This window comes from Lontra canadensis, unplaced genomic scaffold, assembly GCF_010015895.1.
Source record: "Lontra canadensis isolate GAN:19392208 unplaced genomic scaffold, GSC_riverotter_1.0 scaffold30, whole genome shotgun sequence".
Lineage (NCBI taxonomy): Eukaryota > Metazoa > Chordata > Mammalia > Carnivora > Mustelidae > Lontra > Lontra canadensis.
This window is the reverse complement of record NW_022631024.1, coordinates 10,624,068-10,906,481: the sequence shown is the minus strand read 5'-3', so window position 1 is coordinate 10,906,481 and position 282,414 is coordinate 10,624,068. Positions and strand designations below refer to the sequence as shown.

General features: G+C 52.4%; 4 protein-coding genes across 7 annotated transcripts; 2 read left to right on the top strand and 2 right to left on the bottom strand.

Moving 5' to 3' along the window:
* Positions 1-4,851: 4,851 nt before the first annotated feature.
* Positions 4,852-28,697, top strand: NR5A1 (nuclear receptor subfamily 5 group A member 1). 2 transcript variants are annotated; one of them, XM_032866373.1, is made up of 7 exons: positions 4,852-5,029; positions 8,770-8,886; positions 9,013-9,154; positions 11,204-11,829; positions 18,270-18,389; positions 20,126-20,273; positions 27,982-28,697. In XM_032866373.1, exons 2-7 carry the CDS (start codon positions 8,785-8,787, stop codon positions 28,227-28,229), a joined length of 1,386 nt encoding a protein of 461 aa, XP_032722264.1. In that variant the 5' UTR covers positions 4,852-5,029; positions 8,770-8,784; the 3' UTR covers positions 28,230-28,697. The 2 variants fall into 2 exon arrangements, with proteins under 2 accessions (XP_032722264.1, XP_032722265.1); XM_032866374.1 differs by lacking the exon at positions 4,852-5,029 and adding an exon at positions 7,213-7,245.
* Positions 28,698-33,144: 4,447 nt separating this feature from the next.
* On the bottom strand, positions 33,145-52,542 carry ADGRD2 (adhesion G protein-coupled receptor D2). The gene is made up of 24 exons (XM_032866377.1): positions 52,530-52,542; positions 52,085-52,147; positions 51,539-51,751; positions 50,570-51,211; positions 50,057-50,155; positions 49,602-49,687; positions 49,046-49,327; positions 47,809-47,920; positions 46,443-46,566; positions 45,922-46,027; positions 45,226-45,231; positions 42,474-42,626; positions 41,137-41,240; positions 40,840-40,942; positions 40,418-40,571; positions 39,982-40,115; positions 39,776-39,891; positions 38,825-38,945; positions 34,847-34,888; positions 34,677-34,730; positions 34,489-34,603; positions 33,854-33,909; positions 33,546-33,576; positions 33,145-33,219 (listed from the first exon to the last, which is right to left on the bottom strand). Exons 1-24 carry the CDS (start codon positions 52,540-52,542, stop codon positions 33,191-33,193), a joined length of 2,958 nt encoding a protein of 985 aa, XP_032722268.1. The 3' UTR covers positions 33,145-33,190.
* Positions 52,543-80,287: 27,745 nt separating this feature from the next.
* On the top strand, positions 80,288-141,882 carry PSMB7 (proteasome 20S subunit beta 7). Its single transcript, XM_032865828.1, has 8 exons — positions 80,288-80,418; positions 80,854-80,947; positions 81,749-81,846; positions 83,439-83,579; positions 91,181-91,296; positions 112,566-112,624; positions 138,564-138,715; positions 141,601-141,882. Exons 1-8 carry the CDS (start codon positions 80,357-80,359, stop codon positions 141,710-141,712), a joined length of 834 nt encoding a protein of 277 aa, XP_032721719.1. The 5' UTR covers positions 80,288-80,356; the 3' UTR covers positions 141,713-141,882.
* A 1,022-nt stretch (positions 141,883-142,904) lies between these two features.
* NEK6 (NIMA related kinase 6) lies at positions 142,905-223,928 on the bottom strand. 3 transcript variants are annotated; one of them, XM_032865827.1, is made up of 10 exons: positions 223,913-223,928; positions 185,957-186,074; positions 176,209-176,349; positions 175,364-175,426; positions 170,323-170,433; positions 165,761-165,869; positions 165,322-165,429; positions 155,160-155,254; positions 147,682-147,795; positions 144,415-144,525 (listed from the first exon to the last, which is right to left on the bottom strand). In XM_032865827.1, exons 2-10 carry the CDS (start codon positions 186,044-186,046, stop codon positions 144,415-144,417), a joined length of 942 nt encoding a protein of 313 aa, XP_032721718.1. In that variant the 5' UTR covers positions 186,047-186,074; positions 223,913-223,928. The 3 variants fall into 3 exon arrangements, with proteins under 3 accessions (XP_032721715.1, XP_032721718.1, XP_032721716.1); XM_032865825.1 differs by lacking the exon at positions 223,913-223,928 and adding an exon at positions 194,851-194,965 and having other exon boundaries at positions 185,957-186,075; XM_032865824.1 differs by lacking the exon at positions 223,913-223,928 and having other exon boundaries at positions 142,905-144,525; positions 185,957-186,075.
* Between the last annotated feature and the right edge of the window lie 58,486 nt (positions 223,929-282,414).

Below are 282,414 nucleotides of genomic sequence, written 5' to 3'. Positions count from 1 at the left end.
AGTGGCCTCCGGAGGCACCTGGTGTCTCCCACCCCCCACCAGGTGGCCCAGTCCAGAGAACCAGGAGGCACAGGGAGAAGAGCAGGTCTATTGCCGTCCCCCAGCTCCCCTCCCCACACTGCAGCTGAGGCTCCCGCTGGCCACGGCCTTGACCTGGCACTATGGACTTCTCTGACATTGGCATCGGATCTGAACATCTGGCAGCAAGCTGATAAGGGGTGCAGCGGAAACAGCGTCTGCGGCTGCCAGGAGCCCCGCCCCCTCCACTGCCCTGCGAGGGGTCTCCACGTCCACATCCTCTCTGCCTCCAGCTCCGGGCCCTGCCCATCTCTCTTTTCTCATTCTCTGCCTCAGTCTCCCTCTCCCCCATTTCTACTTTCCCTCTTTCTAAATTGCTCTCGTTCTTTCCGCCTCTCCCTCTCTCTCCTTCCTCTGTCCTGCTCTCTCTTTCTCTCCCTCCCCCTCACCTCTCTCCCTTCCTCCCTCTTTCCCTCTCTCTCTTTCTCTGACCATTTCTGGGTCTGTTATGCTGTCGGTGGGTCTCTCTTCTCTCATTTTCTGCCTCATTTCTCTGTGGGTTCTTTTTTTGTCTTTCCACACTGTGCTCCAACCCCAGCCTGATTCTCTTTCTCCTCTCCATTTCAGTTTCTAGGTCTCTAGTTTGTTTGTTCCTTGTTCCACCTCCAGGAAATAGGCCTGGCACTTTGGGAAAGTCCCCACTTAGAAGAGAGACCCTGTGCTTTGTTTACTTGGGGAGGGTGGGAGGGGGGAGCCTGGGTCACCCCCTTCTCCTTCCCCTCTGGGTGGGTCTCATGGCCTGGGACCACCTGGGCTGGAGCTTGAAGGAAAAGACAAATGGGCCACCCAGGGGCTTTGGCAGAGGAGGGAGGACACGGACTCTCCAAGCCCACTGCCTGGATTCAAATCCTAGTTCCATCACACCCTTGCTCTGTGACTTTGGGAAGACTTGGGTTCTCCCTGACCCTGAGTTTGTTCATCTCTCCAATGCTGCTCATGGAAGGTGAGGGGAAAATACTACCTACCTTCCAGGGTGGTGGAGGCGGACCACAGGGGTGGAATGGTAGGGGACGCGGTGCTTGGGGACCTCTGTATTATTATGTCCCCAATTCATTCCCTGCCTGCCTCACCCAGCAAGGGTGAGGGCCGAGGAGGGGCAGCGCAGAGGAAGAGGATGCCCATAGAGGTGTCGAGGGCGATCAGAGGTGAGCAGTGCCCAGCCTGGGCAGTGGAAAGTGTCCACTGACCACCTACAGAGAAGGCAACAGGACAGGAAGGACAGGAGGGACAGGCGGCAGAACTCGACCCCTGCAGGCAGCATGTGGGGCCTTTGGTGCAGAGACAAGTAGGCATTGAACAAATGCGCATTGACGCTGGCTCTGCTGGCCGCTGTGGACCCAGAGATAAATCAGCCCTGAGCCTTTCCTTGAGGGTTCCCCAGGCTGGGGTGAGTCACGTTCCCCCAGAAGGGCAAACAGAGCTCAGGATGATGGTGCAATCCAGACTCACACCAAAAGGGCCCCTGAGGCCAGACATGCCGGTCCTGGGGCTTGTTGTTTGTTTGTGTTTTGCAAAACATTCATTGAGCATGCGGGACAAATACCAGGCAGGCACTGAGCGTGGTGTGGGCATTGTCTCATCTTGTCCCCATTTTTTGGAGAGGATGGGAGGTCCAGAGAGAGATGTGACTGGTCCCAGGTCACATAGCTAGGAAACGGCAGAACTGGGATTTAAACCCGGGTCTCCACCACTAAGCCCTCACGTTTCTCCGTAGGGCTCAGAGCCTCAGCAGGAGACTGACAAGACCAATCTAGTTCTTCCCACGGCACCACCATGTTGAAAGGCCCTGTTTGCCTTGTTCACGAAGGCAGTTAAAGTGAACCCCATTTCACGGTCTCCCAGCAAAGGAAGCACAAAAGACCGGCATTGTTCGTTGTTGTTACGTGGATGTGACATGTCAGTGATGTCAAGGTGCTTGCTGGGATGTTTCTTAAGTCCAGACAATGAATGGTATTAATCCAGAAACAAAATCATTATATTAAAATGGGAAGATGAGTTAGGGTCAGTCATAGGCAAGAGAAATATACCTCGTAAGAACTTCAATGGGTGAAAAAGACATAATTATGAGGTCATGCATGTTGGGAAATAAGTTATATGTGATGTCATAGGTAAAAATTAGAATTAGAATATGTAGTCCCTCTTACTGGCAGAGGATGCATTCCAAGACCCCCACCGGATGCCGAAAACCATGGATAGTACTGAACCGGATATACACGCTGGTTTTCCCATACCTACATCCCTATGATAAATTTTAATTTCTAAATTAGGCACAGTAACAATAACTAATAATAAAGCGGAACAATTATACAATATACTGGCAATAAAAGGCATGTGCCTGTGGTTTCTCTCAAAATACCCTGAACTATGCTCTCCCTTCTTCTTGTGAGATGATGCGAGGCCTCCATGAGAGAGGTGAGCCAAACAGTGGGGGCACCGTGACGTGGTGAGAGGCTACTATGGGCTGACCTTCCACCAACACGTCACGAAGAGGGTCATCGACTTCTTTTTTTTTTTTTTAAAGGAAATTTTTTTTCTTTTTTCTTTTTCTTTTTTTAGATTTTTTTGTTTATTTATTTGACAGACAGAGATCACAAATAGGCAGAGAGGCAGGCAGAGAGAGAGGAAGGGAAGCAGGCTCCCCGCTGAGCAGAGAGCCCGATGCAGGGCTCGATCCCAGGACCATGGGATCATGACCTGAGCAGAAGGCAGAGGCTTTAACCCAGTGAGCCACCCAGGCACCCCGGGTCATCGACTTCTTGACCCCGGTTGACCCCAGGTAACTGAAAGAGTGGAAAACAGGGACTCAGTGGGTTAAAGCCTCTGCCTTCTGCTCAGGTCATGATCCCAGGGTCCTGGGATCGAGCCCCGCATCAGGCTCTCTGCTCAGCGGGGAGCCTGCTTCCCTTCCTCTCTCTCTGCCTGCCTCTCTGCCTACTTGTGATCTCTGTCTGTCAAATAAATAAATAAATAAAATCTTTAAAAGAAACAGTGGAAAACAAAACCACAGATAAGGGGGGACTACTGTGCATTTACTCTGTAGAATTGGTTACTTATGACTGTCAACAAAATTTTTGTCTTGCAGGTATTTTCACGATAAAAAAAAGTGTTGGGGGCACCTGGGTGGCTCAGTCACTTGAGTGACCAACTCTTGGTTTCAGCTCAGGCCGTGATCTCAGGGTCGTGAGATGGAGCCTGGCAAGGGGCTCCATGCTCAACAGAGAGTCTGCTTTTCTTTCTCTCCCTCTGCCCCTCCCCCAGCACTCACTCACTCTCTCTCTCTCTGTCTCTCTCTCTCTCTCTCTCTCTTTCTCACTAAACTCTCTCTAAAATAAAGAAATCTTTTTTTTTTTAAATGCTTTAAGTGGGGCATCTGGGTAGATCAGTGGGTTGGGCCTCTGCCTTTGGCTCGGGTCGTGGTCTCAGGGTCTTGGGATCGAACCCCACATCGGGCTCCCTGCTCGGCGGGGAGCCTACTTCTCCCTCTCTTTCTGCCTGCCTTTCTGCCTACTTGTGATCTCTCTCTCTCTCTGTGTGTCAGATAAATGAATGAAATCTAAAAAAGAGAGGGAAAAAAATGCATTAAGTGACTTCAGTTGACTTCAATTATCCAGAAAATCCCTCTCCTCCCAAGCCAGATAAGTGAGATGTTGTGTGATGGGCCCGTTTCCTTAAATGAAAGGGTGTGGTGGTGGTTCTCAACAGTGATTGCCCCATGGCCTCTCTGTGTCCTTCCCCAACCCCCAGGACCTATGTCTAGGAGGTAAATGGTCCAGGGACAGAAACTTCTTCCTTTTTCTTCCCTTTTCCCCAGTATCTGGACCCATGCCTGGCATCTAGGATACACTCAGGAAATGTGAGACGAATGCAGGAATGCACAAAAGACGGTATCACGCAGCAGAGGGGTGCAAAACAGAGAAGTTGGGGCCCCGATGGAACCAGGACAGTTCAGGACCCATTTGGGCGTGGAGGTGGGACGGGGACGTCCCTGGCTGCGTGCGAAGGCCCAGCCTTCTAGACAAAACCCCATGCCCTCTACCCTGCCCTATCCTGGCCTAGCTACCCACTTGGCCCAACCTGTGACCACGATAGGCAACCACCTGGCCTTGGGGCAGTCTCAGCCCAGCCTCAACTTCCCCAGCTGTCCACTGGGAGTATCAGCAGCCCCCAGCAGATGGTGACATTCAGAGCAGCCACCACGGAATGCGCATGGGCGGTGTGCAGCTGGCTCACCTGTTTGCCCTCCTTTCCCTTCTTCCTTTCTTCACCTTCTTCAAGAGTGAAAAGATCAAGCCAAAGCAGGAGAGCCACCTGGTCAAGTCATCCATGCCCCTGCCTCCACTCCAGCCCGACCTGACTCCACTCCCTTGTCTGGACCAGGCCGGACCCCGGCGGGCCAGGCCCCAGGGAGGTAGCCATCCAAGGGGAGAGAGGCCAGGCTGCAGGCCTGGTGGGGGAGCCGCCCATAAATCAGGCCCCACTCCCACCCAGTCACTAACAAGCGGGGCTGCCTAACCGCCTACATGGGGTCCCTGCCTCTGGGCTCCCACAGCGGCCTGGAACAGCCAGCTGGCCAAGGCCTCCAGAGTGCCTTGGCCTCCACCCCCATCGCGGCCCCCAGATAGATAGGGGTATTTTTTTTTTTTTCTTTTAGGAGAAGAAAAAAAAATCGACCTAAATGAAGAGAAACACCAACAAAGAAGGAGAGAGGCCTGCAGAGTCACGTGGGGGCAGAGACCAATTGGGCCTCCGGTGCCCCCCCCCCGCCAGGGCGGGGAGGAGGAGGACGGACGGACAGGGCCAGCCTACTGTCCGCCTGCCGCCCGCCGTGGCGTGAAGGAGTTCCCGTGTGCCCACGGTCACCACTGCCCCACCTGGGCTGCCGGAGCCTTCCCTCGGACCCCTGGTGCCCACTGTCCACCCTCATCCGGCGTGAGAGCTGTCCTTCCGCTCCGTAAGTGAGGGCCTGGGCCCAGGCCTCTAATGGCCAGCCTCCCTCCTCAGTGCCTCCCTGCGGCCTGGGCCAGCCACTGCCTGCTCGGCTGGGTGACTGGTGCCCGCGGCTCTGGGCAGGGAAGGGGCCAGAGATTACTCCCAACCTGCCCTCCCATCATGCTTCCCCCTCTTCTTCCCTGGGCAGCTGATGGGAGGAACTAGGCCTATGGGGACAGGCCCCATGGGGGTCTGTGGTGTCCCGCGGTCTACTAGCGGCCGAGTGTCCATAGGGCTGTGCTGGCAGCCTAGCAGTCCGGGAATGTGCCCGTGGTCTCTGGGCCTGTCTTTGGGTCTCTGGGTCTCCCTGCCTGTGTATCTGTGTTGTCTCTGTGGATTTGTATGGATTTGTGTGTCTGTCTCCAATGTCCTTCTGTCAGTCCTTGCTCTGTGGCTGGTGCAGATCAAGGTTTCCTTCCCTGGGTAGGTGGACGAGGGTGCAGTGGAGCCCGGGTCAAGCCCAAGGCTCCCAACCTAGGAGAGTGTAGCCTCTGGAGAGAAACAGGGTAGAGAGAGGTGGAGGGAGAGGGGCCCAGCTCCATAGACCGCCTGGGTCCCCAGCCCAGACTTGTGCTTACATTGCCCGAGTTCTTCAGCAATGTCCAGTAGACCCCAGCCCTCACCCTCAATCCCCATCAATCCCCTACAGAGGTGGTGCCCCTCCTGATTTCCCTCTTCTGAGGCCCCTCCCGGAAGGAGAGGTGTTCAGAGGCACTAGTTCCCCACCTCCAGCTCCTGCAGATGCCCATGTTTCTGGGGGGGTTCCATAGGGGGCGTCTGCAGCTAAACTCAGGCTCAGCTCTCTTTCTGTTCTCACCAAGTTTCATCTATGGCATCTCACAGAGACTGCAGGACCCCTTCCGTAGGGCTGGACTTTTCCATTTTACATGCCAAGAAACTGAGGCTCAGAGAAGCAAAGTGACCTGGCAGAGCTTGCACAGCAAGTCGGCTGCCTACTCCGTCCTTTCTTCCCCGCGGGTGAAAGATAGGAGGAATGGTCTGCCCCGGTTCTCCAGCCATGGCGGGCAGGACCAAGGTGCCAGCTCCAGCCCTAGCCGGGTGGCGGGGGAGGCTCCTGGGGCGGGGGAGGCTCCGGTCGGGGGCCCAGGCGAAGTTGGCCAGGGCCAAGGGCCAGAGCCTTCAGATCCGCGCGTCGCTGCGGGTGCCTAACTGTGGTCACCCCCACCCCCCTCCGTCCGCTTGAAGATCGTGGCTTTTTGGCCTTGCTGATCTCAATACACTTCTCCGCGGAGCGGGCGGGGGCAGGCCCCTTTCTCTGGTCTCAAATTTTTTCATCTGAAAAAGGAGAGTGATCAGGTAGCATTTTCGTACCCAGAACAATTGCTCAGTGTAGCCCAGCCGGCGGGCGGGGGGGGACCCCTTTGGGATGCCGGACGCTCCCTTCCCCCTCCCTCAGCCTGGAGAAGGCCTCAGAACGGAAAGGGGGCAGAGGTCCCTCTGTTCTCCTAGCTCCCGCGCCCTTGGTGGCTTCGGGTCCTCGCCAGTCCTCGGAGGATTCCCATTTCCGGCCCAGCAAACTGAGGTCTCCGTTGGAGAAACGGTTTGCCCCAGGTCTCCCAGCTGGGTACTACTGACGGCTTCACAGTGTTAAGGCGCGGGTTTTGTCAACACTTTTTCGGTTCATCCGCACGCCCACTCTTAAGGAAATCCAGTCATCATTACCACTTCGCAGATAAACAAACTGAGGGTGTGTGTGTGTGTGTGTGTGTGTGTGTGTGTGTGTGTGTGTAAATTTGCTTGTCTCCAGTGAGGGAATACGGCAGGGCCAGGGCTCGAACCCGGTTTCTAGCCTTGAACCCGTGCCTTGGCCATGTACCCCCACGTTCGCCCTTACCCACTTCCACGCTGCAAAACGACCAGCGCCCCCAGCGTGGCCCTTGCCACGACTAAGCTGGATTAGCAAACAGGGGCTCGCCTCCTGGGAGGCTGGAGGCTTCCAGGCGCCCAGCACCTGCCGGGATTCCGAGGCTCCCGGCCTGGGGATGGGGGACGGAGAGGGTAGGGTAAAGGCGCTAGCCAGGCTAGGTGGCGGGGGAGGGCGCGGGCCGGGCCTCCGCCCCCGGATACCGCACGCGCTGATATAGAGGGGCCGGCCCCTGGCCGGGGCGAGGCGGGTTCGCGCAGCGCGCATTGGAGGCGGAGGGGCCCGGGTCCCAGGTGCGCCTTGGTGCGGCCCTGGAGGCGGCGGGGGGTGGAGAGGCTGGGGGGTGGGGGGACTCCGAGGCCCCGCGCCCCCGCCTCTCCGCCCCCGGCCCGATCGGCCGTCATCGCGGGCAGGCGGCGCTGCGCCCGGGTGCGGCTCATCGCCGGCGGCGGCGCGGCCAGGAGGTGCGGGGCTCCGCGCGGGCGGGACGCGGGGCGCTGCTGCTCGCAGGAGCCGCCAGGTGGGCGCCGGGCGGGCCGCGGCCGCCGTCGCGCCCCTTCTCTCTTCCTGGGCCCCGGCTCTGCGCGCTTCCCTCCTTGGGACTTCGGCTCTTCGCCCGAGGTCGCTCCCCCGCCTCGGGCTCGGCTCCCCGGGGCCCGCGGGGGTCTCCGCCCGAGGTTTCCGCGCCTCGCGCCCGGCCTGCGGCTCCACAGCCGGCGTCTCGGCTGCGCCCGCCCTCCGCCCGACGTCTCGGTCTCGGTGGCACAGGCTGCGCCTCCCGTTGCCGTCGCTACCGCGGGCTTTGTCTCCCACAGCCCGGGGGCCCCGGCGGCTCGGCGCTTTCGGGCTCCCGGTCCCGGGCGCCGTCGTTCTCCGCCTCCCTCGGCGCGAGTCCCCGGCGGGGTCCGGCCCTGCGGGGCCGCGCCTCGGAGCTCGGGCGCACGGGTCCGGCCGCTTCCCGCGCGTCTCCCCGGCCCCGGCCCCCTTGCTGGGCGCCTCCGTCTCTCCAGGTTTTCCCCCAGTGTCTCTGTCCCCCTCTCTGCCTTACTCCCTCCCGGCTTTCTCTCGCCTCTCCGTGTCTCGGGCTGTCTCTCGTCTACCGCTGTGTCTCTGGCTCCGCGTCTCCTTCTCAGGTTTTCTCCTGGGCCTCTGCCTCTCGGCGTCTCTGATCTCTCTCTCTCTCTCGTTCTCCACCTCCTTGTCTCTCTGTCTCGTCTCCCCCCGGGTTTTCTCTGCCCGGCATCCGTGTGTCTCTGTCAGCCTCCGATTTTCGTTGTCTCTGTCGCCCCAGGGCGCTCGCTCCGTTAGGCGGCGTCGGTCGGTGTCTCTCGCTCTCGCTCCGGCCATCTCTCTCTGTCTCACCCGAACTCTGTCTCTGTCTCCTTCGTCCCTGTCCGATCCGCAGAACACTCGAGGCCCCACTCCGGCCGGGCTCGCCGGTGTCTCCCCCGCGGCCGAGCCCATCTCGTTTTCTCAGAATCGGGGTTTTGTTCTCAGACGAACGAATCCAGACCCGAGCGCACCGAACCGAGGGTCCCGGAACGGGCGCGCCGCAAACCACGCCGGGGGAGCCCGCGGGCGGGGGCGGGGGGCGCGCGGAGCGGGAGCAGGAGCAGGAGCAGGAGCAGGGGACAGGGCCGGTGAGGGCCGAGGCGCGGGCCGCAGCGGCCGCATCCCAGGACGGGCTGCTCGGGGCGCTCGAATGGGCGGCCTCGCTCGGGGCGCGGTGACGGGGGGCAGCGGCGTGGGGGCACCGACCCCGCCGGCCCCGGGTCTGCCGCGCCACCACTCGCGGTGACCCTCTCCTCCCTCCGCAGGCGGACGCCGCGGGCATGGACTATTCGTACGATGAGGACCTGGATGAGCTGTGCCCCGTGTGTGGGGACAAGGTGTCCGGCTACCACTACGGGCTGCTCACATGCGAGAGCTGCAAGGTGAGGGGGCGGCGGGCGGCGGGCTGGACGCTCGGGGGCAGCGCGGGCGGCCGGGACGCGGGGACGGGCCCGGGGAGGGGGACTCCGGGCCTGCTGGCCTCCCGCGCGGACTCCGCTCTCCCCTAGGGCTTCTTCAAGCGCACGGTGCAGAACAACAAGCACTACACGTGCACCGAGAGCCAGAGCTGCAAGATCGACAAGACGCAGCGCAAGCGCTGTCCCTTCTGCCGCTTCCAGAAGTGCCTGACGGTGGGGATGCGCCTGGAAGGTGGGCGCGCGGCGCGGCGGCTGGGACCGCTGACCTCTGACAGCCCGGCTGGGGGGGGGGTTGCGGGTGGTGGAAGGGGTGCGAGGAGGGCACCCGTGGCCTTCTTAAAGTTTCTGGGGCCACCCGTGGGCCCCGCACGTGGGGTGAGGCCAGCTCTCCGCGCGGAGGGGTAAGGAATGGCTCTGTCTGGCGAGGGGATGCGTGCAGGCTCCGCGGGCTTGGGTCCAGAGGCATCCGCAAGGGAACCCCAGGGAGAGGACCGTCTCTCCAGCCTCTGAGAAGGTGTGCAGCTCCGGGCAGAGCCCGGCTGACCTCCTCCCTCTGCAAGGAGACCTAGGACATCCCCACTGACACCCAACAGCCACGGGAGCCAGGGTGTTTAATACCTTAACCAGACAGAGTTCAAGTCCCAGGGCCACCACGCACAGGATGATTGATCCTGGGCAACTTCCTTAACCTCTCTGAGCTGCAGATTCCCCATCTGAAAAGTGGACCTAACAGTAGTTAGGTCCTTCTTGAGTCAGTGTGAGGGAATTGTATGAAAGGCTAGTATAGAGCAACTGCTATTATTATTATTATTATCATTATTTATATTATTATCTGTCCATCATCACAGCCTTCATTCATCCAGCCCACCCAAATGTTTGTCTGTCCAAAAGTTCGCTCAGGTCGATCACTTAGTGGGTGAAAGTCCTTCCACCATGTTCTCGGGAGGACCCTGAGAAGATGAGGGAAGGGGAACAACGGGTCCCAGAGGACCCAGGCCCATCCCTCCCACCCCCTCCATCCGCAGGGGAGGGAAAACGTTTCAGCAGGAAAACCTCAAACTTTCTGAGGGTGGACAGTCCCAGGAGTCCGCCCTGCTGGCCTCGCCGGGCTGTGCGCTGAGCAGGCCGCTATTGGCTCAAGTTTTCAAACAATGTAGAAGGTCCCTAGTGGCTCTGGGAGCCGCTGACCACAAGTTCTGCCACCTAGAGGAAGGACTCGCAGATGAGAGGGGAATGTCCCAATATCCCCAGCTCTGGGTCCTCCCAGGCCAGGGGAGCTAGCTGTGTGCAAGGAGCAGCTACACTCCGGAGGCAGCCGAGGGAGCAGAGCCGGGGCTCTTCACCTCTGCGGCAGGAAGATGGGCTGAATGGACCTCGGAGACACTTCCCTCCTGGGCACCACCCTCTCCCTCCTGCTCTGTCCCTTTTCCTAGAACTCAGGCTGGGGTCCTGTCTGAGCAGGGCCTGGGGCCACACTCCAGCTGCAGAGATGCACCTGTTGGGTCCGGCTGGGGACACATTCTTGGCCAGGCGGTGGGACATCTGGTGAGCCAGGGAGGTCCCTTCTTCCAGCTGGGAACCCTGGCCAGCCCTAAACTCAGCGTCATATCTGAAGGCACTGGGGGACGCCCGAGTCATTTTGCAGTAGGGGCTTGACAGAGTCGGGCAGTCGGTCAAGAAGCAAGCAGCTGGACCCTGGGCACTGGAGGGAGGCTGTGAGGAAGGCTGACCGGGGCCTGTTGCCTGCCGCCATCTCCCTGCTTGGCCTTGTACTAGGCACCTGAACCCATTGCTGAGTCCCCAGAAACTCTCAGCCTGGGTCACATGGCATGATACCACTCAACAGGATGACAGTGGACAAGAGGCAGGACATCTGGGGCAAGGACAGTGGAGTGTGCCTAGATGAATCCAGGAACACTTCTGGAGGTGGTGACCCTAGGGCTGGATGTTTGGCAGGCATGAGAGAAGGAAAGGGTTTGAGGCAGAAAGAATATGACGGCGGGGGGGGGGGGGTGGGTGGAGGAAGAAGGACGCATGCAAGCCAGAGGAGCGGAGAGATAACTCGGTGGGGAAAGAACACGGGGTCTTGGAAAGGGTGATCCGGGAGGGCCAACAGGGTCTCAAATGCCAGGCTACGGAGATGGACATCCTCTGTGGGCAGTGGGAGCCACGGGAAGGTACTGAGCGGGGGAAGTGACGCAATTTGGGAAAGATCTGTGAGTGTGGCCTTATGGTAGGTGGCTTGGAGGGGCTGAGACCAACGCTCTCCTTCCGCCCGCAGCTGTGCGTGCTGACCGAATGCGGGGTGGCCGGAACAAGTTTGGGCCCATGTACAAACGAGACCGTGCCCTGAAGCAGCAGAAGAAGGCACAGATTCGAGCCAATGGCTTCAAGCTGGAGACAGGACCCCCGATGGGGGTGCCTCCCCCGCCCCCTCCGCCGCCGGACTACATGCTGCCCCCTGGCCTGCACGCGCCTGAGCCCAAGGGCCTGGCCTCTGGTCCACCTGCTGGGCCACTGGGCGACTTTGGGGCTCCAGCACTGCCCATGGCCATGCCCGGTGCCCACGGGCCACTGGCCGGCTACCTCTATCCCACCTTCCCTGGCCGTGCCATCAAGTCTGAGTACCCAGAGCCCTATGCCAGTCCCCCGCAACCTGGGCCACCCTATGGCTACCCAGAGCCCTTCTCCGGAGGGCCTGGTGTGCCAGAGCTCATCCTACAGCTGCTGCAGCTAGAGCCAGAAGAGGACCAGGTGCGGGCTCGAATTGTGGGCTGCCTGCAGGAACCGGCCAAAGGCCGCCCTGACCAGCCTGCGCCCTTCAGCCTTCTGTGCAGGATGGCTGACCAGACCTTCATCTCCATCGTGGACTGGGCACGCAGGTGCATGGTCTTCAAGGAGCTGGAGGTGAGTCCCTCCTCCCGCCTGGCTGGCCGCTGGGTCTGGGGTGTCCTCCTGGCACCCGAGCCTCCGTCCCAATTAACCTCTGGATGGAGCTGTCCTGCCCACTGGCTTCAGGCAGCATCTGGGCACAGGGAGGTTTCTTGGGGACACTGAGGAGTGTTTCTGGCCCATCACAGCCTTCCCTGCTCTTCCCCCCCCTCTCCCTCACCCCTCCTGCTCTCTTTCTTTCTCTGTATCTTGAGTCTCTATTTGTCACAGACTCTGCTGCTTTGTCTCTGCCTCTATCTCTTTCTGTTATCCTTCTCTCCCTGATGTGCTGTCTCTCTGCATCTCTGTTTCTCTGGGCCTCTAGGTCTCTGTTCCATTCTCTTCTGGTCAGGATCTCTGTAGGCATTTATCTCTCTTCCTCTGAAACCCTGAGCTCCCCCAAAGGACTAGCTGAGTCCTTTGGAAGCTGTCTCTGGCTCCAGCCCAGTGTCGAGAAGAGGACACAAGTGATCCTGTCCTCCCGTTTGGAGAGGCCGCCAATCCCTGCCAGCCTCAAATATCATAGGTGGGGGTCTTCGTATCTCAGAGTTTGGAATGCTTGTGGACGTTCTCCTTCCCAGCTAAGGTGAAAGTTCCTGCTGTCCCTGCGTCTCTTGTTCATGATGGCTGGTCTCGAGGATCTGTGTGTGCAGTGGGGGCTAGGTCGGGCTTGTGAGTCCTGTCACCGATCTTGCCAAAGGAGCCCGGTCTTCCCTTCCCCTGGGTTGAAGTACCTACGGCGAAAGTAAGCAAGAAAGCAGCGGGAAGAACTGAGGCCAGATAGGGAAGAGGTTCCCAGCCCTTCTGCCTGGCAGTTTAAAGGGCCCAAGGCCTGGGAGCTGCCCCTCTGGGGCCCTGGCTCCCTGTGAACAGGGTGCTCTGCCAACCTCTGAGGCCGCTCAAGCCCAGGCAAGGCCCTTCTCGCTGGCCGGGGACAGACCATCTTTAGTCCGGGATGATTGGTGTGTGGTTTTCCCGGGCCGGCCTCCCTGGCTGTTCCCGGGCTGGGTGTAAACAGCAAGGCCCACTGCCCTCCCTGCTGGGGCCACTGCAGCCTTGAGCAGCATTGTCAATGCTGACGCCTGGGCTTCCTCCAGGGGCATGTGGCCGGATGGGCCGGGGGCACTGCCTGCCTGGGCTGGCCACAGGCGGGATAAAATAGGAGGTTGGGCCTGTAAGCCCTTGAGGCATCATGGGGTTGGGGGCCTGGAATTGGTGGTGATGATTCCTGCTTCCACAGTGGAGGAGCTGGGGATGTGCCCTCCCTCTGCCGCAGGGTGGGACTTCTCACCCTTGTCCCCACTCTAGGCCAACCTCATGGATGGGACAAGAGGCGGGACCTTGAGCAATCCCATCTGCCTTTCACTCCTGGCTGGAGGCCCTGGTTGGGGATGAGGATCCCAGGACCCTTGCGTTGGTTGCCTGCTTCCTCTCCAGACTTCCCATGAGCCCCCTGTGCAGAGGGGAGGAGGAGGAGAGCATTCCTGGCTTTCCAGAACCCTGGATCCAGGGGCAGGGCACTTCCTCTGGCCGCCTTCCTAGTCTCTTGGGGTTTTTCACGCAGGATGGGAAGGGCTTTTGTCCCAGCTTTGCTGAGTGTTTTTTCCTGCTTCTGGCTTCTCTGTGGTCCAAACCTTCCTGCTTCCCCTTCCCAGAATCTCTGAATCGAGCCCAGGAATATGAACCATGGTCACCATCTTCTGTAAAGGAACCTTGCAGATAAGTACCAGCCCAGCCCATAGTGGGCCTCTTCGTTAGCCACGTGGAACTTCTTTCCTACTGGTCCAGCGAGCCTGGCTGGTGTCTGTTTGCAAAGCCAGAGGTGGGGAAGCAGAAAAGTGGGAGTGGGGCTGAATGACCCTGTTCTCCCTCTTGGGTGGCCATTCACCCCCCTACTACCTCCCGCAGAACACATCTTAGGAGACAGAGTGGGGAGCTCTCTAGCTCTGAGAGTGGGGCACGTGGGCTGGGCAGTGGGCACCTTGAAATGAATTGGACCCACGAGGCAGCCAGGCTTTTGCAGGAGACAGACGGGCATGAAGATGGTTCCGACACAGGCCATCCAGGGCTCTGGGAGCGATGGAAGGGGGGTAGTGGGGCCCAGCAGCAGGGCAAAAGGCTCTATCTAAGGAAATCAGGGTGTTCTTTGATCTCTGCCTTTCCAGAAAGCAGTCTGAGAAGGTTAAGGACATCCCAGGAAGGGGGAACAGCATAGGGAAAGACCTAGAAATGTGAAAAGGTGTCATGTGTCAGGGAGTTTCAGGTGGTCCTCTGTGTCCAGAGAGGTTGGCAGGGTCAGAAGCAGAGCTTGGACCAGGAGCCAGGGCTGGCACAGGCCCCACATCCTGGGACAGGGACGGGTCCTACCATGGAGACTGAGCTCTCCCCAGAGGCCACCCAGCCCCCTGTGATGCTGATGACATCTCTCTGCCTGGGGAGGGCCTGGGGTCCTTGCTGAGCTGCCAGGGATGCCGGGAGCCTGGATGCCCTCTTGGGGTTCTCTTCCTCCATCCCCTCTCCCAGCTTAGATGTCCCTCTGCCTGTTTTTCATCTCACGCAATCGAGGTGTGTTGGCGCTGACCACGGCAGAGAAGTTCATAACAAAGACCAGGATCAGAGCAGCCTGTGTTCAAGTCCCAGCTCCATCGGCTCTGCTGCCTAACCCCGGGCGTGACCGTGGGCGAGGCACTACTCCTCGGCCCACGGTTTCCTTAGCTATACGATAAGGGAAGTTGAAAGAACTTCTACTTTGTAGGGCTATTGCAAGGATTTAGTGAGCCAGGATGGGTCAGCGGTCCCGCACAGGGCCCAGCGCACAGGAGAGTTTGGTAGGTTGCAGTGGTGGATCCCGTCCTTCCTGTCCCCTCTGCTGCTGCCCCTGTAACCTGCACTTGCAGGAGATGCTCAGGCGTGGCCGGGAGGAGTGCGAAAGCATAGGCTTTACCCACGCTCCCCTGGGCACTATGTCCCGGGAGCAGACGCGGGCCAGGCCACCTTGCCCTGGGCTTAGAAAGCCACTGTGTGGCAGCAAGGTGGCAGAAACACCTGTCCCTGCTGCTCTGCTCGGTGGAGGGCCATGTGTCCGCCTAAGCCGTCAGCCTCTCGGGACGGTTCCCAGGAAGGGCAGGCAGGCAGGATGGCCCATAGGAGTCAGGGAGGGGGAGGTGAGCCCCGAGAGTGCCTAATGACCCATTTTGACATCACTTCACCCTCAACATCCAACTGGGAGGCCCCCGATCGGCAAGAGAACGGCTCAGATTGATGGTTTCATTTAAACAGCAGTAACTCTGTCACTCCCGGCCTGACAAACGACGGCCGGTCGACCGCTCCGCCGGGACCGCGCCCTGGCCGGCCCGCGGCATGTCAGTCACCGGAGAGTTACAGAGCCCGCTGGCCTTCGGCTGCCAGACAGATCAGACCCCGGGGGGCTCCAGGGGGGACCCTGCTGGGAGGGAGGTCAGCTCGGCACCCATAAATACCCCTTCTCCAGGGCAGGCTGCGAAGCGTCAAGGCTCCGGGAGGATTTATGGCAGACTGGCGGGAGGGGTGGGCGGCTGGGAGGCTGAGCAGACAGACCAGGCCGGCGAGGGACCCCAGGGCCAGGCCGCTGGCAAACGTCCTTGTTCCCCGGGTGCCAGGGAGGTCCGAGGGCAGAGGAGGAACCTTTGCTTAGGGAGAAAGCGAAGCAAGGTGAAAACCAGCCTCTTTGGTTAAGTGAGGCTCTTAGCCACCTGCTTTCCTATGGAGAGGGGCCTGCAGCGAGGGCCTTCTGGTTTTCTTTGAAATAAAAAGAGGTGTGTGTGTGTGTGTGTGTGTGTACGCGCGTGCATGCTCATCTGTGTGTGGGCAGTGTGTGGGCAGTGTTTGAGAATTTGGTATGTGTCCATCTGTCCATCTAGAGGAGGAGCAAGTGACAAGTCCGTTTGGCCAGGGGTAGATGGCCATGTCAGCGGGGGCAGGATCTGCAGGAGAGCCTGCCACGGGGCCACAGAGCCCTTCACAACAGAGGCCCCTGGGCTCACACGTCTTCTCTAACCAAAAGAGGGAGCATTTGTTTTTCTAGTTCCTCAGAACAGAAAATCAGGGCAGAGGAGGATATGTGGCTGAGTGGGGGCTCGAACAGAGGGACAGGGCGCTGTGGCTCGGCCAATATGGCATCTGGCCGCCCTGTCGCCCCTATCAGCCCCGTGGGCAGGGCTGCCCCCACTCCTGGGGTCTGAGGTCTGGGTACAGAGTCTGTTCCCAGGGCTTGGCCAGCCGGGTCACTGTGACCCCTCTTGCTTTCTGCCCGAAGCTCAGCCTGCTTATCTCCTAATTCTCCCCTTTATCTCTCTCTTCCACCTCCCCACCCCCCTATTCCTTTAAGCCAGGCCCAAGGGCCCCAGTGAGGGGTGAGCAGAGCCCAGCCCCCCACTCTCTGCCTCTATCTGGGTTGCCCAGGGTAGGCCACTGACTCCTAGCAGGAGCCTTCCATGCGGGCCTCAGGACTTCCTGGGCCGTTTCCTCATCTGTAACATGACAGGAGGGGTGAGGAAGCCAGGGCAGGCATGCTGAGAGTGGGCCCGGTCACAGGCACTCCCCGAGCCTTGCCTTCCTCATTGGAAACTGGTGGGGAGGCCTCCTGCCTGTGGTTCTCTGGGATTGGCCACTTCCTGAGGAGAGATAGGAGAGATGTCTCTGTGATTCACCCTTGCCCAGGTCTTCCTCTCTCCTGGCCCCTTCAATCCAGGACTCCTTGCGGCTGAGCCTAGGGCCCCAGCCGGGCTTCTTGCTCTGACCATAGCTGGGCTCTAGGAAGCACTTTCTGCTAGGAGGGGAGGGGAGAGGTGTACAGGTTCTTGACACAGAGACGAGGTGAGCAAGGGAAGATGGGGGGCTGGTGACTCAGAGCAGGACAGAGACAGGCCCTCCCTCTTGTTCTCAGCCACGGTGGGCCCGTGGGAAGGCGGGCAGGCGAGGCCCGAAGGAAGCCTGACCAGCTGCTCACTCGTTCTCTGTGCACTTGTTCTCTGCCTCCATCCGCCTGAGGATGGGCCCCAGGCTGCCCCCAGGGGAGAGGGGAACCGAGGGGAGGAGGGGGCTTCAGTCCCCAAGAAGAGAGAGCTGGTCACTGGGCGTTGCTAGTTCCCCTCAGGCCAGAGGCTGCCTGGATCCCTCTGGCCCCCCAGGGTTGGGGGCAGCCCCTCTCTGCTCCCTGTGCCTATCTTGGGAGCACATACGCGTTCATCAGTTGCTCACTGACTCCTCCTCCGGGAGCCCAGCGACGAGCTGGACACCAGCCCTGCCTTCCCAGACCTTCCCAGACCCCACAGGTGTTAGGGGAGGCAGAGGCGTGAACTGGAGTCATCAGATGTGGCAGGTGCCACAGCCAAAGGATGGTGAGGGCACCGTGGGAGGAGAAGGGATTGAGGGGAGCTTCGTGGGGGACGGAACGAGTGAGCCGTGAACTCCTGGGTGGCCGGGCTGGGTCCTCTTCCATCCCAGGCAGTTCAGAGCGCGGATCTGGAACCAGACGGGGCAGTGTGACCTCGGGCAAGTTACTTGACTCCTTGGGGTGTCTTCTCTCCTTAGACTGGGGTTAGGGACTGTCCCAGCCTCCTAGGGGCATGGATCTGTAGCACGGAGACTAGTAGCTGTCAGAGTTGGCTCTCATGACGGGGCAGGGCCCAGGAAGGTGCCCAGAAAGTACCAGCTGGGCAGATGGTGGCCGGCGAATGAGCCGCGTGGGCTGGGAGGGGCTGGCATCTGTAGCGTGTTTCCCCAGGGTGACCTGTGGGCCCCTGTGCCCCGGGCACTTCGCAGCACCCAGGAGAGCGCGGTATCTGTCACTGTAGAGGGTTGTGGACTGAGAAGGCCAGCCGTGGCTCTGGCCTTGGTTTACCTCTTTGTGATCCCAGGATAGTCCCTTGCCTTCTCTGGGCAGCAGATTGTCATCTAAACAATAGAAGTTTTGGCCAGAGGATGCCTGAGGGCCCTTCTGGCTCTGGCATCCCACGGTCCCGAGTCCCGCTCACCATGGTCACGAGTGTCCACTCTTGTGGTGCTAGAATGTCTTAACCCTCTGGGGCGGAAGGACACCCCGCACCGGGTGCCATACTTTGCCCACTTCACAGGTGAGAGACTCGAGGCTCAGAAGGCTATAGAACTTGCTTAAGGTCATACTCCTTGTAGGAGCAGAGCTGGGGCCCCATCGGAGTTCTGAGCACCGCCAGTGGCTTTTTTTTTTTGCTTGATCCCTGCTACCCTTTGATGAAGCAGGCAGATAAGCAAAAAGGGCACAGAGAGGGGAAGCAGCTTGCCTAGGTCACATGTCCAGGTGAGCCTCTGCATCGTGGGCTGGGAGAGGCAGGGATGGGAGGAAGGTCCCCGGCCGAACCTGGCTGGACCGCAGCCCCACACGTGCCTCTTCCCTGCAGGTAGCCGACCAGATGACGCTGCTGCAGAACTGCTGGAGCGAGCTGCTGGTATTCGACCACATCTACCGCCAGATCCAACACGGCAAGGAGGGCAGCATCCTGCTGGTGACCGGGCAGGAGGTGACCAGACCCTACTATGTCCTGTGCCATGCTCTGAAGGATGCTTCCAGAATTCTGAGCCCAGAAGAGGTCCTAGGCCTCTCCAGGGCTGGCCCTGGGCACCCCCAATGTCAGCCCTTTCCCCAAGTTCATGCCCCACCTCCCTCTGACCAGCCCTGGCCCTGACCTCGACAGGTTCCAGCCCTGAGGAAGCAGCTCAGGGATGTGGGGAGGGTCAGGGAGGCTCTTGGAGGAGGTGAAGGTGGCCCTGGGTCTTGAAAGAACACGTAGGGGTTGGTCAGGTTGTAAAGGGTGGTGGGGGCCAGTCCCACCCCCGTCACAGCAGAGGGGACAGCATGGACAAAGGCACACAGGGGGATGTTTAGAACCTCTGAGTTACCAGACGCTGCCTATATGTGGGTGCTAGTAGGTGGGTTTAGAGGACCAGGAGCCCTGTGAGGCAAGCGGTAAGGCTGGGGGCAGGCCCTAAATCCTGGGTGGATGAAGGAATGGGTGAAGGAGTTAGGGCTCCCCACCCCGCCCTGAGCAGGGAAATACGGGCCCTAGCATAGGAGCTGGGACCTCCTGAGATCAAGCAGGGAGCAACAGGAGAGTTTTAAGTGAGGAAGGGCTCATCCAGGTTGTATTTGAGGGGGAGAGATGGGGAGTAAGGAAGTTGAGGTCTTTGAGTAATGCTGGGGACCCGGGAGGGGGCAGTTCAAGGAGGAAGACCCCTCCTGGGCAGGAGGAAGTATAGGAGAGATGGAGGGAAGGAGGGAGAGAAAGAAGAGAGGCTGATGCCAAGGTCTAGGCTGGTGGGGGTAGCATCACTCCCAAGGGGGAGACCTGAAGAAGAGCGGTTGACAGGCACTCCGGGGTGGGGTTTGGAGGTGGAGGCCCTGCTCCCCATCCCGTATCTCCAACCCAGGCCGCCGGTCCTCATGCTCTGCTCTCACTGGGGGTGTCTCAGGGCCTCCAGGGCCAGGGAATGCTGGTCCCGAGGCTATGGCTTGGAGGCCCCCCGGGAGTGCAGACAGGAGAGTCTGAGGTGTGAGCATGTTTGTTGGCCGACGTCAACATGCAGGCCAGGTCTCTGAGGCCATATCTCCATACACGTAAGCCCGTGGTCGTTGAGATCTGCCTGTCACCACATGTGGAAACTCATACACGGGTGCGTGTCTGTCCCCTTACCTTGTGAGGTGACCATACAACCGCCTGTGTGTATGTGTGTGCGTTCACTTCCTGAAATGGCTGGACCGCCCTGCAAGTGTGCCCAGGAGTGTGTGTGAACGTGAGCTGAGGTGTGACCACGTCCCCAGTCTGAGCGGCCGCGAGTGGGCGTGGGGGCCCGGGCAGTCCGTGGCGGTAGCCGAGGCTGTGGCCGGGCAAACGGGGATCCGGGAGGACCAGCTCCCACCCTGTCCCCGCACCCAGGGCGAGCGGTGTCTGCCGCAGACACCACAGGAAACACAAAAGCCACGGGGGTCGGCGGCAGCTCTCCGAGCGTGAGGGACCCCGGGGATGGCTCTGGGCCGTGGGGCCCTCAGCTCGCCCGGCAGTGAGGAGCCCTGGGGAGGCGGGGCCACGTGGTGGGGCTGGAGGGTCTCTGGGGCGCGGGGAGCGGCCCCCACCCCCTCAGCTCCAGGGACGGGGCCACCCTCCCCAGCCTCCTTCCGGGCCTCCCCTCCCCTGCCAGCCGCGCCCCCTGCCCGCCGCCCTGTGTCCCCCGACCCTGACCCTGCCCTCCGCCCGCGCAGGTGGAGCTGAGCACGGTGGCCGCCCAGGCGGGGTCCCTGCTGCACAGCCTGGTCCTGCGGGCGCAGGAGCTGGTCCTGCAGCTGCACTCGCTGCAGCTCGACCGCCAGGAGTTCGTCTGCCTCAAATTCCTCATCCTCTTCAGCCTCGGTGAGTGCGCCTGCCCGCCTGCGGCGGCGGGAGGGCGACCTGAGGTGGGGAGGGGGCGAGGTTGGAGGCCCCGCCCCCCCGCCCAGCTCCGTGAGGCTCCGCCCCCGAGGGGGCTTCCGCGGCGCGCCGGGTCCCCTCCGGTGGTGAGTCAGGGCCTGAAGGGACCTGGCCCGGGGCCCGGCTATTAGAATGGAGGTTGATTCCTCCCTGGGCCTCAGTTTCTCTGTTTGGAAGTAGGGCCGACCAAGACCCGGTCTAAGATTGGCCCTCTGTGGGGAAGGACTCCGGAGAATTCGGTAAATTCCTGGCTGGAAGCACCAGAGAAGTGCCCAGGTCGCCTCCAGTAAAAGGCCTGTGTGCGTTGGGGAGGCTCTGTTCCCTGGCTCCCATCCTGGGGTCCCTGTTCTCCAGGTTCCCTGCTCTAGGGCGGGGGGGGGGGGGCCAGATTCCGGCTCTGGGCTCCTCACTCATTCATTCGCTCATACATTCGTTCTATAAACGTGCTGAGCATGGATGGGCACTCTGCAAGGCACCGGGGACACAGGGTGTCTCCCTGTTCCTATTGTCGCTGAGCCAGCCCTATCCGGGGAGAGACGATAAGCATAATCCAGTTAGTAAGCTACAGACAGCAGTGAAATGGTCAGTGAAATGTACAGCCGGGAAGACCGTGATAGGGCTGAGGAGGAACGTAAAGCAGGGAAGTGGCAGAGGGTGAGCCCAGCCCAGCAGCCCCGAGCCCTGAGTCAGGCGGGGGTCTCCGTCTCATCACCTCCTGACCTGCCCAGCCAGTGCCGCTCCAGCCTCCACCCTGCTCGGGGCTCTCTTCAGGCTGGCCTCCTGTCCTCCCTCCCCTAGCAAGCCATCCGGGCCTTCCCCGGCTTCAGCAGGGCTGTGAACGCGGACGTGTCCTTGCTCTCAGGTGGCTCCCAGTCCAGTAGAGGCCTCCGGCTCGTGCTGCCCGGGCAGGGACAGAGATGGGGAACTCGGAGTGGGGAACAAGGGCTCTGCCTAGAAGGCTTCCTGGAAGAGGGACATCTGAGCAGGGCCTTAGGAGATGAGTAGGAGTTTGCCAGAGGGATCAGGCTTTCAGCAGAGGTGTAGACTGGATGGAAGGTCAGAATGGAGGGCCATGACTGCCGTGTCACTTGGGCAAGCGGCAGAATCCAGATGTCATCTTTGTGGTAATTGACATCCTAGCCCGGGTCAGGCCAGGGAGCGCCTGCCTAAGACTGGGGTGAGCTGGGTGGGCTGAGCGGGTATTAAGGGAGTGTTGATTATGGTTCCTGGGCCGGTCTCCTCTCCCCACTACTGCGATAGTTGGAGGGTTTCCGTGCAAGGCTACAGGGCTTGTTAGGGGACAACCATGGTGCTGGCTGGGGACAGAATCTTGGGCAGCCAATTAGGAGCTGTGGCCTGGAGCCCGTGGAGGGGCCTCTGGGGCCCGGGCCAGGCTGTCTTCAGCTGGGGGAGGCCCTCTCTTCCCTCCAGCGAGACCCGCCTCCGAGCCGTGTCTCTGTGAGCTGCCAAGCATGTTGGCGTGTGGTTGGGGGTGTGGAGACTCCAGGAGGCATGTGCGTGTTTGTGCCTTTGCGGTTGTATCACTGTTTTCACACATGAGCAAACTATGAACTTTCATGGGATGGTGGCTTTTTCCGTGTCCCGTCGTAGAAAGAATCTGTATGTAATTGGGGAGTGACGGGAGATTTGGAGACAGGAAGGATGTGGAGTGCACATAGAATTGAAGTGTGGGATCTGTGGCGGTCGGGCTGCTTTCTTGACCTGACACTAATCAGGAGGCCTCCAGGGAGGTCCAGAGGTGGGGTGGGTGGAAGGTGGGCTGCCAGCCACTAGCCTTCTTGGCCAGGCCTCCCTGTGAGCTGCTGCCCTGCTTTGGCTTTCTAGACCCCCAGAGCCCAAGGCACACCCCTGTAGCCCCTGCCCCTCTTCCAATAAAGCCTCGGGGGCTGGGACTACCAGGCCCAGTGCAGCTCTGGCCTCAGCCAGGTGATAAATCCAGGACTTCTCCTTTTATGGGAGGTGGGGGGTGGATAAGGCTAGCAGAGCCCAGCCCAGCCCTCTTCCCAGGGTCCAGGTGAGTGGCCAAACTCCGAAGCCAGAGTGCTGGCCCCTCCTTCTTGCTAGTCTTCCTCTTGCTTGCCAGAGTGGGGCCTAAGAGACAGGGACACTCTCCAAGGCTTGCCTGGCATAGGCTGGAGGGGCTGGATACAGGAGCGAGAGTGTGTGTGTGTGTGTGTGTGTGTGTGTGTTCACACATGTGAGGCACAGTGGAACAGTGCTTAAGAATGGGAACCAGGGACGGACCACCTGGATTCTAAATCTGAACTCTCTCTCTGGCTGTGTGCCCTTGAGCAAGTCACTCTCTTCTCTGAGCCTCTATTTTCCCATCTGTAAGATGACCATCCTGATAATCCTTAATTTGCTATGAGGATTTCATGAGGGAATTCCCCCAAAGTGCTCAGTGCATCGCTTGGGCGCTTGGAATGTGCACTGGTGCTGTTTTCCTCCTCACCATCATTACCAGCAGTGAGCAAAGGAAGAAACGAATGAATGAAGTGAATGACTGATCAAATCAGTCTCCATCTTCATTGCGTGCTGTCTGGCACAGTGCCCCATCACAGGGATGCAGGTCTGGCTGAGGTGGGTGGGGGAACGCCCAGCCCAGCAGGTCAGAAACTATAATGAGGCTGAATCTGGGGGCGGGGGGAGGAGGAGGAGGCCCGGGTACCTGCACCTGCCTGAGCTCCTGGGAGAACAGTAAGAGAGGAGGCCAGCTGAGCTGCGGGGCTATCGGCTGATAAGTTCCAGGTTCCAGGAGGATCCTGAGCAGGCCAGTGTGATCAGGGTTGGGCCAAAAAGAAGAAACCACCCCACACTTAAGATATCAAGGAAGACTTCTTGGAGGAGGGACCTCTGAGCTGGGCCTTGCAGTATGAGTAGGAGTGTTCTAGGTGAAACAAAGCAAGCGGCCACAAAAGCGTGCGCAAAGAGATGGGGAATCCGGGAGGTCTGCTGTGGTGTGGGGCAGGGAAGGGGTGGAGCGGGGGCTGGGGAGGCGGGCAGGGACTTGAGCTGTGCAAGGCTTTGAATGTCAGGCCAAGGACCTTGACCCTTCCCTTGGGAAGGCTTTTCAGCTGGAGTAACATGATCGCATTTGCATTTTAGCAAGGTCCTTCCAGCTGCTGCAGGGAAGAAGGTTGGCAGTTGGCAGCCCAGAGCCCTGCAAGAGGCTAGACCTGGGGCTGGAGTGAAGTGGACAAGTTTGGGGAAGATGAGAGGGAAGATCTGCCCAGAGTTTGGAAGGTGGAGTGGGGGTGGCTCTCCCATGGTCCCAGGCCCCAGGCGTAAGTCCCTAAGGGACCTGGAGCCCAGAGAGGGATGGCCACTTGCTCTTAGACTGCCACCTGGCATGCTGGACATCACCCTTGGGGCAGTGCCTCCCTGGGCTGGGCAGCCCTGTCCCTTGTGACGACTGTCCCCCCACCTCCCCTCCCCATCGCCTGCAGCCCCCTCAGTGCCTCCTTCCTGCCTGCCTCCGCAGAAGGGTGCCATTTGGCGTCTAAATAGCCTTCTCCCTGCAGGCGTGGAGGCAGGTAAGGAGGTTTAATTAAAATTAGTGCCTCTCTCCTGGCAATCGCGGTGTTTATGAAGATGGGCCCGGCTGGCATTGTTCCGCAGAGGACTTAATCGAAGCTTAATGGATTGACCTAACATTCGATTTCCTGACTCCCATTGAGGCGGCCGCCGCAGCATTCCCTTAAGCGTTTGCAATTTACCCACTGCTCCGCGCCAACAAAAGGCGGCCTGAATAGCAGCCCCACTCGAGGGGCCATTGTGCGCGGGGGCGCCTGCCTGAGTCACCGCTATTGGGACAACATTCTTTATGCCTCGCTGGAATGAAAGGATTATTCAAATATTCAATTAAACCGTGAAAAGGGGGCTTTTCTGAGAACCTGGGGGCCCCCAGCTCCACAGCGCTAGCAGGCTGCTCTCCGAGGTGGGGGTGCTATCTCCCAGCCCCCTCCCGCCTCCCACCTCCAGGACTGCTGGGGCTAAGCAGGCTTGGGGTAGGGGGGAACACAGCAGGTTTTTCTCCCCTGGGCCCATCTCCAACCTGCGGTGTCCCGGGGCCCAGAGCTGGGCACACAGATCAGGCCCTGTTCCCATTTTGCAGGTGACAAACAGCTCAAGGGAAGGGCCTTGCCCAAGGTCACCCAGTTGGTGATAGAGCTGGGATTTGAACCCCTGACATACTAAGGGGGCACCTCCAGGTCTGTGCGACTCCTGCTCCCCCCTATCTAGTGGAAGAAGGGCGTGGCGTTCAGTGGGATGTTGGCTGTCACACCCATTATTCCACAGAATCTTCACGACTGTCCCTTAGAGGGGGGTGTGGGGAGGTGGGAGAGGGGGCATGACTTGACAGTGGTCTCCTCTAGGGTGAGGAGGAAGGGGAGTCTGGAGTCCACAGTAGCCTGGGAAACCTAGGATCCTGGGGGTGGAGGCCCTTGGACAGGACTCCTGGATTGGACGAAACGTAAAGTTTTCATGTCCCATCTCTCGGGAACTGATGTCCAAGCCTGACGCTGCCTGCACTTACCCACCAGGCTTTGGAGCCAGGAGACCTGGCTTTGTGTCCAGACTCTGGCATTTCCTTGGTGTCCCAGGCATACCCCACGGTCCCTGCGCCTGGGGGAAGCCCTTTTCTGCCTGCCTGGGGAAAGCCCTTTTCTGCCTGCCTGGGTGTCTTTGGGGATTAACTGAGCTAGAGCACGATGCCCTGCGGGTGCCCGGGAACCTGGGTGCACCTACACTGCAGGGTGGTTACTGGGGCTTAACTGGTGATGGCTTCCTTTCCCCAGCCCAGTAGCCCACCGCATGGGTGCGGTGGGGGTCTCGAGGCTGCAGAGAGCTGAGAGGTCCAGAGAACAGTTAAGAGTGAGGGCTGTCCCTGAGCGCTGTCCTTGTCTGCACCACCCCCTGCGTTCCACCCCATTGTCCCTGTGGGGAACAGTAAATCCTGGTAAAGCCGAGGCTCTGGTCCTCCCAGCCTCCTCCCACTCCTGCCTCTACTGCAACATCCCAGCCCATCCTCCTAACCCCCCCCCCGCTGTTTCCTCTGGGCCCCCTTACTGCTGTGTGGCCTTGAGCTGGTCCCTACCCTTCTCTGGACCCTCAGCCTCCTATTGCATATGGTCAGAAGGCGGTATCAGGAGAATTGGCCAGCCTGGGCTAGGGGTGGGGGGTGGGGGGTGAAGGAGCAGTGAGGTGAGGTGACGGTGGGAGGTGAAGGTAGACAGGACTCTATGGGATGAAAACAGGTTGGGACAGGGATGGGCCAGTAGCCACCTCTTGTGCTTAGGAGGCCGGCTTCATAGAGGGTGGGGGCTTCCCATGACCTTTGAGTGTGTCTGGAGTAGTTCAGGCTAAGGAGCAGGGCTGCAATGCACAGTTGAACATGTTGTTCACTGCACAAGGGCCCCTAGGCAGGGGATGAATAGGGGCTGATATCCTGCTTGTGAGTCCCTTGCCATACTGTCTCTGTGGACAAGGGGAAACTTCTTTCTAATTGGCACCAATTAGAAAGGACCTTGGGCAAGGCCCTTCCCTTGAGCTGTTTGTCACCTGCAAAATGGGAACCGGGCCTGATCTGTGTGCCCAGCTCTGGGCCCCGGGACACCGCAGGTTGGAGATGGGCCCAGGGGAGAAAGTGACCCTGGCTCACTGCAGGGAGGTGAGGCAGCCAGGGGTGGGGGTGGAGGACGGGGGCCAGATCCTGCCATACGCCTTGGGCCCAGCTCAGGTTTCCCTAAATCCAACTTTGGACAACACAACCCTCAGCAGGCGTACCGGGGGCGGCTGGGGATCAGGGTTGCCAGGAGCATCGAGCCCTCCTGGCGCAGTGGGTGTTAAGCGGGATTAGAAGGGCCAAGGGCTGCACATGCTGGGCTCCAGACTCCCCCACAGCCATGGAGCTGATGGGGATGGGGCAGAAGGGAAGTGGACGGATGACACTGCCTGAAACACTGGAGGCCGACTCACAGGCCAGGCCGGACCGGATTTGGGGCTGGGGGACAGGTCCCGTAGATTCCTGCTAAACCTCAGTTGCCAGGCGAGGCACCAGCTGGGGGTGCGGCCCAGGAGCTGAGAGACACCCACCAAGCCATGATGAGGACTTGAGTGACAAACTGACCCTCTCTGGGTGCCCGGGGGCCTAGGCACCTGCGCAAGGTGGGTGTGCCCCGTTCACAGAGGAAGGAGGCCTTGCGGGCCAGGAGGGGACAGGGCACAATGCCACGGCTCCTAACTGGTGGGACTGGGTCTTGAGCCCCAATCGCCTCTCTCCAAATACATTTATTTTTCGTGTCTTCACTGCACCTCTCCTGGATGTGCAGGAGGCACTGGTCACACTCCTCTGTCCCTGGCACAAGCAATCACCAGTCCATGGAGAGCGGACAGCTCTTGCCTCTCCCACAGGCAGCCACGCCTTCATGTTTAATTTGGATTCCTTGTCTGTCCCTGTTCTTACATAATGTGCAGGCTTCTGTGCAAGCATTTTTAATTTATGTAGACGGCTTTGCCTTGTAGATTGAACTCTGGTCCTTCCTTTTCTGTTTTTTTCCACGTAGCTTTATGCTTTTAAAGATCTGCCCGTTTGCTCTGTGTTAGGTCTGCTCCGTTGCTCGTGTCTCCCATGCGGTACTCCCCTGGGTGCCCCCCCCATAAATGCAGTTGCCGTGAGCATCCACATCCCCCCACGGCCCCATGAGAGAATCTCCTTATGGTCCTGGAGGCTCTTGATCGGTAGACAAGAGGAGTGCCTGTCGCTGTCTAGAATTGGGCCTGTCCACTGACGGTGATGGGGGGATGATGCAACAGGATGGTTTTTTGTTTTGTTTGTTTAAAGTAGTTTCCATACCTGGCATGGAGCCTCACGTGGGGCTTGAACTCATGACACTGAGATCAAGACCTGAGCCGAGATCAAGAGTCAGACGCTTAACCAACTGCCCCATCCAGGCGCCCCACGATGGTTCTGACCGTCAGGCTGGGGTTGGTGTTGATCATGGTGGGGTGAGAGTAGGGGTTACAGTGGTGACAATACTTGTGTTCAAGTATGTCACCACATACGTGTTCTTACGTGCCCGACACTGTTCTCCAAGCACTTCCCACCGAGCATGTCCCTGAATTCTCCCGACAGTTCTGTGAAGTAGGTACTGTTGTCACCTGTCACACGCGCAGGGAGACAGCTGGTGAGGTGGGGATGGTTTTGGAGACAATGGAGGTGTTCATCCTGACCAGTGGGAGGGTGACGGTGACAGTCATGATGGTGGCAGGTGATCGTGGTTGGGGGAGTGATGGTGGCAGTGGCCATGTTTGGGATAACTGCAGAGAGGGCAGTGTTGGTGACAGCTGCTGACGGTGGTGACAGGAACGGCTGTGGTGGTTGGGGGGATGGCGGCCGTGGCCACATTTGGGAGGGACGCGGGGCTGTCGATACCGGCGATGGATGCTGGGGGCTGTGCTCCTCCACCGCTGAGGTGGCGCTGTGGTGGCGACGGGAGGCCTGGTCGCGTCTCTGACGGTAGTGGCGCCCGTGTCTTTGGTGCTTCTAGGGGGTGTTGGCGTTGGCGTTGCCAGTGACGGCGGCTGATGCGGTGGGCTGCTGATGGTGACGGAGCCCCTCCCTTTGCAGATGTGAAATTCCTGAATAACCACAGCCTGGTGAAGGACGCTCAGGAGAAGGCCAACGCCGCCTTGCTCGATTACACCCTGTGCCACTACCCGCACTGCGGGGACAAGTTCCAGCAGCTGCTGCTGTGCCTGGTGGAGGTGCGGGCGCTGAGCATGCAGGCCAAGGAGTACCTGTACCACAAGCACCTGGGCAACGAGATGCCGCGTAACAACCTGCTCATCGAGATGCTGCAGGCCAAGCAGACCTGAGCCTGGGCTGGGCGGGGCCGGGGCGGGGCCGGGCAGGTGGGCGGGGCCGCAGCCGCAGCCGCCCCCCCCAGGCCCTCCAGGGGACTGAGTTTATTCTGCCGGCCCAAGAGCCCCACCCTGCACGCCCCTGCCCCTGCGCTCTCGGCAGCCCCGTGTTTTGGAAGGTGGGTGAGGGGGGACGGGGTCTGGTGGAGGTAGGGTGGCCCCCGCTCGGAGGGCCCCCGAGAAGGCGGCTGCTAACCACCCTCTCACCCTCCCCTTGCTCCCCTGTCTGTCCTGGAGTCTGGACGCACAGATCTGGGGAGGAGACTCGGGATTCCCTGGTGGGCGTCCATGTCCCTTGGGTCCCAAGTTGTCCCTTTCCCCTCTCCGGGAAACAGAAGCAGAGGGACGTTGAGGGGGCACCAAGTGGAGGAGAAGAGAGGGTCTCCAGAACTCCCTCCCAGAGACCAGGAGGGCAGCCCTCTGTTCTGTCAACGAGGAGTCACTGAGTTGGCGAAGTTGGTCAGGCACTATGGGGCCTAGAGGACACTCGGGGGCGGGTTAGGACCAAGCCTCCCCAGCCCTTCCACCCCGTCTGACTCGTGCAGGGGAGAACTGTGACATGCTATCTGAAAAGAATTTCTCCGCAATCAGCTCTCTCCATCCCTCTCCCACTGAAGGAGAAGTTTCTATCCCTCTCTCGCCAGGGAGCTAGAACATTCTAGCCCCACCCATAGTTGGCCAGCCCAGGCTAGTATGTGTCTGCAAAGGCTGTAGTCAAGAGGTTTGTGGGTTTGGGGGTTTTGTTTTTTAATCTAGTAATCTAGATACTCTTGGAAAGGTGGTTATGTAGTGGGGGGTGGGGCAGGGAACGGATTTGAGGACTGAGGCGGGGACTTGAGGATTAGCCCCAAGTACAGCCTGTGGTTCCTCTCCAAACACCGCGTGCCAAGGACCCCGTGGGTAGTGCTGGATGTTTCGGTCGGGAGAGGAGCTGTTGCTTGCCCCTCCTTTGATGAACAGCAGGATGGCCTGTCGGGGCTCGGAGTCTGTGTGTGTGTGGGAATACGGGTGAACTTGAGGAGGGTGTATGGGTCTCCAGATGGGGGACACTGTTGATAAGCCCCTTCTGCATTGGCCCCGTCCCATTGGATCCCTTGCTGCAAACCTTTGAAGCTGGGTCTCCGCTCCCTAGCCTCCTCCTGCCCTGTGTCCTGAAGGACACTCTCCAGGGCCAGGCGCTAGGGGAGGCCTTGGCTCTCCTTGGTCCCCGGGCTGGGTGTCCGCCGTCTTTCCTGCTTCCACGTTGCCACTGCAGCTTGTGTTGAGCCTGCCCAGCTGGAGGTGACTGGGCATCCATGCCCCCCTTGCCTCTCACCACCCTGTCTCTGTCCCCGCCCCTGCCCACTGAAACATGTACCCCTGCCAAGGCCAGAGACCCACAGCCCCAAAATGAGAAGTGCCCTTAAGAATCTCCCCAGCCCTTGCTGCCCTGGAATAAATTTTGCAATTAATTTCCAGCTCCCTTTGCCTGTTTACATTCTGGGGCCAAAGCAGAGCCTCCAAGGTGGGTTTTGGTGGTCTGGGGCAGGGCAGTGCTCTGACCGGGATGGGCACGACGGTCAGATAAGCTTTGGTTCAAAACACCAGGCACCGTTGGGGAGCCTCTGGGCCCCATGTCATCCCTGGGATCTTGCCATACCCAGGAGGCCTGGGAGAGGCTTGGGTCTTCCTGGGCCTCGGCCAGAGTTCTAGCCCGGCCGTGCATCTCAACCGCCATCTTGGGAAGAAGGGAGCGGTCATTTCATGAGCACCTACTGTGTGCCATCCCCTCATCTCTCTGTCCCTGCAGTAGCCCAGTCAGGCAGGGGCTATGAATTAGGAGAGGGACTAGGCAGGTGCCCCTCAGTCAGGAATCTGCAGGGACAGATGCAAACCTGGGTCCTTCTGACTTCAGAGGACCGGACCTTTCCTCTCAGCCCCTCTGGCGGCCCTGGGCCTGGGACTTCTTCCTGGTTCTCTTGCCTCGCCCACCACTAGGAGGCAGCAGTGAGCATGGCTGATTTCTGAGGCGAGCTGCCTCTTCTGAGATGGCCTTCAGGACTTCACCGGCTTTGTCTCATTTTGTTGTCCCATCTGCTCTTCAAAGCCACTTCGGTAGGTGGCAGCTCCGGATTACAGATGAGGAAACCGAGGTCCGGGGGGGTGGGGGGTGAAGTGGCCTGTCCAAGATCACACACCAAGAAGGGGCAGAGCCATCACGGCCACCTTCATCATCCCGACCTGACAAGTTCACGCCGGGGCCACTCACGGTCTACTTCAGGCCTCTGCCGATTAGAAAAAAGACGCCCCCTCTAGGGAGAAGTATCCCTAGGCACACAGCTTGGCAGTGGCTTTCATGCAAAGAAAGTGTGTCCCTTTCCCACCTGGCACCTTCAGAAGGGAAGTAGATGCTCTGGTTCCTGCCTCTGGGGAGCATCCAGTCCCATGCGAGGCTGTTTTCTGTCATTTTGTGATCCTGTGTGACCCACCACTAAGAGCCAGCAAAGGTGAGGAAGGAATTGATTCTTCCCCTGGGGCGACAGGAAGTCTTCTCGGGGGAGGTGTCATCCAAACTGGGTTTTGAGGGATGTTGAGGGGTTCGCCAGCTAAGATAAGAGTTGGGGGCAGCATGGGCAGGTGTCTGGGGACCTAAGCTAAGCTTCAGAAGTTACGACAGCCTCCATCCCCGGAATGAAATACCCAGACCCCTGTCTCTGCATTATGGGCACCCCCCCGCCCACCAGGGTAGATTTTGTCCCAGACAGCCCAGGTGGTGCCCAGAGTAGAAACGACACAAGGCTGTGGGGAGCGACTTGGGCCTGGCTGGGTCCCAGGGCTTCTCGTGCAGCCCTGCTCCACCTCCACGCATGTGCACCTCCATCAGGGAGGCTGCTCTGATGCTCCCCGGCTGTGCCACATCCTCTGGCAGCATCTGGGCCAGCCTGAGGTCAGCAGGACAGTGTACGCAGTCCCTGGGCCCCTCCTTCGCCTGGCTTCCACCTCAGGGACCACCCGGTGCCAGGCCCTAAGGCTGCTCACCTTGGCCCGGAAACCAGCTCTACCGAAGAAGTGACCCGGACTCACAGAAGAATCAGAATTTTGCCCCTGGCCACGGAATCAGTGGTGGCAGGACCTGCACCTGTAGCCAGAGTGTGAGCTGGGGTCTCCCCGCAGCATGGCCCGTCACACCTGGAGCCTTCCCCCCTACCCCGGTGCCTTCTCTGAGCAATCTTGCCTGGGGGACTCCCCCTCACGGTGACTGCCACCCCTGGCCCCCATACTACCGCCTGGGGAGATCTTCTCTGAGCCTCCGTTTCTTCCTCTGTACACCAAGGGGTGACGGTGGTCACGGGGCTGAGGGAGGACCCACAGCTCTAAGGCAGGTGGGGGCTCAGTACCAGCCGGGCACACAGTAGGTGCTGGTAAGTGTAAGTGTTGGCGGCACCTACCCTGTTGATGAAACTGGGGCTGTCTTGAGTCCCGAAGACAAAGCGGCCCCTTCCCTTGTCCCACCCTCCCGTCAGCATCCTGTCCCCCTCTCCAGGCCAGGGTGACCCCCAGGGAGGAACGGGTCACTGGAGTACCGTTTATTATGACACCTTCCACGGGGCTGTCAGAACTTCAAGGCAGGTGGGAAGGATGTGCCGGGGACGATCTTGGTCAAAGCTGGGGGGGCCTGAGCTGTGGGGTGCAGCTGTGTTGGCACCGCACGCGGGCAGGGGTCCTACTGGTAGCAGGGGGAGACTGAGGCCGCTGTCTGTCCCGCAGGGGTCCCCGATGGGACCTTTCAGAGCCTGGGGTAAGGTCTGCACACACACACTCTCTAGAAACCTGGGAGGAAGGGGGGGCTGAGCTGGCAGAGGATCATGGTGGGGGTCCCTGGAGGGGTCTGGAAACTGAGGCTGGGGGGAAGCCCTTGGGGGGGATTCTGGCCCCGGGGGACCCTGGGCAATGTCCCCCATTCCCTCTCTCGGACCCTCAGATTCTCTCGAAGAACACCTGATGCCCAGAGGCTTTCAGGAAGGGCGGTGGCTGCCTTGTGAGGGACCGGGGCTGGCAGCCTTCGCTCCCCCGCACCTCGTCTCGGGCCACCTGAGAAGGTCGCGGGGTGCGGAGGGGGAGGGGGCTACGGCGTCCGGAGGGAGGGCGACGCAGGTTGGGGGTCCGGAGGGTGGGGCCGTCGCGGGCCGAGGTGGAAGCGGCTCGTTGCTACGAGCGGCCTTAGCAACGCACCCATTCAGCAGAGACAAAGGCGCTGTCACTTGAGCGCAGAGGCGCCGCTACCGCTCTTGTTCCCACCGGCGCCTCGCCTGCGGGGGTGGGGGGAGGGGCGGGGGCGCGGGGGCTCGCGGGAGCCGGGGCGCTGTCGGCCCCGCGGAAGGCCCACCGCGCGCCGGCCTGCAGGGGGCGCCTCCTGCCCACGTTGCGGAAGGGGGAGCCGAGGCTCCAGGGGACCGGGGACACCAGGCAGGGGAGGAAGCCCGCGGGAGCCTGGGGTCCCACTGACTAGGGTTTCGAATGTGCCTCTGCTTACACCGGTGTGACTGCCCCGGTGCCTCACTTTCCCCATCTGCACAATGGGAGGATAGTTTCCCCGGGTCCCCAGGTTAAAGGAGTCAGCCAACGCGGGGCTTTAGCCCTGAGCCCAGCCCCAGTTAGAGCCAGACAAACAGGCCTCTTGCCCAGGTTGGGAAGGACCCCTTGGCCTGAGGCGGGGTGGTGCCTGGCAGGTCCTCCTACAGCCAGCTGTGCTCTAAGATTGGGGGACTCAGGCTGAGAGAGGCTGACAGTGGCCAGAGGGCCCTGGGTTCCCCTCGGGGCCCCAGCCTCACTCCACTGCCTGCAGGCCCCCATCAGCCCTGTGGTTGGGGAACGGAGCCTGAGAGGGAAGTGCTCGCTTCTCACCAGGTTTGGAAGTCCTTTCCGCCCAGGAGTCATCAGGGTAGGGGCTCTGAGAGCGCTGGGCCTGCCGGGGGCCAGACAGAGCAGGTGCACAGAGGAAGGCAGGCTCCTGGCTCACTGCCCCTCCTGCAGCACCGGCTCTGGGAAGGGGTCCCAAACCTATCCCGAGTGCGCCTCTCCCAAAGAGCACTGCCCTTTCCTGACAGGCCTCCAGTGTGCTAATGGGTGACTTTGGGCACCAGCAAGGAGCAGAGCAAAAGGAAGGGCCCCCGCAAGCTGTGGGAGACCAGGTGCTCTCGCATCTCCAATCGCTTCCACCCTGGTGCAGTGGGGCTGCAGGGGAGGGGGCGTCCTGGGGAAAAGGGGAGCCTCTTGGGGGGGTAGTTGTACCTGACACCTTGAATGCTGTCAGCTCCACAGCCTGAGGACAGATGAGATCGTCAGGGGAGGGGGCCCCCGCTCCTGCTCCCCCTTGCCCTTGGGGCCCTGGGAAACCTTGGTAATGACTCCCCCAACCCCAGTGGCCTTGGCATTCAGGTTCTGCCCGGCGACTCCCAGGGCCCTACCACCTGGTAACTGAGGAATGGGGCTCCTCTGATCTCCAGAGGAAGCCCCCCACCCCTCCCCTAGTCCCTGTGGTTTCCCCTACCCTGTGGGACATACTTGCTAGCACCCTGCCACCCTTGTCCCAGCCTCACCGGCCTCTCAGGTTCTGCAATGGAGAAGGTTGTGGGGATTCTGGGGCTGTGGGTCCCTACAGGAGAAAAACCCTTTTCAGAGACTGAGACAGGAAGCTCACTCTTTGCTCTCCTGCCCTGGACAGGACCTCATTATCAAAGACCCTAAGGATCCACTCAAAGGTTTACTCCACAGATTAATGAAGAAACTAAGGCCCGGAGAGGGAAGGTAACATACCCAAGGGCACACAGCAGGTAAACTAGGAGATGGGACTGAAACTCCCGGCCTAGCCTTGAAGTCATTCAGCCCATGCTCTATCTCAGGGTCCCAAACCTCATCTACCCTCCTGGCTTTGGAACCCCCAAACACCCTTTGGACAGAGACCCAAGGAATGTGACCCTGGTCAAGCCCTGCCTCTGGGCAGGGCAGCTGGGGCCCCTGTTCCCTGGTGGTGGTGGAAAAAAAATAAGCCACTTCTAAGCCATCCCCCAGGCCCCATGCTTGAATTCCCTGGGCCTCAGTCTCTTTGCCTTTTAGATGGGCTAATAGGATCGCTATCGCCTTCCCAGCTTTACCTGTGCACCAGGGAAACCTGGGTAGTACAGGTTTGGGTACAAACCTGGGTAGTACAGACTGGGGGCTGGTGTGGCCTTACCTCTAAGAGCCAAGTGTCTTCGGGCTGGAGCCAAGGCTGCAGGGCTGTCCTGAGCTACCTCCCAGGGACCCAGGGACCTCGGGTGGGATGCTGGGCCCATGGGGCTGGAGCAGGCCTGAAAGGAAGGGGTGTGGCACTGACAGGGAGTGGGACCTCCCGCCCCAGGATCCCCACCTGCCAGCACCCACCGTGAATGCCTCTGTTGTCTTTTTCTCCATCATCCTCTGCAGGGCGCTCCGGACCTGGGGGTTGGGCATCAGGGTCAGGCCTAGGCCCCTCGCCCTGACCCCCAGGCACAGGTGCCCTGCAAGTTAGCCCTGCCCATCCCACCCCCCAGCCACCCATATCCCCAACTCACCTCCCCGTTGTAGGCAGCATAGACCAGGAAGATGTACGGCCCCTGGGGACAGACACAACATGTGGATGGGTGTCACTGCTTGGGATCCAGCCCCCTCCACCGCTTGGCCCTGGGGCCACAACAGAGACACACTGAGAGATACCCAGAGACACTGAGAGACACAGGCCGATGAACACAAATCCTACTCTGTCCCCCTCCTGCACTTGGGAGGGGACATCTGTGACACTCTATGGTAGACAGAACCAGAAGGGACCCTCTCCTACCTGACCCCATACCTTCAGCCTCTGGCCACAGGTAGCCTCTCTGCCCTCTTGTCCCTCTTTGTCCCCCCACTCCCACCTGCCCCTTCCTCACAGCCTCATCATGGCTGCAGGAGTTCCTGAAATCAAGGCTAACTCCAATCCTGGGACAGCAGATGTGTGAATGCTTGCTGATTCATGCCTCTAGCTGCATGTCTCTCTGTCTCTTCTTCTGGAAAGCAGAAGCCAGGACTCAGCTCCTGCTGTGTGTGAAGGACTCAGCACAGTGTCTGGGCTGTAGCTGGCTCTTCCTGCTCACACACATGAGGCCCAAGAGGGCCTGGCCCCTCACGAAGTACCATCACACATAGAGTGATGACCCTCATAGCAGCTCCATGCTGAGAGGGTGGGGGTGGCTTAATCCTTCCTGTTTGATGGAGCAGGACCCTAGGGCCTGGGGCAGGGGACAGAACAATGAGTCCTAGGCCAAAGTGTGACCCAGCAGGTGGAATTCGGAGCCTAGGCCTTCTTCAGATTCTACCTGGACAGGCCACAGCCCCTGTCCTGAGGCTCAGACTGGAGGACACAGGTTGGGGTCCAAGAGCCCTCCTTGAGGCTTCTAGCTTCAGCCTCAGAGCCTGGCTGCTCCCCCTGGTTCTTAGTCCCTAACTGGGTTCGTACCACCCTCCACCCTAAGACAGACCCTGGTGCTCCCCAGATTCCCGCCCCTCCCCACCCCCAGCTAGCCTGTCTTCCCTCTGCAGCCTTTCAAACAAAGGCAGCTTTCCAAACTCCACCCAACCCCACCAGCACCTCCCTGCTTAGCATTCTCCGAGGCTCCCTGGCACCCCTGGGATGACATCCGAGCTCCTTACAATAGCTCTGGGGACCCTGCACGGTCTGGCCCACATGTGTCCTCCTGTCCCATTTCTCACCAGCTCACGTGTCCCCCACTTCATGTCTCTGCTGGCTGCCCCCAAATTTCCCTGACCTAAAACATTCTTCTGTCTCACTGAGTCTCAGTCAAGAATCACTCCCTCCAGGAAGCACCCTTTCTGTGTCCCCACGAGTGGCTCCTCTGTCCCCAGCCTGCCCCCATGTCCCCTCAGCCTCTCAGCCTCCGCCATGCCCTGCCGTGGGCGTGTGGCCTGGTGCTCGGATCCTGGGCACTAGCAAGCTCTCTCCAGCACAGAGCCCACAAAGGTTCTCCTGCCCATGGTGCTCCTGGAGGGTGCCACGTGTGGCGCTCTGCCCTTTGCAGACATCACCTCCGTTGAACCCCACCAGGATCCCATGAGGTGGAGACTAGGATCCCCTGTAGAGAAATGTGGAAGCTGAGGCTTGTCTCAACTTGTCTGGGCCCCCCAGCAGGACGCCGCACCGGGAACCGGAGCTGGTCAGAAGCGCAGCGAGGCTCTCCTGCCCGGAAACCTGGCCCGGGAGCCACAAGAAGACACATCAGCCCTACAGAGGGAATGAGGCCCCACTGAGCTCAGTCCCTCTGCCCTGGGCCTGCTGTAGGGAAGGAGGGCAGTCCTGAGGGCAGGTCCTGCCTAGCTGATGGCCCGGCCACAGTGTGAGAGGGACACCCGGAGGTGGATGGGGTGAGGAAGACAGGGAGGGATGGCAGGAGGAGAGGAAAGGCCAGGCGTGGGGAGGGACCCAGAGGACTCAGCCTGACTGGGGAACCTTCCTGGGGACGGTGTCGGGAACGGCAGGGTGGGCCCAGGTCACGCATCAGCTGACCCTGTAAGGCAGCCTTTTCCCTCTTTCAGCAGGAGACCTTGGCAAGGAAGGTCTGTGGCTGACTGGGAGGAGGAGGGGGGGTCACGCTTAAGGACAAAAGCTGGGGGCATCAAGGGTCAACGGAAAGGGACACATAGAGGGAGGACCATGCCAGAGGAGAAAGGGATGGAGAAGGAACCTCAGAGAAAATTCAGAGACAGAGACGAAGCAGTGAGACAAGGGGAGAGGAAAGGAGGGAGGGGGACAGAGGGAGGGAGGCGGGGAGGTGGCCACTGCGGTGGTGGCCTTGGCAATGGGCTGCTGCCACCTGGCCACCCCTGGAGGGGGGTGGGGGCACCCCAGGCAGGGTCGCAGGCTAACCCAGCAGGGCCCACGTTTGAACCCAGGATGCTCTGGAGGCGTGGGGCTTGAGGAAGGGCTTGTCTGTGTCCAGGAAGGGGTGTAGCGCTGCCCTCTGTCCCCCACTGCTCAGGCCCACACAGGTGTCTGGGAGCTGTGTTTCTTTGGGAATATCTGGAAGCCCCGTTTTTCTTCATTTTCTGGGCCCATCTCTGGGCATGGCGCCTCCATGCTCCCCCAGCAGCGGCCCCTTCTTTCCTCTCTCCACTCCCACGCCTGGCCGAGAGTCCCCACAGCCCAGGCCGAGAAGGCGACATGGACCAGGACCTGGTAGTCACTACCCACGGCACCCTTCCTCGCTCCCTGCCCCCACCCAAGACTTCACATCTGGCCTTGGCCGTGGCCGGCTCTGCAAGAACACGGCATTTTGTAGCCTCCGTTCCTGCTCTGTCCCTACTGCCTGGAACAGTGCCTGGAGCCGGCACCTCCTAGGCGTTGGACAGGTATCAGGAGGATGGATGAACGACTGGATCAGGCCCTTCCTGATGCCGGCTCCGCCCCCCTCCACTTCCCACCCCACAATCTCTGCAGCTCTTCCAGGAATCAGCCAGGCCACATTCGGCTGGCTGCCCCCCACCCCGCCCCCACCCTGCTGCTCCTTCCTCCCTCGAGGCCCTGGACCATGACTTCATGGGGTCTGTCTCCTCATGTGTAAGGCCTGTTCGCAGACACAAATACAGGACAGAGGCTCTGGCCCGGGCCTCAGAGCACCTGGGCATCGAAGTGGCTGTTAATATCCTCGGGCCCTTCATCCCAGGAGGGGTGGAAAGGCCCCCAGGAGGACCTCTGGGACACATGGGCTCTGGACGGAATTTGTACCTTATTTCCTGAGCTTTCTTTGTCCATCCCCGAGCCACTCCTTTTCTCAGCCCTGACAGGAGCTGGGCAGCATAAGGGCGGACAGCAGGAAGAGGGGCCGGGGGTGCAAGGGAGGCTGAGGGGAAGGGCAGGGGTGGAGAGGCCCTGCCTGGACCCACCTCCCTCCCAGCTCTCAGGCCCCTGGGGTGTGCCTATCTTTGTCTATGTCTAGGTCCCCCCACAGGACCGCCACCCCCTGAGGACAAGGACCAAGTCTGACTCCTCTCAGAGACTCCTGGACACAGGCCCATGGGAGGCCTCCTGTGGCGCCCCTGTGACGGCCTCTTTCACGTGGGCTGAGTGTTGTCCTCCTGACCACAGCCTCTCCTCACTGCCGTCCTCACCAGGGCCCCACAGCGGCCCCCCTCCGAGCCTGAGGGCAGAGGTCCCAGGGGTCCTGCACCCCATCCTTGGCTTCCTGCTGAGACCTGAAGTGGCTCTTGTGCCAGCCCAGGGCCTGGAACCGCTGCCACTCCCCTGAGGGTCTGAACCTCAGCTCCCTCAACTGTAAAATGGGCACAAAATCCTCCCTGACGTGCTGCCTCTTTGATTCAAGGGTTGGTTCCCACTCTCGCCCTCAACTTCCTGTCTCTTGACAATGTCCCCTAGTCGCTGTTGGTGCCTCCCACGGCCTACAGGACACTCCTTTACCCATCTGCCGACAACCCAGTCCCTCCCTCTGAGCTCCACTATGCGTCAGAGCCCTGGTCCCAGGTGGTCCAGGGCCTAGAAGTACCTGGAAGGAATTGAGGCCCACGGCGGCGTAGGCCCAAGCCGGGCTGAGGTGCACCAGCATGCCGACCAGCCAGGTCAGTCCCAGGACGGGCAGCAGGACCAGCACCGGCTTCACCATGGCCCTGCGGGAGAGCAGGCCGGGCTGAGGGAAGCCAGGCCGGCCTGGGAACCCCTGCAGGCCGCTGGGGGGGGGCACGTGGGAGGTGCCTGGAGAGGGGGTTGGACGCGCAGACCGTGGACCGCTTTTCAGGACTTAGGTGAAGCTGGGATCTTCAGCGGGACTTGGCTGTCCCTTCTCAGACCCAGAAGTGGTTGGCACTGGGGAGATGGGGTCCCAGTCCCAAACCTGGCTCAGAGGAAGGGTGCGGCAGCTGCCCAGAGGGAGGGCTAAGGACTGGGGGGGATCCAGGTGGCATGGAGTCCAAAATCTTCCCTTCCCAGGGACCCCTAGGGCTCTCTGGCTTTTCAGTTCCCCCATTGGCTTGGGCTGCCCTGCCCTTGGCAGAGGATGGGGGCGGGGAGAGGAAGGCCAGGGGCATCCTCCTTTCAGCAGGACATGGCCCTGGAGAGTGAGGAGAGTTCTTGCAAGGGTAGGGACCTAAATCCTCACTCTGAACCTAAACTTCTGGGGACCGCCTGATCGAGGGGTCTCCCCTACCTTGTCCCTACCAGGCCATCTGTGCTATCAGTAGACAGTGAGCCCCCAGGACAGCGGCTTGTGTCTACAAACACCTCCCACCCCTCAGCACTTAGGACTGATTACTGCCCCCCCAGGTGACTTGCGAGGTCACATGCTCACCCTCGTCCACACACATGAGCATGCGACACCTGCTCAGGTCCTGCCTTGGCCCCGCGAGCACACATAGCCTTAGGACCACACCCTGCCACCACAGACTTGCACAGGCCCCCATCCAGTGAGCCTCCCGCGTGCTCCCCCACTTCTGGGCCTCACCATGTCTGGATCCTGACCTGCTCCTGCAGGCAGGGCCGTGGGCTCAGCATGCGGGCACGGCGGCGGGCGCTGGCCACAGTGACCATCACTACGCAGATCAGGATGCACGTGTTGGCCTGGAGACCGGGCATCAGCGGGTGAGAGGGGCTCCCCTTTCCCCAGCGTGACCTGCCCACCCCTCTAGGCCCCCAGGTCACCCGGCTCACAGTCAGCACGAAGAGCACAGGCCCCACAAAGGCCCAGATGATGTCTGTGTGCACGTTGAGCCAGCAGTGCCCGGCCGCCACATAGTCATGGGGAGACAGGGCCAGGGTGATGGCCACAATGGCCGCAGGCACACCTAGGAGAAGAACGAGTGTCCCCCGGACCATGCCTCGCAGCCTGTACTCTCCCAGACCCGGCCCCGCCCCCAGGACCTGACCCGGCCCCCAGGATCTGGCCCCGCCCCCAGGACCTCTTCCCTGCCCCGCCCAGAGCAGCCACCCAGGGCTGTCCGTGGCAGCAGGTGCACTGTGGGCACGGGGAGCTCTGGTTGGGGCTCTGGATCCCAGGTGGAGACGGTGACCGGAGGGTGTTGGACAGCAAGAGGCCACATGAAGCAGACTTGAGAACAGAGCAGGAGCGGGGAGCAGGGGGCCTCACCCCAGCCTGTGGTGTAGTAGAGCGCCATCCGGGGGCCCGGGCGCATTCTCACGACCACCACCTTGCTCCAGAGCAGGAGGCCCTCCACCAGCATCCAGGAGAATGCCACCAAAAAGAGGAGGTGCATTATGGCTGTGACAGCCACACAGGCCACCTGTGGGTGGGAGGGTGGCAGAGACCCACCAAGGCCAGCTGTGGGCACAGCCCAGCTCTGGGTCCCCCGCCCGTGTCTGGCACCACCAACACAAGGATGTATCCGTGGGGAAGGTCTCTGGAAGCGCCCCCCGCCCACCTCCAGCATTCGGGGTTTTGTTCATCTCTGGGCCATGCTCCCCCCAGGAGATGGAGCCTAGTGAAGTGGGGGACAACCCAGAAACGGCTGGTCCCCCCTGAGCTCACAAGCACACCTGCTGGGTGCCCACCTTATTGGCCTTTGCCCACTCGCTGGCCATGAGGAAGCCCTCGGCCGAGGCCAGGGAGAAGGTAAGGTTCTTGTGGACCGTGGCTCGCTCTGACTCGGGAACCCTGGACAGGCAGGGGTCCGTCAACAAGGTCACCACTAGCAGCCCCCACCCACTATCCGCCCCCGCCTGCTTGGGTCCCTGTGGGTGAGCTAATGGAGACAGAGATGGTGGCTTCGTGGGGGCCCACAGCCCTAAGGGAGACCCCAGACCAAGGGCTTCTTGGACAAGGATGCACACAACAGGAGCTCGTCTCACCCGGCTGCCAGGAAGAGCAAGAACGTGGCGGCCAGGGCACAGAAGGACACGCCGCAGCCCACAAACGAGAGTGTCCTCAGCAGTGACTCCTCCTCGGCACTCCTCTGTGGGCCGGGCGCGGAGGACAGTAACCCCATCACGGCCCTGACCTGAGCACACCGGGTCTCGCCCTGTCCCAGCCCAGCAAGGCTCCCCAGACCTCCTTGTCTGCGGTGACCCAGGGATGGCAACGGCAGCAGCCGGCAAGGCCAGGCTTACATACATGCAAGCACTTAATACAAGAGCATTCGCCTGTCCTCTCCCGCTGGCTCTCCCTAACCTGGCCCTGACTGGTCCCGCTTTCGCTGATGTCAAAGCTCCTGAGAGCCCTGACTGGGAGGTGACTGAGGCAGCCACAGGGAGAGGATGGCATGTCACAACCCCCCCACGCTGGGGGGAGGGGGCATGGAGCTCACACGCAAACATGGCCTCTCTCTGCTTTTACAGGACAAATGTGTCTGTAGCATGTTTCTCTAGTGTGCTCCCCAACATGCCGAGGAACCCTGGCGTTCCTGAGCCTCTGGCGCTGTGTCACTCAGTCTCTTAGCAAGTGACCCCTCCGAGTCCCTTGTCAGCTCTAGTGAGCACACCGGTCCGGCTCTGCTCTTGGGATTGGGTGTAAATGCTGGGTCTTTCCAGGGGCCTCCCTTGCTTTGGTCTCAGTTACTTCTGACCTCATCTCAGCTACGGCTTCACCTGCGGGCCCTTGGTCTCCAGCTGAGACCTCTCCCACCCCGAAACCCTCAGCCCCGTGGCCTGCCCCACCCCCCTCTGAGATGACTCCCCCCCCCCCCCCCCCCCGCTGCTGCCCAGGCCTTTGTCCCAGACCCCCTCCTCCTCCTTCAGTCCCGTGTCCTCCATTGGCCCGCTGTCCCCCCATGCAGGGCCTGCCCCCTGCCCACAGACCCCCTTGAGGCTCTCTGCCCCTCCAGCTCACTCCTGGCACCAGAGGGCGCCCTTGGGGCAAAGCCAACACCTGCTGAACACATTCGCGACGGTCCCCTGCAGATAGGACCCATAGGATCGCCATCGGAGCGCCTGAGCATCCTGGGCTCTGACCTCTGCCACTCGTCCCTCCACCTTCTTCCACTCCTGGGCCCGGCACAGGCAGCTCCAGAGACGTCGAAGTTCTCAAATGTGTCGGAGTCGGCCTGCCATTTCTAGTCTCCTTGCCTTTGCTCAGACTGGCCCTCTGCTGGGGATGCCTTTCTGTTCAGTTCTTGGTCACCCTTTAAGACTTGGTTCCGACATCTCCTTCCCCCATGGCCCTGTCCCAACCCTACCTCCCTGGGACTCACCTGAACGTCATACACCTGCAGCAGGACCGCAAAGTTGGTGCTGTGGTTGCAGAAGCAGGCGGTGGAGGCCTCGTACAGGGCGGCCACAGAGCAGCCAGCGGTGGCCCATGAGCCCCCTGTGTCTGGGCTGGGGGAGGGCAGGGAACAGAAGGGCTCTTGAAATGGGAAGGACGTGGGGGTGGAGGTAGGTGGTAAGCAGGGGACAGCCTCTCTCCAAAGCTTGGGGCCCATCGCCACTCTGCCTCTAACCAGCTTTGCGACTTTGGGCAAGCGCCTGCCCTTCCTGGGGCCTCAGTTTCCCATCTGTAAAATGGACTTAACACTCTTAGGGATGATAGGGGGCCATGGGGCCAAGACCAGTGATTACAACTGATTAATGGCATTTATTACTAAGTGACAGTGATCGACGTTCAGCCAAGGATCCAGGGCTGGGAGCTGGGGCTCATCTCTGTACCGTTTTCCGCTCCTTCAAACATCGAAGCGCCCTGGCCTGGGACATATCATCAAGTCTAACACCTATTTGACAGATTGGTCTCTCCCTAGGCACCCCACAGAGTGAGCTCGTGTATCTCCCATGATGGGGAGCTCACTATCTCCTGGGTCACAGCTTCTCTTGCTCCAGCTTGTCCTGGAGTTGGGGAGGGGCCCGAGGCAAGACAGGTGGTGACTCTGGTGACCCAAAACACACCTCATCCTCAAGCAGAATGGATGGCTACACCAAACTGCCTTAATTAAAGAACTGGGAAGTGGAAACTCACCTGATACTGAAGTTCCAGAAAGCACAGACAGGCTGCGCCAGTCTCAGCGGGAAGGCCTGAGGGCAGGAAACAGGGCCAGAGCAGGCGTGTGAGTGTATATGGAGGGCCTGGGGCAAGGGTGTGGATGCGTACGGAGAGGGGAGACCAGAAGGGTGCAGTGGGATGGTGAGGTCTCTGAGTTGGAGGGACCGGGGGTTGCCCAGTGTGGGTCACAGCTGAAGAGGTGGGGAAAAAGGCCAGTGGGGAGGCAGAGGGAAGGGAAGGGCAGGAGGCTGGTGTGCCAACATCATGTATGATATTGAAATACTGGGAACAAGTTAAATGCCCATCCTCTGGGGAGCGGTTAAACCACTGTGACTCGTCCCTCTTGGGGACCAGCTCTGCACCTGGTAAGATGAACAGACCGGTCTCTATCGGCAGGGAAAGAGCTCCGTTATACTTTGCTGAATAAAGAAAAAAGCTGCGTGTCATCACGCATAGTATGAACTCACTTATGTAAAAAAAAAATACATACATACGGTCTATGTGATTGTGAACACATACACACAAGAAGTCTGGGGTTAAATGCACAGCTAATTCAGTCACGGCTAGGTCTCAGTTTGAATGTGTCATAATGAACGTATTAATTCTTTGGTAATTAAACAATGACAACTACATGGATTTTATAAGACGTCATTAAGCAACCTGTGGTACCAGCCCCAGTGCAGGCAGGGAAAGCAGCCTGAGTTCAGGACTTGGGCTACAGGTCCCCACGGACAAGGGTAACAGCAGTGTGACCTCACTAGAACAGGAGACTCTGTGTCATGTTCTTCATGTCCTTTATCGTGGCTGATCTTCATAACAACCTTGGAGACAGGCATAAATTCATGCAATTTCAGATGAGGAAATTGAGCTTCAGAGAGGGATGTTAGTCTGCCCAAGATCACACAGCACAGAGCTGAGGGTGGGCCCTGACTTGGTTATGCTGTTTCAGCCACTCTGTGATTCTCTAGAGACTGTGGCATTTCTTGGGCTGACTGAATTATCACCCCCATGTATTCATTCACTCGTAATATTTTTTTCTAAGTATCTGAATCTATGTTGGGTGCTGGGAACATAAAGAAAACCTGTTGATTGCTTTTAAAATGGATGATTTTGGGGGCATCTGGGTGGCTCAGTTGGTTAAGCATCTGACTTTAGCTCAGGACATTATCTCAGGGTCCTGGGATGGAGCCCTGTGTTGGGCTCCTTGCTCAGCGGGGAGTCCGCTTGTCCCTCTCCCTCTGTGATCTCTCTTGCTTTCTGACAGTGTCAGGCAGGGTCATTGTAATCGAAAAAACCCTGCAGAACCCAAGTTCATTTTGGACCCTTGCTGGGGAAGGGGTGGCTCTGGAATTGACCTTGGTCAAAGCCTATACATGCTAGGATTCAGCAGCCATGACAAAAGACAGGGTGGCAAAGAGACATCTGTGACTGCGACAATGCAGAAAACACTTTCAGGGAGAGCAAGAAACACAAATGTTCACGTGACTCAGCTGAAGGAGCCAGGACTTGGATTTTGCAAAAGGCAAAACAAAAACCCAAAATTATGGCTTTAGGAAAAATTTAAGAAAAAACTATAGAAATCAGGACAAACTAATCATAGTATGTCCATATAGTGGAATCTTACTCAGCAGTAAAGAGAAGCAAATTACTGAAATGGGAAACAATATGGACGATTCTCCCAAAACCCCCAGTGACACAGCATACACTATGGTTCCATTTATGGGAAACGCTGGAAAAGACAGAATCTACAGTCACAAGAAGCAGATCAGTGATTTCCTGGGGTGAAAGGGAGGGAAACCTGCCTGGCGGGGGGACACAAAGAAGCCCATCGGGAAGGTGGAAATGGTCTTTACCTTGCTTGGGGTAGTGGTCCCTGAGTGTATATGCGGGTCAAAACCCACCATGTTGTATAGTTAAATTGGACACTGCAGTGTATGGAGATTGATTTTTACAGTCTTGGAATGACATACTGGAGACTGATAAACTGTGGGGGGTGTGTATGTGTTTGTTCGTGTCTAGGATTAGCGGTCGTGGGTAAAAGCCAACTTTAGATTTCTCTGAAACTAACGTTGCAAAAGCAGGAAGGAATGTGTGTATTTCACGTGATGAAATGAAGCAAGGTTTCTGGCGATCTTTCCAGATCAGTTTATAGAAAAAGACCTGTTCCTTGCATAACCCTAGGGGATGGACGATTCCAGGGCGTAGCTGCATATGGCTTTTTGCCCAGTCCCCCTTGGTGGAGGCTTGGGCTCTTCCAGCTCTCAGGAGCATGTGGCCGTGCAGGTTTCTGCACATGTCCCGGGATGTTCCAACGGGAACCACCAATGTTTTGAGTCATGCACACCGATAATGAAATCCCAGCTCTGCCACTTACAGGCTGGGGCCCATCACAGCCGCTCCGCCAAGCTCACTCTTTGCTGTGTAGAATGGGCAGTTGGAGAATTACATGGACGTTGCTTATTTAAGTTCCCCAGCACAGAGTGAGTGTGTAATAAACCAATTCCCTTTCAGGTCCTGGAAGACAATGGGGTACCTTGGGAATGAGTATTTCTCTTGTACATTTTTAGACCTTGGTTCAGTTGAATGCATATTCGGGAAGGGGGACAGCAAACCAGGATAAGTGCAGTGGGGTGGCAGTTCCCAGAAGTACCCCCCATGCCCAGTACCTGGGCCTGGTGCTTCAGGTGAAACGTCACGGATGTGCTGACCTCCCCGGTCTCATCCCATACCTCAGAGGAGATGATGGCCGAGCCCAGCCGGGTGCTTAGAAACCTGTGGGGAGAAAGGGAGCTTTTAAGGGCACCAGCTGGCTGTGCAGGAGAGGTTGTGGATGGCCTGGATATGCAGAGATGACACCCTCTGTGTCCAAAGAAACATCAGGAAATGTCCTGTGCTTGGAATTAGGGCATACGAGTTCCAGTTTTGCCTTGGGGACTTGCTAGGAAATTCAGTAAGTCTTGTCTTCTCCCTGAGTCTTGACACTGAAGCCTGGACCCCAGACAGTGGTCGAGCCAGGTTCCAGGGGCACGCCCAGCGTTGTGTGTGTTGGGGATGGGGAGGGTTTGGTTCTGGGTGCTAAAGGCAGATTTGACTCTCAGAATGAGGGCTCTGGCATGGGATGGAGGCCTGGCCCTCCCTGGGGAGGGGATCCAGACCCTCAGCAGCCTACTGGCTGGGCCCCACTCACCTCTGCACCTTGCTCGCCTCTTCTGAGCTGTCAGGGGCCTGGGGCTCTAGGCCGGGCTCCCCTAGGGTGTGCTGGAAGATACTGGAGCTGAACCAGCTGTGGATCACGGTGACTCTGGAGAGGCCTGGCTGAGTGGGAGGGGGCCCAAGACCCCACCCTGTGTCTGAGCAAGTGCCACGGGTTGGCCCCGAGGGAGATGCTCTGCTCACCCTACAGATAGGGAAACTGAGGCTCATAGAGATTAATTGCTTTCCCAAAGATCACACAGCTAATAAGTAGTGGAACCAGAATTCCAACCAGCCATGGCTCATGCACTTAACCCGGCAGCTCTAAGGCCCTTTGCTGCATGTCCTGATCCTCCTGCCCCGGGCGGCAGCAAGCTGAGGGCCTCCTCCACTACCCGCTTCCAAGAGGCAACGTGTGGTTCAGTGGAGGAGACTCAGCGAACATCTATGATGTGACAAGTGCTTCTAACCTCATAATCACCCGCAAGGCAAGTACAAAGAGGACAGTCTTCCAGGCAAGGAAACAGGCTCTGAATGGTGAGGTGACTTATTCAAAGTAGCAGAGTTAGCAACACGAGCTGACCCAGACCCCAAGAGGAACCCACTCCCCACACCACTCTCCGTACCCACCTTTCCTGAGGAGCTGCTCCACTTCTCCAGCGGGGATACGGATGTGGCCGGGCCCCTCTGGATGTCCACGGGGCACTGTGAACACACAGCCTCTGCTGGCTTCCCCCAGGTGTAGGCTCCGCACCTCCAGACCTGGGATCAAACGGGGCTGGGTGGCTGGACCTCCAGAGGGAGGTCTTTCTGCTGAACCAGCCCCCGCGGCAGGGTTGGCTTCCCCTCTCCTTCAAGTCCAGAAGAGGGGAATCACTGAGAGGCGTTCCTGGGGGCCAGGATCCGAATACCAATGCACCCCAGAAACCAATGGGTTCCCAAAGGACACAGGTTTTTGCCAAAGTTCCAACCATCAATCCACAAACACTGAGTGTGTACTGGGGTCTGGCCCGAGAGGCAGAAATGGCTCAGAGACGGTCCTGCTACTCAGGGGGCCTCAGGAGGAAGGAGGTCATCACCACAAATGCAAAAAGATGTGTTTGCGTATGGGGTGTCGGCAGGAGGAGGAAATGACTGTCAGGAGAGCTAAAACCACACGAGGCTTCCCGGAGGAGCTGATGCTCCAGCCAGGTTCTGAAGGATAGATAGGAGTCTGCTAGGAGGTCAAGGGAGAGAGGGCATCTGGAGGGAGGGCACGGCGCGGGCAAAGGCAGGAGACTGACTGGAAGTGATGGAGGCTGAGAAGAGACGTCTGAGCTCCGAGGGCCCAGCTGGGTGGGACGGGTGGCTCACAGGCTCACCGGCTCCATGGCGCTGGATACGCAGTCCCGGCCGCTCGGAGGTCAGCACGGTGCTCAGCACGGGTGCCAGGCGCTGGACACTTGCCACCAAGGCCATGGGGCCGCCGACCACCTGGAAGGAGCCGCACCTCAGCTCCCTCCCGCTCTGCATCCTGCTGCCACCCGCCCTGACCGGTCGTGAACGTGTTCCCAGGGATCTGTGAAGTGGCGGGCCTGCTCCAGACTCTTGGTGGCTGCTCAAGCCTCCAGGATCGAGTCCTGGGTCCTCAGGCTGGGGTCTGAGGCCCGGACCCATGGGCCTCCTCTGTCCTCTCCGAGCTTCTCCTGAGCCATCATCGGTGCTAGCCCAGGCAAAGGCCTCCCAGCCTTTGCTCATTTGCCATCTGGGCACCCTCCGAAGCTCACTTCCCCAGGGGAGGCATTCCGGGGAACCAGGGCCGCCTGTTGTGTCATCTCCAGCCCGTCCCCAAGCCTCGGGCCCTGTTCCGTCCTCTCAGGCCAAGAGGCACCGCCTCTGTTCCTCCTGCCCCAGAAACTTTCAGGTGATGTCTATGACCCCTCATCTCTCCCTTCTCTAGGCCGACTGCTCCCAAGCCTACAGCCACTTCTGCCCGAGGATGTTTCCAACGCCCTTGCCATCTGGATAGCAGCTGTCCTGTTCTCCTGAGCGTCTGGGCTGCTTTGGAAGACAAGATGGCTGAACACTCAGCAGAGATGTCCTCCCTCTCAGACTCTTGGATACGGGGGAGGTCCTTGTGGGTTAGTGGCTCTTATTTTCGACTGTAGAAACTATTCTTCAAGTGTGGTTGTGTGTGGGAGTCCAACTTTCATAACAGATAAAAGAGGAACTTCTGGGGTGCCTGGGTGGCTCAGTGGGTTAAGCGTCTGCCTTCAGCTCAGGTCACAATTCCAGGGTCCTGGGATCGAGCCCCACATCAGGATCTCTGCTCAGCGGGGAGCCTGCTTCTCCCTCTCCCTCTGCTGCTCCCCCTGCTTTTGCTTTCTCTCTCTCCAGCTCTCTCTCTCTCTCTCAAAAAAACAAAAACAAAAACAAAAACAAAAACAAAACTCTCTCTCTCTCTCTTTTTTTAAAGAGGAGCTTCTTCTGATAGACGGAGAGATAAAGCTCCGCAACGGGTGCTGACTGGCCCATGGCTACACAAGAAGCTGGAGGCAAGGACGGAATGGGAGCCCAGGCCTCCCCCAGCGCCCCCACCCCCAGCCCTGCCCGCCTCACCTCGCTGACTGAGAGCCACGTGCCGGCCAGCTGCTCCTCCAGGACCAAGCTGGCCACGGACACGATGCCCTGGCCTAGCTGCTCCCAGGGCCCTGTCAAGGGGTCTGGCTCCCCAGCCCCGAGGGCTGTCACCCTCTTCAGGAAGTGGATGACGGCCAGCAGTGCCGCGGGCCCCAGGGGAGCCGCCTCCTTTGCCAGGACTCTCTCCAGGACACCCAGGAAGCTGCAGGCCTCAGCTGGCGACAGGTGTCCATGGGCTTCAGAGAGAGGGTCCGGGAGGAGCTGTGGGCAGAGGAGCTCTTTACGGCAGGTCTGGCTGTTCAGAGGGATCTCCCAGCGCAAGCCACACTTGTGCCCCACTAGGGTCTTCTTGGTGGCCCATGTCAAACATATCACAAGCCCCCAGCTCTCAAGGGCTCCAAAATAGGGAATATGACCAATCTTGATTGCTGGAGACATGATAGGTGGGTGTCCCCTTTGTAGGTGAGGAAGCTGAGATGCAGGAAGGTGACCCAGAGTGTCCCCAATTCTTCAGCTCCCTGGATGGGGGGCTCACCACAGTGGTGTTGGCCAAGGCATTGACTCGGCTGATAACATCCTGGCCAGGCCATGACGGGGCATCCTGCAGCCGCTGGTAAGTCTCTGCAAAGGAGGGGAGGCCAGGCTGGGTCCCGAGGGACACAGCCCAGAGGTGCCCCACCCACCATTTGCTGCTCTAGGAGGAAGAACATGTTCACTGCTACGTGTCTGGAGCCTTACAGTGTTCTAGATGGGGAAACTGAGTCATACAATAGCAAAATCACTTGCCCAGGGACACACAGCTGGGATTCACCTCCAGGTCTTTCTGGCTCTACCCCCACCCCGTCCTGTAGTTTGGACTCCAAGGAGGCCCTGAAACTTCGAGAAGATTCTGAATTCCCAGTTTGTGCCAACTGCTTACTCCCCCTCGGCCTACACTTGTCCATACCCAGCCTCCCCTTCAGCAGAGCCCTGGGCACTGCCAGGAATCACCTGTCCGGTAGCAGCAGAGGAAGGGCCGTGGTTGAAGGCAGAGCGAAGAGCCCTCAGTATGGGATCCTGGGTTCCACGTAGGGCACTCCTCTGAAGGCACTGGCAGGGATGGGACAGGGGTCAGGACCGTATCGTGGCTCCCCAGGAGCCCCTGTGACCCACCGGCCTGTTCGGGCTTTAAAGGCACTTGTACACCTTTGGGGGCTAAAACGCAGTCCCCGACTTAGGGGGCAATGTGGGAACCTGGGTGAAGGGTGCTGTAGCCAGCACAAGGTGGGGCAAGGAAGCTAAGGGGTGAGCCTCGTATTTGCCAGACCGGCTTGGGGAGGGCGTGACCAGAGCTGGGCGTGGCCAGGTTCGAGAGACGTGGGTTGGGTCGCGAGCTCAGAAGGGAGCCTGCGGGAGCCAGGGGGCGGAAACCCAGCAACCAGGGGGCGGAACCCAGCAACCAGGGGGCGGGGCCCAGCAACTGGAGGGCGGGGCCTAGCAGCCCAAAGGCGGGGCGGGCGGTACCTGGACAGAGAAGGCGCACCCGCAGGGGCGGCAGCAGCGAGGGCGTGACGTCCAGGGCGCCCAAGTCCCAGCGGAAGAGCAGGCCGACGGCTGGCGGCGCGCAGGCTCGCGCCCGCCGCAGGTCCGCGGGACTCAGCGCCCGAGCCCACAGGTGGAAGTCGGTGAGGTTGCCGCTGAAGGCATCGCGCGCTGAGAAGCCGCCGCCCAGGGAGTCCTGATCCTGGCCCAGCACGAGGATGCCGCCCGCTGGCACCGGGTGGCCTGCGCCCAGTCCCCGCGCCCCGGCGCGCCGCCGCCCGTCGGCGAACAGCGCCCAGCGCCCGCCGCGCTGCTCCCACGTGGCGCACACGTGGTGCCAGCGGCCGTCGGCGCGGAAGGCGGCGAGGAAGGGTGCGTGGTGGCCGCGCACCACCAGCGCCGCGTGCACCAAGCCGCGGGGCTCGGCGAAGGCTCGCAGCTGCAGCGCGTTAGGCAGCGCGGGCGCGGCGAGGGAGAAGAGCGCCGCGGGGTCGGGCGTGGCGGCGTCCCCCTGCACGTGCGCGCACGCAGTCAGCGCCCCCAGCGCGGGCAGGGGCCGCCGCAGCCGTGCAGCCCTGTCCGCGGTCCGCTCCCCGAACACCAGCGCGGCCGACGTGAGCGCGCCTGCGGGGACACGCGGGCCGGCCCCTCAGTGTTCCCAGCGGCGCACAGCCTCTGGCTACCCACTGGCCTAGCTGTAGGGCCCCTTGTGGGCTTTGGGGTATCTCCCTCTCTCGGGAAGGAAGAAATGGGGGCTCCTGTGCTCATACCCATGCGGTCAACCCTCTATTTTAGTCCAGGACAAGGGAACTGGAGATGCAACGGGGACTTCTGAACTCAACCCAAGAGGACAATCACTGTCGGCTCCATCTCTGGAGGTTGCCAAAGCCTCTGCACCCCCGTACCCCCGCACCCCCGCCTCCTCCTCCCAAGTCCTGGGCCCACACTCACCCCTTTTCGGGGCTCTCCGAAGAGAGCCCTCTTTTTGGCCCACCCAGATGGGGTTGGGCAGCCGTAGAGCCAGGGCCCCAGCAGGGGGCGCGAGTGCCAGGTGGCCAAACCTCTGCTCACAAGCCTCTTGAGCCTGCCACCAGGTCAGGTGCTGCCCTGGAAACTTGCACACCCCATCCGCAGTCTCCACCACCTCCCCGGGACCCACTGGAGCTGCAGGGTCAGAGGAGAGAAGGTGGGAGAGCAGGGTGTGGGCCATGTGACCCTTCCGGTGGGGCCGGCCATGCGCACTGAGCTAGGAGTCATTCGCAGCTCAATGATCTGTGACCTGTCAGGTCTAGTCCCTTTGCCGAGCCTTTTTTGTCATCTCTTTAGAGCCAAGAATAAGATGGACACGGTTGAAACTTTCATTCCAGGGTCCGGGGATGATGGGGGCTGAACTAAACGGCATCTCCTCCCTTCCTTTGCCTTAGACGCCAATGCACCAGGTGGACCACAGGCTGGCTGAGCTGGAGGTCGGAGGAACCCCTCTGGGACCCTCAATACCAACCTGTGACCCAGGAGCCCCTTGATTCAGCTGGTGAGTTGGAGAGGGTCCCAGAGAGACTCCTTATCTGAGAAAGAAGCAGACAGTTTGGGGCTGGGTCAGCCAGTTACTGATTATCTACTGTGTGCTCCTGCAGGATGTGTTGGAAGCTCCAAGCTCTGGAGTCAGACCTGAGTTCCAGTCCCACCGAGAGGGATTCTTGGGCAGGGTGTTTCACTGCCTTGAGCTTGTCCTCCAGCCCCGCTCCACTCCCTTCTCCATCCCCCCCCACCCCCTGTGAGGAATTAACAAGCTGTTGAATGAATGTAAAAGGATGCAGTGTAAAAGCAGTGGATGCTTTTACTCTATTATTATTGCCAAAGGCTTATCTCGTGTGACCTTCACAGTGACCTCAGAGGTGCCCACTTGGAAGCCAGCAGCTTTGAGTCCCCTTGGCCACCCCACCCCCATCCTCCATGTTCAGGTACCAGCAGGTAGACGAGGCAGTAGCACCAGGAGGCCATTCGGAATCCAGCAGGGACAGGGGAGGGACAGCAAGGGTCACAGATGTGGCCACTGTGGACTGAAGAAGGAAAAAAGCAAATGAACATTCAGCGTCCTGACTTGCTACCCGCTCTGTCTCCTGCAGGGTCATCTTCCCCCAGGTTTGGCTCCCAGAATTTACTGGGCCGAGAGCCCAGGATGGGCTGGGCACATCTACTTGACATTTGCTTGCACAAAAGGATGGTCTCCAGGAGCCCTTTCTAGGACCACAGATGGGAACACTGTAGCCCTGGTGAGCTGGGAACGGCTGGGTGTGGGGAGGGAAGGCAGCAGCAGCCGGCTGGCCAGAGAGAGGTGGAAACTGAGCACAGGATCCCTGTTAGACTTCCTTGTGTTCTTTTGGGCTCACAGCTTGGCATTCAAGGCCCTGCTTCATGAGGCCTCTGCTGAGCTCGCTGGCCTCACCAGTCTCCCTATCCACCTGCCTCCTAGCTCCCCTGCAGTCACCTTTCCCCTGTCCCCCAAGCTGCCCCTATTTCTCCAGGCAGCGTCTCTTCTCCAGATTTTGGGGTGCTCAGTCCCTCTTGCCTGGACTGGCCTTCCACTCCCTCAGGGGCACCTTCTACAGATCAGTCTGCCGTCACGGCCTCCACCTGCATTGATGGCCACATGCTGCTGTGAGCTGAGGATACCCTAATTGTGGGTGGCTTGTGGGTCTGGGGGGCTTTAGGCCTCCTGGGTCTCTACTCCAGCAGTTGCCGAGCACCATTGGGTTCCAAAAAATACTGGAGAACAAAGAATGGTCCACTGTGTCCCACCAGTCGGCCTCATGCCAGCTGGAAGTCCTGAGCCATCCCCAGTGACAATTCATACCCTTTCCCCCTTTCCAGATAAAGTGCTAAGTGTGGAAATCAGACCCATTCCTGCACAGGAATACACGGGGGTTCACGCCTGGATTCCGAAAAGCACCAATTTATTGTCACTTTCCCCCTTTTAAAAAATTAATTAATTAATTAAAATTAAGTGGGCTCCACACCCAAGATGGAGCTTAAGCCCACCACCCCGAGATCAAGAGTTGCATGCTGTACCAAAGGAGCCAACCAGAAGCCCCACTTTTCCCCTTTTTAAACAGCACCTGTGCCCACCCTCCACCCCCGCCTTCAGTGGGTGGGCAATGGTAGGAGTCCAAGACTGAGGCTTGGTCCCTAGCATGTGCTGGGCACATAGTATGGGCTCAATAAATGGGGACCGCCTCATTCCCTTGTTCGAGTTTGCCTGTATTTGTGCCCCCGACCCCAAACTCCTTGCCCCACCCTCCTCGCTCACCGTACACTCTTTGGCACCCAAGAGGGAGATGCGAAGTCCGGTGGGCACTGCGACACTGCATGTCCTTCCGTCCTCCGTGAGAGCCCCAGTGGGGAATGCCTCCTAGGCTGATGAGCCAGGACAAGGGCTCCCCCTCCTTCACCCGCGTTGACCCCTCCCCTATTCAGAGCCGAGCTCCTCACCTGCTCGGTCTGGCCAGGCGCCTACGACCGGCTCAGCTGCTGCGAAGTGTTTCGGGGACAGACGAGGTCCGGTGGCTGCACCTCTGTGCTAGCTCTCCACCGGACAGGGGAGCCCGCGGGCGCGGGGCGGGGCGGGGGGCGGTACTAGGAGACCCCGCCCCTCGGCGCCGGCCCCTTGGAGTCAGGGACTCCCCGCCCTCCTATGCGCGCGGGCTGTCCAGTCTTCCCGCTGGCCCGAGAGCCCGGGTGGGGAGAAGGGGTGTGTCCCGGAGTTCCTCGGTTCCTGAACGGGATCTGCGGTGCTTCTCCCCACAACACGCAGGAAAAGGCACTCGGTTAGAAGGGGTCGCTCTGTGAGGCTTGGATCCCAAATAAACTTGTGGAAGTGGAAGGATCCTTGGACTTTCCCAACCGCATCTCCGGCTGGACGGTGGGAAAGGAAGGAAACGTTCAGGGCCCTGAGCTGGCCCCCTACAGACCTCCTTTTTTTTTTTTTTTTTTTTTACTTTAACCCCACTTTGAGGAGGGACTGTCATACCCATTTTCCAGATAAGGACTGAGGGCTCTCTCCAAGTTAGACAGCTGGTGGGTGGCAGAGCCCGGCCTTGAACCTGGCTCTTTGGGTCTTCATCCAGACCATTCAAAAGGTGAGGGCGAGGTGGGCGGTAGAGAATCCATGTGTGTGAGGTGGGGGGAATTAAAATGAAAGGGTTTTGGCCTCTGAGGGCAGAGCCTGGGCTAGGTGGGTGGTGGGGGAAGGAGCCCAGGTAGGTTAAGGGGAGGGAGGAGGGACGCAGAGGTGGTGCTCTGAGTGGCCCCCAGCTGGGACCAGAGGTACCCCCTGGCCTCAGTAGGGAGACTTCCGGCTTGGGAGGGAGGTCAGACCGATCCAAGTTCATCTTGACTGACTCAGGCACGTTGCCCAATTTCTCTGAGCCTTGGTTTCCCCATCTGTGACATGTGGATAATAGTACACACGTCAAGGGGCTGCTGTGTGATTTAAGTGACCTTGACAAAGCCTGTGGCTCGTACCAGGCATTTAGTATGTTTATTGTTCTTGTCAAAACTTTGCTTACAGTTATAATAGTCTGCTGGCCAAACAGTGCTTTATGGGTTTTTCTCCCACAACTTCTTCTATTGTAGTAAAATATGTAGAACAGAATTTACCATCTTATGACAGTTTTTATTTAGTTTTTTAAAGATTTATTTGAGAGAAAGAGCATGAGAGAGCAAGGGCAGGTGGGGGCAGAGGCAGAGGGAGAAGGAGGCTCCCTGCTGAACTTGATCCCGGGACTCTGGGATCTCGACCTGAGCTGAAAGCAGGCAGACACTGAACCAACTTAGCCACCCAGGGGCCCCATATGATGGTTTATTTTTGAAAGAAAAGGGCAGGGAATCAAACTGGATGATATATTGGTGTGCAGTGGGCTCTTCTAGCTTTATCCGGGTTTGAGAATTTGCAAAATAAAATCGGGAGATAGGAGGTCCCCATTGGGGCAGAGTCCTGAGCATTTCCCTGGTTCCTGGCCCTACAGAATGTCTGCAGGACTTGGCTGTCCCTTGTCTTTGTGGCCCACCAGCATCCCACCCAGAATGGAGCCCTTGCTGCCTGATCTGGTTGGGCCCTCCCGCATTTACACTGTCATTCAAGACAGGGCTTGGTGGGGGGGCATTTTTACATACGTGCTAACTGAGCCCAGAGAGAACACAGGGCTCCGGGCAGCAAGGAAAAGACGAAGCCCAGGTCTGCCACTTTCTCTCTGTGGGTGGGGTGGGCTTGGTATTTACCCTAATTCTCCCAACTTCCTTTGTACACCTTCTAACTCTCCCGGCCTTCCCCATTCCCAGCCCCAATCTCTCTGCCCTGTCGCCTGAGTTACGACATTCCCAGCCTCAGTAATGTCCCTGCCTGGGGGCTCTGGGCCAACCCTCTTCCTTCAGTGGGGTCACATTTCCTGGGAGTCACTCCTGGAGATGGCTAAGTACCAGGGGGCAGGAGGTGGGGGTGGGGGCCTCCATGGACCCACACTGTTTGGGCGCTGTTCTAGCCTAATCTCTCCACCCCAGAGCCTGGGTATTGTCCGACCAGCAGCCCAGGGCCATTCATCGTGCCTGTGGCGGTGGTTCTGACAGGTCTCTTGTCTCCTTACATAGGGCCTGGAGGCTGTGAGTGAGTGATAGCCACTGCGGTCCCTGGGCTCATTGTCTTTGTCGATGGGGGGGGTCATGGGAACAGCCAGCGGTGTGCTCATCCTGGGGCATGGCCTTGCCCTGTCTCCTCAGCTAAGTTGTCCACAGTCCGAGTGTAGGAATTTGGAAAGAGGAGCTGGCAGCTGGGACACTTTCACCTTGGGGTTGCCACAAGCCCAACAGAATTGGAACTTGGCCATCAGCCAACTTTTTTGTGACCTGGGCCAGTCTCTGTGCCCTGTGTCTTCTCACAGAGAATGTAGAGAATCACACCCTGTTCTCAGGGACATAAAGGGTGGCTATGAGGCGAGACGTGTGAGTGTCAGGGTTGGGGGAGCCCCACAACCTGACCCAGTTGTCATTTTTCTCTGGTGGCACTGGCCTCCTGCCCTGTAGGTAAAAGAAGAGCCCCTTCCGCTCCCCTGAGCCCTGCACACCTTGGTTCCTGAGAAACCGATGTGCCCAGAACCAGCCTGCCTCCCTTCTTGCCCACTCCAGCCCCTCCTCCACTCAGCGGGCAGAGTGAACTCTGTAAAATTTCCATCTGCTCCTGTCCCTCCCCCGCTCAAAACCTCTTTTTGGCTCCCTGGTGCTCCAGGAGGAAATCCAAGGTCTGCATGTGGCTAACATGATCTGTCTCTGTGCCTCTTCCCCCATCACACTCCATAGCCCAGCCTGTAGCCAGAGGGAACCTCTGTCTGTTCACACCCCAGGGCCTTTACACGGGCTGTTCCTTTGTCCAGGCATAGGCAGGAGTCCTCCTCCAAGTCTTTTGTGGCTCATTTCTACCTATCTTTCAGGTCTCAGCTTAGACCTTCTAGGATACCTTCCCTGCCCCCAATATTAAACTGTTTCAGGAACCCCAGATCCCTGTAAATGCTGGGAAATTGTCTGCCTCACTCTACTGCCCCCACCCGAGCCACCGCCCCCCCCAGCGCCAGGGACAGGGCCTGACAGAGTGAGTACTTGTGTTTATTGAAGGACTGAAGGAATGATCTAACAGATCTAGGCATACGCAGACAGATACCTTGTGACTCTAAGATTGGGGTGCGTGTGCCTGGGGAGTTGGTATGGGGGGTGATGGGAAGAGGATTCTGCTTAGTGGACCCTCACACCTGCCACCCACAGGCCATAATCACCAACACTGATTATGGCCCCAGGATACTGAAGCAACTACTTCTTGCCAAGCTGTTTCCAGCCATTCTCATCTCTTCCTAGTCCTGTCCCCACCTGTCCCCACACATCCCCACATGTCCTTACCTGTCACTAGGGCAGCTCCAGAAGCCAGAGGCAGCTGATGCAGAGGCCTTGAGCTGGGAGTCAAGGCCAGCCCCATGCTCCATTCTGGGCCCCTTTCTGTGACCAACAAGCATAGGGACCCAAATGACCACATCTCCACTCTTGGTCTTGGGTTCCTCTCCTCGGGGCTTCTTACCCCAGTTTAGAGAGAATGGTAGTGCATATCTGTGACATGCCTGGCGTGGAACCTGGCACACAGCAAGTGCTCAATAAATGTCTATTTGTATTAGGGGAAACCAAGAACCAGAGAGGGAAAGTGACCTGTGGTCACATAGCAAATCCATGGCACAGCCTAAGCCTTCACTTTCCTCAGGCAGCCTCCCCCAATCACTTCTCTCTAAGCTTAAAATAACTTTTACCTCGATCTGACATGACAGTGAATGCTAGCAGGTTCAGAGTTTCTTTTGGGGTGGGCAATGAAGTGTTCTAAAATTGATTGTGGTCATGGTTGCCCCATTGTGTGAATGTCCTAAAAACCATTAAGTTGTATACTCTTTTTTAAACTTTTTTTTTTTTTTTTAAGATTTTACTTATTTATTTGACAGAGATCACAAGTAGGCGGGGCGGGGGGGGCGGGAAGCAGGCTCCCTGCTGAGCAGAGAACCCGATACAGGGCTTGATCCCAGGACCCCGGGATCATGACCTGAGCTGAAGGCAGAGGCTAACACACTGAGCCACCCAGGTGCCCAAGTTGTATACTTTAAATGAGTGAGTTGCATGGAATGTGAATTACATCCCAGTAAACTTTTATTTTAAAAAATAACTATAGTGTGCAAGAAAAAGTTCCGGACAGAAGATGTGTAGCTGCACGGGCTTCTTGAGCCCAGGTCTCCTGCTCTGTGACTTGGATCGTATTCCCCACTTATAGGAATTTGTAAGATCAAATGAAGAAGTTGAGTTGTAATATTCCCAGAGTTGATACCAGTATCAATAATATTGATACTGGCCATTTCTATAAAAATTATTCTCTCACTCTCAAAGATTACTGGATAAAGAAATGAACAAATGCTTTACCAAAGAAGAAAAACAAATATAAAAATACCTGGGGAAAAAAGTACTCCTCCTCAATTTTAATCAAAGGAGTGAAAACAAAAAAAGCAACTTTAAGGTATCATTTTAAAATGGAAAAACTCTGTGCTGACACAGTTGCAGTGAAATCGATATATCCAAGTACTGTTACACCAGGCAGAATGGCACAATCCTTTTGGAAACCAACAGAGTACTATATTAAGAGCATCAAAGGGGTGCCTCGTGGCACAGTTTGTTAAGTGTTTATCTCTTGGTTTCAGCTCAGGTTGTGATCTCAGGGTCTTGGGATCAAGCCCGATGTCAGACTCTGTGCTCATTGGAGAGTCCGCTTAAGATTTTCTCTCTAGAGTGCTTGGGTGGCTGAGTTGGTTAAGCATCTGCCTTCAGCTCAGGTCATGATCTCAGGGTTCTGGGATCAAGACCCACATCGGGCTCTCTGCTCAGCAGGGAGTCTGCTTCTTCCTCTCCCTCTGCCTGCCACTACCCCTGCTAGTGCTCCTTCTCCCTATCATTAAATTAAAAAAAAAAAATCTGAAAAATAAATACATCAATAAATAAGTAAGTAGGTCATGGGGATGTAAAGTACAGCATGGAGGCTCTGATAATATTGAGCGTGTATTTGAAAGTTGCTGAGAGAATAGATCTGAAAAGTTCTCAGTATAAGAAAAGAAATTCTTGGGGCGCCTGGGTGGCTCGGTGGGTTGAGCCTTTGCCTTCGGCTTGGGTCATGATCTCAGGGTCCTGTGATCGAGCCCCGAATTGGGCTCTCTGCTCAGCAGGGAGCCTGCTTCCCCATCCCCTCTCTCTCTGCCTGTCTCTCTGCCTACTTGTGATCTCTGTCAAACAAATGAATAAAATCTTAAAAAAAAAGATTAAAAATAAAAAGAAATTCTTGTATGTATGGTGTGATGAATGTTAACTAGACTTATGGTGGCGATCATTTTGCAATCTAGACAAATATTTAATCACTATCTGTACACCTGAAACTAGTATGTTATATCTTAATTATACCTCGATTTTAAGAAAGAAAAAAGCAGGAAGTAAGAAAAGTAGGAAACAAACAAAAAAAGCAATCATATAATTACAACTAAGTACAACTCCATGTAGACGGGTAGATATTGTTGGTGACTGACATAGCATTTGCATCCTTCTCCTCTGTTTTCAAAATGCTCTTTCTCAGCCTCCCTTGCAGCTGTGGGTTGTCATGTTACCACTAAGATGTAAACCAAAGTCTTCTGGCAGAACTCAGAGAAATATTTTGCTTTTCTGATAACAGGGATTGTTAACTGTTTTCACCATCCTCTCCTCCTAATCTCTTCTTTAAAAAAAAAAATCTCTTTTGTCTTGCGGTGCCTGGGTGGCTCAGTGGGTTAAAGCCTCTGCCTTTGGCTCAGGTCATGATCTCAGGGTCCTGGGATCAAGCCCCACGCTCAGTGGGGAGCCTGCTTCCCTTCCTCTCTCTTTCCTCCTGCTTCTCTGCCTACTTGTGATCCCTGTCTGTCAAATAAATAAATAAAATCTTAAAAAAAAAATCTCTTCTGTCTTGAACGCAAGTGAGGTGCCTGGAGCTGTGGCAGCTATGTTATGACCATGAGGCTACAACATGTTATGTCAAAAGGCAATCTATTAAGAATGATAGGAACAGCAAGACTTACATACCATGGGTCCATAACATCATTGTGCAGCCTTCCAACTTTGAGACCACCTACTGCCAGTCTTTTGTTATATAAGGAAAGTAACCCCATTCATTTAAAGCACTGTTGTTAGTTGCAGCTGGGACCATTCTCGACTGGTACATGGATAAAGACATGAAAATACACTGGATGGCGTACGGGATTTGAAGGTAGACAAACAGGGATTCGAATCCCATTTCTCCCACTCTTGTTTGTGTATCTGTGATTTCAGGTCAAGTCTCTTGACCTCTGAGCCTCCATTTCCTCAGCAATAAAATGGAGCTAATGACACCCACCTGTTGGGCTTTTCAAGGTTAGAATGACACGGCAGATTTGGAAGCACTTAGTGAACAGCAAAGTGATATTTGGGTTTAGTCTTATCAAACTAAAAGTCTGAACTAATGCAAAAACAATGAAGGAGCTATTGTGTTAGGAAGGAGAATTGGTCATGAATATTTTTCTTTTTCATTCATTAATTAAATAATTAATTTATGTTCCAGATATTCTTCAAGACTGCTCTGGCTCTCTCTCCTCCGGGCAGGGACCCCCACCTTGGAGTGGACGGGTCTGGACTTGAGACCGAGGGCTGTCTTCTGGTCCTGTCTGAAGGTGGCGGTAGGTGGAGCTCGAGGCTCATGGCAGAGCTGGGCCAGGGCGCTGGGCTCTTCACCTGGTCCTGGCAGGCAGGCGGGCGGGCACTGGGGAGGCTCAGCGTCAGCGGCTGTGACTCGAGGTAAAAATAATCAGGGAAGGACAGCTGCTTCCTTGTCAGCAACCAAGAGGGAAATAAAGCTCATGTCCCCTCCAGCGAAAACCTGCTCTCCAGGTCCCCAGGCTCCTGCCACCAACTGCTCGACGTCTGTGTGCCAATCCAATTTGAACGCCTGTGATTCCCCCCAGAGAGGGCTTATTTTAACTTCATCAAGCACCGAGAAAAACATCCAGACTAGAGTAAGTGGGAGGAAGGAGCAGCTGCTTCGGGGCTCAGGCCAGGAAAGGGGTCCATGGCTTCTGTCCCGCCTGTGGTTGGACTTGGGGTCCCCTCCTCCTAATCTGGTTCAAAAATTGCCCATGTGGTTAATTCAGCCAAAGCTCGGTGAGCATCTAGTAGGTGTTCCCTGAAATCAAGTGGGGGAGATAACAACGCGGTTCTGCTCAGAAGTTCCTCTCTGATGTCCTCGCCTCCTCTCCTGTTCCCTCTCTCTTCTCCAGCCCCTGCTCTGGGGCTGTGCCAGGCTTTTCACGAAGGCCCGGACTTGTGTTCTCTCCCACCTTCATGCCTTTGCACACCACGCCTTCCATCTGAACTGCCTTTCCTATTTCTTTGCTTGGTAGATGTCCACAAGTTCTAGAGAGTTCCTAGGTATTCCTCAAGACTCAGCTCAGTATCATTGGCTGCTTCCCCACACCCCCAGGCAGACTTGACTTGTTCTTTGTGGGTCCCCACAGGATTTTTTTGTTCGTCCTCCTGTTTTAACAAGGAACTGGGGGTATCTCCCCGCCTGCCTTCCTTCCTCTTCTATCCCACTCTTCTTCCCTTGTTTCCAACAATCACACTGAGCGTCTCCTCTCCACCAGGCCCTGTGCCGGCTGCTTGGGGCAGATGCAAATCCCTGCCCTCAAGTGGTGTCTGTGTGGACGGTTGTCAGCGTGATGAGAGGTGGCTCGTGGGCTGTGGGGACAGGCCAGCAACACAGCCACCCAGAAACAGCTGCTTCCTGATGACATAGAGAAGAATCGCGTTTTTGTCTCTTTTTATCCTCCTTTTTTTTTTTTTTTTTTTTTTTTAGTCAAGGGATGAGCACAAGAGGCATCGCTGACTTCCACTACAATTAGTGGAGACTCACATTTTTAGTGTATTCATGTCTCTAAATTTTATTTTATTTTATTTTATTTTATTTTATTTTATTTATTTAACAGAGAGAGAGAGAGAGAGAGAGATCACAAGAAGGCAGAGAGGCAGGCAGAAAGAGAGGAGGAGAAAGCAGGCTCCCTGCTGAGCAGAGAGCCTGATGCGGGGCTCGATCCCAGGACCCTGAGATCATGACCTGAGCCGAAGGCAGAGGCTTAACCCACTGAGCCACCCAGGCGCCCCATGTCTCTAAATTTTAAATGGTAATGCATATCAGATAAACAGTAAATTAACTAAAAAAATTAAAATGAAGCTAATAACAGAAGTAATTTTAAAATTAAGGTTTACTTTTTCCTGGCTCGGTCTCTAAGTCCTGCCTCCCCAGGAGGACATTTTTGTTTAGCCTGTGTGGTTAGGTTAGGAGCAGAGGGTCCCTGGGTTCCACCAGGATGAGGAGCCTTTGTCCTGCTGCCTCCCTGCTCTGGGGTAGGATCCCAGGGGCTGTTGATCTGTGGCCCCCATGGCCATGACTGGAGGGAGTCACTTGTGCAGGGACGGGGCTCTGGGTGGGATAGAGGTTGTCTGTTTTTGCATGTTTGGTAATTTGGAATATTTGAAAATGTTCATTGTTTCTTAGGCCTCATTGGAATGTGCTAGCATCCAGGAGAGTATGTCAGCTCAGTCTTGGCTGGGGGCTCGGTGGGTGGGTGGGGTATGTGCAGATAATGGGGTGGGGAGTGTGGGTACTGCTGAGGTAGGCCTTTTGGAGGGTGGGTAGATGGGGTGAGAGGCAGAAGATGGGATCCTAGGTGTGTGTGGGGTTGGCAGGGAGGGAGTGACAATAAGCCTCCAGGTAGATCTGAGGGAACTGATATGGTGGTTCAGAGAGGTAAAGCAACTCACCCAAGGCCACACAGTTGGAGGGAGCTTTGACCTCAGCTCTGTCTGACTCCAGCATTCACATTCACCTTCCATGAGTAACTGGCAGGGCTAGCTTGAGACATGATCCCTGGGGTTGACCTTGGAGTTCTCTACACCTTTGTCCTCCTGACCCCACTCACAGTGGACTCCAGATGGACCACACTGCAAGAGGTCCACTCACTCCGGTGGGTTCCTTCATGATCTCCACCCATGGGGAAGCTGTCTTAATGACTGAACTACTACAGAGTAGGGTGGAGAGTGCCTAGCCCGGGGTCATGTAAACTGGGATTCCCTGCATGCTTAGCTGTAGTGGGCGCCCATCACTTCCCACGACTTTGGGGGAATCCCCCTCCCTCACCATTCATGTGATCCCACTCTGGCTGCCTCTCCTCAGAAGCAAGCAACAAACCACACAAAACACACCGACAGCGGGTTTGGGCCATGGCTTGGCCATTTCTCTGGTCATGTGTGTATGTGACACCAGCTGTGCCTTTCAGAGCTCTGCCCTAGATGTCCTGTGGAGTGAAGAGAGCAAGGGTCCTGACGCTGGGGTTTCTGAGTAGGAACAGTGTGAAATCAGAACTTGCTTGTGGCCAGGTATCATGGAGTTAAGTTTAGCTGCATCTAACAAAATTTCTAAATAAAAGCAGCTTAAACCCGCAAGGGTTTGCTTATCACAGGAAAGAAGTCTGGTGGTGGTCAGTCCAGAGCTCATATTGCTGGCATGGACGTCCAGCCTCACGTCATGGCCCAAAACGGTTACCAGAGCTCCAGCCATTACACCCATGTTTTAGGCAATAAGGAGAGGAAAGTGGGGAAGGGCAAGAGAGGTGCTCCTTCCAGCTGAGTCAGTTTGCCTTCCCTTAGGCAACCTTCCCCAAAGGACCATAGAATACTTCTATTTACATGTCACTGGTCACAAGGGAGAAATGGTTTTTATCACCTGAGCATTTTACCCTCCAAATAAAACCAGGCTTTCATCTCTGCCACAGGCTACATTTCCTGTCCTATCTGTCTGCAGTGGGAGGAAATAAAACCAAGCCAAGAGGAGGGCACTCAGGAGATGGAAAGGAACAAGCACATAGAGCAGAAGGGTGGATGGAAGGGAGAGAAAGATAGTGAGAGGCAGAGAGGCAGAGGGGGATGAGGACCTCACTGAGCCCCGGCGGCCAGCCCCACCCTCAGCCTTCCCAGCTGCCTGCGTCAGCACCTGCTCTCCTTTTTTTCTCAAATCGGGCTGAACCGAGGAGTTTCTGTGTCTTGTAACCGGAAGAGTGTGCTCACCTTGGGGAAGGATTTACCTTTCTGGAGCCTTGAATTTTTTCTTCTGAGAAATGGGGATCCTATTGCCCACCAGGTGGCGCTGTGACAAAGACGAATGGTGACACTCTGCCAGGCGCCCAGGGACCTGCTGTTCCTCCTGGGACTTGCTCCTGTCCCCCTCCAGCGATTCCCCGCCACCCCACCCCCCATCACTGAGGGTTTACTGGGAACCGCCTCCTCTCTGACGCAGGGAGCCGGCCAGGCTCGGGTGAGTTTTCTGGACACCTGAGTAGTGGGGGGAACATCGAAGAAGTTGGAAACTGGAGAGAAGGGTGGGGCAGAGCTGGAGAAGTGCCAGGAGCAGACATGGCCCCTGCCACCAGGCTGTCTGAGTGTGGGTCAGACCCTGACGCCTGCAGTTCCAGGGGGCCAGCCCGCGGTGAATGTTTTTTCAGGTTCAGCACTGTGGTTGACCTGGTCCAGGCCCCTTTCCCACTCCTTCTGGGAACAGCACCTGATTTGGGGGAGCCCCCTTCCATGGTTAGCCCCCGTGGTGTTGGGAAGGGCTGACCTGCTCCATTCTCCCTGTGCGGTATTTGTTTTCTATTGCTGCCAAGCGAATTACACCAACATGACCGCTTACAGCATGGATCCATGATCTCACAGTTCTGGGGGTCAGAGGTCAAGGTTGGCTCAAAGGGCTCCTCTGCTCTGGATCTCCCAAGGCCAAAATCAAGGTGTTGGCTAGGCTGCATGTTTTTCTGGAGGTTCTGTGGGTCAATCACTTGCAAGCCCATTCAGGGTGTTGGCCAAATTTTGGTCTTTTGGTTGTGGGACTGAGGTCCCCATTTCCTTGGTGGCTGTCGACAGCAGCTGGGCTTTGTCCTAGTGGCTGGCCACAGTCCTTATGCTTCTCATGTGGCCCCTCCGGCAAAGCAGGGCTTTGCTTCATGTCTTGCCAATTTCCCTTTCTTTGTCCTCTTCTTGCACCTTCCTCTTTGGTCCCATTTCCTTTCTGCTATTTCTGCTTTCCCCTTCTGCCTTTCAGGGCTCCTGTGGTTACACTGGGCCATCTGGATAATCCAGTGTGACCTTATTTTAAGGTCAGCTGATTAATGACCTTAATTATATCTGCAGAGTTTACATATCAGGGTAACAGAACCAACTAGAGTTATGTATATGTATAATATGGAGGGAAAGATAGAAACAAAAGGACTTTTTTTTTTTTTTTTTTTTTAAAGAATTGGCTTGTAGAGGATTTTAGAGGCTTGGTAAGTCCCAAGATCTGCAGAGCAGGCTGGCAGGCTGGAGACCCAGGAATGTCTTAATTCAAGTCCAAAGGAAGTCTGCAGGCAGAATTCCTTCTTGCATTGAGGAGGTCAGTCTTGTGTTCCATTAAGCCCTTCACCTGATTTGATGAGGCCCACCCACATTACAGAGGGAAATCTGCTTTATTCAAAGTCCACTGCTTTATTTATTTTTTAAAGATTTATTTATTTATTTATTTATTTTTTGACAGAGAGTCATGGAGAGAGAGAACACAAGCAGAGGGAGAGGGAGATGCATGCAGGCTCTCTGCTGTGCAGGGAGCCCCATGCAGGGCTTGATCCCAGGACCCTGGGATTATGACCTGAACTGAAGGCAGATGCTTAATGACTGAGCCCCCAAGGTCCACTGATTTAGATGTGATTCTCATCCCACAACAACTTTATAAAAAACTCCAAATAATGTTTTACCCAACATCTGGGAGAAAGTTGACACATAAAATTACTATCATGTAGCAAGTAGTACCTAGACTAGTGCTTAGTTGAATAACTAACAGTGGAAATCAGGTGGGAGGGGATCTTTAGAATTCTGCCTCCTGTAGGGGGACAAATAACAGGGGTCCATCTAGTCAGGGCATTATTGCATATCCCTGGCCAAGGAGATGCACTGTAGAATGGACACGTGACCCAGGTGGGACCCCCCAAGTCGTCTATGAAGTCATGCTCTTCCAAGTGGGGCAGCCAGCCTGGGAGAACCGTGCTTCATCTCTATTCCACACTTTAGGGAAAAGTCAAGTGAAAGCAAAGCGAAGCAAGAAGAGAGCAAAACCAAGAGCAGGAAAGAGTTTTTGTTTTTTTTTTTTAAGATTTTATTTATTTATTTGACAAAGAGAGACACAGCGAGAGAGAGAACACAAGCCGGAGAGCAGGAGAGGGCAGAAGCAGGCCTCCAGAACGCCTGAGTGGGCTCAGTTGTTAAGTGTCTGCCTTCAGCTCAGGTGGTGATCCCAGGATCGAACCCCGCATCTGGCTCCCTGTTGGCGGGAAGCCTGCTTCTCCCTCTCCCGCTCCCCCTACTTGTGCTCCCTCTCTCGCTGTCTCTCTCTCTCTTTGTCAAATAAATAAATAAAATCTTAAAAAAAAAGAGAGAGAAGCAGACCTCCAGCTGAGCAGGGAGCCTGATGCAGGCCGATCTCAGCACCCTGGGATCATGACCTAAGCCGAAGGCAGACCTAACGACTGAGCCACTCATGTGCCCAGGAAAGAGCTCTTGAGGCCGTCTTTGTCTGCTGAATCCAGTTGTCTCTGAAGTCCACATTGATCATTTTTGCTAAAACCCAATTCTCCAAATCCAGGTTCCCACAAACCAATTAACAAATGATTCCATCACTAAAGAAATGGGCAGTTTGCCGAATGAATCAAATGTATCTGTTAAGCAAAATTTACTTCTTTTGGGATGCCTGAGTGGCTCATCTGGTTAAGTGTCTGCCTTCAGTTCAGATATGATCCCGGGGTCCTAGGTCTGGGTCCCGAGTTGGGCTCCCTGCTCAGTGGAAGGCCTCCTTCTCCCTCTCCCTCTACCCCGCCCCCCCCAACTCGTGTGCATGTGCTCTCTCACTTGGGTAAATGAAAAACAATCTTAAAAAAAAAATTATTTATTTTAACTAGGGCTTACAAGCAAGTCCACGACCTCTGTAGCAGAGAATTTGTTCCTGTGACCTGCTGGACCCAAGTAGAGCCCGAGCACCTGACCGTGGGACATCCAGTAACTATGGGATTGAGCTACGCATCATGAGCTGGTATTTGCGGTCCCCCAAGTCACAAGGGCAGGTGGGTGCAGCAACACCTCAACACATATGAAGATAGTACACTGGTGTTTGCCCAGCCAGGTCTAGAGGACCGAGTTCTAGGACCCTGAGGCTGAGGTCTGGATGGCACCAGGTCTACTGTAAATACCTCTCCCTTTCCTCCCCCGTTAGGCCTCAACTCCCAGTCTCCTGCCTCCCTCTTAGAAAGGCTCGGTGATTACACTGGACCCACCTGGATAATCCAGGATAATCCTCTCGTTTCAAGATCCTTAACTTTATCACATCAGCAAAGTTCCTTGTACCATGTAAAGTGACCCCTTCACAGGTGGCAACTTTGGGCGCTGTTGCTAAGCCTACCACATTCCTTCGTCAGTTTCACCCATCCACCCAGGGGCTCAGTACCCAGCCAGAGCCGCGCTGGAGAGGGTAAGAGCTCCTCCCCAGGGAAAATCAGAGGCTGCTGGGCCCTGTCCCAACCCCAGGCCCTCCAGCAGCAGCTCTACTCCCCTCGATCTCGAGGCTTGGCCACTGTCCTCCTCGGGACGTGAGCGTACACATGCGGGTCACTGTGCTCGTGCCTCTCTCAGCTGGAGACTGCAATGAACATAGTCTGCTTCTGATCCAGCAGCTCTCACAGAGCATCTGTTATGCACTTGGCAGTCACTCGCTTTTGCCGATCTGCGGGCTGGGCTTCTTACGTCCTTTGTGGGCGTGGGAGACCCAGAGAAGCCAAGTGGCTGGTCCAAGTTCACACAGTGGAAGTAGCAGATTGGAAATGAGGTCTGAGGGACTCAGAAGCTTCCTCCTCCGTCTTCAGGAAGCCATAGATGGGTCTCCAGGATGCTAGCCGCTCATCGTCCCTGACTCATTTTCCCTGGGCCCCCAGATGTAGAGTTCTAGCTCAGTTAGTTCAGTAAGAGTTGGCTGGTGGCCCTTAGGAACAGAAGACGTTAGGTTTCTGGAGCTGGGGGGCCCCCCTGCCACCTGGCCCCCAAACTGCTGTCACCTTTTAATAGATTTCTCAGGGAATGAGTAATTTATGGCTGGTGCCGGCTTGGCATTCAGCAGGAAGTCCCTGCAGGCCTGGAAGGTCAGCATGGAGCCCCTCAAAGGCGACTGCTGGAGGAGGATAGTGGGTCAGGGCTGGCCGCTCAGCACAGCCGCACCGCCAATTACTGCCCGGCCTGCTTCCTGCCGCAGACGTGCCCAGGGCCAGCGCTTTGAACCCTTGCAGGGAGGCCGGCTTCCAGTAAACAACCCAGGGCAGCGGGCAGATTGACAGGAGAGATGCCGGAAGCCAGCCGGCCACTGGTGCCGATCACTGCTCCTACTGGTAGATGGACAGGACCGCAGTCCCCCGGGGCATCTCCCCCAGTCAGGGGCTTGGGGGGCCATCCGAGTGTCCAAGCCTCAAGGCTGGGAAGATGGGTTTTCAAGGCCATTTTTTCTGGGCCACCGAAGATGTCTTTTTCTGGGTGGTGAAATGAGCCTGGCCTGGGACCCCTTCCCTAGCCACCAGCCTGGGAGAGGGGATTTGGAGAAATCAGGGTCCTGCTTCTTTCTGTCTCCCCAGGAAAGCCTCAGAAATATTTGGGGGTGCAAAGGTGGGACTGCCAGGCTTTCTACCACCATTTTATTTGGCATGTGAAAGAAAGGAGTTACACTCACTGCGCGATCCCGTTTATGGAAGTTCTAGAATGTTCGGGTTTCAGAAAGTGGTGGCCTCTCTAAGGGACTGACTGGAAGTGGCACGAGGGAGCTTTCTGGGGGTGGTGGAAATGTTCATAGCCTGGTTGGGGTGCTGGTACCCACATTTATCAAAACCCACCCAGCTATATCCTTGAAAGCTGTTTCTTTTACTGGATGCACACTGCACCTCAACATGAGAAAAAGTAAGATAAAGAAGAGGGGGATGCAGAGGGCTGGGGAGAACCTGAGGATGTGTGCACACAGGAGCGTGCATGCGCACACGTGGACGCCCACACGCACCTCCTGCAGGCACACGTATGTTTGTCCTCCCTAAAATCAGAGCAATCTTCCCGCCTTTTCCTCTGTGAGGCTGCGCAAGAACACGGGTGTTCCTTCATCTTTGTATTCTAATGGACGTCCTTCCTTCCATGTGCCAGCAGTAAATAGACGGGACGTGAAATGAGGTGCCCAAGCAGGCTGGCACCCTGTTCCTAAGCAGCCAGCTCAAGGCAACTGGCCCTGTCCCCCTGGGGTAGGACCATTAATAAAGCACCGGCTCGTGGTCCTTCTGGGGAGGGAACCATTAACCTCAGGACAAGACTGTATCTCTGGGGCCCTGAGAAAGGATACATTGCTTATGAGGAACTCTTGCCGGAAAAGCTTCCAGAAGCATCAGACAAGTCTACCCTGAAGAGTATCCTTCAGAATGACTGCCCCAGCCTCTTCATGAGAGACTGTTCCAGACTAAAAGAGGCTAAAGAGTCATAAGGACCAATCCAATGGGGATCAGATCCAAGTCACAAAAACCGTAAAGGTGATATTGGGGAAATTCGAGTGTGTGGACTAAATATTAGAAAATTGTAGCGCAACCTTATTAAATCATCTGAATGTGACAGCGATATTATGGTTTTGTTTTTTCTTCCTCCCCAACCTTATTGGGGAATAATTGACAAGTATAACTGGATCCATCTACAGCATTCAGTTTCATGATATGCACGACAAAATGATTACGTACATCAAGAAAATTAACAGACCCGTCATCTCTCATCATTAACATGTGCCCGTGGTCAGAATGATTCTCACACTCTCTGCAACTTTCAAGTATACCAATAATGTCTGCATATGTACATTTCCCCAGAGAATAACTAGAATGCTTCGCTTTCAACTCATCAACTATTTACTACCCCTGGACAGGGTGCCTAGTGCTGTTCTGGGTGCTGAAATAGAAGGAAAAGAGCACCTGCTCTCAGTCCCAGGGGAGCCCTGACCTCGTAGCGAGATCACAGCTAGATTTGCAGGCTCTCAGCCGATCCCCAGTCCCCAATGAGACTGGCGTCCCCAGCTCTCCAAAGCCATCTGCTCTGTTGTGGGGTTGAGACTAATCCACTGGTCTCCAAACTTCTTAATTTCTTGCTCCTTTATCTATAACATGACTTCCACTTGGGGAGGAATTGCATAAAATAAAAAACCAACTTGAGCGTATAACGATACATCTAATATTCTCAAGGATGTGTTTTTTTCCTTCCAGTTTTATCGAGATATAATCGACATATAACATTGTTCAAGTTTAAGGTATACAACATAATGCTTTGATATATGCATATATTGAGAAATGATTATTAACAGTTCATTAACGTCCATCTCCTTAGGTAGTTACAACTCTGTTTTATCTTGTGATGAGACTTTTTTTTAAAGATTTACTCTCTAAGCAGCTTTCAAATATAGAACACAATACTGCTAACTGTAATCACTTTGGTGTATATTACATCCTCGAACTCATTTATCTTTTTTTTGTGGTTGGCATACAATGTCCTTAGTTTCAGATATTAGTTTCAGGTGTATACCTATTGACTCTACAATTCTATACATTACTCAGTGCCTACCAAGGTGACTGTAGCACCGTCTGTCACTATATGATATCATTACAATACTATTGACGCTGTTCTCTATGCTGGACTTTTCATCGTTGTGACTTACTTATTTTATTTCTGTAAGTTTGTATTTATTAATCCCCATCACCTATGTGACCTATCGCCCCACGCCCCTCCCCTCTGGCAACCACCATTTTGTTCTCTGTATTTAAGAGTGTTTTTGGTCTGTGTTTATTTTGTTTTTTAGATTTCACATATAAGTGAAATCGTATGCTATTTGTCTTTCTTGTCTGACTTATTTCACTTAGCACAATGCCCTTTAGGTCCATCCATGTTGTCATAAATGGCAAGAATTCATTCTTTTTTATTTATGAGTAATATGCCATTGGAGACAAATAAATAAATAAATAAATACACACACACACACACACACACACACACACACACACACAATATTATATCTTCTTTATCCATTCATCTATTCTTGGACACTTGGGCTGCTTCCATATCTTGGCTACTATAAATAATGCTGCAGTAAATGTAGAGATGCATGTATCTTTTTGAATTAGTGTTTTCATTTTCTTTAGGCAAACACCCAGTAGTGGAATTACTGGATCATATGGTGTTTCTAGGTATTGTGGCTTTGTCGGAGAACGCCCTTGTTTTTAGGAGAATCCCGCTGAAATATTTGAGGGACAACTGAATTCAGTGTGTGATAAATTCACTGGCTCCTGGATCACAAAAATCATAATGGTTGGGTTTCTTTTTTTTTTTTTAAGTTTTTAAAAAAGATTTTATTTATTTATTTGACAGACAGAGATCACAAGTGGTTTCTTCTTAATTAAAAAAAAATTTTTAAGGAATCTCTATGCCGAGCGTGGGGCTCAAACTCATAACCCCAAGATCAACAGTCCCACGCTCTAAAGTGCCCTCAGAATGATTTCCCCCATAATGGGGACATTTGAAAAGTGGACTAAATATTTGATAGCAATACTAAATCCTTATAATGGTGGTGTGAAATGCAGGAGAATGTCCTCGTTTTGAGTAGACCTGTGCTCTAGTATTTAGGGATGAAACCTTGTGTAAAGTCGTGTAACTTTCAGTTGATTGAATGGAGAGAGACAGAGACAGCAAGACAGAGAGAGGGAGTGAGGATAGGAGAATGGTTCATTGTATTACTCTTGCAACTTTCTGAAGCTTTGAAAAACTTTGAAATAAAAAGTTAGGAAAAATAATGTCTGTGTAGAGAATTTGAAAAATACTGTAGGAGGCACCAAGAGGAAAATGAGAATGATCTGATATTCTAGGGAGGAACGATCATTATTGGTAATATGATTCTTTAAAAATATATAATATATACATATATGTTACATACATATATATCCTATACATATGTAATATGCGTATATATTATAAAGTTGGAACCACATAGATTCTGCTCGCTTCTCTTTCTTCTGTCATTAAACATGCATTGAAAAGCACACTCTTAATGCCTCTTACATTCTGTCCTAAAATATTCAGCCACTCTCCTGTTGACATTAAAGCAGTTTCCAGATTCTCATTATCATATTGCTAGAGATTATAATATGCAGAATCCATTATAATATCATCTAATCTGTGTAATCCAATATCCAATATATATCCGACACGTAATACATTATAAAATTCAGTATAATCAAATATGCCACAGCAGACATCTTTACACACCAATCTTTGTTTGAGGATACGAGTCTGAGGAGGGAAACTTGGGGGTTAAATGTTCTCAACATTTTCAAGGATCTTGAACTTAAAAAAAAAAAAAAACAGCTTTACTGAGATAGGATTGATACACCAGAAAAAGATTGTGTAGGTTTAATATACATTGTTGCAGAAGTTTGGACATAAGGATGCCTACACCAAGATGCTATCACCATGATCAAGGTAATGAACGTATTCATCACCTCCACAGCTTCCTTGTGTGCCTTTTTTTCTTATTGGGGTGTGTGTGTGTACCAGGAACACATGAGAGTTACCCTCTTAACAAATTTGGAAGTGCACAGTACTGTGTTGTGAACTCTAGGCACTAAGTTGTCCAGGATTCTGAACCATTTTGGCAAGTGGCTTTTCAGAAAGCTTGTACCACTCTATACACTTGCTGGCAAACTACGAAGGTGCTCATGTCAGCACATCATTACTAACAGTGTGTATTCTTTTTTTTTTTTTAAGATTTTATTTATTTATTTGACAGACAGAGATCACAAGTAGGCAGAGAGGCAGGCAGAGAGAGAGGGGGAAGCAGGCTCCCCGCTGAGCAGAGCGCCTGATGTGGGGCTTGATCTCAGGACTCTGGGATCATGACCTGAGCCAAAGGCAGAGGCTTTAATCCACTGAGCCACCCAGGCGCCCCTAACAGTGTGTATTCTTATTAGGAAAAATGTCTTTGCTCAATTTGGTAGTAACAACAGCACAGTGGGTGAGAACGGCCCCATGGACTTGTTTCAGTCCTCCTCTTGCTTGACTGTCCTTGGGACTCTCCCTCCATCCCCAGACTTCTCCCCCATCTCGGGAGCTCTGACATTATTCTCCCCTGTTCCCCACCTGCCTCCCTGCCTGCACTTTCTCACCCCACTTTGCACCTGCCTTGTCCTGACTTGCCTGATAAATTACTGACCGTGTCCTCTGTCCTTGGCTCCTCTCTCCTTCTGCCCACCCTCCTATGGCATCTTATCCACACTTGGGACTTGCATGAGCTTCTCAATAACACTTGCGCCTCTCCCCAGCCCTGACCTCCAATGCAAGGTGTCCCAAAGGGCCCTACAGGGGCCTTTCTGCCACCATCCATCATGACCTCCAAGTCAGAGCCCTGGAGAACAATGACACCTCCTTTCACTCCCACCGCCCCCCCGCTCTTCACTTCCAACCTCTGACCACATCCTGTCTATCCAACCTTCTGTAATATCTCCTGAAACTCTTCCCTTGGTGTGGCCACTGCCATCACCCAAGTTCAGGCCACCTTCCTCTCCTTCCTGCTCTAGGGCTGTATTTCTCTGTCTGCCTTTCTACTTCTGGTTTTCTCCTGTCCATCCATCCTCTGACCAGCTGCCAGGTTGATGATGTGATCACACCATCCCCCTGATTAATGTTCCAGGATGGGCTCCCAGGTCCTGCCTGCCCCTATCAGAAACTTCTGGTCTTTTAACTTTCTTATTTATTTCTATATTCATTTTCCTTGAGGGCAGAGTCTTTGTGTTCCTGTGCCCAGCATAGTGCCAGACACAGAACAGGAGTTTAAGGAATGTATGAACGAATGCATGCATGAATGAGTGGGGTAGAATTTGCCTAGCTGCAGAAAGGTCTAGAACCATGGAGAAGACACAGGGCGGGATGTGCCTGGGAGACACACAGTGTCCACATTCAGAGGTCGGCCCTGCAAGGCTTAGCTGGAGAAAGCATCCATCAGCTCTGGTCTGGCAGCCTTCAGGATGCCTTGTTTGGGCAACACTCTCTGCTCAAACTCTCTTTGTCAAGTGGACAGCCTGTTTTCCCAAGAGAGGACATGCTGCTTCTCTGCTTGCGAGCTTTCTGTGGCTCTCCAGTGCCCTCGGGACCGGCCCAGGCTTCTGAGCCAGCCTACAAGTCCCTCATAATTGGAGCCCAGCCAGCTCACTACCCTCTCCTCTCCCACCCTGCCCTGTAGCCATACCCACCTAACTGCTCTTCCACAGACCTGGCATGCCCTACCGGTCCTCCACATCTTTGTATAGGCTGTCCTTTTATCTGGAAAACTCTTCTCTCTGTCGCCTTCCTAAAAGATCTGGTGTCAGCTTCACCTCCTCTAGGAGACCTGCCCTCACTGACCAGGTACTTCTGTCCACCTGAATCTTCTGTAATGAAAACAATCACACTTTTGCAGCCCATTCTCCAGAGACCCAAGTCTCAGCCTTGACTCTTCCTCCCTATGTGTCCCTAGCCCTTCTGAGTCTTGGTTTCTCTTTTGGTTCCTCACACTTGGCCCTCGTGGGTTATTATGAGAACCAGAAATGTTGAAAAGAGAGGCCAGGGTTAAGAACAAATGGACAGGACAGGCTTGGGTTCAAATGCTGTTTCCCTTGCTAACCAGCGGCATGACCTTGGGCCAGGCATGTGCTGTCTCCCAGCTGACAGTTCCGCACCGGAGAGGTGGAAATCTAGTAGCACCACTGGGGTTGTTAGGAGTATTCATGGGGTTCTGGAACGTATAGTGCTTAACAGAGCACCCGGCATGTGGACAGCTCTCAGCGGGTGTCAACCGTGATGGTTAAACCAGGTAGAGAAAGGATTTGTAAATTCTAGCATGCTAGGGAAGTGGGAGATAGTCTCATGATTTCCCAGAGATCTGCACAAACCCTAGATAGGAAAAAGCCCCACTCCTGCTCACCATCAGCTGGGGTCCCTAAACTCAGGGCCCATCTCATTTTCTGGGGACAGGCAATTGAACACCCATCCCAGGCCCTGCTTACAGCAACTGGGACTCTGTGGGTCTCGTTGTCCCCAAACCTGCTAAGTGTCCCAGGGGAGTCTGGAACAGGTGGTGGGAATCCACACTGAGACACGGCCATGTGCCCCACTGTGCCCTCCCACCAAAGCTGTGTTTCAGTGGCTGGGCGGTGAGGCTCGGCACCTGGGTGCTGTGCCAGGAGCACGGGAACCTGAAGCAGCTGCTCTAATTCATGCAAAGGAAGGCGCCCAGGTTTGCCCTGTCTATTTATAGCTTATTTATGAAGAAGGAAAAACAAGGGCCCAGTTGCCTTAGCAACCAGAAGCATCATGGCCTTCTTTCTCTGCAGTGGGAAATTGGCCAAGTCTTCTTGTGGGGGGCACCCCCAGATGTGTGTGTATCCTGACAGAGGACAGGGGTGAACCTTCTAAGACCTTCCCTCGCTGGATTCCTAGTGGCCTACAGGTTGGGGGAGGGAGCCTGCCAGGCCCTTGGAAACCCCTCCCTGATGCAGAGGGCTGTGCACAGCTGAACTCTCTGTGGAAAGGCACAGTCTGGTCTCTTGGTCTCGGTGCTGACTCCTGTCCTTTGGGTGCCCATCCTGGTGCCTCAGGGAGAAGCTATTGGGAGTCCTTTCCTGGCTGTGCTCTGGTACATGTCCCTTAGGGCACTTAGGGCAGGGAACTGACAGTGTGTTTCCCAGACCAGCACCCCTTAAGGCTGTGATCTGGCCCAGAGCCTGGCATTGAGGAGGGGCTTAATAAATAATGAATGAATGAATGAATGAAGTGCTTACATTTATAGTGCCATGTCCTTACTCAGTACACACAAGGTAAGGGACACATTGTAATGTTCTCCCATTTTACAGCTCAGGAAACAGATTCAGACAGATGAAGAGACCAGCCCGTGATCAGCTGGGAAATAGCTGGGCTGGATGAGCGTCCTTGAGGAGGAAACATTGCTTTTGTTTTGGCAAAGCCCTAGAGAACTTGGGAACTTGGGGTCCAGCTGGGCCATAATTGATGGGGGCTGGGGAAGGGCAGAGTGGTGCCGTGGCTGGTCTGGGACTGAGAGACATGTGGCTTGAATTTTGACTCTGCCACTTATCACCTGTGTGACCTTGAATTATTGACTTTCCCTCTCTGGGCCTCAGTTGCTGCATCTATAAAGTGGGGCAATGACGCCTGCTCCTTGGGGACTGGTAGCTCCTGGAGGGCAGGCAGCGTGTCTGTCTCTTGATCATCTATTTTCCCTGTGTTGGCACAGTTCTAGGTGCCTAGAATGATCAGGAGCTCCTGTATATTGGATGCTCCCAGGGAAGGTTGCTTGTTATTCCATTATTAGGGAACTGAGGCACAGAGCATGGTGGTTCCCCTGAGATCACACAGCCAAATCCAGAGCAGAGGTGGTGGCTCTGCTGGTCTGTTGGGTTTGCCTGAGGCAAACCATTGCTAGGGATAAAGTGGGACTGTGTCCGGGCCCTGGGGAGGGCATTCTGGACTGGGCTGCAGTTCCAGGGGGCAGCAGTCATGTTGGACAGGGCGGCTGAAGCAGGGGGTCTCTGGGTACTGGGGACCTGGAGCTGCCCTCCAGACAGCGGGAGGTACTGATGCCCAGTCCTAGCTGAGCGTAGTTTGCCTGGCTTTGGGCTGGACTTCTCAAGGTCTAGGCCCAGGCTGCCTGGAGGCTCTCTGTCGCCCTCTGCTGGGCCACCTCTGGAGGCTCTAAGACAGGCAATGCCACCTCTTCAATTGTCTGGGCATGAAAACCATGCCCAAGAGATCCAGTTAAGACGAGGAGCGCCCCGGGATGAACTAGGATCTCAGATCATTTCCACTTCCTTTCCTGGCTCCTCCAGCTCACACCCAGACGCTTTGGTAAGACACAGGAGTCCTGGCCTCACCCTCCGGGGCTGCAGGCCGCTCCCCTTCCTTCACTGCCTGCTACGCAATCAGATACATCACTGTTTCCAGAAAACAATGGGCGCCCAGGGTTTTTTGTTTGGTTTTGTTTGTTCCATATGCCAGGCCCTCGCTCCTATGTCTGTCCCTTCTGCCTTCGGATTCCAGGAGCAAGCGTAGGCTCTGTCCTGAGCCTCCAGGCTTCTGGAGGTCCCATCACCCACCCAGCCCCTAGCTGGGTTGTGAATCTTCCTGGGGGCTTCTCTTCTCCCCTCAGTGCGAACTCATGAAGTACCACAAACTGAGTGGCTCAAACAACAGAAATAGATCGCTGCACGGGTTTGGAGGCTAAAGTCTGAAATCACGGTGTTGGCAGGATTTGTTCCTTCTGAGGGCTGTTCCAGGTCTCTTGCCTGGTGGGTCTGGTGGTTTGCTGCCAATTGTTGGCGTTCCTTGGCATGGAGAAGCATCACCCCATCTCTGCCTTCATATCCACCTAGCTCTCACTGCGTGACTGTCTGTCGGCAAATTTCCCCTTTTTAAAAGGACAACAGTCATACAGGATTAGGAGCTATAGTAATGTCCTCATTCTAACCTCATTTTAACTCAATAACCTCTGTAAAGGCCCTTTCTTCAAATAAGGTCACATTCTGAGGTACGGGCGGGGGGGTTGGGACTTCAACCTAAGAATTTTAGGGTGGCACAATTCAGCCCCTAACATGAGGAGAGGAAGTACATCTGATCTACCTTGTTTTCATTCCCTTGGTGCTAAGCCCAGTGCCAAGAGTGAGAGAATCTGATGAATGTTCTAGAAGTCCTTCACCCTCGTATTACTTGCTGACCCCCATGGTGTCTAAGGCATGTCAAACCATGACCCATCCTGTCTAGGTCTTATGGGGATGAGTCTCTGTCATCAGGAAATGGACTTCTCTAAAGCAGAGCTTAGATCTTCTTACTTTTGACTTTCACCAAAGGAGATGCTCAGACTTTTTCACCAGATTCCTGTGGAAACTGTAAGGACTTAATTAGCAAGAGGCTTTCATTAAGGTTAAACAATAACCTTGTTGTTTAACCCTTAAACTGTCCCTGCTCCCCTTCCCCCAGGGGATTTACTTAAAAACAAGTCCCGGAAACCAGCTCCAGGTAACAAAGCCCAGATACAAGGGTGGGTCAGGCCAGGTGGAGATCAGTGGGGGGTTGCATACTGTCTCCCTAGCTACCAAGGAGTATGGGCTCCCGCCCTTTGGGAGCCTTTTGGGCACCAATTCTAACCAAGGTGTGATAGGCTAGGTCAAATGTCTACTATAGGGTAAATTGTAATTCACTTGGTCACCTAGCATCACTGTGCAGCTTTCTCTGTGTGTTACAATTTCATTGGCCACAGTGCGTGGCCAGGCCCGACCGCATGGCCTTTGCCCTTGAAAGCTAGTCTGTGAAACAGAGAAGGGTCGCCCTCTCTGTAAGAGGCGCGGCCCTGGCCGGTCAGTTTGATTCTTGATGCTTGGCGCGAAATAAAGCTTTGCTTGACCTTCTCTTTGTATCAGTCTCGCTCCTTTAATCACGGACCCATTTTTGGGGGGCATACAGAAACAGGTAGGTGAGGCCTTAGTTTCCTAATTCCCCACTAAAGACCCAGAAAAGTAATGAAAGAATATTTAATTTTTGACAAATATTTATTGAACACACAGTTGTGACAGATTCTTCTTTCCACCAAGTTACCACTGTAACTTCATTCCACCATTCCTGAGGCTGTCACTTACTTGCTATGAAATGAATGTATTCACATTAATAGCTCTTTATTGATAAGCTGCTATATGCCTGGGATACATGATTTCCATGGACAATTTTCAATTCTCACAGCAGCCTTTTACAAATGGAAATAAAATTGACTTAACATAATGTTCACCATTTTAAAATGTACAGTTAAAAAAAATAAAATGTACAGTTCAGTGGGTAGTAGTTTATTCACAATGTCATGTAACCATTACCACAGTCTAATTTCAGAACATATTCATTACCCCAAAAAGAGACTTTGTGCCCATCGCTCACTCCCCATTTTCTCCTCCCTCCCTTTCCTAGCAAGCGCTAATCTAATTTCTGACTCTATGGATTTGCCTACTATGGATTTCAGAGAAACTCAGCTTTTGTTTTGTTTTTTTGTGCCTGGTTTCTTTCACTTAGCACAATGTTTTCAAGGTTCACCCCTGTTGCAGCATGTATCAATGCTTCCTTTCTTTTTCCGGCTAGATAATATTCTGTTGTGTGGACGTACCACATTTTGCTTATCTGTTCATCAGCATGGACATTTAGGTTGTTTCCATTATTTGGTTATGCTGAATAATGGTGCTATGAATATCTATGTACAAGTCTTTGTGAAAATATGCTTTTGATTCTCTTGGGTATATACTTTAGAGACAAATTGCTGGGTCTGTGTTTAACTTTCTGGTGAACTGCCAAATGGTTTCCCACCGGGTGTGTATGAGGGTTCCGGGTTCCCCCATCACCACCAACTCTTGTTATTTTCTTTTTTGATTATAGCCATCCTAGTGGGCGTGCACTGGTATCGCATTGCGGGTTTTGATTTGCATTTCCCTAATGACTAATGAAGTTCGGCATCTTCTCAAGTGCTTCTTCTTAACTGCCTTTTGAGGTAACTCTTATCTCCGTTTGGCAGCAGAGCAAAGAGATTCAGAGTTAAGAGGACTTGCTCAATGCAAGGAGGCGGTGGGGCTGTGCCTGGACTTGGGCGTGTCTGTCTCGTAGGCCCCAGGGAGTCGAAGAGTAGGAACGGTTTTCGTCTGGTCCACAGGAGTCTTGTCCCCCATGCGACCAACTTGGACAAGTCCTTTCCCGGCTCCGGGCGTTAGTTACTCCTCCGCGCCACTTGGGGCGAAATACTCCAAGCACGTGCGGGCTCCTCTAGGAGCCCACAACTCTACGATCAATCGCCCCGGCGCGGAGTTTGCCCCGCCCCTCCAGCCCAGGTCGCCGCAGGCGCCGGAAGTGCTCGTCTCTCTTCGCTTGCTTCTGCCGGCGCTCCGGCGGAAATACTTTGTGGGGAAGATGGCGGCTGTGTCAGTGTATGAGCGGCCGGTTGGAGGTTTCTCTTTTGATAACTGTCGCAGGTGCGGCCATGCCCGGGGCCAGGTTCCGGGCGGGAGTGGGAGTGCGGTGCCAGGCTCGGAGCTCGGCCGAGGTCTGATCTGGGAAGTCCAAACGAAGGGTGAACGGCGGGGCCCGCGGCCTGTGCCCCGCGGTCCGTGTGACTCAGGGGAATGAGGGCCTGAGAGTGGGTTTCTCTTGGGGCCGAGACCGTCCTTCCCCTTGCCCGGCGCACCAGGCAGACTCTGTCTCTTTAGGCGAGATGCAGCCCCTCTCCGACGATCTGCACGCCGAAGAACGCGACAGTAGTCCTGATGTTGAGGGGAGTCAGTGAACGGATGGGCTTGAAAGCGAGTGGTAGCTTTTCTTTCCCTGAGTTCCCTATTAGACATTCTTGGTGCCAGCGCGGCGCGATGTGGTCCTGCCCTTCCATGCTTTATTCTCTCCTTTTGTTTCAGAAATGCCGTCTTGGAAGCCGATTTTGCGAAGAAAGGGTACAAGCTTCCAACGGCCCGGAAAACGGGCACGACCATCGCGGGGGTGGTCTATAAGGTAAGCCGGTCCAGGCCAGGAGCAGCAGTGACCGAACTGATTACAGGAACCAGGCCACTTGGCCTCCTTTTACTTCTCCGCGCTGTGTCAGGAAGGGCTCATGTTTCAGAGAACGTCAGGAAAAGACCCTTCAGGATTTGTCGGGAGGCTTTGTGTACTTACCAACAGTTTATATTCTTTCCTCACTTTTTAGAGTTTTTGACAGGAAACTGGTACTTTTTTGTCTTCAGATACTACTTCGGGAGGCAGGGTTATATCCTGGGAAAAGATCAGATTTCGGATCAGACAGGTCTGTCTAACCATTAAACTTTGACGCTGCTTCCAACTTTGGGCAAGTCAGTTTCCTTCTCCCAGCCACACTTCACAGACCGTCAAACGGACAGAATGACTCCTGCCTTAAATTGTTGAAAGGGTTGAAAAGAGTTAATGGTTATTGTTGTTAAAGAGAAAGAGTGATGTCTTTTAAAAAGAAATCGATGAGGTGGTATTCTGATGGAAGGATTTCTGAATCCAGAGTTTTCTCATATTAGGTCTGTGGTTTGTAAGGAATTCACTAAACCTGTGAGCCTCATTTGAAAACGGGAATGATCATTCCTACCACCTACTCGGGATTCAACTGATAACGTTAATTAACAAAGCTCTTGTATTCTGAGAGTATAGCACAATATTTTTGGTGGGACTTTTCAGTGGGGGGTGGAGGTTTGGGGAAAACTGGGATGGCCAACATTGTTTTTCCTAAACTAGAGAGTTGTGGTTTGTATATGTGAAATTGTTTTAAAATGTATGTTTTTTTAAAAACAGGATGGCATAGTTCTTGGAGCAGATACAAGGGCAACTGAAGGGATGGTTGTGGCGGACAAGAATTGTTCAAAAATACACTTCATATCTCCTAACATTTAGTGAGTATCAGTTAGTTTGAATAGCTCTTATATTTTCAAACATGTCAAGGTTAAAATTGAATTTACTTTGTTCCTAACTACAACCTGTTGTTTAACTTGTATTTTCTTTTTTTATTTCCCTTAAGTGGTATTTTCGTCTGTCACCTAAGCTGGTCATCCGCAAGTTCTCTCTTTGCTTTGGTCTTTTTTAATTCTCTTGGTCTCCGGTTCCCGCTTTCTGCCTCTTGAAACCATTTCCGCTGCTAAAGCCTTAGTTCACATTTTTAATTCTCATCTGTCCTCTTGCAGTCGTCATTTAAATGATCTTTCTGCCTTCGGTCTCTTTATTATCTACCCTTTTGCTGTATTGGATTTTGTAAAACACAGCTCTGAATATGTCCCTTCCCTCTTTAAAAATATTTCAAGAGACTTTTCACATTTCCACCCTGCTTTCAGAATAAAATAGAAACTCTGTAGCATGATATTTAAGAACTTGTGTAGCGCCACAGAAATTTACCTTTTGTGCTTATTTAGCTGCCATCACCCTGTGTTCCAGTTACACCCAGACTGTCCCTGTTCCCCTCATCTCCAAGATCTTTCGCCTTTGTTTTTGCCAGTCCCTCTGCTTAGAATTACCCTTTCCTCTTTGTCTGTGCGGTTTCGTTTTTTTCTTTCAAATCCAGCTCATGTGAGACCTCTTCCCAAAGATCAGAATTAATGCTGTCTTCTCCTGTTTCCCATAGCGTTTTGTACCTATGCTACTATATCGTATTCTGTGAAGTATTAGAATTTTTGCCTATTTTTGTGTCCGCCACTCAACTTTTTGAAATCAAGTGCTAAGATTATGTCATATTTTCTTTATTCTCAGCATTTGTTATGACTGGTACCTGGTAGTAAATACTTGGTAAATGTTAAATTGCAAGGCCTTTAACATGCCTTGCCCTTTGGTACAACTTGAATATATTTTTAGGATTAGTAAAATGCAGACTCTGTTAGAAGCACAGAAGCTAATGATTTGAAATGTTCTGTTGGGCCACAGAAAAATATGTTTACAAAGGACGAGATGCATATTCTCCGTTTCATGTTTATTTAAGATTGGTTAGACAGGGTTGTTACAGTACAGATTATACTAAAAAACATCTCTCTTTGTACCTGAACTTAGTGGAAGTTATCCAAGAAGCTCTACTTCTAATTGACCCCTTTGGTAATTGAATTGCAGCTAAGTTTCTTTTTTTCTTTTTTTCCAATTTTTTTAAATTTAATTTTTAAATTTTTTAATAAACATATAATGTATTTTTATCCCCAGGGGTACAGGTCTGTGAATTGCCAGGTTTACACATTTCACAGCATTCATCATAGCACATACCCTCCCCAATGTCCATATCCCCACCACCCTCTCCCATCCCCCCTCCCCCCAGCAACCCTCAGTCTGTTTTTTGAGATTGAGTCTTTTATGGTTTGTCTCCCTCCCGATCCCATCTTCTTTCATTTTTTCTTTTCCTACCCCCTAAACCCCCTACATTGCATCTCCACTTCCTCATATCAGGGAGATCATATGTTAGTTGTCTTTCTCTGTTTGACTTTGCAGCTAAGTTTTTGATTGTATTTTTTAGTTGCTGTGGTGCTGGGACAGCTGCAGACACAGACATGACAACCCAGCTCATCTCTTCCAATTTGGAGCTCCACTCCCTCTCCACTGGCCGCCTTCCCAGGGTTGTGACGGCCAATCGGATGCTGAAGCAGATGCTTTTCAGGTAAGGTTCCAGGATGGGGATTTCTTTTTTTTTAATTTAATTTAATTTTATTTAAATTCAGTCATCATAGAGTGTGTTACTAGTTTCAGAGGTAGAGTTAAGCGATTCATCAGTTGCATGTAACATCCAGTGCTCATTACATCATGTGCCCTCCTTAATGCCCATCACCCAGTCACCCCAGCCCCCTACCCACCCTGATTCCAGCAATCTTCATTTTGTTTCCTAGAGTTAAGAGTCTCTTGGTTTGTCTCCTTCTCTGATTTTGTCTTATTCTATTTTCCCCTCCCTTCCCCTATGATCCTCTGTTTTGTTTCTTAAATTCCGCATATGAGTGAAATCATAATGATCTTTCTTTAATTGACTTATTTCCCTTACCATAATACCCTCTAGTTCCATCCACATTGTTGCAAATGGTAAGAGTTCTTTTTTTTTTTTTTTGGATGACTAATATCCCATTGTGTATATATAATACATCTTTTTTTATCCATTCATCTGTCATTGGACATCTGGGCTCTTTCTATAGTTTGGTGATTGTGGACATTGCTGCTTTAAACATTGGGGTGCATGTATCTCTTTGGATCACTATGTTTGTTCCAGGATGGGGATTTCTGTAGCATCTTTTTCTCATATCTTAGATTTTCAGCTGAGGGGATCCTGGAAGCTAGAGAAAAAGCATTCATAAATACACATTTTATTCTAGAAATCAGTTGTTACCATTTTAATATCAGGGCTTTTGATGATGTATTTGAATTTATGGGGTCTACCCCTCCCCCCCCCATGAATAAATCACATGTGACCAGTCGTTTCTGGAAGCATAGGGCATTACCGGATTTTTAAAAAATCTCTTTTATTTATGGTAAGAAAGTTAGAACTAGACAGAACCTTTGGTTCATCTTGTGAACACACTTAGACAAAAACAATTGTTTTTTTCCTCTCTCTTTTGGGGCAAAATAACAGTGAAATGAAAAATTGTATTTGTAGTTGACTGTGAGTGGATATAATAACAGTAATATTAACGCACGTTTATTTTTCTCTTCATGCCAGACCCTGTGCTTAGTACTTTACGCATGATCTCATTTCATCCTTTGATAAGAGAGGCCCCACTGAGATAGGGGTTGTTAACATCTCCAATATTTCAGCGAAGCTGAGCCTTACAGAGGTGTGGTTGCCTACCTGATCTGGTCTGCACGCCTACTTACTGCCGCAGTGCTTTTAGTTTTGTCTCCTTTTCTTCCTTTTTTTTTTTTTTTTTAAAGATTTTATTTGTTTATTCGACAGACAGAGATCACAAGTAGGGAGAGAGAGAGAAGGGGAGGCAGGCAGAGAGAGAAGGGGAGGCAGGCTCCCCGCTGAGCAGAGAGCCCGATGCGGGGCTCGATCCAAGGACCCTGGGATCATGACCTGAGGTGAAGGCAGTGGCTTTAACCCACTGAGCCACCCAGGTGCCCTCCTTTTCTTCCTTAATCACATCATCACTTTACATTTGTGTAGGTCTTCTCTTTTTCAGATTCTAAATCTGTTTTCTCATTTGCTTTTCAAGAGAGAGAAGAGGGGCAATGTGTTAGACCAGAGCTAAGAAATAGCTTGGACATTCAGTCGTGGTTTAGAATATCGGTTTCTCCTTTTGGGACCTGCAGTACCTTTAACAGATTCTCTCTTTTTTCTTCTTTGTAGATTTGTAGAATGTAGAATTATGGTGCCTTTTTCCCTTTTTTTCTTTGTAGTTGATCAGAGACCTTTATTCTGGTCCTCATCATTCATTAAGCATCCTACCGAAAACATTTTCTTTTTCTTTTTTAAAAAAGATTTTTATTTATTTATTTGAGAGAGAGATAGAGAACAAGTGGGGCAAGGAGAAGAGGGACAAGCAAGACTCCCTGCTGAGCAGGGAGCCCCATGTGGGACTGGGTCCCAGGACCCAGAGATCATGACCTGAGCTGAAAGCATCCACTTAATCGACTGAGCAACCCAGGCACCCCCCAGATCATTTTCTTTATCTCTGCCCCAAGCAGCAGCAGCTGCATCTAGGCAGGAATAGAAAGCCAATATTGTAAATTGTCACCACTCAGGCCATATTCAGCTTGTAGAGAAACTGTATTTGGACTACATAGTGGGTTTTTTTTTTGGTTTTGTTTTGTTGTTGTTTTTTTTGATAGTGTCCAATAATATAAATTGGGAGATTGGAATAAAAAATAGTCTGGATATCTGGCTTTAAAATTTTTTAAAATGAATTAATTGTTTCCTGGCTTCATTCATAAAGAGGGTGGGATAATAGATGGCCGCAATCTTCTGGAGCTGAGTGGCAGATGCTGCCTTTCGAAGTGGGGGAGCATGTGCTCCAGTCTCTCAGTCCCTGTCTAGTTTGACTTCCCTTCCTGCCTGGCTCTGGGCTTTCTGTGAACTTGCTGGTCTTCATTCATGAGTCTAGCATGGCTCTGCGCTCTTAGCAAGTGATTTGAGGCACAAGGTAGCTGTGCAGCAGGCCCCGTAGCATAGTTCCCATTTTACAGCTGAGAAGACCAGGACTTAAAGAGTCCGTGGGCAGGAAGGCTAGTCCTGTCTACCTAATGTGTGCTCAGGCTGTACTGAGCCCTTACGTGGGTGATTTCCATTTATTTATGTGCACGGTCGTCATCCTGATCCTGGTGAGTCATTGCCTACCAAACAAATTCTCCCAGTACAAGTGAGAACTTGTTAAAGCACACCTGTTGCAAAGATCTGAAGACATCGGTGAATTTGATGTTAAATTTAAGGCTCCCTCTGGTGGTTGGTTGGGTGTGTTACATTTAAAACAATTTTGAAACTTGTGAAATTGCAAGTAAATGGCAAATTTTCAAGATTTCTTCCAATGTCATTTAAAACATCTAGCTAAACCTAGCAGCTGTTTCTGTTAATCTCTTTAGAATGTTTTGGGAATTATAAATTCACTTTTTTCAGTGTTTATTTTTAGTTTAACATTACAAAAATTTAAATTTTATCACAGTTTTCAGAGGAACACTTTTTTATTTTTTTAAAAAATGATTTATTTATTTATTTGACAGAGAGAGAGAGAGAGAAATTACAAGTAGGCCGAGAGGCAGGCAGAGGGGGAGGGCGAAGCAGGCTCCCCGCCGAGCAGAGAGCGCAATGCAGAGAGCAGAGAGCGCAATGGAGAGAGCAGAGAGCGGAATGCAGGACTCAATCCCAGGACTCTGAGACCATGACCTGAGGTGAAGGCAGAGGCTTAACCCACTGAGTCACCCAGGCGCCCCAAGAGGAACATTTAAAAAATTTAACCAGGATGTTTGTGGTTCATTATGTGTCTTCTGACATTTTTGGTAAGTTACATAAAACGTGCAAGTGGTGTAAGGGAAAAAAGCGTAGGATTTCACTTTATTATTTTTTTTCCTCTCTCTCTCTTTTTTGAAGATTTTATATATTTATTTGAGAGAGAGAGAGAGGGAAAGAGAGTGGAAAGTGAGCAGAAGCACGGTGAGGGGCTGAGGAAGAAGCAGACTTTCCGCTGAGCAGGGAGCCCAATGTGGGGCTTGATCCCAGGACCCTGGGATCATGACCTGAGCAGAAGGCAGATGCTTAACCAACTGAGTCACCTGGGCACCCAGGATTTCACTTTAGAAGTTTGGTTCAGGTCTCATCTGAAGTGCTTAGTGTTGTGTGACCGTGGGCAGTTCACCTCACCTTTCTTAGTCTGGGTTTCTTCCTCAATAAGATGAGGATAATAGTTTCTGACTCTGACTTTTGAGAAGGAAATGAATAAAGAAGCAAGGCTTACAACAATGCTCAGTACAGGGCCTAATGCACAGTTAGATCCCCATGAAATTCAGAGGCTGAAAAAGAGAACAAGGTATATTCTTCTTGCTATTATTGTTCCATTTTCCCCCCGAATAATCCATTTCCATGTCTGTGAATCAGTAAGAAAAGGGGGTTTGATAAACAAAAGTGGACATCTTTTCCTTTATGTAAGCAGTACTTCTATTTTACTTGTATGATGGCTGGATGTAGAAGGTGTACGTGTTCTTTGATCCTTCTGTATGAGCCTCCTAGTCGAGTTTAGTAGAAACCTTGTGGTCTCTTATTCTGTATTCCAGAAACTCCTTGAGTATATAGAGCCTCTTTTATTTATTATATTAATTGTGTTTTTTGTTCTATGAAAGTAATATATATTCATTGTAAAAAATTTGGAAAATACTGAAAAGCCCAAATTAAAAATAGAAATTTTACAGTTCAGGGAAAATCATGTTTTGGTCGGGTGTATATACTTCCAGTCTTTTTAATTTTTGTTCACTCATTCACTGGATCTTTCTTTGCTTCTTTCCTTATTACTAGTACATGTTCTCAGTAAAACCTAAGCTAGAAGATAGGGATAAACTAAAAAAATAGAAAAATTAGCTGAGTTCCTACTCAGTTGGAACTAGTACTGGACGCTTTGCAGGCTTTTTTCCATTTACTGATACATAATTTATTCCGTAAAAATGAGATCATAGTTGTACATTCTGTCCTAAAGTACAGCCTGATCTTTTCATCTACCAGTATGTGTTGGATATTTTCGATTTGGAGCATTTCAAAATGAAGATCACCTTTTAAAAAATTATTGTGAAAGTAGTGTGTGATCATTATAAAAATTTCCAACACTTCGGGAATGTGAAAAGAAGGAAGTAAATGTCACCTGTTTTGTTACTTAGACACATAAGTTGTAAATCCTTGAGAACTATTTTTCCAGACTTTTTATATTATGACATTTGCTCATTTATGTAGTTACGACAGTGGAATCCCGTTTGTTTTGTAACTGACCCTGTTCGCATGATGGTGTATGTTCACATAATGGCATATGCATGTTGTTCCCATTAGTAGAAGAGCTCGGCGTCCAGAGTTTCTGCCTTGAGCTTTAGAGGAGTTCTGGAGACCTGTGACCCTCCTGACATAGTAGAACTGTATGTACACTTACTATGAGTCCTGAGGGTTCCGCAATGTTCATCAGTTTTTCAAAGGAGTCTGTGACCCAGAAAAGTTAAAAGAACCACTGATCACTATCAGTTTCTGGTGGTATTGTAGTATTCCATTCTCTGGGTGTACATAATTTAACCAGTTTGAACTTTTAACGGTATCGCTTGTGTTAAGGTATCATAAGGTATTCCACCGTGGAACATAGAACCTTTAGGTACTTCCTTGTATGACTAATTCCTTAGGCTGTATTCTAAAATAAATTCCTAGAAGTGGGATTACTAAGTCGAAGGTATGCACATTTTGATACATATTGCCAAACCCATCCTTGAGAAAGGTTGTACTGAGTTGCGCTGCATCAGTGGTGTATGAGAAAATACCGTGCTCTCTGGGTGACCCGGAGCAGAGCTATGTCAGTTTTTTTAGCTAGTTCTCTTTTTCTGCTTTTTTGGCATCATAAACAGTATTGCGGTGAACATCTTTGTGCATTCATTTCTGTATATTTGTCTGATTATATCCTCAGAATTTGATTCCCGGAAGTACAGTTTCCGGATCAGTTTTTAAGGAATACGAAAACTTGCCAAAGTAGCTTAGATTCTTTTAAAGGCATCAGAGGTTATGTTTTAGCTTGGAAGGAAGCTAGCTGATCATTACTGACTGTATGTAAGCAGCCTGTCTGGTAGGCAGTTGGTATAGTGGGTCAGGCATTGGGCTGGGGTGGGAGTGGTGGGTCTAGTGATTCCCACTCCTCATCCCAGAACCCTGTGAGCTAGTCTTGACCCTGCTACTGACGCATATGGCGTAGGACCTGTTTCTTTTCTGCTTTCTGGGCCTGTTTTCTTTTGAGACTGTTTCTAAAATCCTTTCCTGCTTTTTAATTTTTCACTTAAGATTCTTTGTTTTTTGTTTTTAAGATTTTATTTATTTATTTGACAGATCACAAGTAGGCAGAGAGGCAGGCAGAGAGAGAGGAGGAAGCAGGCTCCCCACCGAGCAGAGAGCCTGATGCGGGGCTCGATCCCTGGACCCTGGGATCATGATCTGAGCCGAAGGCAGAGGCTTTAACCCACTGAGCCACCCAGGCGCCCCTGTTTCTTTCTTTTTTTAAGATTTTATTTTTTTAAAGTAATTTCTGTATCCAGTGTGGGGCTCAAAACCACAACCCTGAGATCAAGAGTTACATGCCCGTTGACTGAGCCAGTGAGGCACCCTTGGAATTTTTTGTGAAAGAGCAGTTTGGTAGTCAGAGATGGAGGAAATAATTGGACTTGACTGTTCTGGTTACCAAGAGTGCTTCCTGATCGGTAGTTATGTCTCAGACAGTCTACAGTTGGGACTTTGATTGGTTCTTATGTTTATTTTTATCAATTTTAATTACTATATCATTAGGCAAGTTGGTTTAATTTTTCTTCCCAAAGAGCTAAAGGCTCATGGTGGAAGACTTTAAATCCAACATTTTTATTTAGCATAGCAATTCAAATGGTAAAAAATAGAACCGGATACAGGGAAAGCAGTCTGTAGAAGCAGAAAATCAACTCAGTGAAGGATCCAAAAAACAAGTACATGCACAACTAAATGGAGGTAGGGTGGGGTGGAAAGTGTGTTCCCATTCATGTTCCTGAAGAGCTGTAGCTTCATCCTGTAGGCAGTAGCAGTGGGTGTTACAGGCTGTTGTGGAGTGATTCCATCATTCACTTCCCTGCGTGATGAAATCTTTTTCTTTTACTCAATAAGAACTCAGATCTATGATTATAATTGTGCCAGTTTATTCAAAAGAGAAGGTGTTTTGACATGAGCCGTTTTCCTATGAGGCTATGGTGAGGTAAGGTTGCAAATTTGGACCGCTTGAGTTTAGCTGCTCCTTGGTGTTAACTTAGAAAGTAGCTGATTTGCTGATCACTGAGCGGTGTGATGGGAAGGGTGCTGATAAATTTTGGAGTAAGCCAAGCTCGGCTGTGAGATATGGGGCTGGCACTTAATGCTTTGGGTTGGTTTTCTCCTCCCTAAAGTAGGATGGTCCTTTTTAAAAAAATTTATTTATTTATTTGAGTGAGAGAAAGACTCTGAAGCAGATTCTGGTAGATTCTGCATGGAGCCTGATGTGGGGTTCGATCTCATGAGACTGAGATCATGACCTGAGCCAAATCCAAGAGTTGGACTTAACCACCTGTACCACCCAGGCCCCCAAGAACAATCCTCTAAGATTTATTTATTTATTTGACAGAGAGAGAGATCACAAGTAGGCAGAGAGGCAAGCAGAGAGCGAGAGGGGGAAGCAGGGTCCTTGCTGAGCAGAGAGCCCGATGCGGGGCTCGATCCCAGGACCCTGAAATCATGACCTGAGCTGAAGGCAGAGGCTTAACCCACTGAGCCATCCAGGCGCGCCGGACAATCCTCTTTTAGAGGGAGCTGTGTGACTGAGGAAATAGGCATGTTGGAGGGCCTCAAGGATTGAGTCTTTATGGGCTGATAGTGTCCCAACGTAATATTCCTTCTGGTTCCCATCTTGTTCCCATCAAAAGAGTAAGCACTTCATGAAACAGTAGCAGTGTAAGAAAAGCCTTTTGTTGTCTGACTTCTCATACAGCTTTTGGTTAAGTTACAGTGATGCAATGTAGACTTATTTTTTTTTTTTTTCTTATACATACTCTGATCACCAGGTATCAAGGTTACATTGGTGCAGCCCTAGTTTTGGGGGGAGTAGATGTTACTGGACCTCACCTCTACAGCATCTACCCTCATGGATCAACTGATAAGTTGCCTTATGTCACCATGGGTGAGTGTAAAATTTCCCTGATGTTTCAGAATCCTCTTACTTATCACGGTAGTCTCTGAAAGAGCTGGTCTGTTTTCTGTTAGAGGAGCCAGGGTAATACTGCGCTTTGATTCATTCTACATATATTTATTGATTTCCTCCTATGGATTAGGCCATGTTGTAGGTGTGTGGGACAGAGCAGTGAGCACAGTTTAAAGATTCTTGCCTGCAAGGAGTTTGTATTTTAGTGTGGATAGACAGACAGTAACAACAGCTATTATATAAATACGTTAATGTTCGAAAGTAATAAATATTAGGAGAGAAAAGTAATGCAGGTACTATGGTACAGTTATGCAAGGTACTACTTTTGGGGAAAACTGGGTCATGGGTATACAGACACTCAATGTATTATTTCTTATATCTGTATGTGAATTTGCCATTATCTCAAGACAAAAAGTTAGAAAAATTAATGCAGGGTAAGGGGACTTTGGAGCGTTGGGGTAGAAGGCAGATTATAGTGTTAAATAGGATGGTCAAGGTAGGTCTCAAGGTTTCAGTGGTGGGAAACCTTCAAGGTGAGGTTTCAGTGGTGGGAAACTAGAGTGGAGGCCTTGAACATGTCCAAGATGTGCACTGTATTTTTTTTTTTTTTTGAAAGCTAGAGTGACTGGGGCCCTTCTTGATATCTGAGAGATCAGAAGCATTTAATTCATCTCTGACCTTGATTTCTTCACCTGTGGAGTGGTATCAATAGTATTTCCTGTATATGCCAGGTTGTAATGATTAGAAATAATGTTTATAAAGAATCTGGCCCTGTGTCGGGCCTTTAATAGTAGCTACTCTTTTCAGATCAGCTTTTTACATTGGTACTTTAGCTTTCAGTGCTAGACAGAGTATTTTATTTTTCAAGATTTTGTTTATTTATTAGAGAGAGCATGTGCAAGTGGGTGGGAGAGAAGCAGGCTCCCCACTGTGCTGGGGGCCCAACAAGCAGCTCAGGTCCCAGGACCCTGGGATCGTGATCTGAGCCGAAGGCAGACGTTTAATCGACTGAGCCACCCAGGGACCACAGGGTATTTTTTTTTTTTTTTTAAATGACCACCAAAAAAAAGAAGTGAGAAAATGGAGATTTTCAAATTCTGACTTTTATGTTAAATTTGAGTCAAATTGTGTAGGTACAGAAATTTGAACAGGTCATGTACGCTGGTATTTTTCCAGCTGTTGTTTACCTGTTACGTTTTTTGTGTTGGTATCTTCGCTCCGAAGAGCTAGGAAACTGCTTCCTTGAATAGTTTGGAAATTGCCAGTTTGAGACCTTGCTGTTCCATTGTGTCATCTAGCCTCTTTGAAGGTTTTTATACAACAGATGTTCCCTGTTTGTTGGGGAGATTGATTTACCCCCAGATACCATATGGATGAGTCTTTGTAATTATTTTAAAATGAAGATACTTACAGTAATTTTAGAATTGTTCCAAACTGCATTATACAAATATATTTGTTACCTCCATCAGAGTACTGTTTTTATTTCTCCCTGTCTGATTGATGCCTTTAAATGGTGGGAAAGATGAAATAGCTTTATTTATTCAGTGGTTTCATTTCTTTTCTTCTTTTTTTTTTTTTTTTAAAGATTTTATTTATTTATTTGACAGAGATCACAAGTGGGCAGAGAGGCAGGCAGAGAGAGAGAGAGAGAGAGAGGAGGAAGCAGGCTCCCCACTGAGCAGAGAGCCCGATGCGGGGCTCGATCCCAGGACTCTGGGATCATGACCTGAGCCTAAGGCAGGGGCTTTAACCCACTGAGCCACCCAGGTGCCCTTAATTTCTTTATTTTTTAAACTGAAAAAAAATTCACACTTGCGTTTTAAAAGTAACCGGAATGTGCAATGAACAGTCATACATGCTCTTTACTTGTATTTGTCAGTGAACATTTTACCACTCTTGCTCTCTCTTGCTCGTACCTTATTTTAATTTTTTGTGTGGAATCATTTGAGAGTAAGTTGTAAGCAGTAAAGAGCAGACATCATTACCTTCTACCTCTAAATCCTTTATGATCTCTTACGTTACCTTGATAAAGTCACATTTAGGAAATTTAGTGTTATTACAAAACAGGTTCATTTTTAAGATGGGAAAATTGATTTGGTTTCTTTTGGTTTGGAACTGTAGTAATTTGCCTTCTGAGCACAATCCTGAATTTATGAAAAGTTGTTGACAGCGAGCCGTCAAGCAACCCCATGTTGTGCTCTCTCTTGGCCAACAGCGATCTTGCTGATCCCAGTGTAGTGGGAGCCCAGGGTGATGGTTCCACAGCCTTGGGTTCATAGCATGCTTGTGTTTAGAAATCATTGCCTCACACAGTATGGTTTTGTTATCGTAAAAGACCGAATTAAGGAGGAGATACCCATAACATTAGATTTTAATCCACGGGTAAATAATTACTTTGAGCTTTAGTTTGTTCATCTGTTCGTTTATCAACTCTTTCTTCCCTTCTGCGCCTAGGCACTGTGGCAGGCTCCACAGAGAGGGGAACGCATGGATCCTTATCCTCAGTACCCTCGCACTGTAGTGAGGGAGCCAGATGGACAAACTGACAAGGGCAGTAGGTACGAAGGTCTGTGGAGGCCCAGGGAGAAAGGAGCACATCGAAATGGAAGGATTTCAGGAAAAGCTTCACTTCATGTGAACTGAGTCTTAAAAGAAGCATAAGTTACTTTTGTTCATTTCCCAGGTCCTTATTTAACATTACTACGGGCTAGGTGCGGTGCTGGGTGCTGGGAGTACAGGGGTCAGCACAGCACCTGCCCTCAGAACTTACAGCCTCCAGTAGGAGACAGGAATTAAAGTAAGTGCACATTCATCTAAAAGAATGCACTCCAGGGCTAAGTGCCCTGGAGGAAAAGAGCAGTAATGAGAGAGAGGAACAGGAAGGACTGCGTGGATAATGGCTAGTTGAGATGTCCTTACTGAGCGAGTGACATTAAAACATTTTCTAGTGAAGGTAATTTATGAACATGACAAAACATTCAAGTGGGAATATTACTTGAAAAATAGGTGTGTTTCGTATCCCTCCTCCAAAGTAACCACTCTTAAGAGTTTGTTTTTTCCAGAAAATGTTTTATGAGACACCTTCATATAGTTCTGTCAGTATGTGCCTATTAAAAATACACAAACAGGCCCCGCGGCGGGCTCTCTGCTCAGCGGGGAGCCTGCTTCCCCCTCTCTGCCTGTCTCTCTGCCTGCTTGTGATCTTTGTCTGTCGAATAAATAAATAAAGTCTTAAAAAAAAAAAATAGACGAATGGGGCGCCTGGGTGGCTCAGCTGGTTAAGCCTCTGCCTTCGGCTCAAGTCGTTATCTCAGGGTCCTGGGCTCGAGCCCTGCATCACGCTCTCTGCTCAGCGGGGAGCCTGCTTCCTCCTCTCTCTCTGCCTGCCTCTCTGCCTACTTGCGATCTCTCTCTCTGTCAAATAAATAAATAAAAAATCTTAAAATACAGGGCGCCTGGGTGGCTCAGTGGGTTAAGCCACTGCCTTCAGCTCAGGTCATGATCTCAGGGTCCTGGGATCGAGTCCCGCATCGGGCTCTCTGCTCAGCAGGGAGCCTGCTTCCCCCTCTCTCTCTCTCTCTCTCTGCCTGCCTCTCCATCTACTTGTGATCTCTCTCTGTCAAATAAATAAATAAAATCTTTAAAAAAAAAAAATCTTAAAATACATAAATGAAGTCATACTGTACACACCTTTCCTTTATTGTTAACTTGTTTTGAAGAAGTTCTTCATCAACACATGTAGATCTGTATTGTAATAACAGTTATGTAGAAATGCATTATATGGCTGTATCATGATTTACTGACCCATTCTATTGGTGGATATTTTGGTCATCAAATTTTTGCAACAAGTGTGGCTTGGTTTGTGTAGGTAAGTACAAACTTCAGATAAATTCCTGGTGGAATTTCAGGATTAGGGTATGTGTATGTATTGCTCAGATTTCTCTGTTGCAAAGCAGTAGAATTACTGAATGATTTAAGAAAAGAGGACTGGGTTGTAAAGGAGAGTAGGTGGCTCAGCAGAATAGCTGGGAGGGCAGGCGCTGGCTTTGGGGCCCAGAGCGGTGTCAGAAATCCTGCTGCAGGGTAGGCCACGGCCAGCAAGGACTGAGAGCTCCAGACTGGACCGCTGTCCCGACGGGGGCTGCCTCGCTGCTGGGCTTCTGGGGCCTGGTGCTGGGACCTGGCTCACTGCACGCTCAGCCTCCCTGACAGTTTCAGGAACCCGGTCTTCCTGCCATCCCTTTCACCACTGCCGTGCCTTCCTTATAGGGGAAGGTGAGTGCTTCTGATTGGTGGAGCTCAGTCATTCACTCGTCTGAGATTCTCCAGACCTAGGAAGAAGTCCTGTCGTACCCACTGTCACTGGTCAGCCCAGGAAAGTAAGAGAGGGCCATATAGTGCATTCTGCTTTTTGAGAGCTGTTGCCAGATTGCCCTCCAAAGAGATTGTACTAGCTTTTATTTCTACCAAGAGAACATGAGAATGCCTTTCTCTTAACAACCTTACCAGCACTGCGTATTTGTGCTGTCTGATGGGGAAAGATGGGAAGAGGGAACGCGTAAGCTGAGACGGGAATGGTAGCTAGGAATTAGCCAGGAATTCTGTGGCCCTGCTCCCTGTCCCCAAGGGAGGACGTCAGGCCCTGTATACACCAGGGTCTGGTGTGGTTTGAGGAACTGAAGGGCCAGAGTGTGCTGGGTGGGGGAGGCAGGTGCAGTGGGTTGGGGGAGTGTTCAGTGCAGGGGTGCAGCTGAAGCAAACGTGTTCTGGTGGGGGGGGCAGAGGTGTGGCTCGAAAGCGAGGCTGGAGAAGGTCCTGTGATACAGCCCCAATAGTTTGGATTTTGTCCTTGAGGTTTCTGTCTAAAGTTTTCATGCCAGAGAAGGATGGGATGAGATTTGCTTGTTAGAAAGGGCCGTCTTGGGGTGCCTGGGTGGCTCAGTGGGTTAAGCCTCTGCCTTCGGCTCAGGTCACGATCTCAGGGTCCTGGGATCGAGTCCCGTGTCGGGCTCTCTGCTCGGCAGGGAGCCTGCTTCCTCCTCTCTCTCTCTGCCTGCCTCTCTGCCTACTTGTGATCTCTCTTTGTCAAATAAATAAATAAAAATCTTAAATTTTTTTAAGAAAGGGCGGTCTTACAGCTTCTGGCTCGAGGGAGGAGGATTGGCATGGCGGAGTTTGGAGGCAGACAGGGAGATTACGTCTGGCCAAAAATATTGAGGGTGAGGCCAGGTCCGGTGACAACTGGGATGGCCCCTGTCATTAGAGCGAGCACTCAGAAATGAGCCAGCCGTAAGGCCAGATCCCAGGTGTCTGTCGTCCATCCCCTCCTGACTTCTTAGTGTCAGCCCATTCTTGGGTCTTGACTACAGGGCAAGTTAACTCTGTCACCTGGGGCCTCTTCCCTTCCATCTGGGCTTTGGGCCTCTTCCTGATTTGTTTCCTGTTCCTCCCCTAGGCCTTTGTGGCAGCAGAGGCACCTGTACCTCTGGCCCTCTCCTGGGCAGGCTCCTACACCCCACTCTTGCTCCTCAGCTGGGGTCTAGCCGAGGAGCCATTCCCTCATGACTGCCCCAGGCGGAGTTAGCAAGTCCCCTCGGGGGCATAGGTGTGAAACATGATTCCGGGATTCCTGCCTTGTCTGCACGCCACTTGCCCCGGCTCATGTCCCTCCTGCGCGTGTGAACATTTGAGATCCCGGATAACAGAATCTGTCTTACCTCCAGTCTCTCAGACTCCTGTGTGACTTGGTGAATATTTGATGGTGAAATAATTTTCTGGTTTGCTAACTTGCTTGTGTCAAAGAGTATCTGAAACTTAGTGTTAGAAACCTTAGCTACTGGTTATTTTTGGTGATTTAATCCTTTACAGTACCCCTTGAAGAACATTGCTTTAGATTGTGTTCCATTTGGGGCGCCCCAGGTTAGCTGTGAGAGAATAGCACAGAGCAATGTGTATGTGGTAGGGTTTTTTTTCTTTAAAGCTAAATATTATTTCAGATTTCAAGCATATTATGGAACATCTCTGTGCCAGAGTCCGCTGGTACTGTCACATTATTTTCAGTTAAAATTCTATGTAAGGGATGCTGTGGTTGCTGTTTTATTGATGAGAAACCTGAACTTAGAGAAATTTATGGTAACTTGCTCATTTTTGCTCTGCCTGTAAATGGCAAAGCTGGGATCTGAACTCTTCCTGCTCAAGTGAGCCCCTGTGCAACACAGCTGCTTTGATTTTCTCGTCTTGCAGATGTTACTTCATTAAGCTATTAAGCCTTGCTTCTGAATACTGAAAATATCTATACAAATTCCCGAAGGGCCTTTATGTGTTTTGTGTATTTTTGACTGCCTGTGTGCGGATTTTCTATCCTGCATATTAAAAACAGTATTTACCGAAACAGCTTTGTAGTTTCAAAGGAAAAATTTAAAAATTATACAGTTTCACCATCCAAGACAACACGATTTTTATCTTTTTATTTTTTTCCAATCCAAGTCCATTGTGAAGCAGAGAATGTAGAATAAAATACAGGTTTTATACTGGCCTGGCTCTGTCTTTGTCATTTTTAAAGTTTCTTTTAGCCACTGTTGACTTTTTAAAAAAAATTAACATATAATGTATTATTTGCTTCAGGGGTACAGGTCTGTGAATCATCAGTCTTACGCGATTCATAGCACCCATCATAGCACATACCCTCCCTAATGTCCATCACCCAGGCACCCTGTCCCTCCCCCGTATCCCCCAGCAACCCTCAAGTTTGTTTCCTGAGATTGAGTCTCTTATGGTTTGTCCCCAGTCCCATCTTGTTTCATTTTTTTCCCTCCCTTCCCCCCCATGATCCCCTGCCCTGCCTCTCAAGTTCCTCATGTCAGAGAGATCATATAATTAATTGTCTTTCTCTGATTGACTTATTTTGCTTATCCTAATACCCTCTAGTTCCATTCATGTTGTTGCAAATGGCAGGATTTCGGTTTTTTGATGGCTGCCTAGTATTCCATTGTGTGTGTGTGTGTGTGTGTGTGTGTGTGTGTGTGTGTGTATCTCACAGCTGCTTTATCCATTCATCTGTTGGTGGATCACTGAGCAGGGCTTGCATGTATCTTTCCCTAGGACAGTGGCTGTGCTGGGCTGCCTTTTTTCCTAACCAGGCCATTCTTCTGGCTTCTGTTCCGGTTGCTGCTTTCTTCCTTCTTTCCCTCCTGCCTTCCCTCCCTCCTCCTCCTTTCCTCATTTCCTTTTATTTCTTTTTTTTTGAGGGTGTAGGGAGCTGAATGTCGAGGGAGAACTCCACAATTGCCATTTGGTGGATTTTGTTTTAATTCATATTATAGTTGACCCTTGAGTAGCAGGGGAAAGGGGTGGGTTAGGTGTACTGTCCCCCTGCGCTGTTGAAAAATTCACATGGAACTTTTGACTCTCCAAAAACAAGTACAAATCGCCTACCGGTGACCGGAGGCCTTTCTGATAACATAAACATTCTGTTGATGCATATTTTATGTATCCTGTGTATCATATACGGTGTTCTTACAGTAAAGTAAGCTGAAGAAAACGTTATTAAGAAAATCATAAAGAAGAGAAGATACATTTATAGCACTGTATCAAAAAAAATGCACATATAAGTGTACCTGTGCAATTCAAACTTGTTGTTACTCTGGTAAGTGGATAAGCCAAACGTAAAGCTACAGATAGAATAGAAAGCCTTCTTGAATGAAATGTTCCCATGGAGCATTAGAATTCACTGTGGGATTGAGGCTTTCCATAAGTGTAGCTTAAGTGAGAAAATGAATATTTCATGTAAATTCTCATGTTTTAGTTAAATGATGAGTTTTTTAATACGGGAAATAACTAAACTTTGTAATTAATCTCTTTTTTTTTCTGAGTGATTTGACAGTAAGAGCTGGAAGCTACAAATTACCCGTAAGACAAGGGTGTCTAAATTTTGTCTACCCATGGGCCTGTATTGGCAACCAGCCAGGTGCCTGAAGGCCACCCTTCATTTACATTGGATAGAAGACACCTGTCTTGTGCATTTTTAACATGCTGGCACAGCTCGCTGAACACAGGGTCCAGGAGCCTCCTCTCTGATGGCTTGCCTGCCTCAGGATTTACTTGGGAGAAGAATGTATCAGATTCCTTGTGGGGTGGCCCTTGGACGCCTTCTGTCCTAAATCCTTTTTTGTGGACATGGCGTTGACCATAATGATGGCAGCGTTCATCCAGCAGCTTTCTAGCTGCAGTGCCAGCAGCTCTCGTGAGATGCTTTACTGATTTAATCTTCGAAACATTGCGAGGTGGGCACTATCATCCCTGTCTCACAGATGTGGAAATTGAGGCTCAGAGAGGTGTGCGGAGGTCCTACAGCCAGGGTACTCGTGAGCCAATGTGGGAGCTGCGTCCTCTGTGACTTCCTTTCCTCGCTGTGTTACTGGTGTGATTGCTGGTGTGTGGCATGTGGTCCAGACCAAATATGATTTGGTCCATTCTCAAAAAAGAAGAAAGAGCCCCTTAGATTTTATTTAATCATTTCTTTTTTAAGAGATTAATTTGCAAGAGACTGCAGGTGATTGATCAGTGTGATTGTTGAAAGCCAGGCAGGATTCTTTGATTTTTCTTTATTAAGAAAGGGAAAAGGGCTTTGGTTGTATGTTTTATAGACAAAATGTGGGCTCTTTTAATTCTCAGATTAATTAGCTTATTCTTTTAACTTGCCAGCTTTTCTTTATTAGGCAAACTAAAGTAGTGTCAGGAGAAGCTTGGGGACCATCTTTTGCTATTAGTTTGGCAGTGTTCCTTGTAGCAGCATTGGCAAGGTATATAAAATTTTTATTTTTGCCCACTTATTCACATAAGAATTAATATGAATAAAATTTCAAGCATGACATTCCTGGAAATGAGGCCCTTGGACAATTTAGGAATACCAGCTTAAGGAATAAACATTGGTATGCATCATTAGGGAAGACTTGGGGTCACTGCCAAGGCCATCCAGGTAAAATTTGATCTCCAAATAAACTGGTTGTACATTTTCCTAATTACTGGAATATACCTCTTAAGCCCTAGTTTACAGAGCCTCCTAGCAATTAAAAAGATTTGGGACAGAGTAGTAAATATACTGGATGTCTCACCTTGTGGGCAAAAAGAGTCTTGGAATTAAGTTGGAATATCGGTAGGGAATTCAGACCTGCCATTTTCTCCATATTTTTACACTAAAGTGCAACCTTTGTGCAGACATTTTGATATTTCCACATGACTTGATTTTGAGAATTTTCCTGCTCTGGATTGAATTAGTGCACTACAAGATGGCAAATGTTTCTTTCACGTTCATTTTCAACTCTGAAATCAGCTATGAACTCATCACTGTATGTGTGGTTCATAGGCCTCCGTAAAAGCTGCCTCAGAGGGCATGTGGACTTCATGGCTCTAGCATCGCTGGAAATTCTTTTTCCTAAGAGTGTGGGCCACATGACTGTGTGCGGGAGTTCCACAAGCCTGGGGGTCTCCATCAGTATGAGAGTGATGCTCAGAGCCTGTTTTCTGTGGGACAGGGGCTGTGCAAGGGAGGGTACGCTATTCCGGTGGGGCCTTTGTCCAGACCGCTAGTGACTATGCAGAGTGGGGTTTCTGTAACCTGGAGTCCTAGAGGCATAACCTAGAATGCTAGAAAAAAATGGGAGCCTTGGCTCCGTCCTGGTTCTCCTTGACCAGGGCTGGTCACCTAACCCTTCTGAACCTCAAATCCCCCATTTTGAAAAAGAAACTGATTTTTTTTTTCTTTTTTTCTGACTTGGGAAGGTCCAGGGTTATTGGGGGGTACTGGAGTGTCATGTTGTGTGTGAACATACTGTAAAAAATATATGTACTTTTCTGTGTGTTAGTTGATCTTGACATTATTTTTCCAGGTAGTGTGGCATAGTAAAAAGAGCTGGTCTTTGGGGTCCAAAGTAGGTTCAGATCTAAGTCCCACATTTATTAGCTTTTGACCTTGAGCACTGATTTCATCTGTAGAATGGGGCTTAGAGGAGCTCTCCCATGGGAAACCATACATTAAAAAATTCTTTGTGTGTAGCACAGTAAAGATATTCAGTGCATGATATTTTGATCATTTAGTGCTAATACATGCCCTGTGTGCAGTTTTGTATACTAAGACTTCTGTCGGAGTTTTTCCTGCTTTGATTAATTATGATACATTTCAGAAGATTTAAAATTTGCAACACATGCGTATTATGTTTTAACATTTACTCTGCTGTGGAATGCCAGGAAATGAAACAACTGGAAACCAAAAATCCACAAAAGTTGGATTATGCATCTTGCTTCCTGGCTGCTGTGAAGGTCGTGTAAGCCAATAGATGGTGCCCTTATGTTAGAAAATGAGAAAATATTTACTTCTAAAATTCCTCATGGTGTTTCAGGGTATGTAATTTAGCCACCCCTCACCAGTTCTTAATCTATTTTGATTAGAGTGACTTTGTTCTTGATTCCATGTAAAAAAATATTTAATGCCTCTTGTGGGTAAAATTGAATTAGTGTAGATTCCCGTTTTTTTCTGCTCTGAGATTTACCATGATGTCTTTTCTGATTTGAGTTCAGTCCTTAGCCTACAGCCAGGTAAAAGCCCTTGCCAGACATACTTTTTAGAACAGTTAAATGCACTTCTTGCGGTTCCAAGTTCTTTGCTTTAGACCCCGCTGCAGGGAGAGGGAGGCTAACTAATTCATCTTTACTTGCTCTTGTTCTAGAATTGGGCCAGAATTGGCCCTGCTACAGAAAGGTGCCTTTGTACTCTAAGAACCTAGTGTTCAATTTTGACTTGCTTATAAGACAGACTATGTGGAAAGTCATTTTATGCATCAGAAGACTTCTCGCTGTGGAGTTCATAGAGTGAGGGATTTGCTGTCAGCCATAACTGCCATGACTAGCTTTGTGACTCTGAGTAGGTTCCTTCTCTTGTCTGAACTTAGTTTTTTTCAGTCTGCAAAATGAAGATAGTACCAGCTGGTCCATAGATGGATTCAATGAGAAAATCGATGTACCTGTGCTTTGCACATTTTGTTCAGTATGTAGGATTTCTTATCGTTTGCACACAGGTCTACGGACAAGATAAATCTTTACTGATTTATCTTATCTTATCTGGGTATGTTTTATAAATTATTAAACTCTGTGGTTCTTTGTCCTTGAGGGTTCTGAGGGGGCATGAAAACCTGAGAAAAGCCCGCAAAGTGGAATAAACTGCAGTTTGGGAAGTTACTTTGAAATGTGAACCAGAGCAAAGGAAGCCTTTGAAAGACCTGTCATTTCGGACTGCAGCAGGAGGGAGAACTGTGTGCCCTGTGCTCACAGTGCTGAGTGTCGGGGCGGCCTGGGGGAGCCTAGTGATACGGGAGACTGATGAAGGAGAGGCCTATGTTTTTTAAAGATTTTTATTTATTTATTTGAAAGATAGAGATCACAAGTAGGCAGAGAGGCAGGCAGAGAGAGAGAAAGAGGAGGAAGCAGGCTCCCCGCTGAGCAGAGAGCCCAATGCAGGGTCCCATCCCAGGACCCTGAGATTATGACCTGAGCTGAAGGCAGAGGCCTTAACCCACTGAGCCACCCATGCGCTCCAGGAGGAGGCCTATTTTAAGGTAATCCTCCTCCTCTGTCTTATCCCCTAAGCATTGGGTTGGGTAACTCCTCTGTTGGAAGGAGACCAATTTTCTATCCTCATACCTTGTGGAGTTTCTTAAAAATATGTTAATAAAACAAAACTTCCACTTTTTAGGCCTGGATTCCCTGATTTGTTAGTCTTTGCTTAAGAATAAGTGTTTATAACCTGTCATGTTGATGAGACATTGCAGTTGCAATTGTAAGAAAAACTTTGGGGTGCCTGGGTGGCTCAGTGGGATAGGCATTTGAGGTTAGGTGTCTGATTTTGGCTTAGCTCATGATCCTCAGGGCTGTGGGATTGAGCCTGTGGGGAGTCTGCTTCTCCTTCTCCGGGTGCCCCTCCCCCCCTTGTGCTCTCTCTGTCTCTCAAATAAATAAATAAAAACTTAAAAAAAAAAAAAAGAAAAATCCCTGTTTCCTTCAGGTGCTCTTAGATTATTTGATTTGAGTAAAATTTAACTCCTTTTTGACTATTTAGAAAAGGAACTGCATTTTTTTTAAATAAGTTTTTGAGTGAAAATGTCATTGGGTGCTTTCAAAATGTATTTCTAAGCATATTAAATGGAATAATTTTTTTTTTATTCATTGGGAATAAAAGGTAGACTCTTTGACATTGAGGTACATTTGCTGATGAAAAGGAAGCATTCTTCCCCCTCACGAGGGGTTTAAATGTAATACTCAGTGCTTACTCAGGAGTGAAAACATCAAATTAAACTGTTTATGCTGACAAAGGACAAATCTGGATTTCAGCAACCCATGCAAGATTGTCTGATTGCTTGTCCTGCCTCGCCTTGAAGCTTTTGGCCAGGACTTATAATAAAATGTGTGCATACAATTAAACCATTTCAAGTCGGCGTCGGAGTCTTCCCGGAGCAAGGAGAGGTGCTCCACTGCTCTCTAGTGGCTGAATGTGGTCCCCTGGCAACAGCTTTGCTTTATATCCATAAATCAGCTCTTCGCACATGGCAGTGTTGGTCTCCAAAGCAGGCACCAATACCAGGAGACTCGTCCTCGTAGACAGGAACGGAGTGAAAAATGATCCCGATCCATGGGTCTCTAAAAGCACCAAATTTTACCCGGGACGGGTGGCCACTTGACTAACAATGAGCAAGTGTGAGTAAGCGCTCTGTCAGGGAGAGCTGACACTGATGGATTAGAATGTTCTGTGTGGTACTCTCCTACCGCTGCCTACATCCTACACCTTGGCAGGCCACAGTGGCAAACAGGTCCTCGGGTACCTCCGACGGCCCGCTCCTTAGCAGAAGGAGCAGCTTTTTTCCTGAAAAGATCTGGCTAAATTGATTTAGGGAAAAGCAATAGAAATCCATTTCCTGCTGCCCGTCAGAACTTCGTGACTTTGAGAAAAGAAATTTTGAAGACCTCTGTTTCCATTAAAACAGCCAGCCCTGGAATTTGTTGAGAATGATGATATAAAACGGCTCCTGGAGGACGGGGACTTTGTCTTAGTGTAATTACAGTAGCTAGCCTTTATTGAGCTTTTACTCTGTGCCTGACATTCTGCTTTCCGCGCGTCATGCCCTGCAGGTTGCCCAGCCCCCCCAGTGAGGAAGGCACGTTCTGTCCTCTCCTCCTCTCATGGGGGGGAGAAGCTAGGGCTGGCGGGGCGGGTTGCTGGAGTGCAGCTTCTGGGAGGCCGTCGCCCTCTTCTTGAGGTGCAGTGCCTCCTGGAGTGGCTTGCAGGGCTCCGAGCACCTCAGTGCTGGGCTGGAGGATGACCCCGGACTGTGCCCCCTCCTGCACAGCAGTGCGTGCCCGGAGCCTGCTCCCTGCTGGACTCCTGGGATGGTTGGTTGGAAGGAATGAGTGGGAAGTTGCCCTTCTAAAGCCTGGAGCCACGAGACCTAGGTTTGGATCTTGGCTTCCCTCCCTACTGCCTGTACTGCCTTCACTAGCTGAGCCTGCCTTACCTGGTCTGTAGAAAGAGGAAATTCCTGCCTCACTTGAGTTCAGGGCCCGGGACCTGAAAGGCTCCCAATAAATGCTTTCCCCTTTTCCAGTCGGGGAGTTTGTGAGCATGGACCTTATTAGAAAAAGCAAATTTTTACCTGCTGACTTTCAGTTCCTTCTAGAAATTTGACTTAGAGCAGTGGGCTTTAGAAAATTATTTTAGTCTTTTATCGTTTCTTCAGTATATGTCTAAAAACATAGATTCTAGAATTGCTAAGTTTTGATTTAGTACTTGAGTGAACACTATAAAAATAAGTGGTTCATGTTTTCTTTCTTTTTTTTTTTTTTTTTAAACCCTTCTGTCCTCAAGCCATATTAATGCAGGTGTTTTTGAGTATATGGAACAGGTAAAAGTGGTATCTTAGATGGTAAAATTTTCATGATACATTTCAGATTTTGTCCTGAGTTGGGTTGTTTTCTCCGGAAAAGTTAAGTTCAAACTGAACTACCAGTGCCGATAAGCTAAGATCAGAAGTACCTTCAGGGGTTTTAGAAAATGGAGACTAATTTCAGTGTTCTTTTTTATTTAAAAATGTTTTCTGAATGGGACTATTTTAAGATAAATACTCAGAACAGATAGTTGAGTGGTATTGCTAAGCAGTGAATGACATCTGTTAAATCATATAGAACATTTAACTAAAATCCTGATCTCATTTGAATTTCTGAGCAAAACAACACAAATTAATCATACCCAGATGCGTGCTTATCATTCTCCTGAAATCTGAAGAAAAAGCAATTTAGAAAGCATGCTTTTTTTTTTGTGGTAGGGAGCTAAGAAAATAAAGCTGTTTCTGTGTTCACTTGATAATCTTGATTTCAAGCATTTGACTTTGCTACTTAGGAGGCAACACAGTGGAACGGAAGGATCATCAGATGCTTTTTAAATGCAAAATGATATGGGTTCACAGTCTCAGATTTGCTAATCATTGGTTATGTGATGGGGCAAGTTCCTTACCCCGGAGACTCTCCCATTTTGTAAGGTGGGACTTCTCGGACCTGCCTGTCTGAAGAGCAGACAGAGCCTATGGAACTCTGCTTTGACATTTCTTAAACGCTCTGTGTACTGTGTTCATTGTGGTCTCTTTAGTAGTTCGTGTGCCACAGCATAGACTTCTGGAGAAGTGGGATCTGGCTTGGGGCTGATCTGCTCAAAGGACTTCATTATTAAGAGGCTTTTTACGTTTCAGACCATCCAAAGGAAGCCCTCCTAAGGACAGTGGTAGAAAGACATGGTGTGTATATTTGTTTGTGATGATTGATTGCTGTCGTTCCTTGGAACTGTTGACTCGTGCCTGGGTTGACCTTCAGGCCTCTGTGTACGAATTTCAGGAGCCAGATGTGTGCTGCCGCCGTTAGCAGCACGACTCTGACGGCTGGCGAGGTCTTGGGTCTTTTTCTTTTTAATTTTTCATCCCTGTACCATGGCAAATTCTTATTTTCTGCAAGTTTATGCTTTAAAATATTGCAGGTAATGCTTGGTCTTTTGAAGAAAAATAAAGTTTGAGTAAACCAAATAGTACCACCCAGATTGAAGTGTACTGTTTTGACTTAACGGTTTTTCCAGATTTGTGGAATCTGTATCCTCTAAGCTTAGGTGTTAATACTGCTTTTGAACATGTTTTCGCCCTATTGAATATTTTAACATGGACATCTTCTCATTGCCAAAAAAGTATTGTCATGTTTAATGACCATATATATAATAATTTGTTTTTTTTTCCCTGTCATCTGATTGTTGGACCTTTACATTTACCTCTAGCTTTTTTTTTCTTTTTTTGCTAATCTAAACAGTGATCTTTTTATATACATAATTTGCATACTCACCCATTTATTTCTTTAAAATGACTCTCTTGCAGTGGAATTGCTGGGGGGGATGTATACCTTTATGCTTTCTGATTGATGTTTCTAAATTGCCCGTTAGAAAAGTTCTCTTCATTTTTGCTTCTACAAGTGTGTTAGATTTTCCTTTTCACTGCACTACAGCCCTGGGTAGTATTCTTCTTAATCTTCGTTAATGTAAAAAGAAAAAACAAAGGTATTTAATTTAAATTCAGATTTCTCTGATTATTAGTGACCTTGAACAGCATTTTTAAATGTGTACAGGCCGGTGCCTTTTTTCCTTTTTGTCAACTGCTGTGTCAGTGTCCTTTTTTCTGTTGCCAGATTGGCATATCTGTGACTCTTTTTAGTTATTAATGTCCTACATGCTGTACATCTCTTTTTGAGTTTCAGGGCATATATTTTACATTGTTTATGGGAGCTGGTCTCTCCCTACCCCTCTTTAAGCCAGTGGCCTGCTACTAATAAGAGCAGATACTTCATTTTACAAGATTGGTTGGAACTGTGGCCCCTTGTGGCATTTTTGCCTGGGACCCCCTTCTCCTGGAGGTCAGCAGTGTGGGTGACCCACACTGTCATCTTGAAGTGACTCAGTCCCTGACTGAGATGGGGTGCAGACCTTTCTGGGACCCCGCAGGGCATCTGCTGTGGGAGGAATTCTTTGGCCCCCGAGCAGGAGCAGCAGGCTGAGGCGGTGCCCGGCTGGTGGCCGCAGTGGGTCGGGGTGTGCGGGGTGGTTCCTGGCCCTCAGGTGGAAGAGGGCTGAGTTGCATCTCCTTCCCCCATCTCGGTCTCTATGCACAGTCTGGCTGTTGTGGGGCTCGGGGGTCTGGAGTGGTTGTGGGTAGGCGGTGAGGGTGAGCTAGGGAAGGACAGCGGGTGTGGGAGGTGAGCTGGTGGATAGCTGGGTAGCCGCCACTGTGTCTTGTACCGTCATCATTCTAAATGCTGGTCACTGGTTGCTCCTCGTTTTTCTGTTTTAAAGAGCTTTGTTCTGGAAGCAACATTGGCTACTCAGCAACTGTGGGTGGGCTGAAAAAGGCAGACTTGGTGGAGGTTGCTAAGGAGCAGCTACGTGAAAACTACTGATGAGACGAGGTTGTGGTAGTAAAATGCAGGAACCCACGGAGGGCATTTTACTCCTGTGGGATCACAGAGGTTTGGACCAGACTAGGACATACAATATGACATGGTTTTGTGGGTATAAAGCCTTTTTTTTTCCCCTTTGGAACATTGAACTTGCTGCACACTTGAGTTTGTCTTATATTCATCCCAGTATGGCAAATTAGGCAAAAAATGTTCTTGCCTACTTTATCAAGGCATTTACTGCTCTCATCACGCCTTCAGGGCCAGCTCCGAGTTTTCCCCAGCTCCTTCATTTGGACAGTTGTCCTGAAATCAGCCCAGCTTAATTCAGCAGCTTCTGTTTAGTGCTCGCTGTGTGCCTGAGACCCAGATACGAAAGGATGGGTGTGTTGCAGACAGGAGAGAGATAACCTCTCGGGGGGCTTGGTCAGGGAAGGCTCGTGGGAAGACGTACTCAGCCGGGGTTTGAAGGGCGCCTAGGAGTTCTGTGGACTGTCAGTGGGGGCAAAGGGCATAGCCTGGGCCAAGGGGGGATTGGCTTGAAATGGTTTAATTTAGGAAATTATTCTCAATTTTATGTTGATGGGGTTTCAAGTGTGAGGAGGGGGTCAAGGGAGACAGAGCCCGGGTCATGGAAGGTCATGCATGTCTCCTCTGAAGGTTATGCATGAGAGAGTGACTGTCTCCAGTCACACCTGAGACAGGCCTCCTGCCCTGCGCTTCTGAATCCTGTAACGCTAGACGAGAAGCTTTATCATGCAGTGGGACGGTTAAATGGCCTGACGTGATGTATGGCAGGGAGTGGGTGCTCCGCGAAGTGCTCTGCTTTATTCCTCCTTGGCTGCCTTCTCCTCCCTGCCATTAGCTGGGCTTTTTGAGGGCAGGCCTCACACCCCTTATTCCTGGAGCCCATCCTGCGTTTGTGGAAAGCATATGCCATCTGGAGCAGAGGCCGGTGTACGCTCTCTCCTGCTTTTCTGTTCATTTCTTCCTTAATGGAAAACCAGAGAGTTCTGACCAACTGTCTGAGGTGACTTTATTTTTCGAATAGAGAATCAGGGTAAATGTTCCTTCATGATTTTTTGCCTTGGTTTTGGGTTCGAAAGTGCCGGGTTGGTTTAAGTCAATGCCAAAGTCATGGAATGTCTCAGGGCATTACTGTGGCTTAAAAGTGGGATATAAGGGCGCGTGGGGGGGCTCCGTCAGTTAGCTACTCCCTTTGGCTCGGGTCATGATCCTGGAATCCTGGAATCAAGTCCTGCATTGGGCTCCCCGCTCAGCAGGGAGTCTGCTTCTCCCTCTGATCCTGCCCTCTCTTGTGCTCTTTCTCTCTCTCTCTCTCTCTCAAATAAATACAATCTTTAGAAAAAAGGGGGATAGAATATCTAAACATTTTGTAGGTGTCATGGCTGCTGTACTAGTGTGGCACTAGATGGGTGGTTTACTGCATACAGTTTTAAGTGGCACTGAAACACCTAGGAAGCCTGAGTGAAATGACTAAAGAATACTGGTCTCGTTGAGTTCACCTTCCTTTTTTCTTTTTCTTTTTATTTATTTATTTTTTTAAGATTTTATTTATTTATTTGACAGAGAGAGATCACAAGCAGGCAGAGAGGCAGGCGGAGAGAGAGGGGGAAGCAGGCTCCCCGCTGAGCAGAGAGCCTGATGCGGGACTTGATCCCAGGACGCTGGGATCATGACCTGAGCCGAAAGCAGAGGCTTTAACCCACTGAGCCACCCAGGTGCCCTCCTTTTTTCTTTTTAGTGGCCAGTTCCTCGTTCCTTCCCCCAGTTCCATTGCCTTGACATTATGTGAGGATTTGCGTCTTGTTCTTTTACCTCTTCGGGCAGTTGCAGTCCTATTTGAAATTCTGACTTCAGGGTTCTACATAGGCACATGTTCAGGGTTTCCTGGAAACCTGTTGGTAAGTCAGTGCTACTCCACCTCCTAGCACTTCCACATATTTCTGAGAAGGGGGCGCCAGAGTCCTCCTTTCCTAAAAAGCTGGGATCAGGAGCTAATTTGCAAGTGACTTAGAAATTGTTTTTAATGTTGAATTTCCCTTTCTTTTCAAGTTTATTTGGAGTCTGCTTATCTTTGATCTCAGGAGCAGCAGAATCAGGCAGTTTAGCAAGCTTCCGCTTTCCAGAAAACTTCTCAACATCGTGCACATGCTGTATAGGTTGGAGTGTGTGTAGTGAGGGGTGGTGGGAAAGGGGAAGCAGAAGTACAATGTAATAAAGACCCCTCTATCCTTTCTTCATTTACCTGGCTGGCACCTTCTAGCTCTTTAAAAAAAAAAGAAAGAATCAGTCTCTGATAGTGTGAGAAGCATCTCCACACTGGACACTTTTTGTTCCAAGAGTTTAGATTTAGTATATAATTTCCACTTAAATTTTGTCTGTAGCATTGTTCTAAGCAGGGGAAAAAAAGGTTTTCTTTTGATAAAGGAAGAATTATTATATTGGGAGGAAAGCATTTTTCATTCCTTAAAATACTGGATGAAGCTAAGCAGAAGGAAATATATGTGCCCAGGAAAAATAAGAGTAAAATTAACTTGTTTATGGTGAACTGCCAAAGAAAGGATGGCCCCAGAGAAAAGAACAGGGCTCCGAATTTCTAAGGAAGAATGTCTTTTATGGTAAGCTTGGTTTTCTCTTTTAAAATAGTTGATTACAGTTTTCCATAAAGTTGTTTGCTCTTAGGTTACCCACCCTCCCCTGTCTTTTTTTAATGTTTATTTCCGGCTTCTGGTATATTTACCCTTGGCTTTTCAGAGGGAGATTCTGGGATGGAGACTGGATAAGGCAAGCCTGCTGTTGGGCACTCCGCGGGAGCATTTGTATCTAGAAGTGTTTTTTCCTGAGCTTTCCTTATTTGCAGTTTTCTTGTTTCTTCACGACAGCTGTCCTTTGTTTTCCACACAGAACCAGCTTGTTTTTTTTTACTAAGACCAAGATTAGTTCTCACCTGTGTCTCAGAACAGACACTTGGGTTACTTTTTCCTCTTGATCCCCGAATCTCTGAGTAAGTGTGTGACTCACAAAATACTGGTGGACTTTGACTCTGTTTTCAGATTTTCAAGGACACATTTATTAACGAAATTCAAAGGTTTGGCTTTGGTGAATTTGCTCTTGCTTATGTGCTGGTTTTATTTGGGTGCACACTGGTTTATAGCTGCTTAATTTCTAGCTCCTTTCTGAAGGGTTTTTAATATCTCTTCAGATTCCCCCCCTTTCTCTTTAAAGGAGAAAAAATGGTAAGAGGGGAAAATGGGGTTGCCTTTTGCTCCCAAGCCTAAATGAATAGTCATTGCTTGTAATACCAGTCTACACTTGACGCTTCCTATGCTTTAGATGTGATGTACCCAGTGCTGTGAAGGTAATGATCCTCAACCACAGCAATATTCCATAACAGGAGTATCTGTCATATTCGTCGGGATTACCATGTTCATTGATTTGTGTCTGTAAATCTGCTGTTTCTACCCTTTAAATTTGATCTATAATTGGACCTCCTTAAATGGTTCAGAGAAGGTAGTCTGTATTTTCTCAGTGCAGCGTGGCTGTCAGCTTCTCCTTTTTCATTATACATTCAGCAGACTTGATAAAATCAGCAGGACACCTCATTTGAAACTGTTTAATCGCTGTCTTTTTCCTTTGCTAAAACCATTGAGGTGGTCAAGCGATGTACACAAATCATTTTAAATAGAAAATATGGTTTTCTCTGTGACCCAGCTAAATAGATAGTGTTATGCAAAACAAGTTAAAAAGTAATAAATGCCAAAAAAATCTTCTAATTGGAGTAAAAAATTGTGGGCAACTCTATCCTCTCTCCAAAAGTAGAGTATCCTGAAATATTGCAGGACCCTGTGAAGACAAGATGATGGTTTTCTAAAGATTCTCTGGTTTCTGAACAAAGCAAGTTTAAATTTTCAAATAGTGCTGAGCTGCCTTTTACATCCATTCAAAGGGCGCCCACACTTATTTGTAACGCCTTTATAGCCTACTTTTGTAGGGGATAGCTGCTCTCTGTTAATATCTATGCAGCATAACCTTTCAGCCATTTGCTATTGTGATAATAAATTTTTGTTTCTTTGTCTGTCATTTTGTCTACTCAGCTGTTACTCTTCAAAGTACGAACTAAAAATAATAGCTCTAAGTAAATGCCACATAATAAAGTGTTTTACAGTGGAAGCTGGAATAACCTGGTGGCTGCGGCTCGCCATCCTATTACCATTGCTGGTGCCGTGGTGTCTTCCCCGAGTGTCAAGGTGACTCTACCAGGGCCAGCTCATTAAAACAATCTATTCTTTCTAACGGGCTTGGTACTTAGCGCGATACCCAGCAGCCTGCCAGGGCACAGTTGTGAAGCACAAGACTCACGGCATAGCATGTATGAAATTATGTGGCATCCACTTTTTGAAAAAATACCAATTCTCCATAAGCTCATTTTCCTGCTTCAGCATTTTATTGTGACTAATTTACAATTACTCCTGTCAGTGGTGAGAGTAGGGCCAGTTGCAGGTTTGCCCGAGACGGTGGTAAGTATGATCTCAGGCTTTGGAGGAGCGTTGTTTACCTGCTGGATGTGGCCCTAGAGGATCAATATTGACACTGTGCTCTGGCGGGACACTGGGCGTGGTGCGCCATTTTGCTGCCCCGAAGTAGACGTGGAGGGAGAAGCCGCAGTGGGTAGATGACACTAAAGGTGCATCTTTCTCTTTCAGGTTCTGGCTCCTTGGCAGCAATGGCTGTGTTTGAAGATAAGTTTAGACCAGATATGGAGGTACGTAAACCCTGCAGTCCTCTTCTCTGTCACGGGTTTTTCCAGCTGTGCGTCGGACACTGGCAAATTGACGGCCGGTTTCTCCGGAGCTTGTACAGTGCTGTTGTTAGCTGGAATGCTCTTTGGCACAGGTCACCGTGTTTGCTGAGAAGACCGGTTGGTTGGGAGAGCTTCGTTTCGGAGTGGCCCTGCTGTGCCCTCCCCCAGGCTTGGGGAGCCACAGCCCTGGTCAGCCTCTCGCTTTGGCCTCTGGGCTGTCTGGGATCTTCTTGGCTGCAGATGTGCTGCAGCGTGGATGCTGTGCTGGGCACTTGGCTCTCTGTGTCTCGGTATCTCAAAATGACGAGGTTTTTTTTGTTTTGTTTTGTTTTCTTACTGAGAATAGAGAAACTAGGTCTTTGCGTGATACACAGACCTGGTCTGAAAATGGAAGCAGCTTGAAAAGCTCCTATCGATTGTTCTGCATCTGGAAGAAGAGGGGGACGGGACTCGTACGTGTAGTGGAGTGTTCTCAGAGGGTGACGGATCTAGTGGCGCGAGTCTGTTCGTAACAGATCCTTTGTTCTGTCTTCTTCGGTGGAGGGGGAGGGTGGCACCTTCTGAATGGCATCCCACCTGTCTGCTTTAGTGATAGATGTCCCCTGCCCATTGGGCAGCCTCCCCACACCCTGGATCTCCAGGAACAAACCCGCCAGTCTTCCGTTGTCACTTTTGAAGGGGCGTTCAGTGTGCTTGGGTACTTGGTGGCACCACGTGCTTCCTCCGCCGCGCTCATCCCTGCTGCTCAGCCAGCTGTGGGCGCAGAGGTCCGTGAAGTCAGCCTTCGTTGTCTGCTCTTGGTTTTTTGATAGCTGTTAATTTTGTGATGGCGCATGGCAACTTGTTTTCGACAGTTAGTAGGCTGTTTATGAGTGGCTTACCCTGTTCTTTCATACGTAGGCATCTGCTGTTTCCGCCTTTGCACTGTTGTTCTGTTCAGATACCAGAGGATGTCTCTGGGAATTACTTTCTGACAGTGCTTTATGCCTGCTCATCTGTGGAGGAGATTGCATGTTTAAGCATTTTTGTTTCGCCAGCTCGTTGTCTTTGGAGCACCAGCTGTCGTTGGAACTCTGAAGCTCTCTCTGCCCTTTAGGTTTGGGCCAAGTGCCCCGAGAGCCAGAGGATGTAGGGTTGTGGATCTGCCCATCCAGGACGGGGGTTTCCTGCCAGAAGCTCCTCTGCCTTTGGTGCGTGAGGTTAGCACACGTAAGTGACTTGGTCACTGATGGCTGGATTGCTCTCCTTTCTTGGACATCTGCCAGAATTAAAACCTATGACCAAAGGTAGGATTTAGCTGGGTGTTTTGTAGTGAAAATAATAGTGTCTCGCTCCAATTAAGAATAGTAAACAGGTCCAAGTATCAACTGTAAATGAGATTAGGATTCTGTTCTCATTTCTCTGTTCTCATCTCAGCATTATTTTCTGTTTGGGGTTCTTAAGTACAGAGGAAAAATAAGATGTACTAGGTCACTTAAAAAAGAAAAAGGAAAAAAAAAAAAACAAAAAAACTCCCAGTCTCCAGTCTAAAGGAGAGAAGTTCCTGAGTTTTCACATAGCCATTAGAACTAACAAAGGTATGGGGAAAAAGACTCTGATGATTTTTGTTTAGAAAATCGCCTCAGGAAAAAAAAAAAAAAAGAAAAAGAAAACCACCTCAGTAATGTCAAGCCCTCCTTTAAACCACATTAATCTTTTCAAATTTTCTTGAGAGCTTTGTCTATTTCCAATTGATTGGAACCTCCATGTTAGAGACAAATGAGAATTGCAGAAAAAGTTGAAAGCATGAGGTATATTAAAAGTGACTTAACACTCTGCTAAAGTAATTTTACATTATTCAGAGTTTGGATTTGAAGTGATTCAAAGGCCATGAATTTAATATTGATGTGATTCGAGGAAGTAAAGGGACATGAGATCATCCTTTCAATAAGATTTGTGGTATCGTCAGTCTGGAGAATGTGGTCCTTAGATCGATTTTATATGCCGCTCAGACCACTTGATATTCTGTATCAGCTGTGAGACCTTGAAATCGCCTGGCCAAATTCCCATTTCAGATTGATTAATTAATTTTACAATTTCACGTGATTGGTTTTGGTCACGGAAGTTGTTGAAACGACGCGGACTGACAGTGAACACAATCGCTTTATTGTAAAGAAGGTAGTACCTGCTTCTTTGGTCCGTAATAATATAACAACTGTCAGGAGATAATACTTAAAAAATGTACAGGGTCATTGATAGATACCAAAAGAATTTATTGTAAAGACCACACCGCTAACTACTGGCCACCTTGCTTTTTGGGGGGAAGATTAAATGATGCGCTTTCAGTGGGAGGCTGAGTCTGGCTGGTGAAGTTGCGAGGATAAGTTTTAATGACTTCTTTGTTGTGGAAGAGAATTCGTCAGGGTGTCATTTCTGGCTCCGCATCTGCGTAGAACTTGTGGAGACATTTTGGTTTCAGATTTCCCATCTTTATTTTCCTTCTTTCCAGGAAGGCTTTCTGTCTTTCTGTGACAAGAGGTCCTCCATGACTTTTCTTTCTCACCTCTTTTGAGACTTCAGGGTTGGATGGCTAAATCTGCTTATTTCCTTCCAGTATGAGAAAGGATTCTGGACGTGTCTCACACACAAACCCAGGAGAGCGTTGCTGCCTCTCAGATCTTACGTGGATTGCCAGGACAGGAGCTGCTGCACAATTCACGGAGAATTGCATAAGAAAGGGACAGTTTCAGGCTATCATAATTACGTATTCTTTGCCAAACAGTAATTTTTAGTCCAGACTTATTAAACAAACTCTTGGCTTTATTGTTAGAACAAATCAATTAGAGGTAGCTAGTAGTATACCCCCCCTTTTCTTTCTTTCTTACCTTCCTCCTGCCCTCCCTCTGTCCCTTCCTCCCACAGCCCTGTGCTTTGGAAGTGCTAGTCCTAGACTGCAGTATTTGTGGGATGAAAGTCCCTATCTCCTTAAAAACCTTTATTGTGTTCTCATTTTCTTCAGCTTCATAGTCCATTATGGTAGCCAGCAACCATATGTAGCTATTGAGCATTTGAAATGTTTCTAGTCTGACTTGAGAGTGCTTTAAGTAGAAAATGCACACTGGATTTTAAAGACTTAGTACAAAAAATTTAAAAAAATATATTTCATGGGGCACCTGGATGGCATAGTCAGTTAAGTGTCCAACTCTTGGTTTCAGCCCAGGTCATGATCTCAAGGTTGTGAGATCGAGCCCTGCATTGGGCTCTGTGCTCAGCGGGGAGTCTGCTTGGGATTCCCTCTCCCTTTCCCTCTGCCCCTCCCCATCATGGGCACACATGCATGCTCTTTCTTTCTAAAATAGATCTTTAGAAAGTATGTATATATTTCATTAATAATATGTGTATTCATTGCATATTGACGCAATACTACTTTAGGTGTATTGGGTTAAATACCAAATTACTATTATTATTTTTAAAAGATTTTATTTATTTATTTATTTATTTATTTATTTTTAAAGATTTTATTTATTTGTCAGAGAGAGAGGGAGAGAGAGCGAGCACAGGCAGACAGAATGGCAGGCAGAGGCAGAGGGAGAAGCAGGCTCCCTGCAGAGCAAGGAGCCCGACGCGGGACTCGATCCCAGGACGCTGGGATCATGACCTGAGCTGAAGGCAGCTGCTTAACCAACTGAGCCACCCAGGTGTCCCAAGATTTTATTTATTTATTTGACACACAGAGATTACAAGTAGGCAGAGAGGCAGGCAGAGAGAGAGGAGGAAGGAGGCTCCCCGCTGAGCAGAGAGCCTGATGCGGGACTTGATCCCAGGACCCTGAGATCATGACCTGAGCTGAAGGCAGAGGCTCTAACCCACTGAGCCACCCAGGCGCCCTTAAATAACAAATTATTAAAATTTAATTTCACTTATATTTATTTAAGATTCTGCTTACTCACCTGAGAGAGAGCATGTGTGAGCACTAGTTAGGAGGAGGGGTGGAGGGGGAAGAGAGAGAGAGAATCCCTTGCAGAGTCTGCACTGGGCATGGAGCCTGACGTGGGGCTTGATCTCACAACCTGAGCTGAAACCAAGAATCAGACACTTAACTGACTGAGCCACACAGGCACCCCTATTCTTACTTTTTCAAATGTAGCTACTAGAAAATTTAAAACTATGTATGTGGTTCACAAATTTCTATTGACAGGATTAGGATAGCATTGAGCTTGTCATTTGACATCCCATTTAAGGTTTCTGCCATATCCAGGTGACACCTGTACTATTATTTTTCTTGAGAAATTTTTTAATAAATTAATTCACTATTTTATAAATTGAGATACCATTTACATGGTATATAATGGTATATAATAAAATGCATGGATCTTAGCTGTACAGTAGATCTTGGCGTTTGTAATTCTTTTTTTTTTTTTTTTAATTTATTTGACAGAGAACACAAGTAGACAGGCGGGCAGAGAGAGGAAGGAAAGCAGGCTCTCTGCTGAGCAGACAGCCCGATGCTGGGACCTTGGGATCATGACCTGCGCTGAAAGCAGAGGCTTTAACCCACTGAGCCACCCAGGCGCCCCTGTAATTCATTTCTTTTTTCAGTTCCCTTTCTCTTCTTCCCTACAATCACTTCAGTTCACCTCTTTAAGTTAAATTTTGTTTCTAAATATAGTATGTATCTGTGAAGTCCTGGGTTTGATGCACTGGTTATTTTTTTTCCCTGAGACACATGAATGTGAGTACACACTATTAATATAAATAAAAAATATATTCACGTGTCACCCATCGTGTGCAAGCTCGGGGGTATGAGTATTAAACTTGGAGAAACCTAGGGCTCCGTCTCGCTCCGTCCCCCACAGCCCCTCTTCCCAGCTTGCTGCTGTTCCGTATAGGGTGTGCTTGCTCGTCATTGAGTCCTCCCTGCTGGCGTCAGCCCGCAGTGCCCACGTGGCTTCTTCATTTGTGTCCTTGTCCTCTATTGTACACACGTGTCTCATTGTTTTATGGCTGCTTGGGGGGGGGGCATCTCCCTCACTTGCCCTTGATAGGGGGAGAGCCTTGAGGGCAGAGGCCATGACACCGTTTTTGCTCTTCAGCTCATGTTGCCTATGTCCTGAGCTGAGACAGGATAACCCTGCCCTAAAGCAAACTCTGAGTTATCAAAAACCACCTGGGAAATGGAGGGGACTTTCTCTTCTTCCAATCTAGAAAGTGCTGCGCGTTTTTCTGAGATAACCGAGGAAGATAACTCTACACTTCTCAAGTGATACACAGCACTGGGGCAGAGTCAGCAGAGCAAACACCCCCTTAAGTACACAGGCAATACCGAAGATGGGCAAAGGGCACATGTGCATTGGGAAATCGTGGGCCGAGAAGCAGAACAGGGAAACCCAGCGGGGCTTCGTGAATGGTTAAGACAGGCCTCTGCTGTTTCAGGTTATCTGAGCCAGTGACTTGCGTCAGGTGAAAGCCCTGGCTGAAGGTTGCGGAGAAGCAGCCAGCTAACCATGTGAGTTTGAGAGTCCTGACAGTCTCCACGGATCTCCTCCCGGCTCTGCCCCTGCCCCTGCCCCTGCCCTCAATGGTCTTGGAGTTTTCATTTTGTCCTTCTGTCCTTACGGTTAGCCTGGAAGTCCTCCGAGGGTAGGAGCTGTGCTGCTCCTTCCTTCTCTTTCCTTGCACCCAGCGTGCTGACTGCTGTGCGGGAGGCATTCAACCAGTGTTTGTTAAGCAAGTGGATAAAAAGGTGTCAGAAGCAGCTTCACTTAGTCGTTCCCAGCTTAACCCTCCTTTGATACAGTTTGATAACTTCACCTTTACTGTTGATAATACTCAGCTGTGATAGCAATGAAGGTAGAAGAAGTATTACTTCTGCTAAATCTCCCGCCTTATTTTTATCAGCAAAGGGGGTTATTTGCTATGTATTAGCAGAAGAGTGGATTTGGAAATGTGTAAGTTGACCTAATGACAAGGGGTCACTTATATGAGAGGTTTGTTTTTGATGATGCTGGATCGCACAGAGCCATTCCCCTAGATTCCACCCCCCGCCCATTGTTAGAGCTAGTGTAAGAATTAAGCCCTTGATCCTGGTTGTTACCCAGAGGCTGGCTAGGCAGGAAACTAGTGATAACCACACTGTGGCCTTTTGAGTCCATTTTCCAGTTAAGTTTAAGGAATTTGACCAAAATACCCCGGAATAGGGTGTTAGCTTTGTGAAGGTATCTCGAAAATTGCTAAAATCACTCACGTAAAAACAGATTTGAATTTAAAGCAGGAAGGGAATTAAGGGATTGCGTCGGATAACTTCCATTAGTCTGCCTTCCATCCTGTTTCTTTGTAAGGAGGGATGTTTTCATTTGGTCCAGGGAGAAATTTAAACTCTTGACGATTATAATTCATTAAAACGGGTAGAAGATTAATATTTAGTCTGTCAAGATCAATACTGTCCCCTCTTTGCACTAATTGTCAGAATAGCGTGTGAGGGCCGCTGAAGGGTAGTGGTGTGCGGCAGGACCCTGACATCACAGGGAGACGATTCAAAGGCAAACTGTCCTGCACCCTCTGGTATCGACTTGCAAATTAGCATCTGGAATCTAATTAAACAAGCTTAATGAAAGTAGCAGCTGAATGCTGCTGGAAAAGACAATCAGCTTTTTTCCCCCTCTCTGATACATATTCTGTACTATTGAAGTTGGTCACCAAACACATCGTGTGAGCACAGTTAAAAAAAATTAGCATTTATTTGAAGAATAGAAACTGTTTTTCATTCTGTTATGCATTTGGCATGCTCTGGCGTCCCATGAGAGCCATGCCACAGCAGATAGTGCACAATATTTATAAATCCATGACAGGCAATAATAGCAACTTGAAAAATTCTTTTGCTAGATTCTCAAGTTGAGAGCTGCCAAAAGCGGAGGGGATCAGATCTGCAGTGGCAGCTGCTGTGCCCTACAGTTAGAATTCTAGACTTTGAAGATGCTCAACTTAAAGAAATGAAGACTGCAGGCTTAGCCAATTTTTGCAGGTTTCTAGAGCTCTGGCTCTCTGCCTTTTGAAGATGAGTTGCTGAAGCTTCTACCACTGCCTGAGGCGTGCTAACACCAGCAGGATCTTTTTTTTTTTTCTCCCCCTAGTCTTAGTGTGTCTTCAGTTTTAAGTAGCACATGCTTAGTCAGTGCCAACTGTGATGGTCCTTTCCCTGGTCACAATACTGAGGGATGAGCTCTTAGCCTCTACCCTTCAGAGAGAAGCCACGAAGATAGATGGTGACGTGTACAAGTGCCACTTCAGCCGTCTGATTTATGGAGTCATATTTCATCGCGCGGCAAGTGCTGGCCTCTAGAGAAGCCCTTATAGATTGCTAAAGATGTGAGCAGCTCTCGCCCTACAGGCTTGTGGTTACCTCGCAGACGTGATGCCAAACACCTAGCTATCGAAGAAACAGAATTAATCTGTCATTGCGGGCAGCGATAGATCCACTTTAAATAATGAAAGAGTTCATACCTATGTGGTGTCGTGACAGCACATCTTCGAAGTAACTGTGGTGGGTTTTTGTTTTTGTTTTAAGCCTGGTAGTAGCAAGACACCGAAGTTGCAGATTCGTCTCTGCTTTGAGAGACGGACAATAGCATTAAGAGAGCTGCATTATTTTGATTAAAAAGAATTTGTTCAGCTTGGCACAGAGACTGGTCCCAAAGGAAAATATAGAGCATGGGTTCAGTGTGGTCACGTGGAAAGGGGAATGGGAGCTTAGGAGCTAGAGGATTGGGCTGTGAGTCTGTTTCCACTGTCCTTGTGGCATGACTCTGGGCAAGCCACGACCCAAGACTGTTCGTCTAGAAGATGGGGATCCGAGACCAGCCTGGAGGTTGCTGTCAGGATTTGATGTGGTCTGTGAAACACCTTAAGATGGTGGCTCGCATGAAATTGGCTCTAAAATACGGTAGCTGCTCCTGTTTTTCCATCATTCAGTAGCAGGATACAAACATCCCATAGCAACGACTAGTACAGTCATCCGTCCTTGCATAGGCTTGGAGATGATAGCGTAATATGGACAGATGGGAACCTTCTCTTCCATCCGAAAGCTTAAAATCTGAGACAGACTTGTGTAGAGGTCATAGTGACAGTAGAGGAAGCCTGTGTAACACATACCAGAGGCTATGGAAGTATTTGGCTTTTTGCAAGGATGGGGGAGGAGGTATTGAAGATACAGTTATCACGGTCGCTGGTGCTTGTGGCATGCTGGTACACTGCAGCGGACTCTGTTCTAGCAGCTTCCTCGGCATTCTCTCCTTTACCCTTCAGTAACTGTGCGGGGTCTCAACTTTGTTAGCCCCATTTTGTGGAGAAGAACAGGAGGCTGCGGGGAGGTCAGATACCTTGCTCCGGGACCATAGCTATGAGTGAAGGAGTCACTGAATTCTGGTCTGGTTGGTCTGGCTTTAGAGCCCGCCGGTGTGATCCATCACTCTGCCATCCTGCCTCTCTGCTAGGCCTCCGATTGTCTGCCTGTAGAGTGGGGAAGGCATCTTATTCCAGGTGAGCTGAGGTCTGGGCTGCTTGGGCTGTTCTTCTCTCTGCTGAGGGAGCCAAACGAATGTCAGTGGAGGTACGCAAGCCTCTTCAGTGAGCCTAGCGATCGGAAGGGGCCCTGGAATAGAAAGACACAAGGAAATACAGAGGTTTTGGGAGATAAAAAAGGCCCCTTGGCTGTGAAAAATTATTTTTTTCTGCTCTTTGAATTCATCAGATGAATCCTCTGAATTCATCCTTTTAACCCCCCTTCACCCCAAATACTTTGGATTGGTTCCCCCCCAGAGTTTTTAGACATTCACAAGAGAGCTGTTTTCTCTATATAGCTTAGTTCAGATGGCATAGACCTCTTCAGATTCAGTAATGAGACCAAGAAGTCCTTAAATATTGGTGAATGGCATTTGTCCATTTGAGACAAATCATGAATAACTTGAACAAAAATAAAAAAAAATAAGCAAGACTATCACATTTGAATAATGAGGTGCTCTTTTTTTCCTCAACTGCCAAAACTTTTTAATCTTCGTCAACAATTGTTCTGTCCTCCGTCTTATTTAGGTTGCATCTGTGCGACTCTGAGCTCAGGAGCCCTGACAAGCGGCATATGAATTCTGTATTCATTAGTGATCTTGATCCAAATGCCTCTGTCCCTGCCACGGGGGCTCAGGTGTGGAAGCTGCTGGCTAATCCCACCAGCTGACATTCAGAGGTTTAATGACTCCATAGGAAGGTGACCACTCGCTGGGAGGGTTGCTGGCGGAACCCACACAGCAGACAATGGAGATCAAGGAGGACTATCAGTGTTGAGCCGGAGCACCTTCCTGTGCGACTCGAACCCTGTTGGCATCAAACAGAGTTTTAAGTAAATGCAAAATTAAAAAAAAAAAAAACCTGACCTTCGATAGCTCTCATAAACAATGGTTTTTCTGTCTGTATTGGTATGGATGGTGTTTAAGACTTTTTCTTGTTGCACTTTAATGGGTGTCAGCTTAATGAGCTGAACTTGACATACTTTTCCAGATTTTTAGATTTTAAGGTTATGTTTGTCTGGTTGCTACATCTGTTTAGGTATCTTATGTATGTCTGGGAAAAAATACATAGAGCCAAAATTCTTTCTTATTAAATGGTTTTGAGGATCTGTGCTGACGTTTTTGCTTATTGTGATCTCTAGCTTTGAAAAAAATACCGTTAGAATGTGAGTTCTTTGACTTGTGACATGTCACAGGATGTTTTGACTCCTCTAGTCTAAAAATGCTGGATGCCTTTTTTTATATAGTAGCTTCATTGAGATACAATTTACATCTGTACAACTTAGCTACTCTAAGTGTACAGTTCAGTGGTTTTTAGTATATTCTCAGAGTTGCACAAGTATCACCACAGTCAATTTTAGAACATTTTCATCACCCTCAAAAGAAACCCCGTACCCACGGCAAGTCATCCCCATGTACCCTCAACCTTCCCACCCCTGGGCAACAACTAGTCCCCCTTTGTCTCCAAAGACGTGCCTTTTCTGGACATCTCATGTAATAGGAATCATAACAATACAGGTTTTTTTGTGACTAGCTCTTTTAACAAAAAGCTCCTTTAATAAAAATATTTTCATAATATTTAATCCATGTTACAGCATGTATTGTTACTTCATTCCTTTTTATGGTTTAATAATACTCCATTGTGTGGACATACCACATTTTATCTACCCGTTCGTTAGCTGATGGACATTTGGATTGTTTTCATTCTGGCTGTTACACATAATGATGCTGTGAACATCTGTGTACAAGTTTTTGTGTGGACACACATTGTCATTTCTCTTGCCAGTCCCTTGGAGTGGGGTTGCTGGGTCATATGATAACTCTGTGTTTAACCTTTTAAGGAACCCTCAGTCTGGTTTCCAAAGTGGCCAGGTCGCTGGATGTGCGTTAGATGTAGTAAGTCGCGTCTTTATTGTTCAATCAAGATAATGTATTACTTTTCCTTGATAATTTTCTCTCTGGTTGTATTTAATGTAAAACAGTAGTTTTTTTTTTTTTAATTAAGATGTTATTTATATTTTTATTTGAGAGAGAGCTAGCGAGCATGAGCTGGGGGGAGGAGCAGAAGGAGAGGGACAGACAGACTCCGTGCCCAGCTTGAACCCATGACCCTGAGGTCATGACCTGAGCCGAAATCAAGAGTCGGACACTTAACTGACTGAGCTACCCATATGCCCCAGCATTAGATTTTTTTTTTTTTTTAAAGAGATGTCAGAACCCAAAAATAGAATCCCAGGGGCCCAGTGTAGGATTATTCTTAAGTAGTTATTTCCAGTGGAGTTAAACAGTTAATTTTAGAAGTGATCAGACACTGAAATTGGTGTAATGATTCCATGGGTGATTCGGAGAATCACTTTCAGCTTCTAGAATAGATGATGGTGAGAAGACACTGTTGATGTTTAGAGCTTCTCACCAGACCCAATATTTTGAGTTGTCCCCCGTTTACAAAGTAAGTTTGTTCTCCTGAGTTTGAGCACTACTGAGCCAACTTTGGAGAGATAGGAAAGGACTTCTTGAGTTAAGGTTATTCCCTTGGATCTTTTCCTTTTGTGGTGTTTTATAAGGCAGGTGGATGTTTTCTTTGGTCTTTCTCCTGATAATTCAAGAGCAGGACTTTGCTCCCTTTATACAGAGTTTGGAATTTCACAAGTAATTGCTTCTCTCCCTCTGATTCTGTAGGATTGCTTCATCTACCTGACTTAGGAATGGCCACTTCAATGTCTGTTCGTCTGGCTGAGTCTGTGTGTCTTCCGTATCTCTCGGTCTTCAGATCCTCAGTTAATAGTGTTGGGTGGCTATTGTTTCCATCCTTGCCATTTTATTCTGCCTCTGATACAAGTTGAAGTTCAAAGTGGGGAGTGTTTTGGGGAAGGGGCAAAGGAAATTCTAGAAGGAGTCTTAATTCTTCCCATTTAGTTTCAAGAAATAAAAGGGGATTAGATGGGAGGAGGCCCAGCAAGAAAGGTGTAGTTTACCGAAATCTCCAGTGAGCTAGGAATGGATTCCTCTGGATGCCAGGCATTTAGAATTCATGAGTCAGCAGATCTGAGAGAAGTGACCCTATGTAAAATTTGAAGTCCTATACCGCCAGATCTCTGAGGCCTGCTGCTGAAGGTAATACAGATGCTGCTCCATGGTTACTGACTTCGAGAAGTCTTTGTTGATTTTTCTGCCAGAAATATCCTGTGCAAAATTTTTTTCACACTATGCTGTGTACACACGGAATTTCCTTTTCTTGTAAAGTCAGTATGTAATCAGTCAGCAGGTACTTATTGGGTGCCCGCTGAATGCAAGGCATTACACTATACTTGGTGCTGCGGTCCGGAGGTGGTATTGCAGGAGGCCGTTCTGTATGACGGTGGAAATCCCTTCTACAGCTGTGGACCGAGTACATTGAAAAGGAGGCATTATTTTACTCTGTGGTAGATAGGTAATTATTTGTGATGCATTTCTTTGGAGCAGGTGTTCCCATTTGAAATGTTTTCACTTTACATATTTCCTATAACTGAGAAAGGCAGGAGGAGATACTGGATATAGGAGAAATATTTCACAAAGTATATTGCTTGCTGCACCTGTGGCAAAGATCCAGCAGGCAAAATGTAGCTTCTTTGTGACCAGCAAGTCTTTAATTAGAGAGAGGCAAAAGCTAGATTCCAGTGTTGACTAGAAATAAGTCTTTCGTGACTTTCAACTATATGAGTAGAATTAAAAGGAAGTTTTGTTAATATAATATTCTACATAATGATATCACAGAGAAAATGAACTTCTTTATCCATCTCTTACCACATTGGTCAAAGGGCTAAGGGTCTCAGGGAGATAATTTAAGACACTAAAAATGTCACCTTTATCTGCATTGTCCTTTTCTGTTACTCAAGCAAGCCAGGCCAAGACTGGACTGCCTCAACTTCTTGGGAAAAGAAAGAAAAGGAACTCTTTTATTATTCACTGATTTCATTCCATCCTGGAACTATTATTTTGTGAAAATTTTGCTTCATAACCCCTTACTGAACAGTGGCTTTGAGGAGAAGAGGGGAAACCCCCCCGAATTTCACTGTCAGAAGTAAGTCTCTGTGTCAGGAATCCAAGAGGTCGTCTGTGGTTAGAGGGTGGCAGCTCTTAAACAATGGATTTCCACTTTTCTTGTATGTCGGTTAGAGAAATACAAGAAATGAAATATAGGACTGAGTGTTATTGGATGGTAGCTTAGAATCTTATAAGTTTTGCCTTGGCAGGTAATTTGGCATAAATTGTTAATGTAAATCTGGGTTAGTGGTGAAGACGTTATTTTAGTAAAAAAGATAAACTGCTGATTAATTCAGCATAGAACTCAATTACAAATTGGAAGTGTCTCTGCGGGACTCCCGGACCCTAAAGACAGCAGATGTTGAATTGATACTCCAGCATATTTCACAGTGGTATGAAATATTAACATGGTTTATTATACTTGTGTGGTGTGTGATATCAGAAAAGGGGGAGGCGGTGGGCATGTGGGTGTGCAAAGCAGCCGCACGTTACACATTCACTGATACACACTCAAGTGTGACTAAGAATCGTAGGAAAGTTTCTTCTTTTTTAAAAGTGAAACAGCTCTGGAAAAATTAAGTGTAAAATAACACTTGGAGCTCAATACTTAAATGCGGTGCCTGTGTACGTTGATGTTATACCTGTAAATGAACATAAAATAAAAATGGTAAACTTACATTACATATTTAAATGTTAAATGGGACCACTGCTGCGGGAGAAAGGGGGACTTGAGCACTTGATCTGTATTTCAGTAACTGTCAGCTTGCATGGCTTGGGAAGTTTTCCTGGGCTGCTGTACTATTTATACCTTCTGATCTAGAACATATGGTAATTTAATAATGCCCCTGTTTTTTGCACAGGCAGAGAAGTTTCGTTTCACAGTTTTCGTAGATCTGTATCAACTCAAGGGGGGAAAAGGCAAATCCGATGTCTCAGAAGAGCTGAATAAATGGAACTGCCAATATTTGAAGGGATTAGCAATTTTTAAGAGGCGTGAGAGTAAAGTTGGCTTAGATGAGATATTTCAAAGCCATTACTACAATTACGACAGGTCTTTTTTTTTTTCCTCTTTGCATCACAGCCTAGTCTAGATTTTGCTAGCTGAAGTAAAAGCTGTTCCAAAAATAGCCAAATGATTATGGTCAGAATGAACATAGCCTGGATACCTCCTGCTGTTATAAAGGCTTTAAAGAATGGGGCTTTCTCAAAAACATCAAAATTGGCAAAGGCAGAAGGGCCGTGGGCGAAGAAACCAGAAGTTTCTTGGTACCTACATCACCAGAAGAACATCTTTTATATCCCCACTGAGTGTCCGCGAGAGCCTTTGTAAACTGCCGTGAGGCGGGGATCATTCAGAGACGTGAAGGGCTGCCTTGTGCTCCATTCACCCGAGTTGTGCTGAATCTCTGGCCGGGTGCCGACGTCTGTGCGTGGTTATGAGCCGTGGTCTCTCCACTTACAACTTAGTGGGCTGGACCGGCCTACGGGCACCTACTTGAAAGCGCGGTGTGAAAAGCGCAGGAAGGGTGCGTCTGTGGGGGGCGCAGAGGTAACACAGAGGGGGACTGGTGGAATCTGGGGACTTTCGGATGGCTTGAAGCGCATGTGACTCCTTGAATTTTTTGTCTTGGCATTTGAGGAAGGGGTGGGACAGGGAGGTTGCAGAAAAAGAGAGACCAGGGGGCATCACATCATGCACAGAGGTGCAGGGCTGGGGCGGGGGGTTGGGGGGAGCACCTGCTCTAACTTCATTTCAGTTGTGGAACCCTGGAAGTTTGGACAGCTGAACATATTTGGAAATAGGAAAACGAAACTGCGGAGGGTGTCCAGAGTTGTCGGGGTGGTCATTTCCTGAGTCGGTGTGGCCTTTTAATTAGCATCCGCTCTTCAGTGTGGGATAAGGCCGAGCTTAGCATCCCTGTCCCTGCGTGTGAATATTTAGTTTAGAAAGCTGCCACGTTCCATTAGAGGTGGTTGTGTTTCGGCAGTGGGTGCAGGAGCTGTGTAGACTTTCCAAATGTCCTTTGAGATTTCCGTTGCAGTGTAATTGGGAGATGCTGGTACTTAGTGTGTTGTGCATGGCGGGATGTGAGCTTACCTGCTGTAATGAGACCCCAGCAGCATACCTCGGGAAGGGAGTTAAAGTTTTAACCTTAACAGATAATGTTACTTGGGGGTTTCTGTGAGGTAATTTATACTACTCTTCCCTAACCCTGAAATGGTACAGGAACAAAAATAAGAAAATGACATGAAGTTGTGCTAAAGTTGATATTTTAAAATTCCACCCAGTCGTACAGATTTTGGAAACTGTCTGCAGCAGCCAGTGCCCAGAGCGCAGTCACACCTGGAGTCATTGTCACCCAGTCGTCATGTCGGAGTCTAGTTTTTCTGAACTTGGAACTGTGATGATACCAGGAGATTGAAAAGATCCAAGGGAACATTAACTTTGATTCCTTGACAAATACATTAGTTTCTTTGAACGCCAATAAATTGAATTGGGGTGACAGCAAAAACAGGGCATGAAGGAAAGTGCATGCGGGGGCTTTGAAGAGGTCTGGGCGCGAAGATTGATTTTTGTCTCTGATGTAACCCCTGTAACCCCGGTTTATAAAACCTAAACCTCGTTCGCGACGTTGGCTTAAGTCAGTACTTGAGGGGATTGTTAGTAAATTGCACTCAGGCTCAACAAAAGTTTCTTCTCTTATTCTCTTGACTCATTCTGTTTGCTGAGAGGTTTAATCCGTGGATTGTAGGGAAATGGAAACGTTTAAAATGTAGGGCTGATGCAGTGAATTAATAGGCTGTTGGTTTGGGATTCGATGAGTATACATTCTGTATTAGGGAGAGTCATCAGGACGCTCTTAGTTTTACCACATGTCAACAAGCATGAGGAATTGATGGAATGATTGAGTGGCATTATTAAGCAGCGTATTTGCAACTTTGAAGAATTTTCGAGGTCAGCTACTTTAAAAAGGCAAATCACGCGTGGGTTCGTCAGTTACACCTAAGGAGTTTACAAGCATTGTTAGTGATTTGGGAACTAGCTGTATGGAGGTTCTGTTGTCTTGAGTGAAAAAACAACAAAGACAAACAAAAAAAAACCCCAGGGGCTTGTGAGTCAGACAGAACTCTGCAGAATCTCAGACTTTCCGGTTGTCTGGGTTAGTCATTTTCCCTCTCTGAGCCTCTGTTTCCTAGATTTGTAAAATGGTCATATGGGTCGCCCCTACCTTAAAGGGTTATTTGGAACAGTGAGTGGACCAAGTGGAAGAATGTACTAGGCACAGGGCCTGCTCGCGGTAATGTAAGCTCTTTTTCTGCCTTATTTTTTTTCTGCCTTATTGTAGGATATAATTTCTAATGAAACATAAGTGAAAATGTGCCACTTAGTACGGTTCTTATTGGCGTAGCAGTAAATTCTGTATGGAGTGTGCTCGTGTGTTTTATGGCATCACTGTGAATTTCATTTTTAGTACAGGGGCTCTTCTCATAATTGATTTGCTTTGAATTGGGGTTTGAAAAAACAGTACTGAGTTATGATCAGTTGCCCCTTGTGTTGGTAGTTCTGCAGGAGCTAGCCTTTTGGTAACGGTGTTTGTGAACGCGAGAGAAAGGGGAGGATTGGATCAGGTTAGCACCCAGCATGGATTTCCTGTGCTGTGCTAGCGGTGTCTGCGGTGCATAGAGTGCTTTGTTTAATCCTCACAGCCCACCCCGGTGCTACGTGGTTCAGGCCTCCTCTGCAGATGAGGACATTGGGACTTAAAAATGTTGACTTTACCACCGAGGTCACGTAATTCCTAAGTAACAGGACTTGGCTCTCCTGGGTCTTCATTCTCTTCAATTCTTTGCCTCTGCTGCCTCCCTCCTCCCCGCAGCCCCACCACTGCAGTCATATTGTGAATATATCCATCAGCTCCAGAAGTTTCTTTATGCCCCTTTGGGAGGCATCCCCATTCCTCTCAAGAACCTTAAGTAACTGAGGGGGCATCTGATGGCTGTGTGTGCGCCTGGGATCCCGGGATGAGGTGACGAGCCAGGGGTCTCATGGAGAAGTGTCTGACTTGGCAGCACCTCAGGATCTCTACTCCCCCGCCCCCCCCCATCTCTCTGCTTGTCTGTTTTACTTAGGTTTGTTCACTTCTACTTTCTCGTAACTTTACTTTGCAATGGCCAAACCCTCATGACCACAGTTTTCCCTTAGAACTTCCTTACATTCTTTTGGCTCCTGCCCCATAGTTAATCAGCCCCTTACACTCTTTCTACCATACTCCAGAGGCCAGACAGGCATAGGGTGCGAGCCCTTGCCACCAGTGAAATGGCATTTACAAGTTGGCGGATTCCCCCTCCCCCGCAACAGCAGCTTCCACTGGCTCTTCCTTTATCTTGTCTCTTTTTGGTGACACCCATTAGAGTGCCTACCGCAGAAGCTTACCAGTGTCTAGAATATATAATTAGGTTAATCATTGTCTCCTATCAACCTGCCAGAAGAACAGCCGCCAAGAAGTTATAAAAGGCCTTTCTGTGATGGCTGAGTTTGTTGAGAATTGGGTCAGTGCCCAGGACCGATGCTGGACATCCAGGCAGCACCCGCCACTCCCTTCTCCTGCATTCCCACCTGACCCTCACTTTCACCAGCCTCCCAGCCCTGTTGATGGGCCTCCTGCCTGCCCCTGCCGGCCCACCACCATCTCACTGGGAGCATTCTAATCCCTTGCTCTCCTCTTGTCTGCCTTTGGCCTTTCTTCCTCTCCTGCCTCCAGGTTATAGGTTCATAAAACACAAATCTAACTACGTCATTCGCCAGCTTGAAATTCTCCACTTCCTCCCACTGCCTTGCTTGCAGGGCCAGTTCCTTGTACCCATGAGGTTCTCTGATACTCAGCCACACCTTTCTCCTTCCCACGGTTTTACTTCTTCCATCACATCTGCCCCTTGGCTTGGCGACCATTTATTTGTACGTCAGGATTCAGCCTCGTCTTTGTCACCTGCGCCCTGTGAGACCTCTGTACCCCTCTATAGTTCTGGCATCAGGCCTGATTCTTTTTTTTTTTTTTTTTTTAGATTTATTTATTTATTTATTTGACAGACAGAGATCACAAGTAGATGGAGAAGCAGGCAGAGAGAGAGGAGGAAACAGGTTCCTTGCTAAGCAGAGAGCCCGATGCGGGCTTAATCCCAGGACCCTGAGATCATGACCTGAGCCGAAGGCAGAGGCTTTAACCCACTGAGCCACCCAGGCGCCTCAGGCCTGATTCTTAAGACCTCTTACCACACTGTAGTGAGCTTTTCTTCCTGTTTTCTCTTCTGGACTCCACACTCTTTGGGGCAAGGTCTTTGTCTTTTCGGACCTTATGCGCAGTGTTCCGTGGTGTCTGCAGAGCACGTTAGGATCAGAGCATTAGGACATGTTTGCTGAACTCAGCTGAACTGTACATTTTTTTCAGGGGTTTTATATCATGTGAAACTTGCTTCGTATGTGGTCTTTAAACTTCGTCAAACAAAGGTGCTCTGTACTTCCATGGATCTCCTTCTAGTCCTTTCTAATCCTTGTGAGGCTGTAGAAGCAGGATCGTGCAGTGTAACCCAGTCCCCACAGTAACCTTCCCACATGTGCCCTGTCCCCTGCCCTGCTTTCCGTCCTCCAGATGTGAGTGTGGCTCTTGTTGTTCGTCTCTGAGTGACCCAGGGAGCACATTAACTTCATTTTCCCCTCTGTTTTCATCACCAGGAATTTATTGGCAGAGTTATCACTGACCGCTGGGGAGAGAGCGAGATTATGAAGATCTTATTACCACCTGGGGCAGCTTGGTTTCCATTTGGTGGATAGTTGAGCATATTTCTTACTCTTCCTTTAAACCTAGTCTTGTTTTTTTCTCTGATTATATTTGATTCACTGCAGCCTTGGAAATATATATTTGTGTACACATATGCTGCGAACGCTGATTTCTTCTTCTTGCAGAAAGCAATATGTTCCTGTCTCTCTTGGTCCTTTTCCCTCTGGAAGCTTAGGTGTTTTTCCTTCCATTCGGTGTCTCAGAATCCAGCAGGACCTCTTGCCCACCACCGGTTTTCCTGTGGCCGGGTACGAAGGTGGGCTTCAGTGAGGCAAGGCCCTACCCCGGCACTGATTCCCGAGTCCCACTCAGACCCAGCCATGCGCCCTCCGTGCGGCAGCCAGCCGTTCCAGAGCCTCAGTTTCCTCTGCTCACAGGCGGTGAGGAGGATCGAGTAAGTCGGCGCAGACCCAGCGGAGGTGGTTGGGTGTCCCCTGTTCTTCACACCCTGGCCTCTTGCCTTCTGCCATAGAATTTGCTCATAATTCTGTTCGTAAAGTCCGCGTGTCAGGGACATTCCTGTCCTCTTATTCCTCCTAACAGCCCCTGGACAGAGGCGTTGTCCCTGTTCCTTCAGCCGGCAGCCCGGGACTCCTGGAGCTCAGCGCCGTGTCCATCACTGCCCCAGCTGGGCTGCTCTTTTCTATTTCTGTGGCGGCTGTTTCTGGCTCATTGCGGCTCCGTAGCCTCAGAGGTCTGCTGTCCTGCCCCGCGTTGTGATCAGGCTTTCGTATCCTTCTGTGATCTGTGGTCTGGCACGGGCCGGGTTGGCAGCAGTGTGGCTGGCAGTTCCTTGAATGTGAACACCCTCTCCCATCCCTGCTGAAAACCCCTCAGATTGCTCCTGTGCGCACAGCAGGTTTGCCCTTCCTTACTCCCATCACCCACATCCGAGGTGCCAGAAGCTGTCGCGGGGGTGGGGGGTGGGGGGGTGGAAGTGGCAGTGCCCTCTGGACCTTAAAGACACAGTCCCTGCCTCACTTGCCACTCTGGGCACACGCAGCACCAGCTGTGCCTCGGTTACACGTAACAGTTTGGGGAGTTCACACGAGCAGCCGTGTTTGCCCACACATCTCAGGCCAAAACCAAAAGTCAGACACCTTTGCTTTTGTCACACAGCCCTGTCTGAAAAAATACTAAATTAACCTTTTCCACTGTAAAATATGTCGCCACACATGGGATACATCATGTCTGTTACAGAGTGCGGGAAGCAGTCTGCTTGTGGGGGGACTGTTTTAAACACTTTTTTGAGCTCTTTAAATTTTATTCAACCATCAGCCACGAATGAGTCCTTCAGGCCGCATCAGTAGCATAGGCAGAACCTCAGCGTGTCCACAGGCCACCACGGGACACTGTGTTTAAACCTCTTCCTCGCGGTGTTTACCGGTCTTGGAGCGCTCTTGGTCCCTGGTCCCCAGTTGGAGCTGGCGCACTTTTGGAACTCCCCCTTCGGTATGCTGCCGTCTCATAACTCATTTCACCTTCCAGTTGGGCAAAGCCGGGAATGCATTCGAAGTTGGTGGTTCATGTTTTCATTTGTTGACATCCACACAAGGCCCTGCGCTTGCTGCCTGGGGTACAGAAGGGAGATGGGATAGTTTGGGTCCTCTTGTTAGAGCCCAAACTCTTCATCACACCCAGACTTCTAGTCTCCTCTGCTGCGGCTCATCAGAGCAATACCATTTTTTTGCTGTTTCACATCAAAGTGACTAAAGACAATGCAGGTTTTCCAAGGTGAATTTGGACGGCTTCTGTTCTCATTGGCTAAAATTTTTAGTTTTTAGTAAAGGAGCTAACTGTTGTGAACTAAATGGTCCTTGCAGATTTTGTAGCAACTAAGAAAACTGATGGGAGCTGTGAGAGGGTCCAGCTGCGATGCCGCCCCCATGTCTCATTCCCTGGAGCGGACGTAGGAGAGCCAGTGTCCCTGACTTCCGGCATGATGGTGGGACGCACGGCAAAGGGCCGCGTCTGCAGGACCCCAGAGGACAGCAGAGCCAGGGAAGCTCTGTCCTTCATGACAAAGGCTGTTTCTTCTTTTTTCAGCTCCTTTAATGTCAGCCCCTCAGCTACCTAAACGGGCTATATTTTCCAGCAAATAACCCATTTTATTATTTTTAAAAATTTTAGGTACAAGTCAGTTGTTTTAAACGACTTGCCGTACACACTTATTTTCACATTCCAAAGCTGTATCTAAAATAGTGTTAGGTTTTCCAGTGCATATTTGATGTTTTGCCTGCTCCTACTGTAAGTAAAACACTGTTCCAAATGCGTAAGTGAATGTGGTGGAATGTAGAGGCTTTATTTAAAGAGCATTAATTCGATGCTGAACTGTCCAGAGTGCCCATTGGCTGGGGCACCAACATTGTACTCTGGTGGCATTCCGCATCTAAAAATCACTTAAGTGAGAAGAGAAATTCGATTGTAGCTGTAGACAAGAATAATGTGGAAAAGTTTCTTTGCAGTACTATTTTGGACCTGCACCATAGTGACTGCCGAGGTAATCTATCAGTTTGTGAGTATCTACAAAATGCAACTCTCTAGATAACAGGTTTAAAGTAAAGATTTAATACAGTCTCCATCTCCTATGATGTTGCAGTGACAGTTTAAAACTCATTCTCTAAATCTCAGCAGACTTTATAGCTAGCAGTGGGCCAATATAAAGTTTAATAGCATTACAACACATAAATCATCTTTTAAAGATGCTACTAGTAGCTCCAATATTAAATGCAGACAATCGCCTGTGTTATAAATAATTTATCAAACACCGTTTCAGATTAGCCTTCCATGCTGAGTTATTTATTTTAGCCTTTTCTGTACGATTCCTAAGGCACTTTTTGAAAGATCCATTACTGGTCAGTTTAATGAACTTGGGGGTCTGTTTTGTCCCCTCAAGCACTCGGGTACAGCTGTGGTGACCATTACATGGCCGACGTGGACCTCTTTGTGCCTTTTACAAGTGCTGCCCATTTGTCATGTGGCGGTAAATGGATCTGCACATTGGAGTCCGGGGACACATTGCGCGATGCGGTGATGGAGACAAACAGATAGCTCTATAAAGTGCTGCTTGTCACAGCTGACTTGTACTACACTACATCACTCTTATTGTAATCTCATTTAAGAAGCAGGGGCGGCCCGAGGGACTGATATTCCCAGTTAGTTTGGTCTTTGTAGCCATAAAGCAGGAAGTGCTCCTTTTATTTTCTCTGAACTTTTAGGGAGTGTGCTTTTTGCTTGGATTAATTGTTAGAGGAACTTCTTCACAGAACTGTGTGCAGATCTGTCAGCAGGTTTGTTTGGACCTTCCTCTCCTGGCCTGGGCTTTGGTACGGGCAGTCACTGCTTCGAGGTAAATTTGGTCTCCGTGCTTCCAGGAGCCCTCTGGCTTGCTTGCTTAAGTAAGTTATGTTTTATTACGCAACAGCTGTGTGTCAGGCACTATAATAGGTGCTTTCTATACCTTATTTCTAATTCTTGCGTTAGTTCTTTGGTAAATCCTAATGTATTGTCACTATACTTACTACAAGGGAGGACAGTGAATTCGGAGAGGTGAAGTGACTTGCCCAAGGTTGCACAGCAGTAAGTAGGAAATGGGATTCAGACCCAGTCTGCCTCTGCATCTGCCAGATTAACTTTTAATCACCAGGTGGTGATATTTTGGCTGAGTGTCTCAAAGTAAGAGGAAGCAGCCATTGGGCCAGAGGGCCATTTTTTCTGGTAGCCAAGATGAGTCCTGCTGGTCTGTGTGCACACCGAATCCAAGTTCCCTTGTGACTCACAGCGTAAATTCGTGAACAGCTGGTGGCGGGGGTGGGGAGAGGCGGCGGCCTGGCAGTGGGCAACAGCATGGCACCGGGGTCTGCTCAGCTGGGGCCAGAGGCTCTGCAGGGCCCTCGTCAGAGCCCCTCGGTAGCAGCTGTCCCTGGGCAGATGCTGCTCAGAACTCAGGTTACCCCGCAGCTTCCAGAAAAGGAAGTGCGATTTCCCTGGGAAGAAGGAATCCTAAAGGAAGGAACAATGCTTCCTGCATTTATTGTGGGCCAGAGACAGATAAAAATGTGGTGTTTTCCCCACCTCTTGCTTTCAGTTGGTGGTTCTTCTTGATGGTTTTCTTAAATATTTGGTAGAACGTGTTAAAGACAAGAGTTGTTTAATCGTGAAACTCCACTATAAAGAAAACATAGTATGAATATGCCCAGTAGCATATTTGCATATGTGTCTAGAATTCTGCGTCTGGAAATATGGTGGTAAAAGTGACATACAAAGTGTTTCCTGGAACATAGTAGGTGTCTCTAAATATTTGTTAAAGACATTAACTGTGTAAGTAATGGGTAGACAATAGAGCCTTGGTAAATTTTCACCCTGTTTGCCTTTTGAGGGTTTTTGCTAGGGGTGGGGTACATGTGAAATAAGACATGTTTTTTTGTTTTTTTTTAAAGGTTTGTTTATTTGAGAGAGTGCACATGCGCTAGCGGGGGTGGAGCAGAGGGAAAGGGAGAGAGCATCTTAGGTAGACTCCCTGCTGAGTGCAAACCCTGATGCAGGGCTTGTTATCATGACCTAGCAGAAATCGAGTTGGATGCTTAATGGACTGAACCACCCTGGTGCCCCAAGACATGGATTTCTAATCTTGATCTCTGCCGTACTGCGTTGTAGAAATGTTTAAGTGGTGTTTGTGGGCAGTTTGGGAAACGCAGGGCTCCCCCACCTCTGTTACGGAAATGACAGTTGGAGAAACTGCCTGTTGGCCCAAAGACTACCATCCACCATCCACTTTGCCCAGGTTCTGAAGATCCTATGTGATTGAGGAGTGACATACCCTGAATCAGGGAACTGCTGTCCACTGTCCCTAACTCACTAAGGAGCCCCCAGCTGAGACAGGTTGCTTGTGAGCTGGTAGGGTGCTGTGGCATTCTGGCTCTGGAGCCCCGTGGACCTGTTTTAACTGTTCACTAGCTTGGTGACCTTGGGCAAGTCATACACTCTCTCAGCTGTAGTGTCTGATAGTACTAACTTAAGAAGATGGTTGAGGACAGAGGTAAAAATTATGATCATCAATATGCCTAACTCGATACTTGGCATATTGTGGTAGGTGGTCAGTAAGGTTCATTCCATTTCATAATATTCAGTCCTGTGCATATTAGATGAGGGTAGGACTGGAAAAAAGACCAGAGACTTGTGAGATTTTTTTTTCCTTAAGGAATCGGTGGAGAGGAAAGGAATTTAAATGTGTATTTTCCCAATTTTTAAAAGCCTTTTATACTTAAATAACAGCACATAATAATTTTATGAATAAATCAAGCTATACGTAATGCTTTTTGCACATTTTTAATTTTTTTAAGTTCTTCTATTCACATTGTGGAATATTTGCAAAATAGAGGACGATTCGCCTGTGATCTGTGCACTCTTTGCATTCTGGTATCTGTGTGCCCAGTTTCACTGACAGACATTAGATACGCATGCCTGATATCATGTGTCTATCTCTGTTTCCTTGGAGTCTTCCCCCATCCCCAAACATACAATGACTTGGGAAATTTAAATCTGCAGTCCCGAGTGCAGCCAGCAGGGTTGCTGACATCCGCTAGGTACTGTTGGCTGGCTCAAGGCACTGATGGCAGTGATGAGAAAAGCAGTGATATCAAAGCAGAGAAAATCATGAAACAGAGAAGAGAAGGGAAGAGGAAAGAGAATAGGTGAGGAGCAGGGGAATAAGGAAGGTGTCCCTACACACGCGCGCGCGCAAATCTAGAATCTTTTAAGAGAAACAGTTTGGAATGAGGCCGTGTTCATTAACTTACGGTTAGGTTTTGCTGTCTGTGTGGTAGCCGCCATCTCTAAGATGGTTTCTTTGGTATCACCTTCATGGGCTTTTGGCCTCTTGGGAGCCCCAGGAGAGAATTCCTGATTGGAGGATCCTGTTTGAATGAGTTCTCACGGGGCTGTATATGCACAGGAGAATAATGGGCTCCGCTGGCCCAACAGTAGGGCCACTCAGGAAGTGAAAAAACCTGGTAGGATAAAGATCAGAATAACCCCCTAGCTCCTACTGTTGGGTTGCTCAGGATCCCACTTCCAGCAGAGCCTTCTCGATCCTTCTCTGAGTCTGTAGAGGGCGCTCATGTCATTGGAATCCCACTTCCTGGCTTAGGGCAGGCAGAGGAGTAGGATCCCTGAGAGGCTCAGATCTCACAACAGGAAGTCAGCAAATCTGCCCTTTGATGATTGCAGGCTGGACTTTGAGGCAGGCGTGCCTGTTTCTCAAAGAGCGGCACTTCCATGAACTCTTTGGTTCGTCTTGCTTGCTTGTGGGCTCTACAGTGCTGGCGAATGGGGAAGGGGCAGCACAAGTTGGAGTCTCTTGCTTGGGAGAATGGTTCATCTTTTTCCTTTTTGCCTACAGAGCTTGTACTTGGCTCTGTACTTGGCTCTTTTGGGACAAAGCAGGTCCCCATCTTGCGGCTTCCACTACCAGCCTTCGGTGTTACTGGCCTGCTTTGTGCATGCCTGGTGCGTGGCTTGTCTTGCAGAGCCCTCCCTGGGGCCTTGCTGAGGCAGCCGGTGTTTCCACAGCTCTGTCTCAGTTATCCATTAGCCCTTAGCACACGGCACTGTAGCTACTTGTGGCTGATTACCCCCCCTGCACGCTAAACCCCCACAGGGCAGGGACCTTGGGGCCTCATCCGTCTCTGCAGCTCTGCCTCCTAGCATCTGAAAGGCCTTCTTGAATCAGAAATGAATTAATTCACCTTTTTACAAGTAACTGTTGGTGACTTAGACTTGTTCCTAAAAGAAGTAGAGGAGAGAATGATTCAAAGAAAGGAATCACTTTAGGTGAAAGAAAGTAATAGATTCTCTTGGACAAGAGGTCCCACCCTTGGCTTTGCCACCATTTTGCTAGAACTATAATGTTTTGGTTTTAGTTTTTCCCCTTGATAGTGACTTCTTCATTATGTTACCTGAAAGCAGGTTCCAACTGTTATGGAACATTTTTGATCAGGGGTTAGCAGACTACAACCCATGGGCCAGCTCTGGCTCTCCGAGGCTTTTTTGGCACACAACCACACACGTTTGTTTATACATCGTCTTAACGGCTGTCTTGTGCTAATGTGGCTGAGTTGAGTAGTAATGACAGAGACAGTATATCTACAAAGCCTAAAATATTTAGTACCTGGCCCTTGACAAGAAAAGTTTACTGGTCCCTGTTTTAGATGATAAATTGCTGTCAGCCCAGAGTCCTCAGTCATGCAGTGATTATCCGATGTGAAGCGGCATTTTGAAGAGGTGCATGTGTAAAGGGTTCAGAAGACCTGATTTCTGCACTTACTAGCCGAGGAACCTTCAGCAGGTCGTTCTGGTACTCGGAGACCTTTCCTTCATCTATAAAACGGGCACTGAAAGGGTCCACCTCACCAGGGATTCTGCACACTGCTCTTGAGGGCACTTTGTGGCTGTCAGAGTAGCTCTCACAGCGACCGTGGCCATGACCGTTACCATTCTCTTGCTCAGGAGGAGGACGCCAAGAAGCTGGTGAGTGAAGCCATCGCAGCGGGCATCTTCAATGACCTGGGGTCTGGGAGTAACATTGATCTCTGTGTTATCAGCAAGAGCAAGCTGGACTTCCTGCGCCCGTACTCAGTGCCCAACAAGAAGGGGACCAGGTAAGTGGAGAGATGGAATTCTGCCTGTGTACCCTGACTCCCACGGCTACCTGTGGTCTCTCCATGGCACTTAGGGTTTTCTTGATTAGTAACTCCAGTGTCCCCACGCCAGCCTGCCACACACACCTTTGAGTCCTTATTTGCTTTATGATTTGGGTAGCTGGCAGGTATAGAAGGGTGGTTTAACTTGTAAAATGTTGGTGGGAGAGGTAGAGCAGGGCCCAGTAGAGAGTCCTAGCCTGGGGGTTTGCCGGGAGAGGTTCGAATCACCTGCTGTTCTTTCTCTAGTTTCTTAAAGGATCCCCTGAATTCCTGTATGAAATTCCACGAGAAGCACTTTGCAGGGAAACCAGCCCACAGCTTTTCTCAGAGTTGCGAAGGAGTCGTAAGCAGTTATAAACCATGGGTTAGGAGTCTTGCAAGTTAGCCTGGGGAGCTCCCCGGTGCCTCCTGCTCTCCAGGGAGCCGAGCCAGTCCGCCTGGGGCCTGTGCCCAGCAGGCCTGTGTCTCAGCGGCTCGGCCCAGGCTCAGAGTGGGGGACAGGGTTCCAGCCGGTTTGCTGACTAGAACTGGAAGGTTTCCAGCCCTCGTGACTGGTCTCACCTATAGTCTCGTATTGTTGTCCAGCTGTTTGGCCATCCTCTGGCCCCTGACCTCTTCCACGGTCCTGACAGCTAAAGACGGGGCTCCTGAGCACTGCGGGCTTCACAGACTCGACCACCTCCCGGCAGCCTTGTAGCGAGGCCAGAGCGTAGCAGGCACCGTCGCCTTAACTCTCACTACGTATACACGAATTCCAAGTCGGGAGTAGTTCCAAGGAAAGAGTAGAACATTGAGAACCAGCACTGCGCTCAGCGTTGTGGGAACTCAGTGTGCTCGCAGCAGGCTGCGGTAGCTCAGTAGCAAAGAGTTCTGGCTCAGGGGCTGGGAAGAGGTCATTGCCTGGCATGGTGACTTTGGGCCCATCAGTCTCCTAGTCTTGGAAATGACGGAGCTAGCTAGGTGAACGACCCGTGGAGTACCCGGCCTTTGAGCTGGAAAGGAAACCACCTTCCGGGCCTGGGGCTGTGCTGGGGAGCAGGCTTTGCCAAGCTCCCTGACGGCTTGGGTGCCCCATTATATGCAAGATGCTGCAGGAACTGAGAGTTCAGGCAGGGCGACCTGGTCACACTCCATCCAGACAGAACAGCCTCCTGGGTGAGGAATCCGGAAGCCACGTTTGAGCCTCTGAAAGGAGTATTTGTGTAGGACAAGGAACCTGTGCTTAGCAGTGGCACATCTTAATTCTTCAGGACATTGTCAGTCACAATGTGCGAGTAAACCCACAAGAACAGACATAAAATGACCCCCTTGGCGAGTTGTAAAGATTCAGTGAGCTGGTACGGAGGGGCTCAGCCCGTGGCAGGTGTGCGCCCCCTGCCCTCTGGACAGAGCCACTTGCTGCTCAGGGCCTGGGCCCCACGGCAGCGCTGCGCTGCGGAATCTTACCACCGTCTCTCCTGCCAGTGGCTGACTGGTGGGTGCCGCCTGGGGTAGCGGAGCCTTTCGCAGAGTGGGCAGTCAGCGGGTGGGGTTGGGGGCAGAGATTGGGCCTGGGCCGTTGTGCACCCAGCCCTGCACCTTCCTCTCGGCTGCTCTGCTGCCAGCCCGCTGCACCCTGCTTGGGGAGGCCCTCTCTGCCGGCCGACGCCAGGCGCCCGTGCCCCGGGGTGGAGGCTCTCGCGTGTCGGAGCGGGACATGGTGCTTCAGAGGAGTCAGGCACACAGGAGCCGCAGGGAGCTCTGGCTCCCAGACCACGGGCTGCCGGGGGTCCATTCTGGGGGGCAAGGAGCTGCATCCTCACGCCAGCAGGGGAGGGGCGGGGCACAGCTCCGAGAAGGTGCCGCCGTCTGATCCTTGGAAGAGAGTGTGGTGGATGGAGCCCGAGGGCCGGGCGGAAATGAGGCCAGCCGCCTGCTGCACGAGCTCCTGGGTTGCTGCAGAGCTCTGACGTCTGCTTTTTCCTGCTTCCTGCCCCCTGTTTGAGCGCCAGTGCCCATCTGAGGGGATGATTTTCAAGGAGCACGTGGTCACGGCATAGCCAGCAGCCTTCTGTTAGTCCGCGCCAGATTGACAGAAATAATGTCCCAGCTGGGGAAAGACCAGAGGAACAGTTGGATTTGTACTGCTGTTTGACGATACTGTAATTCCTGGCCCCGGTGTGAGAATTAGCAGCTCAGAGGTGGATCCGACAGACTGCCTGTGTTCCGAGAAACCGCTGTCGCGAGTCACCCCGAGAGAAGGGTGGGGCATGATGTGGCGGCGACCTGCCCGCTGCCGCGGGGAACAGCTAACCCTTCTCGAGGCTCAGAAGTGTGGTCTAGAGGGACAAGTCCAGCCAGAGTCTGCCTGCGGGTCATTTTTATACTGTTCTCGCTTCCACATGTTTTTAGTGTTTAAGGTAACAGTTAGGTCATCCTTGTTTCTACACAAGAGAAGGGTGATGACAGCCTAACAAAAGGGCCCACTTCCTGCTGATACTGAAGGGTGCTTTGGGGGAGTTGAAGCTCGAAGGCAAATGACCAGGTGCTTTCCAGCATCTTTTGGGGACGGTGAGGTGGAGAGGGAAATGTGAGGGCCCACTAAGTGCCAGGTGCACTCTCTGAGCGCTTTGGGGCACACATCTACTAGGCACCCCTATTTTGTAGCCCTGGAGCACCGGGGAGAGTGAGCCTTGGGGCAGTTGAGTACCCCTCCGCCCAGGGTTACAGAGCTGGGAAGCAGGAGAGCCAGGCTCTGAGTCCAGTCCTGCTTGCTGCTTTGCCTGAGTACTTGTCCCTCTCTCCAGGCCTCTCTCGGACTCCTTGAGGGGATCCTAACTCTGCTTTTATTTCTCTCCCACTAGGTTTGGCCGGTACAGGTGTGAGAAAGGGACGACTGCGGTCCTCACTGAAAAAGTCACCAGCCTGGAAATCGAGGTGCTGGAAGAGACAGTTCAAACAATGGACACTTCCTGAATGGTGTCCAGGGAGAACCTGGGCTTTGAGCAGCACAGGAATCACCCTGATGGGCTGATCTGTGCTCTACGGGGGGGGTGGGGGGCAGTGGAGGCCCCCCCGTAAGACCTTCATTTGGCGTAGTGTCTGCTGAATGAGACCCAATAAAAATGAAAACCGGATGGAATGGCTGAGGTCTGGAGGTTGTGTGGTTTTTTAGTCACTAAAGCTCATCAACCTGCCCCTCCCACTTTCAGGATAGGCTTGCCTCCCCCAGTGCCCATCTGCGTTCACACAGGTCTAAGAGCAATGGGACCCTCCTCCCAAAAGCAGGTGAGGCCTCCTCTGTCGTGGAAGTCAGATGAACCTTTCTGCCCATCCTTGTGCAAACTTCTCTTTGTTCGGGGTGGTCCCAGGTTTTCTTGTTTTGTTTTGCCTTTTTTAGAGTGAGGGCAGCACAGCCTTTTAAATCAGCAGCCAAGTAGGAAAAAGTAGAGACATCGGTTCTAAGTACCAAGAAAAAGCAGGTAGGGGGACAGTTGGCTTCGCCATAGCTGCATAAAACTGGGTCCGCTGCTCGTCGGCCACTTTCACAGAAGTCAGCGGAATGTTCTGGGGCTCGCAGTTTGTAATAATTAGGGTACCATCATCTCACAGGCCCTCGGGCCTGGTGAATGGTTGAAATTTCATGCCTCCAGAGGGTCCTGGTGGGCAGAGTTGCTCTCATGGTGTTGAATGTAGCATGGTGTACAGGAAGCAAGTTATCTGTGTCTGCGGCTGATTTTGCCACGGGTGACATAGTAGAGGCTCTGAGTGCCATAAGCAGAATATGTGCAAAAAACTCTGTGTGGAATCAGAAAAACTTTTAGTGGCAAGTGCTAGGCAGGAGATCGGGCCTTGACTCTCCCCCAGAGATAGCGTGGCTGGGGTACATGGCAGAGTCCCAGCACCATGGTCTTCCAGAGCGAGCCCATTCTTGGGGCACCCTCCCTTGTTAAAACTGCAAGGAGTAGGGTAGGGGGAACAATGGAATTATTTAGAGCAGTGTCTTGGCTGATGATGATCAAAATTATCTGGGGAGCTTAAAAAATTTCCAAGATTACTCCGAATGTCTGGGGCCTGAGAAATTCTGTTTTTAAAGGCGTCTGGGGAAATTGTGCTGTAACATGAGGCTGTTTTTAAGTTATCCGTGAATCGTACTCACTCGCAGAAGTGACCCCACTTACCCCATTTTATTTCAAACATGGAGAACAAGTACAAAGCAAAGGTTGCATCTGAAGAAAATGTCCCAAACCCGGCAGGGTTACAGTAGAACAGAGTTCACATGTGGGAACAGAGCCGCGGCCCAGCCCAAGTCCTTTACCCCCAGGGAGGCGTGGGCCCCTGGTCAGCAAGTCGGCTGCAGTCAGAGAACCTGACCAGGACGCTGAGTGGGCGGGCACGTCTCTATCTGGACGCTGAACTGTCACCAGGTCGATGGGTGACAACTTAGACCATATGAGGATTAACTTGAGTAGAAAAGCAAAATTCAAACTATTTCCTTCAGAGCTTGAGTTTTCCCTAAGTTCACATTTATAAATTAGTCTTCACAGTTAATCCTATTTGGGAACAAGAAATAAACGAACATAGTTCTGGTTTCCTGTGCATCATACAGTTAGTTGTACGTTAATTCTTGACTTACATGGTCCATGGACTTCAGTTTTGCGAAGGGGTGGGTGAGTGGCTATCATTTTTGGATCATCTACAAAATGCTAGGTAACTTGCCTATTTTATTTCCAATTCTGACAGCAAGGCTGAAGGTAGACACTATTAGTCCCATTTTACAGATGAGGAAACTAAGGCTCAGAGAGGCTAAGAGAGGTGCCCAGGGTCATGGTAGGCAGTTGCAGAACCAGAACTTGTACAGAGAACAGCCTGAGGGCATGGTTTATATTTCTATTTTTTGTATCCCGTGCTTCCTTCCCACAGAGGAGAACAGACCCTTAACACTGTTAAATGAACTGCCGGCCTTCCAGCAGGCGATGGCGGGAGTGCCCGAGGTGCCCGGGACGGAGCAGGTGATCAGGAGAGGAGGGCTGGGCCAGGCCGCACAGAACACACCCGAGGCTCTCGAGAGACCAGGTGCCTTCTGAGACTCTGTGCCAGATGCTGGGTTCTCCTCATCGTCATTCATCAAGTTATAAATGTAGATAAAAAATATTTGGAAAATCTCCACTCTACTTTAAAAAATTATTTCCATTTTATCCTTTTACAACAGAGCAAGCACACAGCTTGATTTTTTTGAAAAGATTCTAAGAGCTAAACTGAACTTGCTACTAACCATTTTGAAAGGCTCACTACAAATCACACAGTCTCCTGCACGTCTCCTGTTCTTACAAACCTTGACGGGTCACTGAAGGAATTTTCCTAGAGATTCACATTACAATCCAGATGCAGGGGGTGCGCCGGTGGCTCGCCGAGCCACCCACCCTTGGTAACAAGCCAGCTGAGACTGTCCACAGTTTAAAGAAAGGACTTTCGAATGTGACCACCAGTGACCCTGTGACCAGTGCCCCTCCCCCAGCTGCTCTGCACTCAGCATCTGCTGTGAAGCCCGGCCCCCTCTGGGGAACCCGCCGAACCCTCTGGTCTTAGTTGATCTAGGCTACCAGGCGGCCGCTTCGGAGAGAAGACTCAGGTGAGGCAGAGTGGAGCGGCTCTGAGACGGCGCGCTGCATTCGCGTTCAGGTGCTGGAGGTCCACACGTGCATCTGCTTGGCAACCTGGTGCACGTAGCCGATGTCGGGTCTCTGGTTGGGGTCGGGGTAGATGCACATGCTGACCAGTTCCCGTAACTGCAAGGGAGAGGATGGCGTGTTATCCCCCGGGAGGCTCTGCACCCTCGCCCCGCCTGCGGGGACTCCGCCCTCCTACCGGAGGGGATGCCTGGCACATGGGTGAGCGATAACGGGGGCCGCCACGGCCACTGAGGGGAGCCAGCGCCAGTGCTAGGCCTGTCTGGCCCCAAGGCCACACTTGGAGACCCTGTGAGTGGCTCTGTCCAAACAATTGTGAACTTCCAACTGCCCACACTGCTGTGTGTGTGTGTGTGTGTGTGTGTGTCTGTCTGCTGTCAGTCATGCCGACACCCAAACCAGAGGACAGAACTCAAGGCAAGGGCTTATTGATCATAATAAATGCATTAACATGCAGCAGGGCTGCAGTCTGCCCACCCCCTGGCCTCTTTATTGTGCTCATGAAAGACGGAGCTTTTAATTATACAGACACTGAAGGCTGCGCCTGCCTCGGGGTGGGGGAAGGGCGCCTTGAGCCTCTGATCGCCCCGGTTCTTCTGATAGCCAGAGTGCCAATTATTTTAATGGTAATTAAAATAATGACCTTAAAAAGCCTACATCTTAACTTGCATCACTGGGCTCACTGCAATTTTTTCATTTAAATACCTGGTGCTGGAGTGGCCGGCTGGCCCTGCGGGGTTTGGGGGGCTGCAGCAGAGAGAGGGCTGGGCTGGTCCTGAATAAGAGGGCTCCTGTGGACTTGGTGGCTGTGCTCAGGGAGTCTGCGGAGGCTGGAGGGGTCAGGCGGGGGCCCTGGGGCTACTGGACGCGCTCCCATGTTTCACACCCGAGATGTTTCAGGCTGCAAACGAGCTTTCCCCGGGTCGGGCACTGTGAGCTTCCCTGCAACCCTCGTGCTGCCTTTTTGGGGTTCTGCTGCTTCATGAACACCGGGAAACCCCTGGCCCGAAAGCTGCGGCTGCGCCCGTGGGCGGCCTGAGCACTCCTGGAGTCGGAGGTTGCGTGTGACGAGACAGTCCATTTAGGAATCTTGTGGAATCTCACAGTATTCAAGGGAAGGCAGCAGTAGTGGCCCCTGACAAGTTCATGTACCCAAGAAAAACGGAGGAAGGTAAAGTCATCGTGACTCCCAATTACGCAGCGAGGAGACTACGCAGTTGGCAGTGAGAGCCTGTTTGAAAACCTGAGAAACAACAATAATGTGTCTTATACCCCTAAGAGGTGACGTGAACTTCAAAAGTGAGGTGTGCTGAGCAACTGCAGTGCAGAGAAGCCCCTCTCGCTTCCTAACACCCGGCCTAGAAATGCTGAACGGAACTGGTGAAAGCCGGATGCTCTGGGGTGTGCGAGGCCACAGAGTGGGAGTGACTGACTTGGGAGAAGGGGGCGGAGGGCTTTATGCGGTTTTATTTCATTTCAACTTCTGTCTACAAGGCAGAGATTATGGTTCCCATTTACAGGTGGGAAAGGGCCACAGAGAAGTTTCGATTTGCTCCAAGGTCCAAGTCTAAGCTTCTTCTAAATAACACAGATTTTCAAATTTTAAAAGGTGAGGAAAGAAAAACCAAATGCAACTATGAACTTGGTTAGGAAATCTCTTAACTGGACCTTTCCTGCCAACTCTCAGTCCAGGACTTAAGTACTTCCTTCAGGGAGACTCGAAAGAACTCTGTCAAGCCACTGAGGCTAGAGCCGCAACAGAGAGGGCACCAGACAACTCTCCAGGAGTGCGTCCTCCCCACCCTGACCCTCGTCCTCTGGGAGTCCGTGATGCCAGTGAGCGTGGTGTTAAGTGTGCAGGCTGCCAAGATGGGTGGCTGATGACCCTTCTGGTTGGCCTGCCTGGACACAGCGTGAGGGCATGCTGGGACACCTGGTCTCTGCAGCCCAAGCCCTTGGTGCATGAGGGCTGTTCCTTCCAGAGCCTTCTGAACCTCCAGGATTGGGATGGCAGCAAGCTGCACAGGTGGCACCTCAGCCCAGTGGGACCACTGGCTCCCGAATAGGCGTGGCATCAAGAAACAGGACTGCACAGTGGCTGCGTGCAGGATCTCTGGGAGATTGCCTTCACCACTTGTGAGTTACGTGACCTTGGGCAAGTTACGTTAATCTGTCCGTGTCTCAGTTTCCTCGGTAAAATAGGAGGTGGGGGAGGACCCCACGGTAAGTCATAAATGTGAGCTGCTGTCCTGCCACAACAGCCTGTGGTCCTCAGGGTGGGCCCAGGGAGGTCCCGGAGTCCCCCCAACACCCGCTAGTGCAGCCCCGGACAGAAGGAGCATGGAGAGTTGGCACAGCATTTACCCAGAGCCAGGCCCTTTGTTAAGCTGGTGGCTCCTTTTGGTGGCACTGGGGTCAATGTGAGCCTGGTGCTAAGCTGAGCACATCACATGCATTACCGAATCCTTACACTGACCCCGGGAGGCCGCCTCTAGGATTATCCCCGTGTTACAGACGAGGAGACCGAGGCTCCGGAGAGTTCAATGACTCGTCCAGGAACAGGGAAGAGGGGCCACACCCTTAGCCACGCTGTGTTGTAAACCTGTCGTTTCATCTGCACATCCTATTTACAGGGGTGAAACATTAGCCCTGTTTTCCAGAAGATGGCACTGAGGGAGGGGATATGCACACGCAGCTGGGACCTGGCACAGACCCAATGCCAGAACTGTCTGTGTCCAGAGCCCTCGCACCCAGAGTAAAACGCTGCACGTAAGAGCCCAAGAAGACCAGTCTGTTTGCCCTGGTTTCCTGTCATGGGAACGGAGTGGCAGCCAGCGCGGGGGATGGGGCATCCAAGGTCCTGCCACCTCCTGCCTCCGCATCTGGTTCCTGTTGTCCCACACGGCACAGAGCCTGTCTCTGGGACCTGCAGCGGCCAGCCTCGTACTCAAGCACCGGCTTGGGAGCCAAATGGGCAGAAGTGTGCCAATGGGGCCTCCCCGGCCAGCTCCTGCTGGTTTCTGGGCCACGTACTGCTGTGGGGGCCCACACTGGTGTCCATGAAACCTCTTTAGTAAAATTCATCTACTTTTCCCCCATACCCCCGCCCCTGCGTCACTTTCCCAGAAATCTTCCCTTTTCACCCAGTTAAGAGAACCCAAGTTCACACCCACAGCCATGGCATTTTGGAAATGGCTCTCCTCTCAAGCCACTGCTAGCCGTAAAGCTTCCCAGACCTGGTGGCGGCAAACTCACCTTCTCCGAGTAATGTTCTCCAGGGAGAGGCGGGTAGTCACACTGCTCGATCTTCTGGCAGAGGGAGAAGAGGTTCATTTTATCTCCATAGAAGGGGCTCTGGAGAGCTGCCATCTGTGGGGGGAAGGGGGGATAAGAAAAGTGAGTTTGCAGCCTTGAGGTCCAGGGGCAAAAGGGACCACTCCAGATTGGGGTGCCGTCCTCCTCTGGTCCTGATGGAGAATGTCCAGAAGGATCTCTTAAAACCCCGAGGGAGCTGGGATGCAACACAGTAGCAGTTTGAACTGAACTGAACCTTGTCATGCAAGCAAATTCAGTGGCACGAGGCTTCAGTGGTAAAACTTTAAAGGCAACAAGGAAGGGGGAGCTGAATATGGAGGGCCAGCCGCGTGCAGTCACACGGCCCGCCTCACGCCGCAGCTCTCCAGGACTGATTCTGGTCGCATGCACACGGCAGATGGGGAAACAGGCCCTGCTCACTGGGATTCGTGCCTGTGCCCAGCAGGCTCTCTCTGGTGCATTGTTCCATTCCGAAGACACCCATGGGAGGATGTCTAAGTAACGCACTGAGGAAATTACCCAAGGACTAGCATTTTGGGGGTGGGGAAGGGGAGGTGAGGCCTTTCATTTTTGGTTTTCATTCTGGTGTTTTCACTAGCCTGAGGGCCTGGAGTTCGGGGCAGTGGCTGGTGCTCTCTACAGAAGCCGGCAGCCCCGGATGCGGGGGCCTGGGACCCCATGCATCGCAGAAGCTCTGGGGTGCAGGGGCAGCAAGTGCCTGGCTCCGCAGCTGGCCGCAGCCTGCCTGAGTCCCAGCTCTTCACTCTTGCCAGGTGTCTGGCCTCCTGTTTCTTAGTCTGCAAAATGGGAAAGGCTCCACCTGCAGGGCTCTGGGCAGGCCCAGCCGGCACAGGTGTTCCCAGCCTGATGAGGCCGGGGACACCGGCTCCACCCTGGGGCACTGGGAAGCGAGAGGACTGTGATGGTGGCCCAGTGGGGTCTCCCCCAGTCGGGGAGCTATCAGGCTTCCCCTTTCTGGAGGGTATCCAGATTCCCCACCCTCACGGCACTACCCCGGCTTCGCGGGAGCTCAGGGCAGCTGCGCCAGGCACAGTGCCCGGCGGCCCCCCCCCCCCGCTGACGAACCCGTAATGGGATTCAAGTGCTGCTCGTCACTCCGGCTCACTGCTGCCTGCCACAGGAGACGCCCAACGCCTCCTGCTAATGAAGTGCCGTCGGGTCTTTGTGCCTGCCTGGTGCCTGCCTGTCCGCTGGGGAGCCAGGCTGCCAAGGCCACTCTGTGCAGACTCCTCGGCCAGGGGCTCCCCGGCCCCCTGAGGGATCCTCACTGGGCCTCAGGCCCCGAGGGCGGGCCAGCGAGCCCTAGCGCAGGGCGGGGAGAAGGCTGTGGGTGTTGGGTGTGCAGGTGCCCAACGAGCTTTAGTGTCCGGTCTGACCCCATCCTCTGCTCATCCCCATGGGCAGGTCTGGCCTCCTTCAAGAGGGCCCAGGAGGCTTCCGAGCCCAGGCGACGTTCTTGGGTTTACAAAAGGCCTCTGAGGAGGCAGCACGGTGCGGCCTGGAGACTTTGTGGTTTCCTCTGACCCAGGCCCAGGGGTCTGCACCTGTGGGGAAGCACCTGTGGGCCCAGGTGCCAGGGCCATGCCGAGTGATTTCGGAGGGGCGTTGGGGGCCAGCCTCACCTCTCCGCCCGTGACCAGGGGCTCTCAGCCCCTGGAGGAGAGCTGTGGAATCCCCTCTTGCAGGTAAGCTGCAGCGAGGGACCCCTGGGCCGGGAAGGGCATGTGGTGGCCCAGCCCACTGCGGGCCCCGCCAGCCTGACAGGGAGCCCGGCCTACTGCCGAGTGTGCAAAATGGCACCGCTCGGGTGATGCGGTTCCAGCAGCTGAAATGAGAGCCTTGGTGCGAAGGGCTAATTGGGCAGTTTCAAAAGGACATCTGTTGCCACGGTAGAGAGCAGCTGAGGCTTGAGGGCGGTCACTTGGGGTGAGCTGGGTGCCCTCCGAGTTGTGGCTGGATGATTAAGATGGATTTTCCTGGAAAGTGTTTCTGTTCAGAGTAGAAAGAACATTTAAAAATGCTGGTGCGCTAACACAGGCCCTGGTTTCCCGTGTGTGGGACCTGGGAGGGAGACTGGCTAATCCTTTCAACAAGCCGTTGGGATGTGCACAGACCTGGCTGGTGAGGATCCCCAAAGGGCCCCAGAAATTAGGGGGGATGCAAGCCCCTTCAGAGCGCTCCTCCTCCCTTGTGGGACGCTCCCACACCGTCCTGAACGGGGTCAGCAGAGGGCTCTACCGCGGGAGGCTTCTCCATCCACGAAGGCAGCGTTTAGTGACAGCAGCGCTGCGCCCGCTGCCGGCTACGCGCCTTCCACCCGGATCAGGGCGCCGGGCTGTGAAGGAACCTCTGGGCCTGCTCGAGGTGCTGGGATTAGAACGATTATCCGGAATGAGGAGATCCTGGCACTGGTGACCAGGACACCCCCACCCTCACCCCCTCGCCGCCTGGTGGACGTGGCGGTGGACCCGCCGTTCGGGCTGATCCTGGTGGCCGCGTCAGAGCCCCGAGAGCCGTGGGTCTCAGCGCTGCTCCTCAGATGCACAACTTGTCCTCTCTGGCGTGATCGGGATGACACACAGCCAGGCACGTGGGAGAGCGTGGCCGCTCGCCCCCTGCCAGCGGGGCTCAGACGCACTGGTGTGTGATCTGAGATGTCAGAGGGAGAAGGGGACTCTGACTTCAGAGATGACAGCAAATGCCTTGGACTCCCGCCCTGCCAGGACACCCATCTTGTCACCTAGTATTTCCCGAACACATCCAGGAACGACAGACGCCGATCACCCCGTGGTCCACAGCCCTGGTCCCTCGCGAGCCAAAGGACACCCAGACTCTTCTCTGGGTCCAGCGAGAGTTCCAAACGGGGCTCTGTCCCAGGGGCCGCTGGTCCTCAGTCTGGCTCCCCTGCAGCTTTCTTGCCGGCTCTCAGTCCGCGGAGGCCGCCGTGAGAAGGTCCCCTGCCGAAGGTTCTGGGGCCGGCGCTGGCCCAGCCAATTCCGTCAGCTCCGTGCCCAGAGCCGAGCTCGCGTGTACATGCGCGCTGCGGAGCCTCGTGGGACTCTCGTGATCCGCCCCAAAGTCTAGGGCAGTGCCGCTCCCCGCTGCTGAGCCGTCGGCCTGTCCCTCCTCAGGCTGACCTCTTTGAGACGGGTCCCAGCAGGCCCCCACGCCGGGGGAGGACGAGCCAGGCGAAGTGCTCCGTGACAGCTCCTCACCAGCCTGGGGTCAACCTCAGAACCTTCAGGGGAGCTCAGGGGGTCCTCAGAGGACACCTGGCTGCCCAGGCGACAGGGGGTACAGTGGGCTGAACAAAGGCCCGCAGGGATGTCTGCATCTTCATCCCGGACGCCTGTGAACCTGTTACCTTCGATGGCAAAAGGGATTCAGCAGGTGTGATCCATTCAGGACCCCGGGTGGGAAGGATCTGGGTGCTCCAGGTGGGCCTTACATGTAATCACAAGTGTCCTTGTAAGGGGGAGGATGAGAAGGTGAGTTGCCAGAGGGGGACAGAGAGGAGGTCACGAGCCAAGGAGTGCAGGTAAATCTCTCCATTTTCCACGGAAGAGACAAGGAAGCGGATTCTCCGTAGAATCTGTGGAAGGAACTGGCCCCGCCAGTACCTCGCCTTTTGTCCACTGAAGTGGCTTTTGGACTTCGGGCCCTCAGAACAGCAAATGAGTAATTTTATAAGTTGTATGAAGCCATCAGCTTTGTGGTGATCTGTTACAGCAGCTGGAGAAACCCAACACAGGGGGCTCCCAAGACTCCCGGCCCAGGCTGGGGTCGGGGAAGGCCAGGGCTATGCTCTGTCCCTTCAGGTCACTCTGGCTCAGGTGGCCTCCCCCTGGGCCACGCTGAATCTGCAGACGTGGCCTGGAGGGGGTGTGCGGGTGGGGAGTCCCCGCCACGGCTCTGCAGGCTGGTGCCCCTGGAACACGCCACAGGCTGGGGAGCGGGAGCGCCAGCCGTGTCTGCGGGAGGCTTCCTCCCAATTACCAAGCCCTGGGCCCAGATGCATCTCCCTCCGTCTGCCGGGGAAACATCCGCTCCCCGCAGGGCTCAGGAGCGGGGAGAGGGGTGACAGCCTGGGGCAGAGCCCCTGGGGCCTGACATCCTCCCGGGGCCACGCGAACCCTCTTCTGTGGGAGGCCCCGGGCCCTCGGGTGGAGCTCTGGGCCCCCTGCCCCTGAGGACGACCAGGCCCAAAGGGTTTGACGGATTTCCCTGACTTCCCACTGCCCAGACGTCCCTCCCCGGCTGCGAGCCGCGGGGCCCCACACGCTGCCAACAAATTAATGAGCTCGGCTGGACCAGGGCCTGGTGCTGGGGAGCCTGGTCAGACGTTGTTCAGGGGCCGCAGAGGAGACGAGACGCCGAGGACCGCCTCCCGGGACCCCAGGCTCAGGCGGGGCCTGCGTGGGGAGTGAGCGGCTCTGTGCCGAAGGCCTGGCATGAGCACGGGGAGCCAGCTGCCGTCCCCTGGCTGCCGGGAGAAGGCCACCGCTGCCCGTCACAGCCAGGTCTCACACCCTGCTCACCCGAGTGTCTGTTTATGTCAGAGACCCTCAGGCATCCCCAAGGCAGGAAGCAGCTTCCGGAAATCCCAAACCCAGAACGGAAAAAATGAGAGGAACCAACCCACCCCCGGCCCGGGGACAAGACCCGTGAGGCCTGGAGGACAGAGCCGAGTCCTCCACGGAAGCAGAGGCCAAGCTGCACTTCAGGTTCCCGCTGGCCAGAGCAGAAAGGGGAAGGTGGCCGGGTGCGGGGTCCTTGCCGCCAGAGGCAGGGGGCAGGTGCCGGCCACTTGGCTGGTGTGGGGTCAGCGAGGGTGAGTCGTGGACCCCTGCCTGCCACTGCCGGGGGCCTCCTCTGAGCCAGCCTCCCTCCGAGCGCACTGCGGCCAGGGACGATCCCGGAGAGAGATGCTGACTGGCCCCCCCCAGGGCCTCTAGGAAGCGAGAAGAGCAGAGCTTTGAACTCAGGTCCCTCCGACCCAAGGAGGCCCATGCCAGGGCCCCGCACGCGCTCGCCTGAATTACCGCCACTAGTCAGCTGCCTGCACACCCACACACACGCGCACACTGGCATTCGCACTCGCATACCCTGGAGCCCTGCCACACTGAGGGCATCTGCTTGGTCCTGGGGAGCCCCCAGCAGCAGGTCCTAACCCTGCGGACTGACGCTGTGGACGACGCCCAGGCGGTGGGGGATGGAAGCCCCTCCTCAGACCCCAGGCCCGGGCAGGGGGGCAGGGCTGCTGACGCTGGTGCACGGAGCCTGGGGAGGGCTGGGCTGGCCTATGATCTGGGCTTGGCCTTGTCACTGGCCTTCGCAGGCCCGGTGGCCACAGTGTTCACCTGGACTTGGACAGACGGCTGGACAGACCCCGAACTCGTGATTCATCTTGGGTGACAGACCCTGGGACCAGAGGTTCTGTGTGACGCTGAAGGTTTGCCCACCTGGTTTTAATTCCTCCTCAGCAAAACCAAATCAAAGCAGCCCTCTGGGGCTGTTAGGGACATGCAGGCACGTGGGACACCGGCTACACTCGTTTCTTTCCTGTCATCCTTGCTGACGACTGTGCTGACTTTCATCTCTTTTCTCTTGTTGCCAAAGATGCTGATTTCCCTCCTGATTCTTTCCCGCACCCGCTGTCCTTCCTTAGCTCACCGCCTACCCACAGCCACTGCAGACCCCCGAGCCCCACACCAGCCGGGCTGTGCACAGAGACCGAGATGGGGGAAGGAAACGCAACTCAGCCCTCTTCCACCCAAGGGCCAGAAACCGCCCCGAATGCCCCGACCCACTGCGGCCACCAGCCGGGCACCGCCTCAGCCTGGCTGCTCCTGTTCGGGGGCCATTCAAAGAATTCCTCCCACAGCAGATGCCCTGCGGGGTCCCAGAAAGCAGGTCTGTGCCCCATCTCAGTCAGGGACTGAGTCACTTCAAGATGACAGTGAGGGTCAAGATGACACGCTGCTGACCTCCAGGGGCAGAGGGTCCCAGGCACAGATGCCACCTGCTTCCTCTGTAACCTCTGGGCCAGTTCTTTATAAATGAAACGTGTGCTCTTAAAACAGAGACGTCGCGAACTTTAAACCTTGGGAAGGGACCCGTTCTGACCTCAGAGTCTCACTCAGTAACGCAGGGACAGGTGGGCCGACTGCCAAAGACCCCGGCCACAGGAGCCACTGCACACCCTACGCGGACCAGCAGTGGGCAGCTTATTCCTTCAGATCATTGCGTTCCATGTGCTCCAGGCCCAGAGTCCACAGTCCCAAGGAAGCAAAAAAGCCAGTCTCTGTGACCCTCAAACACCCCCGGGGGCCCCCTCGGCACTATCTTGAGCGTCACTGGCCTGGCAGTCACAGGCCACGTCAGCTTGACAACAAGCCTCTTTAGCTTATCCACTCCGAGCCAGACCCCACACATGCTCAAATTTGCTCCAGGGAAAGCAGACAAACTATCAAGGTTCCAATTTTGAAAGCAAACTGTGCTCCTTGGAGGATTTTTCAAAGCCTGTCCAGTCTGTTCTTTCATTTATCCGGATGGGGGCGGTGCGGGATGGGGACCAGGCCCATTTTACAGATGGGGAGGCGGGCTCAGCAAGTGGACAGAATCCCAGAGCTGCCCAGCCCTAGGTGGTCCAGCCCAGGACGCTGGAGTCTGTGGCCGCCTACTTGGAGGTACTGGAGGGCTCAGGCCTCCCTCCCTCCCCTGGGGGCTTGCAACAGCATCATGGCTTCGGGATGGCCTGTGCTCCCAGACCTCTGGGGTGGCTGGTCACAACGTGTTCATGTCATCTCCTGTCTGAGCCTGCCAAGACTCAGAAATATTCCTGTCCCCCCATCCAGACTGGCCACCAGATCTGGAAATGGCCATGTGGTGGCTCCATTTCACGGCTCAGGGGAGGGGACAGTGGTCTTTAGTGAGGCCCGTGTTGCTGAGCCTGGGAGAGCGTGGCCACCCTCTGTTAGGAGCGTGTTGGGAGCACGGGTCAGAGCTGACCCGTTCTGTCCCCAGGGCCCTGTGTGAGGCCTGATGCACGGGTGAATGACCGACAGTGGATGAGTGCATCCTGGTTACCAGGGAAACTGGGGCAGCCTGTGCCCCCTCTGTCACCCAGGCAGACACGGGACCCTGTTTCTCATTGCAGCTGCCCAAGGGTGACATCGCCCCCGGTCTGCCACCAGCCATGCCTCTAACAAGTTCCTCCAGCCTGACGTGGCAGACGTTGGGCCGAGTGGGGTGAAGGCCAGGACCCAGATGGAGCCCATGCCAGAGGAGAATGGACATCACCCATCCCTGTGGTCCCACCTGGAGCTGGTGGGGTGAGCCCTGCCCGGGCCGGGACCCTGCCACACACGTCTCACCCAAAGCCCAGAGACACTCACCTCATACAGCAGGCAGCCCAGAGACCAGATGTCGGACTTGAAGTTGTAGCCGTTCTCGTGGATCCTCTCCGGTGACATGTAGTAAGGCGTCCCCACTGAAATACAGGACGGGAGTGGGTGGGCGCTTCCTCTCTGTGCAGGGAAGGATGTGAGGGGCGAGGGAGTCTTGGGCGTTGGGGAGACTGGGCCTCGGGCTCCCTCTCCTCCTGTCCCCGCCTCAGTCAGACGAGAGGGCTGGGCCAGACTGGCTTCCATGCTGGGTAGGGCACGAAAAGCTGCTGGAGACCTGACACTCAGTCTGGGGGCTGGGAAGCGTCCAGGGGACTGGGATGCGGGATCCGGCTCTGGGACATGATTGGTCAACTGTCCTTTCAGGTGAGTGCCTGACTCCTGGAAGAGCCCCAGTAAGGATCTCCACAGTGGGGGAAAAACCAACCCGTTAACGCTGACCAGAGCGCATCACATGTGTTCACACATTCTTGTTCCCAACAGTCCTACAGTGAGGCACACCCACTTTACAGACGGGGAAATGGAAGCTCAGGAAAGTGGCAGGACTGAGGTTCAAACCCAGATCTCTGGGCTCTAGAGAGTGAGCTCTTGGCTGCCACCGATCGGCAGGTCCAGACTTGGGGTTGGCCAAGACTTCTTATATCAAACCAAGGACAGAAAAGATAGTGACCATAAACGAAAAGACTGATAAATGGGGACTTCATTAAAATTAGGAACTTCAGTTCCCCCACAAGACCGTTCAGAGAATTGAGAAGCAAGCCACAGGCTGGGAGAAAACAGTCAGGATACATATACCCAACAGTGACCCTGTATGCAGAATATATTTTAAAACTTCTATAAATCACTAAGTAAAAGACAAACCACCACCACCCCCCTCAAATTTACAGGAGACTTAACAGCACTTCACAAAAGAGGATACCCCAAGTGGCTGGGAAGCACATGAAATGACCTTCTTCTCATTAGTCATCAGGGCAATGCAAATTAAAAGCCTCATCAGTTACCACCGCCCACCTGAATAGTTAAAGTTAAAAAGTCTGCTATAAATCAAGCTTAGTGATGTGTGGAGAAATTGGAACCCTCGCGTGTTGCTGATAGGGACAAAAGATGGTACCTCTACCTTGGAGGACCATCTACCCCAGCAGCTATCACAGCTGAAAATAACACCGACACCATAACCTGGCAAGTCTGCACCCAGGGAAATGGCCAAGAAAAACGAGTTGCTTCTGTCCATCAAGAGACATGACCAAGAATGTGCAAAGTGGCTTTACTCCTAATAGACAGAAACTGGAAACAAACTCCAGTCAACAGAAGAATGGATAAATTGATAGTGAGGCCTACTCACACAATGGAATAGTATGCAGCAACAAACAAGAACGATCCTCAGTTACGCGTCCCCAAAGGGATCGAAGTCACAGACTGGAGTCTGAGTGAAAGCCAGGCCCAGAAGAGCACACACTACCTGATCGCATTTTTATCAAGAATGGGACATGTAGGGATGTCACATCTCCGTTAAAAAGCAGAGGGGCACACCTGCGGTGATCTGGAACCATACAGAGAGAAGAGGATTTCCTGAGAGGGGGTGAGCTCGCTGTCACCAGAGGCATGCACACTGCAGCAGAGGGGCTGCTTTGGCCGGGCTGAGGAGGGGCTCAGAGTCTGGGTTTATAACCAGATCTGTGGTCTGATTGGAGGACGATTGTTCTGGATACTTCGAAATCAGACCTTGAAGGCTGCTACACAGAGCATTTTCACAGGCTTGCAGGTCCCACACAAACGTGATGGTTGCTGCTGTTGGTCCAGCTAAAGTCAGGAGCCGGAGTCCAGCTCGGCAGAGGCTGGGCCCGAGACATGGCTTCTGACCTAGGAAGGAGGGAAGTCCTGCACCATGCAACTCACGAGACCTGAGGGAGAACAAACACCCCAAGGCAGGGGTCCAGGCTTCAGAAATCTGTGGGCCAAAGAAGTCTCGGGGCAACTTTGGTTCTGCCAGGTAAGGGTGTTTTAAAAATACAAAGCCCCAACTACCATTTGATGGTGTCACTATTATTTTAAAAAAAGATAGCGGAACACCAGAATAAGTGGAAAAACTCATAAGCTCAAACTTAGGGACAGTCCTTGCCACTGAAAGGTTTAGCTCTTTGAAAATTTTATTATCTTCCTGTGTGTCTCATCTCATTGGAGACAGGTGAGGAGTGGTTATGGCGAACTTGTAGAGGCTGTGAATGGAGGAGGGAAGTCCTGCTCTGGGCTTGAGCTCCCTAGGGCAGGACATTGTTTCCCAAAGGGTCCCAGTGCCCTGCCCAGGACCGGGTCACAGGGGGCACCTTCTAAGCACCTCCTCACTGAGCTATGAATCTGTCTGCATCATATCACTGCTAATACCATTTTCTTGCAGCCTAACACACCGTCTACTTAATGTACTATCCCAGAGGGTCTCCCTGATTGTTGCTCTGTGTGGACACCAACCACCCTTGGGTGGTAATAATCCCCAATAAGGACAGCAGCCATCACTTAAATACATGTTGGAAAGATGTGTCATCCTATCAGCGGGCTAACTGCTGTTCAGTAGAAAGAGCTGTCAGTGAACATATGAATCCTTGGGGGGTTTTGTAAACAAACTGCACCTTCAAGTAGCAGCCCCTTGTATATTCTGGTCACGAGGGAGCGAAATGAATGGGCAAGTATGAAATGAATGACTTGTTACTCGGAAACCACAGCATGGGATCCAAACAGCTCTCAGTCAGCGGCTCTGGACCCCAGTGTACGTGACTCTGGAACCCAGGATGCTGTGAATGGAGGTCAGAGGTCCCATCCCCAGCGAGGGACAGCAGTGTCCCCCACTGGCTACCGTGCATTCCTACCCCTGGCCCAGCCTCTCGGAACCAGGAGCACAGCCTGACCCTGACGCCTCTCGCCACCCTCAGTCTTGTCCTCTGCCCATCTGAGACCCACCTGGGCTTCTCGAGGAGGAACTCGGGGACAGATGGCCTGTGGAGGGCCCAGGCCCACTTTAGAGAAAACAGCCAGTGTCGGGTCTCTGCTTGAGTCCCACACACAGCTACCCTGGCCCAACCCCTCCTGTTCTTCAGTTTGCCTCCGTGTCTTTGCACCTGCTGGTCCCCTTGCTTCCGGGGCTCTCTGTGGTCCAGAGAGGTTCAGCTGTAGCCCCACTTCCCTCCCCTGCCCCACCCCAGCCAGGGAGAGCCGGCTGCTCAGTGAGACCTGAAAATCTGGTTTATCCCTCTCTTCCGTCACCACTTTCTTCCTCTGCTGGGGCTCCAGATCCTTCCTCAGGCCTGCGTGTGGGGAAAGCCTTGGGGAACGTGGGGAAAGAGAGTACTACAACCCCTTCTCCTCCATGCTCCCCCCAATCTTCAACCTCTCCATAGCACTTTCTGCTTTTACCCCCGTTTCCACAGTGCAAGGGGAAGGCAAACCCCCAAAGGTGATATGGACCTTCTCCCAAGATGTCAGGGCTGCAGGCGGCCATCTATCCACCCTTCTATCCATGTGTCCCACCATCCTTCTATCACCTGTCCATCAATCTCTCTCTATCCACTTGTCTGTCTGTCCATCCATCTGTTTGTCCGTCCATCCACCCACCCACCCATCATCACCTACCTATCGTTTGCTTATCTATGAACCCATCAGTCTGTCCATCTGTCCACCTGTCCATCTGTTTATCCGTCCTTCTGCATCCAATGTTGACTGAGACTTGATGTTGTGCTCGGCCCTCCCAGGAGAGGGCCCATCAGGAAGGGGTGAGTTGCCAGCCCCCGGAAGTGTCCAGAAGGACACAGAGAACGGCTGGGCTTACCGGGAGCTGCGGCTGAATCCCTTGGGGGAGACTATTGATAATCTGGAAGCTGGCCCAACCCCAGACCTGTAGGCTGAGCATCTCCTGAGCTGGCACTCAGACACTGCCTCTCTCGTGAGCTCCCGGGAGATGCTGACGCCCGTCACAGTCTGCGGAGCCGCGCACAGCCTCCCCCAACCCCCGACCTGCTTTCAGATGCTCAGACACCTGGGGAACAAATGCACGTGCGAAGCGTTCACTGAGCGTTCACTGGCCTATCCCTGCCGGGCACTGGGTCCTCATGTCCTCATCCCTAGGCAGATTCTCCAGGCCCCCGGACCCCATCTGCAAGCCTTAAAGTTGGGGTGCTTGGTGTTTTGCCCGCTGTTCCTTGGACTCAGTCTGTAAAACCCGTTTTCGAGCCCATCAGACACTCAAACATTACGAAGCACGACGCACAACTTGCACGAGTTTTCAAGATAAAATGAGACACTTCAAAGAAGTTCCAAGCTTGCAACAGGGCCCCGAGGATGTAGCCGCAAACCCCAGGGGAGCCGTGATTCTGGGGAAGAGTGGGAGAAGTTGACAAGAGGAGGAGCCCCCTTAAGGCCTCACCCCGCTCGGGCCCTAGTCCTGCCCCAGGGGCCCCGGCCAAGCAGCCGCACAGAGTCCGTAGGGGCTCAGACTGTCCAGGCCCCTTCTCCTTCTCCTTGGACCCGCCAGCTCCTGGCCGGCCCCCACCATCGCTCCCCGCAGCGGGGGACGGGGCTGGCATATGAAACAGGAGCCTAGCAAACCCCGACCTTCCCAGCGCCAGCGCCCCAGCGCCGTCTTTGCCTAGAACTCCCGGATTTCAAACTGGGTGGATATCAGAGGAGGACGTGGGACCTCAAAGCGGAAGCTGATTAAAGAGGCCGCATCCGGGAGACGAGCCACTCCTGTCAAAACAAACTTTGCTGCGTCTGGAGATGCTCGCCGTGTTTGAAACGTGTTCATTAGATATGAAAAAGGCAGAGATTTCACATGAAGGAGAGGCTGGCGTCTGTGGGCCGCACTTCTTCCCTGCATGGCGGTCTTGAAAACGGCTGGAGAAACGTGGGGTCCCCGCCCGACACCCCCCGCTGCAGGTGGCCTGGACGCTGGGACCCTCGGTGCAACCCGAGCCGCACAGGCCAGTGCGCGGACGAGGGGCTGCACGCACTTCTCTCCCCAGCCTCAGTTTGCCCTTTGGGGCCACAGACGGGTTGCACTCCAGGGTCCTCCAGGGTCCTCCTCTTTACCCTTTGGAGCCTTGGTTTCCCTCCGTGGAAAACAGGGACAGTGCAACTGACCCACACGTGCTAGGGGAAGGGCTCTGGGAAGGCCCCGCAGAGCCCCGGAGGGTGAGGTGAGCTGCGGACAGGGGGACTGAGGGTGGCAAAGGGAGCAGGGGGACAACGAGGGAGGGAGCGAAGACCAGATTCTGGAACCTGAGCGGCTTCCTCTGAGCTGGGCCCTGGGATCTGCGTTTTTGTCTGTGATCCGACCTAGGAAACCCCCCACCCCTACCACCCCACCAGGGCCCCCATCCTGTGGGGGCTCCCCTCCTCTCTGCCCCCAGGGGCTGCCCCCACCTCACTGGCCTGGACCATGCACTGGCTTAGCCTCCCTGTCCTGTTCTCCCCACCCCTTCCTCTGCCCCCCACACCAGACTGGCTGCTCAGCCCCCACGGGGAAAAGGCCAGGTCCTCGGCTTGGCAGGCAAGGCCTCTCCGGACTGTCCTTGAGGCCCCCACTCTGGCCCTCTGGGCGGGTACACACACACACACACACACACACACACATGCACGCACGCACGCGCATACACACCCCCCCCACCAGGTTCGCCTGTGTCACAACACGTCAGTAGGTCCCCCTCAAACCACCAGCCAGCCCTACGCTGGGCAGCCCGCGGCCCTGGGATGGGGGGAGCCCCGCCCGGGAGGAAACACTGCACTTTCCTCAGCGTGGACTAGTTCTGGATTGTTACATCCGTACAAACGTCTGCTACATCTAGTTCCCACACCGAGGGTCTCCAGCAGAGCCGCCCATCGGGTCACACAATGCTACAATGCTGCAGTTCTGGGCAGGACCCCACTATCCATGTGTCGGGGTCTCTCCAGAGGTGAGGGGGCGTCTTGGATGGTCCCTCACGGCTCTGGCTAGAGCACCCTGCGGGGCATCACACGGTGAAGGTGTTCCCCTCGTGGCACCTGGGGCTTTTTCCTCTGTTAAGGGGCACAGGGGCCTTCCTGGGGAGCGGCCTGGGGCCTGGCCCGTGCCCTGCTAAGTGGACAAGTGAACGCACAGCTGAGCTGTAGTCTGTCTCCCAGCCAGGCTCCATTCGTCCTCTGCGGGCCCCTGGAGACTTTCTTTCCCTCCCTGGCGTCAGCTCATCTAGGAAGAGTCTGTGCCCTGAAAATGCCAGGGGTGTGGCAGACAAGCCAGGTGCCTCTCGCCAGCCACGCGCAACCTCCTGGGACCCTGCCTCCTGCCAGGTCAGCGCTCAGAACCTGGATCCACCTCCTAAAGCAGGTTTTCTGGGCCATTGGTTCCCCAGTGACCTGGGCCACAGGGATGGGAGGTGTAGGTCCGGGGAAGGCGTCTGCACGGCGCTCTGTGCCCCACTGATGGGATCCCCTGGGGCGCCTAAATGTGAGGACCACGTGCCCACTCAGCAGATGCTCCCCAGGGCCCACCAGGGGCCGAGCACGGGCAGGCTCCGAGGAGTTGCCAGCGTGGCAAGGATGGGACGTTCCCTCCTCCTTCCCAGAACAAGCCCCCAGAGTCCCAGGCAGCCCCCACTGGGAGGGTGGGTGGGCTCCTCACCCCCAAATGTCTGGGCATCCAGTGAGCTCAAGCTCATTAGGACCCAAGCCCACCTCTCAGCACGCTGTGGCTCTGCCCGGAGGAGAGATGACACCCCAAGGGCCTCTCGTCCCTGCTAGCCAGGTGACTTACGGGGATGTGGTACCCCTCCCTCTGGGCCTCAGCGTCCTCGTCTGTCAAATGGAGATCAGAAATCTTGTTGGGATGACTTTTTAAAAAGCAGAATGTTTTCTCAACATCTTTTAAACCTTGTCTTTTTCACTGAGTCACCTCTTTGGACCCAAGAAAACTGAAGTAAAGGACAGCCCTGGGAGGGGGAGATGCAGCCCCAGGCCCTTGGGCGGGTCCCGGTCTGGCAGGGCACTTTAGAGATGGGGAGCCCAACACCTTGCCTGTACGGTTCTACCCACCCCTTTACCAGTCCACCGCGGGACTGACTGTCCCTGTCCCCCCACCAGTCTGCAGGCCTCCTCAAAGCAGGGAAGGCTGCATTATCTAGTCCTTAGCCCCTATCCCAGGCCCAGGGCGGTTGGCTCGGGGAAGGGAGAAGGAAGGAAGCTATGCCCTGTGGTCAGGCCAGGGTTTGACAGCCTGGGGAAGCCTACGCACTCTGACTACTGCACCGGATGGGGCTTCCCCCATCGGACCTGTTCCCCAGCCCCGAGAGGCAGGGTGAGGCCGGGCACTGCCCAGCCCTGGGCCCAGCCTGGGGCCGCCCTGTCACTGCTCCCGAACAAGCGGGGCCTGCGCTCCCAGCCCTACCATTTGTCTTGCAGCTGCTGCCGTGGCTCGGAGCGAGACACTTGCTTGTAGCTTGTGAGCTGTGTATAGGCAAATCTTTCATTTTTCTTTCATTACGCCGGCGTGTACTGTCACTTAATTTTTATGTATGCAATCCTTGCTGACAAAGATGATCTGCTGTCTGGTAATTCGTCTGACGCTCATTCTGCTCCACGCTCTAATTACGGCTCCTACTCCTGACACTGAGGCAGCCGCTCTGCCACCGCTGGGTACCGCACCTGTCAGCCCGGCCATGGCATGACTAATGCCCTTTCATGCCAGCCTCGTGTTAGCAAATACAGGGGCGGGAAGGGGACTGGGAGGGGAGAGGCAGGAGGGGATGGGATTTGCATAAGCCTTACTGGGGGAGAGGAGGTGGTTGCCAGGGCAACGTGGCTGCACCCCCCACCAGCATCCCTGCATAGTAGGTGCGCAGGTGCGGTGGATACATAATTCACAGCCACACATGGAGGGCGAAGGAGCCCGGACCCCGCATCCTCACGGAGCCACAACGCAGTGGCAATTAGTTCAATCTCTGGCCTGACCAAGTGTGTGTAGAAGGCTCAGTTGGCTGTTTGCAGACCCTCACAGTGGAGAGGGGGCCTTTCCCCTGCGTCTGGGGGATTGCGTCCCAGGTTACAGCTCTGGGCTGTGCCTGTGGTGGAGCCCAGCCCTCGGTTCTGAGAGCAGGTCCTGGGAGCCGGGCCTGGCCGTGCTCCCCGCAGCCTCTCAGCTCGGGGGGGATGGGGGGTGACTCCTGGACATGGACACGCGGCCCCCAGGAGGGCTCCTTCCATCCATCACTCAGCCGGGCTGCTGCTCGGAGGCCTCGGGAAGAGCCTGGCCTAGTGAGCAGCCTTTTCCCAAGTTCCAATTCTTTCTCATTAATATAATAAGTGCAGCAGTCTGAGTCGATAAACTCACCCTGTCGGACGAGCCCGTATTTGCGCCCGTTCCTAATGATGTGATCCTAACGGGCTCTGACGAGCGCCGCAGTCTCTGCCGTGGAGGGACGGAGTGGAGGGGCCTGACTGACAGGGGACAGAGCCAGTGGCTTGAACTCTTCTCTTCTGCAGTTGCCCTTGAATTTCTGACCTTTTGAAGCTCTTAAATCAGAGAGGTAAACAGTCTCAAACTCACCAAAACACTTGGATTGTCCTAAGGAAGGGTCGGAGGGGACCGGGGAAGCCAAGGCTTCCTCCCGGCACGGTGGGCTGGGGGCTGCGTGGGGAGAGCCGGCACCACCCTCCCAGGCCCAGCCCCCGGCTTCCAGAGGAAGCCTGGGCTCCGTAGGAGAGGCCGGTGTTCGAGTCCTGGCTCTGCCACTACGTCATTGCGAAGAATCAGTCGAGCTCCCGGGTTCCAGATGCCTCGTTTGCACAAAGGATCCGACGGACCCTCATGGCTGCTGGAGGTGTGAGTACAGTGTTGTAAACTCAGGGGATGGTGGGTCCTGCACGTGCTCTCAAACCCCACCCCCCACACTCAGATATCCACACACTCGTGGGCACACGCACGCATGCACGCACACACACTCGCTCATGCCGGCCAGCAGCTCGGAGCTGTCGAGTCCCAGTTAGCACCTCTCCCCTGACTGTGCGCTTCGCCCCGAGAGCCCCTCAGCCCTCGGGAGCGTATGGGCAGTGACAGACTCCACCAGGAGAGAGTGTCTCCCAGAAAGCACCTCCGCGGTCGCCGACAGCTGCTCTCTGTACTCCCGGCGTGCTGCAGGCACTTGGGGGGAGCGTGGGGGCCCGCGGGCTGGAGCCGCTCAGGGCGGAGAAGACCACGGAGGATGGGGTGGGATCCGAGGCAGGCGGTCAGCCTTCGCACAGCAGCGCCTTGCCTGGCCGACGCCACCTCGGAGAGCCGGGAACGGGCCGGGTGGGGGCAGGACGTGCCTGCCATATCTGAGTCCTTCCCGCCTGGCCCTGGCTCAACACCGAGATGCCCGGCTGTCATGCACTGGGGACCCTATGTCCACGTTCTGTGGGGGGCTCTGCGGGTTTCTCTATCCTAATCAAATGCAAATGGCTCGTCCTCCCCCATTCCGCAAGTCACACCCAGTCCCATACCGCTGTATGGATTCTGAACTGGGCATCGCTGCAGGTACCCCGAAACCCACACCCGCCCAAGTGTGTGCCCAAGTCCAGCCCTTGGGTGCTCCCGAGCTCCTGGAATGGTGCCAGCCTGGCAAGCTCGACACTTAGGCACCCCCCCACCGTCCTGCAGCACCTTGTGCGCCCTGCCCTCCAGCTCACCGGGTCCCTGTTCCCTGTCCCCACGAGCTCCCTGGCACTCTGTCTCCTCCTGTTGGGTAAGAACTTTGTCCCTCAAGCTTCAAAACTGCCTGTTCAGAAGCCAAAAACTGGAAATAGCTCCAATGTCCCCCCCCAGGAGGAGCAGACTGTGTCCCACGTGGGGAGCACGACACAGCAACGAGAACGACGGGCAGCTGCCTCGAACCGCGAGAGCTGCACAAGATGCCGTCCTTTCCGGAAGGGCGTGAGGCCGAGTGAGGGTGCAGCGGAGCCCCACCCAAGGCTTCTCAGGGCCCCAGTTTGCCCCCCTCTGGGTCACTGGCGTGAAGAGGTAAGCGAGGTCTAGGGCTCAAGAAGGCATTTTCTGGCATTAACGAACCAAAGGCTGAGCGGGGAGAAGGCTCGCCTCCCCCCACGTGGTCACGCAGGACCTCCAGCCACTGCTGGGACGTGGGACAGGCCTCCTTACCTAGGGAGTGGGCTGCGGTGGTCTCGGAGCTAAAGAAGCGACCCAGGCCAAGGTCACCAAGCTTCACGACCCCAGTGGCTGTGATGAACACGTTGGCGGGCTTGATGTCTGCGGAAGAAGAGGAAGGTGGTTGGCACGGGGCTAGGTGAGGGCGGGTGGGGCGGGACGGGCTGCACGGAGCCCTGTGGCCGTCCTCAGGGGCTCCGAGAGTGGGTACGTGTGGGGCCCCGAGCTGGACTCTCTGATGTCCCCAAAGACAGGCACCGTGCTCGACACCCGCCTGGCTGGGTGACACAGCATGGTTCCACCTACTCATGGATGTCCCCAGAGCTACAGAGTGCAGAGGCAACGCGGCCTCCCGGGCCCTGGGGGCACCTGGCCTCCCCTGCCCGCCTCCCCCCACTCAGGGCCTGCGGCTCAGGGAGGGCCCCGCACACACCTCGGTGCATCACACGGCGGGAATGCATGTGCTCCACGGCGCTGCACAGCTGAGCGAAGTACTTCCACACCGTCCGCTCGGGGATGAGCCGCTTCTGCTTCTTAAAGTACTGTGGGGAGCGAGGGGTTACAGGTCTGGTGACAGGCCACAGGGCAGAGCCTCTGTCCTGTCCCCAGGGGCAGCCAGCACCCAGCATGGGCTGGGCGGGCAGGCTGCTGAACCCACAGTAAGTCTGGGATGAAGGGGGCCGTGTCCCCAGCTGTGCCTCCACCCAAAGTGCCGTCCACGGTCCCCCGCCAGCCCCTGGCCCTGCACTGACCTCCCTGAGGCTGGGGCAGCCCGGGCCTAGAGTGTGTGTGTGTCCTAGACGGCTATGCTGACCGCACCCTGAAGGCTGCTCACAGTCACGCCTGCGCAGGCATTTTCTAGACGCAGGCCCTTCTCTTCCCATAGCCCGCTGGGGAGCTCCCTGCAGCAGGGGGCCGGCAAGGACGGTCTCGGCCCCAAGCCCTAGCCTGGCCCAGACGGTGGGCACCCAAGGCTCGGTGGGGAAGTCACAGCCACCCCAGCAAATCTCAGGGCATGCCATGGTTCACCAAGGCAGCAGGGACCGCGAGGACATGGCTTGACATTCTCCAATGGACCCCCCAGTTTTGACAGGCCACGAACCGACCTCATTGCCTTAAGAAACGTATTTAATGCTCCAGAAAAGCAAACCAAAGCCCCAAACCACCCAAGCTGCCCTGAGCGCGCTCTAACTAACCACATGCCCTGTAAGGAGCGAATGGAAAACAGGTTGTCGTCCACGTCCCTCTGGGGAGTCTCCTATGCGTGAGAGCGGTGGGGACAATGACGCGTGCACACCAGGAACCTGAGGACCAGGTTGCTGTCCAGAGGCTTTTGGCCTCAGAACAACCATCGTTTCCAAAGCAGCCAGCAGCGAAGCCATAGGCCCACCGGTCCTGGAGCTGCTCTGTGCACAGAGGACAGGGACTGACCCGGGACACACGCCTGGCCGGGGGAAGGGAGTGCGGCATGGGACACAGGAGCTGGGGTAACATCTCCCTAGCACCTGCCTCGTGCACCCTCCGTGCTGGGCCCTCAGCAGGGTGACGGCTCCCATTTTATAGATGAGGAAACTAAGGGCCGCTCAGGGGCTGATAAGGGGCAGTCACAGTCCAGCCCGGGCCTTCAGCCTACAAAGGCCAAGCTCTTTTTTTATTTTTATTTTTTTAAAGATTATTTATTTATTTGAGAGAGAGAGAGAGAGAGAGAGGTCACAAGAGGCAGAGAGGCAGGCAGAGAGGCAGACAGAGAGAGAGGGGGAAGCAGGCTCTCCGCTGAGCCAAGAGCCCAATGCGGGGCTGGATCCCAGGACCCTGAGATCACAACCGGAGTCGAAGGCAGGAACTTAACCCACTGAGCCACCCAGGCGCCCCAAAGGCCAAGCTCTTAACTTTAACTTAACTTTAACTCGAACATTAACTTCGAATGATACCAGTAACCATCAGATGAGCAACTGAGCTCAGAGAGGTTCAGTAACTTGTCTGATGTCACCCAGCTGGAGCGCCAGAGCTGGGACCAGATCCAGGCACTTCCAACAACGGGATCGTGCTAGATGGAAGACCGTGGTCTGGCAGAAAAGCCCCAGAGGCTCTCCTGAGGCTCCATTCTGGGAGGGGGACCTCACGGATGAGTGAGGCTATAGCCCAGACTGCTAGCACAGGACCCTAATCCCCCCCAGGCCACCCCAGGCTTCCGTGGTGGGCTGGGCTACAGCGTTATTTACGCTGTGATGTTGGTTAATCCTCGTTACAGCTTTGAAGCTCGGCTGTGAATGGTGATTTTCTAAATGTCACGTCCTGTAAGTGCCGTGTGACATTTAGCGGGAAGGCTCAGAGTCTCTGGTGGGTGTTGGGGTGGCGGCAACTCTCAGCTTCACTGTCCATCATAAATAATGCTGGCACCGTGGCAGTGGTGGCACTGCTCGGCCTGAGGCAGCAGAGCCCCTGGGACGCAGGGTCTCCTGGTCAGCAGCCTCCGGGCAAGCCCAGCGGGGCGGCCGTGGTGCGGCGGCAGTCCACAGCCCTCGCAGGGCCCCGATTTCCCCCTCAAGCCCAAAGGCAGCTGGAGAGTTAGAAAGGCCTGGGAAATGGAGCTCCTCCCAAGCCCCAGGCATTGCGTTGGGTAGATTACCCATGGGGAGACTGAGGCATAGGGACCAGCCCAAGGGAGGAGGGTCGAGCAGCTGTGTCTGGCTCCAGACCGAGGGTCTCTCTCCTGCCGGGCCCTGCCTCTCCCGCTTGCTGGGGGCAGCACCCAGCCAGGCCCTGCAGGTAAGGGTCCTGGAGCTGTAGCAGAGGGAGGAGGAGGCAGGAGGCAGGAAGGGGCAAGGGCCCCATGACTGTGGGCGAGGAGGCCCCATGCCAGGAAAAGAGGGCTCCTGAGATGGGGCCAAGAAGCCAGAATGCTGCCCCAGAAGCCCCATGGGGGAGCAACTGACTTGAACCTTGGGCTCATGGCCCCCCAAGGAGGCCAGAGAAGTGCACAGAAGGGGAGGAAAGCTGGGGAGGGGGCACTGCAAGGTGTGAGACACCCATATGTCTCCCTCCTCTCTTTTCCCTGGAAGGAGCCTACACTCAGCCCCGTGGCTCCCACAGTCCCCAGCACGTCCCCAGCACATCCCCAGGAGAGAGAGGGAAGCAGAGCTTTGTGGGCAAGGGGTTTGATTTGCCCAGTCACTCCTACCCCACCACCGTTTGACCCCAGTCCCCACCCTGTGGACTGAGAGGCTGCAAGGAGTCCGGGGTCTGTGGGGGTCTTAGTGGGGAGCACCCTCGCCATGGGCCACACTCCAGGGCCCTTCCTCTGTCTCCTCTCCATCTCCTGTCCACTACCTCCATCCCCACCCCCCATCCCTCCTCTGCTGAACATCTAGCCTTTCTTCTAGAACACAACGCTGACCATGTCTACTCCCCACCGTGAGTCCTAGGAAGCTCCCTGCTGACCTTGAGGCAAGGTTTCGAAACCTGGGGCTGGACGGTGAGGCCCTGGGTGGCTTGACTACCTCGCCTCCCTCTCAACTCCTGCCTCCACCTCACCCAGAGCTTTGTGGACCCTGGACTGTTCATGCCCCTGGGCTCTTGCACAAGCTGTTGTGCCACTAGACCGCTGCTCTTCTTGCAGGTCTCAGGTCAGGTGTCACCTCCTCCAGGAAGCCTTCCTGGGTTCGCATAAGGCCCTGAACTTGGCTCACTCACACCGGCTGGTGACTGTCCATCTATGGGTCTGCCCTCCTGTTAGAAGGCGAGCCCCCCTGAGGGCAGCACCCACGCCGCGGTCTCAGCACGGGGGCTGGCACACAGCGTGCGCGGGGTGCATGTGTGTTCGGCAGGAGAAAGACATGAAGGAGAATGGCAGTGGGGGTGGGGGGGAGAAGGAAGAACTGAGACATGATAGAGCACATCTGTTCCCACCAGGGATCCGTGCGGAGATTAACATCCCTGCAAACACATTAATATGTCAACGAAAATATAAAAGCAGGTGATAACAGCTCAAGTAATGCCGCTTCCCAACGACGCCCCAATTCCTAGGAGCCAAATTTCAGAAGAGCAAGTGCGGAGCAATTGCTCAGAATCCCCAGCGCCTGGTGGGAAAGACGGAGAATCCACGTCTGGTCCCGTTTGCAAGTGTTGCTGGGAGTGAGGTGGGGGCGCCGGCGTCGCTGGCAGTGCTCGGGAGCAGCGGGGAGGCTGATGGGGGGTAACCACAGCGCTGGCATGCAGGCTGGCCAAGCCAGCAGGGAGCAGGCTCTTGAGCTTGGGGGCCCACACCGAGGCTGTGCAGCCTCAGGCAGGGAACTAAACCTTTCTGAGCTTGGCTATCTGAGGGCAGTGTGCACCTGGTGAGTGAAATGTGTGCTCGGCATGGCTGTGGCTCAGATTGGGTGCTCCGTCGATGGGACTGGGATGGTTCCCAAGTTCAGACTTACGGTGGCCCTGGTCCTGGGCCCCAGGAGGGGGGGCGCTGGGGTCAGAGCACTGCGGGGGCTGCCGTGGGAGGCAGAGCAAGAGCCAGACCCGGCAAGTCACTCAGCCTCTCCGAGACCCCCAGCCTTGGCCATGACACGGGAATGAGGGTGTCCCTCAAGTGCTGGAAGGGACCCAAGGTAATCACTCAGCTGTTGGTGTCTGGAGAGTCACAGGCTGGGCCACACAGACATGGCTCTGTCCCCCAGGTGACTGGAAATCCTTGGGTGAGTCTCATAGCATTTCCGGGCTCAGTTTTTCCTTTGGGAGGTTGGATGCATGACACACTTCCCAAGATTCTGTGAGCTGGGGTTCTGACCTAACACAGGGTTCTGGCCCCGTTCCTTCTGTGAGGCAGAAGTGACAGGCTGTGGGACGCCAGAGGACTGCTTTCTGTCCTTGGCTGGACCTCTCCCAGAAAATGGGGCTGGAGCTCAAGGGGGCACTCGCCAGGCTGGGGAGCTGCCTGACCCCGGTCTCCATGGGTCCTTGCACACCCACCCCACAGCTGGCCGGCCTGCCAGGCACGCTTACCTTGATCATCTGCGAGAGGTCCCCCGCGTCGGCCAGCTCTAGTACAATGTTCAGCTCATTGTCCTCAATAAACGAGTCCAAGTACTTGATGATGTTGGGATGGTTCAGTTGCTGTCCAAAGAGAGAAAGATGGGGAGGCAGAACCAGTGAGGGCCAGTTCAGCCCTGCGCCTGCCCCATGCTGGCTCCCAGCCAGCCCTTGTTAGCAGAGCCCTGGCTTTGCTGCAGAGAACAGTGACGCCTGGGAGTCAGGGAGATCTGGGCCACCCTGGCAAAGCCCTTCTGCATCTCTGAGTCTCAGTATAATGGGCACAATGCGCTGAAGGGCCATGGTAAGGACCGGATGGGCTGAGACCCCTGCAATGTCTAATGTGGAGACTGTCCTGTGCTGAGACTCCACGGACACTCCTGGACAGAGTCCTGCTCCTCTTCCTCCTCACCCCCCACGACCTTCAAGGTTAGGGCCCCCACCTTCTTCCCCCTGCTCTAGCGCTGGGCTCAGCAGGCCTGCAGCTGGTGCTCCCCAGTATGTCCATCTCCCTTCCTCCTTCCCACCCTCCACTGACACACCCTTGTGAAATCTGGAAAAACCCCAACCATTCCTGGCATGAAAGCTGCCCTGAGTGCTTAGCTTTGCGCTGAAGCCCAGCCTCTGGCCCAACCACCGTGGTGCGCGCGAGTTTGCCAGATGGGACAGCACCCCACTGGCTGGAAGCCAGACCCCGCCTGGCCGAGAGGGGATAGACCCTGGCAACTGCTTATAATGTAAGCTGACGGTTTCCACCAAAACGATTCCAGGGTCTGGGAAAACAGAGGGGACTCTAACATTCTGCCAAGAGCTGGGTCGGCCAAGTCCATGGGGGCGCCCGTCAGCCAACAAGCAGAGGCCACCTTAGCACACATTTTCTAGAAGGCCTAGAAGTTGCAGTGAGGGGGACGTGTGTTTATGCTGTGCCAACTTATGCCCACCTTTGGATTCTAAAATGAGGGGGAACGCTGGGAGAGATTATGTGGCTATGCCGTCCCCCACTTATTCTTTTCCCCCCACTTACTCAAGCCCGCTCTGGATGGCGGGCACACCTCAATCAGATGGCCTCTGTCGCAGGCCATGTGTCTCCTTGGGCTCTACTCTGCCTGCTGAAGTCCTCAGGCCCCTGCTCTGGGTCGGCCCCTGACCCGGGTGTGGGGGCACTGGCTCCTCCCGCCGCCGCAGCCAGCTCCTGCCCATCTCGACCAGCTGTCCTGCTGGGCTGCCCTGCAAACATTTTAATTCTAGTTCCAGCTTCTACATTTGGGTCTATGATGCATTTCAATTACATTTTTATGTACGATGTGAGGTAGGGGTCCAGGCTCACTTCCGTCCATCTGGACGTTCAGTTTTCCCAGCACCGGGGATTGCAAGTCTTTCTTTCATCCACTGAGTTGTTTTGGTGCCTTTGTCAAAAAATCATCTTACCCAGATGTTGTCTTGAGGTCTCCCTGGAGCTAACACTGCCCATCACACTGGCTGCCCTCAGAGCACATCGCATTCCAGATATATTTCTCATTTACAACAGAATATCAAAGTGAATGGAATGTGGCACTTCGTAAAGTTGGTCAAAGTTGGTCGCTTTGCTATTGTCGTTGAAACACTAGTCCCCCCACCCCCATCCCCGCACTGTCACCGCCCCCACCTGGGCCTCACCTCATGACTTCCCTGGGACACCGCACACCCTTCTCAGGGAGGAATCCCAGAGACCCTCCAAGGTCATCAACAGGTCAGGCATCACCGTTCCGCAGGTGACTTAGAAAAACTGGAGGGGTCTGGGTGGGAATTAAAGCTTCAGTCAAAGGGGCTGTTCCCTCCAGGTGTGGGCTCCTGGGGAGAAGATGGGGAGGCCTCTCTCCCTGCTTGTACGGCAATGCTGAGGAAGAGAGGTAAGGCAAAGGCTCCCTCGAATACCTGGCTAGGCACAAAGGCACAGACTGGGGCAAAAAGGGACCCCAGAGGTCAGCTGGGGGAAATCCCTGAGACCTGAGGGGAGGAGTTGACTCCAGGACCAAGATGGGCCCAGAGCCTGGTCTGGTCACCACGGACCGCTGTCCACCCAGAGCCCCCTTCTCAGTCTGTAGTCCGTTGGTGAGCCTCGGTGTGTAAAGATTTGTTTGAGTGAGAGACGGCGCGTGCACGCACACACACAAGCAGGAAGGACAGAGGGAGAGAGACTCTCCAGCAGGCTCTGCACTAAGTACAGAGCCTGATGCAGGGGTCAATCTCCCAATCCTGAGATCTCCACCTGAGCTGAAACCAACATTCAGACGCTACACTGACGCCCCTCAGGTGTGTCTTAAAGTGGACAGGCTTGGGCCAAAATATAAGAAGTGCTCCAAAGGTGCGGACGGCTTGGGTTCTGGGGTTTGTAGGTAGGGGAGGGGCAGCTGCTCTGGCTTCAGGTATCTGGGGTTCTAGATCCATCTCCAGTGCAGTTTCTCCTGGCAGCATCGGCCACCCTCTTGCTCCCCTGTGTCACCACGATCCACACCCATCCCTCTCCTCACAACCCGCAGCTCCACGGGGTGGAGCTGTCCCTGAGGCCCTGGGCCAGGCCTGGTGGTGGTGGGAGCTGCCGAAGGCTGGATGCTGGCCCGGGGGTGGGGGGGAAGGCAGAGGTGACAATAACAGGCGCAGCTTTCCTTTTCGAATCTCTGTCCCACCTGCGGCCCCTCTGGGATGTGCTACAGCGGTCTGTCTAGAATGTGTCTCCCCTGCTGGCTGCATCCTTGTGTCCAACGCTCGGGGCTGCCCACTACCCTCTGTGTGACACATGATCTGTGCTCATCTTCCAACAGGGCCCACCGCCCTGCCCCACGTCTGCCAGCCTCTGCACTGGGAGGTTTTGGGGTTTGGGTCCTGGCATGAATGAAGCAAACAGTGTTGCCTCACGGCCCCTCTGAGAACTGTGTTTCCCTTTGTTTTTCAGGAAACACCTCGTACCCGGGGAACGTCCTGTTGACTTCCCGTGGGCAGGCTGGGGAGCTGGGAAAGCGCTGGCGTCGAGCAGCAGATGTTGTAACTGTGAGGACCTGGGGTGCCTGTGACCGAGCTCCTACCACATGCCAGATGCAACACCGAGCTCTTCCAGCCCAGTTTCTCACAAACCCCGACAGTGGAGGACAGGATGGGTATCATCGCCCCCTTCTAGGGATGAGGAAATGGAGGCCCTGAGCATCGATAGCAGCCACACAGCTAGCGATGGAGGGGCGTGCCGACCTCTCAAGCCACGATCAGTGGCGCGTGACCACACGGCAGCCCAAGAAGGGACAGAGCCCTCCTGCCCCAGCAGGCCCAGGTCACACCAAGCCTGACCCCCTTCACTGGAGCCCGGGGACCGGGTACAAGCGGGCTCAGTATGTGCGCACACGTAATTCCTTCCTTGTGGTGAAGGGCACACATGCGTTCTTGGCCACAAGAAGGGAGAGAGTATGGGTGACTGGGATAGCCAGTCCCCAGCGCTGGGGAATCAGAGTCCTGAGATCACACCCGGGACCCAAAGTTGACTGTCACGTAAAATTTAAACCATGTTATCTGAAGGGACTTTTTGGACCTGTGATAGCTGCAGTTGACGACTCCTCCTGAGAAGCCTCCCAGTGATCCCACGTGGCCGGGGTCCCCTCCCAGCGAGGGCTCATGAGTCCCAGGCGGCCCCATACCTGATGCTCTCAGCCTCTTCAGGGGCTCTACTGTTGTTCACACATTCGAGTCCCACCTCCTAAGTGTGGCATCCAAGGCCACCACCGCCTGGTCCCACCAGTTGCTCATGGCCAGGACACTGGCAGCAGGCTCCTGTCAGCTTCCAGATTCTGGGACAGGGCCCTGAGCTGCACAGGGCTTCTCCTGCACTCCTTGGGCCCAGGGCAGCCAGCCTCACCCCCACAGTCACGCAGCCAGGCTGCTGGTCTGCTCCCCACTGCCTGGGAGTCGCTGAGGGAGGGGATGGGGCCTGAGAGCCCAGGGCAGACCCACCAGTGCAAATGGGTTGTCTAGACCCCGCGGGAGGGTGTCCGTGTCCTCGCCGCCAGCAGCCCCACACGCCAGCAGCTGTGGCCCAGCCCTCCGCCGCACAGAAAGGGCCAATGCCGAGTGCGCGCCTGCTGGGTGCTCCACTGGGCTGGGCCCTCTTCAGACACTATTTAATCTTCTCTAACTGCCCATATTCCACATGGCAGATATTCTCACCGCTGAGCAGACGGGCAAACGGACACTCCCGGAGGCTCCGTCACTTGCTTAGGGTCACAGGGCTTGTAAATTGAAGACATCAGGATTTGAACTTGGGCTCCTGGGCCTCTGAAACCCATCCCATTCCTCCTCCACCATCACCTCTGAGACCCCAGGTAGATGCCTAAGCCTGGGGAAGAGGGAGGGATCTCCAGGAGGGAGCAACCCTAGGCAGGGGCTGAGTCTAGTCCAGAAAGTTCTGCTGTCTCTGACGCTGGAGGAGACCAGTGAGGAAGCCAGCAGGGGGAGGGAAGGAAAGACCACCATCCCCCACCCCAAGGTGCCCTGGCATGTGTGTCCTTCGTGCAAGCCACCCCCATGTGGACACCCTCCCTCCTCTTTGGGGAGGCCTGGGAAGAGCCCAGCAGGGTGACAACCCGGGTCCCGCGGGCACCAGGAACCCTGGGCCACACACCTGGTTTTGCGGCCTCTCCACCATTCAAGGCCGGCCTCGCTGAGTCCCCGGGGGGAGCTTCTGCTGGGTGGCAGTGACTCGGTACCCTGAGGGGGAAGGTCTTCGGTGCCAGGCGCTGCCGTCCATAAGCACAACCAACATGGGGCGAGGACAGTAAGTCTGGGGGCGCCACGAGGGCTGGGCAAAGAGGTGAGGTGGGGCCCCCACTCACCCAGCCATGAGAAAGCCACCTGCGCTCAAAAGGCTGTCGTCTCAGAAACTAAGAGGCCGCGGGTGTGGTGGCCATGAGGTGGCCCGGTCCCCAGTGGCCCGGTCTGGGGACCAGGCCACCTCAAGGAAGTGAGGGGCTCCTGCTCACCCCAGGGTGCTCACCTTCAGGAGGCCAATCTCCTTGACGCAGTCCTGTCTGGCTTTGGCGTCCATCATCTCGAATATCTTGAGCCAGAGGAAAAAGAGAAAGACTGGTTAACACCCAGCTCCCAGAGGCCCCACTGGAGCCACGAGGACTGGAACTCACAAAACCCATCATGGCACACCCCGTTTGCAGTCTGCAGACCGGCAAGGAAACCATCCCGTGGGTCTGCCAGGCTCCCCACCCAGGGCAGCGTCTGAGTCACCTTCTCTCTCCCGGGCCTCTGTGGCCCAGGCAGTTAATCCTATTTTTAAAGGACAAATGAGCAAAGTGAGGTGTCAGGGAAGCTCTGCGGGAAGATTTAAAGCTCCTTCCTGAGGCCAAACCCAGTGGCCCTCAGTGAAATGCCTCCTGGCTTCACGTGCTTGAGCCCCGTTCCTACGGAGGCCAGAAAAGGCTCTCAAGCCCAGAGGCGAGCAGCAAGTGTGGGGCTTAGGGTGAGCAGGTGTGGGTCCAAGTCTGAGCTCTCCGTCAGCTCGCTCTGTGGGCCCGGTGAGATCGATACTCAGGCCTCTGCAGCTTTCCTGATCTGAAAAATGGGGTGACCCGGCAGGCCGTTCTCAAGGCACGGCCCATTATACAGTGGTGCTCAATGTATGCTCATTTTCCTTTTCCTTCATGGCCTACAGTGAGCTTTCAGCAGAAGTAGCCCACCTAATCCTTCCCATGGCCCATAGAGTAGGGTCCTGATTGCAGGGGGAGGGAACGAGAAGGAAGAGGCAGGAACTGACCCAGGGCCACAATGTTTAGACACAGAAGCTGGCTCCTGTGACCGGGCTTTGACCCCAGGAGGGAGATGGCTCACCTGCACCTTCTTCAGAGCCACCGTCTTCCTGTCCAGCAGGCAGGTGGCCTTGTACACCTCGCTGAACTGTCCTCGGCCTATCTTCTTCTCGATCTGGAAGTCGGCCAGCGAGCAGCGAAAAGACAGGGTGTTTGGGTGCCTCTGGAGGAGAGGGACAGAGGCCATCAGCGGCCACCAGGCTGCAGTGGGGGGCCAGGACCTTGGCAGCCGGGCCCCCTACAGAACCCGGCGACCCCACCTAGCTCCTCCAAGGTGAAGGAAGGACTGTGACTGCCAGTGTCACTGCCAGAGACTTTATCGCCCCCCCGGGGGCTGTCCACGCCATGACACGCCCACTCTGCAGACAGGACCCCGAGGCTGCGGGTTCCCACCGTTCATTAGACTGCTTGTTCCTACCTCCTGCTCCCAGAAAGGTGAGCCCCTGCGGCCAGGGCCTTGCCCACCTTGTTCACTCCTGAATCCCTTGCGCCCGGGTCGGAGCCAGCAAGCAGAACAGGGGCAATTAAGGGGTGAAGGAAGTGATGGGTCAAGGTCACACAGCGAGGGGGAGGCCCTGCTGGGTCTCCCTGGCCCCACGGCCTTCCACGTGTCGTCCCCAACCCTGCCCCTGCAAGTCACCGTCAGATGTGGCAACTTCCCCCTCCCGGGGTGACGGCTCCCGTCTCGACTTCCGTCGGCAGCTTTACTGTTCTGAGCCCTTGTGTGGAGAAGCAACCCCCTTTACGGCGACAGGAAGAATCCGGACGCTTCGTGCCAACTTGCCAGGGGCCTGGGCTGAGACTGACCACGGAGCAGTCGGACCTGCCCTGGGATTGAGATGCTGGGCGAGGGACCCCCTCCCCATTCCCACAACACACGTGAGACATGCTCTGGGAAGGAGAGGAAGGGGGGCAAACTCAGGCCCTGGAACCCTGGCTGGGGGGAGGGAGGGTGCCGCGGCTCGGTTCTGCCCCCCTTCCCACTACAGCCCCCACTCCCCACTCTGGGGCGGAGATCACTGCCACTGGGGACCCTCTGGGCTGGGAGCAGTGCGAGGACAGGGTCTCGTGTGTAGAAGGGCTACAGAAACATCTGCGGAGTTCATTTGGGGATGTGGGGGTGGGAAGAGAAACACTGAGAGCCTCACCGAGGCAGGAAGGAACAGGTCTGCATTTCCTGATCTGAAAAGGCCTCTTCCAGACTGGGGCTGGAAGCACCCACGGGGGTGGAAGATCAGGTATTTTACTGGGCTGGTCCTAGAACTCTCCTTAACCCGAATCTCAGCCTCTTAGACAAAGAAGCCCTGGCAGGAGCCTGGCGAGCCCTGTGTGACTGGCATCCTGTTCAGGACGTCTGTTCTTAATCAACTTCCATTTTTCCTTCTTTGTCTTTACTACACCAATGTTCAGTTGTTGTTGTTTTTTTTTTAAAGATTTATTTATTTATTTGACAGAGATCACAAGTAGGCAGAGGCAGGCAGAGAGAGAGGAGGAAGCAGGCTCCCTCCCAGGACCCTGAGATCATGACCTAAGCTGAAGGCAGAGGCTTTAACCCACTGAGCCACCCAGGTGCCCCGAGATGGCGCACTTTTTAAACACCCAGAATCACGAGAACACGTTACCCTAAGACTGGCTCTTCCCTCTCTTGGTAACTGATGGATATTGTCAAATGACGGGGATTTAAATAACTGTACAGTACTCTACATGCTCTCCGGTAAGCTTGTTTCCAGTCTGTGATCACTATAAATAATGGTGCAATAAACATCCTTATGCATATTTCCTTATGCGTATTTTCTGGGTCCCTGGCTGGTGATCTTGGGCAGTGACCCAAGCCATCCCACTCTGCCCCAGTTTCCTGTCTGCAAGGCAGAGGTGTGGAAGCATGTCTGTCTCACAGGGTCACTGTAAGGACCACGTGAGATTGCTGAGAACCCCCCCACACACACCACACACACAGTCGGTGCTCAGTGGTCCTTATGACCAACCGGCTGGGGCTGGAGCAGGAGAGAGGGCCCCTGAGCAGCTATTCCTCACTCCCACTTTTGGCCTTTCTGAACCTGCTCAGACCCAGCTCTGTGCCAAGGAACATCCCCCCATTGCCCCCTGCCAGGAGTGAATGATGGAAGTCTGAGCCTGGAAGCCCGCTGCCTCCTTCCCTCAGCAAGGTAAGGGTTGGGCCAGCTTTGACTCTGAAGTCTTAAGGCCTAATTATCTCCCCTGGTGAGGGATTTGAAGCTGCTCCCTACTGGGGGCTGAGCAGTGGGGGATGGGGGGCTGGTGGAGGAGAAAGACCACATTCTTATCCAGCACATGCCAGCATCTGTCAGTAAGTTCCTAAATAAGAGCAATTAACCCACCTGTATACTAACACCCATTTAAGAAGAGTGAGCATTTATTGAGCACTTACTGTGTGCCGTGCACTGTACAGAACACTGCCCATGACCCCGTAAGTAGGCATCACCATTATCCCCATACTTCAGGAAACTGAGGCTTGGTGGGGAGGCAGGGACCGGCTCCAGACCTCACAATGAGTCATGGGAGGGATCTGACCCTTGACTAGGGACTCTGCAGTCTCTCCCGTTGAGCTCTACCAGGTGACCTCCCAACTCCTATTTGTCCTCTGCATTTCCTTCACGACCCCATGACTAGCCAGGACTAGGCTTCCTGACTCAGTTGGCTTCTCTCTTCCAGGAACCTCATCCCCTGCCCCGCCAAACACGGGCCTCTCCAAAAGTGCACCCCTGTTTTCGTCCCCTCCGTGTCCCCCGAGTGCAGGTGTCTGACCTGCCCCAGAGCAAGAGCTCGGGGCCTGTTCAATGACACAAAGGAACGTGCTCCAAACAGCCCAGTGCGCCGTGGGCCTTTGAGATGCAGCCACTGGCCCTTCCAAGTGCGGCCGAAGTCCCACCCTCTCTGAAGGAGGCAACTTCCTCACACACAGAGGGATCACACTTGCCAGCGAAGCTGCCAGGACGCCCATGGGGCGTTGAGCACCTACCACGGGGCAGCTCCACGCCAGCTGCTCACACAGGTTTTGTGACTGAAACCGCCTCATGTTCTTGTAAAGCAAGGAAGGCTCCTTCAACCCATGTCATAGAGAAGGGATCGGAGGCGCCGTCACACGGCTGGTCTGTGGGGAGCTGAGACCTGGACTCCCAGATAGACCCCACTGCTGCTGCCCCAGGAGACTCCCCAAGAGGACAGGGGACATCCCAGCCAGCATCCCCGCATCCTCAGACTCCAGTCACACATCTGCATATGCAATGACCCAGATTTGCATTTCCTGTCACAACCCATTTGACCTAATTAGAGGAATGAGCTGCTACGCTGGGGCAGGGGGCGGGTTCCTCCCCCTGCAGGCTGCACCCCGTGGCAGGGGGACAGTGTGGGCAGGTTAGGGGACAGCAGCATGCTCACAGGGGTGAGGCTCACAGGTGGGGTCCTGTCCCCCCCATGCCCTCTGTTCAGGCGGGGGCAGCACAGGGCGCGGGTGCAGTGCCTGAGCCAGTAGGGCCCAGACTGTGACGTAACTCAGTGGCTGTGAGGGCAAGAGGAGAAGGTGAATGGAGTTCTTGGTCCATAAGACCAGGCCTCTCCCCACTGCCACCTCCAAGGGCTTCCTCCACTCCTCCCTCAGCCCTCAGCGAGCTCCACTCTGGCCCCTGTAGCCGAGTGAGTCCATGCGCGATAGGGGGACATCAGTGATCTCGGCCCCGGGGTTTCTCTGAGGATTCCGGGACCTGAGGTTGGTGCCAACGGTCTGGGAAGCTCTGAGGTGGGGGCCCCGAGAGGCTCGCACTACGCTGGCTTGAGGGTGGTAATCCCGATCGTCTTTCTGAAAACTGCTCTTCTCGCTATCTGCACTGGCCCCTGTCCTGTCTGCAGCCCCATGCTGGCTCCTGGGGAAATGAGCACCAGCCTGGGGTGGGGGCACAGCCTGGCAGACGGGTGACTGCCACTCTGGCTCCCTCAGCGGAAACACTGACACTGGGGAGCAGAGGGAGGCCTGGGTTCAAGCCCCAGATCTGCCAAGCGCTGGCTCGGGGCTGCGCACAAGCACTCTGGGCCTCAGTTTCCTCCCATGTACAATTAAGGTGATAACAGTGCCCCCTTCCGAGGGCTGTGGTGGGGGGGTGGGTAAGCAGGTTACTGAGTGAAGGCACCGGGGAGACGCTATGTGGCTGTTACTGTCATTGGGGTATCGCCGTTGCTCGGTGTACAGAGTGAGGATTGGGGCTACCGCATCTGCCTCCCAGGGGGCTGGGGATGAGCCGAGGCAAGGAGCTCTCAGGGGCTGTACCGCCATCCACATCCCTTTGAGGGTCTGTGCTGGGGCTACTGCCAGCTCTGGGCTCTTTAGCCGTGAAAACTAAAATGAATTTGGAGATTTAAGAATAAGATGGATGACAGCCATGACGTCAGACGCCATGCTGGGGTTTCAGAGTAGCCCATCTCACTCAGTCTTCACGGCCCCATTTCACAGATGAGGAAGCTGAGGCTCAGAGAGATTGTTGATCCATCGTCACCTGACTGCAGTAAAGCAGGGAGGTGCCTGTGTCCCTGTAGCCTTCTGACGTCACTGTCCCCTGCACGGGTCATACCCAGGACTGTTTGCCAAGGGACTGTGCTACACAACAGGCTCACCTCACCTCCCTGTCTAGGACTATGCTGTGGGACACTCGCAGGGAAAATGCTGGCAGAAGCCATTTCTGACTCCTCACCTGCCTTCTCCAGCATGGGAGCCCCCTCAGGTCTTCCCCAGAGGAGGGGCAGGTGGGTGGGGAGGCTGGGAGGAGCTGGGAGGGACGCTGACCACAGCGGGCGGAGGGAGGGGGACTGTACTGCCCTGGGCAGGGAAATGCCATCTCAGAGAGAGGAGGAGTCTTGGGGAGCAACTATGTGGACCACAGGAGGCTTGGCAGAACCAGGAGCCAAGGAGAGGGGCCAAGGTCCCCAGGTCACCTCTATCCCCAATCCCACCGCCCCCCACCCCAGGGTGCATCAAGCCTAGAAACGGGTGTTGGGGGGCAGTGAACCACTCTGGAAAGCTCAGAGAAACCCAGGCTCTCTTCTCCAAGTCAGATCAAATTAGGCCACAAACACCTCCCACCCCATGCTAATTTGAGTTTAAAATGTTTGAACCACAATAAGCCTCAGCCATCGACAAATCCCTTTAAAAAAAAAAAAAAACCCAAAAAAACCAGGAGCATAAAATCACATGTTAAAAGAATAAAAATGCATTCGCCCAATTAATTTCCTGAAATCTCATTAAAAAATTTAGCCTGACTAAGTCAGACTTCTGACCTGAATTTTAATCATCTTTACACTGAATGGGTCTTTTTTTTCCTTGATATTTGCAATGCATCATTAATTTTAAGGCAACTGTTTCTGTGATTTTAAAAAGCATACTTCATCAGAATGACATTTCCTGTAAACGAATTTCACCTTTAAAGACATCTGACACCATGTATAGGGAGTTCTAATGGATTCGGTATATGTGTATATGGTGATGGGTTTTAAGTCTGTGTAACACAAAAGAAGGGCAGGGCTTACACAGAGTCCATATTGTCAGGCTCTTTACGAGGCCGACCCCACTCAGCTCTCCACGATCTGGCTAATTTCAAACCCAAAGCTCATCTTCAGTCTCGCAGACCTGGGGACAAGAAGGGGTGCCGTGGGTCCACAGGATGTGGAGACCCCTGGCTCTGCCCGTCAGGACCAAAACGTACCCGGTATTTATCTCAGTTACCTCCCCTGTCTTATCGAGTTCTGAATAAGGCCTGGTTCCTGGCCGGTGGGAGGGTGGGATGAGGTAAGAGCCAGGTTTCATGCTATCGGGACAACCACCACCATGACCGTCCTAGCCTGGAGGTCTCACTCAGCTCCCAGGGTCATCAGCACATGGGAATAGTGTACAAGGTGCCTAAAACATGGGAGTCACCTGATAACAAAGCCTAGAATCACCTCAGCACAGTGAGTCCCTCAGGACAGTTCCCGCTGGCTGAGCTCAGAGAAAGCTGAGCTTACACATACCTAAGAGAATCTGGGTCTGGCCCCAGTGACTAGCAAGCTGAGATGTGAAACGTGAGAGCGCTAAGGAGCATCAGCCAGAAACCTGGGTCCATCCTCGACTCTGCTCTCCCTCATCCCTTCAGCTACCAAGTGCACTTGGCTTAATCCTGCAAGTCTCTGGAATCTTCTCTCCGAATCTCCCGCCATTTAAGACCACGGAATCATCTCACCTGGCAGAAGGCAGCGGCCTCCTCATCTCCTCCTATTTTCATCCCACTTGTGCCATGAGTACCCACACCAGTGATCTTTCTAAAACGCGAGCTCCCTTGTCCACCCGAACCCACTAACGGGCTCGCCCCTCACACAGACCAGCCGTTCCCCATCCCAGCGCTGGTATTTAAACACTTGCCTAACCTGACTGGTCCTGCACCTTCAGGCCTGGCTCCTTCCTCTTCCTGGGACAGCCACCTCTCCCTGTCTTGCCCCAAATCATCGCCAGCCCACCTGTCCTCTCTCTAGAACCTTCCCTGCCCCACCTCACCCTCTGGGCTCCCTCAGCATCCGCCCATCCCTCTGTGGGACCCTGCCCCTCGCACGAGGCCCCACTTCTGTGTCGGGCAGAAAGGAGGCAAGAAACGAGACAAGCATTTGCTGAATTTACAACACGTCAGCAAACACTTCTTGGATTTTAACAGCTGCTAATATGTGGTCGTTAAATCTTACCTAATTGCCAACACTGCTTTGGGAAGATTCTCATAAAGGTTTTGGCCTGTGCGATTCAGATCTAGAAGCGGCCGTCCCATCCTGAGAAGTAAGGCACATTCCTCTTTCTCTGACCAGGGCCCAACATAACTGAACTTGGCACGCCCCACGCAGCTTTGCAAAGACTTTCCAGATGGAAGACACATTAACCAGGCCGTTCTCAGACGAGAGCACCTTTCCCCTTCTTGCAAATTCACGTGACTCTTAGTGGGTCGGCTCGGTTTCATTCCTGATGAGAAACGCTCTGCAGCTAAGTGGTAAAGTCCTAGAGCATCTGGCATTAGAGCGCTTCCCCTCAATTACATGCACGCCCTCATTCATTCATTTGAAACCTCAGTAATTTCACTTGTGATTCCACCGGGTTCAGCAAACGTATTTTAATAAGCGGACAGCTCTCACAGCTAGAAAACTCCCAGAAGTGATAAACCACCAGCCTTGGGCACAGAAACTTAACAGAACCAGTTTGAGTGGTTGCTAAGTGGTCCCTTCTACACTGTGGGCATTTCAGCTCTGGGCTCCTGAGCCACGAACACGAAAATGAAGGCTCAAAGAGAAGAATGAAATCAGTGGCACACATTTCCTTAACACCCACGACGTCCGACGCCATGCTGGGGGTTTAGAGCAGTCCATCTCACTTAGTCTTCATGGCCCCATTTCACAGATGAGGAAACAGAGGCTCAACTCATTTACCAGCTGTGGCCTAGCTGGTGAGGGCTGGAGTTGGGATCTGAGCCCCGCCTGGTCTAGACCGAGTGCAGTACTCTCACCACCGAGGGCCCCAGTTCCTTTTTCTAAGGATGATTTCAGGGAAACAGCAGGGCCTCCTGCCTTCAAGGAAAATGCCTGTGCTGTCAATCTGAGGTGTTTCTATGTCCCAAAACAGGCAAGATTGGGGCCACGATGTCTCCCCAAACGGTGTTTAAATACCTGCACTTCGTGAGCGGAGGAGAGAGGAAGCGCCTTGCCTGGCCTCATTCCCTTCCCGACCTGCCCCGGGCCATGCTGGTGTCTACACGGCTGCGCACCCTGGTTCGGCAACCCTGGCCAGATGCTGGTGGGATGCAGGACTCCTTTGCGGACGGCCGCTGCCCAACGACGGGAATCGTGTCTAATTCCACTTAACTGTGTCATTACCCACTCCAACATGTGCAACCAGACACCCGGACGCCGCCGCCCGCCGCCGCCTTGCCTTGTTTGCGAAATAATTACGGGGCTCTCTCCTCTGCCAAATGAGGCTGTAATTAACCCTAATTGCTCAAAATGCAACTGGCTAATTCTGGGAGATTAATCAAGGGGGACTCAATTGTTAGTGAATGACTTAATATGACAAATTGTTACATTACCCGAGGAGGCCACACCGGCCCCAGCATCAGTGAGCTGTCCTGGTGGACTCGGCACCAGCAGCATCCACGGGCCTTTGGGCTTTCTGGGATCTGCCTCCCCAAATTCCACCTGGGAAATGGGCCCATGTCCCATCCAGTAATGGGAGTGGAAAGCACCAATAGGGCAGATGCCCTAGGACACTGTGTGTGTGTCGGGGGCGGGGGTGTGCACGTGCACACAGACACATGCATGTGCACACACACACACACACACACACACTAGTCTACTAGTTCACATGTCTCACCCCTGTGTGAATCTATAGAATTGTTCCTTCTTTTGGGCTGATGGAGCCCCATACAGGGAGCATGGGTTGATTAAAAACTCAGGTGTAGGAGAAGGATCTCAGACTCAGCTGCCTCCTTGACCAGGCGCTTTTGTGCAGTGCACACCCACACAACTGCACATGGCAGCCCTGGCCAAGTGGATCAAACAGCAGTCCACCTGACATCCTCCAACAGGAAGGAGTACTTAGAGGCTGCGACGAGCCTTCTGGGGCTCAAAAAGGTAGCTGTCTCAAAGCTTCCCCCTGATTTGGGTCTCCTAGCTTTGGGGGAAAAAGCCAACACTGGACATGACTTTTCATCATCCCAGGCTGTCCCCAAGGCCCCGCAGCACCTGGCCCTGTCTGACCTGGCCTGCCTGCCCCCACCAGACCAATTCCTCAAGGTGGCCTCTCTGGCCATCTAGGTCAGATCATGTGCTTCCTGGAGCTCCAAGGGTCCCTGAGTTTCTTCTGCCCTGTTTCCTCCCTTTCTCTCCCATGAGGCTGTGTGCTTTCTAAGAGCAGACCTGCCTCTGCCCCACACACAGCCACATGTATCTGCTGTTCACGAACTCAGCCGGCCTTGAGGGGCTCCTCTGGGCCTGGCCTGGGATGATGGGAGGGGTATAGCCTCGCCCCAGACCTCCCATTTAGGAACAGGAACCAGTTCCGCAGTGGGATGCTGTGGCCAGAGCCCAGTGCCTGGGCCTTACAGGGGAGGGAATGGGAGGGAACAGGAAGGCTCCCTAGAAGCTGCAGCATTTGGACCAAGGCCTGGAGGAGGAGTGGGGAAAGGCCCTCCAGGCCCAGGAAACAGCACATTCAGAACCCACAGAGGATGCATGAGCTGGGGACCCCAGAAGCCACCTTCGGAAAAGCTGTGGGAGGCAGCCTGGCTCTCTGAGGATCTGCAGAGCATGAGGCAGGTGTAAAGAAACCAGTGTCCTGGGGCTCTGTTGGTTCTAGATGAAGAGGGCTGAAGAGGGCCAGGACAGAGCTAAAACCAAAAAGGGAAGCTGACTTCAGCGGAGAGTGAGGAAGCGCTTTCTGACCCCACGCACAGGCTGCCTGTTCCCCAGAGTCCCTCACTTTCTCCTCTCTCCTGGCCTTTCTAAGCAGCCCTGATCCCGCTGAGACAATGTTGTTCCGTTCACAGGGAAATCCGGGAGTCCGGCCCAGAGAAGGCATCTCTGAGTGCTGCTGAGTGGTACCAGGGCTGACTAGGTTGGTAGTGAGCTGCACTCCCACCCTTGGAAACATTCCAGAAATGACTCCATCTGGGTGGGGTAGTCAGGGACTCGAGCTCCTTGTAGAGGCCCCAGCGCTCTGCAGACGAAGGCGAAGGGCTCACCTGTGGGTCCGGGGCGTGGGCAGGCCCTGGGCTGTGGCAGAGGTTGTTCGGGCTCCCTCCAGGGGGCATGTGGCTGGGCTGTCCGGCCATCCTGCATGCCAGCCTCACGGTGCACGGGGCTGCGAAAGAAAACGCGGGCTTTCTTAGACACATGCCTGTTCACCTTCTCCCCGTGACGGCCCCGGGGTTCCGGTGGGGGTCCTGGAGTGCACAGCTGGGACCCAAGAGCCCACGTGACACACCTGCCGTCCGGTACCCCGTCTGACAAGGTTGCGAGGGTTGTCCCCACTGGGGGGAGGGGAAACAGGCTCTGCGCAGGGCAAAGTCTAAAGGCATCCCCTCCACCCCAACCCGGCCAGCAAAGGAGGTCCCACTCAACTCCACAAGTACTAGGCTCCAGAGCCTGGTTCTTACTTTTTTTTTCTTTAAAGATTTTATTTACTTATTTATTTGAGAGAGAAAGACAGAGATAGTGAGAGAGAGCACAAGCAAGGAGGAAAGGGAGGAGCCCGATGTGGGGCTCCATCCCCAAACCCTGGGATCATGACCTGAGCCGAAGGCAGACGCTTAACCAACTGAGCCACCCAGGCGTCCCACCAAAGTCTTGTTCTTTCCCATTATTGTCCTCCCTGTCTCCTGGGGGCATGATCACCCCCACAAAAACCCAGGTTGACCACCTGGGTGGTCAGGAGAGAGATGCTGAGTCAGACTGTGTAGCAGCTGCAGGAAGGACCCAACATTTCCATCCTTGCTGGGCCCTGGTGCTCCAAATACAGGGAAGGCCAAGGCCATGGGTTCCCTCTCATAGGCATACACCTCTGGGCAGGTGCAGAGCCCTCTGCACAAGGGAGCAGTCCCCCGTACCTCCAGGGTTTGGGCCGCCATGTCAGAGCCCCTAGGAGAGTCAAGGTTGCTAGCTGCCAGTTGCCATGGTAACCCCAGCCTGACTGAGCGACCACTATGTGCCTGGGCCTGAGCAAAATGTCATCTAAGAATCACTCCCGATGCCAGCCTCCCTGGCAGAGCGCTGCCTCTGGGGCAGGGCCCAAGGCTGAGGCACACAGAAGCACTGTAGAGCTGGAGGTGAGAGCCGGCACCTGGTCACCGCATGCAACCCTCCGGGACGAAAGGGGAAAAGCCCTCCTCGTTGGGAGGAAAGCCTGTCCTGTAGCCATAGGCATTTCTGCAGCACCTCCTGGGTCCAGGGCCAGGCCGGGGCTCCCACAGGGCTGCGGAGAATAAAAGGGGCCAATGCCCAGGAGGTCCCTGTTGTAGAGTAGGCATGTGGTAAGGGGCCCCCGAATCTGGCTGCTGCTGCTTCTGCCAGACCCCCACCCCGGCTGCCCCACAGACTCCACACACCCCAAACAGAGCCCCTCAGGACTGGCCCAGGCTGTCGGAGCAGCTTTGTCTATACCCTCTGGAGAGCCAGCGTCCCTAGGAACTAGCAGCCCCTTGGACAACTGTTAATCAACGACCAAGGGGTCCAGTGTGAAAGTGCCCTTGGCTGGGTCAGGGCACTCAGACAGTGGGAGGCTTGTCTGCCTCTCCCACTCCCTTATGGTTTGCTCACTTGCAGGGTCTGTGTCTGGAGAACCAACCGAGGACAGCACTTTCTCCCCAGACGGACTCTGCCTCTCTCCATCTACACCCAGAAGCCAAACCCCAGACTGAGAGCCGTCCCCGGGTCCAGCGGTTCGGCAAGCTCCACTGCGCAGACCTCCCAAGTCAAGGCCCACCCTCGTGAACACGGGCGTCCTGGCGGCGGGAGAGGAATCTCTCCTTTCCTTCCCCGGCTGCCGCGGGTGGCATCCAGCCCGCCCAGGCTCAGGGATGTCTGTGATGCCTCATCACAGGATGTCCGCCAAGCCCTCAATGACCCACTGAGCTGGACTCTCCAGTTCTGCCTCCCTAGCTCTGCCCTCAAAGGTTCCCCAAGCCTCTCTAGGCCTCCTGGAGTCCAGCGCCCACTCTTCCTCAGTGCCCTCAGGACGGGCCGACTCCCCTCACATGCCGAACACGGGCAGCTGCTTGGGGGTAAAGCTGCTTTCGAGCACACAGGAGATGGAAGAAAGCAAGGCCACCAGACCCGGGCTCACAGGGGAGCCCTCGGCAGTGGGGAGTGCGTGCAGGGCGAGGGCCGTGTCCAGCCAGGCGTGGCCCGTGCTGTCACCTGGTTGTGAAGCTGCCAGCCCGAGCCAGGTTCGCCCCACGGACATGGCATTTTATGGATAGATTTCTTGCTCTTTTTTATCTCTTGTCCTGGATCCGGGGCAGGAGGAGGGTGCTGTGGGGGTGTGTCTGTACTTTGGAGGCCTCTCCCGCCACCCCCTTCCCCTGACTCTGTCCCAGTGTGGGACTCACCTCCCATCAGGGCCTCTGGGCCTCCCCGCGCCCATGCCCTGCTCACCAAGCCCTCCTCTGTGAGGGCCACCGAGGCTTCCTGAAATGCAGATGGGACCACGGCCCCCTCGGTGTCTCGGCACCATCTGTGCCTGCGCTCCCACTGCGGAGCGCACACCCGCAGGGGGACACAGTGAGGCCCTGGAGGAAAAGCCCCAGGATAAACACGCAAACACGAGCGGCTTCCGGAGGCAGTGCTGTTACTCGTGGGGGGTGGGGGGATGTGTGCACAATAAATGGATTCACAGGGAATAGAACGTAAAATGCGCATGCATTTTAAGATAAAACCCCAGACTCCTGCAGGCTTTGTGGGCTGCACCCCCAGACCCTTCGGGGTGACATGTTCACTGTCCTCTGCCCTTAGGGAGACCTTCAGGGAGAGGTTGGAGAAGAACTGTCTTCAGCAAGAAGGTTCTGTCTTTATCTCTGAAAGTGTCAAAGCCACCCAGTGGCCAGGCCCACACAGGAGCCCACCCACCGGCCCATAGACTTCGTGTGGACTATGAACCATGGCGTGTGTCTCTACATCTCCCCCCACCCGCATCTAACCCCATTCAGCCTCTTGGGGCCAGTGGGCCTGCGTTTGCTTCTTGGCCCTGCCCTTCACCAGCTGGGAGACTGGGCAAGTCATACTGGGCGGAGGCTTAGCAGGTGTCTGCCAAGGTCATGTCCACTTGCCCTGTGTGGTTATTAGCAGCACCCTCCCAGCATCTGCACCCAGAAGCCAAAGACTGCACACTCAGGAGCCCACCCCAGGCCTCACACAGGGCTCCAGGAGCATGGCTGAGGGGTCCCTGGTCTCATCAGAAATACCAGCAACAATAATGATGAGTCAACAGTTGTGTACCCTGATCATGCTAGGCCTTGCTCTGTACACTTTACCTCTTAGCCCCTCTCATTTAAGAGACCCTGTCTCTCATGGGATAGGGTCTCTTATTGTCCCATTTTACAGAACAGAAAACTGAGGCACAGGGAGGTTAAGAGATCTGCCCAGATCTCTTGGCAGTGGAGCCAGGACTCATAGCCCTGGTGGCGTCTTTGTCCAAAACCACCACGCTGCTCTCTTCCCAAGCTCTCAGTGACAATCACCTTCTTTTCCTTACACACAAGGTGAACTTCCGACGTCATCTCCCCACCAAACAAGACCCTTTACTCAAAAACAGGGCCCGTGCTGAGTGGGCAGGGGTGGTCCCAAGACGGCTGGAGGGCCACAAGAGGCCATTTCCCATCACAGGGGCCTCAGGGACATGAGTCCCTGGAGTCCGAACCCTCTGGGACAGCATCACGATGACACAGCTCTGCTGTCCATGGTACCTTTTCTGCCAACGCCTTGGAGCTTTGGTTAAGTTACTGTTCCTAAGAGCTGTTCTGTCCAGAACCCAATGGAAGGGTTGTACCACGTGTTCCCTAGTAAAGAAGAGGGGCCTTTGTTCCAGGAAAGAAGTGGCCAAGGAGGATTCTGCAAGTCACAGTCTCCGAGTGTCAGAGAGGGACACTGCAAAGGGGAAGGAGGAGGGGAGAGGAAGGGTGGAGAGGAGGTCAGACAGGGTGTGGTGGGAGGGAGGGAGGAAGAAAGAGAAGGGGGGGTGTTTGGGAGGAAGGCAATGAAGGTTCTCTGAACACTTCCAGCGGGCCAGACCTTTCCCATGCATCCTGGGGCTCTTGGGAGACCCATTTTATAGATGAGGAAACAGGCTCAGAGAGAGGAAGCTCAATGTAGTGAGGCCAGTGAGCTGTACAGAGGAGATTTGCTCTCAGTGACTCCAAAGCCCCTCCTGGGTCCAAGATACCCCTGCCTCTTGCTCTCCTGGGTGCTGCATTTGCAGAGACTGCATTCTGTCTGTACCCCAGTGGAAGCCCAACCTCTTTGCTGGAGAATCCTGCCCCAAACTTCTTCTTAGGGGGTGTGGATGCAGAAAGACCAAGGCAGAGATTCAGCCTGCCGAGCCATGGAGTGTGGGGAAAGCCCTTCAGCATACACACGCGTCCCCGGGCAGCCCGGGCCAGGCAGCTCCTGCCAAGTCGCAGAACAATGAGGTCCAGGCTGCCAAGCTCAAGTCAGGGGCCAAAAATGCATGGAATGTGAGACCCAGGCACAGGCTGCACTGAGGACCTTTCTTCCGCGGGGAACCACGGCCCTGCATTTTGGAGGCACCATGAATGCCTAGTGCAGTTCCCAGCCCGGGCTCCCCACATGTGCGTGTCCCCCAGGTGCCCAGGAACCAAATCAGGATGCGCCCAAGGGTTCAGCGAGGCCTGCCGGGGAGCCCAGGTGCCTTGGCTTAAATCCTCGCCGGGCTTCATTTTGCCATGCAGTGACTCAGTTTCCTCTTCTGGAAAGTGAGATGTTCCTCTTAAGATCCAGAGGACCAAATGTGTTCACAGATGAGAACTCCCTCCAGCAGAGCCTGACACACGTGAACGTCCTCGGAGACTCTGACGTCTGCACTAACCCTCACTGGGCCGCTGACGAGCGGCAGACATGGGGACTGGGGCTCAGAGAAAGGTGGGGACTTGCCCAGGGCCACATAGCTGGTGAGCGACAGAGCCGGGGCTGTTGGCCCCCAGGTCACGCTTCATCTGCCTCACCGCGGGTCCTCTTTGGGACCACTCTGGAACAAATGCCTCCATCGTTAATGTGAACCGTGGCTACCTTTGCAAAGCACCGCGACCTTCTCCTCGCGGCCTGGCCTTCAGCTGGAGCTCGGGTTTCATTCGAGCATCCCGGGAAGGGGCTTCCTCCTGGGCTGGGCGAGAAGCCTTCTCCAAGGGCCTTTCTGTCCCCTGGACAGACTGTCACCTGGCCGTTGCCTCCCAATTTCTGGAAACTTCATCTAGAGGCTTCGTGTCCCTCCTTTCCCTACTGTGAAATGATACATGTTGTGGAGGCTGGCAGCCCACAGAGGCCCTTACCCGCCCCCCCAAAGACGACTCGAGACCCCAGGAAGGCTCAGGGCGGGTTTGGGGGTCCATGCATGTGAGGCTCTGCATGTTGGGGGTCTCGTGGTGACGCACTCAGACACCATGTGGGGTCAAATATTTGATCACGTCTCACTTTGTTCTTAGACCTGAGGTGGAAACAGTGTGTCCTGCGTCCTTCTTAGACGTATGCACGCACGTCTGCGTGGTCAGGGTTCTCCCGGCGGCCACAAGGCCACATTCTCGCTGCATCAACTGAGGCGGGCACGTCACCTGGACGCCGCACCCCAGGCCAGTTTCCCTGAGGAAGGCCTCTCCTCTTCTCAGCCCTTCCAGAGTGGTGAACAGCTTCACGGGTTGTTTTCCCAAAGCAGGAAACTAGCGCGGTGACTTCGCAACCTCCCCCCACAGTCCTCTTTCCTCCCTGAGGAAGTGACCCTAAGTGATCCAACACAGGCAGCAGATGTGGGCCCCTGGGGGTTATTTCCATTTGGCCGGCAGGCCCCTGGTGGCAGAAGCCTAGGACAGGTGCCTGCTGCCGGAGAGGAGAGGTGCCACAGGCCAGCCCGGCCCAACACACCCCTGCAGGCCCCTTCGCGAGTGGAGATCTGAGGCCCAGCAAGGAGACACTGCAGCTCCTGGAGCCCAGCCGCTGGTGGGGTCAAGGCACGACCAGCTTTGGCCTCAGACAACACCCACATTAAGCGCCTCCCCTGAGCTGAGTGATCAGAGTGGCTCCCAGGCAGCCCCAGAGGGGCGGGCGGGCGCTCCCATTCTGCAGACGAGGAAAGAGGCTTTGAGGAGAAACGGGACTTGCCAGAGTTTACATGTCGGAGAACGCTGCCCTTTATACTTGCTTCCTGGACCAGCAAGGCTGTGAGCCCCCAAAGAAACCCGACTTCATGTCCGAGTGCAAGGGCCTGGGGCCGGAAGGAACATCCTGCACACACAGCCGGGTTGGCAGGGAGGGCAGGATAGCAGCCCCCCCACAACTAACGCGGCACAGGCTGTGTATGCAGCAGGCACGCACCAAGTGCTGCGCATACCTCGTTCCCCCATGGGAACGCTAGGTGGGGGCTGCTAAGATCCACCTGGTGTAGAAGAGGATACAGAAGTTCAGACTGCTTAAGGGATGGGCCCCAGGTCACACAGCAGGTCATGGGCAGGACTAACACTTGGAACCGAGTCTGCTGGACTCCCCTAGTCCATACTGCCTTGGAAGACTGAACGAATGAATGAATTCCAGTCCAGAGGTTTGGCTCCAGCTGCTGTGTCCTCCCCCTGCCGCAGCCCCACTTCTCTTCTGGTCTTGGGATAAGCAGACGTTACCCATTCATCATTTGACAGGAAGCAGCCAGATCTCGGGCCAGAGTCACGGGGGCCTGGGAGCCATAGGGGATGAGCCACAGACGGCGTCTGGTTTCCTGACTGGTCCTACGTCCCCTCGCTCCCCACCCCCAAAGCCAAACATGCTGCTTGGATTTCTCAGCTTCAGGACCAGCAGGAGCCTGTCTTCTCTAAGACCCGGGACCATGGCCAGCCCTGGCCTCCCCAGGCACCGGGGCCTCTTCACAGGGTGGGTCTTGCAGAACCCAGGGCTGGCCGCTGATCTCCTGCTTGCTAGCCGACCTCCAGCCCACAGCAGGAAGGCTCCCCTCTACCCCAGTCCCTAACACACCCGTCGCAATCTGCAGCTCCCGCCCGAAGGTCCCCAAGACAAGGCCTGTGGGCCTGCACAAGGCATTCCAAGTTCTGCCCAGCAGGCCTGGGCCTGCCTCCTACCTTTCCCAACTCTTCCACTCCAACCCCAGGCCCCTGAGCAGAGGGGCGTCCCTTTCGCAACCACACACCCCCAAGGGGATCCTAGGACGGTCACAGGCAAAGTCACACACGTACAGCAGGACCAGATCCTGGGTCCTACTCAGGCTCGACACCTCCTGCGGATTCCCGGGCAAGTCGCGCCTTGGCTGTCTCCATCCATAAAGAAGAAACAGTCGGACCCCAAAGAGTGGGTGTGCAGGGGCAGCCGGGCACTATGCAGGCCCCCCTTCCCCCTCTACTGGTGTCCACACAGCGGAGTTCTTCCCGAAGCCCACCGTATGGGCACCAACTGCTTCCTAGGCCATCCTCTCTTCCTCCTCTGCAGGCCTTTGGAGCAGGAGCCAATGTCTCCCATCATCTGGAAACCACAGGTGCCTGGCCTGGGGCCTGGATGCACACACTTCGGACCAGTCAGGGGTAGAGGGCCGGCGGTTCCTGCCCTGCGTCTGATGCCCCAGGCAAGGAGCACACGCCTCCCGTGCATGGTTCCCACCGTCTGAGCTCCGGCAGAAGTCGCCAAGCCATTCAAAACACACCTCCCCTCCCACGGCACGGCTGCCCAGAGCTTTTTTAAAATTGAGAAGGTCCCTAAGCACCTTTCATTTCCTCCTACTAGGATAATAAAACTCAATTCGGAAGAAAAAAAAAATGTAGGAGCTGTAAACATCTCATCTTTCAGGAAAGGAGCAACGAGGCTGTTGGTTTCTGTCCAGGAAGGTCTCTGGTTCCGGGACCCAGTGAAGGTCATGCTTCATCCCACCCACTTGGAAGAGGAAGATAATCCGGCACTATCTAAGTGCCAAGGAGTTAAAAGGCCGCGCCTCCGCACAGCCCTGCGGGGATGTCTGCAACAACCCTGTCTTACAGAAGAAGAAATCAAGGCACAGATAAGGGGCCCGCCGAGCCCCTGACTCTAGCAGATGGCAAGCCCTGTGTTTAAAACCAGGCCTAATTCTCTCTAAAGTCTGGGTTTTCATCTCATGTGCTTGGGGCAAGCCCTGCAGACTGGAGCCAGAGGAAGGTGGGATCTCAGCCTGCTGGGAGTATCACACCCTTTAGGCAGTGCCCCCGTGCTAAGGACTCCTACCCCTCCGATAAATGAACTCATTCTCTCCTCCAGGCCTTAGCAGACTCTACCTCCCTCCCCGGAATGAAGTGCCTCCGGCAAATCTGGCTCCTTCTTCAGAGCTGGAGCTGGGGCACCTCCTCCAAGCAGTCTTCCTGGACTCCCCTGGTCAGTGACTCCCTGGCTCCACAGTGTTTGTGCCCGTGTCGTCACTGCCTGCTCACATTTTTCTCTCGCCAACCGGAGATTTCCGCGAAGGCAGAGACCAAACCACTCACCTCTGTGGCTCCAGCAGGCCACAAAGGGAGGACCAGGTTAAAGGCTGCTGACCCGGTCTGTAAACACCAGAGGCCAGGAAGGAAAAGCCTGGGGCCCCAGGTCGGCTCATTCCGGGGGCCACAGGGAACGGGCAGTTTCAGGGAGAAATTCCTCTACCCCCCCCCCCATCCTGTCCCAGACCGTGGCTTCAGCCCTGACAACCAGTAACGGAAGGAGGAAACCCAGCGGGGCAGCCCCCAACCTCGGTGTTCGTAAGAAGTTGGTGCCAGGCCCCAGGAGAACGACCATAATCCCAGCGGCCTCCCTGCCACTGGCCAGGAGCACCCTCAGGGCAAGGGTGGTGACCCCAGGCGGCAGGAAAGAGTGAGGAGTTCCCCGTGGCCGGGGGCAGGGCAAAGGCCAGTACCTTGCAAAGTGGCTCCTGAGGGGCTCAGGAGGAGGGTTGCTCAGCTCAGGTGGAGGGTAGACGTGTGGTGCAGCGGCCTCTGGGGACCTGGGCGGCCTCCCTGTGCCAGGGTGGCTGAAGGAAGACGGGCTGGCCCTGTCTTGGTGCGGGACTTCCCCTGCCCAAGACTCCCATCCCCAGTAGCTGCCAAAAGGAAACTCCCCCAACACGCGCTGCTCCAAAAATAGCTCCGCTGTCACCTCCGTGGTGACTGGAACTTGTCACAGCCACCAGGGAGCCCGCTGCTCCCCAGGGATGGGCATCTGATGGCAGTGGCCACCAGTCTAGGAGAAAACACTGTGTGCCCCACACTGGCAGGCTCAGACCACCATCAGTCCTGCTCCCCCATTTTACCTCCCAGGAAACTGAGGCTGGAGGACGAGCAACTTGCTAGGGCCAGGCCCCAGCCTCCCTAACCCATCCCAGGCAAAGGGGTTTGCTCTGCAGGATCTTTATGAAGTACTCGCCCCCAGCGCAGAACCAGACACCCTGACAGCAGATGACAGGACTAAACCAGCCTGGGCTTCAGGAGTGCTGAGGTACCCTTCCTGTGTCCTTTGTACTCTGGCCCCACCCATCCCTAATGGGGCCCACCAAGTGCTAAGAAGTATAAAAGTCCTTGCTGTCCCTTTAAAAGCCTCACCCTCTCTAGTCTTCCTTTGTAAGCTGGGCCAAATATATCTGTTGCCTGACCAGCGAGAGCTCTGGTAGGCGGCCACCGTGGGTTCGAGTCCTGGCAATGCCATGTCCCAGCTTCCTGTGCCCCGGTGTTACCACCTTGGGTTGCTGAATGGGGGATGTGATTATATATGAATCAAAAGCCCATGGCTGTGGCCCTGACACGCAGCAGACATCAGTATTACATTCTTATTCGGGCCCCAGACCCTCTGAACAAGACCACGGATCCAGGAACCAGGACTCGGGGTGCTCCTAACTTCCCTCCTTCCATAGGTCTTCCCAGCTGCTGTCTGTGCAAGGGTCTGGGCTGATGGTCACTCAAAAGCCCCTTGCTCTTCTCGCCTCCGCAGTAGAGAACCCCCGAGCACAGAAACAGATTCAGAAACCAGAAAAGAACATGAAACGTGCCCTCCGGAAAAGGACGGCCGGATTCTCACTTTGGGCCAGGCAAGGTCCTGGACAGCTGCTTACACCAGGGAGAGGCTGAGCTGGCGTACGTGAATGGGCAGGTTCAGAAGCAGAGGGGAACGGTGCTCTGCAGCGGGCTCAGAGCCGGGGACCTGCGCGTACATGGGAGGAAGCGGGAAGGCTCCAGGCTGGCCCCAACCCTCGATCTCCGAGAAGCACTCCCGTGGCGGACACCTGTCTCCCTCCGCTAGAACAAGAGCCACCTCCACCCCAGGCACCACCTCCCCACCATGCCCCATCTGCAGCCCGAGCGCTGGGACTGACACAGGCATATGGCAGCTGCGGCCCCAGAGGACACACCGAGCCAGATCCTGGCACTGCAGCTCGGCCACCTGCCAACATACCTTCCCCGCTGGCCGGGCCCAGCTGTCGGGCATATGCCAGGTGCTGGCCCCCTGGGTGGCTGCTGCTGGGCCCAGGCCAGCCTTCCCCAGGCCTGTGGGCTAGGGCCCCCAACCAGGCCCTGGTGCATGCCACACGCCTCAAGGACAGTCCTCCATGACCCAACTATGTGGGTGTCATCAACCTTGACTCAAGAGGAAGCTTCTGACTGGCCAGGTCAGGCCCCCGAGTTGGGCACCTTCTGTCTAAACCTTGTTTTTCTTCTGCTTCTGGGCTCCTGTGCTCCTGCCACAGGGGACACAGCACGGCACCCAGGGAAAACAGATCCACGCTGGGTGAGCCAACCCCGGGGAGCCTTCCTCTTCCTCCTGGGCCTGGGGAGGATGGTGAGGGCAAGAAATTTCCAGAAGTCTAAGTCAGCTCTACTCAGCCTACATGCCCTCCCGCATTCATGGTCACTGCTGGTCACTGCCCAGCTATCCACCCCAGACATAGATGAGAAGATAGAAAGGTGCAGAGGGGCTTGGACAGGCAACCCCACCCCTCCGCCCACTACAGGGCTCTAGGGGCCTCCAGAGCCAGCATGTGCTTCCAGCACCATCCCCACGAGGCCAAGCCCCGATTCTCCATCCAGTCCTGCCACCTGGTGTGGAGTGACTGGCCAGCAGGCAACCCCAGCTGCTGGGGCCCCACCAGGGCGGTGCCTGTACCATCCTGCATTGTGTTTTCCCCCCCAGGACTCTCGATGACCCAAGCAGGGCCTGGGAAGTGCAAGGCCCATTTGTAACTGCTCTGGGGGATTTCTGCTCTGAGCTGTGGCGTATGGCGTGGTGGCTGGGGGGGGGGGGGCGGTGTCACAGAGCCCCTCGGGGACTCTCAGAGGACTGCTTGACCCTGGGGAAATCACAGCCTGTGTCTGGGGCTCAGTTCCCCACCGAGAGCACGAGCATGGTGGGTCAGCGCCACCGTTGGGGGATGGGGTGAGTTGGGGAGGGCTCTTTCTGCGCTTTGGAGAAGGCTGATGGAGACCTTGCTGGTGCCCCACAGCTGAGCTCAGGGATCCCGCATCTAATCGTGTGCACATTCCTGGGAGAAAAACCAGATCTTCTGGGTCTGGAATTGCAGAGGACACCCTCTGTCTGGTTTTAGAAGACTCAGAAGCCCCATGAACACTGCCTGCCCCATTCTCAACAGGCCACAGCATAGTGGCTCAGAGGCCTCCCGGCTCCCAGGCCCACAACCACGGAGGCAGGGAAAGTAGGTGGAGGGTTCTCGCTAGGGGGTTCTCGCTAGAGTGGCCCCTAAGTGCTTGGTGCTGGACCAGAGCCCTCAGGAGCATTGGCAATTTGTGCCCTCATCAAGCAACACCTCGAGGCAGACAGTGCAGCCAAGACAGTTGAGGAGACTGAGGCCCAGAGGCCTGTGACTTGCCGGAGGAGTCCCTGCTGCAGGGAGGCAGCCCCCGGATGAAAATGCAGGCCCAAGTCCTCGCTTACCTGGACATCCTCTGTGGCACACACACCAGCTTCCTGCCCTCAGGGAAAAAGCCAGTGTGGTGGGGGGGCGGGGACCAGAGCAAAGTGCTTCTCTGGGTTGCAAAACCACAAAGGGGGCCATTGCTTCTAATCTGAGCTAATTAAGGCAGCTTCGGGGAGGTGGTGGCACTGGGTTCAGCTGGGACCAAGCGGCCAGGCCGTAAGGAGGTGGAGAGGCAGACCAGCACAGGCTCTGGAGTCAGAGAGCCTGAAGTTCAAATCCTGCACTGCCTTGGTCCACACAAGCTCCTCAGGGCAAGTCCCAAAGTCACCTCTTTGCTGTTCCCTCTTCTGCAAACAGGGGGCCAGGTAGGACCCACCTCTTAGGGCTGTTAAGCAAGGACTCGCAGGCAAAACACCAGCCTAGGACTACCAGGACCCAGGTATACACCAGAGCTCAGTAAACGTGGCCACAGCTACTATTACGATTACTGTTATCCTCGTAAAAACCGTGCTCGTTCAATAGCAAATATTTCTGGCAGCCCTCTCTGCAAACCGACCGTTCACAAAAAGGCAGGGCAGGGAGGGGGGCTCCCATCTCACGGCCAGCTGGACCCCTGGGCCTGCGGATGTGGTAGGAGGCACCCATGGCCTCTGGAGGATTCCCCCTCTCAGAAGGGTGGGAGAGGCCCCACTGGCTCCCGTGGCATTCTCTCGGAGGCGGGCAAGTGATGGCAAAGCATTTCACAAAGTCACCAAGACGAGGAATCTGAGCCATCCCCCTCCCCCAGCTGTCTCAGTGAAATAAATCTTGGCCGGCGGCTGGTGAGCGACCCTATATATTTATGTGACGATCGTGCCTCATGATCATAGGGCTCGAGGTTTCGGCAGGCGGCGTGTGGCAGGGACGCCGGTGGTCCTAGGAGACTCACTATTTTCCAGAGACTTTTATTGTCCATTATTTCCCGGCGTTTACAGGGCTCTGCTCCGGGCCCGGCAGGAACACCGCACACGGTGGGGCTGGCAGGCTTTACTACTCCAGGCGCCGTACTGCCTGGGTGTCTGCGGGTCTCATGATCCTGCCCAAGTCTCCATGTGACACGGAGAACCCAAGATGTTCCAGGGGCGCCGGTGGGACAGGACTGGGGAGGTGCCCAGAGGCACACATATCCCCACCCCAGCCATTTGACTGCTTCCAGTCTTCTGTTCCGGGCCGGGGGCCACTGCTAACGCTGTGGCCTTCCTTGGGCTTGCAAAGGGGGGCCGGCGGGGAGACACACTGGAGTCACTACTGGCTCAGGAGGGCTGTGTGCGACATTCTCAGGAATTTTGTGAGACAGTCCGTGTCACTCTGGTCGCTTGAAATCAAACACGGGAGGAAGATTTACACCATGGAATTTGGCAAATACTACAAGTCCGGGCTTTGGACAAGTCCCTCCCTCCACCTCCTCCCAGGGAACCGTTTATTAAAGACTAATCAGCACACCAGGGGAGGGGGTGACCCAGTGGGCCACTGGGGGACACATGAATGTCAGAGTCAAGTGTGAATCCTAACTTCCTCAACCACTGGCTGTGTGACCTTAGGTAAGTTATTTCACGCTTTGAGCCTCAGTTTTCTTATCTGTAAAATGGGGACTTACCTAAATTCCCAGGGCCATCATGAAGCTCAGAGGACCTTATGGAAAATTCCCTGTGTGGGGTCTGATCTGTATCAGATGCTTAATAAATAACTTTTGTCACCTATTCATTCAACAATCGCTTGTCCCCCTCCCTCCCACCCTGGCTCCCATGGGCCAGCACTTACTCTACACCTGGCACTGTCTGAGAGAAAGGGACATATGAATGGATGACAAATATTAAATTCTTCCCATCTGGACAGTTCTTGAATGTCTGCAAAGGGATTGATACCTATACCATCTTAGGAAGCCATGTGACAACCTTCCAAGGCGGGCAGAGAAGCATTTTTGAGATGGCGGCTCAAGGGTGGGCATTCCTTGCCCGAGGCCACTGTCAGGGGGTAGCAAGGTGGGGCTCAGCCCTGAATCCCTAACTCCTGCTCTAGGCCCAGCATGGCACCCATCTCTGAATTCCTAGGCCCGGGTGGACTGGGCCCCTGATGGTGCCAGGCTGACCTCAGAGGCCACACGGAGAGGACAGGAGGACTAGGGGGTGAGGCCAGGTCCTTCAGTCCAGCAACCTGGCTGCTAGTCTTGGTTCCATGGCCTCCTTCCTCCAGGCCCTCCCCTTCTGGGCCCTAGGCTCCCCCTTAAAAGGCTGGGAGGGCTCCAGTAGGGATGCTGCTGGCCCTCCCAGGCCAGCATTTGTCTCCAGGTTTCCTGGCTTGGCCAAGGAAGAGGCCTCAGGAGTATCAACAGCTCCCATGCTCCAGCTGGATCCCTGGTAAGCCAGGGCCTGGGGGTGGGAAGGAGAAGGGGAATGAGAAGGGGTAGGACCCCGATCCAGCTATACTGGGCTGGAGATTTCACCCTGCTGGGCAGAGCTCATCGACCCATTTCACAGATGAGGAGAGTTAAGTTCAGGGGCCTGACCTTAGGCTGGCAGCATCCAGGGCCCACAGCTGGGGTCCCCGGCAGAGATCAGGAAGCCACCAAGCCCCTCAGTTCTGACACCCTTGGGGCCCACAGATGGGATGCGCCTGGCCACCCTGGGCTCAACCCAGAGGGGCTGGGGAACCATTCTGCTGAAACAGGAGAGTGAGAAAAATGCAAGCAATTCAGATGATTCAAGTAACCTTTGAAACTAGGAGGGGGGCGGAAGTGGGTGGCATTTCTGGTGGATTTCACCTCACTTCCTAGAAGGATGCGTCACCAACTTTTGCTTAGTCAGTGCTCACACGACCGTCAACACGATGGCCCCAGGGTGGCACCTCCTAGCTAACTTGTCCCTGGAGCCATCACAGGCTGGCAGGTAGGCTGTCCACCCGTCAAGGGAGGGAACATTTCCATTTCACAGATGGGGAAACTGGGGCCCGGGGTCGGTGGGTGGATGGGCTCAGGGACACACAGTAGGGATCTAAGCCTTCAAACTCCTTTACCAAAAGCTGACTTTTTCTATTTGGGGAGACAGGAAAGGAGAAACCCTCTGGAACCTTAAAAGGGAAAAAAAAAAAAAAAAAAAAAAGGAGAGAAGAAAGGACTCACAGGCAAACAGAACTGCAGCAAGGCCCCCAGCCAGCCCAAAGAGGTTTCTGAAACTCTGTGCAGTCTGAATTTTTTTGCAGGCTGAAGGGTCACGCGATTTCCTTTGCAGAAGGCAGAGTTGAAGAAGTCTGACTGAGGGCGAAGGGGGAGGAGGGACGCGTCCACGAGACTAGAAGTCATGAGCTTCAGCCTGGCTGCCCCAGTGACCAGCTGGGTGACCACAGACAAGTCCTTTGTCCTCTCTGGGCCTTGGTTTACCCTTATTTATTTGTCAAGCCTTGTTCTAATGTACTTAAGTGATGTCAGTCTCCTCACCCCTCATGGGATGTTATCATCTCTATTTACAGGAGGGGTAAACTGAGGCATATGACGATCAGGCCCGCTGTGCTGGTAGAAGGGCTGGGATCTGGAGCGAAGTGGTATGGTTCCAGAGCCCGCTCTCCCAACCACCAGGCCCTTCTAGCTCATCTCCAGAAATCCCACTTTCAGGGGCTTTGCGTCTGGGTCTCAGCTGCCAGCAGGCCTGTTTCTGGAAACACCAGGCTGTCCTCCACAGTCTCGGCTGCCACTCTGCGCTGCTGTCTTTTCCGTGACCTCTGATTTCTTCTGTTTGCTCGGCAGACTTGAGAGCCACAGCCATCAGCCCACCTCTCTTTGAGCCTCGCTGAGTGCCGGGAGTCCGAGCTGGAGTGGACGGCCCCACTCTGATGTCCATTTTGGAGTTTTCCATGCAGGTCGGCCTCTGGGACTGCAGGAGGGAGACTGCCATTCAGGCGTCCAAGAAAGAGGGAAAAAAACATCTATTCATAGCCAGACAGAGCCCGCTCTGTGGAAACGACGCTACTGACGCGACAAGCAGCCCAGCTGTGTAAGAGATTCCCGAAAAGCCTGACCTGGGAACATCCACGTGGAAGGCTCAAAGGCTTGGGCGGCCACCACGCTTATAAAATGTGCCTGCAGGCTCAACCGTGAAATTCCTGAGGGAATAAGGTTCGGACCCAAAACCTGTCTTCCAAAACAAAATTCTTCAGACAGCAGACATTTCTTGGCTTAAGCAAGCAGGCTGCGGATCTGTTTCGCCCCGTCTCTAAAGTCACGGATACTCATGCCAAGAAGAAACAGCCACCGTATCACGTGCTCCTGCCCCAGGCCACACACTGTGCCCCGAACTCGGGTCCACTTGTTCATTCCCATGAGGAATTACTATCTCCATCTTGCAGATCTGGAGACTGAGGTTCAGAGAGGGGCAAGTTTGTTCTGTTGGGTGGTAACAGAGGTGGAGGCTGGAAACCAGGTGCCAGCCTGGAGCACGGGACCCCCGTAGAACCTGCGGTGTACATCCTCGGGACAAGCCCTGCCCAGACACGGAAGTGCAAAGAGAGAGCTGGGGGCGGGGGGCAGGTGCATACATTCTTCCCTCCACTGGTCTGGGGAGAATTCTTGCAGAGGGACAGGTGGGGAAGGGTTGGCCTGACTGAGGTTAAAATAACTCCATCAAGGCTGCTTCGGTCCTGCCCTTTCAAAGACACCCAGATCGATTAACTAGGAATGTTGTGCTGAGCACCCAGAAAATTCCCCATGCTCCGTGCATATCCTCCAGGCACAGCATAGCCATTTGGCACACGTGTGCAGTCGCTGCCCTGCTCCTGCTCTGTTTCTGGGAGCAGGAGGAACTCACTTCAGAGTGCATGTCTTGCCAGAGACCTCAGAAAGACCCCAGGGAACCCACCAGTCCACATCCTATATCTCAGAGACAGGAAACTGAGGCCCGGAGCTGAGAAGTGATGTGTCCAAGGACATTCAATCATCTGTCCACTCACTTTTTCAAACACATACTCGGACCAGCCTCTGTCTTCAATGGGGCTCCTCACTTAGAGACGGAGTCTCAAATCAGCACCTGCCACCCAGGGTGATCACTGCTTTGTACCCCCAGGGTGTAGAAACACAGCAAAAGGGATGTGCAATCCGTCTGGCCTGTGTTGGAACAGGAAGCAGCTCTGAGCAGAGGAGCAGGGGGAGGGCATGCCAGGCGGGGGCGGCAGCAGGTGCAGAGGCCTGAAGGCTGGCATGCCCAGCATCGGTTGTGGGACAGAGAGGGCGGTTCAGTAGCACTGACGAGGAGCAGCAAGCCTCTGCAAGTGGGGCTGGTAAGGGCTGCTAAGGCAGACTCCCCTTCCAGTGCTTTTCTGCACACTCTGCCTCCCATAGTGCCAAGCCCAGGCCTAAATTTACTGAATGCATCATGGGTGGAATCAGAGTCCCAGATGTAGCACCTTTTTTCCCCCAAAGCTACCTGCACCGCACTTGACCTCCCTATGCCTGTCCCGGTCAGCTCAGGTAACCGTGTTGACCCACGGAAGAAAGGAAATGCCTACACAACCTCCCTCTCAAGGGACTACACAGGGACCATGTCGCAAGAGTGCTGTGAAGTTTACATTCCAGGCTCCAAGCCACTTTCTCTTATCGGCTTGTATTTACTGAGCACCTAGTGTGTGCCAGGCTCTAAGCTAGGCACTGGAGGGATTCACGAAAGGGCGGTACAACCACTAAGCCACAGCCTCATCTTTCCAGGCTAGAATCATTGCTCGGATTTCACAGGAGGGGAGCCGCAAGGCTCAGACGGGCCCTGGGACTTGCTCGAGCAAGATCACTGGCTAGGAGGTGTCGGGGCTGGGACACTAACCCAGAAACATCTGACCACAGAGCCTTTTTTGCCAAAATAGATAAGGGTCCCTGGAGGAAGAGAAGAGCCTAGATCCTTCCTTCCTGCCACACAGGCAGGCAGCCTTTTATCCCCAGAGCAGGATCTCTGCGCTGGTGGTACTGCCCAGAAAGGTGGGGCCCTCGCATTCCGGGAGGGGCCCCACTCCAGGCAGGAGCGCAGACAGGGCTGGTGGCCAGTGCCGAGCCCTGAGGGGTTCTCGGCTCTGCGGGGTCCCAGCTGGGGCCACCACAAGACTAAATGCTGATGGCATGTCTTTCAAGAGGCTCAAGTGGGCCGAGCCACTCATCTTTGGCCCCTGCATTAAAGGATATAAACAAGCGTAGGGCACAGAGCGCAGACTTAGAGTCAGAGCACGGGGTGGCTAGGTCACCTCCCCTGAGTTACACGACCTGGCCCTGGCTGTGGTGCCAGCTCTCTCTCCCCGGACCTGGGTCCTTGTGTGTACCTGTCTCCTCCGGCAGAAATGTCAGCGGGGACCCCAGGGCCCTGCAATCATAGGAAGTCACGACAGTCCCTCTTGGGAACCCTGTTTTAACGCAAACAACTACCAAAGCTTCAAAGCACTAACACTGGGCAGTGCCCGCCTCAGACAGGCCTTCCTCCTCCCCCCACCCTCAGGCCGCTGTCCCCGTGTCCCCGCAAAACTCAGGTCTACCTGGAACCTGGGATTGTGGCCTTATTTGGGAATCGGCTCTTTGCAGATATAATCAAGTGAAGAGGACATCACTCACATTCGGGTGACCCAAGTCTAAGGACTGGTGTCTTCATAAACGGAGAGACATGCAGGGAGAAGGCCTTGTGATGGCAGAGACTGGAGTCCTGCATCTACAAACAGAAGAACGCCAAGCCTTGCCTGCCACCACCAAGCCTTGCCCACCGCCTCCAGAAGCAAGGAGAGAGGCGCGAATCACACCTTCCCTTGGAGCCTCCGGAAGGATCCGAACTGGCCAACACCTTGATTTTAGACTTCTAGCTCCAGGACCGTGAGAGAGTAAACCACAGTTGTTGTAAGCCGTCCAGTATGAACATGCTCCCGCCCCACCTCACACGTGGCCGGTGTGCACAGCCCGCCAGCGTCCCGGGGTCCCCAGGCGCTGTGGGCTTTGTGGAAGGCTCCAGGCTCAACCTGGGCTTCTCCTGCTGCAGAGGAAGTAAACCAGTGGTTCCCAGGTCTGGGGATTTCACAGGCCTATAACGTTTCCCCTACATTCCAAAGACGGACGGAAGGCCGCCAACTTTTTCTGGCATCTACAGGAAAACTTCCATCTACTGTCACCATCCTGCAGAAAAGAGGACCCCTAACGTAAGAAAGTAGCTGATGCCAGGCCTGTCCTTCAATTTTCTCATTTCGCTATGGGTGGGTGAAAGTCTCACGCGGCCCTAGGCCTAGCCTGGATCTTGCATTCAGGAACCAGCAAACTCAAGCCACTGGGACCTGCTGGGGGATTTGTTGTTGTTACTGTTTTTTCCCTCTGGTCCTGGCCGAGGAGACGTGAAGCCTGTCTCCCCTGTGCTCCTACGTCCACAAAAAAGGTTTTCTCCCTCTCAGCAATCTGTCCAGTCTCTTCTAGTTAACCCGTGGGTAATTCCGGCAAATCCCCTCTGAGGACTGGGTGATCTCCCTGCCCTGGGAGGACGCCTTCCAGGCCAGTCACTGAGGGAGGGTCACCAGGAAAAGAAAATATAAGGGAAAAGCAGGGCAACAAGGGAGAAGCACAGACCCGTCCCTTGAGAAGGAAACCGCATCGTGAAATGACTCGATGTACAGACATCACTGGCCGGGGGACTCTGGCTCTCTTCAAAGACGCATTGTAAACCCATGCCCAGTCTCGGAGGCAACGGCTAGAGGCCAGGCGCTCAAGAGGTGCATGAGACATCTGGCCCTGGAAGCCTGGTGACCCACTGGAAGCCCGTCGCCCTGGGCTTCGTGAAGGTTACCCCCTATGTCTGCCACGTGGTACCCAGTGAGGTGTGCTGGGAGAGCCGTCTGGGGGTAGAACTCAGCCTAAGGGTGAGGGAGGCTCCTTTTCCAGTAACTCAAGAGCGCAATCCCCCCTCAGAGGAAGCCTTAGATGATGGAGAAACTTCTGCCTGGAGTGCCAGGGTTAATGGCCGTTCTAGGGCGGCCTCGCCGGGACAGTCTCGGGCACCGGGCAGCCAACCTCAGACAGACGATAAGGTCTGATGCTGTCGCTTTCCGGGCCGGAGTCCATCTCTCCCTCCCTTCCATTCTGTACGCCCAGGCCAGGGGCAGGGTGGGCCCCAGTTCTCAGGAAGCCAGGAAACACACTCTTTTCTGGGCGAAAGGCCCAGATTCCTTGAGCAGTCACAGGACACGCTTTTTCAGAGCCGATCCAAAGCCACAGGCGCAGACTGGAAGTTTCTTCGGGCAGTGTGAACCTTCGGGGACACAGACAGGCACACCTGGCGTTCTGGGCTGAGAGCCGGTCCATGACCGAGGCCCCTGCCGGTACTGGACAGGCCCGGGGCTCTGCCTGCTGCCTCGGTATCCTCTTCTCCCCATCATCAGTCGTCAAACATTTCTTCAAAGGCTCGCAGAGCCGAGGTACACGGCGGAGGAGGTCTTACCTGCCCCAGAGGTGTCGAGCAGTCGAGAGGTGGACACAGACACTGGACAGCAATAAATGCTCGGGGGTGGGGGGGAACGGAGCTGAGCAGGCTAAGCAGATAAGGGGATCTGGCTTCCCACGGTCACGGCGACAAGGAGTTCAGCTATGCATCAAACTGCTTGGCACACATTTGGTACTTGGGGAATTCGGGTCCTCCTGTCCTCCCACTGCACAAGGGCAGAAACAGAAGCCAGAAAGAGATGGGCTGGGGTGGCCGCACAGGGACTGAGTGGGTTTGGGGCCCGATCTAGCCTGTTTCCCGGGGAACCAAGGGGCTGCCCCCCTCCACGCCCATCAACCCTGGCAGACTCCCTGCTTTTTCTACGTGGGAAAGCTCTGCTTCCAACATCATGACTCTGATTACGGGTCCCGGCCACCTGCTCTCCAGCCAGCTGGGACTGGCCTCCCTGCATTTGAATTTGGGCTCCTTCCCTTACTTGCTGGGAAACTCTGGCCAGGTTTCATGCATCTCTCTGAGCTTCACTTTTGTGATCTGAACATGGGGAGAAGACCTACCTAAAGGCTCGCTTGTTCAATGAGCTGGCGTAGGCCAAGTGCCCAGCACACAGGAGGCACTCCCACCCCCATCTCAGCCCAGCACTGAGTGGGGGGTGCTCTTTTGGAGGGATTGGCCCTGGAGTGGAAGCTGGAGTGCAGACTTGGTCTGGGCAGGCTACCTCCAGCCCTGGGGGAGCTTAGCGTCTATAAGGCAAGGTCAGTCTGAGGGCCCAGAGCTCTAATGGGAGTGGAAGGTCACACACATGGGCGGACCAACCAAGGCTTCTCTGCTGGGTGTCTTGGCCATAATCCTCACCTCTCTAAATCTCAGTCTCCCCAGCTAAAATACAGGTTCTGGTGATGATAAATATGAGACCTTAGATCCATGAAGTCACCCAGCCAGCATGGGACCCGTTTATCTCCTTACCCTCCTCCATCCATTCAACATAAAAATATTCGGGTTGTGTCCCCAGGAGGTTCTAGGCCCTGTGGTGGGCAGGGGGCTGAGTCCCTTAATGGTGGGCAGAACCCCATCTGCTTTGGAACCACCTGCCTCTATGGGAGGGTGCACAGCAGGCTAGCCCAGGGCTAGCCTGGGCTCATCGTCCTGGGAATCTTGCCTCCGTGGAAAACCTGGCCTGGACAGATCCTGGGAACAGCCAGCTTCTCCACTGGGCGCACCTACGGGTCTGTACTGTGGCACACTGAACCCAGGGCAGTGAGCCCCACTCCCGGCATGGCTAATGCCAGCTGCCAGACGGGCCGACTCCCGATGGGTGGGGGAAGCTCTGCTTCCAGCTCACCCCCCAACACACACAACATGCCACAGATGTCCATCAGAACTCAGAGTCGGTCGCGACTTTGCCTCTGACTTTGCCAGATCAATGCATCAATCAATCGATCAAGGGAGAATCAGAACTCAATCACAGTGACAACACAATTCAATCCCTGGGAAGCACGTTAGAACCAGGGCTCCTGCAGATTAGTGAGACGGCCTGGAAATCGGGAGATGAAGGTGTTTGGCGACAGACACCTTGAGCAGGCCAGGCCTCTGCAGATGCCCTCCCGTTAACTCTGACTTCGCTCATCCCCAGCAATCGAAACAGCTTTTCTGACAGGGAGGGAAGAAACAACAAGCAGAAGTCGGATCTGGGGAACATCACACATCCACGGCACCGTCTCCCCCCTTCCCAAAGCAGCGCTGAGCACTTTACATATTTTACCATTTATTCTCACGTTGTCCCCAGCAAGTCGCAGGTGCTGGCCTTGCTTTTCACAAGAAAGCTGTGAAAGAGGCTGGGGTTCAGAGGTGAGGGGCCTCCCGCCAGACACGCAGCAGGAAGGGCAGGGATGGGGGTGGGAGAGTTGGGAGTGGGGTGGGATGTAGAGCTAAAGGCCCTCCTGGTGGAACTGTAGCCTCCGTGTGACCCATCCACACTGGTGCCCCCTTCCCAGCCTCTCAGTCTCACCACCACCCTCACCAGACCATTTTCCACACACGCCACCAGAAACACGGCCCCTCCTTTATCAGCCTTCAAAGCTTCTGGATCAAGTCATCACTCCAGAGCTCAGCATCCAAAGCCACCTTGCCTGCCAGACCCTGATCCCAGGTGACACCTGTCACTGACCACATTGGCCCCAGAGAGCCTCTCGAGCTGTCTTGCTAACCCCTGCTTCTTGCTTCCCAGCACTCCACCCAGCCCACCCTCTCCACCGGGCTCTCCCCTGCAGATCCTTACTGGTACCAACACGGGGGCTTCCAGGGGAGATGGATCTGGGTCCAAAGCATTGCTGTGTCACCTCAGATAAGTCTCTTTACTTCTCTGAGCTTGGGATTCACTTACAAAACGGAACTGTTTCAAGGGGAAGCCTAGCTCATGCTAGCATGTGTAAGCCCCTGACGGACACAGATGAAAAAGCACTCAGGGCAACAAGGCGAGGAGCTGTTCTTAAAAAGACAGGGGGTAATTCTATACAACCAACAACCCTGTTAAGAGAACCGGCATTCCTGAAGGAGGTACTGGGCATGGGGTGGGGAGCCTTCAGCCCTGGCGAGGTGGAAGGTCTAGACTCGGGACTTTCCCCCCGGAACACACCCCGGTGACTGCACCACTGCTTTGGGATTCTCCTCGATTTCCCTCCTGCTTTTAGGCCAACCCCGTGGCTTCTGTGGGCCTTGGCCTCACCCTGAAGCCAGGTATCGAGGGCCCACCAAGGAGACTCAAAGGGCAGAGAGCTCCTGGTCCCTCCCTTACCGACGAGGACGGAGAGACTGGACCCACCCCGTGCCAGCCCCCAGCCACCCATCAGGAAATCACTCCGACATCCTGACGCAGGTCAAGCCAAGGCAGAAACAGTCTTTCTAACCTGCAGCCCCAACTTCTTTGCTCCCTGACAGGGGTCTACAGGTAGGATCCCAGATTGCCAACCCCAGGCCCCATCACCTGGGTGGTCCACTCTCCTCCGAGAGGGGTCAGGCACTTCCCACCTGGGAACAGGAGCAGGAAGCAGGGCTGGACCCGCCCCACGGCCCCTTTCCTCTGGGGCCCAGGCCCTTCAGACCCAGGGAACCATCCATTTGCGAGAGTTCCGTTTTGCTCTCTTTTTCTGTCCTTTCCCCTCTAAGCAAAACTGCGTGGTGGCTGCTCCTGCCTCCGTCCCCAAGGCAGTTCCAAAGGGCCCATCTCATCCTTGCAGAAGTGATGGTGGTAATTCTGTTAATGGGAAGCAAGACGGATGGTCCGCGGTGCCCGAAGTGCAGGAGGCAAGCCACATTGGGCCGCCCCCGGGGGAGAAGGAAAGCCTTGCCAGAACACACCCTCCTTTGGGGCCTTATTAGGTCTTGAAAGAGCTGCCGCGCGCGCTAAAACCTGCTTTTGCCAGCAGAAGCCTCATTTTACAAATATACAACAACAAAAAAACCCGTAAATGGGAAGAAAACCTTGAAGATTAGGCTCCCCTTGCTACAGTGAGGCGGCATGCCCGCTCAGAGCTGAGGTCTTTAGCCTCGTCGACTCTGGGCTTAAATAAATAGGTCTGATTGCCAGCTCCCCATTTTGTGAAGGCGGTTTCCTTGCTGTTTAAGGACTGTTTGCTAATGGTGGGATGGGACAACTCTGGAAACGTTTTCTTTGAAAGGGCTTGTCTGCACCCTCCCCTGTCCCACCATGTCAGGAAACCTTATCGCTCTGGTGTCAGGCCAGTGAGGAACACTTGACCCAGCTCCCTTCCCCAGCCCCATGCCCACAGGCCCTCACGGCCCACTAGAGTTTCTCTGGTCTTCTGACCTGAGAATTGGTGGCATCTCAAAAGTGATTTTACTGAGGGAAGGGTGTCCATTTCCAAAATTACACAAAGGGCTCACTCCCCTCCAATCTGGAGCTGAGCCACTGAACTGTTCTTTGGGCTTTGGTTGGTCCAAGTACAAAATGAGGGCAGAGGGTGAAGCCGGCCTGAGACAGTGGTGGTTGATGACAGGTTGTCTGGGGCTGCGTGACTTGCCAGCTGGGGGAACTTTCTGGGCCTCAGCGTCCTCATCCCTACCACAGAGCTAACCTTACCCCCTCACAGCCCTGGAGCAAAGACTTCCTGGCCAGTCTGAGCATTCCTTTCGTCTATACCCTCCTGCGGTGCCCAGCACGGTCCAGACACACAGTAGGGGCCTTGCTGAGCCTCTGCTCTTCTGAGAACACATGGCTTCCTTTCATGCCTGGAAACACAAAGATACCTACCCACACTAGAACAGAATGGTTTAGGGGGTGTGTGTGCTCTGGGAGACCAAGTCCCGGGTTCGAACCCTGGCTCAGTCGCAGACCTACTGTGTGCTCTTGCGCCACCAACTCAGCTTCACTCAGCCTTCCTTTCCTTGTCTGTAAAACGGGACTAAAGGACCTGTCTCCCAGGGTCACCAGGAGGAGTCGGCACGAGAACATATGGCCAGGACCTGCCCAGGTTGGTGCTGGTAACTAGCAGCCCTGAGGTGGAACAGCTCAAGGTCTTGGGAGAGCCCGAGGGAAGAGTCCCATGTTCTCAAAGATAGCTGAGGCAAAGCAGGTCTGAGAGGCCATCCCAGCCCCCCTGGGGGAGCTGGGACCTAAAACAACAGACAACATGTGAAATCTCAGGAGGCCGTGGGAGTACCACCCCAGGAGAGAGCCCCCATCTCAACCCCCCTGCGTCTGTCTCCCACACTTGGACCAGTGACGCGGGACGTACTTTACTCCCATCTTTTTTATGCCAGCTCTCCCCAGCCAGAAGGCCAGCTCTGTTTTGTCTCTTCTGTTCGTCATGCCTCTTAGAACCGTGCCTGGCTTTGTTGGCTCAATGAATGACCGCACAAAACGAGCAAGGGAAGAGTCCCAGGGGGCAGCTCTGGGCTGAGTGACTGCTAATGTCCCAACATGGAGAGGATCCCCGGAGTGTCATAGGTGTCCCCAAGCTGCCGTCCTCACCCCACGTGGTGTCCTTAATTGTTCGGTACAGTAACAGTGACCTCTTGTTGAATGGCGGCTATGCCCGTGCCTACCTCACTGGGTCGTGAAAACCCCCCCAGGAACAGGAACTGAGATGTGCCCCTGGCTTTGCAAGTGAGAAAACGGAGGTCCCCAGCGGGAAGCAACAAGCCAAGGGGAGTGGCAAGCAGAAGGCAGAGGCCTGGCTGTCATGCAGGCTGTCCGGGTTAACCCACCGCCTCCCCCACTCCCCATATCTTGGCCTGAGACTGGCCTGGGGAGGCGGGAGCTGCAGCTAGAGCCTCGGGACCTGCTCCCTGCCAAGGAGGGGTTGACAAGCAGCAGAGGCTGCAGTCTGGCTCCCGTCCCGTCCCTACACATGTGCAATGGAGAGTTGGAGGCACAAGACTCAGCTAGGCGGGGCCCCAGGCCTGGGTTCAAACCTCAGTTTCCAAACCACGTGGTTTATGGCTTCAGAGTGGTGGCTTCCATCTCTGAACCTCAGTTATCCTCCTCTGAAAAATGGGGCCAGCCCAAGGTTATTGTGGGGATTGACTATGGCAACACAGATGAAATACTTGGCCACATCGCTGGCACACAGTAGGTGCTAAATAAACAAGGGTGAACTTTCCTGAGCCTCCCTCATTCACGTTTTCGAGAGTAGCCAGATGTCCACATCCTGTGGCCGCCTGCCCCAGCCCCGTTTCAGGGCGAGGAGCAGCGTGGGAAGCCGGAGGAATCTGAGCTCCCTGCCCTCTCTCATCCTTTGGGCACCACCTGCTTGGCATTCTTCCCGAGCGAGTGGGTCAGCAAGCTCATCATCTGATTTCTGACCTTGTCACACATCACGCAAGGACAAGAAGTCGGAAGGGATGGGTTTGTCGATGCAGTAACACTGGGCAACTACGCGAGGAATGCGATGAGGGGGGCATTTCCACTGAGACCCACATCCACAGTGTGTCCTTGGCACGAGAGGCCTGGGGTGAGGCGGGAGACCAGCCGGCCAACCACAGAACTCACAGCCCAGGCTGGTGGTCTGTAGAGAGTACCTCACAGTGGAACTTCTCCCCCAAGTAAAATCTGGCCCCAAGCTCTGTGCAGTGTGCTTGCCGGTGGGAGGAGGCTATGACTTTCCATCAGGGCCAGCTTCACGGGCACGTGACCAGCGCAGTTCCATCTCCCCCTGCCTTGCCCTCCGGAGGCTGCTTGGGGCTTCATGCTCTGTGTCCCCTGTCTTAAAGTCTTCATCTTGGAATCTGTGCGGGCTAAGTGAAGCCTGTGGTGGGACGATGAAGCCTGAGCTCATGGGTAGCTCTGCTCCTGACCCCTGTCCCCAGTGACCTCTGCCATCCTCCAACCTTGGCAGAGGCCTGGGTGCAGTCGCGGGGGCAGGTGAGTGTCCCTGTGCCGGAGGAAGCATGGCATTCAGTCGCTAAGAAAAGCCACCACGACAGGTAGGAAGAGATAGTGAAGGAAAAAGCTTTTTTTTGGCTTTTTAAAACAAGGGGACCTGCATTTTCACTTTGTGCTGGGCCACACAAATCACATAGCAGGCCCTACCTTCCATCTATATGTCCTTCTGACCCCCAGCCCCTGTCCCAGAGGCCCCAGGGGAACATCCACGTGGTCTGACACGGTCACTGGCCCAAGAGCTTCTCAGAACTCAGCTCTGCCCTCACCCGTCCCTGGAGCTTCTTTTTTGCAGCTGAACCGCTAGTCACTTCTTGTCATCTCGTGGACCAGGCCCTTTTCCGGTGCTGGGGATGTGCCAATGAGCAGGACACTGAGCAGTGATCAAACGGGCAGGACCGATGGTGGAGACACAGCCAGTGGGAGGAGACTGACCTAGCAGAGCCTCTGGGAGGCCGTGGAAGGAATGGCTCCCGCATGGAGGGACTAGGCTCTGGGCAGGGGCCTCTCATCTGTAAGGTGGAGACAGGGGGGCTTCCTCACAGGACTGTCGGAGGCTGGGAGGTGTCTCAGCTCTGCAGGATTGCATGGCAGGGAGAGGGGAAGGTGTATGCAAAGGCCGGGGCCCGGGCACTAACTTGGGGACAGTCTGCAGACAGCTCCCCGCACGACCACAAAACCAGCAGCGAGCTGAATGGCCGAGGGACAGAAGTGCTAGATCCAGGGCCCCCACCGTGTGCCAGGCATGGGGCCTGGTGGCTCCTTGAGGGTGCACGATCGCCCCTCCTGGGTTACAGATTTGTTCCTGTGGCTTCTAGTCCTGCCCAACATTTCACAGTTGCCTTTTTTCCTGTGACTTAGAAATCCAGTTAGTTCCAGGTGGTGGCGGCAGCTTTTCGGACAGGTCTGGTCACGGATGGAGCAGAACACACAGTGAATATGAGCTCAGAGAACCGCTGACCTGGGGCGCACCCCGGGCCACCCCAGCTGTGGGGTCTAGGGCAGATCTGACCTGCGCTGGGCCTCAGTGTCCTCTCTGTCACTTGGGATTACTAAGAGTTACACCCTCGCAGGGTGGTTGTGAGGACTAGATGAAATGACATTGGTCCAGAGCACGGCTCGCAGCAGGTGCTCAATAAACGCTGGCCGCTGCTGTCGTCCCGAAACCCCAAAACCTCACACCCCAAACCTGAGCGTCGCGTGCCACTTCCCAGGATCGTGTGGGTCTGCTCCCTCCTTTCTAGCATCTGCCCCGACTCTGCTCCAAGACTATCTCCCCCCATTGTCATGGCGCATCAGTCCATAAATATTTAAACAACATGTCATCAGATTATTATAACATATGATCTATAGCACTGATGTGCTGCAGTTCTGCGCATTTGGGCTTCGTTTTCAGAATATCGAGACATAAAATATTTATGTATTTAGCCAACCACGAGATCTCACATTCTGTCTCAAATTGCTGGGTGGCGGCAAGATGTGGAGCTGAGACGCAATGTGTGAAGGGGATGCCTTGTTCTCACGTTGGTTCCTGGGGCATCTGGATTGTTTCTGGTTCATTCGAGGACCTGTGAACGGTGGCTGGCTGGGTTTGCCACAGAAAGCAGAGGGCCAGGACCAAGAGACACCATCAAAATGCAATGAGAGTTCAAAGCACAAGGCACCGTGTTATTTTCATTCAGTAGCTCCATGGGCCTGCGCATAGTAGGTGCTCAGTAAATGTCCATGGGGAGAGGAATGCACCTGTCACCCACAGCATCACGGACGGGCTGGCACCCAGCCGGGCTTCAGTCCTATCTGCTCTTCAGTTTCATCCTATCCCCAATGTCCAGCACCGGTCCAGGCACAGAGTAGGACCCAGCAAACGTTGCCAATGAGCAGCAGTGGGAGGAATAAATGCGTGACCAGATAAATCACTTAATTAGCTAATAAATTAATGAGGGATAATGACTCCCTGTCTGCTGGTCCGGATTACACAGTGTGAGACCTTCCTCCTGAGAAATAAAGGCTCTCCAGTAACCCGTAGTGGATAGGCAAAGGGGTTTTTCTGGATAATTAAATATCTCGATTGCTAACATTAGCACATCACAGTGACCATATGTCCCAGAATTTTCAGCACTGTGCAATTTCAAAGATGCCACCCCATAAGCCATTCGAGCATCCAGAAACTTCTTATGTACTGGCAACCAAATAGCATCTTCCAAACAGCCTCTCCTGTCCCCAAATGTCACTAAAATGCTTTTACAGACCACTGCCCTTTTGAGAGTTTGGAAATTGTGGTCTTCACATGCCTAACCGACAGACGGGGGATATCGGAAGGCCTGGGATGTCATAAAAGCATGTGCAAACAAAAGTTGTTAGCTTGGAGCAAAAGTATTTTCTTTGCATAGTTCCCAAATGCTGTGCTGTCACCATCAAGAGTGGGCAGCCCTCCTCCTTGTCCCCAGGCTCTGCATAGACAAAAATCCAGTCCTCATTTCCTCCTGGGTGAGCTGAGGAGGCTGGCAATTAAAACAAACACAAAAGGCTCCGAAAAGTCCTGGAGGAGATGAACGAAGGAAATGCACACACACTGACTCAGGCACACCGAGTCCACACTTTAGATCCTGGTGTAACTAAATCCGGCTGGACTCCATGGGACCGGCCAAAACTATGGGTGGGCTCCCTGTCTGTCTGCCATGTGGTCCCCAGTGGTCCCGCCATCTGGGCACCCACCCTGGTAGCCCGCCAAGGCCACACCAGCTAGGCAATCCCTTCCCCTTTCAACCCACAACTCCCCATTCTCTGGGCTGGGTAGACTCTGGAGTTGCTTGGGAGAGTTAAACACCTCCCTTTCCCTAAGCAACCTTCAAAAGATAAGCCCTCTAAAAAAAAAAAATAGTATACTCGATAGAAAATGCAGCTTGAAGACACATACCCATCCATTCCAAACCAAAGCCACTCCTATACAGGCATCAGGAGCCCCATCAGTAGGAAAGGAGCAAAGGAAGAGACCCTGATAACGTTGGGAGGTACAAGCCCTTCTCTAAGCCTGGGCCCCTCTCTAGGAATAACCTGAGCCTTTATCTAAGAAACCTTCTCTGGACAGCGGTGGCTCAGTGGGCACAACACAGCCCTTCACTGCCCACTGGGAGAAGCAATGTTTGCTAACAGATTCAACAAGTCCACATAGACATTCTTCAAGCATCCTTCCACTTGCCCACTTGAAACTTCCTGTTCATTCTATAAGTATTAACTGAGCACCTACTATGTGCCAGGAACCACCCTGGGCACCGAGGACCCAGTGGAAGTCCACAGACCAAGTCTTATCCTCACGGAGCTTACATTCTAGTCCGAGAGAGGGATAACAAACATACAGAATCCAGAAAGGGTAAGGGTCCTGAAGGTAAATAAGGCCGAGTCAGGGAATGGAGAGTTAAGCAGTGAGGGGTTCATTTCAACAGGCAGGGACAACAGGGCCTCTTTGGAGAAGTGACTTTTGTGGTGTCCTGAATGAGGGCTGGGGGCAAGTCATGGGAACACTAGAGGGAAAAGGGATTTCAGGAAGAGAGACAGAGGGGAGCATACGCTTATCACGTCTGAGGAAAAGGAAGGAGACGCCGGGGCTGGAGCAGAGTAAGTGAGAGAAAGACTATTAAGGAGTGCGAGGCAGAGGTAGCAAGAATGTTTCTTGTTCTCGCAAGAATGACCAAATCTCCCCCAGATCCCTGGAGGCCTGGGCAGCCCCTTCTCCCACCATTTGCTGCCTGGTACGTGCTGTTCCTTCCAGCTGCCTGGGAGGCCCTCTCCCGGGCCCCGCGCCTGGGCACCAGCTCCCAGCCCATACGACAGGCGTTTCCAGATGGCAGCCTCCGTCTTCCAACTCTACAGACGAACCTCGGTGCCGCGACAATTAACTAAGCGCCACACATCTTCCAGTCTCCGGCTCTGTTTCTCTGTCCGTAAAATCGGTGTAAGGACACCCGCCTCGGAGAACTGCCGGGAGGAGGAAGGGAGCTAACCCGTGTGAAGGGTTAGAATGGAACGTAATACAGTGTTAGTCCCCGTACAAAGGGGACAACAGCTGAGGAAGTGACAGAAGTTCCTGGCTTCCCCCTGCTGGGGGCTGCCCCCAGCCTAGGACCCCGGTCTCGCTCCCAACTCCCCATCCCGCAGCGCCACCACCCCCCCGCCACCCTGGGGTCCACTGGCCCTGCGCCCCAGCGCTCTCAGACTTCCAGGCTTCCCGCACCCAGCCTGCTGGGCAGACGTCGTGTTTCCCTCGGGGCCCGCTCGGAGGCCCTTCCTCCCTGGAAAGCAGCACTCCTGCTTGCCCAGGAGTGAGCCAGGGACATGTCACCTGCAGGCACCCCCAGGGGTGTGTGACACAAGCCCTGTCCTCCTCCCCAGGTGGTTAGAGGGCAGCAGGGTGGGGCCGTGAGAGGGGCTCCCGGCCAGCTCCCAGAATAACACTGACCCACAACGTCGGGAGCTATTTCTCCAAGGAATGCGTGGACGGACGGCCGCGTGTGGCTAACCAGGGAGCCCGCTCCACCCACGCAGCAGTGACCAGGTCTGTGTTTCTGCCGCAGCCCCTCTGCACGTAGCCCGGGCCCACGCCCCGCGACCAGAGCCTTGGCCTGATAGGTGGGAAAGTGTCCTGGTCAGCCACGCCCCTGGAAACTGCTCATAGCCTCCCTGGGCCTCAGTCTCCCCATCTGTAAAATGAGAGGCTTTCATGCCTATATTTTTAAGCATCAGAACCTTGTATAAAAACATTTTCCACGTGACATAAAATGAACCCATTTAAAGTGAACGATTTGGTGGCATTTGGCGCATTCGCCACCTCTCTGGGTCCCAAACATTTTCATCACCCAAAAGGAAGCCCCGTTCCCACTGAGCGGCGGCTCCTCGCGCCTCCTCCCTCAGCCCCAGGGAACCACCAACCTGCTTTCTGTCTCCACAGAAGTCTAGATTATGGATATTTCATACGAGAATCTTTTCTTAAAATGACTCCCATGCAAACCCTCCTTCTAGAAAACACGTAACAGGGTCAGTGTTGTGGGAAGGGTTAGGGCTGCCCTGTCCCCAGCTGGCGTCCCTCGCCCTCTGTGACCTCTCGGGGAAGGCTCTTATCTGAGACCCCTTCCTTTTGACAATTCTAGTCCTAAAGTTGGGTTTCTAAGGCAAATCACCCCCCACCTCACCCAGTGTCCAAGAATCCAGGGCCTTGAGCCTGGGGTTACTGGCCCATTTTCCAGGTGAGGAAGTAGAGGTGCTGGATTCAAGGGTGGCTCCACGAACCACTGATGCTCGCCCCTTACCACACGCACCAGGGTGGGGTGTCAGGTATGAAGAGCTGCACAGATGCCCACAGAAGCGTCCTCTGGAAGGGTGGCCACTTCCATGGGCCCTGCCCGCTCCCTCAGGACAACAAGCCAGCCCCACACAAACTCGAAGGGACACCCCCAGGCCCTTGAGGAGGACTCCTGCCCCCAGGCCCATGTCTGTGACAGCCGCTCCTGTCAGCACAGACCTCTGATGGGCTCCCTGCCCACCCCCAACACTGTGTAAATAATTAACAAAACATCTGCCTTGCTTAATGACACACTGTGGCTGACACCGCTCTCAGGGCCTCCCGAGACCCTCCAACGCCAAAAGGACGCATCAAAACCTTCGAAGGCTCCCTTTCCGAGCGTCGTGGGGGAGCACAAAATGCTGACTTCTGAACGTTTCCCTGAGCCACCCAGAGCAACCTGACTTGTGTCCCGCCTCGTTGTACCAAACTGCCATGTCTCCTCCCAGCTATTTTGAGCGTCATGACCACAGGGCCAGGCTTCAGTGGCACCTGGGAGAGATCCCAATGCTGCTTGCGGCCTGATTTAGGGCCTCGAGATGCAGGGGCACTGAAAATGCTCTCGACAGGGAAGCAACCTTCCTGCCCAGTGACCCTGGACAGGTCCTTAATAACCACATAGTTTCTTCACCTCCCATAAAATCTCAGGCAGTGAGTGTCAAGCATTTCTGGGGAGACACCTGTGTGCGGAGGGCTTTACACCCATTATTTCCTGTTGTTCTTCCCTCAGCCATTGGAGGTCTGTTTCCCAGATGGGGACACTGAGGCTCGAGGAGGCAAATGACTTGCTCTGGTCCGCCCCACCTCACTCCACTCGGTGCCAAAACTCAAGTTCTTAATGTGATTGTGGGTTTGCACCCTCCCCTCCTTGGGCCTCAGTTTCCATTCTGTAAAATGGGCATGTGGCTCTTCTCTGGATGGTGAGCCTACTGGATTTCTCGGGGGTAGAGCCAAAGGTCATTTGCAGGGTACCCAATGCCCCTTTGCAAATGTCTTCCTGACAACTCCCAGTTGTCAAAGACTTTGGGGACAACAAGTAACAAGAGAGGGCTGGCCTTGGGGAGAGGGGTCATGGACAAATTCTGACTCCGCTGCTCACCTGCAGCGAGGGGTTCGTCCCATTTCCTCAACTACAATCGGGGACTTTGAGGAGTTCTCCTCTAAGGGAGTCTTGGGCTTTGGGGAGGTCTCCTCTAAGGCGCCAGCTCCATTCTCCAAGGTCAAGCACTGCCTGCCCCTCCCCAGCCCAATTTTGAAGTGTGAGACTTAACTCAAGGAAATGCAGCCGGACTGGCTCTCAATGGCAGCTTCCCTCCCCCTTCCCTCGCAGAAATTCCTTCACACTCTATGGAATTCCTACATAAAGCCCCTTTTTCTTTTCTATGAGGTCACCATCACGCAGATGTGGAAAAGAAAAAAAGAAAGGCTCCATGTGGATCAAGGTCCTTGGAACTGAATGCATTTCAGATCCCGGCTGCACTTTTCAGTTCTGCAGGCCCCTCACTCATCTGTCTCCCAGAGCCCAGTCAAAGCTGCCCATTGGGTTTGGGGTGTGGTGATCCTGCTGGTGGATGCCAAGAGGCCTGGCCAGAAGACTGGGCCTTTGCCACCGACCACCAGAGCAGTCGTCTGTGGAAAAACCCAGAGTTGGAGACAACACAGCAGAGGCTGTGTATGTGGGTCTGTTTCCACACAGGCAAGTCTGTTAGAGGGACAGATGTCAAAATGCTAGATCACACTCTACGGTCAAGTTCCCAAATTGAACGTCACAGGAAGTTACACCACCAACTGATTTGCCCCAATGTCCGGTCCTGTCTGGAAGCGGAGTCTGAGGAGGCTGTTGCTCTAATTCAGTTTGGGCCAAAGAAGGGGCTGTGAGTGTGTCACCCAGCTCAGACAGGAATGAGTGAAGCCACTGACGGACCTGATTTTTTCTTTCAAAATAAAAACATTTTGGGGGTACCAGGCTGGCTCAGTCGGTGGGGCATCTGACTCTTGATTTGGGGTCATGAGTTCGAGCCCCACAGTGGGCAATGGGCTCACCTTAAATAAATAAATAAATCACTAAAAAATATATATATAAAATAAAAAAACATTTCCCCAAAGACCATCTTGTCACTACCCAAGAGTCAGATATAAAATGGCCAAATACCAAAAAGTCCACTGAAGATATTTGGCGAATCCTGGCCATCTACCTCCCATTTGTTTTAAAGCAATTTCACACACCCAGGGTGAGACCACCCCAGATGACCTCCCCACACCTACCCCGGGAGCACCCTTGATCCCTAGGACCCTTGCACGTCCTGGTGACCAGCATTCTGGCAACCATCCGTAGTAACAGCCAAGGGAAGGTCCATGCTGATGTACACACCGCTTCAGAAGAATGACATCAGCAAAAATAAATAAATAAATAAATAAAGATGAAAAAATGTAGGAACAAGGACTATTTTTACCTCCCCAAATCACAGGCCAGACGGGAGAGAAATCCATCAATGCCAGAAACGTGGCTGAGCCTTCGCACAAGATCTATTATTTCACACCTTAAATTAACGCATCTCAAAGCAATTTGCAAATGTTCATCAATTCGCAGAGCGTACTTGGGAGAGAAATACCTTTTCCTTCCAACATCAAAGGACCCTTGCAGGGGCCACCCGCACACCCCCCAAACCGCACAGGTCCTCACACACTCCATTCCTTTTGGGAACCGCGTCTTGAAACCCGTGATAAGAATGGAAATGAATGAGGCAGAGAGACAGGCACAGGGCCAGAACAGAGAGTGACAAGAAACCTATGTAGAAATGATCCTGTTGTCAGATGGGGACATCTGAACGGGGAGTCCAGGGGTAACTTGCCATCACCAAGTGTTGGAACACACTGGGCTCTTCCTGAGGGCAGTGCTCCAGCGGGCTCCTCCCCGCACAGGCCTGGAGATGCCAACCCGCATTTCATCTTGGATGACTCACCAGGGTCTTCCTCCCTCCCCGCTCTAACTCCCTTGCTTGGCCTGACCAGAGAAGAGGAAGGGGATATTCTTCTCTTTTTGACGATTGTTTTGACATTTCCCTTCTGAAACCAATCTCTGGCACTTCATGAGGAAAGAAAAAAATGTGAACTGTGAGCCCTTTCTAGCTGACAGTCCCGGCCCTGGGTGTGGGATGTCCACAGCAGAGGGGCAGGAGAGGACAAGGAAGGAGGGCAGCCCTTTCAGGAAGGCCTCTCCCCCAAGCTGGGAGCCTGGCGAGGAACCCAGCCCCACAAGAACCTGGAATACAGGGACCATGACTTTCCAGGTCCTGTGGGAAGACTGTGCAAGCTCTGCTCAGACAAGTCTGAGGGTCAAATGCATAGCAGCCCGTGGTCTCTAGCGCATGACTTCACCTCTCCGTGTCCCCAGTTTCCTCATCTGTAAAATGGGTGTCATGATAGCTCCCATCTGCGTGTTGCTGAGTGGACTGAATGAATTAGGGCCCTTAAAGCTTTTGGCACCATGCCTGGCACACAGCAAACCTTTGATAAATAGCGGCCATTAGGTGTGGGCTACTTTCATGAAACCATGCATGGCATTTCATCTCTCTGAGCCTCAGCTGCGTCATCTGTAAAATGGAGATGACAACCCCCTACCTCATGGGGCAGATTAAAGGAGCAGGTGTGAATGAAAGCACTGGGCACCCCATCTGTGCACCTTCAGGAGACAAGTGTCACATCCCTGGTGCAGAGGACAGGTTTGAAGTCAAGCAGGTGACAGGACTCTGCCTCAACCTCCTTTCAGCAGTCCCAGGCTGGATCTCTCTGTCTCTCTGCACAGTAGGTGCTCCCTAAACATGCCCTCCCGTCATCCCCTTTCCCTGCTCCCTCCTCGCTCAGGGCCACTGGAAATGCCCACCCCCCTACCCCCAACCCAAAGCCAGGAGCTTCCATTTTTGAAACCTGAACAATCTGAATGGCCCAAAGCCCAGACCAACCTGGGCCACTGCTTCAGTCTGAGACTTTATTTTCTGAATACAGAAACTACTTTTTAGTCATTTCCGAAGCAGACGGGACGGCAGAGGCTGACAAACCACAGGGACCATTTTAAATCCTGGGCCTTTTCTTCTGGGAAGTTAGGCAAGAACCTTCCCAAATGTTTGCCCGTGGGGCTCTCTGCCAGGGAGTGACTCATTCACAGCTCCCCACAGGCATATTTTATTTGGGGGTGGGGGATAGAGGGAGGGCCCGGCCTTGAGGGGAGAGGAGAGGCAGCATTTCCAGCAAACCCAGAAGGTATTTTGTGTGTGTGTGTGTGTGTGTTTCACTTTTTTAGGACAAAAAAGAAAAAGAATGTGGATCTTTTTTGTTTCCTTCCAGGTTTTGTTTGCTAAAAGAAGACGTCCAAAGTTCACTCAGGGAAGCTGCTGCGTTGGGAACAGACGCTTCCAGCCGGCTCAGCTCTACGCGTCCCTTTCAATGAAATTCTTCTTCCATTAACACCACGATTTTTAAATGTGCCTCCAAGATTTGCCTGCGCACGACATTTTCCCCTCAAAAAGGCAAGCTGAGTTTTGAAAATTCAGGGCGAACAAGGGAGCTCAGTGTTCCTAAAGTTGCCCTTAAAGCAATGAAGACTTTCGACAGCAGAGATTTTCGACATTTATAAAGCCCCCCCAAAAAACGGCCCGTCAAAGCTGCAGGACAGACTTTGGAAACCAGTGTCCCAAGCCTGCTGTGATCAATTTGTTACTGTCCTGAGGGCTCATGCTTGGAGCCCAGGCTCAACAAATGAATAAATCAGATTAATATCTATCTACTTAGCAGAGCAGGCAGAGAGGGAGAGACCCTCCAATACACAGACAAGTGTCCTGGGACCCTTGGGCTTCCCAGGGTCAGGACCCTGTCAACCCCAAAGGCCTGGGGAAAAGGTTATAATCTGCCAGGGCCAGAGAGGGGCAAGAACAAACCCAAGAGACCCGGAGGAGTATTTAGGAAGAACTGAACACAAGTCCTCTAGTACCAGGCCAAGTAGCTCTGCTAGGCCCACCAGGGCCCTAGCCCAGCACGAGCATCCTGGGTCCTGCCAGTTGGCCCCACCAAGGTCTGGCTCCAAGGCCTCCCCTACTCTGCCAAGCCCAGCCTAGCTCTGCGGGTCTGACCTCCGCCCTCAGTCACCACACAAGGCCCAGCACCCACCGGGTGCCCACCCCCAGCCTACTTCTCTCTGTGGGCTCCCTGGCATCGGGGCCAGGGGTGGACACATCCTATAAGACCCCTGGTGGGTGCAAGGGGGGGACCCTCACCCTCCATAGTAAACACACTCACACACTCCTGGGCACAAAATACTCTTTCGCGGCGTATACAGACACTTTTGTCCTCGCAAGCTCACTAATGCACACACAAATCACTTGTGAACGCTCACCCACGTGCGCACACATACTCCCTGAACCCACACAACTCCTTCACAAAAGTGGGATCCCACGTGAAGTCCTTGGCACACTCCCCGGCAAATAGTAAACAATAAATGGCGAACAGGGGAGCCATTGCCGTGTCCCCCGCACCCATTCACCGCAAGCCACCCAACCCTGACCCTCCGACGTGCACACGCACCGTGTCCGCCCCCGGCCGCACACCCCGAGGGACACACAGACACACGCCGCCCACGCACGCTCGGACGCACGGCCGCCGACACGCTGAGACTCGCTGGTTCACTCGCGCCCCGGCCTCCCGCGTGCACCCCCGCCCGCTGTCCCCCGCCGAGTCGCGGCCGCGCGCGCGCGCACGCGCACCCCCGTCGCCCCGGCTGGGGGAGACCGCTCCGCCGTCGGGCCCCCGCCCCTTCCCCGGTCCGACCCTGCCGGGCCCCGGTCCCAGGCCACTCACCGACGCGCGGGCGGCTCGGCTGCCGGCGGGAGGAGAGGCGCGCGGTCCGGCGGGCGGCCGGCCGGAGCGGAGGGTCCCACACGAGTCGGCGGCGCCGCGGCCGCACGCCCGTCCGCTGGGTTCCGCCGCCGCCTGCGCGGGCCCGCGCGCGTTCCCGCCCCTCCCCACCGCGGGGCCGCGCCGCCCCCTGCGCTCGTGCGCGCTGCCGCCACGCTGGCCCGGGGGGCGCCCGGCGGCTACCGCATGGCGCTGGGACCCCTCCGCGCCCCGGAGCCCCTCAGGCCGCTAGTGATCCGACCAGCCAAGCCCCCCATTTCAAAGACGGGGAAACTGAGGCCCAAACTCTTACGGCGAGTCAGACCCAGCAGACTCCCCTCCCCCCTTCTCGGGTTCTAGACACTTAGGATTAGGGTCGGAAGTCAGTGAACTCAGTGGACCCCTCCCCCGCATCCTTGGGGACCCATCTACTAACATTGCTCCATTCTCGGTCCTGGTCACACTGGCCAGTCAGCTAGGGCTTATTATGTGCCTACTGAATGCAAACACACATTCAGAAGTAGGCTCCAGGGGTATCTCCACACGGTGGTGAAGGTGCGGCTCCTTGCCCTCAAAGTGCCAGCGTCTCCTCATCTGGAACTCCCCAAATCCTGTGGACCCCAAGACTGTAAAAGCCAATGTGCAAAGGTTTCTGGAAGGCTCTACTAATGAATGCTTAAGACCCCCTCTAAGGAGACAGAGTCTCTGTAAGGCCCCAAAGGCTGCTGCTCAGTTCCCTGGTGCACTTCTTAAGGGAACAGACACACACACCCTCCCCCAGGAAGGGCCGCGCCTGGTTCACACAGTTCCTGTTTCCACAATGACTGCTTCTGCTCCTCAGGCAGAACTGTGCTGTGTTCCCCCAGGAAGACTAGAACCAGGGAGGGACACTGACCGCTGAGCACGAGCGGTTACCCCAGCACTCTGCCTGGGTGTGATCCATAACGATAATGACGCCAACTGAATATGCACCGTGTGCCAGCCTCACAACTGCACAGCCATTCTCTGAAGGAGGTCTTATGCTACCTTCATGCCCATTTAACAGATGGGACAAAGGAGGCTTAGAACAGAAGCTGAGAGAAACAAATTCTTTTGCTCAAAGTCACCCAGTTAATAAGTGGTTGAGCACGTAGCTCGACCACAGACCGTCTAATTCCAGTGCCTGTGCGCCTAATCTAGGCAGTCCTACCTCCTGAACAGCATAGCTCTGGGCTGCTGTGTAAGAGCAGACAGGTGGGGAAGCAGCTGGCCCAGAGGACCCAGCCCAGTCCCAGACCTTCCACAAACCAACAGGGACAGAACGGGTCATTTTGCACATTGGTTAGCGGTTTCGTTGGGGACCTACTTACAATCTCACTTCGCATGATATGCATTACAATAAATACCAGAGAGACTGAAGAGGCAGCTATAAGAAATAAGCATGGCAAAAAGTAACAGAAATAAATATAAAAGTTCTGAGACCGCGTTGCAGTGTGACTAGCAGATCAGTGATATTGACCGTATCAATGCAGCAAAATCAGTTTCTTCATTCAATCCCCGACACACATCTATGAGCACCTTATATGGATCACGTGCTATTCTAGGCACTGGGATATGCTTGTGAACAAAATATAGCCCTGGGGGTGGGGCATGTGGGGAAGCAATTGCAAATATTTGCCATGGTTGAGGTTAAGAAGTTTGGTGGAGAAAATAAAACAGGGAAGGGATAGGAAAGCCCAGGGGTGCTTTTTCATAGAGGGTGCTGGAAGAAGGCTTCTCTGATGAGGTGACATTTGAGCAGAGGGAAAGTGATGAGAGGTCTTCTGTATGTAGGACAGGCCCCAGGTTCCAAGAACAGTCCTGGTAAGCTCCAGAGCAAGAACCTGAAATTCCCCTTTGACAGAAACTTTGAGGGTGGCGCCAGACCACCAGGAGGAAAAACACCGGGACCACTGCAGTTTGCAAAGCCCTAACCCAGCCTCTTGGAGCCCCTTTAGCAGGTGCTCCTGATATCCTCATTTTCCAGTTAGGAAACGGAGGCTCAGAGAGGTCAAGCAACGTGCCCCAGGTCACACAGTACACATCTCTGCAATCAGCAGAGATGGATCTGACTATAGGCAAGCTGGCACTAATGCTAAGTGTTAGGGGGATAAAGAAAGCTTGTTCACCTCCGCCCCCTTCCTGCCCTCTTGGACTATAATTCAGGAGCTGGCAGGGTGGAGCGTTCACTGTTTTCCTCACCCACTTCCTTCCCTCTGGCCTGGTCCCAGCCCCAGGTGATATGCTGGGGGGAATAATCAGGTCAAATTCAGCCCAGAGACCCTCCAGATTCCCTGCACTACCCCCACTACCCTGGTCAGGGTAGGGGGTAGAGGGAAAAGGGTGCAACCGGAGCCCCATTCAACTTTTGTTTTTAACTCAAAGGATTTTTCAGCGAGTCCCCAAATGAGTCACCTCGACGAAGTGCTTCACAAACTGACTCCCAGAATTAGAATCAACATGTCCCTGAGCGTGCTGCCTGACACTTCCTCCCACAGTGGCATTTGTGAATCTAGTCTGGGAGAAAGGCTCTCTGTTCACCACCAAGAGTTTCGGGATTAGGCCTGGGTCGTTTCATTATTTCTCTGCATTAGAGGAAGAGAAGCAGCTATTGCCAGCACAGTCTCTGCACCCAGCTCCGTGTGAGACATTTCATTCTCCCAGCAGCTCTCGAGACGGGGGTCATGCTTTCTGTTTCACAGATGGAGAAGCTGGGGCTCAGAGTAGTAGTAATGTGGTTTGAACACAGCTAGGATTTGAACCCTGGTTTGCCATTGTTGTCAGTATTTGGAAAGGGAGCAGTGGGAGACGAGAGGAGGCATGAAAGACTAGAATCAGACCAGGCCCTTTGGACAAAAGGTCTTCTTGCCAGTGTCCCGATGGTGGGGCTTTTTGTGGGGGGGACAGTCTCAGTTTTCCCAGGAAGTCTCATTTTTGCTTATTGTCTGGGCGACATTGTTATGAAGAGCATCCTTTTCAGCCCAAAAGTACCTTGGTTCGTGTGATCAACGTTAGGGTCACCCTGGCTGTGTGCAAAGCCACTGTACTGGGGGTTTCAATTTTTATATTATATTCAATACAGAATGGGGGGCCTCTCGTCTGAGGGGTCTTCACATCCTGATGGCTATGTATTCAACCACGAGATTACAGAGCTTTCCAAGAGCAACAATCCCAGATGGCTGCGGAAGGAGTCAGGACTGTGTGTCAGGACTCCCTCTCTCCCACCCCAGCTCTGCCATGTACTCCCTCTGTGATCCTGGGCCAGTTCCCCAGCTGGCAAAGTGAGGAGTGGATCTCTAAAAGTCCCATCAACTTTGACCTTCTAGGGTTTCCTGTTGCCCAATGAATGCTGGGAAATCAACTAACCATCTGGAAATCAACTAACCAGGAACGCAGGGAGCCATTCCTCCCCCCATGCCATCAGACAGTTCACTTTTTTAAATGGTATACCTCGTTTTGAGCGATTTTAAGTTTTAAAACATTTGTTTTTTTAAGAGCTGTTACCCACAGTTCAAAATTCAAAAGGTGCCAGAAGATACGTGGGGGAAATGTTTCCTTTCTTTTCCCCACCAGCCACCTCCCTCTTTCCCCTGGAGGGAACCAGGATTGCCAAACACTCTCTGTTCCCAGACAGCGTGTGTTTTGTGTGGGTGTGTGTATATATATGTGTGTGTATGTGTGTTTTCTCATTTTTTTGTACAGATGATAACTGGTCCACACTGCTCTACACCTTGTGTTTTCTTCACTTCTTGGAGACCACTTCCTACCACTTCATTAAGAGCTACTTTCTTTTTTATGAGTGCATAGTATTCTAAAATATTTTCATGTAATCCCCATTAAGTTGGCACTCGCTCTGTGTACCAACCAGAAGTTTCAGCCTTAGCTCTGACTCTCGGGGACTTACAGTGTGGCTGAGAGACAAGCAAAACAGAAAATACTGGCGATGCAAAGAAGAGAAATTTCTCTAACGGCCACCAAGTTCATTTGTGAGGTGTGGCTTTGGGGTTCATTTTTTTTTTTTTTTTCCAGCTCCAGGTATCTCTAGAGGCTGTTGAAGGAACTGAGGCCTGGGTTCTTTTGAGACTTGAAAACTCAGTAGTGCAAGTTCAGGCAATCTACCTCTTTCTTCTGGACCTCAGTGTGCTCATCTGTAAAATGGGGGCAGTTGGCCCCTCTGCAGGATTGTGGTAGTCACAGGAGATCGTGTTCTTCCTGAGAAGGTTTGGTGAAGAGTGAGACGCCATGCTCCCCGGCCAGAAGGTCTGGGAAGGCTAAGAGGCTACTATAAGGAACGGTATGTTAGGTACTGGGTATCATGGCTCTTCCTGCCCAGAGAGAAGCATCTCGTAAGCTTTTTATGCTTTGCTGATCCTGTGATAATGGCTGATACACAGCTATCTCCTTCCATCTTTGGCAGTGACAGTCACCAACTCTGCATGTGCTGTGGGCTTATCGTGGTAGACCCCTCCCCCGGGGATACTGCCACACCCCTGCATCTCCCTGCATCACCCTCCGGGACTTGCTATTTCCACGAACAAATTCAAGTGCCACTGACTCATGACGAACGCCAAGCATCCCAGCATCATTAAAAACAGTGTCCCCTTTGATTCTCCAAAGTGACTTAGATCGGACAATCGATGATAAGGCTACCCCGTTATTCCTGTCAAATGGAACAGTTACGGTCCAGTGAAGAAATCCATCATCACCTCAGCCGGGGAACAAGTCAAGCATGCGTGTGGTCCACGTAGCCACTCTGGGATGTAGGCATCCATGTCCCCGATGAGCATGTTTACAGATGAGAAAATGGATGTACGCAGAAGTTAATCAGATTGTCTAAATAAAATCTAAGGAAACAAAATTTAAGAAAACAAAATCTGCATTCTAGCTCACTCTGCTTGGAACTCCGTCAGCAGGGTCCCAGGCTGGCCATATTTCTCGCCCAGGCATCCAGGCATCCACTTGGCTTTGGGGGCCAAGAGAGGGGCTCCAACTGCCCTTCCGAAACTCCTAGAGCATGTGGCGAAGGTGAGCCTCCTCTGGGCCTGAGGCCTCCCTGCGTGTCTGGTGGTGCTGGCCGCTCTCCGAGCAGATGGAGGAAAGGTCCCTCTGGATTTAGGGCCGATGACACCACCCACCCATCAGGACGTGAAAGGAGTGCTGCAAAGGAGGAGACGGGTATTTGGTTGTTGCATTTCTCAGCCCTGCCCCCGGTTTTCTGGGGACAGGTGCAAATTTTCTAGGCTTCAGGACATGCCAGGCTCATCTTGGGGGCAAGGAGAGGAGAAGGAACAAGATGGAGCCTGGAGACTGGCCAACGAGAATGGAAGCAAGGAGGATGAAGGCAGGGGCAGGGGAATCAGAAAAGGGTCGATCGTGTTTATTTGAGAAGATGCTTGCCAGAGTCTGGGCACTGCTCCTCCCTACCTGCTTCCTTAAACCAGCCCTCCGTACCAGGAATGGGAGCAGCAAGGGGTTAACCCATCATTGAGAAAGAAATTCCATTTTCCCTCATTTGATCATGTTCTGAGGCTCCTGGTTCTGGGGTGGTCATTGCTGTTTTGGGGTGATTCCCTGAGGCAGGATACCTGGGTAGCGGAGCATACCCAAAGAGAAGCAGGGTGTCTGGGGATTCCAAAACCCTTGAAAAAGAGGCATGTGTGGACACTGGCTCAAAATCAGAGGCTTTGGGCTCTGAGTAGGGTTGCTCTGGCAGACCCCTGGGATAGGCAAACATGCTGACCCCATGACTTCTGCCAGAAGCCAGTGGCCAAGACAACCACCTGTCCCCCACACTCAGTCCCCCAGAACTGGGCTGGGGCCGAGGGGCTTGGCAGAAACCCCGCCTTGGAGCCAATCAGGCCAGGGTTCAAAACCTGGTTTGCCACCTACTAGCCATATGACCATGAACCAGGGTCTCCATTTCCTTAGTTGGAGGTGATGACATCTTTCTCATAGGCTTGTGATTAGGTATGGAGAGCAAGTTATCATCTGGCTGAAAATAATATTAATACCAAGTGTTGATCAGACTCAAAACCTAGCGCTTTACATTTTACCTGTGTTGTTTCATTTCAGGATTCCAACAAGCCCATGAAGTGGGTGCTGGTGTTATGCCATTTTACAGAAACCCACACAGCTGGCTGTTGACCTCAGTTTCTATGCCTGACCAAAAAAGCTCAGAGAGGTGAAATGACTTGCCCAAGGTCTCGCAGCCGGGGAGAAAATAGTGAAGCTGCAATTTATAATAGATATACAGATATAGTGAGCCGGCACAGCTAGTCCCAGACTCTCATCTATACAACAGGCATAATGATATCATGAGTCACTTCCCACTCCTGGCAAATTCCATACTATATGCTTTTATTAAAAAAAAAAAAAAATCCCTGATTTGTAGTGTTTGCCAATTTCCGTGGTGTAAAGTACACCCACCATGGCTGGTTTAAGGCTACCGACAAGAGCCTTTGCAATTCCCAAGTATTTAACAATGAGCTCTTAAGACTCAGCTCTCGCCAACCACATCGATGGCTAGCACATTGCTGGCCCAATCTATCTCCCTCTCCAGGTTCTGTAAAGGGAAACCCTGGTCTTAGTGCCTTAAGATTCCATTTTCCTTTGCTAAGGAAGAAGGAAGGCAGCCAGTCTGTACTGAGCTCCTACTGTGTGCCAGGAACTATGCCACTGCACCCAAATCCAGGACCTCCTTTCATCTTTCCAGTGCCCCTCGATGAAGATGTCAAGATCCCCCTTTAATAGGCGAGAAGAGTGAAGTCCTAAAAAAAGTAACATCCACTGGCCAGGGTCACCCAGAAAGTAGATGGCAGAATCAGGATTCAAGCCTAGTCCGTCTGCCTGACCAGACCTGCCCTTCCTCCCTCCCTCCTTCCCTCTTTCTCTTCCCTTCCCTTCCCCCACTTCCTTCCTCCCTTCATTCTCCCTCCCTCCCTCTCTCTGTCTCTTCCTTCCTTCTTTTTCATCCCTTTCTCTCTTCCTCCCTCCCTCTCTCCTCCTTCCTTCCTTTCTTTCTTCCTTTCTTCCTTCCCTTCTTTCCAGACTCTTTCCACTGAAGCAGGCTGTGTGCAAGGAGGCCTGGGTCTGACATGAGCAAGTCATGGCCCTTTCACGAGTCTAGGTTACCCCACCCACGAGGAGAAGGAATTGGACAAATCAATATCTAATGATTATTTCAGGTCTACATGAATCACAAATTTAAGATTCCAAGTGGGTTCTTAGTGGGGGCTGGGGGGTGGGAGATCACATGGATGGTATGAAGGCATCCCTGAAGGAAAGAACAGCTTCTGCTTACCAGGGACAGAGGTGGGCAGGACGGCCATCCTGCTGATTGCACCTGGGACACGTGTACTTGGAGTCACTGTGGTGTGGAACCAACTTGGATTTGAACCCCAACCCCTCCACCTCCTGGCCGTGTGGTCCAGCGCTCACAGCTTCACCTTTCTGGTTGTTTTTGGTCCTGCCCATAGTCTGCCCTGTTCTGGAAGCCTAAAGGGGCAAAGAAGGGTTCCTGCTGGGGAAACCTTTGCGGCAGGTAGAAGTGGCAGAAGTCCTCTGCATTTGCAAACTACCGTGACTCCTTTTCTCCAGCCCCCATCTCCCCAGGTGGATTTTAGCAAAAGCCAGAGCTCTTTGCTCCCTGGCCTGGAAGCCCAGAGCCGCTGAAAGCGGAGGGGAAGGCCTGAGGTTTCTGTTTCCAGCGAAGGCAGAGCCAAGTCCCTCCCTGCCCCCCACCCCCGCCAGTCTGGGCCCACCTCCCTCTGGCCTGCACCGGCTGGCTGGTCTTCTCAGGTTTCTGAAAGCCTGTGTTCCCAGAGGAGGCATTAAGGATGGAGGAATGCAGACCCGGGTGTGACGGTTGAGGGGCTGTGCTGAGAAGCAGTCTGGGGAGAGCCCCCCCACCCGGCCAGCCAGCTGCGCCCCAGCCCAGCCTCCACCGGGGAGGAGGAGAAAGGAAGCGGACAGGAAGCCAATCCTGCGGGCTCTCGGAGGAGTTCCTGTGCTCTGGGTTAAGAATTCTGGAGTGTGTGTGTGTGTGGGGGGGGGGGGTGGAGTAGGGGGGGAGTGGGAGGGGTACACCGAGAGGGCTCAGCCCACTTGCAGGGAATGAAGGAACTGGTTAGTCTGAGGGCTCCAGACAACCAAAAACAAGGTCCGGGTCAAAGGTGCTTGTTGGTGACCATGAGAGGGAAGGAATATTTACTGAGCAACTATTGCTTTCCAGACAGAGGAAAGCCTCTTCACCCGCAGAACCCAGCCCAGGACCCACCTGAGCAGGCAGGCACATCCAAGAAAAAAAATGAGGCAAACAACCAGCAAGCAAATGCATGGGATTAAAAAAGGATTATCCGACCCAAATCCAATTCCCAAACTGCTGCAAGGCAAAGCGGCTCTTGACTGAAGCCCTCCTGGGACGCTGGAGATGGAGACCAACCTCATCGGCACGTCCTGGAGGAAAATTTCTAAAGCCAGCTCTGGAGGAAATCCCACGCCCTCTCTCCCAGAGTTTGCTCCTCAGAGCTCCGCGGAGGTCTCTCTCTTCACCTCTGTCTCTCCTGGATTTCTGCGTGGCCTCTAGTCACAGAGGGGGTCCTGGATTCTGCTGGCCTTGGGTCAGCCCTGGCTTAACGCGGCTTGGTACTGACAGCACCCCCTTAAATGCTCAAGAGGGTCATAAAGGGGGCCAGTAAATAGTATAGCTTTCTTCACTCCCTGCTGATCTCCAGCTTCAGCCAAGGCCCTGGGGCCAGCGGAGCAGGCTTGCAAGCACAGGACATCCTTGGAAGGCGAGGAAGGGAGGGTTCTACTGTCTTGTCTCCTGGACCCCAGAGTCTTCTCACTTGTTCCATACAGTACTGACCACACCAATCAGTCTACACTCTCTCCGTGAGAAAATGAAGGCTCAGGGCTTACCACCTGCTCAAAGTCAAACACCTTGTGTATCCCAAAGCAGAGACTCAGCCTCAGCTCTGCCTGAGTCCAAACACCGTATGTTTGCCACAAGACCGGGTACAGTGACTGAGGAACGAACAAGCTCCCTCGTGCTACATACAGAGACCCGAAGACCCAGAGAAGGTTGGTGCCTTCCTCAAGATCACACAGCGCATCGGCAGTAGTCCTTGGGCTAGAACCAGGAGGCTTGGTGTTACTCTGGGAGAAAGCCCACATCACCCGGGTTTCCACCAACCCCTATGTGGGTCCCACTCGTACAACTAAGGGTCTATCTTAGTGTTCATGTCCAAAAGACTCTCTAGAGGCCCTTGAAGGAGCTCTTCTCCCCGCCTGCCCTTGATGGCCCCTCTCCTGATGAAAGGAAGCTGTACCAAGACCCCGAGCTACCTCATTTTCCTAAGGGGGCGTCTGTCATAGGGCCAGAATGGGAGTAGTGTTCAGACCCTGGAAGCTCTCACTGGAGTGTCCACGTGTCAGAGTCACCAGAGTGGAAAGCCACATTAGAAGTGTCCTGACCATGTCACCCAAACTTAGTTTGGTATTTAAGACCCCCTCTTCCGCACCCTCTCCCCCGTACATAGCCTGTGCTCTAGCCACACCCTTCTAAGCATCCCCTCCTTTTTTAGTCATGAGGCCTTTGCTCATGCTGTTCCATCTGCCTGGAGTGTCCTTTCTGTCAGCTGTCCGAAGAACTCTTATTCATCCGTTGGGATCCAAATCAAATTCCCCTTCCCAGGGCATCAATAATCACACTGATGGGTTCTTTGGAATATCTACAACCAGTGTTCCTTCTGATCGGCCAGTGACCGTGACGGGCAGATTTTTAAATATTTAGATTCTCCCCTAGACTTTCACTCTGTGAAGTCTTCCCTGGTCCCGGACAGGGTCATCCTTCTGTCGCCCAGGATCCCTGTACGTCCCTCTGCAGCAGCCCTTCTCCCACTGGCTGGCATGGTTCTGCCTCCTCCCTAGATGGTGAGTTCCTGGAGGACAGGGCCCCCGACTGGTCATCGTGCTATCCATGTTCCCCACCCCCCGGTGTCCCCAGAGCTACACCAGGGACCGAGCAGCCATGCTCACTCTTTGGGTACAAATTTGATCCTTGCAGGTGACTGCTAGGAGCTGGGGGAGCCCCAGGACACTTTGAACAACCCCCACTTTTGACAGGATGGGCATCCCATGGGCTCTCACATCCTGTGTGTTCTCACAGCAGCTCACCCCTTCTCTCTGACCAGTATTGGTCCCACAGAGAGAGCAAAGCACAGAGAGAAAAAGAAACTTGGCTAAGCAAGTAATGAGCCTGGGTTTTGAACCCTGGTCTCAGCCCAACGTGCCCACTCTTGCCATACGGTCTGAATCCCAAGCAGTCTTGCTTGGGCAAGGTCAGTCTTTGGGGATTCTCTGCAAGCTGCCAGACGCATGCTCAGGATAGGGGAGCTGATGAGCCCAGACTCACTCCCCCACTGGCAGTGGGCCCAGGCAAGGAGGGTCACATAAGTAGGACTGACCCTTTGCCCTGAGTGCCCATTTACAAGCCCCTAGGCCAAGCCTGGCCTTTGGCTGCCCTTGGCATAAATTCTGGAGAAGGATTCTAGGAAGCAGTTCTGCAAATGATATGGGGCTTTCCAGGGTAAGCCAGAGAGACAAGACACAAATGACCCTCCCATAGGGTCACATTTGCCCTGACCACTTAGAAGATTCTTTCTGTCCCAGATGCCACCTGCATGTCCAACTCTTTGTTGCTCTCAAGGGGACTTCAAGGCAGCTTGGTGGAACCAGCCCCAAGCCTTGAGCCATGAGATCTGGCTTCAGATCCCGACCCCAGTGTTTAACTTGCCCTATGACCTTGGCAAGCCACTTTACCTTTCTGACCCTTGCTGGCTTTGTAAGTCAAGGGGTTGTTGGGAAAACTAAATGGGGTCATTAGTACCGAGTGACTGGCATGGGCTGAAGTTTCCTCTACAAAAAGATTGACTCGGAGTTGAAAAGATCCTTGTCCTTCCAGAGAAAGTCCCTGGTCTCCTTCCCTGCCAGTCTCGGTAATCTATAAATTTCCCAGGTAAGATCACCACGCCCCCTTCCTTAACAACCAGGTTTGACCTTCAGGCTCGTGGGTGGGGAAAGCACAGTCTCTTCTTTCCTCCTCTGTCCAGAACTCTCTCCTTTGAAGCCCATGTGGGAGGCCCCGGGCTTCTTTTAGATAAGATTTTGCTTGGGAGAAAGTCCCTATTTTCCAAAACACAGAAAGCAAAGTCCTGCCACCTCCGCCTCCATGTGGTTTGGACAAACTTTTCAGAATTTGGCTGAGCTGAAAACCCGATATATGAAAATTCCAATTTATTGAACACAAAAGTCACACCTGGGGATTCACTGCTGGGTTCATATAAGTAGCCTGCTCCCCCATTTATATCGTAAACGGATCTCCCTTGATAGAATTTCAAGCCACACACAATTTCTCAGATGCCTCCTTAGAGTCAAATAGCCGTCTTCCTGAAGTTCTACCATGTTCCAGAAGCTACCTGAGCAGGCATTTCCAGTGGAAACCCCTACCCTGAGCTTTGCAGATCACAAAGCCTTCTTATACCCAGCATCCCACCTAAGACTCACAGGAGAAGCCTATTATGCCTATTTTCCAGTCTGAGAAACTGAGGCTGACACAGTGGGAGTACCTCCCCTCTATTCTCTCCCTCGACTCTGGGACAGAACAGGACTAGAGTGACCTCACCCCTTTCCCTGTGAATTCCTATCTCAAGGCAGAGCTTGTGACCTTTCCTTCAGCTCACCTAGAGTTCCCCCAATGCTTTCTCTTCTCTGGGTTCCCTGCAACCAACAATGTGAAGTCCTGTCTCCTGAGAATGATAGCCTGGTGCTTCTGCCGTCTCCCGACTTCTCCAGCCCGGTAACCGGCGTTGCCTGTGTGCTCCAGCATCCTCTGTGGCCCTCAACGTCAACCGCTCTGCTTCAAAGCTGCTAATGTGGATGGGGATGGTGGTGACATGGGATGAAAGTCATAAATGGGTGAGTGTGCACGAGGCTAAAGCAATCTAGATGCCCACGGTGCAAAGTGTAAGGAAATGATTTGTCGATAAGTTAAATGTAGAATTAGCGTATGACCCAACGATTCCACTCCTAAGAACTGAAAACCGGTGTCTACAGCGGCTCTGGTCACAACACAGCCAAAAGGTGGAAACAGTTAAAGGGTCCATCAATAGACGAGTGGATAAGACAAAAGGTGGTACGTCCATCCAATGGAATATCCTACGGCCGCGAAAAAGGAAGGAAATACTGACACCAGCTACAAGATGGTCGATCCTTGAAAACATTCTGCTAAATGAAAGAAGCCAGTCATAGATGGCCACACGTGGTCTGACATCCAGAAGAGGCAAATCCAGAGGGATAAAAAACAGATCAGTCATTGCCAGGGGCCGTGGCAGAGGGGCATGGGGGCTTCCTTTTGAAACGATGAAAGTGTTCTGGAACTAGATAGTGCTGATTGGTCCACACCTTGTGAACGTAGTAAAAACCACTGAATTAGAGACTTCGAGATAGTTTCAGTGGCGAATTTCATGTTGTATGTATTTCACTGCAACAAAAGAAAGATGTAAGGAAGCGGTCACTCTTGGGTGCTGACTTGTGCTTGCCTACCCTGACCATCTGCACCTCCTCCCATGTTGTGCTCTGGGTGCCTCGGGCGCCCACCCTCACCCTGGCCCTGGTGTCCACAGCCACCTCCACCCCCGGACGAGAGAATTCTGCATTTGCTCTGTCGCTTCTGTAACTGCCCTGGAGAATCTTTCCTTGGACAGCCCAGTTCATGGGCTGATACAGAATAAAAACATTTGGTAAAAAGAGGCAGCGATAGGGAAGTAGGAGCTGGAATTGCTTGGGAACAGCCAAGAAATACTTATTGGAGGGAAGACAAACTGTGGAGAAAGAACTTGGAGGGGGGAAGAAAGGGAAAAATTGCCAAGCTCAGTTCTGTTTTTGTTTTTTAAGATCTTATTTATTTGACAGAAAGAGAGAGAGAGAGGAAGAGAAAGAGAAAGAGAGAGATTGCAAGCAGAGGGAGCAGCAGGCAGAGTTGGAGAAGCAGGCTTCTCACCGAGCAGGGAGCTCAAGATGCGGGGCTCGATCCCGGGACCCTGGGATCACACCCTGAGCCGAAGGTAGACACTTAACCATCTGAGCCACCCAGGCGCCCCTGCCAGGCTCAGTTTCTAAAACAGCTTTATTGAGATATAATTCACGTATCATATAACTCATCCAATGTGTACCATTCAATGGTTTTGAGTATAAAAAGGGTACAAACTGCCAGTTACAAGATGAATAAGTTCTGGGGGTCTAAAGTACAGAACGGTGACTATAGTTTGTAATATACTCAGAAGTTGCAGAGGGAGTAGATGGTAAAAGTGTGCACACATACACCCCACCCAACACACACACACACACACACACACACACACACACACACACACACACACACACACGGTAGTCAGGTGAGGTGATCTATGTGTTAACTAACCTGACCCATGGTACTGATTTTGGAATATATGCTTACATCAAATCATCACATTATACCCCAAACTTACACAATGTTGTATGTCAATTGTATTTCAAGACAGCTGAAAACAGAACAAATTTTAAAATGGTTTTTTGTATAATCAGCAAAGGGCACTCTCTCCAGTGTCCACTTTGGGATATTTTTATAACCAAAGAGAAAACATCCCCCTCCCCTCCTTCAGCTCTTGGACACTGCTTGGGGGGTCAGGATCAATGTCTGTGCCCACGGGGATGGGAAATCTCTGGAAGGAGGGGCGGAGGCCAGAACCAGGATGGAGCATGGCAGCAAAAGGTCCTGTGGAAAAAATCAAGTTGTGGAAACCTGTATGAAGTCTAATATTCCATATGCCACATTTTATTGTACGTGAGCAATCATATTTTTAACTTTTATTTTGAAACAATTTCGGACTCAGAGAAAAGTTGCAAAATACAACAAAGAATGTCTCTATACTCTCAGGTTCCACAAATGTTTTTTTAAAGACTTTTATTTATTTATTTATTTGAGAGGCAGAGGAGAGAAAGAGAGAGAAAGAATGAGCGGAGGGAGGGGCAGAGGGAGAGGGGGAAGCAGGCTCCCCACGGAGCAGGGAGCCCGAAGTGGGGCTTGATCCCAGGACCCTGAGGTTGTGACCTGAGCCGAAGGCAGACACTTAACTGACTGAGCCACCCAGGCGCCCCAAGATTCCTTGAATGTTAACATTTTGCCAAGTTTGTTTTATCAATATCTTCTCCCACTATATAAACAGAGACATGTGTTTCCTCGTTCCTCGTTCCTATAGGTGTATAGATATGGATACAGATATCTGATACAAACATACATATATACATGTAACTGTGGGAGGCATGTTTGGGTGTACACAGATATACACATATAGTATTCTTTTTCTCTGAATTATTTATGTTTTGTTGTTGTTGTTGTTTTAAGATTTTTGGGGCACCTGGGTGGCTCAGTTGGTTAAGCATGTGACTCTGGATTTCAGCTCAGGTCATGATCTTAGGATCATGAGATCAAGCCCCACATTGGCTCTGCTTGAGTACAGAGCCTGCTTAAGATTCTCTCTCTCTCTCTGCCCTTTCCTACCCCCTTGCATGCACTCTCTCTCTAAAAAATAAAGAAAGAGGGTACCTGGGTGGCTCAGTGGGTTAAGCATCTGCCTTTGGCTCAGCTCATGATCTCGGGGTCCTGGGATCAAGTCCTGCTTCAGGTTCCCTGCCCAGCGGTGAGTCTGCTTCTCCCTGTCTTTCTGTGATCTCTTTCACTCTCTCTCAAATAAATAAATATTTTTTAAATGTTTAAAAAATAAAAATAAAAAAGAAAGATTTTATTTTATTTTTCATTTTTCAAGATTTTTGTTTATTTGGGGGGGGGAGCATGGGATAGAGGGAGAAGGAGAGGGAGAGAGAGAATTCCAAGCAGACTCCTCACTGAGTCTGAGTGTAGAGTCTGTCACGGGGCTCAGTCCCATGACCCTGAAATCATGACCTGCTCTGAAACCAAGAGTCAGACACTTAACCAACTGAGACACTCAGGCGCCCCTAAAGATTTTATATTTTAGGTAATCTCTACTCTTGAACTTAAAACTCCCAGATCAAGAGTCACATCCTCTATTGACTGAACCAGCTAGGTGTCCCTTCTCTGAGTTATTTGAATGTCAGGTTTAATGACATATAATTTACATATGATAAACACATCCCTTCTAAGTGTAGGGTTTGATGAGTCTTGAAAATAGAGTGGGAGGGGGAGGGAGAGAGAAAATATCAAGCAGACTGTGCTGAGCACAGAGCCCTATACAGGGCTCGATCTCATGACCCCGAGATTATGATCCAAGTCAAAACCAAGAGTGTGATGCTTAACCAATTGAGCCACCCAGGCGCCCCTGTCTGGCTGGGGTTTTATCAATTTTCTTGACAATTTCAAAGAGCCAGTTTATGGTTTCATTTATTTTCTGTATTGTTTTTCTGCTCTCTATTCACTGATTTCTACTCTTATCTTTACTATTTCCTACTTTCTGTTTTGGTTTTAATTTGCTCTGCTCTGTCTAGTTTCTTAAGATCAAAGCTTAGATAATTGATTCTGGAACTTTTTTCTTTTCAAATATGTTCGTTGTTAATACTATAACTTTCCCTCTATTATGCTGCTTTAGCTGCATCACACAGACTTTTTAATATGTTGTGTTTGTGCTGTTGTTCAGTTCAAAATATTGTCTAATTTTCTTTGTGATTTCTTTCCACATACGATTTGCTGATGCATACAGGTATATTAAAAGTTAAAACAAAATCCACAGATGATAATGATATGTAACAACTTCCAAATGGGGCTTATCCCTGGGAGTGAGTGACAGATGGAAATGGGATGGAAAGAGTGGTAGATATTAATAATGCTCACCAACATTTCCGTTCTCTTCATCTTTTGAGCACATGAGATGATCACACTTCACTGACCCTTTGAAGTTGTACAGGGACATACGACTTGCTCTAGGCAATGAAATGTGAGCAGAAGTGACATATGCCACTTCCAAATGGAAACATCTAAGAGCTAACGTGTGAGTCTTTGGGCTCCTTTCTCTGCATGGTGAGCCCTGAAGTCTCGTGCTGAGATCACAGCATCATAAAACGAGGGAGCAGCCATCAGCCTAGGGTCCTGGGAGACTACAATAAATACAGCTCTCTCCAGTCAATCCTCATTGGATATAGAGAATGAGAGGAAAACAGACCTTTTTTATTTAAAGCCACTGGGGTTTGGGGATTGTTTGCATAACCTAGCCTTTCCTAACTAATACAGGAGCTTTGACTGGGTAGTTGAGACATGAATGTTTGTCATGTAATTTTCTATGATTTCTGTATATTTTGAATATTTAGTTTTTTCAAGGAAAGCAATATTAGGGGAGGAGGAGGCGACTGGGGTACTGAGCTCCTTTGTTCTACCCCACAAGGTGTTTCTCCATCTAGCCTTTGGGTCTGGGCAAGTCAGGGGAGAGGGGCTTGTCTGTTTCTCCAGCCAGATTGTCACTTGGGACAGGAGCTCCCCCTTCCCTTATTTCTTCAGACTTGTCACCATCTCGTACATTCTATATTTATTTGCATGTTTATTGTCTCTTATCCTGTGGAAAGTGAAGTCCTTAAGACCCAGGACTTTATTTACAACGCCAGTGCCTAGAACACTGTCTGGCACCCAGAAGCAACTCAGTATCCTTTTATTAAATGAAAAAATGCGGAGGATGTCTTCCATGGGTCATCTCTCCCCAGAGAGGAGAGGGGATCTGTCTCTCTGCTCCACATTCCTTCTCCTTTGCCCTTCCCCCAAAGGGAACACACAATGGAGTCAAGGAAAGGATAGGCAGCTCTCTACTCAAGAGCTCAGGTATAAATTCCAAAATGATGGTTCCGTGGAGTGTGTGTCTCTGTGCCCGCATTTGTCTGTCTGTTTGGGGATGGGATAACGGCAATGGGGGGCATGCTCCTTCTGGAGACATCTCCTTTTTTTTTTTTTTTTAAGATTTTTTTTTTTTTTAAGATTTTATTCATTTATTTGAGAGAGAGTGAGAGAGAGTGAGAGTGAGAGACAGAGAAAGAGCATGAGGGGCAGAAGGAGAGGGAGGAGCAGGCACCCTGATGAGCAGGGAGCCCAACATGGGACTCGATCCCAGGACCTTTGGATCATGACCCGAGCTGAAGGCAGATGCCTAACCAACTGAACCACCCAGGTGGCCTGTAGACTTCTACTCCATTCCCTGCCCAGGTGGCAGTCTGGTGGAGAAGGTCCAGAGAGGCACAGACAGACAGCACCTCCCCACCAAGGTCTTCCTCACAGCCTCAGGGAGGAGCCTGGAGCCTGGCTTTCTCCAGTAGATGCAGATAACAAGGGTCTTGCTACCAAGGCTGTTGGGGGGCCTTTGGCAGCCCCTGCCTCACAACTTAGCTGAAGTCCCCTGGGACTTGGCCACTTGGACATGGAGACGCTCTGGCTCCACCAGCCCACACAGAAGCATGAACTCGTGTAATTAGACATAATGACACATGGCGGGAGCTTCCAGAATCTCATGCTCTAATGACACGTCCGCCTCTCAGCCCATCTCAGGGGCAGAGAGTCTCTAATTAGGTCTGGAGTCAGCAGGTGGGAGAGCCAAGTGACAGGGAGCAAGGAGAGAAACTTGGCCCTGGAGTTCTTCAACCTGTGTGCCAAGTCCAGTCTGGCTAGTTTTTGACTATGAGACTCTGGGCAAAGCCAATTCATTTTCCCAAGCTTTCATTTTCTCATCTGTAAAATGGGGCTAAAATTTATACCACACAGGGCTGCTGTGAAGAGTGAGTCTTCTCCAGGGATGCTGCTGGTGGCACTGGGGTTGGATTGGGGCTGGACTGGGGAGGGAATGACCCGCGTCTTGGGGAAGCTCTAAGTGCAGAGGAAACCACGGCCCTGCCAAAGGCCAACTTGACCAAAGCGAAGAGTCATAAGACATGTACTCTTCTAGGGTATTTGTTCTCCTTTTAAACCATGAATATTTTTTTTCTTTGTAGCACATGGGAAATTTTCATTTTAGGCTGATTTTTTTACAAATCCCTTAGAAAGTCCTTTTCTGTCTTCTCAGCACTTCAGCATTTGGGGGATTCTTGTGCAGATTCTGCTAAATAGGCAACTCCACAAATTGTCCAAATTTGTTGCTTTGCTCAAAATGCATTTCTTTTAATTATATTTTTCGGTTTTGATTTGAATTTTTATTAAAACTGTACATGTCCTCTGTTCTGCAAGACTTACAATGGAGCGTCCAATCTAATCTCTTTGCCCTCAATTCCCAGCCACCAGAGACAACTGCTTTCAAGAAGACACAGCGGTTTCTTTGTCATTTACTTTTGTGCTCCCAAATAACATGCTCATACTGTTTTTAAAAAATTTTATTTAAATTCATTGTTTGTTGTTGAAAGACTTTATTGAACAAAATATATAAAATACCAATGTATATAGAAATGGATTTAATACATAACATATACAATCATCTTTAAAAAGGCAGGATAAAAATCATAATAATGAGTTCTTTCCCTTTCCTTTTCTTTCTTTCTTTCTTTTTTTTTATACTTTCTGTTTGTTTGTTTAAGAAAACTCTATGCCCAAAGTGGGGCTCAAACTCACATCCCTGAGATCAAACAAAGTTGCACGCTCTGCTGACTGAGCCAGCCACGCACCCCACTCCCTTTTATTTCTTGATTTTCAGTTTTAGATTTAATCTCCTGCCTTCTTACCTTGGAAAAGAAGAGTTTCCTTCCTGTGCAATCTTCCCTCCATGTTTTTTTCCTGGTAACATCTTCCTTAGATGGTCATATCATAATTTTGGGTTAGGTAAATATTCAGGGTTTATCATGTGACAACCTAAATGTTGACAGCCCAGGCACATGGAGTCCTATGATTACATTTACTTTCTTTTTTTTACTACATATTTTTTAAAGATGTATATATATATATATATATATAGAGAGAGAGAGAGAGAGAGAGAGAGAGAAATAGCAAGAGAGAGCACGAGTAGGGAACCCCACACGGGGCTGAGATCATGACCTGAGCTGAAGGCAGACGCTTAACAACTGAGCCACCCAGGCGCCCCTACATTTACTTTCTTGTATGTGCTTCTGTTTCTCCTGGGATTATTCATCTTTTTTTTTTTTTTTTTTTTTTTTGCTCACTTATATTCGGTGTCACCTGATTAACCCCAAGCCCTATGCCAGGAGATGAGGTCAGCAGACAACCTCAGCTTCCTCTTTTTCTTAGAAATACACAACAGCAGTCTCCTTCAACACTTTCACAAAGTTATGCTGCATGGGATTAAAAAACAATTTTAGGATACTTCGAATTGCAGAAATGTGCAGGAACAGTGTGAAGAACTCCATTCGCCCCGCAACCAGACATCCCATACATGTTTCACCTGTTGCTGCCACAATGTCACCGGTGGAAAGTGGCCCAGCCCAGCATCCCGCGTCCTTCCTCTCCAGTTACTCCGTCCTGCCTTGAACTTCACACTCTTGATGTTTTATTTTATTATTTTTTTTCATTTTTTTTTACTCTTGATGTTTTAAAGAGAACGGGGCAGTCACTTGGCAGGATGGTGCTCGATTTGGGTTTATCCGTGTTTCCTGGTAATTATGCCAGGACTGTGCATGTTGGGGGCGAGGACATCACAGGAAGACGCTGTGTTCTCTCCCTGCCCGTCTCCGGTGCCGCTCAATGTCCGCTCGTCCTCACGGGTGGTGTTAACTTCGAACAACTCACTGTTTGACCCGTTTCTCCATCGTCAAGGTCTTGTGTTACTATTGTCCAAACAGAGTTTCTGGGGGGAGATACTCCAACACTACGTGAAAACTCCACTCCCTGTATCACTTATAGCCTTAGTTTAAGCATCCCTCGATGTCGCCTACCTGAAATCATCCTCCTCACCCCAGTTGCCAAGAGGTGATTTTCTTCTTCCCTTATTACTTCGCAGGGAAGTAGGGAAAAGCATTCTCTTCTGCTCATTTATTCATTTGTTTGTTCACAGCCCTGCGGACCCACGGATTCCTATTTTCTCTGATGGCTCATTTATTTTGATATTTGAATTACCCCAGGTTTGGCCAGAAGAAGCCCCTGCCGGATCTTGTGTCCCTTCGTTCTCTGGGCACTCCTTCCCTGGGTGACCCCGGGCTCATCTCGTGCTTTCTCTGGCCCCTTCCGGGAACCTTCTTTTCCTCCGTAGAGGTTGACATCTGTCTGGGGGGAGGGCGATATCTTGAAAGTAAGATCTCAGTGCTAGATGTGCTTGTTGCTACTGGTGTGTTGCTGTTCGCAGATCTTCTTGATGAGCAGAGCTGGAGGAAAAAAAAAAACCATGAGGGCGCGCGCGTACACACACACACACACACACACACACACACACACACTTTAAATCGCTGACAGCTCCAATTCCAGCCCAGCACCACGGGGTTCCTCACTGTCCTCCTTTCGGTATTTGTGCCTCCCTTGTCAGCGAGAAATCTGCCTCCTTTAATCCACGGTGGAGGACGCAAGCGCCCCACCCCCTGCATATATCCGTCCTCTGACCCCCCCCAGGCTGGGGTCCCACCCAGCTTTAACTCTGGCCTCACGGGGGCCACCAGGTCTCCCTACCCGTACCTGTCCGGTGAACTTCTGCAGCGTGAACTGAGAAAGGAAGGCAGGCAGGGGGAAGAAAGGAAAGAGGGAAGAGTCGGGGAGGGAGGGAGAAGGGAAAGCAAGAAAAAGTAGGCCGACAGGCATGGGATGGTTTTTATAGCTTTAGAAGATTTCTGGGATTTTCAGGAATGTTCCCGTTGTCTCTCCCCCGCCTCTCTGATGTAGCCGCTAGAGGGAACTGGAATGAAGATTCCAGGGAGAGGGGCCGCACCCCGATCTGAGCTGCAGATTGCAGAGGTGGTGGGGTCTGAGACCCCCTGATCCTGGCTTCCCTTGGCCCTTTGAAGGACTCCTGCGTATTGTTAAAGACCACACATTTAAAACATTTTTTTTGTCGGGGTGAACGTAGTTAGCTCTGTGAGTTGGTAATAGGGCAAACTGGTTCTCTGGTCAACTAAGTCCTGGTGAGGACTTGGGGGGTGACGGTGGTCACTGCTCAGACTCTTGGGTCCCCTCCTTCTCCACCCCGAGTACCTCTGCTCGTCTGTGTTGGAACTACTGGGCCTCATTGTGATCTTCTTAGGTTTAGAAAGAAAATCGAGCAATCCCCGCTGGCCCTCCAGCTTGCTGGGCAACTCTGGGCAGGACCCCCTGCCTTCCCTGGGCTTCGGCTTACCCATGGGGAAAGGAGAGGTTGGCTTCCAACTAGGTTCTGGGCACTTCTGCCTTAGGCGGTAACACACACGGCTGGGGACCGGGGGGGGGTCCTCTTTGGCCACCAGTCCCCAAGGCCAGGGAGAGAGGAGCCAAGGTCCCTTCCTCTGCCAGAGGAACAGGTTGGCTGGTTGGGCCTGGGCCTGTGGCCAAGGGGAAAAGCAGACAATACGCGGGAGTCACCCTGACCACCTGGGATGGGTTGTGCAACTTCCGCCCCCGGGCCTCCAAACAAGACTGTGGCCCCTGGACTTTGAGCTCTGGGCAGCCCTCTCCCCTCCCCCAGGGCCCAGGCCCTCCAGCTTAGGGGACAAGGCTGGGGAGTGGACCGGGTACTTTCTTAGTCCCAAGGGTGGCCAGGTGGCTCTGGGTTCTGTGAGAAGGGTCTCACCAAGAGGGATCAGAACACACACCGTGCGAGCCGGTGGAGGAGGCCGGCCAAGGGGAGGATCCGTGTGAAGGCGTGTGCGCTTGTGTGTGCGTGTGTGTGTGTGTGTGTGTGTGGACAGCAGCATGAGTGAGGTGGGTGGGAGGCTGTGCCTGGGGCATAGTCATCCCCATGGTCACGGTCATCGGGGAGTAATCCTAGAGGGCTGCCTGGCTGCTGCTCTGAGCCCGTGGAGGTGCATGGGAGCAAATGCACCAGTCTGCCTGGGAAGTGAGTCCAGGGGTTCGAGGGTGCCTGGGTGAGCTGTTGGGTGTGTGTGTGAGTCCTTCGCCTGCATGCCCATTGTGGGACACGGTGCGGATGGCGTATATGTGAGATGATGTCCACGGGGGGATTCCATGGGGCCACGTGTGGGTTGTGTGGCTCTGAGTGTGTCCTGATGAGTGTGCATGTAAGTGTAAATCCCTGTATGTGTGAACATTGCGGGGGGTGCTTTTGTCTGTCCACTGTGGATACAAAGGTGTGGCTGTGATCATGCCTGAGGGAGCCCCCAGTTGTTGAGCCTGCAGTCTCCGTGGCGGTGTGGTGGTTTAGGGACACGTGTGGCCTCTGGTGCGGGTGACTGCACGGGAAGTATGGATGCTCGCGCGGGTGCTGGTGTAGGACTCGGGTCCCTGGGGACTTGGTCCAGCTCATCACACGCTTCACCCCATCGCTCCCCGCAAACCTGCCGAGGACTCTGCATACTTCCACCGAGTCTGCATTCTGAGTCACAATGTGTACCCCCTTACCATGGAGGGTGAGGTTGGATGGGAGGAGTTATCAGCCTCCTCCTACCATTGTGGGCACTTGTGTAAGACCCCTAAAGAACACATATAATATGAGGAAATCAAGAGCCCAGACATCCTAGGACTTACCTTGGCCCCTGGATAAGGGGCAGGAAGCTTTAAAGTAATAGGGGAAGCCAGGAACCCGGAGCCTGGGATGGGGTACATCCAGAAAGGGCCCGAGGGACCTGCTGGACCTCCCATCTGACCAGGCCCTGCTGTGGCCTAGAGGCAGGGGGCTGTCTGGAGTGACCTTGACCTGGAGTTCTGGAAAGGGAGAAGGGAGGGGGTCATGGCCAGGGGACCTCTGTGAGCAGTCCCCAACAGAAGTCTCAGGGGCACTGGTTGGAAGGGAGGATGACACCGCTCTACTCACTCAAAGGAGTCTGTCTTGGCTTTTTTGTTCCTTGACAGGTGGGGCCCTGGGTGACCTACCTGTCAGGGAGGAGCCTTCATTCCCCTTGGGGCTGGTTTGAAAATTCAAGGTTTTGGCCTGAGCCCAGGGATGATCCCAAAGCTGGAGGAAAAGATACATTCATTGAATGCCTGCTAGGTCCAGGCCCCCTGCGGGCTGGCGGCAGGGGGCAGGATGGGGTGCTCCCTGCCACCATCACCACCTTCACCCCCTTCTCTACCCCAACTCCTAGCAGTTCCTCCCAGCCGCGGTGCAGACAAGCCTTTGTGCAGCATAGTAATGAGACAGCATCGAAGCATCATTGCACACTATCTTTGCTGCAAAGGGCAGTGTTAGCACTAGACAGTTCTGTTTGCCGGGACCAGGTTCACTGCAAAGAGCTTGAAGGAGGGGCACCTCGGTGGCTCAGTTAGTTATGCATCTGCCTTCAGCTCAGGTCATGATCCTGGGATCCTGGGATGGAGCCCTGCTCAGCGGGCAGTCTGCTTGTCCCTCTGCTCTGCTCGTGCTTTGTCTCAAATATATAAATAAAATCTTTAAAAAAAGAGAGAGAGAGAGAGAGTTTGAAGGAGCTAGAGCCCAGCCAGTCCTGGTGTGATGTGCCCACAAGGCTTGGATTCTGACCCCAACCACTCAGGGCAAGGACCCTGGGCCTGGAGAAGAGGGAGGAGATTCTAGGAGAAGGAAAGTCCTGGATGTCTTCCTCAAAAGTCAGGCCAGCATAAGCAATAGATGATTCTGCCGGGGGCGGAGGGGGGAGGTGCCTGATTCAGGACCAGAGTCCCTGTGGGGCTGAAGACAAGATAGTTGTCCCAGCTTTGGAGGAGCTGAAGACAAGATAGTCGTTAGTCTTGGAAAAAGGACACCCCACCCCCACAAAGCGGAGGGAGAAGGGGAGAAGTAGCCTGGCTTCTCCCATCCCCCCAGTCCCTTCCCAGCACTTCTCATTGGCCCAGCCCAGCAAGAAGCCAGTTGGCCAAGGAGCCGGGGAAGGGCAGTTTGTAGGAGCCTGGCAGCTGCGTATGAAAGCAGATGGGCAACGCCCCGCACTTGCCCATGTCCCGCTCTGCAGGCGCTGGGAACTCGGGAAAAGCAAAGAAAGACCTGGCACCGTCCCCGGGACTGTGGATATGACAGAGTTTTGATAAGAGTTGAATGGATGGCGCGCGCGCGCGCACACACACACACACACACACACACCTCTCCCGGTGCCACGTGTTTCCTGAGTGGTAGCTTCATGCTGTCCCTGCCACAGCCCAGCAAACTCAGGACAGGGCCCCAGTGCCGTAGTCGAGGAAACCAAGGCTTCCAGAGGGGAAGTGGCTTCTCTCGAGCCCCACAGCTGGAAAAGGGCAGAGCCAAGGACCCACCTCACTTCAGTGTGACTCCGGGGACCCCGGGCCTGGGACACAAGTGGGAAGTCTGCTGGCAGGTCCTACTGTTGGGAGCAGATGCTGACGATGAATCTGGGTTGGAGGGGCTGGGTAAAATTCTCTGAAGAAGAGAGGCCCTGGAGGGGTGAGGCCGGTTTTGGGGGGAGCCACGGATGGCAGATTGGGGAGCAGAGTGTAGTGGTAATGAACAGGACTTGGGGGCCCAACAGGTTGGGTCAGATGTGCTCTGCCACATGCCGGTGGTGTGACTGGATCTCTGTGCCTCCGTTTCTCATCTGTAAAATAGGCATAAAAGTGAGAGTAGTCCCTGCTTCGCAGGGCTGTGTGAAAACCAAAAGTTGGATAAGCGTTTGCTGCTAGTACGTGTCATTTTTACTTCTGTTTTATAGGTGAAAAATGGAAGCTCTGAGAGGTAGAGCAGATCGACGAAGATGGTACCACTAGGAAGCAGGATATGATTGAATTTGTGCCGACTCTGTGGCTCTCCCACCCACCCTTTCCTTCTCTGTCTCCCCGCCGACCCCTCCTCAGACTCCTTCTTTACCTCTGTGGCCCACACAACCTATCCCCGCTGTGCTGTGGAGTTGCTCTTCTCCTTGTGTCTCCCCTCTGATAAGTCACCTCCTCCTGTCGGGCCTTCAGGCTTGGGGATGCCACCAGCTTCCTGCTGTTGCTGCTCTCTGGGTTGCAGCTTCATCCCCCACTGGGTTTCTCAGCTCTTCTAATCCTTCCAGCCAGCCCCTGTTTTAACATCCCTCCCTGAGAAACCTAGTATTTCAGTGTTCCTGCCAAAACCCCGTAGTCGCTGCCTATTGTGGGATTCCTTGGACCAGGAACCCTTCCCCATGCCTTTCCTATGTTAACGTACTGGTTGGAAACCCTCACCCCACTTGGCAGAAAGAGAGGCAGGGCATCTGGAGAGGAGAAGCCATTCACCTGCAGTCACACCGCTAGTGATGGGCAGGGCTGGGGTTCCCAGTCGGGAGGTGGAAATCCAGAGCCTGCGCCCCACCACCTCGCCTGCCGCTGGCTGTCCTAACGGCCAGATGACCATCTAGGCACCAGAGCCCTGCTCCGATGGTGACCTCACTCTGACTTCTGCGTCTGGCTGTTCTCCCGATGATGGACCTCAGAGACCCGACTGTGCCTGGCATCCCTGCAAGTTCTCTCCAGCTGAAGACCCCAGTGTCTGCCGAGGGGCCAGCATGTTCTGTGGTCTCCCAGACGCGGGAGTCTCTTTCTGCCAGCCTCCCCCCGCCCCCACCCCCCGCCGCTGCTGGCATGCCACTCTATGCCAGGACCCTCGATGACTCACCCGCACAGAGCTTTCACTTCCTTCTTCTCCTGCAGCTGCAGAGAGGCCGGGGGCTTGAAGGCAGGAGGAGCAGCCATGGGCCCTGCTGAGGGCTCCTTGCCCGACACCGGCCTGGGCCAGACTCTCTCCAAATGGCCGGTCATCTATACAGGCTGGCATACCGGGAGATCGGCCAAGAACGTTTACGCTGGAATGGAGGCTTTCATACTTATTGATGGCGTTGGAGAGACCCACCTTCTTTCTGTCCTTCCTTCCTTCATGCGTGGATGCATTTATGCTTTCCTCCCTTCGTTCCCTCATTTAACAAATCTGGCCTGGCCTCCTATGTACCAAGTAGTTCCCAGTGGACCAAGGAACCAGGTTCATTCTCTGCCCATGAGGAGCTCCCATGAGGAGCTCCCTTTCTGTAAAGAGAAAACCCAAGCAGGATTAAAGAAAACCCAACACAGTAGGGAAGCCTCTGAGATCTCTTCGCACAGGTTACCGGTGTGTGTACACAGAAATGCTTCCTCATCTCAACCTGGGTTTCTCTCTCCCTTTACAGCACTCTATGGCTCCCAGGGGCCCCAGGGAGCGGGCAAGGGGCCAGGCTAAAAATAAAACTTCACTGAGCCTTCTAGGTACAGGTGTGTTGTACAACCTCCTAGTCTAAGAGGCGGCACCTTGTTAAATGACTGCTGTGGAGTCTGACCTGGGTTACACACTAGTCATTTTCTGACCATGGGACCTTAAGGAAGTTGATCATCTCGGAGCCTTGGTGTGCTCTTCTATATAATGAAGCTGTTGATGGCCTCAGTGTTGTGTTCTTGCAAGAATTCACTGAGACCCTCCCTGCAGAGCACTGGCACTCTGAGCGCTGAAGTGCTTAGGAAACGCCAGCTGTCCCAGTGACTGCTGCTACTCATTATGAGGCTCTGTGGGTCCCTGATCCTGCCCGTATGTACGTGCATGTGTGCACGTGGCTGTCTAGGGGGTGGTCAGGGAGGGCTTCCCAGAAGAGGTGACACTGGTGCTGCATCTTGAAGGAGAAAGTGGAGGAAATGCATTTCAGGTAAAGGGAGAGGCCTGATGCGGTCAGAGTATGGGGCGTACTTTGGGGCAGGCAGTGGCCTGGAGGAGTGAGCCTGGGCTCCTCAGGCCTCAATGCTGCAGCCTGGCTGGGGCCGACTGTTGGATCTGGGTGGGCGGGGGCTGCCCCAGCTTGGTATCTGAGATGCTGGCAGCTCTCACCCTTCTGCCCCCTCCCGTTTCTGGGCCTCCACTTCCTTCCCCTGCACACACCACAGAGGCGTTTCAGAGGAAGCTGCTGCTTATTTTAGCCGTGATCCCTGGACACCCCCACCCACAGCTGCCCCTGCCCCTCTGGGCCCCTGAAAAGGCATCAGGCCACTCTTCTGAGTCATGGCCCAAAGCACTTATGGGTGAGAGCCAAGTCCTGCCCCACTTCCCTTCAGCAAACCAAGCCCAGTCTCAAAGCTGGGAGACATGGGTTCAAGCCTAGATCTGATGCTAACTTACTAGACCACGTCCCTGTCCCTTCACCTTCCAAGCCCTGGATTCCCACTGGGGCTCTGGGACCTGGCACTGGGCAGGCCCCAACCTCTGGATGGACAGATCAAGTTGGGGGTGGGGGGTAGAAGCTTACACTTTGGAGGTCTGTCCTTAAGAAAAACAGAATCACGGGCACCTGGGTGTCTCAGTGGGTTAAGCCTCTGCCTTCGGCTCAGGTCATGATCTCAGGGTCCTGGGATCGAGTCCCGCATCGGGCTCTCTGCTCTGCAGGGAGTCTGCTTCCTCCTCTCTCTGTCTGCCTGCCTCTCTGCCTACTTATGATCTCTGTCTGTCAAATAAATTAAAAAAAAAAAATTAAAAAAAAAGAAAAACAGAATCACAAGTACAGATTTATTTATGAAAGTACATTTCTATTTAGAAAGGATCTGGGGAAGTGAGGAGCCCCCAAACTCTTTTTCTTTTCTACAAATCTGCTTTGGAGAGGGTCCCCCCAAATCCTCAGGAGCCAGTGGGGAAACTGAGGCGAAGAGAGACGATGTCACTGTCTCTACAAGGTCCCATAGCTGGGGACTGGAAGGCTAGGATTTGAACCCAGATTTGTCAGGCATCAATGCCCACATTTTACCCCCTTGTAGCCCCTCACAGCCCCACTGGGGTGGGGAGGGCATGAGGGAGGAAGGGAGAGAGACTGCGAGAACAGGACAGCAGCCAAACAGACTCACCTAAGTCCCCGCTCGGCCCCTTTCTAGCCGTGTGACCCCTCCGGAGCCTCAGTGTCCTCATCTGTAAGTTGGGGGAGGGAGAGCCGGGGGGGACTCTCTGCAGCAGCTGGCACGTGGGGGTTCCATTTCCGCCTTCACCTGGGTCTTCTAAGTTGCCCTGAGCCTCACTCATAATGCTGATGGCTAACCCTTGTCTAGCGCTCCCCTGGTGCCGGGCAGGGCTCTGACTACAGCCACTGAAACATTAAACTTCGAATCCTCGCTAAAGCATGAAGGGGTACGTGCTTCCATGTCCCAGATGAGGAGATCAAAGCCCTGCATCCGTGCCAGGCGCTGGGCTGGGCGCCGGAGATGCAGCGGTGACATGGCGAGGGCCTTTGGTCCTGAGGATCCCAAAGCCAGCGGGATCAGAGAAGTCAGCACTTTCACTCTTAGAACCCCAGAAGGATGCCGGCAAGTGTACCATCTGGGGTCTCAGGGGAGTCTCAAGGGAGCAGAAGGGAAGGAGCCCTTCCTTCGGACCAGAGCCTTCGTGCAGGGTGTGGCACTTGGAACAGAGCTCTACGGATTCCCAAAGGAATTTTCCAAGTTGATCAGAGTGGAGGGGCGTTCTAGACATAGGGCATAGCACATACAAAGTCAAGAGGCAGAAGGATGCTTGTGGGGAAGGGGGAAGGAACCAGGAGTTAGTGGATTCGGGAGAGTTAGTGGGCCGGGAGTAGTACAGAGGAGGCTGGAGAATGAGCTCCCTGATTGCTGCTCTCCCGCTTGGCTTCCAACCCGGCTTCAGTCCTGCGGGAGCCGTGTCTGTGAGGGGCCGGGCTGCTTGTGTGCAGGGCAAGCGCAGGATGCAGGATCTCAGTCACGGGCAGTCCCTGACATTGGTCTTTGGGTTGGGAAGCCCGTGGCAAGGCCCTAGCATGACCTTTGTTGCCTCCCCTCCTTCTCTACCCTTGACAGTTCGGAAGCCTTCCCCAGTGACATGAAGCAGGGGAAGACGAGGGTCGCCCATAGGGTCTCCCCACTGACCAGCTTCTCGCCTCCTCAACTGACCGACCACCTGTCCACCCTTCCGTCCACCCAGGAGCCCATATGCACATGCTTACCCTGGGCAGCACTGCTCCTGCATTGCCCGTGTCCCCTCAGTTCACCTCTGAGGTCCTTGGCTCTGCAGCAACTATCCTGGCTGCAGCGGGGGGGTATACCCCCTATCCCAGCCCCAACCCCCACGTCTCCTAGTCCCTGCCTGGAACTTTCTCTGGTGCCGCAGAAGCTAACTTCCCACAGGGCACCCAGGAATGCCAGGGCTAGAATGTCCATGAGGCGCCTTCACCCACTGATGGATGAAGGACAGTGATCAAACACTCCAGCTTGCCAGTCTCTGGGGAGGGCGACTCTAGGGACATTGCACTGTGGCTCAGAGGATCCCCAGTGGGACTGAGGCCCAGGCACCCAGCGAGTAACCTGCTCATGGTACCCTTTATTGGGTTTTCTCCCTTCCCTGTCATATCTCCCCCGTCCCTTACCACTCCCTCCCTAGACTATCGCCTCCCGGAGAAGCTACCTTGGCTCCCATTGTCCTCCTCATGTCCCCTCCCATTCACCTGTTCATGCGTTTGTCCAGTTGGCAACTATTCATGGTTCCCACTCTGCTGGTCCCTTGCGAGATGAGGGGGACACAGCCTTGTCCTCCAGAGCCTGTTAACATGTGTAGATGGACGCAGGCTCCTGGGGGGCATGACTGAGCCCTCAGCCTCCACCCACCTGGGACAAAAGGAGATAAGTACTGGGTGAAGCCACTTCCTTACCCAGCAATGGTTCCCCACCCTTGGCTCTCTCCTGTGTGTAACTTTCCAAGGAAGCTTCTAGCAGCCTGTGTTGTGTACGGCAGGAAGGAAGGAAGAACAATAGTTAGCACTTGTGCTCACTTCACTTGAGCTGCCTTACGTGTATGAAGCCCATTCATCTTCCCAGCAGCCCCAGGAGGGAGGGATACGTGTAATATGAGCTCCATTTCACAGATGGGGAAAGCGAAGTGCTAAGAGCCTCACCCGAAGTGGTGTGGGTAAAAAGATGCAAAGCTGAGATTTTGGTCCAGACAGTCTGACCTCAGAGCCTGTGGTTTAGCTTCTGTGCTTTGCTGTTTGCAAAAGGAGGGAAGGTGGGAGGGGAGTCGGTTTGATGCAGAAGAAAGGATTCAAATGCACAAGAAGGTCTGGGAAAAGAAGGCAGATCAGCACCAAAAAAAAAAAAAGAAAGAAAGAAAAAAAAGAAAAAGTCTGAAAACATGCTTCCACACTAGTGTGCTCTAGCACTCCCAAATCCATGAATGCCGTGTGCACACAAAGACAAGCTTACACAAAAATGTGTGTTTAGCTAAAAGCATATGAGGGGCCCTACACAGATTTGCATGCATCTGGACATCCAAAGGTCACCACCCCCACACACACGTTTGCACACATGGGCAGGCACTGACACGCATGCATGTTCAGAGACGGACGCATGCACACACACATTACATGTTTATTTGCACCCGCGCGCGTGCCCTTGCACACGGGGGCCCACACAATACAAATTTGCGATCAGTTCGAATTCTTTGCTTAAAGAAAACTTGTGACTGTATTAAAAATGTAGGACACATCGGCCAAATAATTAAGGCGAGGAGCGAGGCCGTGGGACTTCTTGCCGCTCTCTCGGGGCCGCCTGTGCTGGGCTGTGCTCAGCGTGGCTTCGTCCTATATATTTGAGGAAGAGGCACTTTATTACAGTAATTTATCACCCCCATAAATGTGGCTCCTCTGTAACGCGGAATAATTTGGGAAGAAATATGTTTTAAAAATTAAAAATGCAGTCGGCATGCGCCCCGGCCGGTCTGCGGGGACACATCGGCGCACCTCCAGTAACTGCCCGTGTAGCTCTAATACCTACAACTTCCATTATTTAAAGTGTGATTATATTTTTCCTGCTTGGAGCTTTGTCAGCTATAAATAAAAGATAAGGGTGAATAGTTGCGGGGCCTAGTAAGCACTTCCATTATTGGTACTTAAGGGGGCTTGGGGATGGAGGCAATGGGCAGGGGTGGGGAAGGAAGGGAGGCCACTCGGGAGTACGGATGGGCCCGGAAGCCCAGCTGTGGGCATGGGTGGGCCCGGGCCTCTCCCTGGTGGAGTTTTCCTGCTGGATCCAGAGTGACGTGACCCCGGGGACCTGGGTTCTCTTGTCCACCCCTGACCATGGTGGAAGCCACCCACAGAGGTTGCTGTCCGCCGTGGCTCTCTACACGCCGACCCCTTCCTGCTCTCCCCAGGGACGCCGCAGTCACGGGACACCAGGGGAGAAGGGGCCTATAAGAGAAAGGGACCCGGGCGCCTAAAGATGTTTGGTTTCTCCCAACCAAGTGTTGTTTTGAAGTGAGTCCAGGCTGTGGCTGCCTGAGAAAGGATTCACAAGGGAGTGCATATGTGTTGGGGGGAGGGACGTGCCTTTATTAGCCAAGCCAGGTCCAGGCTTTCTGAGCCAGAGAGCTATTCTAATGCAGCAGAGAGTAACTGGGAAGGAAAAGATACTCCTCTAACAACCATCAGATCAGAAAACAAACGTGCTTGCTTTGTCACAAGAAGAAAAGGACCAAAACAAAGCAAAATGAAAAAGAAAACTAGAAATTGTCTTTTTGCCCCGTCTTCCCTCTTCTCTAAAGTTTTTTTCACGTCCTTGAGCCTCGGTTTGCTCATCTGTGAATCAGGGCTGACAGTGCCCATATCCAGGGTTATCGTGGCAATTAAATAAGATAAGATCTGTATAGCGTTGGGACTGGCTGTCGCCATACCCCATACTCCAGGTACTCGATAACGCTGATGAAATCAAGCCAGACAGAGATCCAGAGATCACATTCCTTGGTAATTTACCCAGACGAACTGGAAGCTTAGATCCACATAAAAGTTTATAGCGGCCTTGTCCATGATTGCCCAAGCTTGGAGGCAACCAAGATGTCCTTAGGTAGGGGAAAGGAGGCCCAAACTGGGGTATAACCAGATGGTGCACTGTTACTCAGTGATAAAGAGAAATGAAGGGCACCTGGGTGGCTCAGTGGGTTAAAGCCTCTGCTTTCTGCTCAGGTCGTGATCCCAGGGTCCTGGGATCGAGTCCCGCATTGGGCTCTCTGCTCAGTGGGGAGCCTGTTTCCCTTCCTCTCTTTCTGCCTGCCTCTCTGCCTATATGTGATCTCTGTCTGTCAAATAAATAAATAAAATCTTTAAAAAAGAAAAAAAAAGAGAAATGAGCTATAGGAATGGGAAGTTAAATGGGCGCCAAGTTTCGTTTTGGGAGAGCCAAACAGGTCTTGAGACGGGTGGCGATGTTGGTTGTCCAACAACGTAAATGTACTCATGACCATAGAAATGTATCCTTTACCACGCTTAAAATGGACACTTTTTATGTTATTTATATTTTGCCATTAAGGGGCACCTGGGTGGCTCTGTGGGTTAAAGCCTCTGCCTTCGGCTCAGATCATGATCTCAGGGTCCTGGGATCGAGCCCCGAGTCGGGCTTTCTGCTCAGCAGGGAGCCTGCTTCCTCCTCTCTCTCTCTGCCTCTCTGCCTACTTGTGATCTCTGTCAAATAAATAAATAAAAGCTTAAAAAAAAAAGGAAAAAGGAAAAAAAAAGAAATGAGCTATCAGGCTCTGAAAAAAAACACGGAGGAATCTTAAATACGTATTGTTCCGTGAAAGAAGCCAGGCTGAAAAGGCTACACATGGTATGATTCCAGCTGTATGACGTTCTGGAAAAGACAAAATGGCGGAGGCAGTAAAAAGATCAGTGGTTGCCCGGGGTCTGGAGGCGGTGGGGAGGAGAAGGCAGGATGAGCAGACTCAGCTGAGAGGATTTTAGGGCAGGGAAGCCATTCGGCTTGATTCTGTAACGGTAAACGCACGTCATCACACATTTGTCCAAACCCATAGATGCGCATCACTAAGAACGAGTCCTAACATCATGAACCCTGGGCTTCGGTCGATAATAATAGGGCATCGATTCGGGCTCACTGAGTATAGACAATGTACCTCAGTGACAAGGCGTTCATCATAGGGAAATGAGAAGGGAATTGTATGAGAACTCTATACTTTCTGCTCCTTTTTAAACCCACGACTGAAAAATCGAAGTCTACAAATTTCAAATTCAAATAAAAAATAAAAACTTAGGATGAAAATTAAGGCTCTAAAAAATAATTTTAAAAAGTGGACCAAAGTCAACACTGGCCTTTCCTTTGCACTTGACACCACAGAGAATGGGCTGGAAGCCTTGTAGCAATCATTCCACCCAGTGCTTTCCAACGCTTTGTTTCTTTTTCAAAGCAAAAACGTATGGGGCCCCCCAGTACACTTCCAAAGCTCACGCTATGACCAGAGCAAACCGGATGGGACCAGCAAACAGGTTTGGACTGGCTCAGGCTACATCCTGCCCGCTGGGGCTCCCTGACCGTACCTGTCCAGCCCTCCCGGTGTTGGCCTGCGTTAGCCAGGCTGGATCAGGGGAATTTGCCTGAGCTACATAAACTGAAGCAGCTGATTCAGACCTTTTGGAGCTGGTCCTGGCTGGTTGCATTTGTCCTAAATCAGCTCAGACCCTTTGCAGTTGGCTAAAATTAGCACCAAACCTAGCATCTGGCGAAGGGGGTGTGCTCTACATGGAGCCCCAAAGGGCAGAAAAGCTGAGATTCCACTTGGGGTGATCAAACGGAGGTCTGGGCACAGCTCAAGTTGGATGGGACCAATTGGGACTGCTGAGCACGTTGCTGCTGAGGCTGGAGAGAGAGGCCTGGGCAGACACACAGCTCCTCGCCTCCTGCCTCTCTCCCAGAAGCACCTCCCTGGGTCCCTGACTCAGAGGAACAGAGGCCGTTTGGATCGGGCTGGGAGAGGCTCAGGCAGGTAAGAGGAGGGACTCTCCTGAGAAGTTGGGGGCAGAGGGGGTGTGGTGCGACCCAAAGGGGGCCTTTGTAAAGAAGCAAGACCCGGGAGCCAGTCTGTGAGCTGATGGGCAAGGACCTGAGGGGAGGGAGGGGAAAGGGACATAATAAAGGGTTCAAGTCCTCAGAAAGGGCAGAAACAAGAGGACTCAGGCACAAGAGGCAAGATCAGCCTCTGAGAAGAGAAGGGTCGAGGCCTTTGGGTGTCAGGAGACAGGCAGCGAAGACCAAGGCAAATACCATAGGTCCACAGGGTTGGGGAAGACTAGGTAGGAGATCATATCTTTTGAAGCCTATTCTTCCAGTGACATTTAGGGGAAGGTCACCTACTGAGAGCAAGGCGGGTGGCATGGGGGTGGTGAGTTTGAAAAGAGAGAAGATAGGGCATGGTCCCCCCAGAGAAGTGAAACACAGGGCTCTGTGGGGCAGCTTGAAGGGCCCATCGGAGGTCCATGGTCATGAATTTAGAGTGAAACCTGGCAGCTCAGTCGTGTGATTTTCTCCTGCAATATTCACCAGTGAGTGATAGCCCAGGTGCCCAGAGTCACCAGTGGAATACGACGATGTGATGGCTGGGTTGAACAAGACAAGAAGTGAAGTCAGAAGGGAACCACTGGACGGGACCAATGGCAAATGGGAAGGGAGTCCACTGAATGGACGGCAGGTCCCTGAGACTCTCAGAATCCTGATAGGGGTGGCCCTTGAGCAAAGAGACAGGTGTCCGTATGGGGTGCTAATAGAGTGGGAAACAGAGTCCAAGCCAGAGAGGAGACTTATCAAAGGTCACACAGTAATCCGTGGCCAAGGAAGAAACTTCTAGCTTTTGGTTACTTCTTTTTTTTTTTTTTTTAAGATTTTATTTATTTATCTGACAGACAGAGATCACAAGTAGACAGGGAAGCAGGCAGAGAGAGAGGAGGAAGCAGGCTCCCTGCTGAGCAGAGAGCCCGACGCAGGGCTCTATCCCAGGACCCTGGCCAGGATCATGACCTGAGCTGAAGGCAGAAGCTTTAATCCACTGAGCCACCCAGGCACCCCGCTTTTGGTTACTTCTTACATCATTCATTTATGTATTCAATAAGTTCCCAGTGAGTGCCACCTGTGGGCTGGGTGCCCTGAACACTAAGGCCAAAAGATCCGATTCCTGTTCTTAAAGAATTCACAATGCATACATTTGAAATGAATCCATTGTTCACTTAATATACCAAGTATATAGTAAATATTAACATGGCTGAGCAAAACTCAGAACGGTTGTGGCCTGTGGGGAGTTTGAAGTATAGTGATTTACTAGCTGTAGGATCTCGGGCAAGAATCTTGGCTTCAAATCTTTGTGTTTCAGTTTCCTCATCTGTAAAATGGGGATTTTAACAGTAGTCACCTTACGGTGTTAGTATGGCGATGAAATGAGTTTATAGCATATAAAGAGCTTTAGCGTCATGTGCTCTCAGTAATTTAGCTATTTTTGTTCTTTAGTAATTGGAATGCATGTATAGCCTAGATTCTCGAAAGACCTGTTGCAGCAGCCACGGTGGGCATCCCACCCATAGTCCCTCAGCACTCACTTTCCCCATATGTGGTGATGGCGTCAGACACAAGCTCCTGGGATTTTTTTTTGCCCAAGTGCTTCCTCTTCACCCTGCTGCAGTGTAGATTAGCCCAGACCAGAAGCCCCGGGGGGTTAACATGTCCAGGAGCAGCATTTAGCCAAGGATGCATAAGAATGGATAGATAAATGATCCCCCTTCCTTGCCCCTTGGGTCGGTTCGTAATACAAATGGTCCCGGGAAGGAGACTTTCAGGACAGGCTTCTGGAACCGAATCGAGGACCACGTTGCTGGTGGGAATGGAGAGGTGCCAGGAGTGCTGAGACTCTCCCCTGACTCCATCAGAAAGGTGTGCGGGGGGAAGAGAGTGCGCGGGCTTATCTAGTGGCTCTAGCTCTTGAGAGATGGAGATTAGGGGGCCAATGGTAACTCCAAGGATCACAGAGCTGTTCAGGTGGGGTTAACTGTCATGAGGCCCTGGAGGAAGAACACGACAGGCTTAGGTCAGCCCACTATCAACTCAGGGCCCAGGTGAACACTGGGACTCCGCCGGGACAGCCCTCTTTGGTTCCCGGAGCCGGGGGAGGGGGGCAGCTGCGCCGAACTTCAGACCCAAGATCTGATTGAAATAGTAGAGAAGGCACACAGGAGGCTTCATCCTCCGTCCCAGCGAGCCCCTGTGTTGAGGTCGGAGAGATGATGGAGAAAGGCCAGGGCTCTGGGATCCGTAAGGGGAATATTCATGCGGATCTGCTTGATAAACCTGAGCCCCCGGCCGGGTCAGGGCGGCCCCTCGTCCTTACTAGAGCTTCCCCTGGATGGGAGACCATGCAAAGGCCTCATCTGAGCTCAACGTGGTCGGAGAGGTTTAGTATTGTTTCTTTAGTAGGAGGAAATGGATTCGCTACCAGAAGAGGTGCAGGGCCTGGCTGTGTCCTGGCAGGAACTAAGAGTATGCCCCCTGGGAGTGGGTCTTGAAGGTCCTACAACAAGGCAGGAAGGATATAAGGCTGGATGGGGACATTCTCCGTCTGGGAGCACTCTGCTGTGAGTCGGAGCGGGAGCTCATCTCCTAGTGCTATCGGAATGGCTTCCAGAGGCCTTGATATAAAGCGAGTCTGTAGTGAGTGTGGGGGAGATGACAAAACGGCCTTGGCAGATCACAGAGGGAGGGACCCAAGTCTCAGAGAGCTGGACTTGTTAGAATGGACACATTCTGTAAGACCAGAGGATTCGCTAATATGATACGCTTGGTGAACACAGAAAATGGAGTGCTGGCCGGAGTACCTCTCCCAGCGGGCCTCGTGGACCCGCAGACCGACGCTGGTAATCCCTCCCATCCCTGAGCGGGTAAACAGGATGGATACCCCCACAGCTGGCAGAACCCTCAATTTGCTTCCTTCCCCGGGGGTGTAAAAGGCCTCCTCAGAGGGAAGATGGAGTGAAGGCCCCTAACACTGCTGCCACCCCAGCCAAGACAGTGAATCAGAAACACACCACACGCTGGGAGGCTAGCACAGATGAGAGCCACCCTCCAGGGCGGAAAGAATGCAGGAGCGCTGGTTCCTATCAGATCCCGTTTTGGTTCAGCCCCAGAGTCCCTGTAAAACCGGAAAGGTCATCGCGGACAATGGTGAACTAGCACTCCACAAGGTGGTAGCCTCAGTGTCACTCAGGGCCAGATCACTGTAGCCGATGGCGCTTAGTACACGCCTGCTGATCTGCGAGATGTCCTCTTCCATCCCTACCCTGGACGGAAGAGGGCAAATGCGCGTCATGTTCACCTGGGGCAGAGGACAGTGTCGCTTCACTGTCTTAGCCCTGCTCTCCTTGTCCCAGAGCATATGTTAACTGTCCTGCTCTGCCACAATGTAATCTGGAGGGGATCTTGACCATCTGAAAGGGCTGGCTTGGCACCGGGTTAACCTAGGTAGAAACTGTGTTTCCCAGAATTCCCCTTTCCTGTGTAGCTCTGGGATAGCGTGGGCGCAAGATGCTTGGAGGGAGATTTTGTAGGATGGAATTGAAGCAGCAGACGTGTTCATTTTACACCTGGGAGGTGGGTGCCTGACGTGAGGCCCCATTGCAACCCAGCCCGTGGTTACTGAGCCCTGACTTACCTTGTCAGGGGGCAGACGCTGCGTGTCCCGCTTCTCCACCTGCGCCACTATGCATGCCAGACACTGCCAGGGGCTGGGGATGTGGCAAGACAGGACACATTACTGCTTTCACTGAGCTTATGTCCTCCTGGAGGTCAGTGAGTGGGAGAGAAAGAGCTTCCAAAGCCAGCTCTCCACAGCAAGCCTGTGATCTCAACCCTCCCGGGTTCTAAACCACCTCCCATGATAGTATGATCCTGCGGCCGCGGTGACAATGACCGATGCCATCCCGTCTTTCCAGCTCTCTGTTTCTATCTTTCTCTGCCTTCTGGGTTTGTATCTGTAAGACAAGAGTATGCAAAGACACGCTCTGATCCAACAGCCGTGGTTACCTCTGAGAAGTAAAATTGGGAAGGAGGGTTTTCCTGCCTTTACACACAACTGAGGCAAAGAGAGATTCCATAATGTGCCCATGATCACACAGCTGGGAATTCCGGAGCAGTGCTGAGGCCTTGTTCCCCCTCTGGCTTCATACATCCTGTTTCCTCCCATGACCAGGACAGGCCTCCGCCCCTCTCATCCCTTCCAGGACTACCCAGCCTTCAGACTTCCAACTCAGACTTTCCCCTGAAATCCCCTTGTGCCCTCAATGCCTTCCCCACGGCCCTGTGGTAGGAGGACAGAATTAGAACTTGCCTCGTGGTGGGAGGTGGTAGCAATGGCTGCAGAAGAGAAGTGACTTTCAACTTCTAGGAATTGACTTTGACAATCAGATCAGGCAAGGGGCTGAGTCACCGGCGGGCCCCTCCGGCTGGGTTTTAATCAGGTCAGGCGGTGCAGCAGTGCAGCGAGTGGGGGTGGCTGGGGGAGAAGAGGGTTCGGTTCCACTTCCTCCCGCGGAGGCCCATGCCCTGTGATGAAGTTTCTGTCTCATTGATGGGGAGGACGCACCTAGCAGGTGTCAATCCAGGCCACCTGGTGGGCTAAATTTAGGTCTTAGGCTGTCAAAGCTGCAAGGACTCAATATTTTGTTTTTGCAAATGAACAAAGTCAAATAGAGAGAGGTCAAGAGACTTGCCCAGGTCACAGAGCTGGGGTCACAGCTGGGACTCAAACCCCGGCCTCTCCAAAAATCACCACACTAACTCCAGAGTGGGTGCTCTTTCCAAACACCCCACCACCAACCCCCACCCCACCCCCACCAACCTGGGCCACCATCCTGAGGTCTGCCCCTTCCTCCATTGTGGTCGAAGGTAGGGAATGGGACACTGCTCTCTGTCTAAGACCAAAAACACTGATTTTGGAGGCAGATGTTTGGCTTCTAATTCTGGCCCCACAACTAACTGTATAACCTTAGGCAATGACTTCATTTCTCTTTAAAGTGGGCATAAAGGATGTTGTTGGATTCAAGACACAAATGTAATATAATTGCCTAGGACAAAGGAGATAGTCAATAAACGTGAGTTCTATTTTCTTTATATAATGATTTCCTAACTGACTTTGGTGGAAACCTGGGCTCCCTGACGATATCGCCGGGGTCCTCCTGGGTGGGTGGGAGTAAAGAAGGAAGCCAAAAAAGGGGCTTGGAGCTCCCCATCATCCTTCTTTCCCACTCCCACTGCCATATGTGCATATGCCCCATAAACCAGAGTATTTCTCTTTTTACCTGTCATAATTTGAGTTCCACCTAAATTTTTTTCACTGGCTCTGCTACGAAAAATCTCACTTTCCACCACTGCCTAAAGTTTGCAAAACTCAGAGAAGACCTACTAGAGTCACAGAGAAATGAGAATCACAGCGCTATTTTAACATTTATGCATTCGATACCTGCAGTAGGAGATATAACATTTGATCATTGGTTTCCTGGGGCAGCAGGAGTCTGTGGCTGCATTGTGGGTTCCCACTCAAGGGCTATGGCCCACTTCCTTCCATGAAGATGGAACCCACAGTTCAGTTGATCGCTGGGTGCCCCTGTGATTCATGGAACCCCTTCCCCACCGCAAGGAGGGAGGAAATGTTCAATAAGGTGAGCAAATCACGGTGGTCCCATCCTTCTTGCCAGTGATCAGTTAGGGTGCAGGTGACAGGCCTGGGACAAGACTCTGCTCATGAGACTGGTGGAGATGTTTATGGGGGAGGAGGCTTCTGAAGAAAGATGTCCCTTTTGATTAAAAACAAAAAGCTCCAGGGAGAAAAGCTGTCTCATTTGTCTGCCTGTCTGTGTGGCTGTCACTCTGCAGCACTGATCTAAGACCTGGGGACAGATGAGCCCCCAAAAGCACCTGCACTCATCAGCTCTTGCTATAACAGTACCACGAAACAATCGTCCCCCAAACCCAGTGACTGACAACAGGCATGTCTTTGCATGCTCTCAGGTCACGGGCCGGCAGGTTGACTGGTTCAGCTAATTTAGGCCGGGCTGGCCAGGACCACTCTGCTTTAGGCTGTGGGTTGGTTTCCAGCCTGTTCCATGTATGCTTATTCTGGGGCCCAGGCTGACGGGGCCTCCTGGCCACCAGGGAGAGGTCTTCCTCTGGCAGATCACAGGAGCTCATGGCCAAACAAACTGGTACAGGCGTGTTTAAGGCCTTGGCTCAAGTCATGCCTGCTGCATTCCAATGGCTAAAGAAAGCCATAGGCTGGGCCCAACATAGGGTGTTATGATGTTCGTTCAGCCCAGGAGAGAGGCCGGTAAACATCTACTGACCAATACTACCACTCCAGCCTCTCAGGGAGGCACGGATCTGAAGATGGCCCTGCCTACCGCAGCTGCCTCATCGTGACACAAGCCATTCTGCCACGTGTCTGTTACTGGCCACCAAGGACAGCCCATGGAAGCCGGGGTGCACGGAGGGACTGCATGTCCTCCTAAGGACAATTAATTGTTAGAAAATGTGGATTTGGAGTAAGCAATAGGGCTGAGCAGAAAGGAGAGTCCCAGATCCGAGGCAGTGGCTGGAAACCGAAGGTCCCCGCACTCCACTGTCCTTGTGAGGTACATGCCACACCCAAGGGAGAAAGCCATCGTGTGGCTTTGAACTAAAAGAAGAGCTTCGCTGGGGTGCCTGGCTGGTTCAGTCAGTAGAACATGTGACTCTTGATCTTGGGGCTGTAAGTTCCAGCCACACGTCAGGCATTCAGCTTACTTAAAAAAAAAGAAAAAAATCATCTCGTTCTCTGCAAAAGGTGGGCCTGGGCCTGGGGTGCTGGCTGTGACCTCTTTGCACCCATAGCCTGGTGAGACCTGGACAGCCTCAGGTCATGGGCTGAGGTTCCCCAATACAGGACCCACATCTGCTGTGTCTCTAAAGCCCAATTCCCAGCCCCCACTCAGAAGAGAGTCTGCGGTCCGGATGTTTGCTCAGTGGGTGGGCAAATGATAACACTAACAACAAGAAACATAACAACAACAGCTGCTTCTGTGCACAGGATGTAAGGGGTGTCCCAGGAGACCCTAAAAGATACCTGGGACATTTGATGTCTTTTAGGCCCTGGTGAGTCCCTGTCTCCTCCTCCCCCCGACCCCTGTGCAGTGGGGTGAGCCCTACCTGATGTTAGGCGGAGCCTTGGGGGAGAGGCTGAGCCACAGGAACTCCACCCGGCTGACCAGGAGCCTCAGTGACCGAGAGAGTGGTCAAGTTCGTGGTTTCAACGGCCGATCACAGGCCCTCGGGTGCGTGTCCCATATTAGTGAGATATGTGTTGTGTGGTGGTGTGTGTGGCGGGGTCTCACTGGGCATGACCACAGGTATCCAGGGGCCAGGCTGGCAAGCGGGAAGCGTGATGGTGATAGGACAAGAGAGGAGAAGGGTGGTGGCCGGCAAGGAGCAGGGGAACTTCAGGGACTTTAGGAAATTCAGATGTGTGTCATGGTGACACAGCAGGTGGCCAGCTGGGCGTGGGGCCTTCTGCTCCCGGGATCTCATGGAGGATCTTACAACAGCCCTGTTTTGCAGGTTGTCCCCATTTCACGGAGGAGGAAGCTGAGCCTCCAATGAGGGAAGCGGCCTGGGCTGGAACTCAGAGAGTAGAGATCAACCAATCCTCCAAATGACAATGGCCACAGGGACCGGGGATTCAAGCTGATCTCTGAGAGGGTCCAGCCGGGCCAAGGCAGGTGTGGCGGGCCCCCTCTGTGGTCCTGCAGGCTCCGGCTCCTTTTCTGAGACCTGGCCCTCTCCCCAGGGTAGGGCCCCACAGGCCCCACGGGTACCCCACCTCTCTGCCCCCCTGAAGACACCAGGGATGGACACCGACTCAAGCTGGGCCAATCTGCTTCTCTCTCTTGCGACTTAGCACCGAGGGTCAGCGAAGCTGGGCTGCCTTTTTGGCTGGTTATTTGAAATGCAACGTAAAGCCGGGTCAACTAGCTGTATTTGGGCTACACATTCATAAAATAGCAGAGAAAAGACACGATCATAAAGAATCTGCAGTGTGCTCAGGGGAGAGAAGGGGAGACAAGGAGGAAGCTAGGCAAGCTGGGGCCAGCATCTGATAATCAAAGCCGGAGGAGTCTGGGCAAACACCGGAGCTGCCATCACCCTAGAATCGGCAGGTGCCCTCCTATCGACAATAGCGACAAAGCCCTAATTTGTAGCATTTGCCTACATCCATGGCGTAAATATTCCCACCATGGCCGATTTCAAGCTACCAACAGATGTCCCTGGGAAGGGATGGACTCCATCCAACACAGCCAGCCAGGAAATGGGGATGAGGAGTAGCTGTTGGATGCCTGGAGCAGGTGGTCTGGAAAGACCCTGGGGGCAGGCAGGGGACAGGACAATACCCCCAGAGTATCAGTAGATGGACTTAGCATGGGTCGGCAGCTCCCTTTAAAGGAGCCAAGAGAGACAACAAGGGTCTGGTCTGTCCAGGGCCTGTGTTTGGGCCCCCAGGGGACAACACTAGAGAGGCCTCCATCTGGGAAACAAGGGGATAGCCCATTTCTCAGAACTCTGGCCTGAGAGCAGGGCTAGATTAGCAGCGAAGGTGAGGGAGGTTTCATTCATTCATTCACTCATCATTCATCATTCATTCATTCAACAAGTAGTTAATGACCTCTGACTGTGTGCTCCTCACCAGAGCTGCAATAGAGAACAAGACAGTGCTTTCCCCTTCCCTCCAGGATCCTGGATGTGGGCATGGACACAGGCAGAGAAGGGCTGAATGGGGTGGATGGGTGCACAGGGACCTGGGGAACTCAAAGAAGGAGTATTTAACCCCCAATGGAGAGGGAGCATCAAGGAAGGCTGCCCAGAGGAAGGGTCTGCAAGGTGAGGGCTGTGGGAAGCGTGGAGGAAGGGGCATGGGGTGAGGGTAAGAAGAAGGTTCTAGGCAGGGGAACAGCCTGTGCCAAGACCCCAGAGGTGGAAGAACTGGGGGTCATTCAGTCTGGTGAGAGGGTGGGAAGAAAATGAGAGAGTCAACTGGGGAGCGGTAGTTGGAAGCCATTGGAGGCTTTCTTTCTTTTTTTATTTTTAAAGATTTTATTTATTTGACAGAGAGAGATCACAAGTAGGCAGAGAGGCAGGCAGAGAGAGAGAAGGGGAAGCAAGCTCCCCGCTGAGCAGAGAGCCCGATGAGGGGCTTGATCCCAGGACCCTGGGATCATGACCTGAGCTGAAGGTAGAGGCTTTAACCCACTGAGCCACCCAGGCACCCCACTTCAGAAGCTTTCACGCTGAGGGACTGTGATCCAAATACCCACCCGCCACAAGATCGTTCTAGTTGCTCTGGAGGTGAAAGAGGGGGCAGGGAGACCAGTTACAAATGTCCCAGCAACAGTTAAGAGGGGCTTGAGCTGAAGAGGAGACCAACTAGACCGACTCAAAACACATTTCAGAGGGGCATGGGTGAATGTAGGGGATGAGAAACAAGGATCAAGGTTCATGAAGGATCATGGCAAGATGGTTGGTCTGAAAAACAGATGGTGGTGCCATTTACCAAGGTGGGCAGGGGTGCCTGTGAGAGGAATGAGTTGGGGTGAGGAAAGCTTATTATGCGGGGTGTTTTGCCATTTTTGACCCTAAGCTTTTTCATTCCTTTGGGGAGCTGCCCACCTCAAAAGTCTTGGAAGGAGTAGAGGGCAAGGCCCATTGCAAAATGCAAATGCAGAGCCCCTTGCTCAAAAATTATGATGAGTTTCAAGAGGGTGAGAGCAGAGCATTAAACCAAGCACAGAGCTGTACAGACCACATGTCCTTGGAGCTGAGCGGAGAGAGGCACTGATTTTCCCAGCACCACTCGCAGCTTGGGAGCCATATGGACAAAACTTCAATAGGTTGCTTTAGATAAACCATGGAGTCATATGAAGACACCTAGAGATAGAGGGAGACAGAGGACCCATCACAGCCCTGGGCATTTAACCCTTTAGAGATCAATGGAGGAGAAAGATCAAGGAAAAAATTAGAAGGAGCCACAGATGTAGAAATAGAAGTCGTGGTGTGTCGGAAGGCGAGGGTGGAGACTGTTTTTTAAGCCCAAACTCTTCAAAGTGTTGAGTCCCCAAGAAACCACTGGGCAAGGGGTGAGCTGAGGCTAAGACGACAAGGTCCTTGGAGGCCCCATTTATCCAAATTTTAATGTGCACCAACTCATCTAGGGGTCTTGTCAGAATGTGGATTCTGAAACCTCAGGTCCAGGGTGGGGCCCATGATTCCTAACAAGCTCTTTCTAACAAGCTCCCGGGGTGACTGCTCCTGGTGGTCCGTGGACCACCCTTTGAGTAGCAAGTCCTCAGGGTGGCAGTTTGGCTGTATGGTAGCAATATCTGGGGAGCTTGGCTGGCATGAAGCACACCCTAGACTAATTGAATCAAAACCTCCAGGGGTGGGGCCGAGGCACTAGGAATCTTTAAAGTCCCACAGTCGATTCTAATGTGTAGCTGGCGTTAAGGACTCATACTAAGGAGTTCAGAGCATAAGGCAGTGTCTCTGGCTGTGGATAGCTATTCCTACTGAATATTATTATGAGTATTTATATTATGTATCTGATTATTATCATTATTACAATTTAATACCATTGTTCTTTTTTTTTTTTAAAGATTTTGTTTATTTATTTGTCAGAGAGAGATCACAAGTAGGCAGAGAGGCAGGCAGAGAGAGAGAAGGGGGGAAGCAGGCTCCCTGCTGAGCAGAGAGCCCGATATGGGACTCGATCCCAGGACCCTGAGATCATGACCTGAGCCGCAGGCAGAGGCTTAACGCACTGAGCCACCCAGGCGCCCAATACCATTGTTCTTAAAAGTACCATTTGCAACTCACTGAGCTGGGCACTTTACATTCAGTATCAACATCATTATTATTGTGGTTATTTTTTTTTTATTGTGGTTATTTTAAAACATAAGAAGAGCTAATGTTTATTGAAGGCCTCTACTAGACCAGACACTGCACTAAGTGATTTGCATACATTATCTTATTTCACAAATAAAGAAACTAAAGTTCAGAGTGGTTAAGAAACTTTTGATTGGGTCCCTGGGTGTTCAGTTAGTTAAGCGTTTGCCTTCAGCTCAGGTCATGATCTCAGGGTCCTGAGACTGAGTCCAGCACTGGGCTCCTTGCTCAGCAGGGAGCCTGCTTCTCCCTCTGCCTGCCACTCCCCCTGCTTGTGCTCTATTTCACACACTCTCTCTCTCTCTGACAAATAAATAAAGTCTTAAAGAAAAATTTTTTTCCCCGTGATTACACAGCTAATGCATGGTGGAGAAGTTTACAATCTCAGGTCGGTCTGAATCAAGCCTATGGTGTTTTCCATTATTCTGTGAAACTATTTCTCAAATGTTCCTGATAATAAAGATGATCATTGGCCATTTGTTAAAAAAAAAAAAAAAAAAAAAAGACAACACAGATTTCTCGAGCCCTCGCTTAGAGAGAACATGGTTTAGTAGTTCTGACTTAGGATTCAGGTCTCTACGTTTTGATCCCCAGAAGATTTTTAGTGTCAGGCAAGCTTGGGAAACACCACTATAAAACTTAGGAATAGGATCACGGTGAATTCTTTTATTGTTGACAACCATTCATTCCTTGTGAGAGGATCATAGAGCCCCACCGTTGTCCTACCTCCTGGGAGAAGGGATGCGGTTCTCAGCCCCAGGGCCAGGCTTGCCAGCGTGAATCGCTCTGACCACTGAAAAGTGAACAACGTGACATCCAAATGTCTAGCACAGGCTTGGAAGGCAGTGGCACAGGTCAGCTTGCTCTCTTGCCCGTCTGTCCTCCACCATGAAAACAACCTGCCCCAGAGAAGGGGCTGTTTCTTCAGCCTGGATTCCAGAACAAGAAGTCGTGTGAGGCAGTACAGCCCTTGTGGAAAAAAAAAGATTCTTGGTTGTAAGTCTTTGAGATTTGGGGGAGTTGTTTGTTACACAGCACAGCTGATGAATACAGTATTTATTTACAATATTATATAATCACAGTGATACCTATTGAGGACTTTTTAATGTGTGAAGCATTTTATTTACATATTTTGTCTCCAATCATAGCAAAAATAAATTGGAATCCAGGGATTATTATCTCCATTTTAGACACCAGGAAACTAAAGCTCCAAGAGGTGAGGTAACTTGTCAAAAGTCACAATGCCAGGAGCAGCTGGCCCACTGTCTGCTTTCAAAGCTCTTCCGCCATGAGTGAACCCTCAGGCCCCCTCCCCTCACCCTCCTCCTCTTTCCCACCTCTCCCCTACACTTTCTGCTACCATCAGTCTCAAGTGCAACCTGTTGGCAGAAACAGACATGTGCAATATTTAATTCACTTTAATTAAAATATATTTTAGTGGATTTTTTTTTTCTGGGACATAACTCATTTTGAAGGGAACCCATTGGATTTTAATGGGAAACCTATTAGAGGAACATATTGTGATCTTTAATGAAGCTGGGCTGTGTGGAGAACCACCTACAGGTAATTAGAAACCCTCCAGGCCCTTGGGGAATAAGGTGAGATGAACTTCGGTTTGTTTAAGACAATTAATGCAGACAATGATCTGGGAACGAATTAAATGGTCCTTGATTAGGAACAGCTGTGCAGGTGGCGTCCTCAGGAAAATGGGACATGCAAGCGGGGCTTTTAAGAAAGAGTGATTATTAATGCTTATCTGTTTATATTGGCAGCTGGCACTTCACCAGGCTGTGGGTTCGATCAAGTGGCTCCATCTCCCCACCCCACCTCTTCATGCTGCCTTTCCTCATTGATAACTTCTGGGTCTACCAGGTGTCTCAAGGGCCTACTTGCCTCTGATAGCAGATGGTGCATTCATGTTGGCAGGCTGGGAGCCCCCCACCCCCAACCCCCACCGGTAGATGATTCCCTATTGATGGGCACTTCTACACGGGTGGGATTGGGAACCTCTGTGTTCTCAAATATTGAACCATGCACTGGCCAGAAGTACTCTTGTACTGTAGAAAGGAGCACATTTCCCCTTCGCCTTGATTGAGGGTCTCTGCACATGCAGGGAGGGTGCACCCTCACTAGAAGAATGGGAAGGCTGCCTGGAGGAAAAGACATCTAAATTGGATCCTGGTGGGAGTTAAGGTTGCTTAGAGGTCACTTCTATATGGACAGGAATGGAGCTTACAACTGTGGGTGCTTCTACGTCCATTAGAATCAAAGCAACTGCAGTGGTTGGGCTGGGAATGTCCCCAGGGACAGGAATGGGTATGGTGACCTTGAAAGAAAGAGCTGGTGAGTCTATAGTGGCAGTGAAGGGTGCTGCACACAGGTAAAGATGGGGCACTTCCACACTCACATGTATAGGAATCCCTACATTTGCTAGAACAAGCACTTCTAAGAATGGGTATGTCTATATTAGCAAGGATGGGCATGTCTATGCCAGCAGGGGTAATTCCTAGAAAAGAATAGAACCTTTGCATGGAAAGGAATGGTTGTCTCTTTGTTGGTGAAGGTGAGCACTTCTACACTGATCTCTGCCATTTCCTGACTCCTGACCAGTAAAACCAGAGTGATTTCACGGACTTTTCCAAAGTCCCAGACCATTCCCTCAACCCACAGCCCAGGGCTACTTTATCCAGGCGTGGAGGAGGCAGTCACAGTGTGGGTGACATGGCACAGGGAGAGACACTGGAGAGAGGAAGCAGGACCACTAGTTACATACCTGCCCAGCAGTGGATTAGGAAGGGAAGAGCCCAGAGTAGTTTCCAAGCAACTTTATCATACTCAGAACCAGTGAAGCCAGGGAGGGTGGCAGCCAGGACCCCCCACCAACACCAGGCAGCCCCGAGCCCCTTCCCCAATCCCCTCACAGCTCAAGCTTCTGGCAGGGGCTGCTGTGAGATTCCCCATGCAACCCTGACACGGGGCTGTAGCTAAAACATTGGTCTGGCAGTTTTCCCTCTTTAAGTTGAAGTGTGATGTTGGCAGGCAGTGAGCTGTGGTGGCAGGCTGCCAGAGGGAGCATGTGTTGGAAATCCTTGTTCCACGTTGCAGCAATCTGGGGCTCCCCCACCCACAAACTGCTCCAGAGCCAGCCAGCCACGGGGGCCAGAGCCTCCCACTGATGGGGAGCAGCCACCGAGAACAGGGAATGATGAGGAACAGGCTTAGAGAAACCAGGGAGAGAGGAAAACGTGAATAGAAATGGAGCCACCAAGAGACATGGACACAGAACCACAACCGGAGGCAGACACAGAGAGACCCATGGAGACCTAAGGTCAGAGAGATCCAAGGAAGACAGAATTGAAAGAAATTAAGAAGCATGGGAGACTGGATAAAAATGACAGACTGGGTCTAGTCCTCTCTCCACAAATCTCCAGTTAGAAAAAAATATATGTATTGATGTAAGTGAATATACTATTTTAACAGTTGTAGAAAACAAGAATGTTCTCAGTGGATCAGAAAGTTTGTGGAATTCCTGAGAGATGGAAAGCAGACAGGCCTGAATTGACAGAGGAGCCCATTGCCCTAAACATACAAGGAGAGCATCACTCTCCTGCCCTACAAGATGGGGCTGGTTCCAGGAATGCTCCAAACACAGAGTCAACAGGACCACAGGATACCAAGAGCCTCAGAGGGCCCAGCGCAATCATGAGAACGAGGAACTGAGAAGCTGCATTCGAAGCAGCCAGGCTGGCGTATCCTTGACCAACTCCCCCTCCCCACCCCTCATTGCTCATGCTGAGCATCCGACAGTGGAGGAGTTTACCCATAAGCCAGAGCATTGAGTAGACATATTTAGGTCTGAGAGTCAGGGACATGCCCTGGGGAAACTAGGGACACACAAGGAAGTGGGAAGAAGCCCAGCTTCCATCACATACCACTGACAACACTCCTCCACAGTGATTACCAGAGACAAACTCTTGTGGTCAAAACCATCCTTTAGTGACAGGCAGATAAAGTCAGTCACCACAGAAAACCATGAATGCCAAAGCATTTCAGGAAAATCAACACTGTGAAAGAGGGGAATCAAATTTAACAAACAGAAGACCTAAAACTCAAGGGAATAGACTTAAGGGGGCAAACAAAAACTAAAAGAAAACTTTGAAGTAGTATAATTACCATCCCCAGGGAGACTGGAGAAGCTATCATACCCATAATTTGAGAACAGGCTGTTACTAAAATGAATCACTAAGAGATCTTGAAAATTTAAAATAATTGTTCAAATTTAAAACTCAGTAGGTTGGCTGAATAGTACAAAATATAGCTAAAAGGAAAGTTGGAATAAATTTAAAGACATACAGCCCCTATGCCATGTCTAGGTGTAAGCAGAGAGAAACTTACATGTGTGTAAGGAATTGTGTGTGTGTTCACTGCAGAATTGTTTGTATTAGCAAGAAATTGGAAACAACCCATAAGCTAAAAGAGAATGGGCAAGAAAAATTGTGGTTTGGTCACATTACGTATCTTATGCAACAGGTAAAATGAATTACCTACAGCTACATGTATCCACGGGGATCAATTTCAAAAATATAAAGATGAGTGACTAAAAAGAAACTGCTGAATGATAGATTAGTACAATATCTATTATATAAAGTTAAAACATGAAAACAATAGCATATACCTTTTCTATGCATTCAGTATAACATCGATGGTTATATTTTGAGAAAATTTACATTAAAATTGGAAAATGTGTATCTAAAATACATAAAGAACTGTTACAGTGTGATAATAAGACAAACAATCCAGTAACAATGGAGAAAAGATTTGAACAGAAATTCCAAAAAGGAAGATATATGAATGTAATAATCACATTAAAAATCCCCAGTTTTATTAGTCACTAGAGAAATACAAAGTAAAATAATAATGATGTACCACCACACACTAACGTTTAAAAGATTGGCAATACCAAGTGTTGGCAAGGATATGAAGAAAATGGAACTCTCATAGGTTGCTGGTGGGAAAGCAAAACAGCACAGCCAATTTGGAAAACAGTGTGTTAACATAAAGTTAAGAATACACTTCCCTATAATGTAGTAATTTTACTTTCATGTATTTACCCAAGAGAAATTAAAACATATGTCCACACAAAGATCTGAATACAAATGTTCATAGTTGCATTATTCAGAATAGCCCCAAACTAGAAGTAATTCAAATGATTATCAACTGGTGAATGGATAAATGAAATGTTGTATATCCATACTTGGGAATACTACCCAGCAATAAAAAGTAATCAAGCGTGCAAAAACATGGCTGAATCTCAAAAATATTATGTTACATGAAATAAACCAAACATAAAAGAATATACAGTATCTGATCCCATATATGAAATTCAAAAAAGGAAAAGCAATAGGACAGAAAGTGGTTGTTATCTAGGGCCAGGATAGAAGCAGGTAATCAACTGCCAAAGGGCACATGAAAACTTTTTTGGGTGATGGAATTCTTTTATATCTTGATTGTGATGGTGGTTACACAATTTTGTACAAATACCAAAATTCATCAAATGACACACTTAAAAATAAGTGAATTATATAATATACAAATAATACCTTAATAAAATGTAACTTAAAATCATAAAGACCAAATTTAACATAGTTGTTACCTATGGACAGAAAAGAAGGGGAATGGAATTGGAAAGAGTACACAAAGAGCTTCAACTCCACTGACAATACCTAATTGCTTAAAAATGGAAACGTAAAGCAAATATGGCAAAATGTTAAAGCTGGGTAGTGTGTACTAGTGTGTTTGTTATATTATTTATGCTTTTTATATATTTTATATTGAAATATTTCCAAATTGTTTTTGAAATAATGAATTAGTGAGTTAAAAATAAGCTGAGGGATGGGGTAGTTGGCTGGGTGGCTCAGCTGAGTGCCTCAGTTGATAAACTGTCTGACTCTTGGTTTTAGCTCAGGTAAGGATCTCATGGGTCATGAGATCAAACCCTGTGGTGGGCTCTGTGCTCTTTGGGGAATCTGCTTGAGGACTGTCTCCCTCTGATCCTCCACCAACTTATGAGCATGATTGCTTTCTCTCTCTCTCTCCCTTTCTCCAAAATAAATAAATAAATCCTTAAAAAAAATAAGCTGAGGGATTGTCTTAGACTGTGGTGTAAAATGACTGAGAGATATGGAGAATGAAAAAATAGTTAAATGATATAGAAACTAGATATAGAAATTTCAACATTTTTCTAGTTCTTAGTAGGAGTTTCATAAGCAGAAGATGTGGGGAGAGAGATGATTAATCAATTGATAGGAGGACATTTCCCAAAACTGAAGACAGGCAAGAATCTTAAAGTTGAGATCACTCAAATGCTAATGCTATCACTCAACATAAATGGAGGGGGAAAGAGTCATTCCTGACACACAGTGGTAAAATTTCAGAAGAAAAAGTCTCAAAAGATAGAGAGGGGGTGGCACTGCTTATTTTCAGAGGAATAAGATTCAGACTGGCAAATGATTTTTATTTGGCAACACTGAAAAACAATGGGAAAAGAGCTTCAGATTTCCAGAGAAAATTGTTTTGATCCAAAGATCCTGTCTGTAACTCAACTAGCCTTCAAGTGAGTGTGTGTGTGTGTGTGTGGGGGGGGATCAAAGATATTTTAGAGTCTCTCTGAAAAAATATATTATTCTCAGACTCTCTAAAAGAATTACTCGAGAATGTACTGCCATAAAAGAAAAAGAAAATGAACACAAGACCAAAAAAGACACGGGGTATGGGAAATAGTGATTTTAAAACAAACAAACAAACAAACCAACAGTAAAACTTTGTTGTTAAGTCAAATTTTGAATGCATAATCCAATAGCGGCAGCAGCAGCAACACAATGACAATGGTAACAACCCAGGAACTCACATGCCAGGTGATCTCAGTGTGGAATTTACTCAGGAATGGAGATGGGGAGTGAGAGTGTTTTAAAACTTGTCCAAGGAGAGGATAAAGATCCTGAAGAATTCTAAACATACGAAGTGCAAGTTTAAATATGTGCTTAAAGAAGATTTCTCTTTTTGAGTAGGCTATGGCAGGCCATGCCCTCACTACATTAACAAGGGAAAAAAAGAGATAAATTACAAAATCAAATTATTAAAAACATCACAGAGCTGTTGGTGATCAGCCTTGGAAGGATTTCCCAATTCTAGGCTTGCCCTGAGGTTCTTATTTGGCTCAAGCTGAGAGGCACTACCGAAGCAAAGGGAACACAGCAAAGCTTTTGCTGGTCTTGTAGGACCAGTGTGATGGGAGGGAACTGTTAAGTTCATAATGAGATGTCCCCACAGAAGAGTTTTTGAGGTCTGGGCTGTGTGGGAGGCTGACTGGCTGGACCAGAAACTTCCAAAAAATGTTGTGAAATCTTTGGTTTCACAGCACTTGGTCCCACTAGAGAGAGGAGATGACCTCAAACACTGGTGCTTTCTCCATCAAGAGGTCAAATCTCCGAAGAGAGGAATGGGACCTCTCAGTCACTTAGGGATGAGGAGACAGAGACCTTCCAGTCTCTCAATCCAAAGCCTAGAATGGCCATATCCAAAAAATATGAATAAATCAGAGATAGGCTGAGACTTACTAAAAGTGCAACTCAGCCTTCATCCAACTCAAGTCCTCGTTGTACTGATCTGATCAGCTTCCATCTTATTTGTCTAACAGAGGAATGGGTAAACCTTCATCTGGAATTTCCATGATTCTTTTATACATAGTGTGTGTCATAACATTTAAAAAAAAGATTTTATTTATTTATTTGACAGACAGAGATCACAAGTAGGCAGAAAGGCAGGCAGGGGGTGGGGGGTTGGGGGGGGAAGCAGGCTCCGCTGAGCAGAGACCCCGATGTGGGACTCGATCCCAGGACCCTGAGATCATGATCTGAGCCAAAGGCAGAGGCTTTAACCCACTAGCCACCCAGGCACCCCTGTCATTAACATTTTTTAAAAATTGCTAAATACGTATGGGGCAGGGAAATGTGGCAAATAATCTTAGGAAAAAATTAACAATAGAAGAAAATCCATAGATTGGTGAGTTATTGGAATTATAAGACAAAGAATTATTAACTATGATTAATGTTTTAAATTAAATCATTGAAAAAGTGGACAAGATGAATGAAAAGATGAAGAATTTCAAGATAATTGAAATTTATAAAAATAATCAAAAGAGAATTCTAAAGCAAAAATATGGGGGCACCTGTGTGGCTCAGTTGGTTGAGCATCAGATTCTTGATTTCAGCTCAGGTCATGATCTTGGGGTCATGAGATCAAGCCCCACCTGCTCGGTATAGAGTCTGTTTGTCCCTCTCCCTCTGCTCCTCCCTTTGTTCACACACTCTCTCTCCCTCGTAAATAAAATCTCAAAATAAATAAAATAACATAAAATAAAAATATGAAAATTGGAATAAAAAATATTTAAATGGACTTAATAGCAGTTTAGACACAGCTAAAGAGGTAATTAGTGAAGTGGAACATAGGTCAGGAGAAAATATTCAGATAGAAGCATGGAGAGAGGGAAAGAATGAAATACACAGAAAAGAGACAAAGACATCAGAGATACAATGGAAACAGGGATTCTCTCTCTCTCTCTCCCTTTTCCTTATTATAATTGTGTAATTGTAGTTCAAGAAGGAGAGAAAAGAGGAAATGAGGCAGAAAAAATATTCAGAGGGATAATGCCTGAGAACTTTTCAAAACTGGAAAGGCAGTAACCCCTAAATACAGGAAGTTCAGCAAACTACAAGGAGATTAAAACAAGGAAAACCACATCTAAGGGCATAGAGATCATCTTAAAAAGGAAAGAGACACAGAAGGGAAGGAGACACATTACCACATTTCCATCAAAGCCAGAAGACAATGGAATGAAATCTTTAGAGTGTTGAAGGCAAAAAAACAAAACAAAACAAAACCTGTCAACATAGAATGCTATACACAACAAAAATGGCCTTTAACATTGACATTTAAAATAAATAAAAGTTGAAAAATTGCCAAAACATTTGCAGTACAAGAACCACTAAAGAAAAATCTTCAGTCTAAAGGAAGCTTTCTCAGATTAGAAAAATGAGCCCAAATGGTTGCATGGAACTGCAGGAAAAGAATGAAGAATGAAGAAAATAGATAAGCATAAGGCTAAAAACTGCTTATAAAAACAATGAGGCAAATGTGTTGTGAACTTATAAACCATGTAAAAGTAAAATGTATGATAACAATACCAAAAAGATCATGAAGTGATAAATAGAGTTGACAGCTATGATATTCTTACATCTTTCAGAAAGTGGCAAAAGGACTAACTTAAGCCCTGAAGCTGAGGGACAAAATCAAATGGTCTAATATATATGTAACTGAAATTCCAGAAGTAAAAGAGAGAGGAAAACCAGGTCAAAAGAAATATTTGTAGTGATAACAACTGAGAATTTCCCCCAAATTAATAAAAGACACCAAACCACATATCCAAGAAGCTCAGAACACACCAAGGAGGATATTTTTTTTAAAGAGAGAGTTACATCATATTCAAACTGCTGAAAATTAAAGATGAATAGAAAAACCTTAAATTTTATAGGCAGCCAGAGATAAAAGACACATTACAAAAGAACAAATATGGGAATATAGCAGACTTCTCCCCAAAACTACGTAAGCCAGTAGCCCTTAGAGTGTCATCACTAAGTTTTAAAAGAAAAATAACTATCAACTTGGAATTATCTACCTAGTGAAAGTATCTTTCAAATATTTGGGAGAAATTAAAACTATCCCTCTTTGTGGGCACCTGGCTGGTATAGTGAGTTAAGCGCCTGATTCTTGGTTTCAGCTCAGGTCATGCTCTATCTCAAGGTCATGAGATTGAACCCCATGTCAGTTCTGTACTCAGCACAGGTCTGCCTAAGATTCTCCCTCCCTCTTCCTCTGCCCTGCCCCCAGTAAAATAAATAAATGAATAAATAAATCTTTAAAAAAAACCCTAAATCTTTGAAGACTATTATCTTCAAAGTAGAAAATCCAAGAGGAAAACCTTGAAAAACTATTATAGACTAATAAGGAATTTAATAAAGAGGCAGTTATAAGAACAACATACAAAAATCATTGCGGCACCTGGGTGGCTCAGTGGGTTAAGCCTCTGCCTTCGGCTCAGGTCATGATCTCAGGGTCCTGGGATTGAGCCCCACGTTGGGCTCTCTGCTCAGTGGGGAGCCTGCTTCCCCTTCCCTCTCTGCCTGCCTTTCTGTCTACTTGTGATCTTTGCTTACCAAATAAATAAATAAAATCTTTTTAAAAAATCAATAGCTTTCTGAGCCATCGGTGCTAACCAATTACAACATTTCAGAGGGAAAATCCACTCATGATAGTATCAAAAAGAATAAAGTGTCCAGGAATAAGCTTAATAGGAAATGTGTTAGCATCTATGAAGAAAAGTACATAATTTTATTGATGTAAATAAAGGAAGACTTTTCTTTTTCTTTTCTTTTCTTTTCTTTTCTTTTTTTTTTTTTTTTTACTTTCTTCCCTTTCAGTAAAGGAAGACTTAAAGAAAGACACACAGCATTCTGAAAGGGGAAGACTTTCTAGCATATACACAAAAAATTAATTTTCCCCAAATCAGTTTATAAATTCAATGCAATCTCAATTAAAATTCTAATGGAATTTTGGTGTGCCTTGGTGACTCAGCCAGTTAAGCATCTGATTCTGGATTTCATTTCAGGTCATGATCTCAGGGTTGTGAGATTGAGCCCCCTCTTGGACTCCATGCTATGCATGGAGCCTGCTTAAGATTCTCTCTTAAGATTCTCTCCCTCTCCCTCAGGCAGAGGAAGAGGGAGAAGCAGGCTCCCCACTGAGCAAGGAGCCCAATGTGGGGCTCAATCCCAGGACTCTGGGATAATGACCTGAATCAAAGGCAGACATTTAACCAACTGAGCCACCCAACCATCCCTTAAAAAATATTCTAATGGAATTTTTCTAGCTGATTCTAAAGTTTCTTGGGGGAGGAAACATGTACGAGGATCACCAAGAAACTTTATAAAGAGAACAATGGAGACTTTAACTATAAGCTATCCAAATACAAAGTTATAGTTATTAAAACATTATGGTATTGATGAGGAAAGATATGAGCGGACCAACGAAACACATGGGATTTTGAAAATAGTTATAAAAGCTTTAGAAGAAAAAGTAAAAGAATATTTTCATAATCTCATGGCAGGAAAACCTTTATTTAAAAAAACAAAAAACAAAAAAACCCTCCCCACCACACATACAATAACAACAGAGAGTAAACCTAAAAGAAAAAGATAGACATGGGAAAACATACGAAATTTCTGCTTCTATCCTAAGGGCTAGACTGGAATTGGCAAATAGCAAACATCTCATGGCTTACTGATTTTCCACCTGTGGCAGACATCATGAATCAATCTCAGAACACTTTCCTGATGAACCTATACAAGTTTTTACAGTTCTCTCCAATAGAGTACTTTGGACAGCCACCACCAACCAGTTCATTAAACACTTAGCATAAAAAAATGAAACCTTCTGATGCACCAGGGATATACAATTCTTCCCTGTGGCTGTGAACTATAGGGGTATTCATGAACTTCACAGGGTAAAAGTCTTTTGTCAGCACATCCTCCTGGAGTACAGCTCTTTTAGAGCTCTCCCTGGTGCTGAAAATAAGTCTGCATTTCCCTGTAGGTCTCTGGATCTTGCCACTTCCCACCCTGCCACCATTGTTCACATGAACCAAATTTCCCTTAGCTGTCAGACATCGATCTTGTAAATAAACAAGACCCAGACTATGCTAAGGATGAGAAAAAAGCAGTTTGGAAGTAACTAATTCTGAAAGGGAAGTGTTAGAATTTGTTATGAGGTATGATCTAACAAAACAAAACCCAGGTAATTATGGGAGTCAGAATCAGAAAAGATGTGGTGATAGGGGCACCTGGGTGGCTCAGTGGGTTAAGCCGCTGCCTTCGGCTCAGGTCATGATCTCAGAGTCCTGGGATCGAGCCCCGCATCGGGCTCTCTGCTCAGCAGGGAGCCTGCTTCCTCCTCTCTCTCTGCCTGCCTCTCTGCCTGCTTGTGATCTCTCTGTCAAATAAATAAATAAAATCTTAAAAAAAAAAAAAAGAAAGAAAAGATGTGGTGACCATTAGAGCATCTTGCAAACCATGAGTGAAGGTGTGTGTGTGTGGGTGTGTGTTGGGGGTGGGAGGGAGTGAGAATCTAATGTTTTCAACCTGAAGCCCACCTGAGACAGAGTGAAGATGAAGCAGGTCACAGAGACAGGAAATTCAGGCACTGGGAAGGATGAGTGACAAAGAATTATATGGAACTCCATTAAATTCAATTGAAAAGATCTTTGCTGGCTAATGAATACTTCTTTGTCATGTGGTTCAAAGCCCCAACCCTCTAAACATATGACTTGACTTTCTGGAATGGTCAGTCTCCATTCTGAGTCATCTCATTAGCATATACTTTCTTGGGGTCTACCACAAGTCACCTAATTAGCATAAAATATCAGGTGTGGTCTCAGAGGCCTATCATGAATAACAAAGACACTCCTGTTACCCAGAAAATTCCAAGGCTTTGGTGATCACCTCCCAGGAAGTAGAGACAAAGGCCAGCCAAATTCTTTATTACACTCTGTTGGTACCTTTATAATTGTCCTTATATTTATCTCTCCTTAATTTACCCGGTTTGAGGGTGCCATCTCTTCTCCACTGTGACCCTGGCACCCTGACTAGTACAACAAATGAAACTGAAATTAAACACATCCTTTCTAGCACTTCCATTGGCAAGAACTTAGTGACATGACCATACCTGGCTGCAAAGGAGCCTGGGAAATGTAGTCCATGGCTGTGTGTCCATGTGTCCACCAAAAACCCTGCTACAACTGTAGAAAGTAAGGGTGTGTTTGGGGGAGTAAATAGTGGCCTGTCACAGCGTCTAAGCATTTTATTTTATTTTTATTTATTTTTATTTATTTATTTATTTATTTATTTATTTATTTATATTTATTTATTTATTTGATAGAGAGAGCACAAGCAGGGGGAGTGGCAGAGGGAGAGAGAGAAGCCGGCTCCCAGCTGAGCAGAGAGCCCATGTGGGGCTCGATCCCAGGACGCTGGGATCACGACCTGAACTGAAGGCAGCCACTTAACCCCACTGAGCCACCCAGGCGCGCCCCCTGTCTAGGCATTTAAAAATTTTTTTATTATTTTTTAAAAGATTTTATTTGTTTATTTATTTATTTGAGAGATAGAAAAAAGAAGGAGAGAGAGCATGAGTGGGGGTAGGAACCGAGGGAGAAGGAGAGAGACATTCCCAGGCAGACTCCATGCTGAGCATGAGGACCGATGTGGGGCTCAATCCTAAGATCATGACCTGAGTCAAAATCGAGAGTCAGATGCTCAAACAACTGAGCTACCCACGTCCCCGTAGGCATTTTAAACATCTTAAAATCTTTGCCAGCTGGACAGGCAAAGGTAATATTTTGTCATTATAATTTGCATTTTTTGTTTGCGAGAAAGGAAGAACATGTCTTCATTTCCTATTAACCATTTGTCTTTATTGTACTGTG

Excerpts from the sequence above, each read along its gene's own strand:
- NR5A1 (XM_032866373.1), top strand. The coding sequence starts at position 8,785 with ATGGACTATTCGTACGATGAGGACCTGGATGAGCTGTGCCCCGTGTGT. Across the intron at positions 9,155-11,203 it reads GGTGGGGATGCGCCTGGAAG|CTGTGCGTGCTGACCGAATG; the intron begins GTGGGCGCGCGG and ends TTCCGCCCGCAG. Across the intron at positions 11,830-18,269 it reads TGGTCTTCAAGGAGCTGGAG|GTAGCCGACCAGATGACGCT; the intron begins GTGAGTCCCTCC and ends TCTTCCCTGCAG.
- NEK6 (XM_032865827.1), bottom strand. The coding sequence starts at position 186,046 with ATGGCCGGACAGCCCAGCCACATGCCCCCTGGAGGGAGCCCGAACAAC. Across the intron at positions 176,350-185,956 it reads CCCACGCCCCGGACCCACAG|AGGCACCCAAACACCCTGTC; the intron begins GTGAGCCCTTCG and ends CCTCTCCTCCAG. Across the intron at positions 170,434-175,363 it reads AGGAGATTGGCCTCCTGAAG|CAACTGAACCATCCCAACAT; the intron begins GTGAGCACCCTG and ends CTCTTTGGACAG.
- PSMB7 (XM_032865828.1), top strand. The coding sequence starts at position 80,357 with ATGGCGGCTGTGTCAGTGTATGAGCGGCCGGTTGGAGGTTTCTCTTTT. Across the intron at positions 81,847-83,438 it reads TTCATATCTCCTAACATTTA|TTGCTGTGGTGCTGGGACAG; the intron begins GTGAGTATCAGT and ends TGTATTTTTTAG. Across the intron at positions 138,716-141,600 it reads CCCAACAAGAAGGGGACCAG|GTTTGGCCGGTACAGGTGTG; the intron begins GTAAGTGGAGAG and ends CTCTCCCACTAG.
- ADGRD2 (XM_032866377.1), bottom strand. Across the intron at positions 51,212-51,538 it reads TCGGAGAGCCCCGAAAAGGG|GCGCGCTCACGTCGGCCGCG; the intron begins GTGAGTGTGGGC and ends GTGTCCCCGCAG. Across the intron at positions 40,116-40,417 it reads CTACTACACCACAGGCTGGG|GTGTGCCTGCGGCCATTGTG; the intron begins GTGAGGCCCCCT and ends TTCTTCTCCTAG.